Source organism: Bactrocera dorsalis, chromosome 3 (genome assembly GCF_023373825.1).
Source record: "Bactrocera dorsalis isolate Fly_Bdor chromosome 3, ASM2337382v1, whole genome shotgun sequence".
In the NCBI taxonomy this organism is placed as follows: Eukaryota; Metazoa; Arthropoda; class Insecta; order Diptera; family Tephritidae; genus Bactrocera; species Bactrocera dorsalis.
Window position 1 is genome coordinate 13,286,630 of NC_064305.1, and position 283,524 is coordinate 13,570,153.

A 283,524-nucleotide genomic window follows, 5' to 3' on the forward strand; every position below is an offset into this window, starting at 1 on the left:
ATAAAGTCCAATCAGTTTGTTGACGATGGGCACAATATGCTCGATAGAACCTTATATGCGATGATGAGGAGGCTTACCCCAAGGTAGTTGGCGCAGTTTGTGGGTTCTTCGTTTTTGTGGAATTCAATGTGTACAATTTTTTTTAAGCTATAGCTTTGAGAGCCGTGGCATATGTCGCGTCCCATCCGGCTGAAGACTGGGATAATGTTCCACCGAATCATCATCCTCCGTGCATGCTGTGCATTTCGCTGAATCCACTTTTCCTATTTTCTGAAAGTGTCATCTTAAGGGTAAGAGCCCTGTGATGACCGCTACAATTTTACTAAGATCTTTTTTGTTAGAGGTACGAACTTTTTATTCTGTTCTTTGTGGTATCCGCTGTGTTGCTTGTGCTCCAAAACTTCAAGTCTTTTTTTGGGAACCTTTGCTTTAAACAATCCTTGAAGGCGCTGGATGGACTAGGATAGCTTAGGAGATTTGTGTATCTAGCTACTTCTGAACAGGGCAACTCGTCTGCCTTTTCATTTCCCTCTATTCCTATAGAACTGGATACCTATTGAGAGTCTAGTTTGTGCCTGCTTGCATAAGCAGTGAAACTTAGTATTAATGCTACAAATAGCCTTAATTGCCGCTTGGCTATTCCCAAGAAGTTTTATAGACTTGCTGGCTAGAGCAGAAGCTCACTTGGCACATGGTATTATGCCCACAAGTTCGGCCTAAACGACACTTAGTTTGAAGCTATCTTCTGTGTATGGATTACTAAAGAAGAAGCCCACTTCTGTAGCTATTTCGCCCTTTGATTATGTAGATTTTTCCGTTGGGGCTAACGATTCATTGGCCCATCCTTTTCTACTGGCGAACATATACATTGATCAAGAAGCTCTCGTTCGTATTTAACCCTTTGATCCATCCGTGAATATGTAGATTTCTTCGTTAAAACTATCGTTCATAGAACCGTTGTGGAACGAAAAAGTTGTATTTACTTTCTCAAGGGTCTCCTTTTCTCGATCGCCTTTCCAATTTAGTCCGAGTTTATTAACAAGGTCGACTATGCTACCATACCCGTTGCGACGCCGACTCTGACTCCAATGGTCTAGTACTTAAAGATCAGGTTCCTGATTATTGGTCTTTGTTAAACCCTTAAAATTGTTATTGTTCATAAAATTTCTATATCAAAAAGTGGCTTGTCGGGATCTGAAGGATCCGAGGACATCTCATCTCACTCTGTTATAAACAGTAAAGATCGTTTTCCGGCAGACCACCGCATTTTTTCTTTCAAGATCATTAACCTTGCAGTTGTCAGTCCTTAGCAGAAGACAGCTCGATACTTTGGTTGGCCTAAGCAGCTACCTAGAGAAGGTTTGGATACTAAGAATAGAGAAATTTGATGCTAATAAACGGAACATCCATAAAGTTTTGAACATTTTTTCTTCTCCTGACAAAATTCCAAACTGTTAAATTAACATAATTTTTTATTTGGGAAAAATTTTAAAATTAAGATATAAATACATTTCCTACTGGGTACGTTAGCAACGCCGCATGCGCATACTTCACCAGTGCTCAGCTCAGAACACTTTTCGAATATTTCATTTTCAATCGCCACACTAACGTCGCATAGTGTGCGCCAGCGCAGCTGTTATTCACCGAAACTATTCTGCCCACGAAGGGATTGTCCTGTTGGCACGCATAATAAATGAGTCAATAAGAATAAATGAAGTACCGAAGTCAGACAAAACAACCCTCCGGCGCGTCCTCCCCCACCGAAACAAATGCTAAATATAGACAGCGTGCAATGTTGAAAATTATTAGAGCTACGAAATACTGTAACCGAAAAAATAATTGAAAGAAAAATAAAATTTTTAGTAGCCTTTTCAAGCCTGAACTGGCGCTGCATTAGTGATCTCGACGACGCGCGGTCTTCATGGCATGCGTAGGTGAAAGACTGCCAAGCGCAGCAGTAATTAAATCCACGTATAAAGTACGGAGACGGCTCTTCGACTACTTCCATTTCAGCTCACAATTCGCTTCCACATGCCACACATGAAACACTGCCGCAGGATATTGAACTCTTAGGCGCATAATTCCTGGAAGTAACACACAACAAGCCACAATCGTATCCCATTTTTATTTTATATTTTGTTTGTATTTGTTCGGCTTTGGTTGGCATGTCCTGGCGTGTCCTTTTTGTTGATTAGCCTGCTTTTCGCCTACCCACTTGAAGTGCTCACATATCCTTTTAAATTTTTTTGTTTTTATTGTATTTTTTACGTGGGCGTAACTGCGTCGGCGCGTGCCTATTGCCAACTGACACCGGCAACAACAACAAAGCGTCAAAATTTAATGAAACATTTGGGCCAAATGGAAAGAAATTGTGTGAGCTCATTGGCTATTATTATTTGTGAAACAGTTGGACCTTAGAAATGGCAGACAGTGTGGCCGACCGGCGCTCGCTGAGTAACGGTTCAACTAACGAAATGTCTGCTTATTGTAATGTTAGATATGGGTACTCGTATTGGCTAATTAGCAGTACCGTTTTTCACCGTTGACAGTTGTTGACAGCTATTTTTATTTTCGCTTGTAAACATGACCGATCATATAACTGATTAGAGTGACAGCACGAACTTACTGAGGTCGTACTACGCAATTTTACGAACTCTTGGCGATACGTCGGACAGGATTGCCTCCAACTTCTCCAATCATTTAGTAAATAAAAGCACTCCGTCAATGGCAAGCCTTATGAATCACCAGCAAAGATCTTCTGGTTAGCCTGCTGGTTAGAGCAGAAGCCCACTTGGCATATTCTAGTATACCTGTCCGGCTAGAAGACATTTTGTTTGAAGCTACCTGTGTATGGATTACTAAAGAAGAAGCCCGCTCCTGTTCCTATTTTAGCCTTTGATCCATCGGTGAATATCCAGATTTCTCCGTTGGAAGTGTCGTTCACACAACCTTTGGTCCATCTTTCTCTAATGGGAACGAGAACGTTGTCTTTACTTCCTCAAGGGTGTCCCTTTCTTGTTCGCATTGCCAATTTAGCCCGAGTTTATTACAAAGTCAAGTATGCTAACCTGCCCGCTGTCGCGCCGAGTCTGACTCCAAAGATATAGCACTTAAAGATCAGGTTCCCGAATATTGGCCTTTATTAAACCGTTAAAATTGTTATTGTTCACAAAATTTCTATGTCCAAAAGTGTCTTGAGCCTCTAATAGAAAATCTTATTTCTATTCCTTTCCATGAGAGTTCCCAACCTAACCAAGATAGAAAAATCGTCTTAGTTCCAAGAGATCAAGTAGAGCTGTAGACTTTTCCATATATAGGTCATAATTTGAAAAGTTAGACGATGATGACTTATTAACTGTAAACTGATCAACCTTGAAAATACCGAAAATTATTTCGGATGTAAAAATATAAAGAAGTCTTGAAGAATTTCAACTACACTAAGGTCCATTCCAAACATGACATTAATGTTATTCATACTCGTAGCGGTGTCCAAAATGTTGCTATCAGATTCCGAGGAGTTGAGTATCTAAATAGAAATGTCTCTGTACATTCAGGAATCCTCTTGTGATTTCATTTCATATCGCAAACTCGTGCGGCGTTTTTTCTACCTACATAGCCGCGAACAAGAAGTGGATGTGTAGTAGTGACTAGGAGGGAGTGGGCTTCACAGATGTCTCAAGAAGAAAGGTTGATGGACATTAGTCTCAGGTTTACCGCCCACTGTACCATATTTCAAGCAGAGGTTGCTGCCTAAGGTAAAAAAAGATCTACTGCTGCGGAGTGCAATTTATTTTATTTCTACTAACCTTAGGCTCACTAACCGTGCGTCGAAGGCTAGTTAAGAAATGTCTAATCTCGCTATCACCGATTAACTTGCTGATAGGACTAGTACGATTACCAGGTCACAGCTGAAAGGCAGGTAATTACAAAGCTGACAAGAAAATGCACCTTAGCCTCGCTACCAATAGAATGGCAACTAGTCGGAGCTCCGTTCTATTCGAGGACTTCGAGGGAGCCTGGCCAGCACTAAGCAACCATTAGTCAGACCGACCATTATTACCACAGTCGCAAGATTCATTAGGCTAAAATCAAAGCAAGAGGCTACTAAATTTTTGACTCTCAGTGAGGGTACGCTTTCTCTGGTTACAGCTATTATCGCTGAGCTGGTGCGATGAGAAATATAGCGCGTAAGAAGTTTTGTATTGGCTTCAAGGCGATTTGTTGACTTATAAGGTCTGATTACAGGAGGTACTCCAAGCACCATTTTGAGGATCAGGCATTGAACTTGGGGTTATATACTTCATTCCAATTAGGAATTTACGCCGGTTTAAAAAGCCATTACGCTCTCGCCTCCGTTGAAAATATCAAAAGATTGTAACAGGTATAAATTATTTCATTCGTTACCCACTGTTGATAACAGAGGAAGGGGAAGATTCCTACTGCGTTTCAAAGAATACTGACCTACGAAGCTTTTGGAGCCATTTTCTAGGTGTCTAGAGAGCTTTATCAAAGTTGAAGGTGGCGCTTAACTAGTTGATAGTAACATTAAAGAACAGTCAAGAAACAATATGCACATTAAAATTGGTCAATTGGATAAATTAGGAAAAAACTGCAGTAGGAACTAGACAAATAATAATATTATTATATATAGTATAGCAGCAAGAGCTCCACATATGTATGTATAGTGAAAGCTTCTATACACAGAGTGGAGGCGAGGATATCTTCCTTATGTGATTAATGGACGGTATACTGATGAGAAGTTGGGATCTCCTTTTTCGTTGCTAATTTGCACCAGCCGTTGTTTTTTCCAGTATTCAGGGAATATTCCGGCTTAGAGGCTGGCGTTGTATATATTCAAAGCACTGCCGGTCGCTCTACAGCGATTATTCTCAGGATTTCTGCTGGTATTTCGTGTGAGCCGGGTCAATTGTTGGTCTTGAGCTTGCCAGTGGCTAGTTGCAGCTTTTCGAGGGTAAAGTGGGTGATTGACGGAAATCTTACGAGTTTGCTATGGATCACTAGTCCCCTTTTTTCGTGTGTGGTGAAGAGTGTGTTGGCGATGGTGTGTTTAACGATTTCTTGAAACAAGGTGTTTTTCAGCTTTTCTCCCGCGGAATAGATAAATTTTTTATTATTTGGATTTAAATCTGCTAAAAATCAGTCCTCTGATACACCTTATGTTACAACAGTGGCGGCCAAAATGTACTTTTTAGTTACTAAGGTGTTGAGCTTAACTAAGTCTTGACATTAAAATGCCATTCACAATAGTTTAAGAAAATATTTTGAGATCTTAAATAAAAATGTCTTTTATTGCTCTTCTCACGCAAATAAGTGTAATACTACTCCAAACTAATATTTTCTTTTTGATTTTCAAAGACAATATTATTTTTAAGCATACATCATTAAATTTTTTGCAGATAGCACGACAGTTTGTTAGCCTTTCGAACAGTTTGGCGGCCAATCTTGTAGATTAGCTGCTAAAATTCCTCAATAACACCATTGTTGCAAGTGGATTTCAAAGTATCAACTTGCAACCCTGCACCTTCATTGGGGCAGTAGAAAAATGCCAACAAAAGAGAATCCAGAAGAATTCAACTTGTCGTCTGTCATCGTTGTCGTCGGGTGTATGTAAACGCGGTTTGCGTCCGTCGCTTTTTTTCTGCACAAGTAATTCTAAAGTAATATTTAACACTCGCATTTCTCACAATAAATTTATTTAATTTGTTCACGGTGCTTTACATAAAATTAATGTGTGTGTGTTTATGTTAATATTCAAAAATATATAAGGCACAAAGTTGAGGTGATTAATGACGTATATATGTACATATGTATATATAAGTAGCAGTGAAAAGGAGTAAGAAAAGGAGACAAACTTGAGTGCAAAAGCGGAATGAAAGATATTCCTTTGTGCTGCTGGTTGGAATTCGGTGGTGCTTGTATGCGCGTGTGTGTGTGTTTCTAGAAAAGCAGGAATTATGGCCTGAAACGAACCTAACAAAAATCAAGTGAACTGTCTGCATATATGGTCAGCTAACTTAATGAAGCGTAAAAAAACGAAAAATAATAAAAAAGTGTGCTATTCAAAAATTTGTTATGTGCATAAAAGGCAACAGTGTGCCGATAACCAAAATTATTTTTAAATTTTGTTGTTGCTATTGACGCTTTGCTACTTTGCAACGCCCACACGCACTACAATAAATAAAATATATATTTGTAGCAACACATTACTGGGTAGCCGTATGACAAGTCGTGCAGCTAGAAGACGCTCGGTAGGTCTTCGATGCGGCTTGTTATGTCTGCAAGCGTTGTTGTTATTGTTTTACAGGATATTGAACTTGTGCAGCGTTTCGCCTGAAAGGGTCATATTTCGTAGTGATCTGGCAACGCACCAGAAACAGGCCTGTTTGTAAAAACAACAATTTTGATTATCAAAAAAAATAATATTGTGCGCACAGGTTACTTGACTTGCATGTGACTAACTTCGATTTATGTAATCTCCACCAAAGCGGCTAAACCAGTGGAATTCTTTCCAGTTTACATTTAATTCTTCACAATTCCATTTCAATAATTAATTTGCCTATTTTCAATCAATCTTAATCAATTTAATTGCAACGCTCCAAATCAGCAGCAGTGAAGCAGGCAACAATTGCTGTCTCGAAATCTGCTCCACTCTAAGCGATCTCCATGCAAACATACGTGCATACATACATACATGTATATGTAAATCTTCACTAAGTTCGTTCGAATTTCTGTATACACATAGATATGTCCGTGGGGCCAGCGAAGATGTCATAGACATCGCCGATGAATCTATACAAAAACAAAACTCATTGAAAGTAAATAAAGAAGACACAAAAAGCGCATCATACAAAATGTGTAATACAAAAATATATACGTATCCACTTACATATGTACATATATATTTTAATATGTTTGTATGAAATGCTAAACGACACCACGAATGCACGGCGCAGCGCAGATAGCAAGAATGTTCAAAACGAATTGAATTCGAACACAAAAACAACAACAAAAAAGCAAGTAGAAAATCAGTAAGAGCAACAATCAACAACAGAAATAACAATAGCCGCATAGCGCATGGGTCAACGCATAGTTTTCAACGACACGAGGGGTATAAAATTTCGTTCGAGAACAAAACCTGACAGCACAGCGCAGCGCAGCACGTTGGCAACAACGCCACAAACAAAAAGTAAACATGCATACATGCATACCTATTTTCTATATGTGTGTGTTTGCATGTACACATACAGCTAGCACAAATAACAATTCGCCGAAATATGCCGATTCAGGTGACGTTGGCAGCGCAGCGGCGCACACTTTTCTTCTGCTGAGAAATCAAATAAACAACAATAACAACGTTGTGTCGGCCTTACCAGATGGTTGCGATTAATTTTTTGTGTAGTTTGGCATTCGTGGGAGTTACTGTCATTTCAAATATGATTCCTTTTGCACATGTTGTTGCAACTATTTAAATTAACCCAGATAATGAGTACCCACCATGAGTACCATTTCTTTGCAAGTGCAATGATTTCCACTTATCTAACTCCCATCTCCCTATGGTCCAAACTCGTCGAAACAACACCCAATCTGAGCCTGCCTGATGATTTCAAAGACAACTAAATTGGTGCTTGCAAACGATGAGTTCGAATTGCCTACAAGATCGAGAGTGACCCTTGTGCACTTAATTTTATACTGTGACAGGTTTAACTCGTACTTATCTAAAATCGACTCCAACTATATATGTACATATGTATGTTCAACTTTAAATGAGTCCCCGCATGACACTAACCACCTCTTTGCATGCCCAACAAACCGCTCTTCCTATGATTCTAGCCTGGCGAAACAAATATTCCCGCTGGGGAAGCAGGGCAGTAGTTGAAAGTGTTGTCAGAAGTAAGCACTTCACTTCTACTGGGTACTACGCAAAAAGGCGTCGAAATAGTGGACGAGATTGCTAAGAATGGTGTGCGGCTAACATCCGAAAACGTGATAAACATTGGAAAACCCGTGTATTGTCTATACGAGGGTCTCGACAAAAGCATGGTAAAGAAAATCAAAACGCGGTAGAACGAGCTACCTGAGTACAAAGCTGCAAAAGTCATGTGCAAAACGGTAGATCGGAAGAACACAAAATTGCTATTGGCACTCGATAGAAGAGACTGTAGGAAAATGATCAAAATACTAACTGTTCATTGCCTGGTGGCCCGCAGAATGGGGTTGACAGATCGAGAAGATTGCAGAAAATGTTTAGAGCAGGGAACCGCACCAGGGAAACAACAACCGGAAAGCTTAACGTGGGATCCTACCTGCGAAGGCCTAAATCCACGATGCTCAGAAGCACAACGGATCAATACAATGCGTCGATCAGCGCCCTGAAAACTGGGTAAACATTTTCAGTACCAATCGGCAGTGTGGCATGGACACACTAACCACCTTGGCAGGGTTCGAGGCCCATCCAAAACCTCTTCCGCACTATGTGCACGGCGCCAGGTTGCAATGCAACTCCACATTTGAACTGACAAAGTCAGTTCTTCCCGCGATTTGGGTTTTAACCACAGCCACCATGAATCTCCACAAAGGGCCAAACGCAATGAGCAGATTGGAGTTACCTCCAAGGGCTTAGTGCTCCCCGTGGTACCAGGTTAAAGTCTCTGGTAAGACCTTGTAATCGAAGTTACTACCAGTTGAGTTTCCACACAACTCTGGACTGGCGGCCAGGATCTTAGTCGCCTCTTACGACAGGCATGCCTTACTGCGGGTATATTCGGTTTCCCCCCGAACCTTGAGGGGGTCCCCCCTACCCGCAGGGGGAAACAGTGGAGCATCTCTTGTGCACTTGACCCGTCCTTGTGTAATTTAAACACGTCTTTTTCTCTTCAAAAAGCTGCTTAATTGTAACCGCCCATATCAGCTCTCATATAAATTAACCGACCAAAACCAAGTTCTTGTATGGATCTCTTTTATTTTGACAAAATGTCATAAAGAAAGTAGATACTTGGTCTAAGGCCGTATGTTGTGAGCCGCTTGAGCCATATATTGTATAAAAGAATCTTTTCTGGCCACTCCCAAGTCGATAGCGCTCAGAAAACTTTCCTCATCCATCCATCAGACTCGGCTCAGACTACTATAGCACTAATATAAACAAAGTTCTTGGATGGAATTTTTTTTTCAAATGAAAATGGCTATAACTTCTGTGCAAACGAGCAATCAAATCACAGATAAAAAACACTTATAATTTCTCCAAAAAATAAATTTCACTAATCCCCTGATCATCTGGCAGCATTGTCGTTATGGGGATAAATAGTTGATTGAGCTTTACGCCGCTTTGGCATAGCATAGCAAGCGTGCTCCGCACCCATACGTCAAACGCTGGCGGTGGGGAGTAGCATGTAGGTGAGCAATGGAGCTAGCGAAATGTGCGCTGCCGCTGCCGATGTGCTGATTTCGTTGCTCAGCTTGCTGGTTCATTCTTCAAAGCTACGTCGTGCAGGCGCTACGTACAAATGTATTCTATCTATCAACTAACACATGCAAATTCTATTCATACATTATTCCGCTAAAATAGAACAAACGCGAAAATAAACCCAAAAAAACGGTCGTAAAATAAATATAAAAATATCAAACAAAATTGTTGGCGTGTGCAGAACGCGTAAAAGGAACAAGTGTTTGCCAAATTACTAAAATGTAAAATATCATAAAAGCCGAAAAAAGTGGAAATATTTGTATTTTTTAGTTTTATTGTGGGCAACAAGTGCGGAAATCTCAAGCGAATTAAAAGCTTTTAAAAATTTCACCTAAAAAAAAGTTAATTGAAAGTATATTTAGAGCAGCATTTTTTAATGTGTTAAATATAATTTATTTTTTTAGCTTAATAGTTTAGTGCAGCGTGAACAAACACACAAACAGCTGAGGGCTGAATTAACCTACAAATATACGTATATTTTCAAATTTACTAATTTTAACGCAAGTACATAAGCAAAACACCAAATTTTATCAATAAAATTTAAACTAAATCATATATAAAAAAAAGAAAACAACGAAGGCTGACAAAAAACGGAAAACACACAAAATAAATATAAAAAAATTAACAGTTAAGCAAAATCTAAAAGAAAAAAATATTTGCGTACTGCAGATAAACAACATTAATTGAGCGTTTTATTTTAAGCACAAATTAATTAAACAACAACAATCGCTTTTAATTGAAACGATTGTATAAATACACCGCCAAACAGGGATAGCAACAACAACAACTACAAAAAAAACCAACACAACAATATTTCGTAGCGCAAAGTTATAAAGCAACAAAAAAAAGTTAATCAAAATGGAAGCAATTGCCAAACACGACTTCTCAGCAACTGCCGATGACGAATTGAGTTTCCGCAAAAGCCAAATTTTAAAGGTAAGTCGCTACCAAGCTGATAAATATACACGAAAAATAGATAAAATGCATTATAAAGTCCGTAAAAGTATGTGTGTCAGTGGGTGTTGGTGGTCAGCGAGGCCACAGCCGCTTGAGGTCAGCTGGCCGCACTGTAAACATCGATATATACTCGTATAAATGTATTTTCTTACAGCTGATAAGGTCTTTGTTTAATTTTATTTTTCCTTTGTTTTATTGTTTTTGCTCCAGTTTCATGATACTGCATTGCTGCATACATTTTAGCGCTGATTTATGGCTTTGTTGTTTATTTTAAGTGTATCTTCCTGCTAAGCTTATCAAAGATTTAGTAATTAAAAGAAGAGTACTTAAATTTCAATAGTTCTGGCGCCGTTGGCAACGCTGCGTATGTTAATATATTTTTTCTGATAACAGTTGATTTTACTACATTTACTGCAATGTTTGAATATGTACAAAGTGCATTCATAGACATCTCCGATAGACATAGTACCCGAGGCCATTGCCGGCAGCACAGGCACAGGGAAGCTGAATCTATGAAGGGGTCCGAGTAAGGATACGCCGAAATTCTGTCCTCTTTCACCTGCATTCTTAAAAACTTGGATCATTGCGTCACATATAAAAGGGTCCAAAGTAGGACACGCCAAAATTCTCTCCTCCACCTGCGTTCCTTAAAATTGGAATCATTGCGTCGCAAAGGGTACTCGTGGTGGCTTATTCTCTGCTCACCTACTGATGAGAGATATGTGGATGGGGAGGAGTCGCTGGAGCAGATGCGCAGTGAGCACGAATGGATAGCAGCTATGACAGAAGGTTTGAGGGGAAGTTTTCTGTAAAGAATTCTCCGTCAATCTTAGCTTTAGGCTACCGGGCCACTGGTGTGTTTTGCAGACAGAAGTGGCTGTTATTCAGGTGGCGGTAGACGTACTGCTACGGAGTAGATCTTCTTTCAGGGAGGTGGGTATTCATTCCGACAGCAGAGCGGCAATACAAGCGTCGAACTCGCTAAATGTGCACTAACAACTAATGAAAGAGTGTCTGTCCTCACTAGATCGGCCGATGATCAGCTCCAGAGCGACTGCAATACCCTTTTGTCCTAGAGTGGGACAGGATCGATCGTATATAGGAGATCTTTTGAACTACTTTCCCTTTAAAAAATTCTTCTTGCCGCAATCTTTCTTACTAGAGATTGTTCAATAGGCATTCAAGGGGGTGAGGTAGAAGCATCCAGGCACTTTATCCAGCCTTTGGAAGACTTTAGACTTGAGAAATGTTGCCTTCGTCTAACCAGTCTCAACAATTTTTTGATGAGCTCAAAGCGCTTGGTTGATTCGATTTATAAGGATCTTATGATCTATTATATAGGAGTTGTTGGTAACACAACGGACCGTCGTTCTAATCTGTGTAAGTGACATCCTTGTTAGGTTCGGCCTCATAACCTAACCTAACCTAATGTGTAGTTGTTCCCTTCGACATCGACAATCTTTTTGAGCTGATGAATGGACTTAAAAGTCATCTGGACTTACAAAGAAGAAGAGAAGAGCTCAGAAATAGATAGTCATGAGAGAGTATCCACCGATGACGCGTTCTTAGAGACAATATTACCAAGAAAATACACTTTGAAAAAACCTTTCCAACGGAATGGAGGTCTTCCTCTTCCTCTGCTTACCGCGGCGGGTACTGCGTCGAATACTCTCAGAGCTGGAGTGTTTTCATCCATTCCGACGATATGATCGTAGCCGCAGTTTCTTAATTCACTGAACTATGTCAATGTCGTCCTATATCTCGTGCAGCTCATTGTTCCATAGACTGCGACATTCGCCGTTACCAAAGCGCGAAGGACAATAAATCTTCCGCAGAACCTTTCTGGAAGGATGGATGGAGCCATGTGTAGAAGCTCACGCAAGTGAGGAAAGTTCTGTGATTGGCCAGAAACGATTCCTTTACATATGGCTCAAGCATCTCATGATTTAGGTCCTAGACCAAGTATCCTTTGGGTAGCCAATAAATATTCGTTTGAAAGCGAGCTTGTTTAGTTTAGTTGTTGTCTTTAGAGCGCCTACTACCCCGAACAACTTCCTTTACGGTCATCCAAGATTATTTTGTGAACTTTTTTCGATGTTTTCTTCGGTGACAACCTCTTTGTTTTTTGTTTATTTCTGTGACGCATTCTCTCTCATTAATGCATATATTTTTATTTAATGAAAGCTTAAACCCGTCATTCACCTTACACTGAAGTCCAGTAATTAAATCACGCACTTTAATTTGAATAAAATTTAGCTCAACAGCAGTTATCTGTATGAATATTCCACAATCGTTATTCATTCAGCGCATAAGCGCATTATTAAAGCCCGGCCGCCACCTGTGCTGTGCGTTGCGGAGAGGGATGCGCACAAATTTGTGCGCTGTACATACGTTTTTTTTTGCGGAATCCGTTGTCTGGAGCATATGTCATAAACGTGTATAAATAAATTTAGCAGCATTCATTGCATGACTCAGTTGTGACTAACTTTACATGTTTGCATATGTATGTATGTACGTTATCGTTAAGCTTCTAAGAAGTGAATGTTGTCGAAGTCGCCCCATACAACCATACACCACTCACACACACACAAGCACTCATACATTTGCATGTGTGTATTATGCAGCAACTGGCGGCCCATAGAAATGCTCAGACTTCCAACTTTTTCATATGCAAATCTGCATAACAACTACAACAACTATGTGCGGGGAGTTCAACGTCATCGCCAATGTTGCCCGCGCTGACCCCTCGATCTCCTGTTATGCATACGCGACGCTGGGGTAGAGCTGTTAGCGGGGAGATGTTAGTGCAGCGTGTGTTGCGCCAGCTCGTTAAGGTGAAAAGTAAATAGATGTGAGGTTCAAGAGATTTTCTGCACAACACAGCGCTGAGAGGCAAGTAAAAAGAAAGCATTTTCATGCATAAAAGCAATAAATAGGGGAAAATATTGTAGTTTCTGTGGGAAAGACAAGCTTTTCAGTTACTCTTTTTTGTTTGTGGTTGTTTTTTTTTCTTTGCATTGCTTTTATTTTTACAATTTTCTACTTCATCAGCGTAATTCAATTCGAGTTGTCAACGCGCACGCCAAACGGGCGGCATTTCGCCTTTGCGCGCAGTCACCGCTGCTCACCTAGCATTTTGCTCATCAGCTAGACACTTGTTAATCTGTTGCTTTCGTTGAATGGGGGAAAGAAAATTAATACGCCAACTCGGCGCAGGCAGTCAACCACACATTGCAACCAACCACCCACACACATACACAAGTCCACTGTACTCGGCCCACCTGTGTTTGGCGTGACTTACAAACTTAGGTGGGCGGAAAATTCGGTAACATGCCTGTGGCTGAATTTGAAAATTTCCATTTATGCTTGACTAAAAAGACGAAATCTGGCAAATACCTCGCAAAAATGTGTGGAATTTGTATTTTTATTTTAATTCGCATGTAATGTACTGATTTTTTGGGTTGATGTATACTCAAGAATGCTCAATTTTGTTTGATATTGGGCGTTATGAGATACTGACATTTGCTGATCACTGGACACCTTTTCCCTACCATCGAAATAAGACGTTTCCTGAGCCTCCTCGTCTAGATTTTGATGATAAATCAGTCTTGCCACCCCAAATAGGTAACCGTTACAACAGCAATAAATGCCGACATTTGTTTTGGGTTTTTTCATATTTAAGAGGGTCATCCTCTTTGCCATAAAATTTTTATAACCAGAACAAGTCTTAGACACAGAAGGAAACTTCGAAGGAGGGATATAAAAATGGTGATCCATTTCGAGTTTCCCTACATTTTTAAAGAAAAAACACAGAAACTTCTAATACAATGCGGAATGTTTATTATCATTCGAAAGAACATTCTTTGGCATTTATTTTTTGAAGATTATCTCTTTCAAATGTTGGCCACGGCTACCTCACCTATGGTCCATCCGTTGAGTCCAATTTTCGATGACTCGTTCGAACATTTCAACTGGTAACTGGCGAATGACACGCGTAATGTTTTCCTCCAAGGCCTGAATCGAAGCGGGACTGTTCGCATAGACTTACATATCCCCACAGGAGAAAGTCTAACGGTCTGATATCACGCGATCTTGGTGGCCAATCGACCGGCCACAAATGTGAAATTATCTGCTCACCGAAGTGTTCTCTCAATAAATCCATTGATTGATGCGATGTATGGGAAATGACGTCGTCTTGTTGAAACCTAATGTCAGACATCAAAGTCGATTATCATGCCAGGATAACGGTCGCCATTAACGGTTATGTACTCAACGGCATCATTTTTGAAGAAATACGGACCGATAATTCCCCCGGCTCACAAACCACACCAAACCGTTGTATTTTCTGGATGATATGGCAGATCTTGGAATTCCTCACGTTGTTCTTCGTCCCAAATGCGGCAAGTTTACATACTCATTGAGGCAGAAATGGGCCTCATTGCTGAACAAAATTTGGCTCGAAAAAAGTCGGATCTTTTCAAGAGCCCATATATCAAAGCAATGTCGCTTGGGAAGGTCAGGCGGCTTCAGTTTTTGCACAAGAGGTCTTAAGTACTTCTGTAGACACTGCTTACGCTTCACTGTTTCGCGCCAATAGGAGATTCCAAGCTCATCGTTCCATGGACTGTGGTATTGGCCCAGCGGTGATCAAGTAACTGATGCCCAGAGCATACTAAAATTACGGAGGGAACATTTCTCCATCCCGTTGAATGAAATCATAGCACCTGGAGATGGTGAATCCGATGCCCAATCGATAACGATGGATTAAACATTCTATTTTGACTATAAAGAAGTCTGTTTTGAATAGTTCTTAGTTCAGTCTTCGAAAAGAGACGTGATAAGCATTCATGTGACACAACTTTCGTAATACTTTTATCATTAAAAATGACAGGTATTTCATTCTACGATGAAATGACAGTTTTGACATATTTTCTTAAATCTAACCACATCTCAACGCTTAAATCTCTTGAGCGCTTAAATAGCACACATTAATAGCTGATGTTTACTAACCATCAGTACTATAAAAAATAATGTTGCTTTCCTTCCACAAATTGATGAATCGGTACACTAAAAGTCACTAACCTCAAAGTCGAATGCCACTAATCAATTGTGGGATCATCTTTGAGTCAATTAAGAACTTTATTTCTATAGATTTTGTGATAAATGCCAAGTATGCTGGTGGCTTATCTCGAGCTTTTTTCAGTAGCTAAGCTCCGCACAGAGTTTTTATAGTATTTGTGGAACACATGGTTGTCATGGTGAACTTCACCTACCATCTCCCAGCACAACTGTCAGTTAGAATTTTCATCATCGTCAGCATAGTCGCGAACATGACCATGAGTGCAGTGCTGACGAAATGGTGCAACATAAAAATAAGTGAAATAAAACGAAAAATCATACGAAAAAAAAATAACAACAAAACAAAAATTATAAAAATGAAGGAAAGAAAATATAGCAAAGCAGATAAGAGAAGCGAAATATGTGCACACATGTTGGATAAAGTAATAATAACAACAATAATAAACGCTAAATTTGGCCACAATACCCTTCACAGGTACATCTCTTATAGCATTAAATGGTATAAATAGAAGAGATCTACATTTTAAACATTTTGTTTGTATGGCAGCTATATGCTATAGTGGTCCGATCTGAACAATTTTTTGGGAGTTTGTATCGTTGCCTTAGATAATTATTTATGCCAAATTTCGTCAAGATATCTCATCAAATAAAAAAGTTTTCCCTATAAGGACTTGATTTTGAACGGTCAGTTTTTATGGCAGCTATATGCTATAGTGGTCGGATCTGAACAATTTATTCAAAGATTGTAACATTGCCTTGGATAATTATTTATGCCATAATTCGTCAAGATATCTTTCCAAATAAAAAAGTTTTCCATATAAGGACTTGATTTTATTCGCTCAGTTTGTATGGCAGCTATATGCTATAGTGGTCAGATTTGAATGATTTTTTCGGAGATTAGAGCACTGCCTTGCCTAATTATGTTTGCCGAATTTCGTCAAGATATCTTTTCATATAAAAAAGATTTCCATATAAGGACTCCAATTTGGTGGAGATATACTTTATAAAGTCTCCGAAACTTCCTTCTGGGTCTTACAAATTTCGTCGCAAATTCACATACCCTTCTGCTGAGGGTATAACAAGTCTAGGGCAACAGCAAAAGCAATGCAACAGCTTTTAAATCGCGTCGTCGCAGCAACATAACTATCACTCAAACACATACGACATATGTATGTACATACTTGCCTCCACACTTATGAATACAAATGCATTTTACCGCACTACTCAACACTGTCTCGACCGGCTGTTGACTGTCATCAATTGTAGTTGCACTGCTGCCAGCTGTTGTTGTTATGTTTGTTGTCGTGCTTACTTTTTCATATGCATATATTTTCTTCTTTCACATGATTTACCCTGTGCCTTGTGTTGCTTGCTTTTTGACTTTTGCTGTTGACTGCTGCTGCTGCTGCGGCTTGCCGGCCTGATCTCTGTTCGTGATAGTTGCACTGCTTCGTGTTTTTTCTCTGTTTCGTTTATTTCTTTTGCAGCCTTTATTGTTGTCTTGAGAGCAATGTGCCGTGAGCACCAAAAAATAAAAACAATTTGCAAAAAAACAAAAAAAAAAACAGAAAACATAGTACAAAAAATTAGGCCGCATGCCAATATTGCAACAACAATGCATACTTAAAGTCAAGCAACAATAATAACAAAGGCAGCATAATGATAGTGCTGCAGCCTGCAAGCCATAGAACGGCAGCTGTTGGGGCGTCTGTCAGCAAGCGCAGCTGATGTCTGACTTGGTAACTCGTTCATATACATATGTATGTACGTATATACAGAAAAATCTTTTCGGCTTGCAGACATGCATTCTGACATAGTAAATATGAATGGTATGTGTATTAACATTAGCGGACCTGCAAATGTAAACAGTTAACAAAACGAAGATTCTTCGGCTGCGGTTGCGGTAAAATGTCATTTCTGCGATATAGAAGATAACTTGTTGACTATTGACAACACAAAAGTCTATTGAAACAACAATAGCTGTCTTGGTCACCTCGTGAACATTAGTCGAAGAAACTGGTATAGATCAGATTTAACCTCAAACTTCCCGATACCGGGTTGGATACACAGACTTACTGGTCCAACGTATGTAATTAGACCTTAAATATACCTCGAGAACATCGGTCGAATCAAAAAAGCTACTGGCATAGATCAGTTTTATACTCAAACTTGCCGATACCGGGTTCGATACACAGACCAACTGGTCCTTAGTAATTTGACGTTAAGAACTCGTCATACAGTACGTTAAAGCTTACTGGTGATACTTTGATACTTGATCTAGTCCCTTGAACCACGAAGCTAAGATAAGACAAGTTCTAGATAATCATCCTGATCCGTCAGCCCTTTCGGAATTTTTCTTCTATATCCTTTTAGCGACTTTCGTATTTCCAATACAGATTCGGTAGACAAACAGATGGCAAGCAGATCTCATCAGCTATTTCGCTTTTGAAATTCCTTTCCAGCCTGGAACACAGCCTATAGACAGCAGCTTTCCTTCAGCCACTACATCTACTGACTTATTCCTTTTAAGGACGTTGTCTGACCAAATATGTTATAAGGTTATTGCCTTGTCAGCAAAGACATTTGCCTTGAAGATACTGCATTATTCCGGAAGTTTGAAGGGTCGCCTGAGATACAGCTCAAAGCAACAGATTCCGGCGCCCATTCCATTAGCGAAACTAAAGAGTCGCCTGGCGAAAAAAGAAAGAAACTGTTGTCAACTTACAAGAGAAATCTTGAAGTTTCCCATCGGACATCTACATAGTGGGGTCCCGCATGCTTCCGGTAAAGAAACCAATGTACCTCCTTTCTACTAGAATGCTTTGGTAGACGCCATACTTGCAGCCACATGTTTTTGGCGGAGCTGCATCCTGGAAGCTTCAAGAGATCATTCTTTGATTATGTCGACGACATTTCACTGACCAGACTACAGACTGAATGTCTTTTGCAGTGACGCTTTTAACCCCTTATCTGATTCCTTCCTAGTGAATGGCGTGCTTGGAGTCAAACCACCAACCATAGCAGAAGAAGAGTTTAAATCCTCGCGAATCTAGACCAAATAAGATCAATCGGATGATGTACCGTACGTGTAAAGGAGAATTTCCTCCAACAATCTCTCTCAGAATCTACTCAGAATTGTTTCCTGTTTATCTAGTCTATCTGTTTATCGAACCTTATTTGCTTTCCACTTCTTCTAGTATTTGTTAAAATTTTCTGTCTTCAGCTCTTGTCGATGAGTCACGCCTTGTTATGTTCTATATTATCACTGCTCTTGTTATTTTGTCCGTAACTCTACGTAAGCATGTACATACATATGTATGTAATGCACTAGTGTATGCTGGCTGTGTCCCTGACACGAGCAACAATTGTGTCTGGGGTTCTGTGCTGACTAACAAAAGGTTTCTGTCCGTCGTGTTGGTGGGACAGCGCGTCGGCGGCATTGCCAGTCATTACTTTGCCATCTGCAATGCTGCACATCACATGCTGTTGCCGGGTATAGAAGTATTTTTCTATTTGTTTGCTATTATTGTTGTGGGCTGGTCAAGCAACTTTTCCTGCTTCTCTATATGTATTTCCATGCATTTCTGCTTTGTCTGCTCTTTTATCCATACTTTTGCTTTGTGTTCTTTAAGTTACTTAATTTTTTTTTTAATATTTTTATACCCTTGACAGGGTTTATTAAGTTGGACACGAAGTTTGTCATACCAAGAAGGAAAGGTGGCTCTATGTGGTAGAGGACCAAGTTTTTGAGATGTCGATCTGAAACTTTGCACACGTTCTTTTCTCGCCAAGAAGCTGCTTATTTGTCGGAACCACCGAGGTCGGTTCACTATAGCATATAGCTGCCATACAAATTGACCGCTCAAAATCAAGTCCTTGTATGGAAAACTTTTTTATTTGAAAATATATCTTCACGAAATTGTACACAGCTGATTGTCCACCGCAACGCTATAATCCTTGCAAGAGTTGTGTAGATCGGACCACTATAGCATATAGTTGTCATACAAACTAATCGATCCAAATCAAGTTCCTTCGTGGGAAATCTTTTTTCTTACAAGGTGTCTGTACGACATTCGGCACAGATTTTTGTTCGGGCTAACGCTGTATTCTCCGAGTATATTTTTTCGGATCGGCCCACTATAGCATATAGCTGCCATACAAACTGACCGATCCAAATCAAGTTCTTCTAAGGGAAACCTTTCTACTTGAAAAGATACCTTCACCAAATTTTACACGGATGATTGTCCATGGCAGCGCTACAATCTCCGTAAAAATCGTTTAGATCACACCACTATAGCATATAGCTGTCATACAAACTGACCGATCCAAATCAAGTTCTTGTAAGGGAAACCTTTTTATTTGGTAAGATAACTTTATGAAATTCGGCATAAATAATTGTCCAATGCTGCGCTATAACCTCCGTAAAAATCGTTCAGATCGCACCACTATAGCATATAGCTGTCATACAAACGCATTGATCAAAATCAGGATAAAGAGCCTTTTATACCCTCCGATGCTCTAATAAATGCAGCTGTGTAGGGTATTATAGCTTCGAGCAACGTTCTGTCTTCTTCTTTACTTATCAGAGCCAAACTTTGCCGACGAAATAATTTTTGTAAACTGTTTTGTGGCACGAATTAATCATTCTTAGTTTTGTTTTTTTTTTTTCGCTGAAATAAAATTTGCCTAGCAACATTGTTGCTAAGCCGTCGGAGACCCAGCTGGGGGAAAAACGCGCGTTGTTGTATTTTTTTCTTGTTCGTGGGTGCATATGTAGTACGCGCAACTTGCAATTTTTCGGCCGCTCCTTTTTATTTGCTCTCCGACATGCTCTCGTTGCATGCCCGCCCGCCTCACTAGCGACTGTCATTTGCGGTTGATTGCTTTTTGACTGCCGCCGTCTGTACACTTTTTGTAATCCTGCCGTCAGCATTGTTGCTTTGCTGTTGTTTTCCATTTATTTTTCTTTTATTATTATTTTTTTCGTTTGTTTACTCTGTTGCACTTCCTTATTGCGTTCACAGGCGGCACGCATGCAATTTTCGCTTGCAGTATTTTCACGAATGCAGATAAAAATGTATATAAATACATACTTATATGTAAGTTTGTATGGATGATATGTCTGTGCGTACGTTTCTGCTCACCTTAAGCGTCGACTTTCCGTTTCTACTGCGCATTTTTAGCATTATATGTACCACCTCCTTACTTGCCACAGCAACTTTTAGTTTCATTTCAGTCCATTGTATATATTTCCTCCCTCCTTTTGTTTTCACACTTATCGCTATCTATGTACGTGCGTGTATATCTTGCACACACATGCGTTGTAAGTGGCTGGCATTTCTACTTTGGTCAGACCAGTTTTTTCCGACTCATTACAAGTTGTTTTTACCAGCACTTTATTGCATTTTCTTTCACTTCTTCCTGCATTTTACAATTTACACCATCTTTCTGGTCCGTACTCAGGCGCAGACTTGGACTCGCAACTCGAACTCCCAATCGCCGCGGCTATTTTTAGCAGCTTATTCACTCAACAATCTCTGCGCTCGAGCTGCTTTTACGTTTGTGTGAAGAAGCTTCAGAGTGTGCAATGCAATCCAGACTGCATCCAGCGCAACGCCCTGGACTGCATACTCTAAACATATATATGTATATATAATAAGTTGCATATTATGTGTTTTTATGTATTGTTTGTAGGGTTTAAGGTGTCGTTTGTGGCCTGTATCATCGTTACATGCTTCTTGTTAACTTCCTAACTTTTTTCTTACAACCGTGGCGGTACTTAAATTTGTTGCATGCAGTGTTGCAATCTGGTTTTGTTCGACATTCTCTTTTGACTTTGTTTTGTCACGCTTGCAAAGGTCAAGCCAAACAATTTCTGAAGCCGTATATAAATTATTTCTGTTAATACGAGTATATAAGTAGCTGTTGGTTACACATACTTAGATTTTGTAAACTTTAGCAGTAAAGTTGTGGAAAATATCCAGATAATAGTTATTTCATTGTTGTATGTTCCTTCGGGACTAATGCGGTCTCATTCCGGTTTTCTCAAATTTTGTGAGGAATCCCAATATATTTCTGGCACTCGCATTTATTATGCTTTCGAAACAGCCGGTCTAAGTAGTCTTGTGTATTTTAGTCGAGCGTAGATAGATGACGATGGAGCTTTTGTTTTTGCAAACTTTTGATAGTCCCGAGATTTAGCCAATAGAATTGTGTCTCATACGAGCTAAAACTCGAAGTTACCATATATTCTGTCAAAAACTGAATCATCGTTAGAATCCCTTTATCTTTGTTGAACTATGATAGACAGAGACACCTTGGTACCTTGATTGATTGATTGATTGATTGATTGATAAACAAGGAATGCACAGCGATCTTAGATCTAATTGCCTTCTCAAAATCACAAAGACTCACCTATCCCCAGCATATTGATAAAGTCCAATATGCCGCTGGATGCCAGCGAAGCGATGTGATCCCTCTTTGGAAGCATGAATCCAAATGCCCTCAACCTGTGTCTGCAGACTCTTGTGCAGTCAATCAGCAGGTGTTCTGATGTTTCAGGGTCTCTGTCGCAGAACCGGAAATTTTCGCAAGAAACTAGACCCATGTTGTGTAAGTGCTTCTTCAGCTTGCAGCGTAAAATGCAATCAGTAGTCTGTTTATGCCAATGTAGGCTGATTGTATATTTAAACCTGCAGAAGTTATACCCCCCTATTAGCAACTTGGCATGACGCATGCCATGTAGTTGTTGCCAATACCTCTCTCTGCCTACTCTTTCTTCCTTGCGGAACAGTTCCTTTATGGCTTGGCGACCTACACCAGTGAAGGGTTCAGGTCCTATCATGTTAGTCGATGCTGTAGAGCGATCGAGCTTATCCAGTTCGTTCTCGGCTATACCTCTGTGACGGGGCACCGAGATTATGTGCACTTGTTACGTTCTGCTAAGCTACTCAGCCGTTCTCTACACTCCTGCACCAGTAAGGATTTGATCTCATAGGAGGAGATTGCATAAAATGCTACTTGACTATCGCTAAGTATAGTTGGGACCTTACAAATAATTTTGATTCACTTGCAATGTGCCGATAGGATATTTATGGAGGTTATGAATGTCCACCGCCAACAAACTGATCTATCGACCAAATTTTCCCAATGTGCCAAACCTTGGAAATGACTGGTGAACGGAAGATCGACACACACCACCTCTTCGTTGATTTTAAAGCGACCTTCGACAGCCCGAAAAGGAACTGCTCTATGTCGCTGTGTCTGAACTTGGTATTCACGCAAAGCTAATACGGCGGTGTAAGCTAACCAAAAGCTCCGTCAGGATCAGGAAGGACCTCTCCAGTTCGATACCAAGTGAGGTTTCAGACAAGTCGACTCCTTATCGTGCGACTTCTTCAATCTACTGCTGGAGAAAATAATTCGAGCTGCAGAGCTGAATAGAGAAGGTACAATCTTCTATAAGAGTGTACAGCTGCAGATGTACGCCGACAAATAGTTCCTTTTATCAAAGAAAAAGTCGTCGTAGTCGCGACTTGGCTCAGACGTCACTGTTGACAGTCATAAATAATTTATCTTACCAGTATTAACAAATATCGGACTTGAAATCCCAAGCTGAACTGACTACACTAAGTAGGCAATTGAAAAGTAAACTCCTCTCTCGATGAACAAGTCGATGATATTGACATAGTTCAACTAATCAAGAGACATCGGCTGCTTGGGATAGGTCATGTTGTCCGGATGGATGCGTAAACTCCAGTTTCTCGGCGTTGAAAATAGTGAAAGAGGAAGACCTCCACTCCGTTGGAGAGATCAAGTGGAGAAGAGCCTGGCCACACTTGCTATCTCGAATTGTGTCTGTTTTTAACTCGGCTATAATCGCCAGAAAAGAAGAGGATGAATGTTTTTGGAAAGTGTCTCTCAACCAACTCGCATTCCCTCTTTTACTTATGTACATGGTTTCTGTCAAATATTTTAAAACTTCAAGTCGTTTAATCATGTGAAGGCTGTGATCTGTGTATCATATGAAAAGAGATTTCAGATCCCTAAAAAATTCGTGCGATTTCCCGTTATTGTAGAAAAAAAAATTTAATATCTAACAATTCACTTGAAATTCTGTAAATTTTTTCAATGATTTCCATTTAAATATAGAATATTTTTTCACATTTCTTGCTTATATTCAATGGCACTATTCATACCCCAAAATAACTGGAAATTTATTGCGTTTTAAATTTTTAAATTCTATTCCATAAAAAATAATTACACCAAAATACATACATAAATATGTATTACGTGTGCACAAAAAGAACACAAAAAGATCTCTGGTCCAGGCATTTATTTTTCCAACCATTTCGCTCATATTTTCCGCCTTAAATATGCCATTTTACGCCGTTTGTTTATTTTATGAATATTTTTGTGCTGTCTCCCACCCAACTGTGTGTATTTTGCATAATTTCATTGGCGATTTTCGTTTATCCGAATAAATTTTCATTTAAATTTCGCGCCGCCGCCATGCTCATGCAGCGTTTTCATAATTTCATTTCGTGATTTTCCCCCTTTGGTATCATCTTCTACAGTATCAACGCCAACAGAAATTTATTTGAGCATATTTCATTTTTTGTCGAGAAATTTCTTATTTTTATTTTTACATTTACGCTTCTTTTCTTTTGTGGATATTCTTTGTATTTTTATTCCGACACATTTGTTTGTTCTGTATAAGAAAGAATCGTGAAATTATTTACGTCTTTCGTTTTTCTTTTATATATATTTTCTTTTTTCATTTTATTTATTTTTTATTTTTAATTTTGTTTTTATTTTTTTAATGTTTATTATTGTTGTTTCGTAATTTATGACACAAATTGATTTATATTACCCACACTATGACAACAAACCAACAAACCGCCAATCCTTCTCGTTCTCATTGTCAGTTTGTCATCTCACCTCCTCTCTCTCTCTCCCTGAGTAAACATTGAGAATTGAGGTATTTGGAGCAAATATTTATTACTTAATTTTCGATCTTCACTTTTGCTTTTTCAATTACATGAATGCCGGATACTGTTTATTAAATAAAAGCAGCTATTTACCGTTTTTCGTATCTATGTACTATGTATTTATGGTTTCATTATACATTGTATTCGTGCCAGCGCTCATGTTTCTGAAGTCAATTTAGTCTCGCTGATGGATTTTTGCGGTTGGAAGCTTTGCGAAATTGATTGCTGCTATTATTTTGACAAAATAATGTTGTAATTTTGTGGTGTAAAGGGTTGTCCTTGAATATATAGATAAATATACGAGTACATATACGTATATCTTAGATAATAGAACACCTAGTAAGTTGAGAATAAACTGCAAATTCACATGCTAGAAAGGATTAGTCATGATAGCAACCTTTCACAGATAAAAAAAAAAACTTTTATATAATTTATCAATCTATCAAAGGCACTTTTTAGCATATTTTCATCGCTCTGGGCCAACAAGATTAAATAATTCTTGGGCACGTTATCTTTGCAAGAAACGACATTATTAAAAAATTTAAAAAATGGCATCTATCAGAACTATTCATAACTCCAAATATCTTAAAAACCTAACCTCAAATAACACTGAAGGCCTTGCTAGCCAAGACTACTAATTCGTTTTCTTTGGTACTACCATCGTGAGTCGGTTTGGGCCAAACACAAAACTTCGTCAGTTGTCACTATTCTTTGCGAGGTAAGTCAGTTGTACTATAGTACATCTCAAGAGCAGACAGACAGTTGGTTTTTCCGTTGGATGTGTGAACGACCTTGCTTTCCTTGTCTACTTATGAGTCTCGAGTCGAAGGAGTATTTCGCTGGAACATAATCTTCCATACAAACGACATGGCCTAACCCCTAACTATTTCTATCTCGCCATTGAGCACATTCACTTCGTGGTTCTACATGCTATCGCTCATGCGGGCGGCTCCAAAGATTTTTGTTCAGGTCGTCATCGTCCACATTATGGGACAGAAATAATAGGAGACTTATAGAGCGTATAGTTTCTTCTTCGAGAGAGGGATCTGCTTCCCAATTGTTTACCGATCCCAAAGTAGCAACTGTTGGCAATAGTCCAACAGAATTATTGATGGAATTTATGCTGGTTCCGAGATTTACGACGTCGGTAACTTTTTCAAATGTATAGCTGTCAACGTTGTTCCCAAAACGCAAGGCATCCTTGTATGTGCCCTCGAATTCATTCCTCTTGCCCTCGTTCATCACAAAACCAACCTCTTTCGCTCCTTTTTCCTGGCTGGAAAAGTTTGACGCCTCTGTTGTTTATGTCTAAGACGTCAATATCATTTGTGGACCCCGGTAGCATTGTACTTTTAGATTTGACAGTGCCACTGCAATTCAGATTAGCGGCAGAACCTGGGGCTGCAAGCCAGCTATCATAAGGTGGCTGTATACCAAGATCGTGTAACTTATGGAGCTGTTACCTAGGCATATAAGGCAACGAAGTCTTCGGTAGGCCTTCAACTATCGAAGCTGCAAAGGCTCGCCTGTCTATGCGCTTCAGGGACAATGCGCACTTGCCCAACCGCAGCACTTGCAGTCATGCTGGAGCTCACGCCGCTACATCTTGTGATAACACAGGTAGCGAAACATAACGACAAAATAAGGTCGTCTCAACAAGTGAAGGCCACATGGGCAGACATACCACTGGCTCTTCTTCGAAGGTACGGCATTACGAAAAGGGCGAACTTTATAAAGAAGTTCAGAGTTACTCTCGGCTGTAAGGCGGAGTGGGACGATTTCTCGATCTACTACTGAAGGGCAGCACTATACAGTGGTACACTGACGGCTCGAAAACTCTGAAAGGAATTGGAGCAGGCATTGCGGTACCGCATACCAATCTATCCATGTCGAGGTGACGTTTTCCGAGCATATTTCAAGCAGAAGTCTTTGCTATCGCAATCAGCGTATCATTAAACTTAGCGATAGTTAAGCCGCCCTAAAGGCGGTTTCAGCGTTTGAGGTAAAATCGCTTTTAGTGGAGGAGTGTGTATGAAAGCTGAACCGTCTATCTATGTGCAGCCGGGTACACCTAATCTGAGTGCCGAGTCATAAAACGGCAGCCGGCAATGAGCTGGTCGACGAACTAGCCCGCTCTGCGGCAGCATCCAGGATGATCGCACCAAGCATAACAGTGAGGTCCCTCACTATTAAGGAGCTGCTCCGCACGGAGAAGAGAGTGGGGAGAGAACAGCATTGACAGCAGGAATGCGCCTTGCCAAGCTACTATCTTGCAAGGTTTAAGGAAATTATCAACCTCACCCGAGATAAATTCTGCCTTCTTGTCGCGCTCTATACAGGGCACAGGAAGCATTTGTCCAAGCAGAAAACTCCAGAACACCTAATTATGGATTGCCCAGCAATTTGCAGAAGCAGGCTCTAGGCCTTAGGTTCCATCAAAATGGACAGGAAACAGAGTAGGCTGCAGGAATCCAGGAATTATTCAGGTTGCTGGACCTTTCTGACCAAATGTGATAAAGGGAAGGGCACAATAGACCATATGTCGCAGCGCAAAGCTCCAATTTTCCTATGATCATACATACATATATACATATATATTTATGTATATAGATAAGTATATATATAGCTTTAATAATGCGTGTCAATTGCTGGCAGCAATTAAGTAATCGTCGAAATCAATTGTCACAAACGCGCTAAAAACCAATAACAAATGCATGTGGGCTGCTCACATCTGCAATGCATTCCCGTTAGCGACGCAATCGCACATACTTACTCATATTAATGTACATACACATATGCATACATATGTATGATTGAGTGCAATCGTCTCTTTTCATTGAACTCGCATAAATTTTGATTGTATTCCGGTTGAGTAATCGCTTTTGTTCAGCATTGGAATTTGCTGAAAAGTCATCAATGCCAGACGATTGATTGGCGCAATGCGAAAGATAGACAAATTGAAAAAGATATAAAAAATCTTAATGGTATTAAATTTGTTGTAAACTCACACATACATACATACATATGTATATGGAGGCGAAGAGTAAGTGGTAGATGAAAGAGACAAGTGAAATAAAATCGAAAGTACTGCAAAGAGTATGTGATGAGTGAGCTACTGGACGACAATGGTAGTAGATTTTGAAATTATTATAAAGAAATAACGGCGAAAAAAGATGTACAATAGAAATATTTACTTATATCGGAAAAGTATTAAATTCCCACTATATTATGTACTTAAAGTCTTCGAAATTGTGAGTGAGTGTCGCCGTAAAAAATTTGGGGAAACTAATAAGTCACGTAAATATTAATATATTGAATAGCGGATTTTCCCATATATAGTACATAAGCTAAGAGTTGAAGTCACGCCATATCTGTTATCTTTTCTCAATTTGTTGCTATTATTGTCATGCATGAACTGGATAATACTAGATGGTTTTGGAGTTTGTATCTGACTTGAGCGTATTTGAACTGCAATGTTGTGGGAATGATTTTCTGATTTTGTCGTTGACTTCAGGAAATCGCACTATAAGCTGACAAATTATTTGAGATGTTTTAAATTTCAATCAACTTGTAACAGTGGACTTTTAAATAATAAAGTCATGCGAAATCCTTTCAATGTGCCTTTTACCAACAAGGTAGAATGCGTGGATGGGAGACAGACGACCCATAATATCACATTCTTTCATACAGCATCTGCAGATGGCGTCTGACCTTACTGTGTGGACGCCAATAGGGCATTGGCCTGTTAAAAGGCTCACAACTAGGGAGAGGCTAGCCTTACTGAGGCCAAAGAGATCTCTTGCGAAGACATACCCAATGTTTGTCCTGCATGCAACGAGTCTCCGCATGACACTGACCACCTCTTTGGTCGGACCCCGTCGAAACAGCAGGTTTCCTGGGCGTCCCGTTAGATAACGTCGACGACAACACAGATAACCCTTACACGGGGACTTATAACCGTTAAAACAACAACAACAACAGATCTCTTGTGATCGATCTTGGGCTAAAAAGCTTTTGTGAAAGCGCAAGTACCGATAGTGGCAAAATATTCGATGCCCTTCGACCAGCCTTGAACGCACTGTTAATGAGTTCAAGGCTAGTATCGCCGCTCAGCTATCTGAGTGGATGGTTACTTCCCTGAAGGATGCTGCACTCCGGAGCAGTGAATCTACTACTACCTTAATGTCTACAACCTCGGCCTGGAAGACACTGCAATAGTCAAGAAGTCTGAAAATGGAGTTGATAGAGAGCTCCTGACACTAGACACTTCCACAAACCTTCCCTCCAAGCTTTGACTCATCCCTCGTCGGTATATGGGTAGAGAAGGAGCCACCAGAGTTCAGTTTGGCGACACCATGATCCAAGTGTACTGATATGAATTCAAAATAAGTAACGATTTCCGAGTGTTCAGATTTGTGTTCTGTTTGGAACTCAGACTCTCTGAATTTGATGGAAACTTACGCATCCATACACCCTCCGGTGATGTTCACGGCCAGACTCCATAGAACATAATGAGCTTGACTATGGCGTCGTAGAGCCAGAGGATCACTTTCGGTGAGTGAACCCACCTTTTGCTAATGGCTTCTCTAACACAGTACAAGGCAATTGATGCCTTTTTTTACTCTCTTTTCGATATTCGGTTTCCATGAATGCTTCTTATCCAGGCTGAGCCCGAGATATTTCACTGTGTCCGCTGGTTGCAGACGGATGTCTCCCATTTGCTGCAGCGGTGCCGCCGGGATCCTGTATCTTCTAGTGAATAAACCCATCTCGGTATTGCACGGAATTTGATATAATTTTTTCTATGATTTAGAAATTCTCGCATACCGAATAAGAAGAAAGGGGAAAAGCTTTCAAGAAATTTATTTTTGCGATTTAGATAATAACATTCCATAGCAATCTTATTTGAAATTCAATAAGCTGATGCTTCATAATAAGCAATATTTATGTGCGTATTTATTTCCTTAAGATGGGTACAGAGGCAGCAACTTATACATATGTACATATATTGTAGCAACTCGAAGTTGGTGGATATACAATACATACATAGGAGCTAATCAAGAAGCGAAAAGTCAGCGAGCAGCTACCAAACTTAGGTTCTCCATATAAATAGAGGCTTAGAAAACATCCTCTCAGCAACATAAAGAGAGCCAGAGCGCCAAGAGCACTTAGCATGTTTATTTTCTCCATAAAATAGATAACTGAATTTCGGCTGACTAAGCATTTGCAAATATTGACCAAAACTATCAACATCATTATACTCATATACTTAACGTTTATTGCGCTAATCTAGCTAGGGTTTATCGCCCATGAACCGGCCAACGCGCAGAACAGTCAACAGCAGCAGCAGCAACAACAACAATAGAATCAAAAACAGTGAGACCTAAATTTGGACACATGCGCCCATTAAAAATTGGCTGCTAATTTTGCTGAAGTGCGGCGAGGCGGCGGAGCGACCACTCGTACAATATGTAGTACTTGTGGGTATGTGTGTATGGCTGCATCTATGTATGTTTGCTTTTATGGACATGGTCCGTACATTAGATAAATCCACATACAAAGTTTGCTATTTTATGCGCAGAAATCAATGTTTGTGTTTGTTTCCAGGCGGCAAAGCTTTATTGTTGTTTGCTGGTCGCCAGCTATATGAACAAAATAGCGGAAGAAAAGTAATAAAAAAGACGCGAAAAATTACTTTAAAATTAACAAAGTGAATTAGCTTTAGACGAATGGAATTTCAATGAAATTGCGTTGGCACAGCACAAAAGAGCAGACGAAGCGGCGAGTGGCGCATAGTTTGAGGAAAAATCAACGCATAGAGCGTAGGCAATAATGATTGGGTGTGGAAATTGCAAATATTGAAAAATAATTAACTTTTCTCGAGTTAAAAGTATAGGAAAATGTGTTTATTTATGCAAAGAGACCAGTAAAAACTGTAAGCAGGCTAATGAATAGTTCGAGAAAAACTGGTAACAAATTGAAAAAAATGCTACTGAAAGTTTTCAAGTCATATGTCATCTTTATAAAAACACGTCAACAGTAGCTACAGTGTGCAACGGCAGACAAAAATACAATTAAAATATTATTTATTGATAAAAAAACAGTAAAAGAGTAAAGTTTGACAAATCATGAAAGGAAATCGCTTGTTTACATACCCGTTGAGTCAGAAATGGACCTCATCGTTGAGCAAAATTTGGCTCGAAAACGACGAATCTTCTGGAAATTTTTCAAGAGCCCATAGAGCGAAGCGATGTCGCTTGGGAAAGTCGAGCGGCTTCAGTTCTTGCACAGGCTTTATTTGGTACGATTTCAATATAAGATCTCGATGTAAAATTCGCCAAGTTGTCCCATACATCAATCCGAGTTCCTGCGAATGGCGCTGAATCGATTCGCCATGGTCTTCGTGTACACTCCCAGCAGCGGCTGCTATATTTTCTTCACTGCGTGCTGGACCTAGTGTATTCGGTCGAATATCTTCCAATAATGAATGTTGCGAAGGCTGGCAAAAGCTCTCATGTCACTGCCATGGTCTTTATGTCTCTCTCGGACTTTAGGCAGTTTCCCCTCTTTTCTATTGAAAACTCTAGAGAGACTCATGGACCTGTACATTAGAGGTAGAATTCCAAGAAACGAGCTACTAAATGCTCAGCCTGCTTACAGCAAAGGGAGATCGGTCGATACTGTCTTGCACTCGCCAAGTTTCATGGCTGGAGGAAGTCCATATACATAAAGACTTTGCTGTAGGGACTTTTCTTGTCATCGATGGGCTAACAACAACGTCCTGCTGGAAGCGATTATTGAAGCTGTTAATAAGTTTATGAACGAAGCTAATCTAAATTATATAGTCTGTAGTCTCCTTTGCGACAGAACGATTCTGTCGTAGTGGGGAGGTGTACGCTCACATCGAATAGTAAATAGGCGAACACCGCAAGTGTCTTTGTTTGGTGGATTTCTCTTGAAAGGACCACACTAGCTCAGCAGCTGGAGCGTATTTACAGAGGCCCTCACCTCATTTGTGGTAGGACTACCCCATTAAGAGCACTCAATGCCTGGTTGGGGCTTGACGGCGAAGGTTGCTATTAGACTTAGGAAAGTTGCGTAGATCAGGGGCCATGGGCCAGAACGCACTGTAATTCTCGACTGCTTCGATTACATTCCTTCAAACCTAGATCACTGAATCGCAGAACCTTCTCCTGGTGTTTTTTTTTCTCGGTTCACACACTTGTGAAGGACTTTTGGACAGAGCGTCGCCGTTAGAGGAGAGGTGGAGTGATCTTCTTCACAGTTTGATCGACGCTATTCATCAACTCTAGTTTCAGATTACTAGATCACTATAGCGCCTTTCAAGCGGAGGTGGCTGCCATCCAAGCAGCAGTAGATTTACTGCTCCGAAGTGCAATCTCCTTTAGAGAGGTGTCTAAAAATCACTCCAACAGCCGAACAGCTATACTAGTCCTGAGCTAACTGTGCGACCAAAACTAGTCAAGCAGTGCATGACCTCATTATCAATAGCTTCAAGCTTCTTCCATACTAGACTACTGTGGGTGTCCGGCTACAGCAGAATCGTTGGAAACTGTAAAGTCGGCAAGCTAGCTAATGCTCTCTTTCCTCAATTTCATCCGATTAGAGGCGTGTCGTTTCTTTGAACCTTCAATGAGCGCTGGTTAAGAACCAGAAATACGGGATCCTTCTAACCTGGAGTGAACCGTAACAGGTTTTTCGAGCTACCGGCCCTTTGCAAAGCCAATCACGCCAAAATTAAATGGGGTGTGACTCAGTACTCTGTCGGATGCTCTTTGCTCCCTCTATGGAGGAAAGCGAGGTAGAAACATCTTGTCACTACCTCCTCTAGTACCCAGCTTTGCAGTGTGGGTTGCATTCCAAGTTTCTTTGCATATTTTCATAATTTAATAATTTTTATTTAAAATTTTAGCTCAATTTCGCCCACTGTGCGCCTCCAACATTTCCATGTGTTAATATGCGTGCAACTTGTCGGCTTTCAGTTATGTGCTTGTGCCTTTTCTATTTTTATTTTTTTCCATATCTTCTTGCGCTGCCACTTCATGGCCGCTCAGCCGCACACCGTCCCATCTCCATCCGCCAACACTGTCGGGTATATTTGTCGAGTTGATTAACTTCGTCATTGTCAGCGGGTACAGCATAAAGCAGAAATAAAACTAAAAAAAATAAAATAAATAATATTTATTTATGCAAGCAAAGTCACACATGAGTCATGGGAAAAATACGCCATCGGTACATACTCGGCCGTCTATAAACATAAATAAAGATATGAATGAGACGGTGAGGTGAGTTGGCAATGCCGTAGGTATTCCACATGGGCTTCCAGCAGCTAGCCGTGGCCCCTTAATGGGCGCGTGTATAATCAAGTGTGCGCTAAGTAGCATTTACCGGTGTCTAGGTCTAGCTGGGTTGGGCGTTGTGTTCATCGGTATATTTCGCTAGTAATGCCATCAGTTAATATTATTCATTTCTAATTGTGTACAACGCCTTTTACGATATTTACGATATTCTTAGTTGCATCTACAACAACAACAACAGCATTTCAGACTTTATTCGCGCTGACTGCCTACCTCCCATCCTCTCTTCCACTAACCTTTCATCTTTTATTGTTGTTGCTTGTCATTTCCATTTATAAGTAATTGCTTTATTTGTTGTTGTTGTTGTCAGTGGAAAATTTCTAACTATTTCTGTACACATTTTTCACATACTTTGTTGCTGTTTTTGCAAATGCGAATTAGTCAATGAATTAATGAAGAAACTTATACATACTTATGCATGTGTGTGGATATGTGACTGTGTGTGTGTGTGAGTGAAGGCATAAATTACTTTGTGAGCCGACGTTGCTTGATTTAAGTGTAGTTATGGCAGTAATAAATTAATGAAGAAAATTAATTAGATACATACATATGTATGTATGTATATGACTAACAAATGCTATTATCATATGAAATCTGAACTTTGCGGCCGCGGAGAGACCAACTCAACTTCGCTTTAGAAGAGGTGGAGGGAAAAGCTGTCATATATTTTAGTTTAAAGTTTCTTTTCTTCTTTTTGGAAATTTTGTAAATCAAAAATATTTGTATTTTTCATCGATTAATCGATATTTTCGATTTTTTGTACTTTTAAAAAAACTCATATGCATGGTTTCTATCGATTAATCGATATTTTATATTATTTGTTATATATTAAATGACGAAGTATTTTTGAAATAGTGAAAATAGGGTATTTATCGATTAACTGAAAATTTCGACTTTTTTATAGTTTTTACTAGAAAAGCTCATATATACATATGTATATATACATATTTTTTTATCGGTTAATCAATATTTTCTATTATTGTTTGCATTCTTTCTAAACAGCTTATATGTTAATGAAAAAGTGTTTTCAAAATTGTAGTTATAGGATGTTTATCGATTAATCGAAACTTTCGATTATTGCACTTACATATATCGTTTGATCGATTTTTTATTTGAACATTTCTTTTAGAAAGGTTCATATACATGGTTTTTATCGATTAAGCGATATTTTTGTTATTTTTGTGTTGATCGATTTATCGAAATTTTCAATCATTTCTGTGCTTTCCTCTAAAGCGCAATACAATAAAAAACGCAAGGTTATGGCGTCTGTGTTTTGGAATGTGACTATTTCATAGCGTTAGTGAACCGTTTGAAGGACGAAATCGCCGAAAGACGACCGCATTTCAAAAAAAAAACAAAAGGTACTGTTTCACCAAGACAAGCCACCATGTCACAAATCTGTGAAAGCGATGGCAAAAATCCATGAATTTGGCTTCAAATTGCTTCCGTATCCATTGCATTCTCCATGTCTGACCCCTACCTACGATTACTTGTTCTCAGATCTCAAAAGAAAGTTCGCTGGGAAAAAATTTTCGTCGAATGAAAGGGTGATCGACGTATCTGAGGCTGAATTCTGATTTTCTTAACTAAAATAATGGTTAAAAATTCGTGGTTTGGGTTAATGGGTGAGGCTTAAATAGCCGTCCTGGGCGTTATTCACATTTACGTATATTTCTCTCTGCCTTCTTTTCTGTTATCTAAAATAAGATAATATATGACACCGAATAAATTCGAATAATTCTAGCCAAGACCGCATACTCTTTACGAATATTAGGGTTTAAAAAAACTTAAAAAAAATATACATATAAGATACCTACATAAGAACTTGCCGTCATAACTCATATCAAGCTAAAAGTAATGTGACCGACAATCTCAGCGGCAATTAACTATTCCATACACGCCAACAATTCGAAACACACGCGAAATCTCTTTAATCAAATAGCCCTGCTGCTATTTGTGCATAAACATGTATAAAATTATATAAAAAATATTTGCACCATCACATACTCTGCAGTAAACAGCTGAAGTACACGCTTGAATATTTATTACTGACATGACAAGCGAAAAATGGTGGACAGATAAGAGGCAAATTGGGTGAAGGTTTGCGATTTTTGGCAGCGGCATGACGTTTCGCGTAATATAGCACGTATTAATAGATAATAACTTATCTAAAAATAATTATTTTTAACGCATGAGTAATGTTAAGTTAGGTTAGGATTTACAGATTTGTCGTGGATTGTAGACATTTTGATGGTTTGATCACTGACGATATGCAGATATTTATTTTTACTCATTAGATTATAGTGATTGAGTCACAAATTTGGAATTACCCCTAAAGCTGAAGAGTATTATGCATAATATTAGGAACGCTGAAATCTATAGGCGTCATTAGCAATGCTAAGCTCGAAAATATAACCATACAGCTATCGGTTCATGTCGTGATTCGACGACTTAAGTGGAAATGAATCGGTCATAATTTCCGAAAATCACACACTGTTGACTGGAATCCTCAACGAAATCGTAGACACGACGGATCATCGACCACTTGGAGGCGGAAAGTCGAATCAGAAATGCAAATGATAAGTTTTATCTTTTCGCTCGATTGAACCACGGGGCTGAAATCTCAGTTTGCGGAATGAGAAAAATTACACGGAGCCAAATCTGGTGAATACGCGATCGATGGTATTCATTTCGTTTTTGGCTTTAAAGTCGGTCACAATCGGGACTCGATGCGATGGTGCATTCGTGTAAAATCCATGAATTGTTCTTCCACAATTCCGGCTGTTTTTCGACAGATGTTCTCTCGCAAACGCCCAAATAGAACTCCTTACTGACCGTCCCTCCGGAAGAAATTCATGATGCATCAAGCCATATTTTTAAACGGCTTTGGCGTGGAATTTTGGTATCTTATGGTTCTCTGTAAGCTGTAATCCAGAAAAGAACCGATCCCTACATCGGACCAATTTAATTTGGAAACAATTTCTTGTCCTTAAGGACATGAAAGAAGAAGAAAACTCACCACTGACCCTTCTTCAAAGAAGCGGCGTAACGAAGAGGGTAAACTTTACAAAGAAGTTAGGAGTTACTCTCGACCTACCACTGAGGAGCAGCACTATCCAGTGGTACACGGACGCCTCGAAAACACCAAAAGGCATTGAAGTAGGCATTGTGGGACCACATATATATAAAGCTATCCATACCAATGGGAAGTTTTCCGGGTATATCTCAACCTGAAGTCATTGCTAAAAATCTGTGTGCAGTAATCAATATCCAGCGAAACTGTCGCTACCAGCATACCGCTTAGCGACAGTCAAGTGGCACTAAAAGTGATCTCAGCTCATGAAGTGAAATCGCTATTAGTGGAGGAGGGTATAGGAAGGCTGAACCGCTTATTAGTTTGCAACCTGGTACACCTGATCTGTGTGCAAAGGCATAATGGGGTGGCCGGTAATGAGTTGGCCGATGAACTAGCTCGCTCTGGGGTGGCTTCCAGGAATGCGCCGCGCCAAGTAACTACTGAGTTGTTACAACCTGGCAAGGTTTAAAGATGTGATCCACCTCCCTAGCGACAAATCCCGTCTCCTTGTCGCATTCTATACAGGACACTGCAGGCTCAAGAAACACTTGTTCAACATGGGCTTTAGCCTCTTCCACAACATGTTGGTTTTGCAACATAGAACGGGAAAGTCCAGAACACCTGATTCCAGATTGCCCAGCAATTTGTGGAAGCAGGCTCAAGGCTTTAGGATCCATCTACGTTGACAGGAATCACATAACCTTAATCGCAAAGTTCCTGGAATTATTCAGAGTGTTGGACCTTTGTGACCATATGTCATATAGGAGAGGGCACAATGGACCATAGGTCGCAGTGCAAGACCTCAATTAAAATCCATCCTGGTACAGTTGATTTTCACAAGCTCTTCTTGAGATGAATTTTTCTCCACAAAAACATTCGATATCGTGAATAGTACTCATTTGTAGCCAGAACAGTAATCATTTGTAACCAGAACAGTAATCATTTGTATTAGAACCTCTCAATCAAGCGCTCAGAGCTACTGACGAGTCACTATCGATGTGACTGTCCTTCAGACAGTGGTCGGAAATAAGAGTCTGTCCGTAGAATAACAGCTCGTGTAAGAAGATTCCCTGCTAACACCACTAAACACAAGGCAAAACTTTCATGACCACCACATGCGTCAGTTCACCGCAATTCGTTGTCGTAAGCGAACCACTTTTCGTCACCTATAACCATCCGCTTCAGAAATGAGCCCAATTTGCTGCGTTTCAGTAGTGGTTCGAAAATTTTTCTTAATAATATTGAGTCATCTTGCAGTTTTAAACGATTTCTGGCAATAAAACATGAATCAATGCAATGCCGTTTAATTCGCAATTCCTTCTTAGCATTTAATTGAATAATTATTCCGTTTAACGGATAATTATCAGTTGCGCTTAAGTGAATTTTCCACCTAACACAGCAACACTTTGCAATTAAATTTTGAATAACACGTTAACACTCAACTTTGACCTTGGCTGAACTTTTTTTTAACTCTCTACTTACCATGTTCTTTATGTTTACTTTTGTTGTTGCGTTGTCTTGTATGTTTCATCTGACATTTCAGTTCATTTACGCTTACGCCCATTAACTCCCCTTTGTGGGAATTTTTATATTTCATCTGCCACCTCTTTTGGCATATTCATTTCATTTACGATGTGCTGCCGTAACCGCGACAACAACAACAACACGAAGCTGAAAAATGTTATAAACAGTTGCGAGGAAATATATGTAGCGCAATGCCTTTGTGTAATGTGATAAATAATAATGTTGGTAGATTGGCGGTGGGGTTTGGAAAGTCGAGGCGAGTCACTGGGTGCCACTGTGTGGTGACTTACCGCACCTATAGCACTGCTATAAATGCATATAGTGTTACAATAGAAACAAAAAACAGTCGTTCGTTCAAACACATTTTGCTACGCAGCCAACGCAAAAATATCGATTACATCTCTAGTATGTTGAGGTTATCGCACGTGTCGTTAAGAAATTCCATTTTCCAGTTATTCAGTCTTCAAATATGTATGTGTTGTGGGTGATTTCTGTGTTCGCTAGTTTTTCTTGTGATTTATTGTTAATTTTGTAGCTTGTTGCAGATTTTATTTGTCTTTTATAGTTGAAGCTCAAATTACTTGAGATAATAACACGTCATTGAAAGAAAAAACAATGTCTTATTGGAATTTTATCAAAGCTGGCCTTTATGTGAATCAGAAAATTCAAACTATTTTTTTATTAATTTTTAGTCCACGTAAAGTTTAGTCAGTCTCGCCACGATTATAAATAGGTGTTCTGGCTGCCCACTGTCCAATAAGCTTACGCGCGGGGCGGCGAGGAGGAATCACCCTGTCACTTCCTTCTCTATTGTGCAGCTTTTGCCAGACTGAGATTGACATATCTTGGTAGTTATACCTTTGGTAAACCAAGCGAAGTTGCTGGGAATGATATTAACCGCTTTACCAAAATTTATACTAAGTCGATGAATGAGGATTTGGTGATAAATTTTTTAGAAGTTTTTGGAGAAGGACGAATATCTGTCTAAGTGAGATTCAACGAGTTTGGATCAACCTTACAATCTAACTTAACTCTAGTGTTTTGATCTCAGTGAATTTAGGTTTTGATAAGGTTCTAGGGTTCCTTCCCGAAACTTCGACTGTTAAAGACAACCTTTATGTCCCCCTAAAACTACTGCAGTTGGTTCTCAGTGGATCTAGGTTAGGGCTAGGATCTATAGTTGATCTTAGAGGTGAGGACTCTTAAAGCCAATCTCTATATGAAGCCAGAAAACTGCTGCAGTTGGATCTCTTTATAGTGAACACCTGAATGCCTGTTCAGCCTACGTCTCGCAACGAAAGAACCTTCGACAGCGGAAGTGCCTATGTATGGTGTAGCGGAAGTTGTGAGCTCAAGATTGAATCAATTTGTACATCAAACTGCCTTCTGCTGTTGTTCTTGTAGAGGTTATCTAGCTCCCGCTTGGGTTATAAGGTTCGAGTTGGTTGTCATCGAGTCATTCAACTGTAGACCTGGAAAACATACTGTTATAATGAAGTCGGACCATAGGGAGGGGGTTTTTGATGAGTGGGGTTCGCTGGATATGCAAAAACGGGGTTAGATTCATGGGGGAACATCAAACTGCCTTCTGCTGTTGTTGTAGAGGTTGTCTAGTTTCCGCTTGGGTTTTAATATCGATTATCATCGAAGTCATCCAACGTTAAACCTAGGAAACGTACTGTTCTAACGAGCTCGAACCATCGGGATAGGAGTATTAGGTGAATGGGGCTAGCCGGATATGTAAAAAGGTAGTTAGAGTCATGCGCGGACTCATTGCACGCTGGTCATACATATGTTTGGTATGTCGGGGTCGATTGTGGAAAAGTACGAGTTAAACCTGCTACAGTAACCAGAACATTGGGGCATTTCGAGATCTACGTTCGCAATGGGCAGTGGTTTGGCTCACTAAGAGAGTATCAGAAAAAGAGTTGATGGTTTCACTGTGAATGGCGGTCAGTGCGTGGCTAAAGTTTGGTTCTGGTCGGCATTCTACAACGTCGTCGACGTAATCAAGGAAGGACCTTTTGATGTTCCTAGGAGGCGGCTCCGCTTCTAGTAGACAACTGCAGGGATGGTTTTGCGAAAGCAGCCCAGCTGAAACTGCTTGGAGAGGAGAGTATTATGTTTTTCAAACGCACGCTTTTTGGCCTCACTGTATAAATGTTCAACAGGAGACATCAAACTATCTCCTCTTCCTCACTGATGTCAAGTATACCGAACAACCTTGGATTTCTCTCTCTCGGTACTCTATTTCCGAATAGCTGAGAACAGCAGGGGGTGGTTGTCAATACAGTGTCAATACTTGTTGGTACTGTTTATCTTTACATTTAAATTCTGTCTTTTCTTTGGTATTCAAATCAATAGCAATTTAGTTTCGCACAAAATTATTCGATAACATTATATAACATAACCTCACTTTCAATTTCCATTTTACATTAAGGCTTTTTAAACAACTTTTTACAACACTTTTACGTGCCTTGTCCACAAATGACCTTCATTTGAATTATTTAAAAATTCATTCAAGTCGTGCAAAAATTCGCGGCTAATAAAAAAAATGCATACTCGCATTGCTGCACGTTCTGACAACAGTATTTACAACTCTGACGAAGTGCAGTTACTTGCAACGACCAATAATTACACGAACTTTCTTCCAACATAAATTAAATGTAGAGAATATAATTTATCTCGTTAGCGAATATTTCACTTTTCCTTCGTTTTTTGTTTCTGCTTTTGTCGTTGCAACAGGACGCCATTGCAATTGGAATTCACAGTTCATTGATATGACATGCCTGTGCATGTTCGAAGTTCGTGCTAATAAGACAAATAAAGAGCAATGAAATTCAAACGCGAATGTTGACATTGTGCCATAACTAATTGACACATATCTATTTACAAACAAAAATGTATTTATTTATATGTGAATTTACTAAAATTATATGGTATAGACGAAATATGTATGTACATATGTACTTATGTGCGCATATTATAGAAAAAATATCGAAAATATTTCGCAATTCGCTTCCGCACAACAAATTATTAATGACTTTTGTCAACGAATTCTTGCGTTTTTTGTGTCAGCTTCACGTCACTCGGCGCTAGTTCACGCTTCAATGCTATTTGGGTCAACGCGACTACTGCCCGAGGCGGAGGCTGCAGCACGTTACATGTTTCAGAAAGTAAAAAAAAGTAATGTGCGCGCTGTTGTAAAATTCTATAAACAATGCACTTACAGTAAGGGACAAAAGTGTTCACGAATATTTGTATGTAATGTGTCACAGCTTATATTGATATTAAGGAGGACTTATATATACCAAGTAAACTCACATTCGCATTAATGTTCCACATCTCTAGTAGTAAAGGCATATAAGTATGTATGTATGTAATGTATGTACTATTGCACTGAATTCATTAATGAAATTAACATTTTACAATACAATTTATTGTTGAGGCCTATAAAAAAATTTAAAAAAATCTAAAAGTTAAAAAAACAGTTTGCAAGTGCCATAAAATGTTTTGCAGTAATTAATTCTGGTTTGTTATGCAAATTTATTGGCAGAACAATTCATTATACAAAACATCAAACAATTTCAAACAATGAACTAAAAAAATGGTAATAGCAAAAATAAAAATACTTAATTGTTTTTGAACTTTTTCCCAATTTTATTACTAACAAATTATCAACAACAAAGCGCGCAAACGCCACGGAAATCAATGAAAACTTTAATGAAAAAAAAAAAACAACTTAAGAGGTTATATCTACTAGTAAATGAAAAAAAATCGATTTTTTTTGCAAAAATTATATTTTATTAATAAAATTAAAATGATTAAATATTAAAATTATTAAATATCAAAATTAATTAAAAATTCTTACTCTCCTATTTACAGATTTTAAACATGGAAGATGATTCAAATTGGTATCGTGCCGAATTAGACAGTAAAGAGGGTCTCATACCCAGCAACTATATAGAAATGAAAAATCATGAGTGAGTGTGTGATGATCTCAAGTACACAATTTTTTTTTAAATTATTTATTTGTTATTTTTTCTTTTTAAAAAATGCAGCTGGTACTATGGCCGCATCACACGTGCCGACGCTGAGAAATTGCTCTCAAACAAACATGAAGGTGCATTCTTAATTCGCATTAGTGAATCCAGTCCTGGCGATTTCTCATTATCAGTCAAGTAAGTGCACAGTTTTTTTTACCAAAAATGCATGAGATTTTTAATTTTTGCTTTTATTCCGACACCACTCACAGATGCCCCGATGGTGTGCAACATTTCAAAGTTTTACGCGACGCACAGGGTAAATTCTTCCTTTGGGTTGTTAAATTCAACTCACTCAACGAGCTGGTGGAGTATCATCGAACCGCAAGCGTATCGAGATCGCAAGATGTCAAATTAAGAGATATGATACATGAAGAGGTGAGTGTGCTGAACGAAATGGGGTTAGAGTGCTATCTTTATAGACGCGTATAAATTTTACCACAAAGTTTGTAAAGAAGAGTGCGACAGTTTTGGAGATATCGAACGGAAATCTTGTACACTTCCTTATTTTCGCAAGAAGCTGCTCATTTGTCGGAATCGCCGATTTCAGACCACTCTAAGTTGACGCTGCAATACAAACTGACCGATCCAATTGAGGTTTTTGTATGGAAAGCTATTTTATTTGACAAAATATCTTCACGAAATTTGGCTTAGATGATTGCCCAAGACAACGCTACAAACTCAGAGCAAATTGTTCAGATTAGACCACTATAGCACATAGCTATCATACAAACTGATCTATCAAAATCGAGTTAAAGAGTTTTTATACAGTCTGTTGCTCTAAGAAATGGACCTGTTAAGGGTGTCGCGGGACCGGAATTTTTTATCCGGTTAAGGACTGTCAACTCGGCAAAAATTTGCCGCTATAACAAAAGCAACAACGAGTTTTTTAAGAAGCCTTCTGTTAACTTTAACTTATGGCATTTAATGTGCGCCTAAATGTAGACAAAGTTTTATTTTCTTTTTATGCGCTCCCAAATGTAGGCAATATTTCTGCTCGCGCATTTATTTTAGCACCGATTTATATAAATTATTACCCACTTGCTATATTTATTGTAATTCTTTACGATTTGCTATTTATATAAATTTGCTCACACTCCATTTTCTCTCGTTTCTCCTCTTCTCTCCACCGGTTAGATGCTCGTGCAAGCATTGTATGATTTTGTGCCACAAGAATCTGGTGAATTGGACTTCAGACGCGGCGACGTCATCACCGTCACAGATCGATCTGATGAGAATTGGTGGAATGGTGAGATCGGCAATCGGAAAGGCATCTTCCCAGCAACCTATGTAACGCCATACCACTCATAATAGAATAGAAACTCGTAAAATAATGAATATATAAATGAAAATTACAAAATAAATGAAAGAAAATTAAAAACAAAAACAAAAAAACACAATAACAACAACAACAAAACACTGCATACAAGAAACAAAAACAATAAACGAACATACAAAAAAAACAACAATACTTGAAAAACGAACCACCAACAACAATAATAACAACAACAAAACACGCCACCAACAACAATAAAAACACTTTCCACCAACTAAATTTCACAAATCACACTCACACACATACACATCTGCCGCTATAACAGCAACAATAGCAATCAGAACTGTCTTTAGTACTGTAATCATGCACAAGCGCGCAACAACAACAAGTGACACTTCAATAATTCTTCAAATTTAAAGTATTTAGTATACATAGTAATTGGCGCATACTGGCAATAGCTAGCAATAGGTTATACATTTATTTCAATTTATTTTTATTTTTTTTGTTGGTGTGTCGAAATGCAGCTCTCGCCAAATGCACACCACAGCCACGATTAGTTGTGTGACCCCTCATTCCGTGGTTCAATTTGTATACATAGCCATACATACAGACATACTACATATATATAACTGCGATACATCACAGCATCATTTATTATCGTTACCGTTATACACACATATGTATATATGCATGTATAAGTGTTTTTTGTACGCGTATGCTTGAAAAGCGCCCATTACAGAGCGTGTTTAGCCACAAAACGAAATAGTCTTGCATTGTCTGCTGTATGAATTTTCATTTGAGGCTGAAACTGCGGCTGCAGCGCTAGGTATGAAGCAGGTGCGCTTGTTGCGTGATTTAATGCAGTAAAGTAGCACAGGCAGCGAGTTGACCTATTAATTCGTCAATATAATGCTTTGACATAAATAAATTCGGTAAAAAGCGCAGTTTTTTATATTTTTTTTTTTACTGTATTATGACATTTTGTATAGTTTTTGTTGGTTATTGTTTTTAGTGGCATTTAATGTTTTTTATTTGATTTTTTATGACTTTTGTTTGAAAATAAATAAATTTTTAATATCTTTTTTTTGAAAATAAACATTTTCTAATATTTTTATTTGAAAAAAAAATAGTTTTTTTTTATAATAATTTTTTTTTATTTTTTTTTATAATATTTTTTATAATAATTTTTTTTTATTGTTTATAATAATTATTTTTTTTATTGTTTATAATAATTTTTTTTTTTTGTTTATAATAATTTTTTTTTATTGTTTATAATAATTTTTTTTTATTTTTTATAATAATTTTTTTTTATTTTTTATAATATTTTTTTTTTATTTTTTATAATATTTTTTTTTTATTTTTTATAATAATTTTTTTATTTTTTTTATAATACTTTTTTTTTATTTTTTTTTATAATAATTTTTTTTATTTTTTTTATGATTTTGTTATTTTTTTTATAATAATTTTTTTATTTTTTTTTATAATAACTTTTTTTATTTACTTATTGTTTTTCATTTATTATTCTTTTTTTTACTTTTTTATTTATTTTTTACCTTAATTATTTATTTTTTTTTACTTTCTTATTTATTTTTTTTTTACTTTCTTATATACTTTTTTTTTTGTTACTTTTTTATTTTTTTTTTGTTTTTTTTTATTTTTTTTTGTTTTTATTTTTTTTTTGTTTTTATTTTTTTTTGTTTTTTTTTTATTTTATTTTTTTTTTTTTTTGTTTGTTTTTTTTTTTTTTTTTTTGTTTTTTTTTATTTTTTGTTTTCATTATTTATTTATTTTTCATATGAAAAATACGTGTTCTACCTTGGTATTGGGCGAAGAAAAATACGAAAATTGTATTTTTAGCAGACGTTAAAAAAAATCAAATTTTAATGAAAAATATTCGCTGGTTTTTTTTAAGTTGTAATTGAAAAAAATGTCCTTCGTTCAAGACCATGTATATTTTAACCCGAAGACCTTTGTAAAAGTCATTAAGATCAGTTGAGTAGTTCCCAGTTCTTGACAACCGACTTGAAAAAACTGTTTCGAGAAAAATGCTTTTAAATTTAAATCTACTTTTTATTTTATTTAAATTTATTTTTATTTAAATTTAAATCTACTTTTTATTTTATTTAAATTTATTTTATTTAAATTTAAATCTACTTTTTATTTTATTTAAATTTATTTTTATTTAAATCGTTTTTAATCGTTTTTTTATTATTTTAATATATTTTATTTTATTTTCTAGTGTTATTTTATTTCTTTCTTTTTATATTCATTTAATTCTTTTATAACATTTTATATTTTTTTTAATATTTTTATTTAAATAATAATTTTATTTCGTTATTTATCTTCATTATTTATGCTTTTAATTTTTATTATCGGCTGAAGGCCTAGTAGCCAGTGCTGCGATTTCATGTATTTATATAATAAATATTTTATTGTATAAATGATTATAAAATAAAATAAAAATAAAAAAATTTTTATTATTTTTTTGTTATATTATTATTTATTTTTATATTAATTTTTAACTAATTATTATTATTTGTGTTTTTAATGTTTTTATTTTATTTAAATTCATTTTAATTTTGTTTTTTTTTTTTTTATTTATTGTTAAATTATCTTTTACTTATTATTTTTGTATTTAATATTTTTTATTTTCTATATGGAATATAAAAACATCTTATTTTTTTATTATAATATTTTTTTTTGTTTTTGTAAAGTCTAAATTCCATTTAAACCAAATTTACGCTGCAGCACCGCCTTTCGTCGCCCACGCAGCCTCAAATAAAAATTTGTGCAAAAACATAATTCATACAAAAAACAAAAACAAAACCGGTACACACAATTGAAAGCGATTACAACAACAACAACATAAATACAATACATAAATTTAACACATTTGATATGCATTTTTTAAATAATTTATTTTTAATCAATAAAATTAAATGAAGCCCATTTGATTTGAGTAAAAAACAAAGCAGATTTTTTTCTAGAAAACATTTGCTAGTTTGCCAAAAGCCACAAATTATGGCAAATACAAAGCTTGACTTGAAAAGATGAAAATATTTAAAATGATAAAGTTGAGCTAGACCTTCTCTGTTTGCAAATTTATTACTATTTTTCAAACTAACCGTTTGGTTTATAAAAAAAATTTGCTAAATTGTAAAAAGAAAAAAAAAGAAAATTGTTAAAAAAATATTTTGTTGCTGCGTTGCAAAAAACTTTTCTGCAATATATTTCAAATAAATGCCGTCTTCCGGTGCCCTACTTTATTATTTTTATTTTATTTTTTTTTAATTTTTATTTTTTTTTTAATTTGCTTTAAAATATTTTATATAAAATTTAAACTGCTTCATAACTGTATATTTTTATATAACAAAGTATTTATTTATCTTAATATTGTGTCATGTTTTAAATTTATATATATAAATATTTTTTTTTTGTATCTGCCACGTTTTTCGTTGCGCAACAAATTTTCGTAAACAAAAAGTTCTGATAATAATAAAACACATGAAATAATTTACACAAATAAAAAGTGCTAAGTGACGTGCATCATTTAAAATTAAACATAAAATAAAATAATAGTGTTTATAATAATTTTATTAGGTTTTTTCATATATATATATACATACATATTTATAGCAACACTTATATATAGTACGTAAATAATGTTTACGCATTGCAATGCGTAAGAAATGTGAACATAAAAATAAAAAATATTTAAACAAATAAGTTTTACGTTCATAATTTGCGCCTAAAAGTATGGCAAGCGTTATTTAGTGACAAATTGTTTATTTAACAGTAAAATTTGCTGCGTGGCGCACGTTTTTGTACGCAATAGTGCTAAATATGCTGAAAATAGGGAAGCGGCAAAGTGTGCAATCAATTTTTTTTTTTTTTTTGAATAAAATGTCAACGAAAAAAATCTGAATTGTAATAAAAACACATGAAGTAAAAGAAAAAAACATTGCACAACAACAAGATACACTCGTAACGGTTCTAGCAGTAATTTATATTGCCATAAATTAAAGAATTATATAAAAATTAAAGTTTTGCTGCTCAATGCGCGGCAATGTTAATAGAAATGTTTGAACGTATTTATTGCATGTAAAACATTTGGCTGCTTTTTATTTTAAATTAAGTTTGTTTACAATATTGTGGTGCAACAACAGCCCGTTAGTGCAGTTTTCGTTTGCGCATGCTGTGTGATTTGATTTTAATATTTGTGTTAAAAGCGAAATTTTAATTATTGTGCGAAAAATAAATTTAACTGTCAACTGGAAGTTCATTGTATTTGCAGTTGCCAGATGAGAAATTTTTTTCGAAATAATTGCCAAGTAGAAGAAAAAAGTCGATTTTTTTTCAAATTCTGACTAACCCTCGTGTCATCTTTAATAATTCGATACTTTTACAAAATGGTTTCAAATATAATAAAATATTTTTTTTTGCTAAAACAAATGCACACAAAAGTTTGACAAATGTTTTTTTTCGCAAACTTCAATTAATTTCTATTCACTAATATTTTCTTCAATTATTAAACTTTTAAATAAAATTTAGTTTTTTTTCGATAAAATTGTGTTTGTTTACTTTTAACTCAATTTTATTATTAAAAACATCTTTTAAATTTAAATTTCCACCTGAAAAAAATTTATTTTTCAATTACAACATACTTTTTATTAAAATTTTTGAGCATTAGCGTGTTAAATATGTAAAAAAGTGAGAATAAAGATTTCAAAATTATTATAAACATTTATAAAACACAAATTTGTAACTAATGCATAGTATGTATGCGAATTATGTAAACAAAAATTGAAATGGCACAGTTAAGCAGTTAATGAGCACAACTTTATTCATTATACTTAAGCATATATACATATATATTTTTAAATTGATTTGTGAAATGTTTTTGTTTCTTACATTTTAATATTTTTATATATTAAATATAATAAGTAAGCGTGTTATTTTTTTTTTTGTAATAATTAAGCAAATGATTATAATAATTTGCATAAATTATATGACATACATTTATATTATATAACATATTGTACGTTTATATGCCTTGATATAAAATATGAATATGAAATAAAAATTTAAATATAATAATAGTAATAATATGACAGTAAAGAAACAAGTTTCTCTTTTTTTGCAAAATAAAATATTCAATATTTTACAAAGACAGCATAAATATAATATAAATTAACTAAAGGAAAGCATATCTAAAATTGTAGTAATTAATTCTATTTGTTACAATTAAATAATCCTTATTGATTTTATAGAAACTGAATTCAGACATGCCCTGATGTATAAAATGCCACAAATAATCGGAATTTGTCTCCCTGGACGTTAAAAAGCTTTGCTTGATGCATTCCTGTGAGTCGCCGCGAGTTCATTTATAGTATAGGGATTAACTACAATGCAGTATTCCGTTGCTATCAACCTGAAAGCACCTGTAAAGTGAACAAGCTCGTCAGTCAGTTCATTCCAGGCTACCACCGTGCGGTCTGATATAGAAATAAGGTGCAATTGGTTGCGAACTGACGCCGTTCATACATTATGTGCACTCCTGTACCAAAAGCGTTGTAATCTCATAAACTGAGATTATTTTAAATGCCAATTGGCTATCACTGAGTATTCCAATACGATATGTGATAGTTGCGTTGGAAATTTATTACGTCCCAGAAATACTAAAAGTTTGGTATGAGATCTTGAAATGCTTGCACTGATGCCTTCTGCATTGCCACCAATGCGCAGACGAAGGAAGGAATTGCAGTTTCAATGGTTGAAGTCCTACTGAAATTTGTATTACTTTCAATGCCCATGCCCACTGTTTCATATGTCTCTTGACCTCTCCTTCATACATTGGCCAAGCTATTGTCCACTCTCAGTGCTTTTGTGGCTTTAAGTTATTCTATCCTGATAAGTCCTCAAATATTTGACATCCACTCTCAACAGCCATTGTGCGTGTATAAACATGTACAATGTAAGATGATTATAAGCAACAACAGTCCACAAGCTTTTTTTCTTATATGATATGTACATATAGACTTCCGAAATTTAAAACTATGAATGATTACCATAACTAAAAATTTTCGAATTTCAAAACAATTGAATTTTTTTCGAACTTCGCATTTTATTATATTTTCGAAAGTTTGCGCAAACCGTTAAAAGAAACTTGTTTCAATTAAACTTATAACACACATGCAACCCTGCCAACAGGCAATTGTCAATTTGACATTTTCTAGTTGGACAACACGCACACAACAATTTTGACAAACACGCACACGAGCTCCCGCAAATTTCCACACATCTCATTGACATTTCTATTGGCCCATCGTTTGTGTGAAATTTTCGCTCGACATTTGTCGTTCTTTTGCACACATTCGAAAGCAGTGCATTTTCATCGGATCACTACGTGGAAATTGTGAGTGAAAAGTGTGCTGAAGTTAATGGATTGAATTTTCGTGTAGCAACAATTAATTTAACAACGAAGCCAATGCATTTGCAATAGTGAAATTAAAGCAACCGGCTAAATAATAAAAGTAAGAAAAGCCAATTTTACCAAAAAATTAAACGTCAATTTGGTCAAAATCGGTGGAAAAGTTTATTATATTTATAGAAGTGTGTGTACATGTATCAGCGAAAAAAATAAGTGTTTTTGCTTGAAGCGAAACTTGTACAAAAGCGTAAAAGTCAAACACGTGAATATATCGCACAAGTAAAAGTAGTGCACATTAAAAAATAGGTGTAAAAGTTTGAAATCATACTAAAACGACAGGAGAAAGAAGAATTGTTATTTATTTTACATATATATCTAGCTTATAACAATATACGAGGTATTTTAGGACATTTGAAGTAAATTCTAATGAAAAATTTTATACTTATATAAAAAATTACGTGAATTTTATAACAATCGCACGCATAACCAACGCAAATACAGAAACTGACCTCCACAGCAACGAGAAAATTTCGGGCGCATTAACATGTCATCAATCACATACAAGGAGCGTGTACTCAGCGCTCAACAGCTGAAAAAGTTGTCGGAACACAAATACTCCTGCACAAGCAGCAGTTTGCTGGATCCATGGCTACAGCCTTGGTGGAATTGGCTTGTCTCAATGACGCCTTTATGGTTGGCGCCCAATCTCATTACAATCATTGGACTGATTGTCAACATAGTGACAACATTAATATTAGTATCGTAAGTATTCAACAATAAATTAAAATAATTTTATGTATATAAAGATGAATATATTATGCAAACTTTATGTACTTTCGCTACAAATATTTACATTTGAAAATTCTTGCAAAAAGTCTAATTGAAGTGCTACATATATACTATGTAGGTGACTGTTGCGTAGTAACTTTTATCGCGCAATGGTTTTTTCTGATTAGCTCTACTTTAGTATGTAAGAAAATTTTTGCAACCTTCCATTTTCGGTATTGCAATTCGCGCTTTTCGCACATTTCCCGTAATTTGCGGTGCCGATGACAACAGCTGCTGCAATAAAAACAATGCTGATGCTGACAGCGCTGCTGTTGGCTCTGCTGCCAATTTGTTGTTATTGAGAGAATTTTGCCGAGAATTACATACATACATATTTACACACAACTGCTCTCTTTGTGGTTGCTCAAATATAGCGGATGAAAGCAAGTAACTGGTGATAAAGTACATTGAGAATAATCAAAAGGGGAAATGTAATGTCAGGAAAATATAAAATTTTTGCTAAACAGGCGTATTTCATAATTTTTAAAAATATTTTTTCTAAAGTATTTATCAATTTGCTTATCTAACGTTTAATTTTATTTGCAAACCTTGTTGAGTATTGCAATCTTACTTTTAAAATAAAGCCGGCACTTTAATTTTACACGCGCAGCAATTCTTTTTACTCACAGTTGGCTCTCATGTTATTATTTACTTGTTTCACGTCAATGCTGAATGCTTTGCATACGAATTAGCTTAAGTTTTTTGACATTTTATATTCGGTGGATTTGTTTGCCTAATTTTTGTTGAACTTGCACTTTGCGTTAACTGTATAGTTTTTTGAGTGCAGCTGCATTTAAATTGACCTTAATTTTTTTCGTGTTTTTTGCAACTCTTGTTTTCGTTTATATTTATAAACGTTCACGAAGTTTACAAAACTAAAAAATGTCCAACTTTAGAAAATAATGAATTCACCCAAAAAGGTGATGCTTTAATTAGGAAAATCGGACTACTTTATCTGAACATTGTCAGCAGAATAAAAAGTGCAGTGAATAATTTAGTTTGCATAGTATTGAAACTTTATGGCTTTTCAAAATATAAAATTAGAGCAATTTATTCACAAAATAATTGTTATTCTCGTTGTTATAGTTAGTACAATGCAATAATGAAATTATACCATAAACAGATTTTTATGACAAAAAATTAGAAATATATACATACATATGTATGTACATATGTATATTGTAGTTTGTGACTTTGCAGCACACGAACTTGCTGCAAAGTCTTCGCTACTGCCATTAGCTTTCTTTTAATTTTCTTAAAATATTTTCGCTACTTTCGTTTTTGCTCAATCATGTACGAATATGTACATACATACATACATGCGATTTTAATGATCGCTTTCATCTCATTGACTGTTACCTTCACGCTGTGGCTGTTGCTGTCTATTCCGCCATAGTCAAGCATTGGGCCACATCACAGAATTTGAAACGCCTACTGGCTGCTATTAGGTACCATAAACACACTGATTGAGTACCAGTGTACGCTAAAAGAATGACTAAGCACTACAAATTGATTTACACATGTAAATACATATGTATGTATGTACATATGTATAATTTATTAATATATGGAATGGATACATGTATGTGCTTGTATACACTTGCATCGGGTAAACAGATGCAATACAGACTAATTGCCGTCATTGCTATATTTCTCCCTTGTTGAAATGCATTCTTCTGTCATTTTTATTAGTAAGCGTGTATGTTTTTTTAAGTTATTACTTGTTGCATGATTCATAAGCCTGTCAGTGTGTTTAAAAATTACTAAATTTCAGCAAATTTGTGGCATAAAAAATACTTGAAATATTTTTGAAGATTTACTCATTCACAACTTTGATTCAAAGTAACCCTCTGAACCCGCTGATCTCGCAACAATGTTTTATATGACTTCCGATGAACTGGGTTAGTGACATTCTAGTTCGCTTAAGTCTTTTTTTTTATACACCACAGTAAATAAGTTTATTAAGTGCCATAAAATATTTGAAAATGCTGCGCACCTGTCTAACAAGAAACACGTGTTTGTATTGCTTCAAATAAAAATAACTAAAAGATTAAATTTTTCTAAAAATTCAGTAATTGAATTACTTTCAATTGACACTGGTTACATTGGGGAGAATGTGTGTATGTATTTGTGTATTTATGTACAAATATACTATATGTGCAAATGAATTGCCGGTTATGCGATCCCAAGTCTCACGGTGCCATTCTGAGGTCAATTACGTTGATACTAATTTCAATTAAACAGAACACAGAACGAATATGGTAAAGCAAGCACAAGAAAAGCAAAGTACACAAAACGCACCGAAAGGGTTAAACAAATACCGAATCAGTAATAAAATGGAATTTTTTTTTGAATAATTAATAGTAGCTGACTTTGAAAACAAAGTGAAAACAATAAAATCTGCCAGTGAAGGTAATTTCTACGCATCTTCCCAATATCAGTGAACGCTTAATAATAAAAGAGTAATAACGAATATTTCTATACAGATTTGCAAAGAAATGAATATAGTACCATTTTTAATACATTTTTCAAACAAATGTTAGCATGTTGTGCATTCTTTGTTTTGCCATTGATTATTATCTCTGAATTTATGATATAAATATTTTTCCATTATAATAGCTTTCGTTATTTATAACGCAAATTTGATAATCTTATCAAATAATACAGATGATTAAAATATGTACGTATGCATAACATAACTGCCTAACACAATTTTATAAAGTTTTAAGAAAAACCTCTAAAGTTAAACTGTGACTGTAAGGGGACAATTCTAATGTGAAATAAAAAAAAATGTTCTTGATTTTTTTTTTATTTCATATTACTATTATAGTAAATTTGTATGTTTTTAGTTTTGATAGATACATACATACATATTTCAATCTATTGTATACACTGTATTTTTATATTTTTCGCATTTTTGTATTTTGTATTGTATTTTTTGTGTGACTGCGCAGACCAGACCATGACTAGGCAAAATAAATGTCACCTTGATTAGACGGTTCTTCTTTTTTTGCACAATATCTTATCGCGTTTAAGTAAAAAAAATTCGGTAATACAAATGTCAATGCACTAAAAAAAATTGTTGGGCTTTTGTAGATAAATTTGTTTATAAAAGTATATAAAACAACATAAATCCTTCTAATTGATTGATATATACATACATGTGTACCAAGTAGAATTATACCATATGATCAATGAATTTTAAGTTGAGTACAGTGATGATATGTGTTGTTGGTGTAGCTGGTTGTAATTCTGCCGCTACAGTGGTCTTTCCATCTGATCGATGGCGATTCTTAGCTAAACATAACTCGCTGGAAGGCACCATTATCTTTTGGTTCATTAGCTAGTCGTGTAGTTCTTAGTAGTAGTTGTTGTTGTTGTTACGGTTATCTAGTCCCCGTTAGGGTGGTGAGGTTTAGATAAGTTGTCATCGAGGTCAACCAACGGTAGGCACAGGAAACGCGCTGTTTCGACGGGGTTTCAGATGAGTAGGGTTTCCGAAGATAGCCGGCTCTACATTACCGGAATTTACCCGGATTTTATCCATCCAAAGGCTAGCTCGCCGAAAACTTAAATTTATTGATCCAAAAATTTGTACACATATTGTATATTTTAACTGTATTTTAAGACTTAGTATTAGGAAAAATATTTATTTTGAAAGGTACTACAGCTGATCTCAGGGAGCTTCGCTCAAAAAAGACGTTTTCACTCACTATATCTGTGAACTGGATCCTCTGAAATTAAAAAACCAAACAGATTTCGTTAAAGTAAAGTTAAATGTTGTAATTAATGGAAATAATAAGCAAATTTTTTTTTTCAAAATGGCGGTTTCTCAATAAAAAAATCGATTTATACCAAAATTTCGGTCTTAATTTGTTTATAAAAAAAATATTTATCGATAGAAAAATATTTAAGTACCTCGTGTTAAAATTTGAAACTAATCGGTTTAGCCTTTTTCGAGTATTGTTGGTCACAGAATTTGAAAACACCATTTTCAGATAAACGCCTTAAAAGTTTGGAATGAACTTCCGAGCGCTCTGAAACGCCTTTTAAAATTTGAAATTTTTTTAAATTCTAAGTGTTGATTTTTGCAATATGACTTTTTTAACACTACATATTACTTTTTTTTATGAAGCGTGATTAGAATTTTGCCACTGAGAGCTCAATTTTTGCATTTATTGCTTTGAAATCTGTACACCTTATCTTGTCGACTACTTAAATATATTTACGATTATATATTTAGGTATATATTCACGCACACTCTGTGCAGCTTTGGTCAATTTACTCAATTAATAATTCAAACAAAAAAAATGGCACGAAAATGCATGCGAACGGAATTCTGGCTGCAATTGTTGTTTTTTTTTGTATTGTCGATTTGATTGTGTTACGTTATGTCATATTGTTACATACATACATATGTACTATATATGGATTATTATACATATATACATACATACTTACATACATTTTATGTGTTTTTGCTGAAATCGGCAGTCGGGATACAAAGGCCATTTCTTACGTAATATTCATATAACACGGTATTACGACGCATTTCACTTTTTATACTCGTGCAAATTTGCATCTAGTGATTTGATGATGACTTACTAAATGTTGATGAAATCAAATGATGATGTTAACTTTCTACGAGCGATTACTTCTGTTCCAAAAAATTTCCTGCTGGTTCTAGTGATTCCTATAAGTAGTATATGTAATATATATGTATGTATGTATATAAAAGTTTTTTTTTTTTACAACATTAGTAACCTGTTATTAGTTTGATATATTTGTTATTGGTTTTGTTGAAATAAAGTTTTTCTGAAAAAAAAAAATGGCTGAAAATAATGAATTAGTGAAATTTTCTAACATTTATTTGTACAATGAAAAACTAGTATTAAAATGTTTTTGTTTTTAAAGGCACTGTAAATATGTACATTTTAAATTATTTTTTCAAAAATCGTGCGCTTTATCAGTAGTTCCTATAATTTCAAATTATTTGACGTAAGTTTATGTAGTACGAGTATAAACAAACTCATGCGTAAGTTGACGCATAGCAGTATAATATATACATACATACATACCTACATCTCATGTCAGCATTGTTTACCTTTTTTGATGTCTTTATGACAAGCACATATCAGCTGATTATTCCACAATGGCACTAAGCCTCAATCACACATGAAAGCACAAAGCCAGTTAAGAACAGCGTTAAATTCAGCTATTTTATAGAAAAAGTAAAATTAGAACTTGTATAAATGGTAAATCAACATTTAACAACCTTTCACTATAGAATATATTCCAAAGATGCGATTTATAATTTTCACACTTTCCAGCCAATTTTGCATATAAATTTGAGCGTGTTAAAAACTATTAAGACAATTGCTAAATCTCTGACTTGATTTTAATATCCACGTATAGGCAGTGCACGCGCCGAGTCTGTACGTGTCGCTGTTTTATAGTTGCGCATTACATTTCTATTACTATCGTACAAGTGTCTAAATCTGTATTAGCGTGCAAACTATTTTTTTTATTGCTATTCAACTTGATCCGCTGCACTTTGCTCTCCTGCGCACATCACATTCGTAAGTGCATACGAATTAGCGACATTTAGCGCTGTGCGATTTCTCACCCACTCCTCTCCCGACAACACATGCAATTGTTTTGCTTAACAACTTATGACGAATTCCTATTTTATTTTCTACCGGCTTTTTCACAGCGCACACAGCACTCACTGAATATTTGTTAGTAGTTATATAATAGTGTACGTGCATGCATATTCCAATATGCCGGCTTTCTTGTTTGTTATTAATTTTTTTATGCACATATTTTTTGCTTCATATTTTACCTGCTGCACTCATTTCATTCTACTTTCATTCTACTTTGCTTGCGTTTCTATGAGAAACTGCTGACAGTGTTCGTGTTTGTTTTTGGCGCGAATTGACAGTTAATTGTCATTGTTGTTGCTAGCGCAGCCGCTGATTTTGAGGTTAATGTTGAGAATGGCTTTGGTGTTGGCGTTGACTTTTGCAAGCAAAGCTGCAAATCGTTGGAAAAAGCCTACAATTGGTGAACCTATTCAACAGCTTGATTATTTCTATAGCGCAAACGTTTCGCAACAGGTCGTTGAGTTTGAATTGTTATGATTCTAATGGGCCATGAAATATGCATGTATGGTTGTAGATATATTGAATATTTTTTAATTGTGCGCTGGAAGATATTAAGTCACCGATATATGGTTAGAACGTTGAAATACTATAACGTATCCCCAAACGATGACGATGGAACAGACGATCCATTGCCTAACCACGAAGAAGTTCGAGTAGCAAATACCGGTCTGAAGAACAACAAAGCGATGAGGGCCGATGAATTGCCGGCCGAGCTATTCAAATACGGTGGTGAAGAACTGATAAGGAACATGCATCAGCTTCTTTATAGAATATGGTCGTACGAAAGCATGTCCGACGATTGGAATTTAAGTGTGCTCTGCCCAATCCACAAAAAGGAAGAAACCACAATCTGCGCCAACTACCGTGGGGTAAGCCTGCTCAACATCGCTTATAAAATCCTATCGAGCGTATTGTGTGAAAGATTAGAGGAAAAGAAAGACCTCCACTCCGTTGGAAAGACCAGGTGGAGAAGGACCTGTCTTGGAATCCTTATATTTTTCTGTGTTTTGTCTTATGAAGGCCAGTTACAAAATCATGTTCGTAAAGTTCGGGGATCGATCAAACTGTTTTTTTGAATGTTTTGAACTTAATATTCAGAAAATAAAAGGAAAGTGGCAGATGTGGCTTGTTAGCGGCAATTGGAACTTGTGCGCACACATTATACAGTACCTTCAATTTATTAAAAACGTTTACACGCACTATTAGTATTTTCCATTTTTATGCTGCCAGAAAAATGTTTTTTTTTTTAATTATTTAAAGTTCAACATAACTCAACACATTATTTCCATTTCTTTACCTTTGTATTTATGGCATATGTATGTATGAATATGTGTGTAAAACGTATTAATAACGCATACACCTGAGAACCTTGCGTGCACTTTTTTGTTGTATTTCTAATTGTTTTTTAGACCTTTCCTAATAGCATAAGCGTGTTGCTTGAATGCGTGTTGTCTACTCGAAGGGTCATGTAAACAGTGCAGGGTTTTTTCTAATAATAGTTGCTCCTACCAGTCAATGCCAAACCATTAAGTATTAAACTAGGGCAATAAATTATAAATACTTGGAAGCGTATCAAGTTTTTATTATGCATGTTATGATTTTTTTTAGGGGCAACGCATTTATGTGGGAAAATAATACCAGGTCATATGGAGGCAAAGACATTTCACTATAAATAAAATAATCCAATAATTAGTGAAATTGTTAATATTTCGTCTTTAATTTAATTTTAAATGTTGGATATTGATAATGTGATTATAATTACAGCGCATTCTACGGCAAAAAAATTTTCGGAAAAAATTCGGAGTATTTTTTGTTAGAGAATAATATATTAAAACTTTTAAGATAAAGTTTTATTTGCTTTTAAATGGTAGATAATGATAATATGGCTATTATCGTAGTCAATTCTACTGTAAAAAAATTTCGGAGTAAATTCGGAGTATTTTTTCTTACAGAAAATTTTATTCAACAACTTTAGATAATTTGTTTTTGCTTTTTAACGTCATATACATAGCTATAATCGGATCGTTATTATAGTGAATTCTATGCAAAAAATTTCGGAGTATTTTTTCTTACAGAAAATTTTATTAAACATACTTGAGGTAATTTTATTTGCTTTTTTACGTCATATAAAAATTTCGGAGTAAGTTCGAAGTATTTTTTTTTTGGAAAAAATATATTATAGATGTTATATTTACTTTTAAATGTCAGATAATTAGTTTCATAGATATTGTAAACATTTGTAAAATTTTCGGAGTAAATTTTTTTTACAATTGTGTAAAAAACTACAATGGAAAGTTAAAATTCTTTGTTTAACTTCCATTTAATAAATATTTACTTAAGTTATCTTTATAAACCGTGAAGGCAATTTGAGACACTGTAGAGGCTTTAAATTCCATGCACTCCTTACAATAGAAACGTCTCAATCTTTGAAAATTATTTACTTTTATTCTCAAATTGACACCCATCGATCAAACTTAAACAAAAACAAATATGTTATAAAGAAATATAAGTACTTTAATTGAAGTTCTTGTCTTTTTTCTCCTCACATAACAGCTACAGTCCCAATGGCAAGTCGGCGCCACCCGGCTGGGCTAGCCTGCTGTGCGCATTCGGACTTTTTGTTTATCAAAGTTTGGATTCGATCGACGGCAAGCAGGCGCGACGCACAAATACCCAATCACCATTGGGTGAGCTCTTTGATCATGGTTGCGATTCCATATCGACCGTTTTCGTCGCGCTCTCGGCGTGTATATCTTGCCAATTGGGACAATATCCAAATTGGTTGTTCTTTCAGGTGCGTACTACAAATCATTCAGATGTAATAATATATATATTTTTTTATAACCTAACCTCTCTTGCAGTGTTTCTGTGCCATCGGCCTGTTTTATTGCGCCCACTGGCAGACATACGTTTCAGGCACGCTGCGTTTCGGCAAAATCGATGTGACCGAAGCACAATTCACCATCATGGCTATACATATTATATCGGCCGTGTTCGGCTCGGACGTGTGGCAAGCGCGGGTATGATTTTTGTTCATATTAAAAGAATTTTTGAAAATTACTATTTAGTGTTTGCGGTTGAAATGTGTTAGCATTAAAAAAGAAGATTTTTTAAAGTCTATAATTGTAATTAAAGTTAGACTTTAGGTTTATATTTTTTTATGTGGATTTCTGATACTTGATTTTAGGTTTTGAATGACAAAGAACGAAATACCAATTTTCAACAAAGTATTAGAAAATCCTCAAGTGACTAGTCTCATAGTTAGCAGTATTTTTCGGAGTTATTTCCGATGTTTCGGAGTTGTTTTCGGTGTTTAGGAATTATTTTCGGAGTTGCCATTACTATGTAAGAAGCCATTTTTAGGTTGGGAAACGGATTTTAATTTATTTAAATGTGAATTAGCATAAAAAAAAATTCGGAGTAAAAATTTTAATGTCTTCGACGTTTAAAAAAACACTATACTTTGAGTTACCTGTTTTTTAAGTACCTGTTATATATGTACATAAATTTATTATTATTTTTTTTAAATATTTTTTTGTTTTCCTTTTGAAATATAATTATACCCAAAATGCTAATTTTCGACAAAGTATTAAAAAATCCTAAAGTGAATGGTCTAATATTTAGCAGTCCATTCCAGTGTTATTTTTGGCGATTTGGATATGTTTTAGAAAATTCGGAGAAATTTTCGGAGTTGCTATTTCTATGGAAAAAGTCCTATTTTAGTTTGGAAAACTGATTTTAATCTATTTAAATGTAAATTAGCATAAACGAAAAATTTCGGAGTGAAAGTTTTGATGTCTTCAGCGTTTAAAAAATTCACTTTATACTTTATATATACATATATGTATATATCACATACTTGTTATATAAATTTATGTTTATATAATATAATTATATCCAAATAATGAATTGCAATTTTCAAAAAAGTAATAAAAAAAATCTCAAGTGAATAGTCTAATAGTTGGCAGTCCATTTCGGAGATGCCATTACTATGTAAAAACCGATTTTTTAGTTTGTGAAACTAAACACACTTCAACCGCAGCACTTTCATTATATACATATTGATTTAAACCTCTGCATATTTTTAGGAACTGCTATTTTAATACACAAATTGAAGTTTCTTTACAATTATACATATGTATATTTTTTACATTTCACTCGTACACTATTCAATATAATTTTATTTTTCAGTGTATTTTATGTATTTATGTTATTGTGGTTTTTAACCCGTTTGGCCCACAAAATTTTGACTAGCATTATAATAAGTAAACTGAAACAACCGTTACATTTTTAACACAACATATTTTTTTTTATAAATAAAGTGTATATTAGCAGCTAAATTATTGTAAATTAAACACCGAATATACATATCTAAATACATGCATAGGTGATGTGGCTAACATACATAGAGTTGGTTCAAAAAATTTCAACAAAATTAACAATTCTACAAAATTATTTATATTATTTATGTACATTTTTTTTTTGGAAAAAGCCATCATTTTTGCATTAAGAAACCAAACAAAAAAATATCAATCTCTTACCTCAATGCTATCTTTATATACATTTATTATAAATATATACCCTTTAGATGTTTGGTAATTTTCAATTGTGGTCCACCTTATCGCTAATGACCTTAGTATGTGGTATTTGGTCATTATGGTTTATATTCTCAGTTATTTTGGCTGGCGGTGTTGGCAAGAATGGCTCCACAGTTGCAGTAAGTTTGTATTAAAAAAACAAAAAAAAAACATTTTCTTGAACAAAATAAAAATATTAAAAAAGATGTTGCATAAGAAAAGTAGACAGACGGCGTATTAAAGCGTTCCAAGCAAATATGTAAAATTTTACTAAAACTTTTTTTTACACAAAAATGCATATGATTTATATTTTAACTCAAATAATAATGTGTTTTCTTTAAAATAATAAAATCATGTTAAAAAGCGCTCAAAATCAACGCAACGTTGCCAATTTTTTCATATAAAATTTGAAATTACATTTAAAAAGCGCTCAAAATCATCGCAACGTTGCCAATTTTCTCATATAAAATTTGAAATTACATTTAAAAAGCGCGCAAAATCATCACAACGTTGCCAATTTTCGCCTTTAATGAAACATATACAAATTCAAAAAACTCCAGCATGATTGCTTTAAATGCCACTTTGACTTTAAAAAGTTGAACAGTTTAGTTTGAAATCAACTTTAATATTAAATTTTTAAATATGCATACGTCCGAAATGCATTTTTCGAAATTTTTTTCCTTTACATTAAGCAAGTTTTGCAAGTTTATTTGTGGAATGCAAAAGAAGGTTATGCCCTTTTGAAGTTTTATCAAGAAAATTACATTCTCATTTAAATTATTTTTGATTAAATTCATATAAATTTTTTAATTGAAACAAAAATATACTTAAATTGTATTTAAAAAAAAATTTCAGTGGCTTTGTTCACTACTATAGTATACTATATTTTACATTATTCTTGTACAGTTATTGGAATTTTCATACACAAATTACTGTAATTTTGCTTCAAATTCCATTTTTTATCTTCATAAATAGGAATTATGTTTCGAAAATAGGTTAAAACGGCATGTTCGTATAAATCAATGGAAAAAAATTTTGCGCATTCGCTAAAAAGAAAGTTGATATCAGCAGGCTGCAGAATTTCTAGCATACAGATCTAGTATTTTTGATATTCATATACTCAATGCAGGTGACCCTATAAAGTAAAATTTGTCGCACAGTGCCATCTAGCGTGCGCCTCAAATACAAATGAACTTCAGAAATTAATTTCTCAACCCCAAAAAATATGCTTCCGTAACTTGACAGTGTAATGTCCTACGGGGTCACCATTTTTAATCGAAGTTAAGTTTTTCCTGCAGGGAATAAAAAAATTAATCGAAGTTAAATTTTCCTACAGGGTCAACAATTTTAATCGAAATTAAATTTTTCCTACACGGTCATTAATTTTAAAATAAGTACACGCATAGTAAAATATATCTACAGGCTTAAAATTAGTTAGGAATTCAGTTTTAGGCGCTTGCAGCTTTCATTATATTTTCATAATTACTAAATACGGTGTATTGAACCTAACCTATTTGCGCAATACAACTTTCAGATTGTAAGTTCTAAAAAAATAACTAGTACCAATCCCGTAAAACAGAGCTGTTGATAATTATTTTTTTTAACAAAAAACAGAAAAAAATTATTTTCAACAAATAAAATAAAACATATTTTCCAGAAATACCAAAAAAAAAAAAATTTATAACAAAAACACTTAAGCATTTGCTCTTAAAAATTCGGAAATACCCACTAATTCCTTTTATGCAAACGATTTATTCCAATATCTACTTTCCCCTACTATTTGAAATATTTATTTCTTAAATCTAGCTGTTAATGTTTGCTTAAACATTTGTATTTAATTTCCCAAAAAATTATTACAAAAAAGACTTAGCTGAGAGAATGCGATAATTTAGACAAACTTATGATGGCAACTCTAATTACATAAAACACTATTTATATACTATATATATAATAGTAAAGTATATAAACTATGTTCCTATACAATTTAAATAATTACTTTCATTAAACATTAATTGTTATTGTATTACATTGGTTTACATATATATTTATGTACAAGCAAAGCATGCAATATTTAAAATCCTTGAGCAGTAGCAGGCAATTCGCTCAGTGTTTATTAAAAAAAAAAGTTAAGAAAAAAAAAATTATTGTTATCAATAATTGTACGTACTCACTGCTCATTGATCTTATTTACTGCCTGTTTTAAATATCTAATATATATTTGTATGTATCTATACTTAGTGCTCTCCATTAACTTTTAACCTGTTATTTAGTTTTTCCCTCTACTGTTGTATTTTATATATTTTTTTTATTTACTAAAATATTACTTTATGAGCGTATTTTTTTATTTGGTTGTGGCGCGCTTTATAACTGTTTTAATTTGTATTTTGGGTATTTTTAAATTTTGTTTGGTTAGCTTCTTCATCAAGGTCGCAGTTTTCATCAATGAGGTTGGTAGTGTCAGGGTATAGAGTACTTTGTGGTGTGTTTTATAGGTATACAATAAAAAAATAATAATAGAGAATAGAAAATGAGTCTCTTGGCTATATTTTCTAACAATTTTTTTGAATTAGCGTTAAAATAGAGTTTTGTTTATAAAAAAAAAACAACAATATAAAGATAAAACTTCAGTTTTTATTGTTATTTCTAGTCTGAAAAAACTAAACAAATTATAAAAAAAGGAAAATAAAAAAATAACAAAAAATAAATTAAAAAAAAATTACAAACAGTTAATAAAAAAAATAATTAATAAAGTTACAATTAATAAAAAAAAAATAAAAAAAAAAAATACAAACAATTAATAAAAAAAAAAAATAATTAAAAAACAAACAATTTAAAATTTTTTGTTTAACCCAAAAAAGTGCAAAATTTAATCATATTTGTTGTTGTTGTAGCAGCGACAGTTTTTATTCAATTAAAAAACTTCTTTAACTATAATATTAAAAAAAGCATCATTGTTGTTTTTGTCGTTATTGCGAGTCTGAAAAACTAGTTATAATTAATATTGTATTACCATATTTTTTTCTTAAAGAGGTTGTTGTTGAAGCAGATTTTTGAAAAAAAATAAATTTTCGGTTTTATTTCCTTTTTTAATTATTAATTTTTTATTTTTTTTAATTTCCTTTTTAATTTTTTTATATTATACATTTATTTTTAACAATTAAATTTTTTAAATTTTTTTGTTTAGTTTCTAGTATTATTTTTTAGTTTTGTATTTCTTTTTAATTTTTTCGGTTTTATTTACTTTATTTATGTATCAATATTTCTAAACATACATAAATACATACATACATAATTTTATTTTAATACTAATTTTATTTTTTTAATTATTAATTTTCTTTGTTTTAATTTTCTATTTAATTTCTTATTTTTTTAACTTTGTATATTTTTAAATTTTTTTATTAATTTTCTACTTTATATTTAATTTTTTTGTTTAGTTTCTAATATTGTATTTTAATTTTGTATTTTTTTTGTTTTTTCGGTTTTATTTACTTTTTTATGTATCAATATTTATACATATTATACATACATATGTACAGTTGCGAGCATTGAAATAGTAGTGCCTATTGGCCAAGAGAGTTTTGCTTTAAATTTTGTTTATTTTATGATATTGCCTTCGATCATTATTTTAGTTATATTCTCTGAAGTATAACGGTCCTGTTATTCACAAAAATAAGTGTGCAACACTTACCGTTACTTTTTTAGAGCCAATTTTATTGGGATATCTGTTTTTATGAGCGAGCAATAGAATAGTAGTGAACGGTGAGCTGATTACAAGCAGATCATTTTTACTAAAAAAAATTTAATTTTATCACACAAAAAGTAAGTTTCCCAATTTTTTTATATACTATTCAATGCAAAAAGCAAAACAAATATGACTTTGTCCCTTTTATTGGGCCGGGGGAAGCCCTGTAGTGAAGAAAAACGAGAATGGATTCAATCTGTCATAAACAACGGTAAATTCTACAAGGGAGTGGAAAGACTTGTAAGGTGTTAAGCCACAACGATTCGCAATGCAATTATTTATAAATAAAATACGAAAAAAGCGGCGCAAGACGGATTCTTTCTGAGAATTTTACACGAATAGTTGTAAGATGTGCCAAGACTCGACCTAGAATGTCAGCTATGGAGATTCGGAATGAACTTAACCTGGCCTGCGGTGTTCATACAGTGAGAAGACTTCTACATGAACATAATTTATATGTCCGCAGTCCTCGAAAAGTACCGTTATTAAAAAAAAATCATGTAGCAAGACGTCTTAAATTCGCCAAAGGACACCTGAATTGGCCGATTGAGAAATGGCGCAGCATCTTGTGGACAGACGTGTCGAAAGTTGTTCTATACGGCGGTAAAGGGTCCTGTCAGTGTCTAAGACGCTTCCCTAATACAGAGTACGACCCCAGATTCTGCACAAAAACTTTGAAGCATGGCGGTTTGAATACCATGGTTTGGGTTGTTTATATTACAGGCCAAATTTTTTTGTATAGTCCCAATTTATAAGATTACTGGCATAATATCCGATACTTATAGTGGATATAATGCAGCATATTTTTATGATACTATTTGCTGAAGAAGACATTCCGCTGAAAAGGATATTTCAGCAGGATAATGGTCCGAAGCGCACCAGTAGGGTGGCAAAATAGTGGTTTCGGGTCAATGTAATTAAGGTCATGGATAGGCCAGCTCAATCCCCTGGCCTCAATCCTATTGAAAACCGTTGGGCAGATGTCAAAGAAGCCGTGTGGAAGGATAAACACAAAAACAACAACGAATTGTGGACCGTAGTGCAGCAATCATGGCAGAGCATACCACTGAAAAGATGCCACAGTCTCGTGGATTCTCTGAAGAAGCGATGTATTGCTGTTATCAAAAATCATGGCCATGCTATCAAGTACTAAGATCTCCTATAGACGAAACTTGCAAAAATCCTTCAGTATTTAAAAAAAAAAATTTAGTACTTTACTACTATTTTACTGCTCCCCAAAATTTTCATACATAAATACATCTTTGTAAATAAACATGTCTTGTTCATATTCAAATCTAAATATTTTTAGTGGTAAACATAGCCTGGTAAATATGATCCACTTTCGCATTTCAATGGATGTTAAAATTGTTTGGCATGTTACATAACTCACAGATATGTAAAGCTCTAACACCCACTACTATTTCAATGCTCGCAGCTGTATATATATATTTTTTTTAACACTAATTTGTTTTTTTTTAATTATTAATTTCCTTTTTATATTTTATTTTATTTGTTTTGATTCCTTTTTTTGTTCTAACTTTGTATTTTTTTAAATTATTGTTTTTTGGGTTACATTTTTCGTTGTTAATGTAATTTTTTTAATTTTAATTTTTTTTTTAATATTCCTTACTATATTTTACTAAATTTAGTTTTTTATATTTATTTATTTTCTTATTTTATTTTTTATTTTAATTTTTTTTGTATTCAATTTCTTTTATAACTTTATTGTTTACTTTTTATATTATATTTTAGTTTTTTCGGTTTTATTTGCTTATTTTAGTAATTATTTTGTCTGTTATAGTTTTTTTATATTAATCTTATTTTTTAATTTTCCTTACAATTTTTTATTCAATTAATTTTTTTATTTTTTTAACTTTTTTTAAATTAATATCTTTAATTAATTTTTTTTTTAATACATTTTTATTATTTGTTTTAAAGTTCTGTTTTTGTTTTTTTGCGTAAATTTGTTGTTTAGTTTCTAATATATTTTAATTTTTTTTATTTTTAACTTTTTTTTATATATTTTTAATTTTTTTATATATTTTTAAATCTTTTTACACTTAAAATAATTTTTTTTATAATTGTATTTTAATTTTTTCGTTTTTATTTGCTGCTTTAATTATTAATTTTATTTTGTTTTAGCTTCTTTTTTAATTTTTTAAACTGTTTTTTAATTTTTCTTACTATTTTTTATTTATTTTTTTTTCATTATTTTTTTTTTTTAATTAAAAGTTTTTTTAAATTAAATTTTTTTTATATTTTTTTAAATTTATTTTTTTTATATTTTTTTAAATTTATTTTGAAATTCTGTTATAATTAAAAATTTTTCACCAGATTTCCTTTTTGGTACCCGAGAAATAACAAATCAAAAGAGTTTCCCTGGAACTTTTTAAGAAAGCTCTAAAAATTTATTTAAAATCATTTTTAGCCCAGAGGTTTTAGGTTAGCATAGTTCAAAACAGCATTTTTTAGCAACATTCAACGCCCACATACACACTCTAACCTCCATTTTATTGTGTTATATCCGTTGTTATTATTATTGGTACTTCTTTTGGGCATTTTTATGCCTCCATGTCATGCGTTCGTCTCTTTCATTTTATTATATTATCAACACTTTTTTGTTATACAATTTTTTAATATTTACAGCTTTCTCCGAGTACAAAAAAAAAATAATTAATACAATTTAGTAGCCACTGTTGCAGCACACTTTGACCCCAGCGCTGTGACTAAACTAAAGAGCAAACGTTTTGTATGAAACTCAAAATTATCAGACTTTCTTTTTCTCTTTTTTCCAATTTTCTTTTTCGGTGTGTCAAAAATCAAAATCAAAATACAATTGTGAAACAAAACAAATAACAAACTCGAAACACGAAACAATTGTCGTCCACACACACACACGAACGCACGCACGCACACTTTAGATTCCACTCATTGGCGGTCGTTGGAATTATATCATTTTAATCGGCATTACTTTGGGTTATCTCGCGAATATGATCAACTTTTCGAAAATGTTTGTTGAAGGCGGCAGTGGCAAAAATGGTTCCTCCGTTGCTGTAAGCATAAACAAAAAAATCCAAAAATTAAAAAAAAAAACCAAAAAAAAATTACAAACCACCTAAATCACAAAACCAGCTAATCCTTGCCCATTTCTTGTACAAAAAAAAATATTTTTTTTTTACTAGTGGCTAATGCACTAAAAAGCGAATTTTGTTAATACCTAGCACTTAATAGAAAATGCACTAATTTTAACACCTATTAAGACACTGTAAACAAGCGGTCTATTTACGGCGTTTTGTTGTTGTAAGAGCACCATTAATTTAATAATACCTAATAACGCCTTGTTCGTCTCCACTAACAGATTTGTGATATTTACATATAGAATTATATATAAATATAATTACATAAACATCTAGTGAAGAGTTTTGTTTAATTTAGCATTAACGGTATTAACGGTGTTTAGCTGGTGCAATTTTCACCCTTGAGTTGGTCATTAAAACCATATTCACATTCTATTGTAATATTTATTGCATAATACTGTTAGCTGAGCCGGGATAGAGCCGACACGTGTATGCAATTACTTTTATTATAAATATGTAAATAAGTTTATATACAGTTATAAATAACGTGTGTGTCTCTCCCACTCATGTTAACCACCTGCAGACCCTTTATAGCACAATTTCTACAACCTTTTAGCGTTATTTCTGCTATTTACCAGCAAATTATCGCAAAAATCTTAAGGCTTCATTGCACCAAAACGCATCGGGAAGCATTCTTGCATCGCGCATCGGTTTTAAAAGCCATCAAAAAAATATTATTATTATTGTATATCATGGAGCTTTGCATTTAAGGCATCATAAAGACATTTTCATACAAACATAAGTTAGTTAAGTACAGTAGTCACTCGCGAAGAGTGCTTGAGTAGGCTAGTCAAGCTAAAGTAGTTGAGTTTTTTGTAGATACAGTTTTTATGCTAATATCAGCTAGTGTGATGTTATTATTATCTGAAAATTTTATTATTTTTTAGTTTTTGTGGCTTAAAATTGAGCAAAATTTAGCATGTACCGTGAAAAATTCGCTAATATTATTGGTTTGCAATATTTAAGGTTATGTCGTTCAAGTCTTTATATGGAAAACTTTTTTATTTCATGAGATATCTTTACGAAATTTCCTATGGATTATTATTTAAGTAAAAGGTGTAATCACCGAAGGAATTGTTCAGATCGGACCACTATAGCATATAGCTGTCATACAAATCGAACGGTCAAAATCAAGTCTTTGTATGGAAAACTTTTTTATTTGATAAGTTATCTTTATGAAATTTAGCATGGATTATTTTCTAAGGCAATAGTATAATCACCGAAGAAATTTTTCAAATCGGACCGTTATAGCATATAGTTGTCATACAAACTGAACGATCAAAATCTACTTCATGTATGGAAATTTTTTTTATTTTACAAGATACCATCACAAAATTTGGCATGTATTATTGTCCAAGATAACGGTATAATTTCTTCGAAAAAATTTTTCAAATCGGACGACTATAGCCTATAGCTGCCATACAAATTGAACGTTCAAAATCAAGTTAAGAACTTTTTATGCCTGTTATGCCATAAGAAATGCACCTGTGAAGGGTATTAAAACTTCGTTGCAGCCGAAGTTAACGTTTTTTCTTCTTTTTTTTAAGTATTTTATTGCTTCAGTTGCTAATATTTTGCATAAAAATGCTTTGCAAAGTTAAAATTATTATTTTTTGTTGTAAATAAGTACATTGAAATAAGCGAAAATACGTAATATTTAAATATTTATTACTTTATAATTGCATATTTATACAATAATTATTTTAATGTTATTTACCTATTTTTTTGAATACTAATATTTAGAATAATATAATTTTTTACATGCTTGAAGCAATTTTTGCCTTATGGTATTTCCCTTTATCAATATTTTGGTGAAATGTTTTTTTTTTTATTCAATAATATTTCAATAAATATTAAAAGTTATGTAATTTATTTTTTTATACACTTTTACCACAAAGAAACTTCAAATTCTGGTATACAGTTTTACACCTTACGAGCGTTAGCCCTTTTTATAATTTCACTACACTTTACTGTTAGTTTTCCCGTTATTTATTTTGACATGTGAAAATTAAAAATATATATATTCTTTTTTTTTTATGATTAAAAACTGCCTTTTCCTTCAATTACCATCCAACCATCCAATTCAACTCGTTAAAACATCAACACCACCACAACCACCTATACTACTACTACTACTACCACCACCACCAACGCAACCAACAACCAATTTGTATCGTACCAAATCGTCATGCGATACAGTTACCCTTGCTTGGCTGCGAAGCGCGTGTTTTATCACTTTATCTTATATTCGGCATTTACATTTTATTTGTTTGTCGTTATGCGCGTGTGATTATGACGGAAGGATGCGGCAAAAATGGATCATCCGTTGCTGTAAGCGTAGTCACAAAATCAATTTTATACAAAAAATTTTAAATTTACTATAATGACATGGAAAATTGAAACTTTTAATTACGTATTTACATTTACTATCAGTGCTCGTGTCTATTTCTTAAACACTACTCTCAGGTGGTATACATAGTTGCTTTGTTTTTTGGTAAAAGCGAAACATGTCCAACATCAATTTCTGTATATATTCTACATGCCGTGATGTAAATAGGCTTTTCAATTACACTCTCTTCCACTGTTGCTCGTGATTTTGTAGAAAAAAAATATTTAATTGTAGTTTTATTTATTTATTTTTTGTTTTTGTTAATTATTTTTGCGTAGTAGTTCTCATTTACGTATGAAATTTTGAGTTATTATATGCATTTGCCATTCCCTATTTAAGAAGGAAAATAGTGAAAGAATTTATGCAAATTTAAATATTATGAATAAAAAATTTTCGGAGTAATAATTCCGAATTAAAATTTCGGAGTAAAAAAGTATGTACATTTAAATTTTAATATTTTTAAATGAATATTCAGAAAACAAAATACATAAATTGGAATTAAAAATTTTTCGAAGTAAAATTTTCAAATTAAGGTTTAGGAGTAAAAGTATATACATTTAAATTTTTGTTTTTTTTTTTAATGAATATCCAGTAAACTAAATAAACTATTTAAAAAAATTTCGGAGTAAAATTTTCGAAAATAAATTAGGAATAAATGTTAGGAATATTTATTTAAGAGCCCATTACGAAACAAAATAATTTTTAAAGAATATTGCGAAAACTAAATAAATTCAGAATTATATTTTTTCTCAATAAAATAAATTCCGAATAAAAATTTCGGATTAAAAGTACATATCGTCACCTGAAATGCAAAATAACGTATCATCAAAAAATTCGAAATTGAGTGTCTTATTGATTACGCTTCACCACTTCAAATTAAAAAGATAATATTACATATTTTCAACATTTTCAGGTTCTGCACTCAGATATAAACCAGTTTTAACCAATATTAAATTTTGTTTTCACTCCTATTCTGTTTTATTGCGTGTTTCATTCATGCCACTTTAAATTTCTGAAAATGTTGTTACGTTATTTTGCATTTCAGGTGACGATATGTACATTTTAATTTAAACTTTTTTAAATGAGTATTCAGAAAACTAAATAATTTGTACTTAAATTTTTTCGGAGTAAAATTTTCGAAAATAAAATAGGAGTAAGAGATACGAATTATTATTTAAAAGCATATTAAAAAAAATATTTTTAGGTGAATATAAAACTAAATTAATTCTAATTTAAATTTTTAAAATTTTCGGTGTAAAAACTTCGAATTAAAGTTTAGGAATAAAAAAATATTTTTAGGTGAATATAAAACTAAATTAATTCTAATTTAAATTTTTAAAATTTTCGGTGTAAAAACTTCGAATTAAAGTTTAGGAATAAAAGTGTATGCATTAAAATTTTAATATTTTTGAAAGATAGTTGTGAAAACCATACAAATTCTGCATTTTGTTTTTTTTTTCAGAGTAAAATTTTCGAAAATAAATTAAGAGTAAGTGTTAGGAGTTTTTGTTTTTATTTCAATGTGCATAAAAAACTATTTGAATATTAATTTTAAATAAACTATACATTTTAATATTTCTAATTAAATTTTTCGGAGTAAAAGTTTGGAATTGGAAATTTCCACACAAAAGTAATACAATTTGATAAAAAATTGAAGTTTTAATTTTTCGGAGTAAAAATGTTATTTAATCTAATAATTTTTCAAGTTTAAATTGTAATATTTTCCAATGAAAACTAAATAAAATCTGAATGCAATTTTTTTCGGAGTATAAATTAATTTTTCGGAGTAAAAATGTTATTTAATCTAATACTTTTCAAATTTAAATTGTAATATTTTCCAATTAAAACTATATAAAATCTTAATGAAAAATTTTCGGAGTAAAAATTCGGAAATAATTACAAGTAAAAGTTTGAAATTATTTTAGAAGTAATCTTTAAAACCTCACATACACACAAATTGGAAATTTAAACGTATCTGATATATTGATAATTTAAAAATTAAGACCCAACTAAAATAGATATAGAAAATATTCGAATATTATATATTATTATTTTTATCAGTAATTGTTATTTTTTTGGGAGTAAAAATGCCAGAATTAAAATTGTTTTTTTTAACTCGGTATAAAAAGATTGGATTTTTTTCCTTTTTCGGAGTAAAAAATTCGGAGTTCGTTAGAAAGATAACTTTTCATATCTTTTTTTTTTTTGAAATTCGATATACAAAATTTTAATTTTTTTTTATTTGGAATTTGTTCTAAAAAAAATTTTATTTATTTTTTAAACGTGTAAAGTGGCCGTTATTCTCTTTCCAAACATTTTTTTTCCTTCTAAATGGGGAAATGCATTGTGTTTTATATTTATTTATTTTTTTTTTCAACTGCATTTTCTAATTCTTTTTTAATTCATTCAGGTGTTGGCTACTCTTAGTTGTCATTTTATTTCTATTTACAAACATTTATGTTTTTATTTCTGGTTTTGTATTGTTCTCTAAATTATACTCACCACACCTGCATCGTCGTGGTGTACTCGCATCTCATGCTCGTCTATTAACCGTTTAATTATTACATGAATTCGTTTTAGTTTCGCATTGTTTGTTTCATTCGGAGCTGGTCCAGTCTTGTTGTTAGCTTAGAAATTCTCGCAATTCAATTCATAGCTGTATTGACTTAAGTTCGTTATTTCATTATTTGCGTATGTATGTATGTATAAGTTCATTGAAAATCCGTTACCTAATTATTTATCATGAGTTGGTTATCGATTTGCATTAATAATTTTTTTTTTTTTTGAATTTAGTAAACATTTTTATTTGTAAAAATATTTTTGGTAAACATTTTTGGAAAAATTTGTTTGCATGACTTTTAAATATAATATGTAATATTAAATTTTCTATAAAAGCTTATAATACTATTTAGATTTTGTTATTAAAAAATGTGTTTAACATTAAAGAATATGCTTAACAGTTTATTAAATAAAAATTTTCAACAGAATGCTGCCTAGAACTACATTAAATCTCATTGAAATTTTTTATACGTTTACCTTTTTAAAAATCCTCGACAATTTTTGAACTTTTTTGAAAATATTTTAGAAATATATTTTTTGTCATACATATTTCAAAATTTTTTTAAAGCAAACATTTTTAAAGAAAAAAATCTTTAAATCCTAATTTTTAATTTTTTTTTGTAATTAATTTTTTTTGTTAGTTCTTTACACATTTTACAACTTCTCATATGAGTCATGAGTGTTCAGAAACATGTTTTTAGTTAGCACTTGCCATACAAATCATGTTAGTTTTTAGCAACAGTATTTAGCATTTGTATATAATTAGTACATATTTATGTATTTTTAAGTGTATTAAACTCTCTCATCCATCTCTTGGTTGCACACTATCGCATTCCTCTGCAGTTTTTTCTCCAACTCCACAATCTCCTTTTTTTGCATCACTTCCATAAATTTTTGCTCCAAACCACCACACTTTTGTTAAATACAACTTTTATCTCATGTCTGCTCCTCACCACTCCACCACCACTCACCATGCTCCACAAAAACAATGCTTAAAGCAATTTTTTTTCAATGTTAAAAGTATAAAAAGTTGCAAAATTCAAAACTCGCAAATGTCTAATAGTTAAAGTTAAACAAAAAAGTAGTTGCAAAGTAAAAGTTAACAAAAGCAATAATATCTGTCTTCTTAACTCAGCTAAAACAAAAATATAACAATAATAAAATAAATTGTAATGCGCTAAAAAAAAATAAAAAAAACGAAAGTATTGTCGGTTTAAGTAAATTATAAAATAATATTTGTAAAACAAAAATTAAAATTTGTTAAAGCAACATGTCTGTTTGTCAACATATCCGACACTACTTTCGTTTTTTTTCGCCTCTTCATGTCTCTTGTGATTGTGTCTTCTTCAAATGCATAATATTTTCAAATCCAACTTTTTTCCACACAATTGTCTAATATGTAATTTATTTTCTTTCAAACAACTCGCTCACACTCAACTCAACTCACGCATTCCAAGGGTACCAGCGTGCTTTCGCCCAGCATACCGTTAACAATGGTCATACTACCCGCACTGATAATTGCTCAAAAATCGCCACAAAATATTTTCACCGAACATGCATCGTTGTATATCTTGGCTTTTGGCATGGTGGCCGCCAAGGTGACCAACAAGCTGGTGGTGAGTAAAACAGCACACACGCATACTTTTAAATTCACTTTTATTATTTATTTATTTTTACTATACACTCCTTAGATTGCGCACATGACAAAGGCTGAGATGGAGTATTTGGATTGGTCACAATTGGGACCAGCTTTACTCTTCTTCAATCAATACTTCAATTGTGTGGTGCCGGAAATTTGGCTGTTGTGGTTCTCATTGTTCTGGGGCACGCAGGATCTCATACGCTACTGCTCCAAAGTAATTTGAACAAAAAAACAGTTTATATTTATTGTTATACGTTGAACAAGCGGAATAATTTTGCCATATTGTTCAAGACAACGCTATAACTTCCGAATGCATTATTTATATCGTATTTACATATGTAATTTACAGCTGTCATTTGACGTTTTCTCTTGTTTTACATCCAAACTATAAATGTCATTATTTTTTATTTATTTATTTTTTTTTTTCTTTCACTCAGGTATGTTTGGAGATTTGCAATCACCTACATATTAATCTCTTCACCATCCCATATGCTGGCAAAAATGCCCCACAAACCGTCAGCCAAGGCACAAGTGCACCCACCACCAGCATGAGTATGAGCGCCACAGCGGCGGCTGGTGCGAGTGCGGCGGTGGCGCATGACAAGAACGGCGGCACACAGCATCGAAAGACGACGCGGCAGGCTAGCAAAAAGCAGCAACAACAACACTAGAATTTTATTTTAAATTGTATAATTAAATAGAAAATCAACAAGAACAGGAAAATACCCAACAACAATGTAAATCTCTATGAAATTGTTCCGTGTCAATATATACAAAACATACAAAGAAAAAAAACTTGAAACCAGGAGAATACAAATGTGGAGAAGACAAAATTATACTAGCGTAAACAAACCAGGCAATTAAACTGATGACTAGCGTAAATTAAAATACTGTAATAAAAGAAATTGCTAAGCATAAGTAAAGCTATAAGTTTTTATGAAAATATTCAAATGCTGACATTGCTCTTTTTTTATTTTTAAGTGTTTGTTAACTCATGATAGCGCTGTAGATCATGTATGTGTATTTATAGAACGTGCTTAAAGCCAGAAAATCGGGTTCAATAATAATTTAAAAAAAAAAACAACAACAAAATGTGTAATGTTGCGCAGAATTGAAAAAAGGCAACGCAATATATGTATGTAGCTACATGCATCGGATTATAATTTTTAGTTCCCATTCATCATTTGCTACCATTTAGGAAATTGATTTTTATCAGCAAACGCTGAAAATAACTTGAAAACATATTTGGAAAAAAGGAATAAAAACATTTTTGGAAAAATTAATAAAAAAAAATATTCAGCAAAAACTAGTAAAGCGATATTTTCGCTTTACTCCTGTACCTATTTACATAAAATGTAATTATTCCGCAAGTTTTATAACGCTTGTAAAGCTTACAAAATTGAAATGAAATATTTTCTAGTTTTTTCGTTTAAATAAATGATTTATACCTACAGTGCTTTGAAAAAGATAGAAAATTAAAATGAATTATTTCTACGTTACGTTGTTTAAATAAATTATTGATACCTTTTGATGCGTTGTCTACAAATATTCTATACGAAACGAAAGTAATATTTTTTATTTGAGGAATAAAAATAGTTTTGCAAATTTTCTAATAACAAAAAGAGCATAACTTTAATTTTTTGCGCTTGGAAAAAATAATAAAAATAAAACGCTTAAAACGGAGAAAGACTGGGTTTTTGTTTCGAATTTTTTTTTTTACTAAAATATGTAATTAAATTTAGTGGCAGAGCTTTAGTTTTTTTAAGACTACACAGCATCGAAGAGGCATACCACTCGGACTTTAGTTCCTCCTTATTGTTTAGTTGCAGACCATAGTTTTTAGTATCTCCCAACATCGAATTTAGATAATGAAAGAGAATTGAACAAGCTACTACACAGTTTTAACTCCTGGGACCCTTTTTAGGCAAGTATGTGATCATTATCCTGCATGCAATCAGTTCTTGCTTGGTCTATGGTCTACTCCAGTTTATTAACGTAATTTGGGGCACACATTTTTTCTTTTATCCAGTATATCGAAACGACTCCTAAAGCGGAAAAGCATTTCCATAACCTTATATTGCCTCCAGCTGGTTCGGAATTTTTTTTCTTTTGTGCTTATGTGGGATGTGGGTCTTCCTCCACATCCAGTCCAGGATGTATTATAATACTTCGAACCTTTGTTCAATATCGCATAATTCGAAAAGTATTTGCCGAATTTAATTCCAATTTTTAGATATTTCTAAGATATACATATAGAAAATTCAATACAAAAAAATAAATTTGTTTGAAAATTTTGTCTAGCCCTAATCCATAATAAATTTGTGCAAAAAGTCGCAACAATTTTAGTTATATAGTTGGCAACGCTTCAATTACACAGGATTGCTCAGCGATGTAGTAGATTTTGACATTTTGTTTTTCTGCCTCTTTATCGTCGTTTGTTGTAGGCATGTTTATTTGCCGCTTCGACATTTCCAAGGCTTCCGTTGATTTTTAGTAATGACAGCGAGCGAAGTTTGTTCGAGTTTGTTCAAAACGAATTTTGGTCTTTTGTGGTGCGGTTGTGAAGCGCGGACAGAATATAAATAAGGTTTTCCACTAGTTATCGTTGTCGGAAGCTGCGTTTAATTCAATAAACAGTATAATAAAAATTAGCAGATCGTACTACATAAAACAAATCGTTAGCATATCATGCGATGCTAATTAAGTGTTCTTAACAAGTGAAGTGTACAGCTGTTGCTGACAGAATTTATCTTAAATTCGAAAGATATTGGAAATGAAATATACATAACATATTCGACGCTAACTTATACAATTAATGTTGTTTGTTAAAAACCAAGTGCTGTTGGTGTCGAATATAGTGTAGTGCAATTGAAATACAATACATAAATGCAATAATAATACAATAAGTGTAGACATATATTATAAGCAATTAACGCGGTTCAATTTATATCAGTTATCTACCGAAACAAAATCCCTTGTAAATGGTAATAAACGTATGTAAAATATATTTAAACATTAAAATACTAAAGCCAAGAACTGTGTATTCCTATTGTGCTTGCCTATGTACCTAATTTTAAGTATATTTTCACACTGAACTGTGCAAGGTTGTTTACAAATTCCTCCAGAAGGCTATTCTTTCTACGGAAATTTCCAATAGTCTCCATTCATTCGTGATTCGTTCTACCCCGCTGCAATGCCATATTATTTTTTCACGTTCCTTCGCTGCAATCATTTTTACTGGCCTACCCATTTGTTATCACATTATTTTGCTTTGGTTCTTTCTTTCTTTCTTCACACTCTGCCTTTGCCGCTCTGTTATTCTACGTTGCACTCCACACTTGTTTGTTTGTTGTGCATTTTTACCAACCCCATGTGCATGCACACGTAAAAAAAATCATACAATTCTATATTTTCAGTTTGCCTTTGTTATTTCTCTACATCTATAGCCTTATAAAAAATTGTGTTTTGACTTTTTAGAAGTAACTTCATCTGCTCGCCGGCGTCAACGTCTCGGCAATACCGGTGCATTTATTTTGCTTCTGTGGTTTGTTATTGCACTCACGTACATTACAAGAATTTTGTGAATTTCTATGTGTTTGGTTGACGTTTTTAGTTGCTTGTGTAGTTTCTGCACTATAAATATTTTGTTCTTGCATTTTTCGAATGAAATCCTTTCCTGAAACAGGAAGCATTTGATTTGACTTGAAGAGTAATTTTGCAATTAAAAACATGAAAAAACCTGAACGAGGTTGTGTTTTGATCGGCCGATTATTTTGTTTCATTCTGCGCCACATAATCTGCTGAAATTTAATTTTTCTCTATAAAAAAAAAACAATATTTCACTATCAAATTTGTTGAACCTTTACAAATTTGCTTTCAATTTATTATTCGCTTTTATGTGGTTGTTATAAAAAGTTAAAAGAAGAACTTAATTACCTTATGAATCATTACTTAATGTTGCTGCCATCACAAAATGCTTTATGCATTTTTTGTAAACGTTTAATAGACGTTGTCTACTATAAAAAATCAAATTGTTGGGCAATTCTTTGATCTGTCTTTGTGTTTGTACAATAGTGTAAATCTCCTGTATTTCAAAAGAAATTTTAGTTTGGAATAACACATGTTTGAGATATTTGAAAGAGTTTATAAATACGTTTGGGTTACTTAATTGTCGCACAGTCCTTAGAAAATTTGTGCCAGAAAATTAAATCATGGAGTCCCATATTTTATATGGGGTTTAATATTTTCTAAAACATGATATAAATACATAGCGTTACCATTTAGTCAGTTTTAAAAATTCTGAATATACAAATGGGAGTACTATCATCCGATAACTCTCCTCTCCTCAATAGTGAAGAAACTTGAAACCTTGCTACTCCCGACCTTCACACACCACCTGAGCTTAGCAAACCACCTCAGCCTGGCAAACCACCAGCATGGTTTCCGAAAAGTCCACTTACCGTCATAAACGCCCATATAGTTCGTGATCTTAACCAGAAACCACCCTGCGAGAGAACGATCCTCATAGCGTTGGATTTGTCAAAAGACTTTGACACAGTCAATCACATAACGCTACTGGAGGACAACGAAAAACTACGCTTCCTCCATGTCTGAAAAAGTGGACCATGAACTACCTGAGTGGTCGTCAATCATCCGTACTATTTCGAGGTAAAAACTGAGAAGAATTAAATAAAGCTGTTCCGCTGTGTGTCCTTTCCCAGTTATTGTTTAACTTGAACCTCTCGAAATTTCCAAAACCACTAGGAGGAGTTTCTATCAGCTCGTAGATACGCTGATGGTTGCATGATATCAACGTCGTGCAATGAAATCAATGGCATGTGTTCGAAGGTAAACGGCTATCTCTCCGACTTTTCTCGATTCTTCGCCGCACGGAACTCTCCTGCACCAAATCCACAGCGACAATATTCCCAAACTGGACGAAAGAGTATAGACAGTATAGTAATATTGCAGTAGATGGCGACAAAATTCCGATTGTCAATAATCCTTAAATTTTAGGTGTGATTTTTGATAGTCTGTGCTCCTTTACTCCTCATTCGCGCTTATCGCCAAAGTACAGAAACGCATGAAATCCTCAAGTCGATAGCCGGCAGCACATGAAAGGACAAAGTAACGTTGTTGGCAACTTACAAGGTAATCGGCGGGCCGGTTCTTAACTATGACGCACCAATATAGTCGCCTGGATGCAGTGAAATGCAGACGAGGAAGCTTCAGATATGTCAGAACACTACATTCCGAACTACGACAGGATGCTTTTTGATGACTCCTGTCGAACACCTGCATAGTGTGTCCCGTATACTTTCAGTTAAGGAGTATAATGAACTCCTTACCATCCTAACGGGATTAGGTACCCGTTATGACGACAACAACAAATATGTCAACTAAATAATTGCTATAAATAAAAATTTTTACTGTAGGTGTCTTCTCCAATTAACTTTTATGCGAATTACTTTTTATCTGATTACCTACAATTTCGATTTTGTGTATTTAATAGCCATAAAAGAAGCGTAGCGTAATTCAATTAACAATTTTTATAACCTTTATCTACTGCCGTAGCATCATTAATTGCTTAATTAATTTTTATATGCTGTTTAAAATACACTTGTTGCCACAAATCATTTTACGTCTCCGTTGTTTTTGTTTTTTCTACACAAGAAACTTGCCAAATAAGGCAGCATAATTTGCATATCACACAAAGTGGCGAATTTAACGCAATAAATCTTTATGAAATTGGCAAAATTTAGTACAAAAAAAACAGAAAAATATGCAAAAAGAAACTTGATAAAACGCAATTAAGAAAATGTCGCGGCTTGTTCGCTTCATTTTATTTTACGATTGTTTTTGTTTGTGTTTATTTACTTTGGTTTTTTACTTCATTAAACGACAGTTATGTTTGTGTGCACTGTGCAGGGTTGTCAAACTACTACACGTGTAGTAAAGTACATAGTTATATTTTATTATAATTAATGTTGAATACACACTCATTAAACTTTGAATTTTTTTGTTTTTGTTTTTATAATTTTTTTTCCTTAATCAACGATTGCTATATTTTAATATGGATATTAATATTTTTATTCAGTAAAATGTTACTAAAATTAACTTATCTTGCATTTTATATGATAGACAAATCGCTATGAGAAGCGTTCATTTTGTGTTAATAACTTGGTAATATTTTTATTTTAATTTAGCATTTTATTTGTATATTTTTATACACATACATATATATTTTTTATTTTTGTTTTGGCCGTTTTCTTTTTTAATTCGTTATTTAATTATCTTTCTATTATATATTTTATTTTGAAATTTTTTTCTTTTTTAATAACTTCATTTCATTATTTTTCTATTTTTTCTATTATATGTATATTTGTATTTTTTATTTTTATTTATATATTTTTTTAATTTTTCTATTTGCATTAAAAGTTTTTCTTTTTTAATATGTTTTAAATATTTTTTATTTTTTTTTAATATTTTTATTTTTTAAATATATTTTTTTTTAATATTTATTCTTTATTTAATTTTTTTTTAATTATTTATTTTTTTTAATTATTTATTTATTTTTTAATTATTTATTTATTTAATTTTATTTTTATTTAATTATTTTAAATTATTTATTTTTTTTAATTATTTTTTTTTCAACTTCACCCATTACTGCCTTTGCTCCCTAATCAATCTTTCTGTGTTACCAACCCTGTTTCTGTGTGCTCTCTGTTGTTTACATAGACAGTAGCGAAGCTTCAGTTGTCGCCAACAATTTTTATCACTTCCATTTCTTATCTGTTCATTTATAACATTCATTTATTCGGTTTTTTATATCGATTAAACACAAGAAAATGCCGAAGACTACTTTGGTAAAAACTCAAGAGAAAAAATGAGAAAATATTGCTTTTATTACTCTGTGAGATTCTGGTTTTTGGCATAAAAGTATTGGAGTTAGAATAGTGTATTTTCAATTTACTAGGGCATATTTCAGATTAAACGAAAATAAAATAAGAAAGACTGATCAGTGCGTATTCCAATCATGTAACCAGAGTCTAGGGTCGCTTTCGCGTAAATTGTTTAGGCAGCGAAGGCGTTTAACTGAGAATTAGGATTAACATCTTGTGTGAATGGTGAGTGCGTGTAATGTGCGTATGCGGTCCAACCCCTGCTCACCGGTCCTTTCGTACTTTCGGTTACGAAGTCTGACTGGAGACTTTATTGTGGTAATACGGGGATCGAACCTTACCAAGGTGGTTAGTGTGTTCATTTTAGCCTACCAATTGGTACTGAAAATGCCTGGAATTTGATCCGCTGTGCTTTTGACCGCCATGGGGTAAGGCTGCCATCAGCAGGTACCCACGTTAAACACATCGGTTGTTGTCCATTCAGCCTAGCGGAAAGGGGGTAGAATTTGCCCTTGGTAAGGCATGCCTATCGTGAGAGCCGACTAAAATCCAATATGCACTCTGTCTGTTATTTGACTTGCCTCGAAATATCAGCATAGTCTTGTCAAAATTAGCGCTATAATACTCCGTTTGAACTGATATTATAGATTTTGAATGAGATACCTTCTAATGAAAAGACATTCATTCAAGAATTTACTAGTCATTGAGTTTGATGGGTGTTCAATTTGAAGTAGCAAAAGTTACAAGGTCTGACCGGAGACTTAAATCTAGCACCACGGGGAACAGTTAGCCCTTGGAGTTCACTCCAATTTGCGCATTGGAATTGGCCCTTTGGGAAGATCGTGTTGGCTGTGGTTTAAACTTAAAGGCAGGTAGAATTGAAAATTCAGTTCAGTGTAGTGTCGCACTGCGGCTGGGTGCCAAAACTAACCAACCAAGGTGAAAAAGGTGTCACTTTCACCTGACCAATTGGAAGAAAATAATACATGCAAAAGCGTGTGTTGTTTTGGACACATTGCTTTGATTTATGTACTTTTAAGCACCGTGGGGTAAGGCCGTCTTCGGGTACTCACGTAAAACCACAATAAATGTTGTCCATCTGTCTATAAATAGGGTTTTTTAATAAGATACTACAAAAGTAGACCGATAGGGACAGCAAACGTGGCCATATTTTTCTGCTCTTTTTACATTTCTCTTCAGTAAGGTTTGCCATTTCATCATGGAAAGATATACGATCCAACAACTAGTCGAAATTATTAAAATTTACTACCGAAATTCGGAGTCAGTGGCCTCAACTATAAGAGCGTGTTTTTCAAAAAGAGCGCTACAAATTTTTTTTTTTAAATAAAACAAAAACGGTTTTAGATATCAATGACATTCTTTATTCCTGTAAAAGTACATTTGTACGTACTTCATGAGGCACCATTGCATCGACATACGTCCTTTTCTTCGGACACGTCGATATATGTAGATCACTGTAGTATGTGACTGCCAGACAACTGACAGATCAAAGTCAAGTCCTTGTATTGAAAACTTTTTTTTTACTAAATATCCTCTCGAAATTTGGCATAGAATGTTGTCCAACACTACGCTACATTTTCCGGACAAATCATTCAGATCTATTAAATTATTCTTTATTTTATAATAATACCATAGTTTGAGTAGCATTGTCCATACAAAATACGATTTTTATAATAACTTTATTATTTTTAAATATATTTTTTGCAGTTGCTGTGAACACTAATCTACGAGAAGTCCATTTAATAACTAACATCTCTGAAATTAACGAAAAAGTTCGCGAATATAAACGATTTCAAGTAAAACCGTAATTCGCGTATCGCCCATTAAGTGTATGCGTGTGCGTGCGTGTATTTGTGGAAGCCTATGTTGTATGCCTAAAAGCAATGGCTACGGAGCCATTTTTAACTGCCGTCAGGACCACAAAAACAACCACAACAACACAGACAAGAAATTCGAAGGATATAGCGCATACAACGCGAATACAACAAATTAAGACGCATGAAAAAAGCAAAACAAAAACAAAAGTGTCATTATCAAATGTTACAGTGGCCGCGAATAATGTGCAACACTGCGGCTGCAGTCCACACACAAACCTACAGTTATTACAAAGCGGCAAAGTCAAAAATGTGAACGAAAGTGCCAACAGGTGTCCACAGCGAAGATGGCACACGGCTGTGGTAAGCAGTTGTTGTTGTTGCCTTGGCATCTTACAGCACAGGAACAGCGGTTTGAGCGTCAGCCGTTTGCTGTTCTTAACGCTTTTAATTACCTGCTTCGTTGGCGATAGTCTGCAAATTAAAAATGGTAAGTGTTTATTGGAATATGTATTTATTTAGTAGTACAAGTTTTTGAGGTATGACTGTAGGTGTAAATATTGTTTCAAAAAAATCGTTTACAAATTGAAAATTTCAGCAAAAAAAAAAAACAAACTAGCTAAGTACAAAAATATTGTACAACACGGAACTCTAAAAGACTTACAATTAAACAGCAGGGTTGCCACCTGTTTAAAATTTTAACTCAATAAACTTTATTAAATAAAAGTATTATTACAATATGGATGTTAAACTAAAGAGAGATATATTTGTTGCAGGTGTTGCCACCTGTTTGAGATATTTAATTAAAAAAAGCATTAAAATAAAGCCAATATTGGTTACAGATTACAGTTTTGTTCTTAAATTTATAGTTGAAAATAATTTCTGAATAGCGTTGCCATCTGTTTAAAATTTTAACTCAATAAAATTTATGATAAAAAAGAAATATTACAATATTAATGTCAAACTAAAAGTACTTTAGAGAACTTACAGTTGATGATATTTATAGCGGGAGTTGCCATCTGTTTGAGATATTTAATTAAAAAAATTATTATAACAAACTCAATATTGCTTACTGACTACAGTTTTCCTGTTGAGATTTCTTGTTCTATAAGGAATAATTTTTTTTTTTTTAATTCGTTTTTCATCTTGAAAATGCAGTGATGGTTGATAACGCCATTGTAGCCATCGTACCCCTGTACTGTGCTTTTTATATTCTCCAATATTATCGGAAAGTTGAGATTTTGATCTAAAATTTTGCACAATTTCTTTGCTGGTCAAGCTGATGTTGACTTGTCGGAACCGGCGATATCGGACCACTATAAGATATACCTGCCTTACAAATTGGTCAAATAATCTCAAGTCCTTGTATGGAAAACTTTTTTATTTGACAAGATATCATCACGAAATTCGGTATAGAGTTTTGTCTAAGGCTATGCTAAAATCTTCCAAGAAATTGTTCGGATCGGATCACTATAGCATATAGCTGTCATACAAATTAATCAATCAAAATCAAGTCCTTATATGGAAAACTTTTTTGTTTGACGAGAAAAAACACGAAATTCAGCATAGGGTGTTATCTATAGAAACGTTATAATCTCACAAGAAATTGTTCAGTTCGGACCACTATAGCTTATAGCTGCCATACAAATTAAGCAATCAAAATCAAGTCCTTGTATGGGAAACTTTTTTGTTTGAAGAGATATTATCACCAAATTCGTCATGGGTTACTGTCCGAGGCAACGCTATGATCACCCAAGAAATTCTTCAGATCGGACCACTATAGCATATAGCTGCCATACAAATTGAGGTATCAAAGTCAACAAAACTTACATTTTATACCCTTTTATGATACAAAAAATGCCCCAATATCCCGGTGTAAGGTATTACATTTTTGTTTTAGCCGAAGATAACGTTATTTTTTATACTCCAAAAGCTACTTTATTCTCCGAAAGCTGCTTTGTACCCCCAAAGCTCGTTATACTCCTATCATATCTATAATTCTCAAACGAGAGTTGTATCTCTTCTTTATTTTATTTTTACATTTTCTACATTGCCGTTCATCTATACTCTAAATCGCATAATAAAAACAAATCTGCGGATTATCCGAATATACTTTTCCAAATTCCACACTGCGAAGCTGACACACTACAAAGGACGTTGGTTTAACATAACTAAATTCTATATATACTAGTATGTATGTGTGTCCACAAAACACACGTTAACAGCGAAACCGATTACCACCAACGGTGTCATCACTTGAAAGCGCCGACTCGAACACCAGCCGGTGTAAATCAGCGTAAAAGCGACGTAACGTAAAATTGCGACAAAAGAGCGAAAAAAATGCAACAACGCCAGTTGTAGTTTGATAGTAAATGAAATTCCTTTCCAGTGCCCACACTCTTACACACACATACATATAGTATATGTATATGTGTATATATAGTTGTGTTAAGCCAAAGCCGGTATTAAGCGCCTAAAAGTAGACTACCCCACATGACAGCCAGCCGCGTATGCAGTCAGTCAGTGGAGTAGCGCAGCGTCAAAGCAAAAGAACACAAAAAGAAACATAATAAAAACAACTAAAGCTGAAAAAATAGAAAATGCACAAAAAAGTGTTGTAACGTCTGCGAAAGAAAGTGTATTTAGAGAAAAGTGGTAGTCAGTGAAAATTGAGCGGCGCGACGTTGCGCGGCAAAGCGTTCAAAACATGGCAAAGCTTTGATGTTGCTGCCGTGCTGCTTTTGGTGACAAGGACAACGACGACAAGCGACAACGGCAACGCATCGCAAAAAGGGAATAATGGAGTAGTGTGTAGTGCCTGCCGACAGGCGCAAATGCTTGTATGAGACACACGCACATGTACACATTGGTACATACATGCAATATGAGTATATAAGCAGTTGTTTGCGGATTTCTAAATGCGCCGGCTGCGTACAAAGCTGCTTCTTTTTATACCCTGAATGGGGTATGTTATGTTTGACGGGAAGATGGAAACTCGAATAAGTCCTTCTCTTTTGAAACTAGTGAACTGAAATTTTGCACACACCTTTCTTTCGCCAAGAAGTTGGTTTTTTGTCGAAATCAGCAATATCGAACAACTATAACATATAGCTGTCATACAAACTGATCGATTTAAATCAGATCCTTGTATGGAAAACTTTTTTATTTGATGAGAGATCTTCACTAAATTTGGTATGGATTATTATTAAAGACAATGCTACAATCTCTGAACAAATTATTCAAATCGGTCTACTATAGCATATAGCTGCCATACAAACTGACCGATCAAAATCGAGTCCTTGTATGGAAAACTTTTTAACTAGACAAGATATCTCCACGGAATTCGGCACTGATTATTACCAAAGGCATCGCTAAAATCTCCGAAGAAATTATTTAGATCGGACCACTCTAGCATATAGCTGCCATACAAACTGACCGATCAAAATCGAGTTCTTGTAAGGAAAACTTTTTTATTTGACAATATATTTTCACGAAATTTGGTATGGATTATTATTCAAGACAATGCTACAATCTCCTAAGAAATCATTCAAATCGGAGCACTATAGCATATAGCTGTCATACAATATAATCGTTCAAAACCAAATCCTTGTATGGAAAACTTTTTAATTAGACAAGATATCTTCACGAAATTCGGCACAGATTATTTTCCAAAGCAACGGTACCTTATCTGAAGAAATTGCAAAGATCGAAGCACTATAGCATATAGCTGTCATACAAACTGATCGATCCAACTCAAATTTTTGTATGAAAAACTTTTTATTTGTGAAGGGTATCATGGCTTAGGGAACGTTTTTTCTTATTTTTCATTATTTTAGCGTTTTTCGTGTGTGTTGCACATACATACATATGTATATCCTTGCCTGCAGCATTCCTGTCGCGGCGCGTCTGCCGACATACTATGGTACATGTGCTTTCGCTCGTGTCGCAAAGATCTTTTGCACTTTCGAATTGCTTTTACTGTTTGTTTGCATTTTTACTTTTATTTTACTTTTCTGCTGTGTATTTATGTTGTTTTTTTCAATTTCTTTATATTTGTTTTTTTTTTTCTTTTACCTCTGCGACACGTTTTCACAAAGCGATTTTTCTCTTTTTGATTTTTCGTTTGTTTGCTTATTTTCCTCCTATTCACTCGTGTCTGTATGTATGTGTGTATGCCGGGCTAAAATGTCCTTTGCGCAATGTCAATGACAGCGTACTCGCATGTTGTCGGCGCCATTGCAAACACACACACACTGTGCTTGTTGTTGCTTTGAAAGCTGTTTGGAATTTAATTTCTTTGCCAGTATTTCTATGCTTTGACATAGCTTTGCCTTGGCAGCAAATCCGCTTAAAGTTTACAAATTTAAAGTTAGCAAAGAAGCCTTAAATTTACTCACAAATGTTTTCTTTTTCCTTGTCAAACGACAAATGTAGCGAAAAAACTGTATATATGTACATATGTACATGTACTATATATACATATATGTATATATGTTGCTTGTGGAGCTTAAAATGAGTTTATAATAAAAACTTTAAGGGCCGTTTTCTCATTGTCTGGTTAGCAGCCATTTATCAGTTAAATTCTGGTTAACTTCACCAAGATTACTTCCTTTCAAATGCAACCCTGATTAATTTTCTACAAGAATTGAGGTTTTAGTGAGATTTTTCTGTCAGTTAAGTTCTGGTTAACTTCACCAAGATTACTTCCTTCCAAATGCAACCCTGATTAATTTTCTATGAAAATTTGAGGTTTTAGTGCGATTTTTCTGTCAGTTAAGTTCTGGTTAACTTAACCAAAACTACTTCCTTGGGTAAAGCACCTTTTTGTTTAGTCAAAACTTAACTGACAGATGTCTGCTAACCAGACATTTAGAAAGCGGTCCTAAGATTTATGAGAAATCATTAAGAGTGCTTCCAAATGCAACCCTATTTAATTTAGTCGCGCTATTTTTTACTTCTACATTAATTTTCTAGGAAAATTTGAGGGGTTTGTGAGCTTTTAAAGTCCTCAAACATTCAAGTCTAAGTATAGTTTAGGAGAGTATATAATTATAAGTGGAGGCTCAAATTTCAAGCGATTTTGCCAATGATGAAAACCTCAATTTTAATTTAAATTTTGACTGTCTATTTTATATCTTTAACAGGGTATACTAAGCTCCTCAAGTAGGTTGTAACATTCAGGTAGGAATTTCGGAGACCCTATGAAATATTTATACAAATGATCTGCGTTGTGATTGACACAAATCCGTCCGTCTGTGCGTTTATCCGTTCGTCTGTCTGTGTATAGGTGAACCAGTCCCTTGCTTTCTGAGAAATCGATCTGAAATTTTGCAGATTTTCTCAGAGTAAGGTTAGAGCGAACTATGCTGCAAAAGTCCTTACTACTAGAGGAAGGATTGCTAATCTTAGACCAATATATTTCAAAATTAGTTTGCTTCACCGGGTTCAATAACTTTGCAGCTTCTTCAACTGCACTTCTTCAACACCCATAAAAGAAGAATTTGAAGTAAGACTTTCACAAATTATTCGATGGTCTTGGAACGCAATTTCATTTCTATGGCGATTAACTCAAGCAAATTCGTAGTAGCTCCCTTCTCTTAACCCATTGTCCTTATTAGTTTTTCGAGGTTTTCTTTCGTAGGGTTTCTTTCTATACGCGACTTCAGAGCCCAAATGAATAAAATCAGTGTTAGGAAATTATCCGTCATATACGGATTCTACATTCTTTCACACAAATATTCTTTCGACCATTCTGATCAGATTGTCGGCAGAAAAGCGCTGTCTTTCCTAAAAAGTCTATTTGCCTAGCTTATAGATTAGTTTAGATGGCGGAGATTATCATCCTTAAACTGTTATGTACAGTCCTTTGTGAATGCTGTTGAAAAACTCCTGTCATTATATATCAACTATCGGCAAAGCGCAATGAACTTATCACAAATCTGCTTAAGTGCTTTATTTCAATTTCTGCTATTTCACCTGGATGTCTAAAAGCATGAGGTCCCAGGTGTTTTTGCCTCAAACTGGCAAAAGCGGGACATAAGAGGAGGCAGTGTTGAAATTATTCTATCGCATCTTCTTCCAAAAAGCTGATGCAACGGGATCTCGATTCTACAACAAATGAAATGTGGACTTTGCTGAGAGCGAAGAGTTCACTTGACCGCTTACGATTTACTCTGTCTCAGAAAGACATTGCTATTGCACACGTCCTTGTAGTTGACCAACGCGTGGTGAGCTGGTCCAACAGTCCGACGGTGAATCACAGAAACCAACGGAACGTTCCTACCCGTCTGCAGTTATTGAGGCTGAGGTACTTACCCTTGCAAGCTTATAAGCCTTGGAGTTTACTATAATACCGCTAACTCCAGGCATCCAATTCAGTCTAATCGTTTAGTAACTCGATGCTAGAGATAGAGAGTTGAGACAACGCTACACTAGTTTGTAGCGTACAGATAATGAGCTCAAGGCTAAAATCGCTGTCCTATTATCGGAGTCTCGACGTTAGAGATAGGGAACCGAGACAACGCTTCACTAGTGTTGAGCGTACAGGCAGCGTCCTCAAGGCTAACATCGCTGTTCTACTATCGGAGTGATTAGTCACCACTCCGAAGGAGCACTACTGTTACTTTTATGACAGCCACTTGGAAGACGCTACAGTAGTCAGGAAGCCGAAAACTGTTGAATTATTCCCGACAGTGTACTCGTCCAGCATTTCCCTGCAAGCTTTGATCCATCTGTATCACCACCGCCCCTGTCCTACAGTGAGTCTTTGTTCTCTATGCATAACGATACTTTTCACTTTCTTTTACTTTGATCTTTACGAGTGTTATATCGTAAGCTTTTCTGACCATAAGAATATTCCAGTTATGAGCAATCTTTTAATAAAGCTCTCTTGTCGAACCACAAGCAATTTTTTCACACATTATGTTAATACGTCTTTTACTGCCATGAGTATTCCTATCATCTAAATTCACTCAAGTGCATCATTAAATAGTCATCTTTTGCGCCTTTTGACCACCAAAAAATAATTCCCAGTCCTTAAATTCCACTTCGTTTGCCATTTATGTACTTTGTATGTGGCTGACAAACACAAAATACTCACTCTCAAACATACTCAAACAGATTTTTTTGTGGCTAAGTATGGCCTGAAGAAGCGGCAAGAAATCTGTATGTAAATAAAATATGCCATCAAAAGTATTTAAGCGGCAAAGTGAGTATGCACTAAGCAAGTACTTACTGTCTCACTTAAGTGGCAACTTGCTTTGTGCACGGGGCTTTAGGACATCAAAAGCTTTCAATGAGACGTTTAGTGCACTTTAACAGTGCCAGTTGAATAGAGAGCTCTAGCAGAAAAAAAGCGAATCGGACAAGATAATGAAAAAAAGCAGCTTTGAGCCACAAAGCCAAAAGCCGCAGCGTCAAAGGAAGTGAAGAAATTATCAGAAAAAAACGAAGAAATGAAGAATGTCCAAAAACCAGCAAACGATTACCTTAATAAGTGTATGCCATGTTTATTTACATAATTAAGTTGTAAAAGTGGACAAAATGAGAGGAAGGGAATTTTTTCATGATTTCTATCACCGGATTCTTAGTTTCTTTAAAGTACAAGAATTGAGTTAATATTGTAAAACGAAATACTAACTGATCACTGTCTGGTGGCGACACACGCCCGCAGAATGGGGCTGATAGATCGAGAAGACTGCAGGAAATGTTTAGAGCAAGGCATCAGGTAAACAATTGAGCTTTTCCACTTCTACCGCATCGACAAGACTACGGAGTAAGCATCTGGGTCCCCACGGTATGCTACAATGGAGGAGGTATCTATAGTGAGACTAGAGAGTCTGTTCAAATTCATGTCAAGCACAGGCATCCTAAAGAATGACTACTATTTTGGCTACTTTATGGACCTAGTAACTAAACTCCATCTGGTATCGCACAGGACCAAAACTGATCTATATCGTAGTTCATTGACCGACCAGATTAACCTAATCTAACCTAAATTTAGAGTGATGGTAGGTTAGATTTCGGGCCTAGCTCAATCACCGGGGTGTGGGTGAATAAAATAGACCACACACCCTGATGATTTATTGGAAAGAGAAGGTTTAAAGTCACACTAAAAGAGGGTATATGGCGCAGGAAAATGCGACTCGCCAGCGGAACTCATAGCATCTAGACAGACGGTTCGAACATAGTGGGAGCCAGAATATATTACTCGGAGCTGGATCTCAGGCGACCCTTCAGGCTTTCGGAATACTGCGGTATCTTGCAGGTGGCAGGTTTGTGCGGTCGGGAAAGCGGCTGAGATTGTTAACAACGCAGGAAACATCATAAATAAGATCAATAAGCGGCAATTAAGGCAATAATCTCACATCGCATTACGTTAGAGAATGTCCTTAGAATCCAAGCCACATAGGAAATCCGGGAAAATAAATGATTGTTGAGGTTACCAAAAGTGCTAAGCGTCTGGCCACCGAAGCAATACATGAAAGGCTGACAGAAGGTTCAGTGCGAGATGAAATGCCTTGAGGATAGGCAAGATTGTGAAGATCATGACAAGACAGTGGAAGAAAAACACACAAGCTTCTACTCATTTGATCTCGAAAATACTGCAGGAGGGTTTTCGACAGATCACAACCTACATGCGAGCCGAATGAGCATTTGAAACTACGATACATACAGAAAGTGTGGGGAAATAGATATAAGAGAGACGCTGGAACACTTTCTATGCTTCTGTCTAGCGCTATTTAGAATCCGTCTTAGATATCTAGGAGCTTCGCAGTTCAACCGATTAAATGAAGTATCAAAATTAGCTATCAAGTCGCTCTTAAAGTTCGAAAAGCGTTGACGTCCTGTATGATTAATATGCTCAAATTACTTAACCCCCTTATGACATCATTAAGGACCAGTAGGTCTATGTATGGCGTGACAGTCGGCCAGTATAACCCAGCCAACCTTACATTAGCTGCTCCCAAAAAACTCGAAACTCAAATAAAAATTCTCTGAGAGTTGCCTTCAATGAAAGAACCATCTCCAAATAGAGACGACAAGCCTTTAAGAACTGCCCAGAAATCCTCTTATTCGTTCAATTTCTATGAAATATTTATTGCGTTTTGATGACTTCCACCACCAGGAACTGAAATAATAGACATATCAAAAAACCGAGTGGTCCTCGGTTGCTTATAGAGCATGCAATATTTTTTGCACGAAAAACTGACTGCACGATAGATGCTATGTTTGCTATCACCGGACAGTATGCGTATCCGTACCACCACACACCAGAGATCAAGAAATCGTCATAACAGTGAACTGAACCCGGCCGAGGAAGGAGGTTCTACATCTTTTCATTACTGTTGTTGAAACGTGTTCTCACTAGTACATACCGGAGATCAAGAAACTGTTAAAAAAAGTGGACTACACCCGGCCAACGTCCTCTGAGGGAGTTGAAGACTGTTTTAACGGTCGACGTTTTTTCGAACAGACAATGTGGGATCTATATCGAGGGTGCAGAGAATGGTTACTAACCAAATAAATCGGACTGCTCTATTATACCGAGTTACAGTCGTCAATCGGGACCAGAATATTTTGTATGTGGCGCTAAGAGTTCTCTCTGATATTCAATTAGATACGTTTAAGTCTGCCAAAAGGTACAATTAAAAAATAATGCCGAAATAATAGCGCCATTTTATTACATTCCGCCTGAGATCAGAGAAAAAACTTCTAAAATCACCTCAAAACCCTCGACTAAACCCATTGACCTCTAAACCCTCTACCAACCACATTGTTAGCGTTATGGATATGAGCAGTTAAAACTCTCAGAGAATACATTTAATAAAGCTGTATTCCTATGCGTCCCCAGTCAGAAAAATTTTGGCACCAAAAAGGATCTCGCGATAGCCTAGCCATCGTAGAACTTCGTCACGGTCGATTTGAAAAGTCAAAATTAAGTAATTGCTAAGCACCTTTTAAGGCTTGAATTTAGTTTTCGTTGCTTATTTTTGTAATTATCTCGTTTTATTATTTTTCCACCACATTTATATCTTGTATTTTTTTACTTATCCACTCATTTCCTTTTCGCGCACTGAGTACAAGGCAATTGTAATCATTAAACATTCCACACATCATTAAAGTCTCTAAATGTAGTTATGCGCTGATATCTCGTTAATTACGCCCGTACATGTAGCGCGGCAAAATGTGGCTGTCGGGCATACAGCCTTTTGCGCCGCTCATTCGATTCCAACGCGCTCTTTTTGTTTTGCTTTTCTTCGCTCCCCCTCCATTATTTCGCCGCGCCGCACCGCTCACCGCTCACCGCTCGCCATTTTACCATTAACATTAACATTTGTGGTACACACGTAATTACAAGATTACGATATGTGATAAACTTCCATAAGCGGCGGCAGGCAGTTGAAGCAGGAGCCGACGCAGCGGTCCGATCAACAGCGCCCCCAGTCGCTGGTTGCTGCTTTGGTTGCAATGCCTATTTGGCTGTTGGCGCGCTTATTTTTTTACTTACCGCCTTAACTGGTTGCTTGCGCTGCAATCTGCCTGCGGCCAAACCAAAAATAAATTAAAGAAAACTTTACAGCAGATAACCAAAATGGGAATTTAACCACGCAGCCAGCCGTAGAACCGAACACCGCCCGACCAAGCAAGCAACCGGCCAGCCAGCCAGTGCGCAAATCGCCATGTACTTGTATGAGACGTTGGCTGGCACCCAATACGTTAATGCTATACCTACTTCACGGCAGAGCAGCGATATCTGCAACATCGAAAAGGAGGGGTCCCCAACAGCAGCTGGTTGCCGCAGCGACGCTCGTTTGCTCAAGTTACACAAATTGTTTGTTGTGTTGATAAGATTTCGGTCGCTCCAATGGGCAATTGTTGGCACGTTCATTTGCTTGGCTGGCTAACTGGTTCTGTCGCATGGCTTTGTTTTGAGCTTTTTGCCGCCTTTTAGGGTGAATAGCTCACGTGTTGTTTGGAAGTTTTGCAGTTATCCAATTAGAACCAAACTTAAATAGCAAACTTTGGAGCAATACCTCTCTTTATCTGTATTGATAGGTAGAAACTAATTATTTGAACCCAATTATATGATTATATCCCTATCGACTACAATCTACTACAACACGGAGTACGTGTCGGGTGCGATAGATACCGAGAGTTGAAGAGATAAGCGAGAGGCATTTGCAGAAAAAAAATATAGAGACCTGACAAGCTGGTCGATAGGGGTAATGCTCGAAAATTTTACGAAAAGATGCGGACACTAACAAAACACCTAGAGGTGATCTAGTGACTGATGCCCAAAACTTGTTGAAATTATGCAAGAATGACGATGGAGCGAACGTTCCTGATCATGAAGAAGTTTGAATAGTAATTACCCGTCTGAAGAACAACAAAGCGGCGGGGGATAATGAGTTGCCGGCCGAGTAATTCAATTACGTCGGCGAAGTACTGACAAGGTCCATGCATCAGCTTCTTTTTTCGTCCGTCTAGAAAGCAAGTCTGACGATTGGAATTTAAGTGTGCTCTGCCCAATCGATATAAAGGGAGACCCCACAATCTGCGCCAAATACCTTGGGACAAGCCAAAGATTAAAGCCCACAGTCAACAAACTGATTGGACGTTATCAGTGTTGCTTAGGTCTGGAAAATCAAAAGATCCGTAACACGCACCTCCTCTTCGATTTCAAAGCGGCTTTTCACAGAACGAAAAGGAACTACATTTATGTCTGAATTTGGAATGCCTGCAAAACTAATACGGCTGTGTAAACTGACGTTGAGCAATACAAAAAGCTCCGTCAGGATCGGAAAGGATCTCTCCAAGCCGTTCGATACCAAACAAAGTTTCAGACAAGGCGGCTCTCTGTCGTGCGATTTCTTCAATATACTTCTGGAGAAAATAATTCAAGCTGCAAAACTGAATAGAGAAGGTACAATCTTCTGGAAGAGTGTAAAACTGCTGTCGTACGCCGATGACATCTATATCATTGGCCATAACAACCGCGCCGTTAGTTCTACTTTCTCTAGGTTGGAAATGGGTCTGATAGTGAACGAGGGCAGGACTAAATATCTCCTGTCCTTAAACAAACAGTCGTTGCACTCGCGACTTAGCTCCCGCGTCACTGTTGATAGTCATAACTTCGAAGTCGTAGATAATTTCGTCCATCTTGGAACCAGCATTAACAGCAACTACAACGTCGCACTCGAAATCCAACGCAGAATAACTCTTGCCAACAGGTACTACTTCGGACTGAGTAGGCAATTGAGAAATAAAGTTCTCTCTCGATAACCAAAGACCAAATTCCTCATGTCACTCATCATCTCCGTCCTGCTATATGGTGCAGTGGCATGGACGATGACAACATCTGATAAGTTTCTTTACGAATTTTCGAGAGAAAGGTTCTGCGGAAGATTTATGGTCCCTTGCGCAATTGCAACGGCGGATACCGTAGTAAATAGAACGAAGAGCTGTAACAGATATACGATGACATTGACATACTTCAGCGAATTCAGACAGCGACTACGCTGGCTAGCTCATGTCGTCCGAAGAGATGAAAACACTCCAGCTCTCAGAGTGTTCGACGCAGTACCCGCTGGGAGAAGCAGAGGAAGAGTAAGACCTCTACTCTGTTGGAAAGACCAAGTGGAGAAGGTTCTGCCTGCTTTTGACATCTCCAATAGGTGCCAAACACCGAAAAAGAAGAACGACTGGCGCGCTGTTGTCAACTCAGCTATAACCAAAGAAGAAGTAAATGCTACAAGGCTTACTCGTTTCAGTCCTTGTCCCGACGATCGCATTTTTTCGTCGGCTGTGATATTAGCCTTTAATCTTACAAGAACACCCACCAGGGACCGGGCATTCCAGGTGAATGCCCCTTAAATCGTAATCCTTAAAGTAATTGCAGTGATCTTCATCAAAAGGGTGGTCTCTCATCCGAGGCTGATTACTTTCTTTTATTAGCGGTGTTTTTTACATGCACGCACAACCCTGGGGAGGGATTGGGGGTATCCACACTGTGTTCCACGAGATAGGCTTTAGTTCGCTTATTCTCACTATCTTTCACGGGATCACGAGGCAGTCAGTCGTTTAAAACCCGACTTTGGGTCTTTCAAGCTAACTGAATGTAAACAATTTGTTCAAAAGCCGAGTTTACCACATATACGAACGTCAAAATCCGATCCCACTCAAAAAAAGGCTTAAATTCTAGGGAAAACTTGATACGAACACGCTCATTAATTCCAATTCGCTTAAAAAACGCCTACTAGTGTGTCGTGCGTCTCAAGTTTTGCATAGAATTTGCTGTTATTCGATCGCGTTGTCTTCCCACTCCTCCCCGCTTCGCGTTCTGCTCATGTTGGTTTAGCTGCTTGCTCACCTTTTGCTCGGTTCGTTCCTTTGTGTATATTCGTATGTATATTTATGTGTGTGTTGTTTGTTGGTGGTCAGTTGTGGTGCCTTCTGTGTTTGTGCAACGTTGCTAACAAGCCTCGTTGCCGAATCTGTCGTGACTTGGCGCACATGGAGGGCTGCGCATCGCTGTACCTGCCACTGTGTTTACTGCTTCGTTGTTCTTGTTGCTGTTGTTGCAGCACGTACATTAGCATTAGCATGTGTGTTGCAGAATTTGAATGTTTTTGTTGTTGTCTTGCCTTAGCCCACAATAAAAAACCGAAAGGTTTGTTGCTTGTCGACAGCATCCGCCTTCGATACATGTGGTGCATTTTAAATGAAACCCCTTTCCCAAATTACAATAAAAAATGCAAAAAAGAAGCACAATTTCAAAGTGTTTTGTATAAAGCACAACGACAACAACAACCACTGCTTGTGGCAAAAAGTTTGCTACGCTGCGAAATTCAATGCAGAAAAATCGAAAACACCGCAACATTGTTATTCCGCTTTGTTATCCTGTCGATTTTTATTTCTTGTTTGTTGCTGTTATTGTTGTTGGTGTTGCCTGGATGTCAGCTTTGTTGCAGCTGCTATTGCTGCGCGTAAACCTTTAGTGTGTCCGTCCATTATTCGATATCTTATTGTGCATACACGGCCGAACACACACACATGTCCGTATGTGTGCATGTGTATGTGGTTGTATTTTTTCGGCAAAGCTTTGGCTTTGGTTTTGGTTTATTTAGTTTGAGTTTGGGCTCGGTTTCGGCTTTTGGTTTGACTTTGGCAGCTTTGTTATTGCTTTTTTTCTTTTTTCGTTTTTTTCTTTTTTCATTTTTTTTGTGTTTTTTGTTTTGTTTTTGGTTTTTCCGTTCTTTTTTTGTCTTTGTCCTTTTTGTTTTGCTGCCAGCCGTGTCTGTTTTGGCTGTTGTTCATTTTGTTGCCGCTTTTGTGGTTGCTGCTGGCTTTGTTGCTGGTGTCGTTTGTTGTTCATTGTTGTTGTTGCTGTTTCAGCTGTTGTTTCATCTTTTTTGTAAGCTTTATATTCGCACATTCCTGTTGTTTTAATTTTCTTCTCCTTTCTGTACGCATTTGTTCTTGTTGTTTTCCATTTTCCGTATTTTTTTTTTTGCTCCAGCTAACCACCAACTGCTTTTGTCTCTGTCAATGCCTAAAGCGTTTTCGGTTTTAGGCTTCCATTTTAGCATTTTCGTATTTCTGTATCTCATTTCGCTTTATCATCCTTCATTTGCATTCGTCGTTTCGACGAAAAATAAATCAACAACAGGCGAAGACGCTAACTTCTGCTTCGCCGACTACAAGAGCCTTCAATAAAAAAGTTTCCATACAAGAATTTGATTTTGATTTGCCAGTTTTATGGTAGCTATACGATATAATAGTCCGATCTACAATTTTTGAGATATCGTGCCGTTGCCTTGAAAAATATTCCTGCCAAATTTCGTGCTAATGACTTGTCAAATAAAAAGTTTTCCATAAAGGATCTAAATTTTGATGTTTCAGTTTGTATGACAGCAACATATATGTTATAGTTTTTCGATATAGAAGTTTCCATCAAATGAGCAGCTACTTGGAGAGAAAAGAACGTGCGAAACATTCAGATCGTTATCTGGGCTTTAACTTTTTAGTATTGAGTTACTTAGGTGAAGAGCCCGAAATCCATATCGTTGTCTTCCTCGGACTCCGACTCCGCCTTTTTAACTTCTTCCTTTATACAACGAGTGTTTTTTAGAAATATGGTTTTTAATTAGAAAATATTTTTTCACATTTTTTGACAGTTGTTACTTGCTTTATGCTCACTTTGGGTTTGCCATTTCATAATTAACAGACTTACGACGGAATACGTTTCTAAAACGAGCAAATTTATTACCAAAATAATAGTTTGGTTCCAATGTTTACCATATTCGGTTGTTTTTGTTGTAGCGGAGAAAACATTTCTGAAGAAATTTCGAGGAATGGTGCCGAGTTGATAGTCCTTGCCAGGATAAAAATCCTGGTCTGTTCCGGTTATATAGACACGACTGTCATGGGAATGGAACGGACTTCCATTCCTCGCAGTTGGGTTTACGAAGCAGGAACGGATTTTTATCTGGCCAAAATCTCTCAAAACGGTAGCTGTCCTCCAAATTATTTTAGAAGCGTCAGCTGGCCCCTATGCTACAGTCAATGGGGTATGCGATAGAACCATTGTTAAGGGGTTACATGCGTTTCGGTTAAAAACAGCCTTTTTCAACAATTTTTTTCTCACATAAAAAATGAAACATTTTAGCAGAATTTTTTATTGTTACAAACATACATTATTAACAAAGAAATTCTGAAATTTTTGGAAAAAAAATTTTAACCTTATTCATTGAGACACCATTTCCGGTGACACCTCGAGAAAAAGATGCGCCCGCGTTGGCAGTATAACTTCTTACAGAGTCATCTAAAGCAAAAAATACGTGTTTCAGTTAAAACCTTAACTTAGAAATTGGAAGATACAAAAAAAACTGAAAATCGGATTTTTAGCAGACATTTTTATAAAAAAAATTAAAAATTTACTGAAAATTTCGCAATTTTTTTTTTTCAAATTCATATAATCGAAAAAAGTCCTTCGTTCAAGTCTTTAAGAATTGTATCTCAAAAATCTGTGTTGAGTAGTTCTCAAGAAGTCTTGCTAATCGACTTCAAAAACACAGTTTCGAGAAAAAAGGCGTTTGAAGACGGCGCACTTCGCCAGCTAGCCTCGAGCGCACAAGTTCTCAAGGCTGTATCTCCGAAACTATAACTCGGATCAACTTGAAAATTTAGGCTGTTTAGCAGAGTACGTGATTAAATTCTGTGTGAAACTCGGAAAAATGGGACAGAGACGTTTGATATGATCAAGCCTGCTACCCAGATGCTGCTTTAGCAAGAAATGGTGTGTTTCGGTGGCACCAGGCCGCGGAAGTTGCACCACGAGAACGCACACACACCGCTTTCTTGTGAACAAACATCTCAACGCTTCCTCAGCCGCTCTATAGCCCAGATCCACATCTGGACTTGCCTGAAGTGGCCGAGGAAAGACATTTGGAGATAACAGAGGGGATCCAAGCAGTATGCACCTCGGTTCTCAAGGCTATTCCGGAGAATGCCTTCCGTGACGCTTTCAATACTTGGAAATCGCGCTGGAAGCGCTGCATCGACGCAGAAAGAGCATATTCTAAAAGTTTTTAAAGAATTTTTCAATATATTTTTTGAAATAGACTCAGTCCTATTACTTTCCGGACAAACCCTGTAGTTTTTCCCACTCGTTTGACAATTAACTACCGAAATTCGAAGTCAGTAGCCTCAACTTTAAGAGCAGGGTTTTCAATAAGAACGCTACAAAAGTTTTTTTTAAATAAATCAATAACGGTTTGGGATATCAATGAAATTCCTTTGAATGTAACTCACGAAATGGCCCAGTTACAGTTTGCACGGACATACAGAGAGACAGTCACCCGGATTTCAAGTCGGCTCGTCATTCTGATCACTTATATATATATTTATATAACCACTAGAGGACCCGCTTACGTTTTACTGTGGCTGATACATAGATAGTACTACTAATACCATCTATATGATTTCTATTAGTTAGATTATAAGTATTAGTTAAGGAATAATCGGATTTTTGATGAAGCAACAAAAATGAATCACAAAGCATTTCGTGCGTTAAGAAAGAATTGGTTTTTGGGGTAAAAACACTATTGAATTTGGGCTGTGCATCAGTGAAATCAATCGAGTCCAATCGATTGTCAGCCTGGTGGACTGCATATTAAGAAACGGTTCTCAAACGTGGAAAGACAAAAAAATCGGCTGGCAAGGTTATGGCATCAGTCTTTTGGGATGCCCGTAGTATATTATTCATCGAATGATAAATGAGCCAGTTTTAATTCATTGCATTGTGTATTTGATTGCAGTTCTATTCTACCATTCTCAATATTTAGCAATTTTATTATTTTTCATATACATATCTGTGGACATTTGACAAAACAACTTCTCTCGAAATAAGACAATTTTCCAGGATTTTTATCACATATATGAATTTTCAAGGCGCGTTTTTCTGTCTTATCGCCATTGTCCTAGGACCGTTAGTTCAAAAATTATGGAGTCATCAAAACAACTTCTTTCGTAATTTTTCAAATTTTCGGGGTGACAAAAGAGCTTGTCTCGAATAAGTTGGAATTTCAAACGTAAAATCATAACGTACATTTATCAAAAAAGCTTGTCTCTATATATCGTCTGAGTAAAATCAGAAATTGGCGTTTGACAAAATAACTTCTTTCGATTGAAGTTCTTTTGTCAAATGCATATCTAAAAAAAAATGCTTTTCAAGTCAAGATAAGATAAAAAAAAGGATTTTTTTTGCACAAATCAAATTTGACAAAACAGCTTGTATGAGGTAAGTTGATTTTCAGTAAGAAAAAGCATTTGACAATAAGTCTTATTTATTTGATTTATATTTATCTAGAAAAGTAAAATATTTAATTTAAATCAATTGATTGGAAAACGCGTCTTTATTGATCTGCATCCAGTTTAAATTGACTTCGTCCTTTAATAGTAAGAGGTATTTCTACTACAAAGCTTTAAACATGTTTTTTCGCTCTCCTGTAAAATTTGCTTTTTTGAAAGAGGTTGTTTTGTCAAATGTCCACAGATATGTATTCATCGTTTCCGTTTAAATATTGCATTGCTCTGTGCAATGCTTCGAGAAGATTTCTGTATATCTCAAATTTTTTATCAACACTTCAGTTATGCCGCTATTTTTTTATGCCAGACCTTTTGCAATTTTAAATTGCCTGTCAAGATACCCCCTCCAATAGTTAGCAGGTATGTAAAAATTTTATAGCTACCCATAAATGTATTGAATCACCCAATTTATTACTTAAGAACGAACAACTCTGTCCACAATATAAAAACTTGATCCACAGATGTCGCCTTTTACTTTGGCATCGTTTTCTTTAATGCACGTTTACGCCAATTTAAGGTTTGAACATGGTAGCGCCATCTATCGGTCAAACTTCCAAAATTAATAATTGATTAAAAATGAAAAAATAATTTTAAAAACATTTTCCAGTGGACCAAATTGTAAATCTAAACCATTCTCGAATCTCCTTGAACATACACACAAAATTTCATCAAAATCGGTCCATCCGTTTAGGAGCAGTTCAAATGCAAACACACGGTCAGAAGATTTATATATATAAAGATATATGTATCTATCTCACTTAGGTTTAGGTGATACATACAATCGTTGGGTGAACAAAACTATTATACTCTGTAGCAACATTTTGCAAGAGTATAAAAATTACAGAATCAAACTATGTAAAGAAAAAATTTTAGATATTCTAAAATTTCTAGACTAGAAATAACGCTTTAAAATTATAAATTTAACCACTGTAAATAGGTCGGTATTACATAAATGTTTTTCCATAAAAAATATTCTTGTTCCACAGTGCAATACCTTATTCTTTTACGTGTCTGTATACATGCAAACATACATGTACACTTTTTTCGTAGACTCCTTTTCGAATTCACTTCAAACTGGCAACGTCTCATATTTCATTGACTGGTTTGGTTGAATCCCTTCTCCAGTTCGAAAGTAAGCCATGCAAAGCAGTAAGGTAGCACAGTTAGCCTAAAGGTTCATTCTACTTTAATGGCTTCAGCGGCATTGTTTTTTCTGTTTCTTTGCTTCTATTGCAACCGATGGTATTATGGTTAAGCAGACTTTTTTATACTTCTCTACATTTAGTGTGTATATTTTACGGAGTAAACTCTGCTATAAATTTTGTGTCTATCGATTTCATCAACTGTTAATAATTTATTAAAGTAGGTGGATATTATTTTTGCACAACTGATCGGCTCTTATTAATTTAATTAAGGGGGTTTTTTAGAAGCTGAAGCTTAAAAAATCTATCACATTTTTTTTTTGTTTTTAATATCTTCATTTTATTTCCTTTTCTTGCTCCCTCAATATCTTTGTATACTTGTTTATTATTGTTCTTGTATTTTCTTTTGTTTTGTTATTGAATTCGTAAATTTTTGGCTTCCTGCCACCTTCATTGTCCGATTAGTCTGCTCCTCGCCCTACAATAAATCGTCTTGCACAAATATACACAGGTATTGTATATGTATTGTATACATGTATTCGTATGTGTGTTCGTGCCTTCGTGTTCATCAATTTTAGCCCATCAGTTCCAGTTGTTACCTTTTACTCTTGCCTTGTTTATTTTTTCTTTCGTTAACCGCTTGACTTCCATACACTTGCTGACCATTTCGGTTTTCTTCGCTCTTTTTTCATTCTGTTGCGGCCTTTACCTGTCTCGTTAGCATTAATTTTCCACATAACAAGGTTGCTTTCAAAATAAAAGTTAGTTGCGCTCTACCACCGTCACACATATACATACATACATATATGGTACATGTATTTTATAAGACTAAATATAGAAATGGTTGTGGTTTCAGTAGTTACCATTTTTGAAGAAGAGTTTATCAAAAGTTTAGAGTCTCAAGCTTGAGAGTTGATCGTTGATCTTCCTAATTAATTGCTGTTATACTCGTAGATACCGATAATGCTTGGGATCATCTATTATTTGAGTATATTTTTAAAAGTAATAATTTCTGTAACAGAACTACGGTTGTTTGAGCATCTTGCCCCACTGCAGGACTTGAAGTCGTGCTGGAGCTCACACCTCTGCATCTAGTGATCAAACAGGTAGTATACCATGCTGCTAATGGCAGCAGAGGGTTTCGGCAAAGGAAGATAATGTCGTCTCAACAATTGAAGGCCCTTGGCGAAGACACACTAGTGGCACTTCTTCTAAGGGACGGTGTTACGAAGAGGATTAACATTACAAAGAATTTTAGAGTTACTCTCGGCAGAGTGAAATGACTTCACGTTCGACATACTGCTGAGGGGCAGCACCATCCAGTGGTACACTGAAGGATTGAAAACACCGGAAGGCATTTGGGCAGGCATTGCGCGACCGCACATCAAACTATGCATACCAATTGGACGTTTTCCGACCATATTTCAAGCAGAAGTCTTTGCTATACTTGTAAGTCAGTGTGCAAAACTCAATCTCCAAAGCAACTATCTTAACTATATTTAGCCAGTCAAGCGGCACTAAAGGCAATCCATGAGGTTAAATCGATTTTAGTGGAGCAGTGTATAGGAAGGCTGGGCACACACATCGATAATGACGTGCCAGAAGGTTTAGGAGCTTGGGGAGGCTTTTAATCGTGCAGCTTTTAGTCCAGACCTGGCACCACGTCATTACTACCGGTCCCTGTTAATAACGGTGGTATTGTTGGTGAAAAAATCGCCTCAAGAGACGTTGGTTGAAATCGTTTGTCTCAGTTTAGCGGCATTATTATATTACCTTCAAGATGTCAACAAGTTTTCTAAATCGACATATCAGCATAAGTCGTGTCAAGCTATCACGTTGTTTTTGTTTACTATTGTATTGAATAATATTCGACCGAATAGACCACGAAAAATGAAGACGTACTAGCTGAGAGTGTAAACGAAGACCATGGAGAGTCGATTTGGCGCCGTTCGCTACAACTGCGACTGACTTTTTGGAGCATTTTACGTCGAGGTCTTAAAGTGAAAGTGTACAAAATACAGCTTGTGCAAGAACTGAAGCCGTTCGACTGGTCTCTTGAAAAGTTCGAAGAAGATCCGACGTTTTCGAGCCAACTTTTGTTTAGCCATGAGGCCCATTTCTGGCTCAATGGGTATGTAAACAAGCAAAATTGCCATATTTGAACGAAAAGCAACCTGAAGAGCTTCAAGAGCTGTCATTTCATCCAGAAAAAAAAACACGGTTTGATGTGGTTTTTAGGCCGGTGGAATCATCGGCCCAAATTTCTTTAAAAATGATGCCGGTTACAACGTAATCGTTAATGGCGACCGTTATCGCGCCATGATAACCAACTATTTGATGCCTACAATTGAATCTTGTGATCTCGGCGACATTTGGTTTCAACAAGACGTCGCCACTTCCCACACATCGCAACAATCAATGGATTTTTTGAGAGAACACTTCGATGAGCAGATAATTTCACGCTTTGGGCCGGTCGATTGATCACCAAGAACTGGTGATCTCACACCGTTAGACTTTTTTCTATGCGGACATGTAAAGTCTAAAGTCTTTGCGGACAATCCCGCTTCGATTCCGGCCTTGGAGCAAAACATCAAGCGTGTCATTCGCCAGTTACCAGTCGAAATGCGAGAACGAATGCATCTGTGACGTAGCCGCGTTTTCGTTTTACCAGACCTAATACATTGAAATTCTTCACCTCTTTATAGTTAGATTGGGCGATCCTTATAACCTTCAACGTCCAGACGCTTTTGAAGATGTCACAAATTTGTTTGGTGTGCTCCACAGGTGAACAAATCGGTAAATATTGTACTGGCATGACAATTGTTTATCTGTCTGCTTGTGCATATGTTTGTACACATTACATAATGCTTCTATGCGCGCTGCACAAAGGCTGCTGGCGTCGCAGCTTGTATTTGGCGCTGGCAAACAATAACACACAATACACTTTAGGAGTGGTGGAGAGGCGAGACAAAAAGAAAAAAACTAAATATAAGTTTACGAAAACAAAAAAAAAAACAACAACTAATGGCTTTCATAAGAACAAAAACGTCAAGAAAATCAACAGCAAACCACAACCAACTGTCTGCGCGCATATAAATCCGTGTCCAATTTGTATATTTGAACTGGAAATTCAAGTGCGGAAAGTGGAAATTGGTATGTAAACATAAATAAAGACAAAAGCAAAAGCAGCACAGCAGCAAGCAGTAAGTAGGAACAACAAAAAAGTGAAGCGAGAAAAATGTTGCCATCAAAATGATTTGTTTTTGTTGCGTTCACCAATTTTCGTAGCTGCTGGCTGTGCTTTTGCTGCTTGGCGTTGCTGTTATTGTTGTAATTATTGTAAATACTGTTGTTGCTGTTGTTGTATTCTCGTCAGCTGTTTGTGTATTTTGGTGGCGTTGCTGCCGCTGCCAGTCGCCACTGCCTAGTTGTGCAACAAAATAAGGTCGTTTGCTCTTTTTAGTTGTTGTGTTGTTATTATTGTTATTGCTGCCACAGCGTGCCTGAGCATAAGTGCCCGCACATTACTCACAACTTCAACTGCATGCGTTCACGGCGAACACCTTCGAATTGCTTGCTAACCAGCCAAGTGCGGGTGTGTCTGCTATGTCCGTTGGATTTTTTGTTGTTGCCCTCACTTTGATTCTTACCACGCAGTTGAAAACACGCATGTGTGTGCGTGTGCGTTCAATATCTTCTCATTATTTTGTTTGCTTTTGTTGTCATGCTGCGCCGTTGATGGATTTACTATTTGCTGGAGCGTACAACAAGAGTGTGTTGTTGTTTTTTTTTTATATTTTTTTGGTATTTTTAATCATGATTTTATTTTATTTATTTCGCTGTTTTTGTTGTTTTTTCTGTTGTTAATCTTCATACTATGTTCCGGCGTTGGACTCCACTGGCGGTAGCTAAGCAGCTGGTTAGCGGAAGAGATCGGTATACTACATCTGAGCATATTATAAATTTGACCAGCACTGGCAAAAAACAGGAAAAAAACGCTAACTTCGGGTGGATCGTAGTCTTAATCTTCTTCTTACACGGTTATAGCCGAGTTTACAACAGCGCTCCAGTCGTTCTCCCTTCCTGGCGCCTATTGGAGATTCCAACTGTAGCCAGGTCCTTCTCCACTTCCTCTTTCCAGTGGAGGTCTTCCTCTTCCTCTACTTTCTCCGGCGGGTACTGCGACGAATACTCTCAGAGCTGGAAAGTTTTCATCCATTCGGACCCAGGGAGCGTAGCCGCTGTCCCTTAATTCGCTGAACTATGTCAATGTCGTCGTAGAGCTCATCATTTCATCAAATGCGATATTCGCCGTTGCCAATGCGCAAAGGACTATAAATTTTCGGTAGAACCTTTCGCTCAAAAACTCGTAACGCCGTCGCAGCAGATGTTATCATCGTCCATGGCTCTGTACCATACCGCAGGACGGGAATAATGAGTGACTTATAGAGTTTGGTCTTGGTTCCTTGAGAGATGACTTTACTTCTCATGTCTTAATACTCTTACAAATACAAAAGGTTCCATACAAGAACTTGGTGTTGATCCTTCAGTTTGTATGGCAGCTGATATAGTGTTTCGATCTGTAAAATTTTATAACATAACATGCTTCAAAAGATTCACAAACATTGTTCGGCCGATGATGCCATGGATCATATGTATAGGACCGTCACCATGGGACGAAAAGCAAACTCATATCTCATCCTTCTTCTCTTCTGCTCAGACCACCATGCTTGAAAGTATTGGTAGTACATCTGGAATGATATTATGTGTTTGGTAGTGGACGGACATACTTTCGGGACAGGACCTTTTTCGTGTAAAAAAAGCAATTTTGATTTTTTGCGTTCATAGCACATTTCGTCATTTTGTAGACCACCAATTAAAAGGTCCTTTTGTTAAATTTATTCTTACAGTCACATGTTCCTTCGTCAAAAAATGGACTTTCCGACGTCTGTTTATCTTCAAAGAGTTTTCAAATAGTCGCCTACGAGTTGTAAAAGTAGTCACTGATAAACTTAAACTATTTTTGTAACTTTATTGAAGATGACAAGTGACACACAAGCTTGAACTGTTTATTATAATTTTTGAGGATGCTTGGGACTTTTATTTTACATATCATATAATATGTCTGTCCTATAACATTTCGTTTTTTAATATTCTTCCAAGATTCTTTAATTTTTCTTTGATTATCATTGTGTATCGTACCATAGTTTCGATTCACTGTACGTTCTGTCTTGTGCCTTTTTTGCGTTTCGGTTCATTTTTGGTGCGCTATTCGCTGGTTTGTTGGACAGTTGCGGGATTATTATTTTTAAATCCACGTCTCGTCTGTAGAAATCATGCTTTGATGAATGTAAAGGTCATCAGCGACGTTGTCAAGCATCTCTTCTGACCTCTACTCGACATCGTTTTTGCAAAAGATTAAGGTCTTTTGGTATGAGATCAGCATTGATGCGCTTCATAACCAAAACATTAACCGAAATGTGTTGAGTCGGTCGAAATAGTAAGGCTTTACTATCGTGATCGTGAACAAGCACAGCTGGCGAATTTGAGGAACAAAAATGTCATTTAGGATCCATAGCAACATTATATGACCAAAACGCTACTGTATGAACAATTCAGGATCCTTGAAACGCCTTTGCCTAATCGAAACTATACCGATCGGGTGAGTTTTTATCACAAAACACTACGATTTTTTTTACACAAATCGAAGGGGCTGGAAACCACGGCCGTTGGTTATAATCTCATTATATTCAGGAAAAAGATCTCGTCGGATGCTAACAAAAGCATGGCAATCAAACTACTCTAAAATTTCGTGTGTTAAAGAGAGACTGCTCTTCCAGATCCGTCAAGTCTTCCAGACTTGCCACTTACTGACATTTCTTTGGTTTTTTTTTCTCAAAGCAAAGTGTGCACCATCAGCTCTCGAACCATTGACCAGCAATGAATATAATACTATTTCGAATAAATATCTCAAGTAAAAAAGACGACTATTATTATATGGCATACCTTGTATTAGAGCCTAACATTAGAAGCAGAGTTTTCTCGCTTGCAAACAACTCGAATTCGTTGACGTCTCTTGCTATTATTGCAATACGAAATTGAATTTTATGCATTTGCATTAAATTTGCATTTTTCTAACATTTCTAACACTCCATTATTTTATGAATTTATTTAGCAGTCGATTGGTCTCTAGGTGTGGCAAGCTGTTAAATGTTTTTGTTCATAATATTTCTTGCATAAATTATTACTAGGTTTCCTTTTTTATTTCTAAGCATAGCTTATAATATTTAGCAAGAACTAAACGCTATAAACGTTTTCATTATATGCTAATAACCACGTTTACTCCCACGCCTTCAGGCACAACGAAATATACAATATACATATATAAATATGTACATTAATGCGGGACGATTTTTTCTATAAAACGCGAATGCAGGAAATGCTCTACGGATCATTTTGAAACACTTTGCCCAAGAGACTACGGGTCTAAACTGGCTTCGAACCAGCAATTTTAAGGCGAAGAAGTTCCATTAAATTTTGTGTGTGGAATCAATGTTCAGAATGTTGGAAAGGCCTTTGGTAATAATTATTTGACGTGAGCAAGTGTTTTTGATTGGTTCAAATTATTCAAAGAGGGTCGAGAACGCGTTGACGACGAGTCACGTCCAGTACGGCCATCAAAATCAACTGATGATAAACACGTCAATAAAATATAGGAATTGGTGCTTGAGAACCGACGAATAACAGTCAGGGTTCTTACTGGCATCTTTGGAATATTGGAAGGATCAGTGAAAATCTTTTTGAAAGATCATTTGGGCCTAAGAAAAGTGAAAGCACGATTGGTTCTAAAATTACTATTTTTTTCGAAAAACAGCGTCGCATTAACGTCTTTGAAACAATGCTTTCCAACGACCAGGATGCCATGAAACGTGTTATTACTCGCGATGAGTCTTAACTCTATGCTTACGACCCGGAAACAAACGATCAATCGACGAATATCGTGGCAAAGGTGAGCCGAAGCCAAAAAACCACGTCAAAGCAGGTCAAAAATCAAGGTATATTGACACATTTCCTCGATTATCGACTTGTGGTGCACTACGAATTCCTTCCGACCGGCTAAACTGTCAGCAAGGAATAGTATTTGAGTGTTATGGGTCATTTGCTCGAAGCTATTCGAAAAAAGAGGCGAGAATCATTGTCCAACAACTCTTGGTTTTCGCACCACGATATTAAACGTAAATCGCTATATTCCGAGGATTGGAAAAAGGTTGGTACAGCTGTATTAAGGTCAATCCCCATTGAGAGGGATGAAATAGATTTTGAAGAATAAATTAAGAATTTTAAAATTATGAACAAAGTCTTACTTTTTTTTCTCATAGTAGTATATCTCCCATATAAAAAAGCAAAAAATAAGTCTAAGCTTTAATGATAAAATAAGTTTCAACTTTAATGAAAAAATTCTTTATTATTCACCATTCAACAATTGTTTTCAATTGGCCCGTGGGCGTCGTGCACTGACTACCGTTTAAGTCTATACAGCAACTACTTGAGTATAAGTACAATTAAAACGAATCGTTGTTATTTTTCCCCAACGCGCTTTAAATTTGCATATGATTAATGCACGGCTGCTGGGCTCAGCTCAGTGAACACTTGTTCACAGATTTGTTTAATTGACTGATTTATTGAACCATTTACCATAAGCCATAACTAAACTTAATTGATATTGAAATTATAAAGATTTATAACTATTGCCTCACTCGCTGACAAGCTTGTTAGACCTACGATTATTGCAAGTAAGTGGCTGGTTAAAAGTATTGTATAAAATACTTGTAGCATTTCAGAGGAGTAGACTGTGATTTCGACGTCGTTACACATTATTATATATCAACTAAATCAGGGTGATTGTGAAGCTTCTGAAGACTGCCAATACTTCTCACCATACTTTAGTCTTTGAAAACAGACTTCATCTTTAGACTTGTGTAATTTCTCGATTTGGGGGACATTTTGCGCGTGTATTTATTTATCTAAAGAGGAATATCAAGTGACCCACGGCTGGCTCGAATAAGCCGTGAGGACCATTTTTTGTAGCAATTGAAGCCGTATGGAAGCAATAACAAGTCGAATATTCTCTTCCAAGGTTGCAATAGTCTTGAGTTTGCCTGGGTAGACACACATAATCCCACAAAATAAATCGCAAGAGTTAGAGGACCACTTTCCTTCATTAAGTTGATTGTTTCGTGGGTTATATGGCATATACCGCCGTCTTGTTGGAACCAAAGATCGTTCACATCAACATCAGTCAATTCAGACAAGATCTTCCATAATGTGGATGGTCCCATTTCCTATTATTGCACGCGATCTCAAATGGACTCATTCGGGTCTACCTTCATACTCTGCTCCATAGCAGCAATATTGTTTCCGGTGCGCACTGTACATCGTCTCTGAGGATGCCCATTTTCCATGAGAGTTAACATTGTGAGGAACCGATCCATGGTTGCTCAATTTAGCGTCTTTACTAGGTCATTATGTCGAACGGATATTGTACGCAGCGAAATCTTGTTAAATAAAAAAAGTTTTCCATACAAAGACTTGTTTTTAAACGGTTGTTGCTGTTGTCGTAGTCCCAGAAACCATTCCAGAGGTAATTTCGAGATTGCGCCGTGTTGACAGGCTGGAAAAAAATCCGGGTAGGTTTCGGTCACTTAGACCCGACTGTCGTTTGAACCCTGAAGTTGAACGGTAATTTTGTATGACAGCTATAAGTTGCCGTACTCTGACAACGGGATTCCGAGAAATGAACAGTTGGGGACTGCAAGAAAAGGATCGAAATTTCAGATCGATATCGTAAAAAATAAGGTACTAGTTTTGTATATACAGACAGACAGACATGGTCGCCTTCAAAGTAATCCCCACCACAATTAATACATTTATGCCAACGATTCTTCCAGTCCTCGAAACACTTTTCAAAAGCACTTGTCGGGATTGTCTTCAGTTCCTTCAGGAAATTTTGTTTTATTGTTTCAATCGACTGAAAACGTGTTCCATTCCGGTGATTGTTGACCTATAATGCTCTCCATGAATGTGTGATCGGAATTCGCACTGTCAAGCATGTCTAAAGAAACCTGTTTACGGTACACTTTTTGAAAAAAATCAGCTTTATCGGGACGATTCGAGTAAGAATGGGTGTCAAATCCAAAATATCCACTAAAATCAAGAAAGATGTCGAGTTCTCATTCCATGCCTCTAGCACTATATTCTTCACATTTATATTAATATTTTCGTCTGTTGAAGAGGTCGTAAGCCTTTTCCAAAATTCGCAAAGATTCCATCTTCTTCCATACTGCGGTTACACTTTATTGGGTGCGCAACTATTTCGATCAACTCTCAAATACTGAAATAAATGGCAATTTTATTATAGTGATCTTGGAACAGAGTTGCATTTTTCACTTCCCACACTGTATACACAATTTACCTACATCTATATCCCATTGATGGTCTGATCATCAAGCTTTTAAGCAAGCAAGCTGCGCATTCCAAAGACGCCTATTGAAATTTATACTTTCTCAGGTTGTGTACTTGTATGTTGCACGCAGCATTCCGTAGCATTGCCAGCAGCTAACGATGTGATTTTTCTCGAATTGGCATTGCCTGAACATTGAAATTTAGTGCAAATGGCTTTTTATATGCGTAGAATTTGTAATACATACGCTTTAATTGGAATGTGGACAACTTCAAATAATTCGATTTATTTGCGGAAAAATGCTGCAAGCAAATACATGTGGGAAACATAGTTAAGATGCGTTGGAGTGCAACGGAAATTCAAAGCAACGAGAAGACAAGTGCCAACGTCAGTTTGAAATGACATTGAATGGTCTAACTTGGGTTGGGGCGTATATAGCACGAGGAATGACAGTAAAAGCAAAAGCACAATGCACGAGACAGAATTCAGGAGATTGGAATGTCAACGTCGTAAATATTTATACTTGTATATATGCATATAAAGGGTGCTCCATATATGGCTGCCTTGGAAATTATGCGTTGTTTTGACAGTGACAGCTGGGCATATTCTCTTTCGCAAACTGCCGGTTTTGCGACATGGAACAAGAAACTCCAGAGCACCTGATTCTGGATTACCCAGCAATTTGTGGAAGCTGGCTCAAGGCCCTAGGATGCAATTACATGGATAGGGATCACATCACCTCAGTTTCGCCCAGCAAGCTCCTGGAATTATTCAGATTGCTGGACCTTCTGAACCATATGGCATAATAGACCACAGGTTGCAGAGCAAAACCTCAATTATTTTCTATCTATCTTCTTCTATGGTTTTGTACGAGTACAACCCAAGCACGATAGAACAATTTCTTCTTTAAGGTCTTTAAGAGCGCCTTGGACAGAAAAATAAAGTGATTTGTAAGGTCATAAACCTCAGAGGGTACTTCTTGGCTTAAAATCCCTTTAAATCTTTGACATGTAAATAAACGAACATGATCGTCGAGAAGCAAAAGCAACCTCACGGATCGTCAGATTAGTGTATATTTTCGATCAGTAATTAATTTTTCTAATAAACTTCTGCGGAAGACACCGTTCCCACTATCGGGACTTACGATACGGATATAATAAATAATTTTTTTTTTCGAAAAGTGAAGATATGCGCTCAGAAGTTCCTTGAATCCAGCTGGTTTGTCCGATTGCACCGTTCCCATGACAGTCGGGTCTACGCAACCGGAACGGACCCGGATTTTTATGCGGCTAAGGATTATCAAATCGACTGAATTCTGCCGCTACAACAATAACAACTGCACTATCTTGCTAATATCAATTGAACACCTCGTAAGACTTTTTGTTTTGTGAAATCTCAGGAAGGACTGTATAATGTGCGGACAAACAGTTCAAAATTGAAATTCTTAAGACGAATATTAGATAAAACATTAGTGCGATGGAACCAAATTTTATCGCCGAGTTCTGGAGAATTAAGTTTAGTGTATATGCACAATGAATGCTTGACCCTCAAACCTTTGGAGTACTGGCTTTTCAGATAGTCAGTTTAAGATATAGATCTTAAGATGAATAATATATATAAATCCAAAAATTTTCACCACAATCTGCAGAACTGGGGTTAGAGTATAGAGTAAAGAAGATGAAAACTTGATCCTTGAACCGTTGGAGAGTTGATTTTCCGAAAAACAGTTAACGACTCAAGTCCTCAAAATGAATTTGGACCATACATTCACGAGATAGATGCAGCAATTATCTCCAAGGCTGGGGAAGTGGGCTCTGAATGTATATATTATGAAAGTTGGACGCTTGAATTATTATAGAGTTGGATTTTTCGACAATAGTTAAGGCCTCAGATCCTTAAGACGTATATCGTACAAACCATTCGTGAGATAGCGCCAAAAATTATCACCAAGTGCTGGGGAACTGGATTTAGAGTAAAGGCGTGATAAAAGCTTGATCATTGATCCATTGAAGAGTTGATTTTGTGAAAATCAGTTAACGACTCACGTCTTCAAACTGAATTTGGACAAGCTATTCGTGAGAATTATCAATAAGGTCTGGAGGACTGGCTTAAGAGTATATACACAGTGAAAGCGTGACCCTTGAAGCATTGTACAATTAGATTTTTCAACTTTTAGTTTATGATACAGATCCTTAAGCTAAAAATTATCATCAGGGTTAGGAAAATCGGATTTATAATAAAACACGATGAGAGCTTGAACCTTAAACCAGCGGAGAATTGTCGTTTGGGATAGACAGTTTACGATCTCTATCGTATTTACCTTATGGCAAATATTGGACAATCAATTCTTCATATAGATTCATAAATTTTCACAAAGGTCTGGGGAACTAGTGCTAGAGTAAAGGCGTGATGAAAGACTGACCCTTTAACCTAGGGAACTGAGGTCAGAATATATGAGTAATAAAAACTTGATTCTTGAATCATTGGAGAGTTGAATTTTCCGACAACCAGGTTCACCAAGATCTGGGGAACTAGGGTTAGAGTAAAGGCGTGATGAAAGACTGACCTTGAAACCTAGGGAACTGAGTCTAGAATATCTGACTATTACGATAAAAACTTAATCTTTGAACCACTAGAGAGTTGAATTTTCCGACAATGAGCTAACGATGTAGGTTCTTAAGGCAAATATTGGTTGGGCTATACGTGAGACTTGATCTTTAACCCATTGGAGATTTAAAGCTGAGAGCTTTACCGCTAAAAGTAAATAATTTTCCTTTAATTTTTTTGTTAAAAATCTCTATATGAACCACCCTATACAAAAAAGTTGCCGACGAAAAAAGACTGTGCAACATTATCAGCAGCATCAGTGGCATTGGCAGCAATCAGCGATGTCGCCACCAACACGCCGCCAACGGTAATGAAGATACATAATTCAATTGCCATTCGTTGTACATATGTATATATATATATATACTTCAGTGTATGTATGTATGTTTACATTTATACCTATATATATGTAAGTATGTATAATTGGTGCCTTACCACGGAAGTACAATTGAAGGCAATGGAGGAACCACAGCAATTGCGCACATTGCTGAGCTACGCGTACTGCTGCCAGTGGTTGCTATGCCAATAGAGGCGGGGACAGCGGGCGGACAAACGGTCGATCGATCGCACACAAATACAACAAGCCACACACAACAAACTCTTGCTGCTTGCTGTGTGCTGCAATGGAGTTATTTTCATATCTTCCACATGCGTTGCATGCACAAGTGTACATGCCACACAGTCGAGACAGACATGCCATCAACCGATGTACTCTCAAAGGAAAATTGCGAAGCTAGCAAACACACACCGATACATACGGAGCAAGCGAAAAGCCAAAGAGAAAGTTATGTGGTGGCGAGTGTGCGCCAAGGGATATGAAAAATTTTACAATTTACAAGAGTATCAGTTGCAGCAGTGGTGACAACACCAACAAGAAGCAGAAGAGGCACAACAGCAACAATAAGAAGAGTAACAGCAACAGCAACAACAAAAAAGTTTGTGAAATGTTGATTGCCTGTCTTTGCGGCTCAACGACATGGCTGTTGAATGGCCCAGTCTGTCTGGCTGGCTGATGCGTTGGCTTACTAGCCGGCTCAAGCCCGCGTTCCCACCCTTCTCCTCCTCTACTGCTTCAGTTGCAGCGGCTGTCAGGCAACAACATTTTATTATTACTAGCCTTGCTGCGCCGCTAGACACGAACGTTACGACGTTATTAAAATACCGAACCAAAAGGCGTCGTCTATTGCTGGACAGCAACAACAACAACAATAGTAACCACAGCAGGAATAAAGATAAAACTTGTGACAAAAAAACATTACAGCACAATTACAGCGCGTTGCGCGACAATGACAACAACAATAACAGCACGTTGACATAGCGGTGGCAAATGACATTGCAAAATGACAGCAAAACCGACACAAACACTTGCTAATGTCAAAATATATTGAACGACTTGTTCGTTGATGGGTTTCGCCGGGAATTCGTGTACGTGTTTTTATTGTAATTCGCATTTTAATTGGTCTTTCGCTATTAATGGGCGATCGGATGTGTGGTTTGATTGACAAAAGAAGTGTTAAAGGATTTGCTTTTGTTGTTGCCAGTAAATTGTTGTACATTTCCTTGCTATCAGTTAAGATATCCGTCAAAAAAACTGTAAATACGAGAACTTCAAAGGGAACATAATGGAAAATTTTAAATAAAAAAAATTTTTTGGGCGCTAGCTTATTTGGAAAGGCACTCTGAAGTCGACGTCCTTGATGTGAAACACTGCTGTCATCTCCTAAGATTAGAGAGTTTCCATTTCATGGGGGTCTTCAAACGGCTGTTCTTTGGCTACCCAAAGGATACTAGGTCTAAGACCGAAGTCCAGAACTACTTGAGCCATATGCAAAATAATAGTTTCCGGTTACTCCCAAGTTAATGGCGCTCAGAGAACTTGACTCACTTGCATGAACTTCTATACATGACTCCATCCTCCCCCACGAAGAACGACTGGCGCGCTGTTGTAAACTCAGCGTAAGCGGTGTCAATAAAGAATAAGTTTAGAGAGTAGCCTTTTTCTAAAAGTTAGTTCCTTGTAGTTCGGTATGTGCTGGTCTCTGAAAGGTAAATCTAGACTTCGAAAGTTTATAGGATTTTGAGTACTATTAGTGTTTAGGTGTCGGACCAAGGTAATCATTTATTTTTATAAGTAGAGGCTAGTCTAAAAAGACACATCTCTGAGATAAAAGTTGTCGAGTAGTAAAGGTTTGGGGTACCGAATAAATAAGTTTCTTTCGACTCATGTCAAGTGCTTTATATTTTTATCACGAGCAGATAATCTTCCGACGTATTTATGGCATGAAGGAAGTCTCTAACGAATTCAACAATCTTTTAGAGATTGAATTGATTGATTAAAACTCTTAGGTTCTAAAAATCAGAAAAGATTAGTTCGGCTTTGCACTCAATTAGATAGCGTCAAAAATGTGTATGCGCGAACATACAACCCTTTCGAAGTGTCTAAATGACCTTGGGTTTTATGGAGCCTAAAATTTTAGCGGTGTTTGGCCGGCAAGAATGCTATTTTTAATCCGATTATTGCATGATAGAACTGAGCGGCTACACTTTAGAAGGCTGTAACTCAAATAGACTGCCTACCTCACAACGTTGCAATCGATAACAACACGTGCAAGATGGGATAGATACCGAGGGTTAAAGAGGGAAACGAGACCCATTAGAGAGACCCCATAGAGAAAGTTGCAATCGATAACAACACGTGCAAGATGGAATAGATACCGAGGGTTAAAGAGGGAAACGAGACGCATTTGCAGACACAAAGAGAGAGTGGTTGTAATGTGTGAGTACGAAGAGCTCGACAAGCTGGGCGACAGGGTTGTGCTCGAAAATTCTTAAAAATGATGCGTTTTAAGACCGGTGCATACCCTTGTAGAACTCCCTGAGGTAATATCAAAAGCTCAGTCAGGATTGGGATAGACTTCTCCGTGCCGTTTGATACTTAACGAGGTTTCAGATTAGACGACTCTATAGTATGACTTCTTCAATCTGCTCCTAGAAAAAATAATTCGAGCTGCAGAGCTGAATCGAGAAGGTACAATCTTTTATAAAAGTTTACAGCTGCTGGCGTACGCCTAAGGTGTTGATATCATTGGCCTTAACATCCGCATCGTTAGTTCTGCTTTCTCCAGACTGGATAAGGAAGCGAAGCAGATGGGTTTGGTAGTGAATACGGGCAGGATTGATTGAAAATTTTTCGTTTTATTTATGAATTCCCGATATTTTCTTGACAGGGGAATACAAAGCTTCAGTTTTTGACTATCCAGTTTTTTACTTCTGGAGAAAAAAGCGATATTTTTTGGTTGAGTTTGCGGTGTGATAGGGGGTGGTCAGTGGAAAAGCCCATTACTTTCAGAACAGCGCCTAGAAAAACTAAGTTTTTTACGAAAGCAATGTTCTTCTCGTCCTATTCCTTATATTATCATTTTCCGTGTTTGTATAAACCAGTGGCAGTATAAACCAAAGATGAAAAGAGAGCCTATTTAATCCTTTAGGAACATTTCATTGTATAGACCCTAAAACTATTATTTGACTCTTCCATTTATTTATAAATAGTTTATTCTTGTAATACATACATTTTGTAACATTACTATTTTAATTTTACTTTCAGGTAAGCGCCTTTGATTATTTAAAAAATTTCGGAATAATTCTTGGTATGTATTTTATAAAAAAAAAAAATAATTAAAATATCTATTTTTGCTAAACTGGTTCCGTGTCTGGATGTTATACGAATACGTTATACTCTTAAAAGATCGTTCCTTGTGCCTTTTATTTATCCTGTAGTCAGTATATACGAGGGCTGCTATATATATTTCTGGACTAATAATGAAAATAGGAATATTTATCAACGAATATGGTTTTATTGTTTTTCAAAATATTCTTCATCAAGATTAATACACTTTTGCATGCGCTCAAACCAATTTTCGAAGCACTTTTTCCACTCCGACTGAGACACCTCCAAAACATGGTTTTTGAATGCTTCAACAGCATCTTCTGGCGACGAAAATCGTTGACCACGCATTATTTTCTTGATGTGTGGGAATAAAAAGAAGTCATTGGATGCCAAGTCAGGGCTGTACGGCGGATGACCCATCAATTCGACGTTTTGGCCGGTCAAAAAGGCGCTGTTTGAGCCGATGTGTGAGAGCTCGCATAGTCATGGTGCACAATGATTCGTCTTCTCTTGTTAATTTTTCGAATTTCTCCGAAGACTTAGATCCATGATTCGTCACCTGTGACGATCTTATAAACGTCTTTTGTAGCACCGCGATCGTATTTTTGAGCGATTGCCAAATTGTGCGGGATCCAACGAGAACAAACCTTTTTTGCGGCCAGTTCATGTAATATCGAATGTATGCTGGTGGGAGAAATGCACAGGCATGCCTCTATCTGAAGGTATGTTACATGACGGTCTTGCATTATCAGTTCACGTACGGCATCGATGTTTTCTGGCACAACGGCTGTTTTTGGACGACCTTCACGGAATTCTTCTTTGAGCGAGCGTCGGCCACGATTGAATTCGTTGTACCAGTTTTTCACAGTGCTATAGGATGGTGCTTCATAGCCATACAAAGATTTTAGTTCATCGATGCACTCTTGTCGTGATAATCCACGTCGAAAGTTGTGAAAAATGATCGCACGAAAATGTTCACGAGTTAATTCCATTTTTTGGCCGAGATGAATTTTTTAATTCCCTTTAAGTAAAACAATTCAAGATTAAATGACGAAACGTTCTGAGTGATGTTATGCTAAAAAATGTCAAACTTCCCAATGGAAATGTCAGATTGCACCTGGCAACACTTAGTGTTGCCTAGTCCAGAAATATACATATCTAGCAGCCCTCGTAGATCTTATATCTTATGAAAATTTCCGGCAGAGTTGTATTTAAACAACAATTGTATTTGAACACTGTCGAAGGTGAAGTGTTCGATATGGTTTATGGTTTAACTTTCTAAACACTGTGTAGGTTAGGTTGTTTTGGTAGAAAAGTAGCTCTGCTATAGAACATTTACTCTGTAAAGGCGCGGACATCGTTCGAACCCAGCGCTTTAGTATATCTGAAAATATAGATAGAAAGAGACGTGACTTTCCAATTTGCCATGTCTAATCTGCGAAATTATATAATATCTATACATACATACATATATAATTAACTTAAAATATTGTATTTGGAGAATGGTTTACTAAAATACCGCATCTGGCGCCAACTTCAAAGCTACATTCTGCCTCTCCAATTGCTTAACTCAAGACTTTAGCCAACTTACGAAGACAATACAAAGCTTAATTCAATATTGACAACAATGGCCAATTTTTGGAAGTTAAATACAAAACATAAATAAATGTGTCAACTTAAAGTGTATTCATATGTAAACAAAAGACAAAAGAAAATCTACCGAAATTTATGCAAATACATACTTACAGAGTACATATGTAGATTTGTTTTATATCATTTGAAATAAAAAACAATAATAAGTGGTATTAATAGCCGTATCAACAAAAGCGTGAAGCAAAGCGTGACCAGACTGGGTCGGGAGGCGTTGCTCGCTAATCTAAACAGTTTACTTGAGTCTACATACAATACAATATAGCTCAAAAAAATAGTTACACTACTAAGGTTAGGTTAGATAAATATCTGATTTGAAGTGAGGCCATGAATAATCCGTCCAAGTGCCTGTAACAACTTTGTATGGATCAAAAAGACCGTCGCATCGCCTACAGTCAGCCACAAATTTATCGAACCGGCTAATATCTAATTCACAAACTAACTAATAATAATTGGTCACTGTTTGGTGGCGGCACACGCCCTCAGAATGAGGCTGACAGATCGAGAAGACTGCAAGAAACGTTTAGAGCAAAGCACATTGGACACAATGGAGCATATCTTGTGCACTTTTCCCGCATTGGCAAGACTACGCTGTAAGCATCTGGGGTCTCCACGGTATGATGTACTGGAGGAAATATCGATAGTGAGGCCGCAGAGTCTGTTAAAATTCGCGATAGGCGCAGGCATCCTAAAGGATTACTACTTTACCAGTTTAACCTAACCTATCTAATCTAGGGAATTCCCTGGGCTTGGAGAAAGTATGTTAACCGATATGCTTCAACCTTAGAATGGGGAAAGATGGACAATGCGGAGAAAGTGTTCAACTTCCTCTTCTTCCCCGCATCTTTGAAAAGTTGCGTTCTCAAAAATGTTTAGCCTCATCGCGAGAGCACCAATGGGTCAGTTTACGGTTGGAACACTTATCATTGCGACCATGTGAAAACTAGCCAGGAGCTAGTAGGTAGTTCCATCTATCTTTTATGTTCCACTTTGGGCCAGAAGGCTTTCGCAAACTCACAAGTGCTAGTAGCTGACCAACGCTTTCCGAGCTCACACTAGCCCCATAGGTTCAGCGACCAGTTGAATATATCGCTCAGAGGTATGTGCACGAAGAAGATGCTGCTAGAAGTAGGCTCCGCGGGTTAGTGGTAGAAGTTATCAGGGAAGCAATCGAAGTGAAAGAGGAGTTCGGCATGTCCCTCTTTGAACCTCGTAATGTGTTCGGTTTCCAGAGCCTGATAGCAATGCATATTCTTCAAATGGCCAATGTCCCGTTATGGTAGTTGTAAGTCTGTAAATACCTTTTCTGGACCTATTTAATAAATCCTTACATCTTTCATACTTGGGCCATATCTGCTACGTATTCTTGTATTTGGTTATATATTTCTTTTTGTTTTGAGCTGTCTCTTTCAATTGTACAGCTCTCACTCATGACCGTTCCAAGCGAGCTTGGTATTAACGCTGTCGCGGATTCGTCTAAACCGACTCCTGAATTGGACTACTAGTCGACTCTTTTGTTGTCGAAAGTTATCCTCTGCCCGGAAACCGAGTTTATGGATTAATGGATACTGGCTGCCCTACCAGTCCTTGTGGGTTACATTGGAATTAATATTTGGCGAAGAAAAAGCCAGAAAGGTGGACACTGGCTACCCTGCCAGTAAGCTAAAATCCCTGGATTACGCTGGTCTGTCACCTATCTGTTGATTTCTGTATCTCCCCGGAGTTATTCAATAGAACTCCAAAGGCCTTCTCTATGCTTAGTTCATTAGCTTGAAAGGAGCCTGCTGAGTTTGAGATTGGATAGAGAGAGAGAGAGAGAGAGAGGATGCCAAGAAGTTTGGAGTATTGAGATTGAGATAATATTCTCCACAAAGGACTACAACAGCCTTTGAATTGACCCCGAATTTATCCAGCCTCGAAGATTTTACGCCGTTAAAAAAATATTATTACCTTTACCTACTAAATCTCGTCATCATTCACGTCTAGAGGGTTCCCACAGCTAGCGGCAACTAACGAAATCCAGATGTCGTTAGGCTATAATATTTTTTATATTTCTCCATATTTTTAAATTATCCATTATATGACCTCTTTCTTGCCTGAAAAGAGACGTACTTCCAATTAAATAAGTGTAACCATTTCTCTGACAGTGTGTGTATATTTAAATTTATATATTTTCATGAAAGTGCTATTGCTTGTTTGCTTGTGATGCAAACGGTGCCACAAGTCGCTCGCCGTTGTCACGCTTTTTGTCTTATTTTATTGTTTTGTTGTTTTTGCCCATTTTGTGAAATGTAATTTAATAAGCGGCTTAAAGCGCTTAACTTCTTTTATGCAAATAAACTCCAAACACAAACACACAAAAACAACAAACAAACAATATGCAAATGCGAAATGTATGTTATTGTTGTTGCTCTTTTCTTTGTATTGTATTTAATTTTTTCAATCTCCTTTTTATCTGTGTGTTACTTAGTATTTGCTAAGCTATCTGTATGTATAAATTTAAATAAGCGCGTATAATGCGCCTAGCAAAACAACAACAAATACAAAAAAAAGTAACCAAAACAAAAGCTTTTGAAAACAAAAGATCTAAAAAACGACAACAAAGTATGAAAGGAATCACAAATGCGCACGAAAATGTCGTAAAAAAAGCGAAGCAATAAAAGTTGGTTTGCAATAAAACATTTCAAATTTAGCGTGAAATATGGACGGGGTGCGTCTGCGTCTTGTGCGACAAGATGTCTGTGGAATCGCTTTGATTTCATGTGCTTAAGCGTGTGTTTGTATGTGGACATGACCGTTGTTTCGGCATCAGTTACAACCTGTTCTCTAAGCGCTAAGCAAACTGTGGCTTTGACTATTCGCTGCGTTGAAAGAAGCACCCTGAGCGTTTTCTGCTGGTGATGGCTTTCTAAGTCGTATGTAGCCAACATTTTTCATGGCTTGGAAGTATTAAGTGATTTACAAGCTATTTCCACTTACGATCTTCAATGAAAAGAAGGCCATAATTCAGCGAGTTTTCGATAGTAAAGTGTGATCCATTTCGAGGTTCCCTACATTTTTTTTTAAGGAAAAACACAGAAACTTTAAATTTAATGAAAAATATTTATTATCATTCGAAAGAATATTCTTTGGCATTTATTTTTTCAAAAATATCTCTTGCAAATTGTGGCCGCAGTTAGGTCGCAGATAATCCATCCTTTGAGACCAATTGTCGATGACTCGTTTGAGCATTTAGACTAGTAATTGGCTCCAAAGCGTGAATCGAAGCGGCGATTGTCCGCAAAGACTTTAGGCTTTACGTATTTCCACAGGAAAACGGTGAGATATGACATGATCTTGGTGGCCAGCCAAAACATAAAATTATCTCCTGACCGAAGTGTTCTCTCAATAAATCCATTGATTGATGCGTTGTGAGGGAAGTGACGACGTCTTATTGAAACCAAATGTCCCCGAGATCACGAGCTTCAGTTTTAGGCATCAAATTGTCGATAATTCCATGAGTCCACAAACCACTCCAAACCGTTGTTTTTTGTGGATGAAATGGTAGCGCGCATGATGGTAGATGAATCTGTTGCGCGCATGAGATCCATTGGTCAAGTGCTAAAAGGCAAGATGCCAATGAAAATGCAGCAGTTTGATGCTATTTTTACTGAAGACAGACACTCCTTGTCTAGCTTTGAGCCGCTCTGCTGTCGAAGTGAATGCTCACATCCCTAAAAATGACTGCAATCCGTAGCAGTAGACTTACTTCTGCCTGACAGTGATCTTGTCGCTGAAAGATAAGATTGACGGTGAGTTCCTTGCATGCCGATCAATGAAAACACATACTGCAGAAGCTACGAATAGCCTTCGCGACGCAGTGATCCAAATTTTCAGGAATACAGTTGAAGGAGGAAAGAATTTCGGCGTATCCTTGTTCGGACCGCTTCAGTTACCCAATCTCACTAGTCAGCAATGCACCTGCCGGCAATGTCCACGGTGGAAGGACCCGCTAGATGAAGGGGAGGTGAGCTTTTTTACGGATGGATGAAAGCTTGCGGGGAGGGTTAGTGGAAGAGTTGTGAATACACACGGATTATACCGTAAGATCGAGGCTAGTGAAGGGATGTTTAAACTATAGCATCATAATTAGACTGGGTTGAGACTAGCGAAGCGCAAAGCTTATGTGCTTGCTAGGTCAGGGACTTCAGTCGCAGTAGCTGTTTTTTCCTGTTCCCTATAGTGTGATTGGATCTTAGGCAAGAACTGGTCAGTTACTAGCAACTGGGCTGTGGTAAGGTGCTTCTGACCCTGGATAAAGGAACAGCAAAATTTACCTTTCAATAGTAGGAGTTTTAATGGGATACTGTGAGTTCGGGATTAGCAGTTGCTTCAGCAGATGAGATAGATGCCTTTACCAGATCAAAGCTAAAGTGTCTCGTACCTTATACTCTTAAAAATCTTTGTGAAATGGCGGAAATGGAAATAAAGCACCTTAGTAGATTTGCGATAGGTTCAAGTTGCTTTGGGGACTGTTAAGAACCACCTACAGGAGTTTTAATCTGGTTTCACACATTCCTGGTCCGTTTTCTTAGAGGATCAGCCATCTTACTTAACATTATCTAGCCCCGCTTGTTTCTAGAGCCGTGAATGGAACCTCCAAACGCATCCGAATCAGAAGTGTTGGAAACTGCAAATAGCAAAGTTGGACTTAATAATTTAGAGCATACCATTAACTTACCTGAGCTTTTAGACGAAACCCATACCATACTTCTCTTCGAAACCTTTAAACTCTATCTCAACCGTATTATTGTCGGTAAAAAGCTATGTATCTTTTTGCTCGAGTCAAAAATAAAAATCGGCAATGCTTGTAGATACACAGCTTCACCACACCGTTTGTATTATTCTTTTTATTAGCATTCCCTACTTTAAAACACCTGTTTAAAAGCGCCATAAACTCTCCTTTGTACTCACGCATATTTATGGCCATCACTTAGCGAGCTTGCAATTTTTTTTAGTCACATCTTCGCTAATTCCACTTAAATACGGTATTTACTCTCCCAACGTGTCACATGTGCCAAAAGCATCACATTTTTATGACACAACTTCTTTTCTAAGTGGTTTTTTGTGTGACAGCCACATTTAGGTCTCAGCAAATCAATAACGCATTTGAAGAATTTCACTGTTAAAAACGACACACAGCCTTCTATTGTGTTTTGTTCCCGCACAAAACGTTTCGTTGCTACGACAATCTTTTATTACTTTACGTTCTTCTTCCAACGCTAAGCTCGAACGCCTTCACCAACGCACAGCTGTGGTCTGCGCTGTCATAAGAGTTTTTGTGGTCGCCTTGTCTTATTTCGGCTGTATCGCCTGCCTGCTGCTTGGGCTATGTACCGTCATATCCATGGTCACTTAAAGTAAAGTGCGCTCAGCGCCTCCAACGCAGCTGGCTGTCTATTATGCTAACAGTATCTCTTCTTGTCTGCGGCTTTGCTGTTATTGTTGTTTTGGTTGCTTCACCTAGAGTTTTCTGTTCTTATTGGAGTTTCTTTCCACTGCTTGGCTTGCTTAGCGCGCTGGGGTTTTGTGTCTGTTGTTTCTACCCAGTCGTCCAGCGTCCATTAACCTCCACGCCTCACGCTCCACTCTTGGCTTCGTCGTCATATTCAATTTCTAACCACATTGTAATTAACTTGGCATGATTGTTGGCTTGTTGTGATGCTGTCTGGCACCTCGCTTGCTCGTAAACGTTTTTGAAGCACCTTCTTGCTGTTGCTTTGGACCCTAAATCCTGCTTTGGTGCTTTGGTTCTTCGGCTGCCACTCAGCCGTGCTTGTTTGTGCGCCTTTTGTTGTTTTGAATATGTTCTTCTTTTCATAAATTTTATTGTTTTCTTTTATTTACAACCTTCTTCTTTATAAGTTTTTATTTATTTGTTTTTCTTTTTTTTCCAATCTTCTTCTTTGAAAGTTTTTTATTTATTCATTTCTTTAGACCTTCTTTTTTACATATTTGGGGTGTTTTGTTTTCATACCGTATTTCTCGACGTCACTTCTTGACTTGTTGTTATAATGTTGTTATTGCCAGCCAAACTCTTTCGTTTGCATTACGTGTACGTCCGCCTCTCCGTCTGTCCGCTTGTTGGCTGGTCTCTCTAATCGCCAGCTGGACTGCCTAATTACGCAGCACACCTATGCAACCAAACTCGCACACTCCGCTACATGTTTTCGTTCTTCTTTCCCGTACATTTCTTCCAGGCAGTCGGGATCGGCGCTTGTGCTACCCAACTAACTGGTTTCCCGTGCTGTTGTGCCTTTATGCCTGTTGCTGCCTTATTTAATGATAATTAATAAAACAAATTTGCCGATAATGAAGTTACCGTGCATAAGCCATCGTTCCTCTTACATTATATTCCAACTGAATCTCTGCTTTATCATGTATGCTGCGCACGCGCGCCCAATACGCGCTGTCAAGTTGTTGATTATCATCTGCTTGTTGTCGATTTTAATGTGTGCAACAAAAAAATAACAAAAACAAATGCAATAATAGCCCTCAGAAACAACAACAAGAACAACAAAAAAACAAGAATAACAAAAACAACAACAACAACATTTTTTTTATATAAAAAAATGATGTGAAAAATTATGCTGGTCCGCAGTTAGTGCCAGCCGGCGGTGTGAAGTGCGGCTCTGCCATAAACGCCCAGCTCAACGCGCCAACGTAGGCCATAACAATGCGTGAATTTATGTGCGCTAGCTCTTCAGGTGTGTAGTCGAAGCAAAAGCCAACAACAAGCTGCTAAGCAGACTTAACAAGCTCTGGCTCTGGCTGGCTGGCTGGTTGACCGTAGCTTTAATTTGTAAATCTTTTATCTGGTGGCCCGGCCATTTACGTACGTCTGCCTATGCCTTTTGCGCCATGCTCTCAGGCGATTTATGGGTGATCGTTAGGCGTTCGCGTCGTTTACAATAGCGCTGATTTGCTGGTAGAAAAATTATATACACTTTAGAGCCGGTTTGAAATAATGTTATTTGGTTGCTTTATGATCCGGCCACTTTTAATCTTCCGCTATAACAATTTCTCTTCTAACAATGTGTCTCAAGTCAATAAGTCACGCGCCGAACGTCGCCTCGTTACTTACACGCCGCATGCTGTGCAATTGTTTAGTTTTTAGCTCGAGGCACATTTAAATAAATGGAGAAGAAAAAAAAATCAAACAGTGTGTAGAAAAAATATATGTATTTACGTTAGATAAATGGAAAGACTGAAATCCATTAGCAAGCGTTGGCATAGTTTCTTGGAAACTCCATTTTAGACAAATTACCTTTTTTCTATACTTTATTGTGTATTTGCTTTTGCATAAATTTGTACGCTCACTTATTTTGTACTGTTATTTTTTTAAAAGCTAACAATCATCTTCTGCGCTGGTATCTCTGCTGGCCGCTTTTGTTCGTAATTAATATTTGCTTAGGATCAAAGCATACAAATATTCAATGAGCACCTTAACGCGTCACATGCTAAAATCTATACATAGCGGAAAAACAAAAAAAAAAAAAAATAAAATAAAATAAAATACAAAAAAAAAAAAAAAAATACAAAAAAAATACAAAAAAAAAAAATACAAAAAAAATACAAAAAAAAAATACAAAAAAAATACACAAAAAAATCCTAAAATAAAAAAAAACAGGTCAACTCTTAAGCTAATTCTTTAATCAATAGTTTTGCTTGACTTAAACGTCTTTGAAAGCCTTAACTATACACCGCAGAGTAGGCTAATGATCGCGGCACAGCACTTAAAACTGTAATTAAGCTCATTGATTTGCAGATGTTTCATTTTTTAATAGAAAAATATGCCTGCGAGCGCAATTTAATTACAGAGTGATTTTTCCAATTAATATTTCTTTTAAAAAAATACTCAAGTCGTCCAGTGATACATTTATATCCGAAACTTGTAAAATCTTTATAGCTTTTATACTGTGCCCAAAAAATAAGGTGACATTGTATTTATTTTGAAAATTCTTTATTTATTCTTCCAAATCAATTTCATCCCCTTCAAAGTAATCCCCTCCCGATGCAATGCACTTATGCCAACGGATATTCCAATCTTCGAAACACTGGTTGTAGTCACTTTCCGGGATGGCCTTCAGTTCCGTCTTCGCCGCGGCTTGAATCTCCTCTATCGTATAAAAACGGTGTCCCCGGAGCGGTCTTTTGAGCTTGGTGAACAGCCAGAAGTCGCTCGGCGCCAGTTCAGGTGAATGCGGTGGTTGCGGAACGATATGGGTTGAGTTTTTGGCGAAATGATCACGAATTTTTTCCAAAAAATTCAATGTTTTCGGTGCCAGCCGAGATTTGATGCGCTTGAGCCCCAAAACATCCTTCAAAATAGTATTGGCTGAGCCTTTCGATATGCCAACTTCATCAGCAAGGTCTCTAATTGTTAATCGATGGTTTTTCAACACCAAATCTTTGATTTGTTGAACGTGAGCTTCGTCGGTTCAGGTTGATGGACGCCATGGACGCTCTTCGTCTTCGACACGTTCACGGCCGGCTTGGAACTCACTACATATACCACTTGTAAACACATTTTTTAGACATAGCCTCATCACCAAAGGCTTTCTGCACCATTCTCAACGTATCCGCAGCAGAAAATTGCTAAACCCGTTAACAAAATTTAATGCAAATTCTTTGCTCAACAAATTTCGACATCGCAAAAAACGAAAAGCTCACTTTTAGCAGCTCACAAAACGACACGTATCTCAAACACTAATGAATATTTTGACATGAAATTTGACATAAATGTGACTGACAGTACTACCAACCTAAAAAAAAAATAATTCTCCAAATTCTTCGACGCGCGCAGTTTAAATTCAAATGTCAGCTTATTTTTTGGACACAGTATATTGAAATAAAAAAACAATGAACATAACCTTAATTTTTGAGCGGCCTTGGCGTGGTTTGTTTTGATTTCGGCTCGCGTTTTTCCTCCAATCCGAAGCCAACACTTTTTTGCATGTCAAACTAATAACTCCATGGCTCATCGGCGGTTGTAGTGCTCTTCATGAATGTAGGATCGGAATTCGCACAATCACGCATATTTAAAGAGACCTGTTTACAGCACTATTTTTAAAAACAATTCAGCTTTATCGGGACGAATCGAGCAAAAACGCGTTTCATACCCAAAATATCCACCAAAATCATTCAAACGGACTCTCTAACTCCTGCCTGAAGTTTTTCAAACACTTTCTATTTTCAGTTGAAGAAGTCAAAGATCGACGAGAACGAGTTCTTCAACGATCTCTCGATCGTCTTTCAAGGCTTTGTACCACTCGTAGACCTGTGTTTTTGATAAAACTGAAACCAAGCCGTTTCCAACATTCGCAACGATTCGGCACATGAAGTTTGGTTAGAAATACAAATTTTGAGACAAATTCTTTGTTCGATAATTTTATCCATTATAAAAGTCCCAACGCCCTACTGAGGTGTACCGCCTTAAGCAGTTGGTGTAAACAAACTGGTTAACAGATCGTGCTCATATTTGGCGTAAGAATTAAGAACGGTCCTACCTCTTCTTCTCTTCTCTACTGGCGTAGAAATCGCTTACGCGGTTTTAGCTGAGTTGACTGCAGCGCGCCAGTCGTTTCTTCTTTTCGCAAGGTGATGCCAATTGGAGATTCCAAGCGAAGCTAGGTCATTCTCCACCTGGTCTTGCTAGCGGGGTGGACCTCTTCCTCTGCTTTCCCCGGCAGGTACTGCGTCGAAAACTTTCAAAGCTGGAGTGTTTATAGAACTTGGTCTTTGTTCGTTGAGAGAGGACTTAATTCTCAATTGCCTAATCAGTGCGAAATAGCGCCTGTTGGTAAAAGTTATTCTGCGTTGGATTTCAAAGCTGACGTTGTTCGTATTAACCCTGGTTCAAAGAAAGACGAAATTATCTACGACTTCGAAGTCATGACTGTCAACAGTGAAGTGGGAGCCAAGTCGCGAGTGCGACGGCTGTATGTTTAAGTTCAAGAGATATTTTATCCTGACCACGTTCCGAACCAGACCAGTTTGTTTCGCCTCTTTGTCTAATCTGGAGAAAACAAACTAACGGCGCGGTTGTTATGGCCAATTATATCGATGTCGATGTTGTACTCGTACACTCTTGTAGAAGATTGTACGTATACTTTCTCTATTCAGATCTGCAACTCGAATTAAACTCGAATTATTTTTCCCAGAGTACATTGAAGAATTCGCACGTTAGGGAGCCGCCTTATCTAAAACCTCATTTGGTATCGAACGGTTCGGTGAGGTCCTTTTGTATCCTGACGGAACTTTTGGTATTGCTCAAGGTCAGTTAACACAGTCGTATTGGGTTTACGGAGATTCGAAATTCGTACATGCATACACATAGCAGCATAAGTGTCTGTCGATCATCTTCTCACGGGTCTTTTCCAAGATTTGGCGCATGGTGAATATCTGTGCGATGTTGAGTAGGCTTATTCCACGGTAGTTGGCGCAAATTGTGGCATCTCTCTTTTTATGGATTGGACTATTGGACACTTAAATTCCATTTGTCGGGCATGCTTTCGTCCGACCATATTCTACAGCAAAGCTAATGAATGCTTCTTATCAGTTCCTCGCCGCCGTCGTTTTGTTGTTCTTCTGGCGGGTAATAGCTATTCGAACTTCATCATGGTCGGTCAATGGAACGTCCGCTCCATCGTCGTCGATTGGCTTCATCACCTTCTGGTATTATGTCTTCACTGCCATTCAGCATGTTAGTGAAGTATTCCCTCTATAATTTTAGTATGCTTAGTAACTTAATTAATATTTTTTTTATATTTTTAGCGTTGTTGTCGGCTTGTTAGTTTTTTGTATCATTTCATGTTGTTGTATGTATAGTTTTCCTTTTCAGAGGACAGTTGCTAAGAGATTATTTAAAAGATGGACATACCTAAATCGGATCAGCTCTTTACGCTGATAATTTATATAGATACTTTATTGAGTCTCTAAGTTTCCTTCTGGATCTTACAAAATTCTTGACAAACTTAATATGCTCCGTTAACGGTATACAAATTATAAATCCATACTGTAATTAAGTATTTCCTTCTAGTCAATTTTCAGCGCTCAATCTCAACTTCCACTCAAATTGCTTTATCAATTTTCAAGACAAATAAGTGCTTGTAACGCCTGCTGAGATTGCTGGTGGTGCAGCGATTTTCTATCTAAATTAAATATCAATAAAAATAAATAAATGCAGCAAATAAATGTTGGCAACATTTTTGCGCGCACGAACGTCGATAAGACTCGCCTCGTCGTGTACAGAGTATATGCAAACATACCGAAAAATACATGAAAGTACATACAAAGAAGTATAATATATGAGTGTGCCGCCGTGTAGTGCACCAAAAGCTGCATGCGAATGTCCAGCACAGCTGCTTGTTGCTGTTGCTGCCATTAAAACTGTCCGCGGCAATAAATTATAACATAAATTTTGCCACAGCGCTGCAGGATCGTCGATCATTTGTGGTTTTTTTGAAGCACTCGCATTCACTCTTTTTCTCTTGTTGATATTCGTATGTGTTCGCTTGATATTGCGTTGCGCTTGTAGCCTCTTATTTTTTGTCTTTTGCCAAATCGAACGCGACAGCAATCGTGTGCCGCAATGGACAACAGCAAAAGACAGCAAACGAGTTACCAGCAGTCAAGCAGACAGTAAGCTGAACATGTCGCGACGCAGCAATTGAAACAAATCACTTCGGCAATTGGGCAGCTGCTGCCTGCGCGGTCAGGCGAGCTGTTGGCAGTTGCGCCGTGGCAGTTAACCAGCAATTGGTGGCGCGCGTGAAGCTTTGGAAATCAAAAATTTGCAATGAAGTGCAGGGGTCAAGTGTCTGCGAAGTATGTCCGCATATACTTTTTAATTTTTGTTTTGGTTTCAGTAGCAGTTCGGAATGATCTAGGTATATGTAATGAAGATTTAATTTAGTTAAAAGAAAATTTAAACTTTTCGGAATTTAACAAAAGTTATGACTTCTATGCTTGCTCTTCTTGCTAATCTTGAAACTTATATTTGGAAAAGCCGTGAATTTGACATGGATGAACTCTTCGAAGAGATGTTGTCTGGTAAATTAGTTAATTTTATTTTGAAAGGCAAGTATAATAAGAACTTGAAGTCAGTTGACTTAGGAATGGAGACACTATAGTAAGTGCCTTTTCTTCCTGTCGATTATTACATTTTTAACCCAATCAAAACACCAGTTCGACGTTATGAAATACTATCATTTTACGAAGCTTCCAAGAAGACTCAAATCACATATTCTTCTCCGAGGGAATTGATGCGGGAGTGGTAGGACCAGGCACCATAATCTCCATACCCATGAGAAGTTTTTCGAGCATTTTTTAAGCAGAAGTCCTTGCCATAAGCCGGTGCGTAGAGATAAGCCTTCAACGCCACTGTGGCAACGAACGTATAACCATACTTAGCAATAGTCAAGCGGCACTTAAAGCAATCTCTGCATATGAGATCGAATTGGTACTGGTGCAGGAGTGTAGGGAACGGCTAAACAGTCTATCGGAACGTAATCAAGTGCACCTTATCTGGGTAAACGGTCACAAAGGCAGAGCCGGGAATGAACTGGATGATGCGCACGCCCGTTTCGCAGCATCTACTAATGGTAGGATCGCGGTGGGTCCTTATACCATAAAGGAGTTGCTCCGCAAGGAAGAAGGAGTAGACAGAGAGAGACTTAAGGTCGCGGTGCAATCTTCATCTATTTACCTTATAAATTATTATTTATTTTCCCGCATACAGATCTATTCATTGGCAATATATGTATTGGTTTATCTTTTGAAATCATATTTTAGTGTTGTTATTTTTATTATAGTGCTAGAACACATCAGTATTCGAACCCGTGATTTGAACTCATCCGTTGGGATGTTTTGAAAACAAATTTTTGGAACGCTTTAACCCTTTTTAGGTTTTTCTCTGTTTTCCTGACTGCGTTTTGGTATTGCTGAAGATATCTTTGCAAGGTTGTCCAGGTGCTTAAGATCAATGTTCCACCAGGAAAGCGACTTTATATTTTTGAAAACCGTTAACGGGGTAGATTGTGTGAAGAAAGTGCTTCTGATCTTTTTTCACTTTTCCAGCTTTTCATCTAGTTCTTGAACCTTATTGATTTGATCCCTAAACATTGAAGAACAGCCCTGGTGAGTGGTTACCTTCTATTAATTTCATCATCACTCATGTAACAGCTAACCCCGATGATAAGAGAATCGCCATAGTTAACAGGGGGATTGAAAGGCTGAATTCCTGCAGGAGGCCACGATATTTTGTGTCTACCAATGCGTTTTGTTGCTATCTTGATACATTTTTGCCTTTTCTTCTAGCGTTTTAATATTGGTGGTGAGTGTTGGATTTCTCGCTTAAGCTAAAGAGCGTCGAGGAGTGATCCAACACAGACTGGAGTGAAACTTGTACACTCTTAAGTCATTAAGGACCAGGCTATCCGCTGTTGTTGAAAGTGTTAGGTACATAACTTCCTCCAAAAACTGAAAAATTTACAGAGCTTGGGAAAATGAAAGCTGACTTATCACCCCTATTACAAATAGCGACTCGTCTCTGAGGTTTGTGCTGCAGCTTCTATACATGTTGTGTCTCACGTTGCCGTTATAACCTCTTAGAATATTCTCTTTACTGTTCTCCTCTGTTAGTCTTCAGAGACACATTGGTGGCACGTTCCCGTCGTGGGCATTATATGAAGAAACCAGAAAGAAGTTACCTCTTTCAGGCATGGCTCTTGAATAAAACGGATGTGTAGGCCATTTTCTTGCTTTCTTATTGTCACAACCTTTAGTGACTGACTGGCGTCGTCGAGATCTTTGTGTCGTCTTTGTGTAACTTTGTTATCAGTTTGATAGAGCTCTTATCGACTCCTCGCATATGGTGACTATTATTGGTTTGCTGGCTTTGTTGGGTTGCTCTTCTTTGATTAGCTGTCACTCATCTATACCAGGTATGAACTTCTTTTGCAGCTGGATGAACCTCGAGAACTTTTCGCCTGGCTCTTCTAGAGCATAAGGCCTCCTTTGGATATCTTTGTCGGATATTAGCCCCAATTTTAGGGCTCCAAAAGACTCACTCATTTAGTCACATTATCCGTTAGAAAATCCAAGGAGACGTAGTCCGCGCACTTGATGATCATGTAGATTCCCTGGTAGGCCTTGTAGCCCCTAGGGTTTTCGAGGTGTGAAACTTTGAATGTTGGATAGGGTCCACATCCCAATCTCAATAGAAATGATGACAATATAGGTTTTCTGGTAGACCTTGTTGCTGTTAGGGTTTCTGAGGAGTCAAAGTCTGAATGTGGACCCTCCAATTTAAATAATGACTATATAGGCTTTCTAGTAGATCTTGAAGTCATTAGGGTTGTCTATTCTCCCATAAGTTATTGTATTTTTTTCTTGCCTGTGCCAATTGCAGCAACGCTCCAAACTCCAATTCGCACCAGGAACAACCACAAATGCCACAAACATCGATAGTGGCAAGAACCGCAAACGAGCGTTGCCATATAGCAGCAATGCAACAGTGTTTCTATTAACATCTTCGGCACAGTTTGCTTATTCGCCTGCGATTGCTTGCAACCAAAAGCAGCTGTGTTTGTTGTTTTTGTTTTTGTGTTTTTTTTTTATCTTTTGGCCGCCCACAATTTTCCGATTTTCACCAATTTGCTCGTGTTGTTGTAACTTCACTTTGTTTGTTGTTGTTTTCATCGACTGTTTTATTATGCTTTACACTGTTGTTGTTTGTTTGATCTCACCTCCACATTGGCTCTTAGTACCCGCTGTTGGCAGTTGCTGTTGTTGTTGTTGTTGCTCGCCGGCGATCTGTGTATTTTACGATCTGCGCTCATAGATTTATGTGCTCGCGGTTACATAGCGGCACAGCAACTTACACATGCACGTGTGCTTATATGTATATGTGTATGTATATTTGTTTGTATATATGTATGTGCGCCGTCACTAACAACATAGTTGCCAGCCGAAGATATATTGTTGCATGCATCTGCTGCTGCTGTTTGCGCTGCTCCTTGCGATGCATCGCATCTGTTGCTTGATTGGCATAGCTTTTTAGCTGCTTCTGCTTCTTACTGCTATTGCTTGCTATTGCCTCTTACTTGCCGCTGTGTGGCAGCTCGTTTTTCCCAGCTTGTTTATTTCTGTTTATATTTACATAGCATTTCTTGGTAATTTACACGTTTCCAAAGGCATTTTTGAAGAATTCCATGCTTTCAACTTTGTTGTCTTTGTGATTAGTTTGTTATTGCTGCTGTAACCTCAATTTTATCTGAATATTGGAAGTAAAATCTGTTTTCTTCATTAATATTTTCGTAACTAATTGGGAGCATAAGGTTTGGAGAAGAGATGAAAAGTTATTTATTTCTTTTTATTTTGTATTTTTTTTTAATTTTTTTTTATTTGTAAAATATTTCTTATAGTGATCCATGCCAAATTGCTTGAGAATAACTCGTCAAATGAAAAAGTTTTCCATACAAGCACTTGATTCCGATCGTTTAGTTTGTTTGGAAGCCATAAGATATAGTAATCTGACCTTAAAAATTTCTTCGGGGATTGCACCATTGCGTTCCATTCCAAAATTCAGATCAAAAGACGAATATGGCTAAATCGGTTCAGCTCGCCATGCTGCAAGGGTTATCCATTTCGAGATTTCCCACTTTTTTAAAGAAAAAATACAGAACCTTCAAATTCAATAGGGAATATTTTAAATTAATATTTATTCATATATTTATATTATCATCCGAAAGAATAATCTTTGGAACTTATTTTTTGAAGTTTATCTCTTTCAAATATTGGCCGCGACTACGTTTCAGATAGTCCATCCATTGAGTCTAATTTTCGATGACTCGTTCGAGCATTTCGACTGGTAACTGGCGAATGACAAGCATGATGTTTTGCTCCAAGGCTTGAACCAACGCGGGATTGTCCGCATTGGCTTTAGATTTTACATATCCCCACAGGAAAAAGTTTAACTGTGTGATAGCATATGATCTTGGTGGCCAATCGACCGGCCAAAAACATGAATTTATCTGTTCATCTAAGTATTCTCTCAATAAATACGTTGATTGATGCGATGATGGATGTTGGAAGTGGCGACGTCTTATTGAAGCCAAATGTCACCGAGATCACGAGCTTCAATTTCAGGCGTCAAATAGTCGGTTATCATGGGGCGATTACCGTCGCCATTGATGGCTAGGTTTTCACCAACATCATTTTTGAAGAAATATGGACCAATGATTCCAGCGGCCCACAAATCACCCCCAAACCGTTGTTTTTTCTGGGTACAATGGCAGATCTTGAATCTCTTCATGTTGCTATGAGTCCCAAATGCGGCAATTTTGCTTGTTTGTATATACTTGAGCCAGAAATGAGCTTCATCGCTGCACAAAATTTGGCTCGAAAACGTCGGATTTTCTTGGAGCTTTTCAAAAGCCCATGGAGCAAAGCGATGTCGCTTGGGAAAGTCGGGCGGCTTCATTTCTTGCACAAGTTGTATTTTGTACGCTTTCAATTTAAGATCTCAACTTAAAATGAGCCTAATTGCACCATACGTCCGCCCGAGTTGCTGCTAACGGTGTCTTATCGATTCTCCACGGTCTTCGTGTACACTCTCAGCTACGGCTGTTATATTTTCTTCACTATGTGCTGGACGTGGTTTATTTGATCAAATATTCAATAACGAATGCTAGTGTCTCAAGATGGGTGATGGAGTTGCCAATAGTACGCTCAGCAGACCGATTATGTTGACGATCAGTTGAGGTAACCGCGCTAAACACATTATTTACATAACGTGAATTTTCGTAATAATGTTGAACGGTTCGGAACCGGCCATTAAGACTTCCCATACTTCAACTATTTTTAAATTGCTTTGATTGTCGGAAGCTCTTGGTTCGTCTTTGAGCCTAAACATTTATCGCTTGAGTACCCGTGCAATGTTTTTCTGACTTTCGAGTCCCTACACGGAAGTAAGATCCTTTTAGAGATGCTGTTTCTTTGCTATTAAACCAAACGACTTGAAAATTTAACGATTTTCTGAAAATTTTTACACCGCTGGCTGAGTTCTGAATGCATTCTCAAGTTACAACCGACTTCATTTCTTTGATGGCTGAGATCACTTCGTTAATCTACTATTTTTGGTTATAACGTTACGCATTCTGAAGTTCCCCACAAAAGATAACCTTGTCAAAAAGTGATATTTTCTGAGTGATTATTATCTCCTGAAATATTTTATTAAAAGATAGGATAAAGGATACGCAGGATATATATGTACACGTACAAATGATAAGAGTGACAAGTTGAGACGTAAGAATAACTATTTGAGCCGATTTAGCCACGTCATCTGTTGGTTTTTCTATCTATTTATATACAACATCTAATCTGAAAATTTTTGCACTGATTTTTCTCTTCAAAACGTTGCTCATTTACGAAACGGTCGATATCGTATGTATATATAGCAAATAGCTGTCATGCATACCTAACGATCAAATTTAAGTCCTTATAAGGAAATTTTTTTATTTGAAAAGATATCTTCATGAAATTTTAGACAAAGGTAATGCTACAGTCTTCGACCATATTGTTCAGATCGGACCATTATAGTATATAGCTGCCATATAAACTATCCGATCAAAGATCAATGAAATTTGTAATGTTTACGGGGACGGTGCTGTATCAGTTCATCTAGCACAACAATGGTTTGCTCGCCTCCGTTCCAGAAATTTCTATGTGAAAGATGCAACTCGCTTTGGTCGACCTATCGTTGAAAAAGTCGAAGAAATTATCTAAAATATTGATCAGAACCGTCACTTAACCAGCCATGACATGACTAAGGAACTTAACATTCATCATCAAACAGTTTTAAACCATTTAGTAAAGGCTGGCTACAAAACGAAACTCGATGATTCAGTACCACATGAATTGTCTGTGAAAAATTTAATGGGCCGCATTAACATCCGCTATTCTTTGCTGAAACGAAATGAAACCGAATCATTTCTGAAGCGAATGGTAACAGGAGACGAAAAGTGGATCCAATACGACAATAATGTGCGAAAAAGATCATGGTCTAAGCGTGGTGAAACTCAGCAAATGGTCGCAAAGTCAGGATTGACGCCTCGAAAGGTTATGCTGAGTGTTTGGTAGGATTGGAAAGAAATCATCCACAATGAGCTGCTGCAGCCTGTTCGAACGACTGATTCTACATTTTACTGTCAACAACCGATAACATTGATAACATTTAAGAGCAAGCAATCGAAAAAAACAGCAGCACTGATCAAGAGAAAGGGCTTCGTCTTCGATCAGGACAACGCTGGGCCACATACATCTTTGATGACTCGGCTGGGAAGTTTTGATGTATCCACCATATAGCGCTGACCTTGCACTATCGTACTACCATTTGTTTCAGTCAATACAGAACTCACTTAATGGCGTAAAGTTGGCTTCAAGAGAAGCCTGTGAAAATTACTTGTCGCAGCTTGTCGCCGAGAAACCAGAAAAGTTTTACACTAATGGAATAATGTCTCTAGCGGTAAAATAGCAAAAACTTGTCGACTGAAATGGTACATATTTGGTTCATTAAAGTTCATTATAAATATAAAAATAAATATATTGAAGTTTAATTGGAAATACGAAAAGACTTTTTCGACTACCCAATATTTTATGTGCTTTGCAAGACATCTCGCATAAAGTTTCACAAATATTTTATATATTTATATGTATGTACATATACATATGTAGTTTTATTTTACGTAATTTAACATATGTGTATGGTATATATATTTATATGTGTTTTATAAAAATCGTGCATTTCTTTCGTTCACATTCCACGGCAAGTTTGCAATTTCTGTTTTTTTTTTGTTGCTAATTTTTTCTGCTCTCGCTATTATTTTTTCCAGCATACTTGCGTGTTTTTTCATCACTCTCGGCGCATTTTCATGAAAATTCTACACAATTTTGAAGGAGAAAAAAATAAATGAAAAATAATAAAGCAAAATATGCGCTATGTAGGTTAGGTTATGCACATTCTCACATACATCTGTAGTTGTTGTGAATATTATATTGTTACAACAACACTAGCAACAAGGATAATGCTGGCAGCAAGTGCAACAAACAACAACAGCAAAAAACGCAGCAACAGCCCTAAGCGGCAAGCCTACAGCCAACACGCGCCCCAACCGCAGCCACAGTCGCGGTCTGGGCAAATTGCAAGCTTTCGAGCTTTCGTTCAATTTGTGTGTGGTTTTTTTGTGCCATTTTCCATTTTCCACTTTTTAATATTTTGTTATTTTTATTTTATCTGCATTCATATTTTAATAATTGCAGCCTTGCGCGCACTCAATTTCTATTTCTATTTTTTTCCTCTCATTTGTTATTTATTTACTTACTCGCTGCGTTACATTTTCATTCACGCTGGTGTGGGCGTGTTTCACTTCCTGCCTGCCGCCTAACCCTGCTGTCGTCATCATAAAATAACGCATACAATTTGCAGCAACCGCTGCTCCGGCCCTCACTGCGTCGGCAACAATGCGCTGCCCACTTAGAAATATGCCATGCCATAAACTTGTGGGAATTCCTTTTCGTGGGTGAGTCGGGCGCGTTGTGCCCTGAATATGCAAATACATATAGTTATTATATGCAAGGATATGCTATAGCGACGTATGAGTTAGTTTTGTTGAAGGTCGGAAGTGTTGTGATACAGAGTCATGTGGTGCTGCTTTCATACGTGGGTTTGTGTTTATGAAGTTGGTTTTGGGCTCAGTTAGCGCTGAGTGGCGCATTTTGATGGCATCATCGTAGGACCCCATCCGTTGTGCTTTTTTAGAAAAGTCATTCAAGGTTTGGTTGGACAGTTGCGGTTAGATCTCATAGGTTGAGACTGCTTTAACTGCTGCTTGACTATGGCTAAGTACCATATGGTTATACGTTCGTTGCGATAGTTGCGTTGGATGTTTATCTCTATGCCGCGACTTACCATATGGTAAAGATTTCTGCTTGAAAAATGCTCGGAAAACTTCACATAGGTTTAGAGAGCTTGGTGCGTGGACCTGTTACCCCTGCACCGATTTCCTTCGACATTTTCGACCCGTCAGTGTACCACTTGATCGTACTATCCCTAAGCTGTAGCTCGAGAGAGGAATTATTCCCTTCAGCCTTGCTGCCAAGGGTAACTTTGAACTTCTTGGTGAAGTTAACACTTTTAGTAATGCCGTCGCTTGGGAGAAGGGCCAATGGTATAGTACCACTTAACTCTTTCATTCGCTGAATGATGACTAGATAAAGGGGTGTGAGCTCAAGCAAAGGTCGGCTTTACACCCGACTTGCAGATACATGCAAGTCGTTGCTGCTTCGATAGTTGGAGCCCTACCGAAGTCTGCGAAGTTCTTGAGGCCCTGGCCACCGCCTCTTTCGTGATTATCGGTTGCACGATCATGGTGTACAACCACCTAAAGATCCTTGGCCTGCAGCTCCAGGATTTTTCGCCAGCCAATTGCACACTATTAGAACTTTAGTCGCTAGCATGATATTTACTACACCTCGGATTAGGATCTAGGACAAATATGCACCATTTTGTTCTATAAATTGTTGATATTTTGAAAGTAATTTCCTCCTCGAAATCGTTGTTCTTAATGACAATTTGCACAAGTTTATCTAAAAACGAACTTTTCACCAAAATCGTCCGCCTTAGACCCGAACAGGTCGTAGTCGTTGGTACCAGGGCCGGAATATAAAGGCAATGCTGGAGAGCCTCCTAACCTAACCTTGGGAGCTTCTTGGAAATCACTATCGAAGTGTGTGGCCTGACGTTGCCTTGATGGAATACCATTTCTGTCCTACTGACAAAAGCTGGCGATTTTCTTCCTTCTACCGTTCTGATTTTTGAAAATACAGGTCCGAATTAGAAGTTTAGCTGTAGAGGAGCAAGTAATGGTAGACCATTCCCTGCCAATTCTACCAACTATTTAGCAAATCCTCCCAGGCCGTCAATCCGGATATGGCCACCGTTTGCGCCGGCTCACCGTGATTCGATCACGACCGTTTTCACTTGACGTTGTCTTAACGGACCCACCTTTCAGCATCAGCAACCATTCGCTTCAAATGTGGATCGATTTTGTTGCGATTAAGCCCTGATTTTCAGATTGAAAGCTGGTACATGACCTTTTCTTTGAGTTAAGTTGTGTGACTTGGCATCCATACTTTGAGCTTTTGTTTCTATCCAGCATTTTTTCAGTGGTTTTGGCACTCACACTTCGAGCTTCTTTTTGTATCCAACATTTTCAAATGCTTTTTACATTTTAACTTCTAACTTATCGAACCCGTTACCTTATATGACGTTCTGTCTAGTCATTTTCCTTTCATTTATTGTTATTTTCATCAATTGAACTTCTGTGGTGCATGGTGCATCCCTGACATCATAATGTGAGTGGAACATCAGGAACGATGAAACCAAAATTGCGTGGATTGGCTGTTACAATATCATGACCTCAAACACTATTCACATTTTTAGTCTCCTGACTCATGCTTTCTCGTTTATCGCAGAAAAACTTTAAAATATAACGTATTCCAGCCGTATCTCATCTCTTAGTCGGGGCCCATCTTTGACGCGTCCTCGAACAATACTGAGTCAAGCCATCATAAAACTGTTCGATTTTTTTAGTAATAAATCTCATTTTGGAAATCTAATGACCATCGTCTTTCAACAACCTTGTAGCGAGTTTCATCTGTATCTGGCGAGATTACTGTGAGATTCCAATTTCGAACCAGTTTTAAGGTTACTTTAATTAAGGGACCTTATCAAGATTCTAACATTTTTTTGATTGCTTCTTAGCCCTCTAGTGCATATGCCTGCCTACAGACGGGGTGTTTTCAAAATCAGATATAAAATATTTCTTTTAATATTAAAATTCGGATTTTTTTTCAAAAGAACGCTTAAAGTTCAACTTACGTAATGGTTTTTTCAGATTGGCAATACTACTTCTAGTTTTGACGTACTGTCAATTTGAAGTGACAGATTAGCACTTTCCCGCCAATTTAATTATTTTTGCAATCAACACAATTTTCTGAACAACAAGAAATATAAATTCTTGTGTCGTTTCAAGTTGAAAAAAATACTTACGGGTGTGGAATTTTGTGCTCTTTATGATAGTGTTCGATTTATAATAAAAAAACTAATAGCAGGTGAGTAAATTCGAAAATATTGAACTCCGCCTTGAGGCGGACTCATGCATTGCGCTGCCTACCTTTTTCAAGTAAAATGAAATATTTGTGATACAATTGAAAATTTTTCTTATTTTATTATTGAATAATAATCAGATATGTCGCGTTATTCTAAGACCCATATGACGGATGAAGAAATTCGACAATATTTCGAAGAGTCGCAATTGGTAACTGATACTTCCGACAATGAATGCGATTTTGATAGTGACGATTCTGATATGGATCCAACCTACTCACTACCGGAAAATGATACGATCATTGATGCAATGCTAAACTCCTCAGAAATGATGCGAAACGCAATCGAATGCAGTTTGAATGTGACAGACTTTGAAGAAAATGCTGAAATAATTGAGCTGCCACCGATTCCTCCATTGCCTGTTTGTGACGTTACTTCTAGTGTATTCTTACCGTCGACAGTGACACGTTCTGTGCACAAAGCATTAGAATCGCAAGAAAAAATCGGAGTCCTACCAGCTGCAAGTGATTTGAGAAACGATATGAGTGCGATAAGATCGATTCTTTGGAAGAAGAAAAAACTTCAGCTGAGTGTTGCAGATTTGGCTTTTCAAGGCCAGGACATGCCGGATTTTTTAAAATGTTTAAAAACACCTTACGACTGCTTTGCATATTTTGTGACCGAAGACTTTCTGAAGGTAATTTCTAATATATAACAGTTTATTAAATTTTTAATAAAAATTTTGCAGGCAATAGCCTTACAGATGAACTTGTATGCCAAGCAAAAAGATATATCTTCAAAGTTTTGTATCGATCACCAAGAGCTGCGTAAGTTTTTGGGAATATTGTTGTTTACGTCTGTTTATCGCTTTCCTAACAGTCGCTCATATTGGGGACAATACGGATTAGATCCGATACGTTTATCCATGACATGCAATCGATTTGAAGAAATTAGAAACCACTTGCATTTCAATAATGATGCGTCTCGTATAGAGAAAGGTCAACCTGGTTATGACCTCTTGTATAAAATAAGGCCGCTAGTAAAACATTTCAACCAACGTTTTTCTTCAGTTCCAATGCGGCAGAGACTTTGCGTTGATGAGCAAATGTGTGCCACGAAAATGAGTGGAAACCCAGTGAGGCAATATATGCCAGCAAAACCTCACAAATGGGGAGCGAAACTATTCGTGATTTGCGATTCCTTTGGATATTCGTATTCCTTTGAAGTTTATTGTGGCGCCGGCGATAACAAAATTTTGCCAAATTGTCCAGATCTTGGTGCTGCATCCAATGTTGTAGTTAGGTTGTCACAAGTCATACCAAACAATGCCAATCATATTATTTACTTTGACAACTTTTATACCTCATTGGGATTGCTATTATATATGAGAAGTCGCGGAATTCACAGTTTAGGTACAGTGCGAGGAAATCGAGTACCAAATATAAAACTTTCCACAGACGCAGAGCTGCAATCAAAAAAAGTAGCACGTGGGTATAATGAAGAATACGTGGGAAGTGTTTTTGGAGTAGACATAAGCAGCGTTTTGTGGTACGACACAAGAGCAGTTCGTCTGTTATCCACCTACGTAGGAACAGATGCAATTGTACATAATGAAAGTTCATATTCCTTAAAGGCAAATCGTTGGGATCGAAAATTGAAACAAAATGTTGAGGTGGATTGTCCAGCTATTGTGAAAGAATACAACCAGCATATGGGTGGTGTGGATTTGGTTGACGGATTGATTGGTCGATACCACATAAAAATGAAAACCAGAAAATGGACAAATAAATTATTTTACCACATGCTGGACGTGAGTATGGTGAATGCATATTGTCTTTATAACCGACTAAATAAGGACGTCCTAAAGTGTAAACTTCCTGACTTCAGATCAGAAGTGGCAGAAACACTTTGTTTGATTGGTTCGACAAAACCTGTAAAACGTGGTCGTCCATCGTCTTTAACACCTCCACCAAAAGCTAAAAAGACGTATCACCTATCAGAAAATATAAGATACGATCAAATAGGACACTGGTGTAAGTTTTTGGACCGCTCAGGCAAAAAAATGTGCAAATTTCGTGGATGCAAATCAGAAACTCAGGCATTTTGCATTAAATGTAAAATTAATTTATGCAATTCAACGGCAAAAGATTGTTTTTTCAAATATCACAATAAAGAAGAAATGAAAACATAAATTTATATGAACAATAAGGGTTAATGCATAGGTCCGCCTTGAGGCGGGATTTTTATTTTACCTGTAAAAGGTACACAAATTGACAAATCGAAAAACTAACATCAGATTCGTCTTCACAGACCTGAATATAGTCTAATATAAAAATCACAGTCGAAACAAAAATTCATGCATTAGAGGGTTAGTTACGAAGTTTTCTTATACAAAATTATCCTGAAGAAAATTTTACAGTAGAGACTCAGTGTTTTTGAAAACGCCAAACCTACCCTTGTATGGTTCTTGTGGTTTTTGTTGCATTTTTTCAACTACATACAATTTATCCTTATTCACCTCAATGCGCTCACTTCCTGCACACTACAGAGAGCATAAACACGCATACATACATTTTATATGAACCTACCTCAAGTTGTTGCCTAGTTGCCATTGCCACGAGCTGTAATCAGTTTTTCTAACTTTTTTCCTCGCATTTTTGTGCTCGGCTCTACAGCTGGCTCCGACTCTCCATGTATCTTATTTTTTGCCACTTCTACACATTTTTTAATTAATTTTATTTTCAGGCATTTAATTACATTCACTTGAACTATGGAAGGTATGGGAGTAACCCACAATGCTGCACCAACCGCCTGCTAGTTTAAAAGTTTAACAAGTTTAAAAGTTTTCAACAAGTTCAGAAGATTTTTCTTTTTTTGCTTTCGACATTGTCTCCCGGCGGATTCAGCTCTTGTGAAGAATAATCTTGAAATAGCGAACAATTTGTAAAGTTTTCAATGTCTATGGCTGCAGCTTTAAAGTTTTCTTTTTTGCTTAGAATCATTATGCTGCGGTTGTACGTCGTTTTTACCTTCATTCAACATCATCGGAAACTTACTTGCCATTCATTTATCGTCTCGTCAAGCTGGAGTATGAGGCATGACCTTACTTGTAATGTTGCTCTTTCTTTTTGAGTGGACTTTTATGGCTTACAACGCTTAAATGATTTTTAAATTTAAGACGGAATTTAGTATAAAATGTTGACTTAGATTTATTAGTGTTTTGGTACAGTTTTTTTTATCTTGTTCTTTATTTGCGCTGACACCCCATGCGACGTTATAGCCGCGTTCTTAACAGCGCGCCAGTCGTTCTTTCTTTTCGCTGATTCCAAATATAGCCAAGCCCTTCTTCACCTTGTCTTTCCAACAGAATCGAGGTCTTTTTCTGCTTTCCCCAGCAGCTACTGCGTCGAAGACTCTCAGAACCGGAGTGTTTTCATCCATTTGGACGACATGACCTAGACAGCGTAGCCGCTGTTTTTTAATTCGCTGATAATTAATTTGTCGTATAGCTCGTACAACTCATCGTTCCATCGACTGCGGTATTCGCCGTTGCCAATGCGCAAAGGACCATACATCTTCCGTAGAACGCTTCTCTCGAAAACTCGTATCGCGGATTCATAAAATATTGTCATCGTCCATGTCTCTGCACCATATAGCAGGACGCGAATAATGAGTGACTTATAGATAGTTTATAGTTTGATTTTTGTTCGTCGAGAGAGGACTTTACTCCTCAATTGCCCACTCAGACCGATGTAGCACCTGTTGGCAAGAGCTATTCTGTGTGGGATTTCGAGGCTGACGTTGTTGTCGGTGCTAATGCTGGTTCCAAGATAGACGAAATTATCTACGACATCGTATTTATGACTGTCAACAGTGACCTGGGAGCCAGGTTGCAAGTGCGACGACTATTTGTTTGATAGCAGGAAGTATTTCGTCTTGCCCTCGTTAACTGCCAGACCCATTTGTTTTGCTTCCTTGTCCAGTCTGGAGAAAGTAGAACTAACGGCGCGGGTGTTGAGGCCGATCATATCAATATCATCGGCATACGCCAGCAGTTGTACACTCTTAGAGAAGATGGTACCTTCTCTATTTAGTTCTGCAGCTCGAACTATTTTCTCCAGAAGCAGGTTGAAAAAGTCGCACGGCAGGGAGCCGCTTTGTCTGAAACCTCATTCGGTGCCAAACGGCTCGGAGAGGTCCTTCCCGATCCTGACGGAGCTTTTGCTATTGCTCAACGGCAATTTTCACAGCCGTATTAGTTTTGCGGAGATACCGAATTCAGACATACCGGCGGAAAGGAAGCTCCTTTTCATGCTGTTAAAACAAGCTTTGAAATCTACGAAGAGATGATGTGTGTCAGTCTTGTTTTTACGGATCTGTTCCAAGCTTTGACGCACGATAAAAAACTGGTCAACTGTAGATTTTCCAGTTTTAATGCCACACTGATAAGATCCAATCAGTTTGTTGACGGTGGGCTTCCCTTTTTCACACAGTATGCTCGATCGAATCTTTATGCGATGCTGGGGAGGCTTATACCATGGCAGTTGGCGCAAATTGTGGAGTCTCTCTTTTTGTGGATTGGGCAGAGCACACTTAAATTGCAATCTTAGAACATGCTTTCGTTCGTCCGACCATATTCTATAAAGAAGCTGATGCATGCTCCTTATCAGTTCTTCACCGCCGTATTTGAATGGCTCGTCCGGCAATCCATCGGCTCCCGTCGCATTGTTGTTCTTCAGACGAGTAATTGCTGTTCCAGTTTCTTCTTGGTCCGAACGTCCACTACATCGTCATCGATTGGGAAATCGGGTTCTCCATCTCCTGGTGTTGAGCTTCCACTGCCATTATGCAGATTGGAGTACTTGGCCGCATAAATTCCGGATCAATTTCGTTATTGTAGAACCAGCAGAATCCACTTTGGCGCTACTATACGGATTATATATAACAGTTGCCAATAAATTTCGAGTAATAACCGTCGATGCTTTTACCGAAACTTTTACGTATCTCAACACCAGCGAAGCACTGCAATCAACCACAACTCAGCGGCTTTAACACTCCTCCTTATCACCATGTGTGAGTGCCATGCAACTTATTTATGAATTAATGATCATCAACTTGCAACATGATGCACATAAATTTCTTGCCACAACAGCAATGGATGGGCGCTGCCAACGCCATTATCACATAACTCAACGAGTAACAAACTAACAACAGCAACAACCACAACAACCAACGCCTTGATGATGGAGTCACTGAGTGTCTTCTGCATGGATGGCGGGCGTTTGGTGCTACATCATTTTGGTGGTGCCACAACGACGTTATCGAAGACGATGTTTTCACGCGTTGTACGTCATAAACTCACACATACACGCACACAAATGTTCGTATAATTGCACATGTATATATGTTTTTGTACATTTATTGTTTCGCTTGTTGTTGGCTGCTTGCTGGTACATGCACTCAGACACTCCGACAAAATGTTGCACGCTGAGTGCTCGCACGTTCCTATATATGTAAGTACGCCAAGTCGGGTTGCCTTGCCAGTCATAATGTGATAACAAGGTGGGCTGAACAGCCAGAAGCGGAACATTACGTTCTCCTCATGCATCATGCTTCTTGCCGTCTACCACCCTCGCTGCCTCCGCTGGCCCACCGTCAGCCTGCTGCTGCTCGCCACGGTCGTCGTTGCAATTTTAAAGCGCGTCTACAAGTTGCAAGCTGTCTGCTGCTGCCTACTGCAATCGCACGCTGATTACTTGTTGTTGTTGCTGTTGCTGCTGCTGTTATTGGTGTTGCTGTTGCTGGCTGTAGCAAAATTATGATGCATGGAAAAAATATGTAGTGGCAAAATATGAAGTGAAAATAAAATGGAAACAAAAAAACACTCACTGCTACAAAATTATGAGCCTGCCTGAAGACTCGTGTGTTGCCGAGTGCAAGTTGGTGTAAATGTCCGTGTTTGGGGGTGTGTGTGTGCGGCATGCACTTAACATTGCTGGCTGTGCGGCTGATGGGATATGCAGCGCTGCAAAAAAAGAAGAATAATAATGAAAAATAACATAACTCTCAAGTGGTCGTGAAGTGCTACTTATCAAGATTGCAGTTGTAAATTCGTGAATTCACATTTATCGCGCAAAAGTTGTGCGAAAATGAAAAAAAAGCTTTAAAAAAAAGGGCAGCAAGCAAGCAATGGGAAATTGACGGCATAAAATGGAAGGAAACAGACAACATGTGGGAATACAGGAATGCAATGCAGTACGTATGTACTTAGGTCCAGACGTACTAATACATATAAGTACATATATATGTGTATATGTATGTATGAATATTGATAATGTGAAAATTTTATCGGCTCACAGCTTTTTGAAAGCTTTAAAAACGAACACCAAGTCATAAATTAAAAAAAAATTTAAAAAAAAAAATAAATGGATAATCAAAATTAATAATTGAAAAAAAAAAGAAAAAAAAACGTCAACTTCGACTTCACCGAAGCTATAATACCCTTCACAGGCGCAAGTTTTACTTATAAAAACATCTTTAATCTGATTTTGATCGATCAGTTTGTATGGTAGCTATATGCTATAGTTGTCCGATCTGCACAATTTTCTCGGAGTTTGGAGCGATGCCTTGGATATTAATCTGTGTCAAATTTCGTGAAGATACCTTGTCAAATGAAAAAGTTTTCCATACAAGGATTTGATTTTGATCGGTCAGTTTGTATGGCAGCTATACGCTATAGTCGTCCTATCTGAACAATTTCTACGGAGATAATAGTGATGCCTTGGACAATATTATGTGCGAAATTTCCTGAAGATATCTTACCAAATAAAAGATTTTTCCATACAAGGACTTGATTTTGATCGGTCAGTTTGTATGGTAGCTATATGCTATAGTTGTCCTATCTGAACAATTTCTACGGATATTGCAGTGATGACTTGGATATTAATCTGTGTCAAATTTCGTGAAGGTACCTTGTCAAATGAAAAAGTTTTTCATACAAGGACTTGATTTTGATCGGTCAGTTTGTAAGGCAGCTATATGCTATAGTTGTCTGATCTGAACAATTTCTACGGAGATTGTAGCGATGCCTTGAACAATAATCTATGCGAAATTTTTTGAAGATACCTTGTCAAATGAAAAAGTTTTCCATACAAGGACTTGATTTTGATCGGTCAGTTTGTATGGCAGCTATATACCATAATGGTCCGATTTGAATAATTTCTTCGGAGATTACAGCGATGTTTTGAACAAAAATATATGCGAAATTTCCTCAAAATACATTGTCAAAAAACAGAGTTTTCTATACAATGATTCGAGTTTGTACTGCCAGTTTCTATGGGAGCTATGTGTTATAGTGGTCCGATATTGACAGTTCCAACAAATAAGCAGCTTCTTGGTGGGGAAATGACGTATAGGAACTTTCAGTTCGAAATCGAGATGGCTAAGTCTGCTCAGCTCGTCAATTGGCCGTTTGTTTAAACATCTGGTATAGTTAATTCGATTTGATTAGTTTCGAGTCCCTGAATAGTAACGCTTAGCGAACGAAATTTCACTGGAATAGCTATCTAGCGAGCTGTCTTCGATTCACCATTAAATTTGGAGGTTTCTGTCTTCTTCAATCAGCAATCAACAAGAGTCAAGAGAGCTATGCCGCTGGATACGAGAGTTTATCTGCCTAGGTCACTAAAGCTTAATTTTTCACTTTTTGTCAAGGTTTTGAGTTTTTGAGTCCTGAGCTCGTCAATGGTGAAGGCGCTTACTTTATTTTTCCAATAGCCCGCAAAAGATCTCAGTATAGTCAAATCTTGTTATTCGGGTGGCCATAATGTTACCTCCTTTTAAAAAGTTGTGCAGTGAATTTTGGTACCAAAAATGTATAGTTTTGATTCTTAATAAGGCATGGCTTGTCATAGACCCTTGATATTCGAATAGCTACTTAATGTTATCTGCTTTCGAGAAGTTGTCCAGGAAATTCTGATACCAAAAATTTATGGTTTTCATTTGTTCACATATATTTATATAGATTTTCCGCGAATTATTCCAACGAATGTTTTTACGCATACGCCGACTTAACCTCACTTTCTGTTCATACAAAAGCACTGTGTGTATATATAAGGTTGCTGCAATCAACTTATCATATTCGCATGTCTCACATTTTCGCTCCTTCCCACTCAATTGCGGCAATTTCTCACATAAAATTCAATTTCGTTGCCAGCGATTTTCCGCTAAATTTTCACCAAATTCGAATCCATTAAGCCAGGCAATTTTCCATGCACTCCAAACATGTAATCAACTAGAAATTACAATTACTACGCGAGTAAGATCGGAAATTTGGTCACACCATTCAAAATGCATGCAACAACATTTTTCTACGGCAATTTTCGTCGTTCAATGCAATTTATGCTTCGAACGTTTTTGGGCTGGACTGGAAATATTTCGCTTTAATTTTGCGCTGGAGCCAAGTTTTTTTCGTTTTGACTTCGTGGTTTCATTTCTATATACATATGTAATAAATATGTCTGTATATTTGATTACATGCTCTCTTGTCGAGCAGACATTGGCCAAATATGGCGCAAACTGGGCGGGTGCTGTACCGCAATTGCATTCATTTAAATTAATTACATTGCAACTTAACAGGAAAAAATATTCAATCAAGCCATTTGCGGCGTTGCATTTAAACTATTTTTTTTTTTGTATTTTCGCAATTACCTTCACGCGCATACATACTCGTAAGTATGTATGTAAAAATAACCGCTGATTGCTGATCGGTATCGCTAAGTTGCAGGAAATTGCTCGCACGAACGTTTCTTGCTCCAGTGTGGGCGATGATTGTAGGAAATATGTTAAATTGATATCGTAATATCATAAAGCTACATATTTTTCGAAAATCTTGTCTTCATGTAACTTCCATTGCCTTTGGAGATAATTGTGTATAGCTTAAACATAGGCGTATTAAAGCTTGATCCATTTCGATGTTTTCTACTTTTTTAAAGAATTAACACAGAAACTTAAAATTTAATGAGAAATGTTTTTTATCATTCGAAAGAATATTCTTTGGCATTTAATTTTTGAAGATTATCTCTTTCAAATATTGGCCGCGACTACGTCTCAGATGGTCCATCCATTGAGTCCAATTTACAATAATTCATACGAGCATTTCGACTGGTAACTCGCAAATAACACGCGTGATGTTTTGCTCCAAGCCTGAAACGAAGCGAGATTGTCCGCATAGACTTTAGACTTTACATATCTGTTAAAGGTCTCGACGTATAATGCTCCAAGTCGTTCAATACGTCAGCACGAATTGCTGCGAACGGCGCCGAATCAACTCTCCACGGTCGTCGTGTACACTCTCAGCTACGGCTGCTATTTTTTCTTTACTGTAATTTGGACGTGTTCTATTCGGTCGTATATTATCCAATAATGTATGCTGGGTCTCCAGATGGGTGTTGGTGTTGCGAGAAAGCTTCCAAATATTAAATGTATCGCTCTAACGAGGCTTCGAAACATGTTAGCGATTACATGCTATCGGGTGTTACTCTGCACAGTATTAATTTTATTTAAAACTCTATCTACATATATGTTAAGAAAAGTACTCTCAGGAGTGATCCAGTATATATATAATATTCATATTAAAACTAAAAAAGTTATACATCTATGTGCAATTTTTATTACTATACGTACAACTCTGATTTTCAATTATTTTCTTTATTTGCAGGTAAGTTCTCGGAACCTAAACTTTATGCTCCACCAGAAGTTATTATATTAATGTAAGTCAAACTAATGGGTATTTTTTTAAACATTTGGTTTTTAAAAAAAAATAAAACGCTAATTATTTTGTGTCATGTTCAAAGATTTAGCTATGAAAGGGTAATCTATTAAGAGGTTCCCTACTTTTTTAAAGAAAGAACACAGAAACTTCAAATTCAATAGAGAATATTTATTATAATTCGAAAGAATATTCTCAACGTCTCAGATGTTCCATTCGTTGAATCCAATTTTCGAAGACTCGATTGAGCATTTCGACTGATACTGAACGTGGTCTATTCGGTCGAATATTATCCAATAATGAATGCTGTGTCTCAAGTTGGATGATGGTGTTGCGAATAGTTCGTTCAGTAGGCCGATTATGTTGACTTTAAGTTGAGCGAAGTGGCCGAAACACATTCTTCACAGAACGTAAATATTCGTAAGAAAGTTGAACGATTTGTAAACGTTGTAAAGGTGTAAGTCTTTTCATGATGGAATGCCAAACAGTACCGAACAAAAATAACATGACAGCTTGGCATGACTCACGCGTGATCTGTCAAGAAAAGGCTATTGAAAAAAGTTTCTTTACTTAGATCACCTGTCATCTTGTGACATTTGACAATGTTGTGATGAACGAAGGAGAATGTCGAACCTTTTGACTCAGAGAGCTGGGTACAAACTTACCTTACAAAATCAATAATATTTTAAAACAGTTGCAGTTCTCAGCGAACAATTAAGCGGTACACCTGTTAGAGGCCAAGGAGCTTTGGCTAAATTATCAACCGACGAAGTAGGTTATTCGGCTGTTTTGCTTAAACTGAGCTTGGTTTTTTTTTGGTGAGAATTTTTATCACCTTTGAAACCTTTTACCTTTTATCACCTTTCACCGCTTTGAAATATGAGGTCTCCTTACTCTTGCCGTAAGTTCTGTTACAAGTTCAGGTCGTTATGCAAATGAAACTAAAATATTTGTCTTTTGTGAAGTTAGTTTAATGAGCGATGTAAGAAACTTGTATCACCTTTTGTTTCCTTACAAGACCTGAAACGATTCGGCCAAAAGCACAATTTTTCTTGGTAGCTCGAACTACATACATATTTTTTGAGACTCTTAAAATTTCTGTGAGGAATTCGACAGACAAAATCTCCAGCTCTGACTACAAATTAGGGCTCTTGTCATATAATCTGAAAACCGATTATTCGAATAGCTTTAGGACAATCCGGATACTGCAAACCGAATATTATTAACGATTTGAATACTTAATGCCCTATCTGGTTAATTATTTAGTCGACCAGTCGAATACCAAGAGCTCTACTACAAACTGCAGTCCAAAGTACTCAAATCTGTAGTCAAGAATATTGTTTCTAAGTTATATCTGGCTGGTTTTTGCCTTGTACGCTGGTATATAATCTTAATGGAAGCTCCAATATTTGCCAACGAAGAGAGTATTGCTTAATTGCCTTATCACGCCTTCTAAAACATCCTACTGGTCTTTTTGGCCACTTTTGCCTCAGTTTTTAATCATTTTTCAAAGAAGTGAAAAGGTCGAACGCCTTTACAGGAAACTTCCTACCAAACTATTACAGCAGATGGATGGTGACCACATTAAACCCATGGAATAACATTTCTTGGGTCTTTGGAAATTTCTGTTTAGATTTTTCCTTATGAAAAACGGCGGTGAAGGCCCATCCCTGGGCACTGTTTATCGACGGTCAGGTGAATGCAATCGCCAGCTGAAGAGGTGGTTGATACGCTCAGAACAAATGTTTCGGAGAAACCCCAAACAGCTTGGCAAAAGTGCTTCGACAATCGGTTCAAACGCATGCAAAAGTGTATCAATTGTTTGAAAATATTTGGAAAAACCATAAAGTTTTTTCGATGATTAATATTTGTTTTTGTATTCTAATCCCGAAATATACAAGGCAATCCATCTCGCTTGAAACTACTTTCTGTTTTCTAAGCGGATTTCTGCAAATGTGTTCGCGAACAATTTTTATGGCTGAATTGCTTCGAATCCGCGAGAAGGACCACTTCTCTTTGTGTCATCAACTGTAAACGTTTGGGAGAAACGTTCAATAGTGTGTTATTCTGTAACAAAATTTATGGCAAGAGTTAATACATGAATGCAGTAGTATTCACGAGCTTCGTAGCTAATCTGAGGCTCCACAATTAACTTCGTAGACATTTATGGCCACTCTGCCGCGTTTTTGTTTAAGCTTCACCTCAAAATTGTTCTTGAAGCTTGTTACCAATCGCACAGTTATCTTTGATGAAAAACCGCTCCACCAGATATTCGATTTCAGCATAAAATTGCATAATCAGTAATTGCGACCACAGGCCAATTATGGTTAAACATAGTATTAGAGGTGATTATCAACTTGCCACAAAATCAATCAACATATCCTGTTTCGCATGTTGCCAGCAACCAAGCAGCAGGCCTTCAAAACGAATTTGCATTACAAATTAACCGATTATAACTTCCTTTGCAGCCGAATTAACTGAAAGTTGGCAGAAAATTGAGGCAAGGCAAAATTATCGAAAATCAAAAAGCAAAAAAAAAACAAAAATCAACGAAATTATCGAAAAAAGCAAAAAGAAAAAAAAGCAAAAAATAAAAAAAGAAAAAAGAAAAAAAGGAAAAAAAAAAACAAAAAAAAAATCAATAAAAAATTGGCAAAAATCTGTCTGCAGTGTGCAGCCTTGCCTGACAGTCGCTGTAGTGGAGGGCGGAGGCGACAAGTGTGGCATTAATGTATGTATATATGTGTGTTTGTATTTGCGTAAATACGCTTGTATTTGCGAATGTGTAGACGCTTTGTATGCGTTACCGATTACAAAGACTCGCATCTAGAAGCTGCTGCCTGCCGGGCCCGCACAGCAGTATGTTGCACGCACGCATATGTGTGTTTGTGTGAGATATGTACATATGTATATTTGCACTTGAGCGCCAGCGAACACAATTTACTCGCATTTTTTGTTAGCTTAGACGTGGAGTGCGGAGCTGGTGCAACGTTCAGGGTAGAGACTTTCTAGCTGACATTGGCTGAATTGGCATTGAATGATCGGCACATCTGCATTCAGACTGTTTCGGTTATGCACTTGTACTTATATACATACATACAAATATATGTTATATGCATACATTTAAATATACATATGTACATATATACAGGCGTCTGCTTGATTGCCTGACAGCCAGCTTCTAACTTGCGACCTACAAGTATTTACAAATATAATTGGCTTGGATCGGCACTGTTGTGTGCTCGATGTGTACATATCAGCAATCAGTGCAATCAGTAATTTTGTGGCAATGCAGCAAGTTGCCGACATGCGTACGTTTGTGTGTACGCATGTATGTATGTATGTATGTACGCATGTATGTATGTATGTACTTTGGGTTTATTTATATTTGTGCACACACACTTGTTTTTAGTTGCGCAAATACTCCAATTTGGTATTCCACTTGTCATTCTATTTAAATACTTAGATATATGTATGTATATCAGGCTATGATAATACCCTGTAGGAAAATGTGACCAGCTGAGGCAAATCTGTGCTTCAACCATTCACGAAATTCCATAATATCACACCAGTTAGCTTTAATTGAAAGCAAAGACGTGTGTAAAATTTCATGAAGAGCCGACCAACCAACTTCGAAAACCACGGTTTCGAGAGAAAAAAACGCGTTTCAAGACGGCGCACTTAGTCTAGCTGGACTCGAGCGCTGAAGTTCTCAAGGCCGTATCTCTATTACTCGGACCAACTTGAAAAATTAGGACAATATTCTAGAGATGTTGTAGAATTTAATAAGACAATCCAAAAAATTCGATATTTTTTTAAACCCTTAAACACATGTAACCCCTTAACAACAGACCGCCAATCATTTCGTGTCAATTCGGGATACCAAGTGCAACCAGGTCCTTCTCCATCTGATGATGTGCTACAGCTGGTAGGCTGGAGTGTTTTCATCCATTCGGACGACATGACCTATCTTGCGCTGCCGCTTTCTCTTAATTCGCTGAATCATGTCAATGTCGTCGTATATCTCGTACATCTCATCGTTCCATCAACGATGGATCGATATTCGCCGTTGCCAATGCACATAGGACCATAAATCTTCCGCAGAACCTTTTTCTCGAAAGCTCGTAATGCCAACTCATCGGATGTTGTCATCGTCCATGCCTTTGCACCATATAGCAGGACGGAAATAATGAATGACTTGTAGAGTTTGGTCTTTGTCCGCCGAGAGAGGACTTTATTTCTCAATTCTCTACTCAGTCCGAAGTAACATCTGTTGGCAAGAGTTATTCTGCGTTGGATTTCGAGGCTGGCATTGTTGTTGTTGTAGATAGACGAAATTATCTACGACTTCGAAGTTATGACTGTCAAACAGTGACGTGGGAGCCAAGTCGACGACTGTATGTTTATTGACAGGAGATATTTCGTCTTGCCCTGGTTCACTACCAGACCATTTGCTTTGCTTCCTATTCCAGTCTAGAGAATTAACGGCTCTGATGTTGGGCCCAATGATATCAATATCATCGGCGTACGCCAGAAGCTGTACACTCTTATAGAAAATGGTACCTACTCGATTAAGCTCTGAAGCTCGAACTATTTTCTCTAGCAGTAAATTGAAGAAATCGCACGATAGGGAGTCGGCTTGTCTGAAATCTCGTTTGATATCGAACGGCTCGGAGTGGTCCTTTCCGATCCTGACGCAGCTTTTGGTATTGCTCAACGTCAGTTTACACATACCAAATTCAGACAAAGCGGCATAAGGCAGCTGTCTTCGTGCTGTCCGAAGCAGTTTTAAAATTGTCGAAGAGGTGGTACGTGTCGATTCTCTTTTCACGGGCCTGTACCAAAATTTGGTGCTTGGTGTATATCTGGTCAGTTGTTGATCTTCCAGGCTTAAAGCCACACTAATGATTTCCAATCAGTTTGTTGATGGTGGGATTTAATCTTGCACACAATACGCTTGGTAGAACCTTATATGCGATGTTGAGGAGTCTTATCCCACGGTAGTTGGCGCAGATTGTCTCGTCTCCCTTTTTGTGTATTGTGGATGCTTTCGCCCGACCATATTCTACAAAGAAGCTGATGCATGCTCCTTATTAGTTCTTCGCCGACGTATTGAATAGCTCGGCCTGCACACCATCGGCCCCCGCGGCTTTCTTGTGCTTCAGACGATTAATTGCTATTCGAACTTCTTCATGGGCGTACAATGAACGTCTGCATTAACGTCTTCGATTGGGGAATCGGATCCACCATCTCCTGGTGTTATGCTTTTATTGCAAAGGCTGTTCCCTCCATAATTTCAGTATGCGCTGGGCATCAGTCAGTAGATCACCTCTGGCGGTGCTACAAGAATAAGCTCCGGTCTTGAAACCTTCTGTTGATCGCCACATATTTTCGTAGAGTTTTCGAACGTAGCTCCTGTCGGCCAGCCTGTGAAGCTCTTCGTACTCACGCATTTCAGCCTTTCTCTTTGGATTACTTGGGTAACTCAAAAAATTAAATATTGCCAATATTAGTTTCAGTGTGGCATGACCATTACTAATCTTTTTTAGACACTTTAAATATTCAAGTGTCAGCCATGGTCAATTACATTTTATTTCAATATTTTTTTGTGGCCTTTTAACGAGATCTTTAAATATAGTTTGATATTTATTTGTGTTTCTTACATTTTATGTTCCATTTGCTTTTTAATCCCGTTTTATTGATGTTCACTACCCAAATTTATTAATAAAATACAATTCGAAAAGCTTGCTGTACTGACTTTTGAAATTCGAGTGCGTCTGAGTGAACACTCCGACTAAAAAACAAGAAAAACAAAAACAAAACACATGTATTATCCGCACAAAAACAACAAAGAAAACACCTCAAATGTATTGAATGCCGCCACTATCTGTCTGTCTGCCGCCAGCGGCACAAAGACACGTGTTGCATTAAAACGCGCTAATTGAAAAGGATACTCGAAAACAAATTGCACGCAAAAATGTGCAAAAATCATTGCAATTCATGCGAATATGAATGCAAATGGTGTACAAGCACCAGCCGCAGCCCCAGCTCCAGCCGTTGTAAGCTTTTGCATTTTTCGGGTGTTAAACAGGTACGAAAAAAAGAACATTAGTAAAATTCATGCAAGTAAAATCACAATGCTCGCGCTGCTCACAAAGATAATAGCGCCCACAATTCAATACTCAAAGCAAATTCAAAAGTGTTGCAGCAGCGCATGAGCTGTGCCATCATTCAGCACTCGAACAGCGGCCTCATCGACATCAATTCGATGTAGTCTACAGGCGTCAGACGCAATAAGTGTATTTACGAGCGTAAGCTGTCGTACCCAGTAGGAAAATGTAACATGACGTGTGAGTGCTTTATCTAGTGCAGAAATATCAAAAAATCCAAATTTATTTTTCTTAAAATACTTCGATAGTTGTTAGATAGACATTTTTGATGTTATATTTACGAGTATATACTCAGAACGTTTTGATATGCGAGCACTGTTTGTGTTGTATACAGTAACTTAAAATATTCTTCTGGGCCATTATCGACATTATTTTTGACAAATTTCTACGTAGATCAACTCAATGACTGATGGATTTATGCGTATGAGTCCGAAAGTAACCAGCAGTCGACTGTATGGGTGTTTCCAGATGAACTAGATCAGACAAAAGTTGTTCGCGAGCTAAACACTCCATTTCGAGGTTTCCTATTTCTTTTTAAAGAAAACACACAGAAACTTTAAATTTAAAGGTGAGTGTTTATTATCGTTGGAAAGTACATCTCGAAGATTATCTCTTTTCAATGTTCGTCTTTGATGGTCCATACGTTGAGTCCAATTTTTAATGACTCGTTCAATCATTGCGACTGGTAACTGTCGAATGACACGCGTGATGTTTTGCTCCAAGGCTTTAACCAAAGCGAGATTGTCCGCATATGATTTGGACCTTACAAATCCCCATGGGAAAAAGGATTTTCTCTCAAAAATTCCATTGATTGATGTGATGTGTAGGAAGTGGTCCTGCTGAAACCAAATGTCACCAAGATCAAGAGCTTCAATTCCAGGCATAAAAAGGTCGGTTATCATGGCGCGACAATGGTCGCCATTGACGGTTAAGTTCTCACCGGCTTAATTTTTGAAGAAATGACAGCTTTTAAATCTTCTCAGGTTGCTCTTCTTTACATACCCATTGAACCAGAAATGGGCCACATTGATGAACAAAAATTAGCCAAGCAATTTTCTATGCACTCCAAACATGTAATCAACTAGAAATTACAATTACTACGCGAGTAAGATCGGAAATTTGGTCACACCATTCAAAATGCATGCAACAACATTTTTCTACGGCAATTTTCGTCGTTCAATGCAATTTATGCTTCGAACGTTTTTGGGCTGGACTGAAAATATTTCGCTTTAATTTTGCGCTGGAGCCAAGTTTTTTCGTTTTTTTTTTGCCTTCGTGGTTTCATTTCTATACATTAAACCAGAAATGGGCCACATTGATGAACAAAATTTGGCTCGAGAACGGCGGATGTTCTTGGAACTTTTCAAGAGTACATAGAGCGAAGCGATGTCGCTTGGAAAGGTCGAGCGGCTTCAGTTCATGCACAAGCTGTATTTTGAATGCTTTCAATTTTGGATCTCGACATAAAATGAGACATTTCGTTCCATACGTCAGTCCGAGTTGCTGCGAATGGCGCTGAATCGATTCTTCGTCTATACTCTCAGCTCCGGCTGCTATATTTTATTCACTGCGTAGTGGACGTGATCTATTCGGTCGAATATTATCCAATAATGAATGTTAGGTCTCAAGATGTATGAATAGTACGCTCAATAGCCGATTATGTTGATCATAAGTTGAGCGAAACGCGCGAAACACAGATCGTGAATTTTCGTAATAAATATTAAAGATTTATAAACGTTGTTCAGGAGTAAATCTTGCCATGATGAAACGCTAAACAATACTGAACCTAAATACGTATATCAAGACAGCTTGATAGGACTCACGCGTGATCTGTCAAAAAAAGGCCTTTTCTTGGATCACCCATTAAATAATTACGAAAATCCTCTTCTCAAATGAAGCTCACTTTCACATGAGTGGTGATATAAATAAACCAAACTGTGCGAAGAAAATCCACAAATTATTTATGAACCACCATTACATTCACCTAAATTGTCTATGGAGAGTTGTACATATCGGTGATAACCAACTTTTTATGGATGCAATTGGATAAAGTTGATCTTGGCAATATCTGGTTCCAACAAAACGGGGCCACTTACCACACATCACATGCAACAACCGAATTATTGCGAGAAATGTCTGGAGATTCTGTTATTTCAACAAATTGTTACATTGAATGACCTCCATGAAGTTGTGAATTAACACCATTAAACTACTGCTTGTGGGGTTATGTAAAGTCATTGATCTTTAGCAATAATTCTGACTCTCTTCAAGCCTTAGAAGTCAATATTGAACGTGCTGTTCATGACATACGACTCGGTTTAGTGACAAAAGGACTCGAAAATTGGCTACCTCGAATGCGTTCCTGCAAAAGGAGTCGAGTCGCGGAGGCCATTAGAAGGAATTCTCAAAAACTCATAGTATACATACTACTTCACATTAAATAAAATGCATTTCAAATTCCTTAACAATTAGATTTTTTATAAGAAATCATATCATTCTTATTGGTTAAGCCGACCTGCAGTAACGAATATATTTTTTGAGAACACTTTTGAGACTTCGTATTTCTAAGAAATAACTAGAAAAGGCTGTTACTGCTGTTTCATCATGTGAGTGTGGGTTCCTCTTCATTTTATAGGTTTTCTCTTTCCCCAGCAATTTTCGTCTCACACAATCCATTTTGATTGTTATGTATGCCATTGGCAGTTCGTCTGTATATTTAATTGATGGGTGTTGAGTGAAGACAAATGCAATTCAAGCCGATTTCAAAGGTTCTGTATTTTCCCTTTCGTTTCCACGAAGTCGGCGTCCACACCTACCCACCTTTTACACCACTAATATACGCCAAACATGTATTTAATACAAATCAAGCTAATTTTCAGCGTCGCGAAACATATAATTTGTCTACACTGTACTTATGTGTTTTCGTGGAAAATATTTCCCTAACGAACACGACAACCGAATTGATTGAGTAGATTGTGAAGGAGTTGTGTTTCTGGCATTGCTACTGGCGTTGGTTTTGTCTGCCCACCCTCGTAGCGGTGTGGGTTCTGCGCCACAGCTCTAGTTTCCTTTGATGCTCGTGTTTTGCCCGTGTCTTCACTTATCGAATTGTCACCCAGCTTGCTTGGCATTGTGCCCATTATCGAATTCGTGATTATAGCAGCTGCTGTTTTACTTTTATTTTCACTTTTTACCTTTGTAAAGTTTTTGTTTTTTGCTTCGTTTTTTTGTTTTTTTTTTTCAGCTTCGTTTTTTGTTTGTAAGCCATCGCAAAAGCGTTTCAAAGCATGCATTCGCTCCGCACACTTTCCTTCCTGCTGCTCGCTCTCACGCGCCTGACTTGTGCTTGTGCAGTCTTGTTCTTGTCGTACTCGTTAATCGTGACTGCGTTCTTTCGCCGTCGTGCCAATATTGTTTTTCTGCAACGCTGATTGGAGTCGATTGCTAGAAACTGTTGCCCGTCGTCCTCGTCCACCGCGCATGTTGGTACGTGGGCTCTGTCACGTCGTTATACCGCATAGCTGCCAATTTTCTCAAGTTCCGCAATCCTTTTTCCGCTCTCTTTGCAATGTGTTGCAACATGCCCGTTCGTGTGCGCGCGCCTTGTGTGGGTGGTGTGTGGTTAGTTTGCGTTTCACTTTTTTTCGTTTAGTTTTCATAGCATCGTGGTACGTTCCTTTGTCATCGACAGCTACGGTAGTTATCAGCTAGCCCCGTAGCTTGGCATTTTCCATTTGCCGGCAATATTTCATTTTTTGTCTGCCGTAAAGCTCGTTTCAGCTCACATTCCTGCTGCGCTTTGGTCGTTCGTTTGTTTTACTCACTGGTTTTGCTTATTTTTATACCCTCGACGGGGTATATTAAGTTTGCTACGTAGATTGTAGCACCCAGAAGGAAACTTCGGAGACTCTATAAAGTACTATATATGTGACCTAGTCTACGAAAAGGGAGCTAACGTGCGAAAACTAGTTTTCTGGGAAACGTGAAAAAGCATCTCATCTTCCATCCGAATCAACTAAAAAGTGAAAATTGATTTTTTGACACCTAAGCCCCCTTTCCGTAGACCAGGTCACATATACATATATATAAGGTCAGCGTCTTGAGCTGAGTCGATTCAGCCATATTCGTCTATCGGTCTCTTCCTTTTATCACTTTATATGAGAACTAGTCCCTCAGTTGTTGAGATATGGTTATATGGTTCTGAAATTTTGCACACGTCCTTATCTTTCCAAAAAACAGCTCATTTGTAGGACTCGTTGATATCGGACCAATATAGCATACAGCTGCCATATAAACTGAACGATCAGAATCAAGGGCTTGTATGAGCAACATTTCATTCGAAGAGTTATCTTCTCGAAACTAGGCATGGATAATTGTCTAAGGCATTAGTGCAATCTCCGAAAAAATTGTGCTGATCGGATCACTATGGCATATGGCTGCCATACAAACTAACCGATTAAAATCAATCCCATACAAACTGTACGATCAAAATAAATTCCTTATAAAAAATATTTTGTATTTGTGAAGGGTATTATAGCTTCGAAGCAGCCACATTTAACGTTTTCTGTGTTTTATATATTTTTTTTTAATTTCTCACACTCCACCTCGGGGTTTTGTAACCGTTGTGTACAGCAAGGGCTTTGTAAGCCACATGCAGGAGCGCAACCTACGTTGCATTGGTCGGATGAAAAAATAACACCAATTTTCTGGCATCGAATGTAATTCCAATTTTTAACATCATCACGTATTTTCATTTTTCTCTTGTTTGGCGTTTTGTGGGCGGCTTTCACATGGTGGTTGTGCTTGATATGGCGTGTGTGTTGTTGAGGCGAGCTCGAATAGAAAATATTGTTTGGAATTGCACCATTTTGCTGGTATATTTCATAAGCTTTTTTTCATGTTTTCGCCGTGGAAAATTTAATAATTTTTTTTCAACTATCATGGAATATATCCTCTAAGTTCACTGGATTTTAAAAGGAGTTTATTTCTTTTAATCTCGACATATGCGTGAACACCTGCTCTGCCATTAAATGTCGGCAAAAAATAGTAAGACTTTTTAATTTAAATTTCTCGCGAAAATCCATTCATCGATATATTTTTTTTCTAGGTTGGTATAATTGTCAGCGACATCTGTACCAAATGTCACATCAAAATAATCATTAGTGTTCTGTATACGCTTGTGTTTCTTAAGTAGATAAAGTGCATTCGGCGCATTTCTCGCTTCGAAAAGTACAGAATATTGGCCAAGGTCTTCGGTGATAATTGTTTGTTGCAAGCAAGTATTTTTTATTGATAAAAATTATTCAAAGAGGATCGAAAACGTATTGCCGACGTTCAGGACGGCCATCAACATCAACTGATGACCAACACGTCAATAAAATAAAGGAATTGGTGCTTGAGAATGGACGATTAACAGTCACTGAGCCTACTGGCATCGTTGGGATACCGGAAGGATCAGTGAAAACCATTTTTAAAGATCATTTGGGTCTAAGAAAAGTTAAAGGACGATTATTTCTAAAAACATCGTCGCGTTAACGTCTGTGAAAAAATGCTTTCCGACTACCAGGATGTGACGAAACATAACATTACTGGCGATGAGTCCTAGATCTGTGCTTACGACCAGGAAACGAACCATCAATTGACTGAATATCGTGGCAAGGTGAGCCGAAGCCGAAAAATCCACGTCAAAGAAGATCAAAAACCAAGGTTATGTTGACAGTTTTCTTCGATTATCGAGGTGTGGTGCCCACCGAATTCCTTCCGACCGGACAAACTGTCAACAATGAAGTTATGCGTCGTTTACGCGAAGCTGTTCGTTAAGAAAGGCCGGAAATATGGGCCGAAAACTCTTGGTTTTTGCTCCACGATAATGCACCACGCGTACTGCATTGATTCCTTTTGAGTTATCCGCCAAATGTTCATCCAATATTATGCCGCAACTACTGTATTCGCCTGATTTAGCTTCGTATGGCTTCTGGCTCTTCGGCAAACTTAAACGACCACTTCGGGCAAACCATTTTGAGTCAATTGAAGACATTAAACATGAAGCGCTAGGTGCATTGAAGGCTATTCCGGAAATTGACTTTATCAACTGTTTCGAGAATTGGAAAAAACGTTGGCACAAGTGTATTGAGACCAAGGGAAATCACTTTAAGGGGGACGAAATAGATTTTGTAGAATAAATGAATTTTAAAATTATGAACAAAGTCCTTCTATTTTCTGCTCATAGTAATATTCCATAATATATTTTTGCTAAACCGATACGCGGAGCAGATGCCACAGCCGAACTCATAACCTCACATTTGAAGTGGTGTTATCACAATCTTTCAATATTTATTAATTTCCATTTCTAGTGGTGGACCTTATTGCTTCTTAAATTAGCTAGAATAATCGTTTTATTCGGTTCGTCTTCGTTTTCAGCCAATTTATTCGCTTATTGCTTTCCTACAGCATTCATAAAATCAACAAAATTCGAACTGCTTCGATATTGTTATTGCTAAAAATTTGCATTTATTACGCCTTTGAGACACCCTCTCTTTCTTATTGGCATCCTCCGTTTTGGCCATTTGTTTGTGCCAATGCCAATATTCTAATATCACTTCCTATAGCGCAGGGTCTATTATTATAATGTCCCTGTGCTCGTTTGCATGTTTGGCCCACGCCTTTAGCAGCTCGTTACTTTTCACTTTGCATTCATAACGAATGCAAAAAATATACAACCAAATTGGCTTGACTTAAGCGCACACAGAGATAGATTCCTACATATATAGTTGAAGCCAGTCAGAGGTCTAAAATCTAAGCAGCGGATGCCAGCAGCTAGCTGGACGGACGTCGCCTTTCCGCCTTGTCGTGCCAAATTATACGAGGCGTAACCGCCGTTTGCCACCGTAACCGTTTCTGCGTCACAAACAATTGTGCAAATGCTTCATGGTCGCTAACGAACGAACGAATGTGTGGACGTGGTAAGGAGTGCGCCCAAGTCGCCAAAGCACTGCGCCAGCGTGTGGGCTTAGTTCGTAGCGCGCATGAAAATTGCAGTTGCAGCTGGTATAAGTCATCTGTGCGGCCTTTTCGCTTAGCTTGTTTCGGTCCAGTTTCGTCTTCTTATACCCTACAGAGAATATGCTAAGCCTGTCGACATGACCAGCTGAGTCGATTTAGTCATGTCCGTCTGGTCTGGTTTTAGAAATATCGATTTGAAATATTGCACGCGTCCCTCTCTCTCCAAGAAGCTGCTCATTTGTAGGAACTGCCAATATCTGATTACTGTAGCATATACTGCCATACAAACAGAGCTTTCGGAATGTATGTAGTCCTTGTATGAGAAACTTTTTTATTTCACAAGATATCATCACGAAATTTGGCGCAGATTATTGTCTAAAGCAACTTTACAATATCCGAAGAAATGGTTCAGATCGATTGACTATAGCATATAGCTGTCATACAAACTGAACTTTCGGAATCAAGTGTTTGCATGGGAAACTTTTTTATTTAACGAGATATCGTCACGAAATTTGGCGCAGATTATTGTCTAAAGCAACTCTACAATATCCGAAAAAATGGTTCAGATCGATTGACTATAGCATATAGCTGTCATACAAACTGAACTTTCGGAATCAAGTGTTTGTATGGAAAACTTTTTTATTTAACGAGATATCATCAGGAAATTTAGCACAGGTAATTGTCAATAGCAATGTTGCAATCTCCGAAGAAATTGTTAAGATCGAATCACTATAGCATATAGCTGCCATACAAACTGAACTTTCGGAATAATGTCCTTGTATGGGAAACTTTTTTACTTGACGAGATATCATCACGAAATTTAGCACAGGTAATTGTCCAAAGCAATGCTGCAATTACTGAAGAAATTGTTTAGATCGAGTCACTATATCATATAGCTACAATACAAACTGTCCGATGAACTTTTTTTTAACAAGTTCAAGTTATATTTTAACTTATATTTTGCATTGGTTAAGGGTATCATAGCTTTATTGCAACCGTAGTTAATATTTGTTCTTGTTATTTTTGCATTTGTGATATTTATTTTTATACAGCTCCTGCCGCTGTCGTCATCCCGTTTCAGCTTCAGCTCCAACTCCAGTCGCCGGTGTCTTGGTCGTCGTAGTCGTTGTCGTTGCCATCAACCGACATCGTTAGTATTTTGCCTGATTTGTGTTGCAAAATGATGCAAATGCAGATTTAGTTAAACGCTGAGTGATATCGTATCACATTGCGGATGCTGTCGTCCGCAGTTCTACATGCTTCATCGGCATCATCTGCATACTTACATACACATCTGCGTTGCCTGATACTTTCCATCTCATCCATGCTTGCATTTGTTATTGTTATTCATCATCTTAAATAAGCTTGCAGACATCATTTCGCCGTGGAGACCACCACCAACTTCTCACAGTTCTCAACATCCGCTTAGTCCTCAGCAACATCATCAAATCCCTCATCAACTCATGCATTTCATGCCTCCTGCCTTTCTATCAATTTATGCATATGGGCAACTGCATAATTTCGTATTCCAAACTTTTTTTTGTTTCTTCTTTGCTTGTCATATACGCGAAAGTCCATCAGCCCATCTTCACAGACATGGCAAGCTCGTCGTCAGCTGCATCATCCTATCCGCATAAAATTTCGAGCCGTCGTTGCCCATTCATGGCACTTGTCTGCATGTGCAGCTCATTTGTATGTGTGTGTCTCATGGTGGAGTCTGCTGTGTATCCCTGTGTATTATCATCATGAATTTATATACTATATACTGTCCTTATAAATATATGTTATACATATATACATAGATGTGCTTTTGCTCCGACAGCTTCATCAACATTTCACTGTCCGCTTTCCATCATTTTGCGCAATGTTTTTTTTTTGTTTTGTGTCCTTAAATAAAAGATGAGCTGCTTCCTGCGTGCTCCAGTGAAAACTCACCTCACAACATGTCATCGTGCCGAAACTGTCATATTTTATCACCGCCGAAGAACTCGTTTATATTTTTGAGCAGCAAAACTAAGCTAATCATGTTGTGCGCCGTGTGACATCCTTGTTGGTTGCAAAATATTCACTTCAATTTTGGTTTTAAATAAAATTAAATGTGTGCTTTAGCAGCTGTCTCGATTTTATTTATTCAAGGCCAATTGAATTTTCACCATTTTGTGGATTGCAGCAGCTGCTACGCGGACGACCGAGCTCATGATGCATCCTTCAGCTGTTATGTGGTACTCGCCAGTCATTTTCAATTTTTTTGTCTCCTTTCCATAGTAAATATGTACGCCAATTAGTTTGGTCTCCTAATTTATACTTTTTAATTGCGTTTCTTCGTTAGGCTCAAGGTCTCGTTAAGTGCCAGCTGCGTAGAATGTCGCTAAGCGGAAACAATTCAGTTTTGGCGGCAGTTTCACTGGTGTGGAATTAATTGGAAACAATTTTCAAAATGGTTGAAAACGTTGCGTCTGATGCTCAAGCTTATAGTCTATCAGCACTGTTTTAGAAGTCGCGGTCGAGGTTGAATATTTATGGTTAGGTTATACTGGCTGGCTGTCATGTCATAGATAGACCAGAGGTCGTTTGTATTGTCAGATGGAGGTTCATTATGAATACGGGCTGAGGTTTCATATAGGACGACAACGTTTTTTCAGAAGCTTAAGGGAGGAGCCTGCTTTAGAAGCTTAAAATCGTTTATTTTGCTAAAATCTAAAAATAATCTGAGAATATGTCCCCAAAGTTATAGATGGGAATTCGAAATATTTTCGAAGCCTGAAGGGAAATAGTGACCGAGCGTCTAGCAGATAGGTATATGAGCGCTTAGGCAGAAAGCGAAAACTTTGAAGCGCGATTTCTCGACTTTTCATTTTTGTGTTTTTTCTAAATCGGCGGGCAGGATAGAAATAAACCAAACGTCGTATGGAATTGGGGCAATGCTTATTATCTTTGACATTGAATTTTCTTATATTTAAACTAAAAAAACTAAGAAAAGTCAAGTTTGAACATATTTTCGAACATTTTTTTCAGTATTTAAAAAATTTGTAAAATTTTTCATTTTTTTTTTTTTTTTGGGATTTTCTTGGTTTAACTAGAAGATAAATTATTAAAGAATATGAATCTCTGAATTTTTTGTTTCCGATAGAAATTGCCCGCCGTCCGACAAATGCACATGTGAGTTGTATTGGGCAATTGCTTCTCAAAGGCAGAATATTAAAGATTTCGTATCCAAAAAATTTGTGAATGATGTTTAAATATATAACTATAAACTCTAAAAATTTCGCCTTAATCAATTATTTCTTTCCGTCCCAAAAAAATCGCCAGAAAAAATCGAGGTTCCCCCCTTAATAAAAACTTGATATCTTATTCTGATACTTCATCTAGTCCTTTGAACTGCGAAGCTCATACATATCTAAGTCAAGTTCTAGATAAGACCGGATAGTAGCAAAGTAGGTATTCCAACGTGTCTCTTAAGCCTCAATCAATCTTAAGGATCAGTCTTTGACTTTCAAAATCGATTTTTTTTATGAAAGTGCATTCAACTTTTAACACAATTTTTTCTCGAAATTGGATTTTTTGACGACGGCTATATACGAAGAACTTTGCACGTAATCATCGTTCCGGTAGTGGTTCCCTTGACAAAAGTGATTCCGAAGTTCCAGTAGCTGCCATTTTGTGAATATTTGTCAATTAATACATGTTTGTAGACCGAATCACATGTTTAATAGAACCTGAAAGAGTAATTCGTTTATCTTGTTTATTCTCAGTATTTATTGTGTAAAAAACTTTTTGTAGGCTCTTGATTGGCCGGACTGATACAGAATATATATAATGGACAAATTAAAACTAAAAAATGTATACATCTAAATGCTAATTTTATTACTATCCATACAACTCTGATTTTCAATTATTTTCTTTTTTTTTTGCAGGTAAGTTATCGGATCCTTAAGTTTATGCTCCACTGGAAATTATTATATTAATGTAAGTCAAACTAGAGGATATTTTTTTGGGCATGTGGTTTTCAAATTTTTTTGTTATTATGAAGATTAGGATTTACTGTTATATTTTAAAACATTATTTCGGCCAAGTGACCGCCGTGGCTCGAATAAATTCCAGTTAAGTCGACCAATTTTCGACCCCTTTTTGCAGCAGTTGGATCTGTATGTCAGCTATAAGGCCCAAATATTCTCTTCCAAGGTGAGAAAGGTCTCTGGTTTATTTCCCGAAAGCAAGCAACTACACATAACCCCACAAAAAATCGTCTACACACATTTACAATTGTTGTGCGCGTTGATGGATGGTCTCATTAGGGTTCTTCGATACTTTGTTCTACAGTACCAAAAAACGTCTTCGTTATAATTCTAATTTAGAAGGTTTTTAACAGAAATTTTTAATAGGTGACGCTTCTTTGTGGAAAATAATTTCTTCTATTGGGAAAATAATTTTTTTTTGTATAAAATCTAATGAAAGAGCTGAAGAAGGCAGTCTTAGACCAACAATTAGTGCCGCTTTGTTATCACATTCCTTACCACTCTACTACACCTTTCCAATCAACCATCACCAGACTTTCTCTATAATATTTAGGTCTGGGAGGTATGTAGGTCATCCTGAATATCGAAAGCGAGAGCTTTGTTCCAATGTTTCCATAGAGGACGTTATGAATTGACGCATTGTCATGCCAAAAATATCAGTCCAAGTCGCTGAATATATTTTAAAGAAAGGAAAATGTGGTTATTACTACGATTTTTTACTTTTTTGCTTAAATTTTTTCGTTGAAAATTGCAATTTATGGTTTCTCTACCAGGATATGACTTCCAAAATCATTAAGCTCCGACCTCACTGTGTAAGCAATTCAAATTGTGGTCTTATTTTCGTAACTTCTGAAAATTACTTTCAAAATTGATTTTTGTGTAAGTTTTTTCGGAGAAATCTGAATCTGGGAAGTTGGGAGCTTAACAGAGTGCATCTCCGGATTGATTTGGCAATTACGGGATTATTGCTGTACTTGATCTCAATATTTTTCTTTCTTTCGACGACGACTGGATATTGTTTTTTCGTTGTGACCACCCTGAACTGGATATATTAAGTTTTCCAAGAAGTTTCTTATACCCAGAAGGAAAGGTCCGAGAACTTATCAAAAATAAAAGTACATATTAGGGTGTTTTTTTTGAACTATTAATTTTTTTCAATCCCATCTTAGGAAATACCCTAAAAAATATTCCCTGAAAATTTGAGCCCTTAATATTAACATAAAGGACTAGGCCAAGGCATGTAAAAATGTTCCATTGAAAATGCCCGACAATTATTTTATCATATAATTTAACTTTGAATTTCCACAGCTCAGAAGCATTTTATGGCATCGCTTTGACTTTAGACATATATTCCTGAGAATTGAACACTCTACAAAAGTTCCCGTTGCGAAAAAGTCGATACTCACACCGGCCAGGTAGTACGGGGCTCTAAACTTGATTTTTCCATGAAATTTGCATTTCTTTTGTATATATCTCGTAAATCACAAGAGCTATAGAAAAAATGTACATAACAAACTTGTCGGAATATTCATTTGCTATAAACAAGGTCCGAGGTCAAAGTCGCTGTCATAATTCTTCACGAGATATTCGGAATAGATGGTATGTTTACGGTACTCTTGTTGAAAATAATTCAACTGTATCGAGACGAGTTGAGCAAGAACGCGTTTCACACCTAAAATATCCGCGAAAATCATTCGAACGGACTTGCGAGAGATGTCGAGCTCTCTTGCTATCTCTCTAACACTTGCCTGACGATTTTCAAGCAGTTGAAGGGGTCGAAGGTCGTCAAGAACGACACATGAACGATCTCTCAACTGTCTTTGAAGGCTTTGTACCACTTAATAATCATAATTAGCAGCAATTTCGATAATGATACAGGAAAACTGTAATTCTTTTATGCTTGTTAAGTTATTTTAACTTTTACCTCTGCATACACTTGTTCTCCATAATCTTTACTTAATATCTTGCAGCAAAGAAATCATCATCATTATCATTTATAATGGCAAAAAAAATTGCTGACCTTGCCTAACGATCTTCGACGACGATTGCAATTGTAGCTGCAACAACAACAACGACAATCCAAGCAACGATAACAAGCATTGCAATCAGCAAATATGCTCCTTTCCTCATATATATTTCTGGTATTATTTATTTTGATTTTTTGCTGCTGCCGCGAACGATTGCCTGCGCTTCCACACTTACTTGTCGCTTGCTGCACTCAAGAACCTACTGCCTACGGCATAACAAGCAGTGAGCGCTTTTACTCCATAAGTGAACGGGTATATTTGCGGTTGCTTGTCGTTCGTTGTCTGGTGGCTGGCAGCATCTTTTCATGGCGCCCTTGCTGCTCGTTGGTGCGGCAGCTACAGCCGCAGCGTATCTTTAAACATGTAATCAGATTCCATGGATGCTTACATTATAATTTAAATACAATGATTAAATACTTTTGGTTTTGGTTATTTAACGTTTTTACGCTCACTCTGCGCTCGCCGCAAGTACAGTAACTGCGCCCGTCGATATACTTTTACCCACGAGGCAATGTGAGTACAGCTGCTGCTGCTGCTGTTGTTGTCGTTTGTTATCTGCTTACATAAAAACAACGTTGCTGCCTTCCAAAGTGGACCGTGTTGTTGCAAAAAGCTCGTCATACCCTTCTATCTGTGTATATTATTCTTGGCTTGTTTTCAATGCCCACTGTTGCATGCCTTAATCTCTTAATGGCATTGGTCATGGTTAACGTTTACTTATAGGTTGCAACAACGATATCGTTTTATACATACATACATATGTATGCAGGGCCATTAAAAGGACTCAGCTAGGGTTCGCAAAGGCCAGTCAAGTATGTAGGCAGGCAAGGCAGGGCGGCCATAGGCTAGTTGTTGGCTGGCTGGTTGCTTGTTCAGTGATGTGATGATGTGATAAGTCCGTTTTAATGCGTTTAACTGCCAAGGCTGGGTATGTTGCTGATGGGCTCTACAAACACATAAATGTGCGCACGACAATTTTCGTGCTGCCTTGTAGGGAAATCTTATAGCTCTTTATATAAGTATAATCAGAAGTTATTCTCCATGCGAATTTTTCACCAGTAAACTCATTTGCCATACACAGGAACAGATAAGAATCACTTGGTGTCGCGTCCGAACCAAGTTAACGGAGTTTCGGGCGAGTACTGGAACATAACTCCTCTGAAAATGGCTAAAACTAGCCGCTACTGTCCGATTGGTTTCTTCAAGTGGTTATATAGCAGTCTGGACTATAAGGTATGTACGCTTAAGAATATCCTAACCAAGTTCGCGGAGTTTCAGACGAGTCCTGGAATATAAATCCTCTCCTATTTTCTAAAACTGGCCGCTCCTGGGCGGTTACTTTTTTCAGTTGGTCAAATGGTGTACGCTTGTGAATCTCCTAATCAAGTTCACGGGGTTTCGGATGACTCCTGCAACATAATTCCTCTCTTATTGGCTAAAACTGACCGCTACAGGTCATTTGCTTTCTTCAGGTGGTCAAATTGTTGACAGTACCGCTCCAAATTATGTATTTGGTCGTGGCCCTTAGTAGCTTGTTTTCTGCAAATCCCACCAAACATATAGCAAAACCTTCTAGACCGTCAATCCTGGCCTGACCAACGTTTGCACCAGCTCACCGCGACTCGACCACAACCTGTGCAATGTTTACTTCCTCCTTAACTTTTCAGTTGCCATTCTCTACAGGGTACTGCACCCTTAATCGCTATACCGTCATCCTTCATTTAGGCAGTTTGTTCCATGGCTTCGTATCTTGTTTTGCCAATACAAACAGCATCCAGCGCGCATCAAAATATAAAGCTGTAACAGCAATTCTTTGCTCATTGTCCACACCGAATTCGGTTTAAACCGCAACAGCAAACGGCCAACGGTGGTTAGTTGGCTTGTTGGTTGCCGTTCCTGGTTTTGCTGTCTGCTGCCTAAGTGGTAGATAGTAGCTCCAGCATTTGGCTGTGGCATCTGCAGCCACCACTCGAGAATTTTGCATGCACGTTGTTGCAGTTTGCTTTACGAACGCCTCGTTGCTGCTTGTTTTCATTTTAGCGCCCCCAGCAGCAGTTCTAGTACGGCACTTAGCTAACCAAGCAATCAAGTTTACTTGTTGGCCGTCTAAGTAATGACAATTTGCTTTGCTGTCTCAGTCTAAACTCTGGATAAATGGATGAGGCAGTTGTTGTTATTATTTTTGTCTTGGATTTTGTTATATATTTTTATTGTTTATTTTATTTTATTTTGTTTTTTAACTTTACTCTAGAGTATGTATGTAGCTTAGGTTCGGTTAGGTCGTAGGGTTGATCCAAAATCGATAGATCTCACTTGGGTTGATATTCGTCTTCCTAAACAACACCAGATCCGCATAAATCTTTGTACGTCAGATTAATTGAGTCCGTTTACGCCCAGGGCTTTACAAGGTTCGCCATTTCTCTATCAAATTTTTTTTTCGGTATCAGAACAATCGATATTTAGTTATCGTCGATAAATAATTATTGTATCCGATCAGTTCTTTTACCCTTAAAGCTTACTTACCTATGCCCATATATAAACAGTGAAAAAACAAGTTCATGACTCCCACGTAAAAGGTTTAATATGGGCTTGCCGAGTTGCCAAGCCCTTACTAGCCTTTCAAGGCAGCGGTGCACTCTACCAATCCAGTTCCCCCTTACAGTCGAACCATTCCCACGACACACGGGCCGTTTCCACGACACACGGGCCGTTCCCACGACCCACGCGTCTTTCCCACGATACTCGGGTCGTTCCCACCACACACGGGTCGTTCCGACGATACTAGGGTCGTTCCCATGACTGTGGGGTCATTCCCATCACATTCAGGTCGTTCCCAAACAGTCGGATCTAAGTGACCGTAACGGACCCGGATTTTTATTCGGTCAAAGACTGTCGAATTTCCCGCATTGCTTGAAATTACTCCAGCAATATTTTCTGTGGCCGCAACGACAATAACCAACAGAGTCGAATATTTGGGCTAAGATATATATTTTTCCTAATACCAATAAAAAAAACGAAAAATCAAAAAAAAAGTATCGAAAGGTATTGTCAGTACTCAAGGATCTGTAGGGATTCATAACGGACTTTTATTACCAACATTTGTTTTTTTATACTAGTGACGCTTTTACTGTTTCTTCCTTTACCAAATACAGTTTGAACCATGTTTCTCGCCAAGACAACCGCAACATCCAAATTGATCGAAACCTTTCCGCATCTATAGAATATCTTCTTCGGCACTCAATCGTTTCATCTTCGGTAACGCACTTGATATCCATGTAGGACGTATCCTGTTAACAACGATCTGTTCATTGAACTCATTAGTTACCTACGTGTATATGACTGGGTTACGTGTACGCCGCCCACAGGTGGCCCACCTTCCCACTCATCCATCACCGCGGACGACATAATCGTATTTGCGCTTATTTAAACAATTTTGCATTTACTGATTGGTTGGTTTTTCCTATTCAACGCACAGCGGTGCCGACATGAGCCACCACAGCCCGACACGCCAACACTCGTTGACACCCGACAGCACTAACAGCTGTTGTGATGGTGCACGACGACGAGACTGACCGTTTGTCTGGCAGTCTGTGCTCCTACCTGCCGGCGTTCAGCTTGCTTCGCTGCCCTCTTGACTTCGTGCAGGGCGATATTGCAGCACTTAACTCCCCGCAGCAGCTGCTTAGTGCAGCGCTTGTCCGAGCCGACGACATGTTTGTCTCGATCGCTAACATAATTATTATAGTGTTGCGCACACACCTCTTGTTGCACCGTTGTGCCCAGTCGCCGGTCCGTTCGTTGCAACGTGCCAACCGCAGCATCCAAGTTGGCCGAGCGCCCAATGCACATTTGCCGCATGAGGTCGGTTGAAGTGTTTGGGCGTCTGACTGTCCGTGTGCATGTCTGTCTGCCCGCTGGCCTGCCTGCCAGTAAGTCAAGCTGGTTCGTACAGCTGTTGGCCTGCTTCCAGGCTGCCGCACCAAATCTGTCCATCAGCTCTGCTTGGTTTAGTTTAGCGGCTGGTACAAATTTTATTTATTTTCACATTAATGGGCAGTCGTCATGTCAGTTCGGTTGGCAGCTCAGCTTTAACGCGTATGCGTTATTTTCGCGTGTTTTTAGTTGTTGTTGTTATTGTTGCCGTCGTGCTAATGTACATGTCCACACATTCGTTGGCGTGCTGACTGGTCTGCAGCTATCGCTTAATCACACCCAGTCGGTATGATGTATTTATGTAGGCGCGAGACCTTACATGTTTATTGGTTTGTTGTTGCTGTGCTGATGAAGACTCATATTTATTCGCTACACTCGTGTGCATGTTGTTGCCGTTTGGTGTTGGCGCATTTTGTGGTTTGCTGTTGATTTGCCTGGTGTTGCTTGCTGGCCATTACATGTAATTGCGGTTTCGCGGTGGACGTCGTTACCACAGCTGCTAATTGTTTATGCATAGCACTCGTATTATTCCAACGATATGGTCGCGACCAGCGTTGTGGGTGTAGCATGTGTTTTTGCTGCTGTTGTTGTATGCACTATTTACAGATCAATGTCATTAGCATGCTTTTGTGTGCTTTGTTATTGCCACTTGTTTTCACAGTTTGTGGTATTTAATGTTAGGTTAGCTTCGCTTAGTGTTACGTTAACTTCAGTTAGTGTTTGGTTAGGTTGGTAACGCACGATCGTTGTAAAATATTTTTAAGCGATTTCTTTAACAGATTTGCAGCTTTTTCTAGGACCATCATCTTCTTCTCAAAATCACAACCAAATAGTGCCTAACTCTTCAAGTTTAGTGCCAAAAATATGACATAGTACTGTGGGAGCCAAGTCGCTAGTGCGATGACTGTTTGTGTGATGACAGGAGATATTTCGTCTTACCAAAATTGGCTTGCAAAATTTAGTTTCAGAAATTTCAGTCTTTAGGATGCCTCACCTGAAAGGTCTTTTGAAAGCGATGTGGATAAAATAAAGTCGTTAATTGAACGGTAACGTTCACAAGCACATGAAACGTCTAGGATTAATTTCGAAGCTCAACATAGAGGAGTGTTCTTCATGTTCTTCCGCATTAACGACTGAAATTTGTTTATCAAACATTAAATAAGTGATAGATTTTTGTAGCGATTTTACTGGCGTCGAAAAGTTGTTGTTTACAAGAGTGTAAAGCGCAAGGGATCATAGTCTAAAAACGATGAACCAGCTTAAACCACTTTGAAGGTCGATGGTCACCAAAAGAGATTATGTTGTCTGTTTGGTAGGAGCAAACCACTTCGATGGCCGATAGTCACCAAGTAGCGATTATTTTATCTATTTTTTTGGGATTTCAGAGGATTCGTTTACTTGAGCTTGCCCGACTATATCACGATTGTTTTTGAAGTGTTTTGTATAAGCAGGACAAATTAAGGGATGCATTCAATCAGAAGAAACCAGAATTGATTAATGAAAAAGGTGTAGTGTACCGCCAGAATAATGCGAGACCTAATACAACTATCGATGACTTGCCTAGCGCTTGTAGCTTAAACATGGTGTGCTGTCACACCCACAATATTTACCGCAATGACACATCACCTTCGGACTTTTACTTATTCCGGTCTCCGCAATTTTTTTTTGGATTTTGGATGGAACTTCACCTCAGAACGTAAAAAACCACTTGGTCAGTTTTTGCCGTAAGGCTCAACAATTTTATGAACTTGGAATCATTTCTTGTGCAAAATATGAAAAAAAAGGTATAGAATCAAAATGAAAAATATATAAAATCATCATTTGTATTGTCTATCCTTAGTTGCAACTTTTCCCCCACCTTTTTGGTAAAGCTAAAATACAATATCGGTAAAATTGTTCATCTTACTTTGCCATCCAAAAATCAAGCTAAACCATGACCATCGAACGGAACAATTGGACAGTGTAATATCTGGGGAATATAGCGGTGTGGTAGGACTTCCCATTTAATCGTATCCAGATAAGTATTAATGGGTTGAAAAACATGAGATCAAGCGCGGTCATGGAGCAGTATCACTTTTTAGATGCCTCTCCTTATTGAGGTCATAAGGAACCCAACTTGCTTGTTTTTGAAACATTCCCAGCACATGTAGTTCTTCGGAAAGGGCTTGGCGAGCAATACCCAATGTTTAAGCGAGCTCTTCTTACGTTTGACACGGATCGTCATTGAGCAATGTCTTCAATTCACCGCATTCGAAAGGTTTGGCCTTCTTTCACGCGGACGGTCATTAATAACGAAATTGCCGCTACGAAACTATTCTCGGCATGTTGTTTCACTTTGGGCAGCATCTCCGTGAAATTTTTGGAGTTTCCGATGTGCTTCAGACGCCGATTTCTTTGACTGAATAAAGATAATCAACACTTCCCGCAAATGAAAGTTATTTCTCAAAAAATCGGACATCCTCACACAACAAGGTCGAATACCACAAGTCCGTCTATCCATATATAAGCGAACTAGTCGCTCGTTTTTTGAGGTAGCGATCTAAAATTTTGCTCATGCTCTTTTCTCGCCAAGGAGCTGCTCATCTGTTGGTATCGCCGACATCAGACTACCATAGGATAAAGCTTTCATATAAACTGAGTAATCAAAACAAAGTCCTTGTATTGAAAACTGTTTTAGTTGACGAGATGTCTTGACAAAATTTAGTATAGAGTATAGCCAATGGCAACGCTACAATATCTGAAGAAATTTTTCAGATCGGACCACTATATAATATAGCTACCATACAAACTGAACGATCAAAATTAAGTTCTTCCTTATTTGTTCCGGGTATTCGAGCTGCGGTGCCACCAAAGTGAACGTTTTTCTTGTTTTACAACAACATAAGAGAATAATATACATATACATATGTATGTATGCATATATGTTGTTACATCGGTGTGACAGTCTGGGAACTTCTTACTGTCTTGCGGTCTGCAAGGTATACCCGAAACTAAATGTTAACAGCAACAACTAATCAAACACGTCAAGCGAAATAACAAGATGCTAACGAAGTGCTAGTAAAATTGCGTGCAAAGCGCATTAACTTTGTTTTCGTTGTTGCCACAAGTTGTTGCACATTATCACCGCATTCATGTCTTTCTCCCATGTATGTACTACACATACTACATACATTCGTGAAATGCGACGGCTGCGCTTATCGCCAAAACAACATTAATCCATGTACACTTTCGTGTTTTGAAAGCAGTTATTTTCAACGTTTCCTCTTTTTTTTGTTTTTCGCTGCTGTCTTTCTTATCCAGATGCATTCATTTCCTCCGCTGTTGGCATGGCAAAGCTCTGGTTGCCTTTTGACTTCTGCAAGCTGCAATTATTGCAGTTCCTTTCATCGGCTGCGTCTTCGTTTTGTTTTTTGCTCAAGCTTTAATGTACTTAATTCCATCTTCATCTTGCTCATAATGTTGCACGACTAACCGAGCGTGTTGTGAGCAGTTAATTTCCATTTAGTGGGCGTGTTAAATTGATAAGAACGCGAATACTCGCTTTTTAATGCGATAATTCGACTTAATGGCTTTCTGCTTTTTCTACCTTTTCGCTTTATGCGACTGCAGTTACTGGGGGTATTGTGTGAAAATGCAATGCTGCAAGTAGATTAAGTCTCTTGCTAAAAGGAAACGTGTGGGTAATCAGTTTGTAACGTGAATTTTAAGATTTCCTACTTTTTTACAGTCTGTTCAGTGCTTTAACATCCTCGTACAATAAAAGATGGTTCCCGAAGAACTGTACGGTATTTTTATTTATTAACATCATACACAAATTTGACCCGGACTCTTGGAAAATAAATTAATTCTTTGGTTATAGGCGCGTTTCTTGTTCGCTGTTTGGCGCCAATTGGTGATTCCAAGTGTAGCTAGGTCCTTCTCCACCTGGTCTTTCCAACGGAGTGGAGGTCTTTCACTTCCTCTGCTTCCACCGGCGGGTAATACGTGGAATACTCTCATCCATTCGGACAACATGACATAGCCAGCGTAGCCGCTGTTTCTTAATTCGCTGAACTATGTCAATGCCGTCAAATATCTCATACAGCTCATCGTTCCTTCGACTGCGGTATTCGCTGTTGTCAGTGCGTAAAGGACCATAGATCTTCCGCAGAACCTTTTTCTCGAAAATTCGTTACGCCGACTTATCATATGTTGTCATCGTCCATGTACGGGGATGATGAGTGACTTGTAGAGTTTGGTCTTTGTTCGTCGAGAAGGACCTTACGAAGTAGCACCTGTTGACAAGAGTTCAAGGGTTATGCTGCATTAGATTTCGAGGCTAACGTTGATATTGTTGCTAATGCTGGTTCCACTACAAACGAAATTGTCTACGACTTGGAAGTTATGACTGTCAACAATGAGGTGGGAGCCAAGTCCCGTATGCGACGACTCTTTGTTTGATGGCAGGAGATATTTCGTATTGCCTTCGTTCACTACCAGACCCATTTGCTTCGCTTCCTTATTCATTCTGAAGAAAGCTGAGCTACAGGCGCTGTTTTTGAGGCTCGATGTCATCGGCATACGCCAGCAGTTGTACATTCTTGTACCTTCTCTACTTAGATCTGCATTCTCCAGAAGTAGATTGAAGAATTCGCATGATAGGGAGTCGTCTTGCTTGAAACCTCGAACGGCTCGGAGAGATTCTTCCCGATCCTGACGTTGCTTTTGATATTGCTCAATGTCAGTTTAAAGCATATATTAATAGAAAGCGAGCCAATACATATTCCATACAAGCCTCGATTGGGATGGCCATCAGTGCCTTTCCCCACGCATATTTTTTTGGTTTAGAAAAAAATAAAAAGGTCGCAGGGGTCAAAAACAGTCGCTGAGCTGTATTTTACAATTCGTATTCAGCCTAAAAGTAGTCTGTCACAATCATGCATTTTCTGCTAACGATTCCGGTAGATGCCTCAAAATGGCCAATTATTACTCCGTATTGACCATTCGACGTTGTGAAACGGATTCATGGTGAAACAAACCACAGTAACCTAGGAAAAACGATCATCCCTTAATTTCTGACCGACTTTGACCGGGTTTGTTCAGTTTCGGCTAATTTTTCCAGCACCATTCGTTCGATTGTTAGACAGTTTTGACGTCATATCCAAAAACCCACGTCTCGTCACCAGTAATGAAGCGTGTGATGAATGCACGGTCGGCAGCTATGTCAAGCATCACTTTTGCGATCTCCATCTCAAGATCGTTTTTCAAAAGGTCTTGGAGCTTCTGTTACGATCCGCTTCATACCTCAAAGCGCCTTTAGTCGAGCCATATTACTTATGGATTGCTATCGTAAAATATATATTACCTCAGTTTTTTCCGTTTAACAAAAGTTATTTCATCAGAAAACCCGATATCGTCGACTACGTTATCGAAGAGTATTTAATGGCTGAGTTCTATTGATTTGGCTGAAAATATGGATCTCAGCATGCCATTACATTTTGGATAGGTAAAAAGTTGTCCTCGAATTAGGTATCTTGATAATAAGTGTCCAATCACGATGTATTCTACTACAGCCGAGACGAGCTTACAAAGCACTTTCTTGAACGTCTATTCAAAATACTAGACTTCTTCGATAAAACAAGCAACAGAGTAGGCCAATGTCTTACTGTGTCCACAAAGAACTTGAATTCTTATTCTTTGTAGAGTAAAACTTCTTCTTCTTTGTGTGGATGATCCTTGTTGTTATTCAACACATACAGGGTCTCATAAGTTTTTAGTTTTCGTCTTTCCTATTGACATTATGAGAAGCTTCTCTTTGACAGAACAGATGTACTGAGGTACGTCCCTACCTATCGACCGAACCAGAGAGACCGCTATAAGCCCACATATGTACTTGTATTCTTATCTTGAACGGAACAGGGCCAAACTCAGATCATACATAGAATCTATGTGTTGAAAATATACATATATATAATATATAATTCCGTCTAGCCACACTAATTTGTTGCGCCTACTAAGCGAATTTGTTGCATGCAACATGCCCACACATTATCTGCTATTATGCATGCCAGTTTCGGCATGGTTAGTAAGCTGTCTTTTTAGATTGTCCGGTTTTGACAGTTACTTATTGCTAAGCCCAGGCAAGAGCGTTGTAACAATTAAGCAGCGCGCTGACGACTACGTCGAAAGCACTAAGTCAACGCAACAATTTGGATCACGACATGAAAAATTTAAATAATTGTACTCCAAAAAATAAGAGTCCTAAAAAGCTTGCTACCAACAGCAGCCGAGCCCGGAGCGTTTCGCTTGTTTGCCACTGTTGTTGTTGCTGTTCGCGTTGCCGACGCGTCAATCAGGCGATGACATGGCAGACCCGCCTTAATAGCTTTACGAGACATGCAGATAAATGCAAGGCAACGAGCGGTCGACCGGCTGGGACTGTTGCTTTTGGGAAAGGAGACAAGCTGTTGAAGTCAGAAAGTAAATAAAATAAGACGAACGAAATAATTTGAATATGTAGACACACGAGTAACTAGTTAGTGTGTACAAGAGGGGAAAAAATAAAAATAAAAATATAAAAATAAAATAAAAGAAGAAAAAGGAAAACGATTATCTCGGTTATAATACCCTTCACAGGTCCATTTTTAAAGCAGAAAAGGGTTAAAAATATCTATTTATCTGAATTTTGTTCGGCCAGTTTGTATGACAGAGAACTGTTATAGTACCCCGATCCGAACTATGTGCTCGGAGATTGGACCGTTGCCTTGCACAATACTCGTGAAGCAATTTTGTCAAATTCAGAAGTTTTCCGTATCAGAATATGAGGACATAGATCTGTTTGTATGGCAGCTTAATGCTATATTGGTCCGATATTGGTGGTTCTACCAAATGAGTAGCTTCTTGGGGAGAAATGAAGGTATGAAAGTTTTCAGAATGATGTGCATATTAAAACTGAGACACTTTTGAGCCTATACTCCTCGGACTGGCCAAGGGACTCAGCTCGTCACGTTGCTCGTTGATACTTGGATTATTTTTTATATGGCCTCTGACGTTTCTTGTGGGTCTTGGAAAGGTCGCGGTAAACTTAACATGCCCTGGTGGAAAGAAAATCTAAACCCAATGGAACGAGCTATCTGGGTGCAAAACTGCAAAAGTCATGCGCCAAATGGTAGATCTGAAGTACACAAAATTCCTATTGGCCCTCGATAGAAGACACTGTAGGAACATGATGTGAATACTGGCCGGTCGCTGTCTGGTGGCGACACACTGCCGCAGAATGGGCCTGACAGATCGAGAAGACTGCAGGAACTGTCTAGAGCATTGTACCAGGGAAACAATGGAGCATATCTGGTGCACTTGTTCCATTTTGACAAGACAATGTAAAAATCTGGGCTCCCCACGGTATGATACACTGGAGAAGGTCAAGCGCAGACATTCTAAAGGATGACTACTCCTCTTCGACCTGGCAACTGAACTCCACCTTGTTTCACAAAGGACCAAAACTGGTCTATGCGTGCCTTATTGGCCTATCAGATTAACCTGACTTCGCCGAATAAGCCCTGTGCAGGGTATAAATATTACACAAACATACATAATGCACAAAATTTAGCATATGTCGGACTGGCAAATTTTAACAACTTACAAAACTAACTAACAACAACAACGACGACATGCGTAACATTAAAGCTTCCTTCTACAAAAAAAAAAAAACGAAAAATAAATAAATAATAAAAAAACAAATACGCTGCATTTCAACACGCCTTGCAGGCAGGCAGGCACTCTTGTCAACAGCCGCTTGCCTCTTATTGCCGCAGCTGCAATGCGTTGTATGCGCAGAAACAAAAACAAAAGCAATAGTGACAACATTTTGTTGTTCGCAACATGCGGACATGTTGAAATTGCCAAGATGCTAACTGCTCATGTAACGCGTAGCGCAGCATCCAGGCACAGAGCGCCGAAGACAGCCATTGCTGCTGGCAGCAAGCGTGAAGCTGTGACTCCACTTGGCTTACAGCCTACATTTGTTGTATAATGGAGGTTAGGTGGTTGCCTGGTTGATAGCACTCAGCACTCAGCGTTCAACTGAAAATTTTAAACATTTGTGCCTCATGCATTTTCGCGCGTCATCCCGCAATGTTAACCGTTAATGGCTTTTTTTGCTTTCTTCCACGCTTGAATGGAGTAATTTTCTTGTTTCGTAACAATAATCTGGCATCACTTAAACCATCTGTCAATTCACACTCTCTTATTGTGGCAATTTAACTGCTTGTCAAGACGGACCTTGTTTCATACGTTTTAGATGTTGCGTGTAATGACCATTTTGTTCGGTAGAAGGTTCTCTTAACTTTATCTTTACCTTGTGGTATAGTAATTGACTCAAAAATATTCAATCCACAATTTAAATTTGCTGCGCAGGACTCTACGACAATCCTGGAAGGTCTTTTGTATAGCTTTGAAAAGATCAACGAGGAAGCGAGGCTCAGGAAACTATGGTATTATTTAAAAGCCGCGCCTCACCTGGTCTAATTAGCAAGAGTTGTGGGGAGTGGACGGAAAGCTGTGAGAACTCATTAGCAGATCTCGTCAGTGTGCATTTTCCTAGCTGTATGGACGCGATTAGCCTTTGTTATGAGGAGAATAGTGCTATAAGCTTTCCCGAGATAAGGTTATGGAGATTAAAATAGAAAGACCAATCCACTCCTTCAACCTATTTAAATCTCCCGGTATACACAGATGAAATCATTCCAGTCGTGCTGCTGTCTTTGGCCACAAAGCGTACCGTGGCTAAAGATTTTTTAGGAGCATAATGAGCTCGTCGCTAAGGAGTTTCTGGTGAGTTGTTTTCGTAGAAATCATCCCTGCAGTCATTTGCTTATAACGGAACCGCCTCCTAAAAGCATTAAGAGATCCTTTCTCACTTGCACTGATTGCCATTCACAGTGGAGACATAAACACCTTCACCGTCTCCCTCTTAGTGAATGGCGTATTTGGAGTCAAACCATTACCCATTGCACACGAAGAGTTCGAGTTGCCGTAAGAATCAAAAGTGATCCTTGCGCAGCTTCGTTCTGGATACTGTAGCAGATTAAACTCCAACTTATCCAGAATCGACTCCAACATATCAAACATATTTTCAGCATGCAACGAGTCCTCGCATTACTCTAACCATCTCTTTGCATTCCCAGCTATCCCTACACATCTGACACCCTTTTCCCTTTGGTCCGAACCCGTCAAACAAGCACGACTTCGGTTCCTGCCGATGAATGACCTCGATGACAACTTATCTGAACCTTACCATAATAACGGAGATGAGATAACCGTTATAAGGGTAAAGACTGGGGTGATTTTTATACCAAGGGCAGGTAGAAACAACTCAACTCGAAAGCTTTAGACCTATAAGCTTCAACTTCCTTCCTCAGTAGAGAAAATATTGAAGAGGAATATCAGGGCCGCAGCGAATACTGGTAGCTTGTCTAAAGCGCAACTCGCATACACAAAATACAAATCCATAAAGACTGCACTTCATACGCTAGTATTTAACACCGAAAGGGTTCTTGAATATAAGGGTTACGCTCTTGGAGTGTTCTGGGACAGTTCTACAGCTTTCATTAACGTTTCTACGGAATCTTTTTGGAATAGTACCGCGTCAATAGGTGTTAATCCTGCTATACAACATTGGGTTAGAAGCCTCTTGATCTTTAAGGAATAGAGCGAAATGAAGCTGGGAGCTGGGGAGATGAAGTGATCAATGAAATCTGTAGAGGCAGGTGGACATTAGTTGCTAGGAACATTAGTAGTGAATACAAGGGGAAGGGAAGCCCCTAAGTTATCGGCATAAGCAGACGACATTTCCATCTAGTTTCTACACACTATTAGCACTTTTATGTCCACCACTCTAAATACAGTTCAGATTTCGGCATCACAAGCAGGCTTGGATTGAAAATATAAAATTCCTCCATGGAGGCTCCCTTCGAAAAATAGGACACAACTAGAAGACACCAAGTACCTTGAGGTAGTCAAGGTGACTCGCTGTCAGCGTGCTTAAGGCCTGTAAATCAGCTCTGCTTTCAGAGTGGATGCATGCCTCCCTAAAAGAAGGACGCTAGTAACTTTATAAAAGAAATTTCGTTTGTATATTATTCGAGAAAAGGGAGTCTTTGCTAGAAGCACAGTTTTGTATTGGTGTATATTCCTTAAATTAAATAAGCTTCGTTTGAGTCTCGTTTAATCGCTAGCTGTAACTTTTGAAAAAGCGAACGCATCACCATATTTCAAGTGTTCTCGCAGTTCCTGTTATTCTATGCTCCCCAACTTGAACAATTTCAATTAAATGCAAATCCTCCTACCGAGCTGCCATTTATGATTGTGATGAAACAAAAGGACAACAACTTTTTTCACAACAAATCCAAGTGTAATTACAATTTCATAAGTGCACAACAAAAATAGCGCCACCCCTCGATTAAACATAGTTCTAAATCCAATTCAAGAGCTCCACTAACCCGTAAATACAACAGAAAGCTGCGCAAGGGATTAAATCTAGTTTTTATACACTGGCATCATGTTGCTACAGAGTATAATAGTTTTGTGCTCCTAACGATTAAATATTTTTCAATAGGGACGTTACAAAAGTTGACCGAAGGGACAGCAAACGACGCCATATTTTTTCCCGCCTTTTTGACATTTTTCTTCAGTAAGATAAGATAACATTAATAAATGGTATGAGGACCCATTACAGTGAAGGGTTCTGGTCCTATCATGTTGATGGAAGCTGCGGAGCGGGCTAGCTCGTCAGCCAGTTCGTTACCGGCTATACCTCTGTGACTGAGTACCCAGATTAGGTGTACCTGGTTACGTTCCGCTGGGCTATTCAGCTGTTCTCTGCACTCCTGCACCAGTAGCGATTTAATATCGTAGGAAGAGACCACTCTTAGTGCCGCTTGACTATAGCTAGGTATGGTTATCCGCTCATTGCGATAGTTGCGATGAAGGTTTATCTCTATACACCGGCTTATGGCAAAGGCTTCTGGCTGGAAAATGCTCGGAAAGCTTTCCATAGGTATGGAAAGCTTAGTGCGTGGACCTGCGATCCCTGCACCTATTCCCTCCGACGTTTTCGAGCCGTCAGTGTACGACTTGACTTCAGTAAGATTTGCCATTCATCTTGAGAAAGTATGTAATCCAACAACGAGTCGACGTTATTAAAATTTACTACCAAAATTCTGAGTGAGTGACCTCCAATTTAAGAGCGTTGCTGTGCCAGGGAGACAAAGAAGTACCGAGAATATTGCTGCCGCCAATGCATCAATTGAGGAAGACCCAAATCAGTCTCTCACACGTCGTCTCAAGCGTTGGACACCTCTGTGACGGCGTTGTGTCGAATTTTTCATCCCGAAAAAATTACGGTTTGGTGCGGTTTATGGGTCGGCGGCGTCTTTGGGCCGTACTTCTTCAGTTATAATCAAGACCGGCACATTACTGTGAATGGGAATCGCTATCGTTCAACGATAACCGAATATTTTTGACCCGAATTAGATGATATCGACTTGGATAATATATGGTTCCAACTGGACAGCGCCACAAGCCACACAGCGAAAGTCACAATCGATTTATTAAGAACCAAATTTGGTAAAAGTATTATCTCACGAATTGGTTCCGCCAATTGGCCGCCTCAGTCGTGCGATTTGACACCGTCAGACTGTTTCCTGTTGGCCTACGGCAAGTCTATGGTCTATGTCAACAAGCTAGCGACGATTGATGAACTTCGTACGAATATCGAACGTGGAATTTCAGCAGTATCGGCCGATTTATGCTTGAAAACCGTCGAAAATTGACTCTCGCAAGCGTTTCCGTGGTGGCCATGCAGAAGATATCATAATAGCAGCAAATGTACTTTCACAGGAATAAAGAAAACTTTTGTAGTGCTCTTATTGAAAACCCCGTTATGTGTTACTGACAAAGATGGAAAAGATCGAGTCAATACTACGCCCAACTCCCATAATTTTCTGAATAAATTTCCCGGACTTTGATTCTTGCAAATTGCAAGAGTACAAAATATTCGGTTACACCCGAACTTAGCCCTTCCTTACTTGTTTTCCAATAATGTAATGAAAAAAAAAGTTGAAACTCCGATCGAACTGATAGTTGATGCGTGAGAGTTGTCGAGTGCTCACATCACAATGCAAACTTGCAAAAAATCAAAACAATCAAATCATAAATGGAACGAGCACTGCGAAGGCGGAATGAAATGTAGACGACGTCCATGTTGTGAGGGGTGCTGGAGACCATGAGCTTAGCTGCTGTTAGTCCGCTGCTAAGAAAACGGCTAAATAAGCAACGAACGCTGCAAACAATAACAAGCAGCGGATTTGAGCCGATGGAATGGGGTGAGTGGCAGCAATTGCACTGAAAACGTTTAGAGCAGTGCCAACAACAGCGCTAACTACAACAATAACAATATAAGCAACAACAACAACAACAACAACAATGCAAGCGATAACAACAACAAAAACAATATCAGCAACAATAATGGTAGCAACAACAACAACAATATGAACAACAACAACAATGTAAGCAACAACAACAATATGAACAACAACAATGGCAACAACAACAACAATATCAATAAAAACATCTGCAGTAACAACAACAACAACGCGAACAGCAATAGAGGCAACACGAGCAAACACTAGAATGAATTTTCAAGTCAAGTGGCAATAGATGAGTGGTGAGTGGCACGAAACCAACCGACTAGCTGGCTTAGCTGCCTAAACTAACACGCGCGTGCACAATCTAAGCACACTTGCGTATCCGCCCTGCAGTTTTCTGCCCCAGCGCACACACTTTAGAGTGGGCCACAACACACCACAGCTCCAACAACACCAAATTGCTGTCTTGCGTATGAGCGCGTAACCACAACTATGCAGTTGGGCTTGTTGTTGTTGTGTTAGTGGTGGCACCATTAGTTATATTCACACACACACACTTGCATATGCAACCACATTGTAGAATGGTGCTTCTGCTGCCAAACATGCCTGCCACCACCCCGACAATCCGACATTACTCATACGCCATGCCCAACCACGTTGGAATTTATAGTAATCCATGGCATTCCATTCGCAACCCGTCAGTCTCGTTGTTGTTGCTGTTGTTGCAGCTGCCGTTAGCCCTCGTTGGCATCCACTCGACTTGAATGTGCTTAAAACATCGCATGAATTGAGTAGTTTCCTGAGCTGAGCTCTACCTCATGAATGAATGAAATAATGACTGACTGCCTGTATACATGTATGTAAGTAAATATCTGTATGTGTGTATTTAACGCATGGCATGCACTGCTCGTTCGCAACGTCAGCACCACGCGAACGCATTCGAATGTAACTGTTAATGAATGGTAGAAAAAGTAATACAAAAAATATTTAAGTAATGAAATCATTTGGCAGAGGGTTGCTGCGGATTATTGCCACACATCATTGCCCAGCGCTGCTTCCTTGGTTAGCTACGTAGGATTAAGTGTCACTGTAGGGCCATTGCCCACTGAATATTTTCGGTTGCATGCATTTTTCCGCGCTGTTTTCGTATTTACTTTCAATACTTATTGCTCAGATTATTTTGGTGGAAATAAAGTATATTGAATGAATTTAAATTTTTTAATAAAAAAATAAGTAAATAAAATCAGCACCATTTTAGGGTTGCCCTTTATGTCTATAGATTATTTCCTCAGTGCAATTTAATATGCATTTATAGTAAATAGGGACATGGTAATTGTCAGCAGCGCGCTCTCTTTTAATCTACTCTTGGGTTCCAAACTGTGTGAAAACTTATGACATGGTACAAAAGAGCACACACAAGGCTCAGAAATACGAAGTTAGCTTATTCCAGTTTGCTAGAATTTTTTTCAGAGACCTTTTGAAAGGAATACCAGTACTCCAAATAGTTAATTCTACTAAGTCTAAGGTTGCCATTAATACCTTTAAATTTTTGAACCTGCACTCACCTGAGACAGCCTGAATTATATATATAACGCAAAAATTACCTTCCGATTTGTTTTTTGGAAAATGAAAAACTTGTTTAAAAAATGAAAAACTTTGATTCTGCTTGTGGATTATTTGTATTTGTTCTTTTAAATTTTTTTTTAGATCAAGTCGAGAATATGATATCATGTAAATGGCCGCCGCCACAGTTGATTGTGATTTGAGCCGTTTTTATGGCATTTTCCATCACTTTGACCAGAACTTCCGGCGATAGGTCCTCACATTCTCGACGGATATTGTTTTTAAGAGCTGCAAGAGTCTGAGGCTTGTTGACATAAACCCGCGACTTCAAAAAGCCCCACAAAGAGAAGTCTGGAGCGGTCAAATCAGGCGATCTTGTTGGCCAGTACAAATTGCCAAAACGGTTGTGGTACGCAGTGTAGCGTACCATTGTTTATTTACGTGTATTTCGCATGTGTTTACTACACAAATGTCAAAACAGAACTGACATTAGAGGTCAATTGCAAAGTTTATAGCATCTTCGGATCATCTTCTGACTTTTGCGGTTAGGGACACCCTTAATATACATATGTATATATGAATACATTAAATACTAATCCATACAATACTGGAACTGACAATGTGCTCAAGACTAGTCATGGAGTTTTCAACCACTTTATTAGTACTACTATTAAACTACTTTGTTATCCGACTTGTTTTGGTGCGTGCTCACAGCGAATTTGCTGGAAACTGCATAGCCGATGAGCTTGCTAATGAGGGCGCCCTTTACCCAATGTCATCATATTGCGATCAGATTTCTTGCGCTCGAACTCCTCCAAGATCTTTCTGTGGCACGCAAGAGGGCCTTTAAACTACTTGCTCTTAGCAAGGATCAACTTGCGGCAATGATAAGTTATAGGCTCACTTGCGATAAGATAGCAAGGTGAAATCATCGAGGAACTTTATTCTCAACTGTCCAGCTTTTCGTAGACTGAGTTTGAAATATCTCGTAGACACACCTGTGGCGAACATGACCAAATGGCTCGGATTAATGTTAGTCGCCTTAATAAATTTGTGGTAAGCTCAAAACACCAATAACAATGTCAGCCTGGAAATCCAACGCAGGATTACTCTTGCCAACAGGTGCTACTTCGGACTGAGTAGGCAGTTGAAAAGTAAAGTCCTCTCTCGACAAACAAAAGCCAAACTCTATAAGTCGCTCATAATTCCCATCCTGCTATATGGTGCAGAGGCTTGAACGATGTCAACAACCGATGAGTCGACGTTGCGAGTTTTCGAGAGAAAAGTTCTGCGAAAGATTTATGGTTCTTTGCGGGTTGGCCACGGCGAATATCGCATTCGATGGAACGATGAGCTGTACGATATATACAACGACAACATAGTTCAGCGAATTAAAAGACAGCGGCTACGCTGGCTAGGTCATGTTGTCCGGATGGACGAAAACACTCCAGCTCTGAAAGTATTCGACGCAGTACCCGCCGCGGGAAGCAGAGGAAGAGGAAGACCTCCACTCCGTTGGAAGGACCAAGTGGAGAAGGACCTGGCTTCGCTTGGAATATCCAATTGGCGCCTCGTTCTGAACGACATTTGACCTCTTCAACTGATGAAAATATTAAAAAAGTGAAGGATATACGACATCTCTCGCGAGTTTGTTCAAATGATTTTGGTGGATATTTTGGTTATGAGGATTCCAATCCTACATTCATGGAGAGCATTATAACTGCAGATGTGACATGAGTTTATGAGTTTGACATGCAAACAAGTCAAAAATCATCAGAATGGAGGGAAAAAATGAGCCGAAACCAAAAATCCATGCCAAAGCCAACCAAAAATCAATGATGCTCTTTGCTTTTTTCGATATTCGTGATTTGATGCATTATGAATTTGTTCCGGAGCGACAGACGGTCAATAAATAGTTCTAGTTGACCGTATTGAGGAGTTTGCGTGAGAACTTCTGTCAAAAACGGCCGGAATTATGGAAGAACAATTCATGGTTAATCCACGATGATAATTTACCATCGCATCACGACACGATCAACCACCGTATTCAACAGATTTAACTTCATGTGACTTTTTCTTGTTCCTCAAACTGAAATTACCGCTCCGTGGAACCCGTTTTCAGTCAATCGAAGAGATAAAACCAAATTTGCTGATGGAGCTGAAGGCCATCCCAAAAAGTGCTTATGAAAAGTGTTGCGAGGACTGTGTTACATCTGGTGGAAATTACAATGAATTAAGTATTTTGCGTTTTATTTACAATTTCCGGTCACTCTTTTGTCACAATGTATTTATTTTCATATTTATTCGACAACTTAACATTTCACCCTAATTTTTAAACGCGATATTTGCTAACCTTTAAAACAGATTTTTTTGCTTTTTGCCTCATTTCTAATTAAAATTTATTCATGAGCAAAATTAATTATGAGCAACTTAAGTAGAAACAACAACAGCAATAACAATGGTGAAAAACAACAACAACTACAATAACCCTTGCATTCATGGCAGTGTCAGTGGCAAATGCAAGCCACTAACCTCTATCTAAAAAAAAACAATAACAACAAAAAAACGAAAACAGCCAACAAATCCGCAAGCCCACAAGCCAGTAATTATATAGGCAGCAGCAACAACAAAAACAAAAATACTAAAAACAAAAACTGAGGAGCCCACTTCTGCCGTAGCAGCAATGCAACGCAACAACATACATACCGTTCATTATGTTATTTGCACGCTTTCTCCCCTCCTACTTTCACAGGTCAGTTAGTCCACAGCCCAGCAGAGAGCGTACGCTAAACCATTGAGTCTCCAATGCAGCGCGACCCCAACGTGAATGAAAGGCAAAAACAAAAAAGCAAAAGCAAATGCAAAAAAAAACCAACAACAAAAACAAAGTGAAAGAATATCCACCTGATACGAGCAAAACGTCCTTCACTTGAATGCTCATTGCAGCAGCAACAAATACAACAAGTGCCATTAAAAGTTGCAACAACAGAACCAGAGCACAGCACAGCAGTGGCAGTAACCTGAACAGCGCTTGGCAAGTGCATTTTCAACAAAAAACGGCAATTTGCTGCCTGCCAGCCATCAACAGCGGTATGAGCAGCAGTAGCCGCATCAGCGTCAACGTCAACACCAACTACCAGCAGGCAGGGCGAGCGAGCGGATTATTGGTGTGGCAATGGTAACGAGTGCTCGCAATGCGCTTGCTGCCTGCCCAACCACTGTGCACACGCAGGGCAGGACAGGGCTGGCTACCTGTCGTTTAGTTGCTTGCTGTTGGTGTGGTGACTGTTGAATTGGCTGTTTGCCGTGCTGGTCGTGGTCCTTCCCTGGATAGCTGCTAATGTATAGTTGATGGACTATAACAATGGCCTGCCTTGCATACTATACGCTTCCTGCCAGCCTGCATGCCCGCCCGCTTGGAGCTGCTTTGTTGACTGAACTCGACGTTAACCAGCTAAAACTATTATTCACCTCAGCAGCATGTGTGTATATATTCTTGTACATACATATTGTATGTGTGTGGGTATGTTTGCTGCCAGAAGTGCAGTTGCTCATCCTGCAATTGCTCACTTAAATACGCAATCAACACGAACAGCGTTTCAACAACATTAACTACATCCAATAGAACACACTCAAAAATTTAATTGAACTACTTTAAATAGTCGAAAGTTTTCGCTGGCTTTAAGTGAACATATAAATTGCATCATAATCTAACAAGTCGACTTTAAGTTTGAGTTGTTTCGTCGAAGAGACTGAAATCCATATCGTCGTCTGCCTCGGACTCCGACTACTTTTTTTTAGAATACTTTTTAAGCGAATTTCCTTAACTCTGCAATATGAGTGAATAACTGTTTACATACCATAATAGCGCTCCCTTTTGTTGGCTATCGAAGAAAGGTGGTTCTGTGGTTCAACCTTATTTGGTCTTTGCTAAAAATTCCAACTTTAGTGTTGAGCTGCTTAGTTTCAGAAACCGAAACTCCTATCGCAGTCTTCTTCAGACTCCAACTTCTCCTTTTTTGGCTTCTTCCTTCTTTGCGGCAGCAGTCCATACTTTGGAAAGTTGTCATACAGTATTACTTTCGAACCTTAATGCATTTCACGGTGAAGTTTTTGGTGCTAGTTTGAAATGGTATTGTCTTAAAACCCATCTATTAGCGAACCTGATGTTTGATTCGCAATTGATCTCAGCTAATTTTCTACCCATTTGAACTTCGCATACGAAAATTTCGCCAATCTTATCGGCATACACAGTTCATGAGGCTGCTCCCTTCATGCTTAACAGGGAAGTCATACTTAATTTATCGTCTTACGTACGTCATACAAAGTGTTCCAAATATTTGTGGAAATAGATGTCCCCGTCTTTTCTCATTTTCTGTGATGAGCCAGTTTCTGCGGTAACTCTTGATTTCGTCGAAGAGTTCATCTAGCTGTACCGCTCCGTCCTTAACATCCATGCTAACGTTCTTTTGCTTTGCCATCGCCGTCTTCAAAATTTCCACGTTACACTTGCATTTTTCTAAGGATTCCTCTTCTGCCCGTCTTATTTGCTTAATTCACTTCTGTCTCGGCGAGTTGTAGGGTCCTTCTATGATGGCAACTGGGTTACTGGCCTCCATTCTGATGATCGTTTTCCCAAGGTTTTTATCGACGTCTGTGCACTTTTGGTGCTGCTCGCTGTATTGTTCCCTCGTCCGTTGTTGCCTCTCTCTCGTGGGTAGGTGTTCCTTCCGTGCAACCCCCGTGAGGGTTGTGGACGCTTATTTAAAGGCTGAGTTTAGTGGTGTGAGTCAATGCTAGGAACTCGGAGCGTGCTCACGTCTAACACATTGGAGACATGTCTACTCTTCCGTCGGGACGTGAGCACAAGTTAGCGAAATGTTGAAGAACTTCGTTTCGATACTGATTGAGGCTAGACGTTCATCCACCGGGGCGAATGCCAGGCGTCGGCGACAGAGTCTCTCTTCCATCACGAAACCCACGCCGTATTTGCGCACCTTTATATGACCACTGTAATAAATGCCACGAGGAACTACTCGTCTCAGCCTTTAAACCGTCCATCACACTTCTTGAACGGCGGTGGTGTCAGTCTTTCCTCTTACGTGGACATCAAGCAGATGGGCACCTTCCCATTTAAGGGACTGGGCATACCAGGTGCATGCCCCTAAATCATTATCCTTAATGCGTTTGCAGTGGTCGTCATCAAAAGAGAGTTCTCACATCCGCGGCTGTTTTATCTTTTTTGGGATGTTTTTTTTTACGTCGCGAGTCCCAAATCCAACGCACAAATCTGGAGAAGGATGGCTCGTCTTCAAACGGATGTTCTTTGGCTACCCAGAGGATCCTTGGTCTAAGACCGGGTGGAATCATCGATCCATATTTCTTGAAAAATTTTCTCGGTGAGAACGAAACAGGCACCTGTGAAGGGTATTATAGCTTCGGTGTAGTCGAATTTAAAATTTTTTTCTTCTTTTATTACTATTTTATTATCATTTTATTTGCCTCGTCGAACTTTAATTTACAATGCTTGCACGATTTTTTGTTCATCTCAATTTCCTTCACCCATTTTGATTGTTGCTGCACTCATTTTCCCCTCGAAACATTTTTAATATCCATGCACTATTTAGCATAGGTTTTGTTTTTTTCTTCACGCAATTTCTGCAACAACTATTTGCCCTTCGCAGGCACCCTCTTCTTGTCACCTGTACGCTGAATGCCTACTACATACATTTTCGCCCATTTACTGCAAGCAAGCAAGCTTTCTTGCGCATAAAATTATAATACGCCCTAATGGCCTGGCCCCACATTAAAATTTTTTGCTTAGAGGGGGAATAGGCAAACAATTTCGTTTTATTTTTGTTTTATTTGCAAGCCACAAGCCACAACACTTCAATTCGTGGCATTTGCGCAGCATTCTAATCTCGATGGGATGCATGGTGGACGTTATATTCAGGAATGTATAGAAGGCGCTGCCAACTTCATGGACACCGTTCTTATTGCAACTGCTTAGAATTTATATAAACACTTGAATACTAAATTTTGATATAATATGTAACTGATGTGAGGGACGCGCACAGTGTAGCTACTCACAGCCTCAATTTGGATCGGTTGGTCTTATTGCTGTATAATATTATCTCTAATTATATGCGTATCTTATTCTTAATTTTACTTATGCGGTCATCCGAATTATGTCAACTAATCTGCCGCTCCACACATCTTCATCTTAGTCACCTTTAATATGGCTGGCTCTCGGCTGCCTGGCTTCCTTCGCCCTGAGCTTAAGACCTCACTTCCACTCGTCCGCAAAATTTACGTGCTTACGTGTTTCCAGTAGTGCACTTCAGCATTCTCCCCCAATGGTTTTTTCGTCGCAAATCCTTCATTCACACTCGCGTAAGTCTCCAACCCCCCGGTCAGTTGAAAATTTCCCGTCTCCAAAGCTCCTTGCTACTATATATTGTAGCCATTGAGGGTTGCCATTGCTGGTTGCTGCTGTTGTTGTCGCATTAATTATTAAAATATTCATTGCGTTGCATTTTAATTCATGCTGTTGCAGGTAGACGCCTGTTGTGAGTCCCTTTTTTGCCATTTTTCGTTGTTGTTTTATTTTATTTGTTGATGGCTGCTATTTTTTCGTCACACCACTTGTTAATGCTGATGCCCATCATGGTTGTTGTTGTCGTTGTTGGTGTTATTATTGTTGTAGGCATTATTGCTCACGCGAAGGTTGTCCCCAATGCTATGCTTGCAACAGCAACAGCAACGGCGCGCAGTACAGGCGGCACGTAATTTACAGGCAACGTTGTTCGCCAATGTGTTCATGTGACTAAGCCAGCAACAACACACCACCACCATAGTCCTTCCTTCATTCCCTCGACGGTCTCATTTTGTGCACTGCAAACCCTTGCAATGATTGTTGCCTGTTTCCATTTCTTCATGCTTCCACCGCTCGCCGCACTCAACGCCGTCGCCGCACTGTGGATGCCGCCTCGTGCATTAAAGCTGAGACACATCGACCGTGCCTCTTGTGTTGACAGTCTTCAACATTCAGTCTACATATGCAGTGAAAGCATTTCGTTGGTTGATTGATGCGAATAATGCAGGTATTTTATTTAGAAATGTGTGCCTATGTATGTACAAGCGTTATAATATATTTTGCATACCTATAGCCTCATAAGAGCTGCAGAGGTCTCCAATTGTTAGAGAGAAAAGTAGATGGTGAGCACTCTGCAGCGTCGTTATATGTAAGTTTTACCACTTTTTAAGCACTTATTTTTGGGGAGGTTCCAAAATAAACTTCCTTCAGTTGATTTGAGCTTGCAATTGCTAACTTGATTTTTTATAGAACTCAATTTCGCAGCTGTGAATTAAATGTTTTGACAGTACCTAGTAAATTTTGTATATTATTACCGTTTTCAGAAGGGCATATACAAAATTTTACATCTGATTTCGGTTGTTCCCTTAGGTAAAGTGTTTAAAAGATCATTGAATCATAAGCCATAGACAGAAAATGTATGTAGTTATTACAACTTGGTGTCAGTTCTGGACCAATCTCCTCAGTCGAGCCAGTATCGATATGACGAGTCAGTATCGATAAGGCGATAAACGATATATGTAACTTTGTGTTGTCTTGTTAGAACCTAATTCCTCTTTTATTATCAGGTAGAGAACGCTTGTGGGCGGTTGCTCCTTACAGAAGGTCCAAATATTGTTGATAGCTCAGGTCAAAATTAAGAGTCTGGCCGTGGGAGAGTAGCTGACAGTAGTTAATACTCTGCCAGTCACTACAAATATAAAGCAAAATCTTCTTGATAGTCAATCCTGCCGTTTCCGCTTGCCATTGTCGTCTCTTTTCACTTCTTTTCATCAACAGTAATTGTCCGCTTTTGAAATGTATAGCTTTTCTTGCGATATGGAAACGACTTGAAGGTGGAAATTCGGTACTTGAGTTATCTTCTGATAACTCGTTATGAGATCCATGCTATGAGCATCAATTTGTATCCACCCGGTTTTAAATGGTTCCAAATAGTTAGCTCGTGGTAAATCTAAACAGACGGTCGGAGTCGGCGATTCCGATTTTGTGGAACTTTATTTTCGACGATAGGCGTAGTGCATCTTGGGTATCAAAATCATAGAAATGAAAACGACGAGCCCCACATTGCGTGTGATTGACTGTTATAGCCTCAGGGCTCTAAAAACTATAACATTTTTTCAGCCGACTTTCTTGCGTTTCGCCTTTATCGCAGAAAAAGTCAAAAATATGGGACTTTACAAGGTTAAAGGTATCCCATAGACTCTTTTTGCCTTAGAAATTAAACTTTTGAACTAATATAAGTTTAAGATATTTCGTGTTGCTTACAACATTCATATAGAACTTTTTTCATTTGCCGATGACCTCTTTTCTCTAGTATCAATGGAGAGTAGGGCCGGTTTAGCTAGAGAACTACGACCTCAGCGAAGCAATTTGGTTCTAATAAATCCAAAATAAAAATATAATATCGTACTAGATTCGAGTATAAATACAAATTTATGGTGTCGGCATTGTAGCTACACAAAATTAGTTTCCCCGGAGTCTGGAGTCGTATAATGTAATGCCTTAAGTAGAAATCGTTAACACTTCGAAATGTAATGTAAAGTAAGACTTGAAGCGATCTCTTCGTTCGATATCAAATTGCTATTGGTGGAGGTGTGTATAGAACGACAGAAAAATCTATAAGATCGTAACCAAGTGCACCTTATCTGGGTGCCAGGTCGCAAAGCTAAAAGCGGGGAGTGAACTGGCTGATAAGCTCGCTCCGTCCGCAGCAGCCACCGACATCGTAAGAATCGAACCTTTCATTGCGTTTGATCACCATACCATAAAGGAGCTGCTCCGCAAGGGTGTAGGAGTAGGTAGGGAGGGCTATTGGCAACAACTCCAGGACATGCGACATAGTCGAATTGCTAATGGATGGTTATAACCTTAAAAGGTTTCACTCTGTAATCAACCTCCCAAAAGACAAACTCTGGCTACTCGTCGTCTTTTACACTGACCATTATAAGCTCAAGAAGCACTTATATAATATACGCCTAGCTTTTTGTGCGAACTGCCGGTTCTGCGACGTGAAGCGCGAAGCTCCAGAATACCTGCTAATTGACTACACAGCAGTCTGTAGGCGCAGTATAAAGGCCCTTGGATTCATATTTCTAAATAAGGATCACATCTCCTCAATTGTACCTAGCAGTGTATTGGAATTTATCAATATACTGAGAGAAATTTATCAATTTATCAGTATAGGATGTGATTTAGGAGGCGACACTATAAACCTAAGGTCGTGGTGCAATCTTCATTTATTTATCAAATCTAATCTAAGACCATCGAGCATACTTATACCTTGAACAGGGTATATGTAATATATAAATGATCAGTGCGACGTGCTGAGTCCATTTGGCCATGTTCGTCTGTGTGCCCGTCTATACCTGTAAATACACGAACTATTTTCTCGGTGTTTGAGATATCCAACTGAAACTTTACACAGGTTCTTTTCCCAACAAGCGACTACTTATTTGTCAAAACCGCCGATATCAGACAACTCTGGCATTGAGCTGCCATACAAACAGACCAATCAAACCCAAGTACTTGTAAGGAAAACTTTTTTAATGTGACATGATATCTTCATGAAATTTTGGCATCAATTATAATCGATATCAATAATAATTATTATACAAAGCATCGCTACAATCAACGAAGAAATTAAATAAATAGAAAGAAATTGAATGATCAGAATCAAGTGCTTGTAGGAAAGACTTTTTCATTTATTAAGATATCTGCACCAAATTTGACATACTCGTACTTGTAGACTGTTGTCCAAGGCAAAGGTGCATAGAAACGAAGAAAACTTCCGAAGAAAGTATTCAGTTTGGATCGCTATAGCATATACTAACCGAACAATGAAAATCAAGACAATTAAAGAGCAAACGATCAAAATCAAGACAAATATCTTTTTATACACTTTTAAATTATAAAAAAGCACCAATTGTAACTACGGAACCGGAATCGTTCGAAATTAACGATTTTACTTGTTTTGATAGGAAAACGCTCTGCTCAGATCCACTGGCTTTTCAGAGACGGCCTGCAATTTGTAGACTATATGTTGGTAGGGAAAGCTCAGAAAAGTCTTCCATCTCGTGATATTAGATGTATACCTAAAAGAAAGGGTATGTTGGTGACCCAAATCCAACTATTTTCTGATTTTAATACCCTTTCTTACAGCATACTATATCTTATTAAAATCTTAATTAAGATTTCTATCAACATTATATACATATGTTATATTGTTTCAAGGTTTCATTATGAAATATGTTATATTTTTATTTTTGTTTTATGCGCGCAGCATTCAAGCCAACCATTCACTTTCCTCTCTCTCACCGCTAGATGTATAGCAATATATGTATGTATGTATTAACTAACTGCTTGAGTCCTTCGCACATTTCTAAATATTAATGCGTGCAAATATGATGAGTGCATTGCATAATACCCACTCTCGCCTTGTTGACTATCTTTATGCAAATTGAATGCGCACCACCAGCGACGCATTAATGCCAAACAATGCGTATTCAAATACATTTTATGCCGCGCACACTGCATTGACTCCCACTTCCGTGTCCTTCGCAGCAGCAACACACAGCTAAGCAGCGTGCAATTACCAGCAGCCAACATGCATAGCTGTGAATAACGGTAATGTGTAAAGGGTGGTGGGTGGCAGGTGATAATGTGTAGCGTGGAGCTGTGGCGGTTGGTTGCATAAGTGTGCCTGGCGCACAATACCCAACCAGCAGTGTTGTGTTGCTGCTGCATGGAGACCCACTTAGCTGCACGCTTGGTCGCTCCTGCGGGTACTCAACGCATCCACTCATTCAATACACGCATGCAAATATTTTGCTTCATTTTATCACGCGTGCCAACGTGCACCAACCGTGTCGGCTGCGTGGCAGGGTGGCAGTGTGGGCACGCCCAACAAACAGTCGAACATTGTGCTGCGGTTAGTTTATCCTTGTTGATATTTCAACATACTTTTTTTTCGCCATTTGTTTGCTTGGCATGTTATTATGATTGCTGCTCGCTTGCGAGTTGTTGTTTTTCCAATTTTGTTTTTGTTAGTTTTGCAGTTTATTTAGGCGCTGTGCATGAGGTGGCTGCTGCTTGAGCTCCCTAACGTAATCCATGCCACAAAAAATGCATTCATTCATTTGCAATTAGATCAGCTGAGGTAGATTTGGATGTTAGGCTGGTGTGGTGGGTAGGCGGCTTGTATGGTAGGTGTGTGGTGGGTGGGTAGGCAGCTGGTGGCAAGCATCCTTGGTGGAGCTTATGTCCATAGCAAGCAACTGGCATGACTGCTGCATAGTTAATGATGTTGCAGCAATGTGGCAACAGCATGAGCACCATCACCATCTACAGCAGCGGCAGCAAATGTGTGCCACATACCAACTGTTGGCATATTGTTAGACGCAAGAACAATATAATGCGCAGCAAGGCGCTGCAGCAGCCACATATGTACATATGTATGAATGTATGGCATTTAATAAGGGTGCGTGGCTGTCTGCTGGTAAGCACAGCTTGAGGAGCCACAGCCACATATTCACCACTTGAGCACTCCGTTTTATTGTGTGTTGGAATTTCAATTCAATTCAATGCCCGTGTAGTGTATTTGTATGCTGCTTCGTTGCCTGTTTGCTTGCTTGCTGTCGTGACTCCAATGCTTCGCTTGACTTATGGATTGCTTGGTTGGTGGTACTCGAAGTGTTGCTGAAGTCAGTCACTCCGTCCATCGTGCGTGAATTTCGTAGTAAGCGTTGATGCAGCAGCGCTTATTGTTTTTTAATTTCTAATTGGGCCTATTCTTCACGCAGACACTGCATTCGGAGTTTAGTTAGGGTGCGCTTCCCCTATTACGTTCTAAATTTTTCTCATTTTGATAGAGTTTTCTTAAAGCGTAAGCGTCCGTGCTACGGCGGAATGCAGAGCATAATGTTGAGACGAGGTATCTTCCACGGCTCCCAGTGTTTCAACTTTGGAAGCACTGAACATTTTTTTTAAACCGTGAACGTCCGTGTTTCGGCAGAATGCAGAGCATGTGCGGCGGAGGATGAGACACTAGAATATTGTATTGGCGAACTCTCATCCTTAACCGGCTGAGATGAGATAATCTGTCACGGCTCCCAATGTTCCAACTTAGAAGACGTTGAGCAGCTGGGGTAGAAAAAATCAGGGTTTTCTTTGGAAAATCCGCTGAGTTGATGGATAAGACTTGATTTGATTATCTTCCGGGATCATAAAGAGCCTTAGGTTGGTTTAAATGCGGTCGCGCTGCTGCGCCTCTTCAACAAGGCAACCAACCAGCCAAGAGTGTGCTAGCGATTCTGTAAGAATATGTGGCATTAAAGAGAATGAGTGGAGCTTTGAACGAAGTCTGAAGCTCCGAAACAGCACTTGAGACACTATTATCACAGCCAATGTCAAGAGAGCTATAAGTCCCCATTTTGTAGTGTTCGCAGCATCATCTCATACCAATTGCCTTAAAAGTCTCAGATAACTATACCGAAAATCATGTTGAACGTCAGAACTGGTCACTGGACTGGAGAAATTCGATTTTCTTTAACCTTCAAACAAGCTTCTTGGGACTAATTTTAGATAGGAAGCTTTCATGAAAACTAAACCCCCAGGGTAAAGCAAGCAGCGACAGCATCTTTCACCTGTAAAAGAACGGTGGGGCTCAGAAACTGACTAACGCCCCGGGTAACTCACTGGCTCAGCAGTTGGAAGTCCGATTATGAAATAGGTTAATCAGTAATGGAAATAAAATACATTGTAAGACAAATGAAAAGCATACAAAGAGCAGCTGGTTGGTATATGCGGTAGTGGAGCTCTTTGAACAACGCCAAGTCAGGCAATGGACGTTTATTTTACATTTACTGCCCACAAACTTGTTCTCTAAGCAGCTGGCAGCGAAGCCAGCAGTTGGACTGAAAGAATCCTCGATATGAGGCATCTAAGGATTCTAAGGTTCTAAGATTCTAGGATTCTAAGATATTTAGTACGTTCCCGTTTCTGCCCAATACACGGACTATCGAAATCCAATACTTCGATCCCCAATATTGACTTCCCTTCCAGAAAAGAATGCGAAAGTGGTGAGTTGGACAGATACGCAGTGATAAGTATCTATAGAGAAGGGTCCAGACTATGTAATCTACTGGGCGGTGGCGTCTTTTCTTCTTTTTTATCGGCGTAGGCACCTCTTACGCGGTTATAGCCGTGTCTACAACAGTCGTTCTTCCTTTTCGCTGTTGGATATTCTAAGTACAGCCAGGTTTTCTTCACCTAATCTTTCAAAGGGAGTCGAGCTCTTCCTCTTTCTCTGCTTCCCCGGTGTCTTTTCAGGAAAATTAAATACCAGAATCGCATTCCAGTTACCAGACCACTGCAGTGTCTTCCAATCACAACAATGAAGAAAGTAGATGTCTTGTTCTGACATAAAGTGTGCTCACAACACAAAATCTATTTTTATAAACAGTTAGCTAAGCGACTGGGAATCCACTAAAGTCTCTTAGGGTTTCCTCAAATGCAGTGAAAAAATGCCCAGATCCCTTAATGGACTAACAGTCTTCTCATTCTTTATTTATTATGGTATTTTTTAGATTTTTAATATGACGACATCAATACTAAGCAAATATATTCTTTTCTTCATTTCTTTCTAGGTCACATCTCACCCGCATTATCCACAGCGTCTTCAACCGCTATTTCTTCCTTTTCATCGTCTTCCGCATTGCCCAGCAGTGCAAGCGCTTCGTCGTTTATGCCCTCAACACTGCTATTCACCACATATCATGACATACAAGTCGCGAACATTACACGACCGACTGGTAGTCCACAAATCGAAGTCATCGTCAAAGATCTCACCGAAACGATGGCCATCGATTTCTATTATGCACGCAATCTAATTTGTTGGGCTGATTGTGGACGCGAGGTTATCGAATGTATAAATGTTAATACTTCGGTGCCGTTGGTAAAGGCACCCAAACAAACTGTGATATCTGCGGGTCTCGATAAACCCGAAGGACTCGCCATCGACTGGTATACGGATAAGTTGTATTGGACGGATGGCGAAAGAAATCGCATCGAAGTAGCCACGTTGGATGGTAAATATCAGAAGGTGCTCTTTTGGACGGATTTGGATCAGCCGCGCGCTATTACGGTGGTACCTTCAAAGCGTCTACTCATTTGGACCGATTGGGGTGAGTATCCAAGAATAGAACGCGCCAGCATGGATGGTGATCCATTGACACGCATGACAATCGTGAAGGATAATATCTTTTGGCCAAACGGTTTGGCCGTTGATTTGAAGAATGATGTCGTTTACTGGGCGGATGGTCATTTAAAATTTATCGATGTCATGAAATTTGATGGCAGCAATCGTCGTACAGTTGTTGGTAACTTGGATTATCCGTATAGTGTAACATACTTCAACAATCGTCTGTTTTGGACCGATTGGTCTAAGGGCGGTTCACTAAATACTTTCGATATAAAAACACGCGAGTTGCGCGAGCTCATCGATACACCGGAAGCACCGATTACCTTGCGCACTTGGGATCCCTCGCTACAGCCGTTCGAAGATAACCCTTGCGTGCATAACAACGGCAATTGCTCACACATTTGTCTGCTTTCAACAAATGCAAAGGGTTATAGTTGCGCTTGTCCGACGGGTGTGCAATTGGAAACAGAAACAACTTGCGCAAATGGCTCACGTGAAATGTTATTCATCGTGCAACGCGGTCTGCTTAGCAAAATTTCTTTGGATATGCCGGACTTTACCGTATTTCCATTGCCATTGGGTAAAGTGCGGTATGCAATTGCAATCGACTATGATCCGGTGGAAGAGTACATTTATTGGTCGGATGTAGAGGCGTATGCGATACGTCGCGCACATCCAGACGGCACAGCCATACAAGATTTTGTGACGTCCGAAGTGCGCCATCCCGACGGTTTGGCGGTGGATTGGCTCGCGCGCAATCTTTACTGGACCGACACAGTTACAGATCGTGTAGAGGTATGTCGTTTGGACGGTACGGCGCGTAAAGTACTGATCTATGAAGATCTAGAAGAACCACGTGCCATTGCGCTGGCACCCTCGCTTGGTTGGATGTTCTGGAGTGATTGGAACGAAAAGAAACCCAAGGTTGAGCGTGCATCACTGGATGGTTCCGAACGTGTGGTGCTTGTATCCGAAGACCTTGGTTGGCCCAACGGTATAGCTTTGGATATTGAAGCGAAAACCATTTACTGGTGTGATGGCAAAACCGATAAAATCGAAGTCGCCAATATGGATGGCTCTGATCGGCGTGTCGTCATAAGTGACAATCTGAAGCATTTGTTTGGCTTGAGTTTACTGGATGACTATCTTTACTGGACCGATTGGCAACGACGTGCCATCGATCGCGCACATAAAATTACCGGCAACAATCGTATCGTCGTCGTTGATCAATATCCAGACCTCATGGGACTGAAAGTATCGCGTTTACGTGACGTCAAGGGTTCGAACGCATGTGCGGTACGCAATGGCGGCTGCTCACAACTTTGCCTTAACCGGCCCAGTGACTACGTCTGCCGTTGTTCGATCGAATACGAGTTGGCGAACGATAAGAAGACATGCGTCATACCAGAAGCATATTTGCTTTTCTCGCGGCAAGAGCACATTGGACGCATTTCCATTGACAACAATGAAGGTAATCACAATGATGAAAAGATACCGTTTAAGGATGTGCGTGATACGTACGCTTTGGATGTGGATGTGGCGGACAGACGCATCTATTGGACGGATCAGAAGTCAAAATGTATTTTTCGCGCATTTCTGAATGGTTCTTTCGTACAACGTATTATTGATACTGGTCTGATATGTCCGGAGGGCATTGCGGTCGACTGGCTGGCGCATAACATTTACTGGACCGACTCGGAAGCGCGACGCATTGAAGTTGCACGTTTAGACGGCACCAGTCGCCGCGTGCTGCTTTGGAAGGGCGTCGAAGAACCGCGTTCGTTGGTATTGGAACCCAAACGCGGTTATATGTATTGGATCGAATCACCATCGGATTCGATTAGGCGTGCCGGCATGGATGGCTCTGAACTGCAAACAATTATATCGGGTGCGAATCATGCCACTGTACTCACATTGGATCCAGAAACACGGCGGCTCTACTGGGCGACACAATCGGGTCCAACAAAAATCGAATCTGCCGACTGGGATGGCAAAAAGCGTCAGGTACTGATCAACACCGATGTCGACGAACCCTGTGCGATGTCGCTATATCAAGATTATGTCTACTGGAGTGATTGGAATACGGGTGACATTGAACGCGTACACAAAATAACTGGACAAAATCGTAGTCTCGTGCACAGCGGCATGACTTATATACGTTCGCTGTTAATATTCTATCAAAATCGCCAGGTGGGCACCAATCCATGCACGATCAACAATGGCGGCTGCTCGCATTTGTGTTTAGCGCAACCGACACGTCGTGGCATGGTGTGCGCCTGCCCAACGCACTACACTTTGGCTAAGGATAATGTGTCTTGCCTGCCACCCAGAAACTACATCGTCTATAGTCAGCGTAATAGCTTCGGCCGGCTGTTGCCCAACACCAGCGATTGTCCGAATGTACCGCTGCCTGTGGTGGGAAAGAATATACGCGCCGTGGAATATGATCCAATTTCGCATAACATTTTTTGGGTGAGTTGAGTCGATTGGTCGCTTTAGCTAACACGTCTTCAATACTAATACCACTGAACGCTCGTATTCAACAGGTTGAGGGTCGCAGCCATAGCATTAAACGCTCACTCGCCAACAGCAGCTACATTAAGATCTTGGTAGGTTCGGGTGCGCAGCCTTTTGATATTGCCATTGATGTGATTGGTCGTCTGCTCTTCTGGTCCTGCTCGTACGCAAACACCATTAATGTAACGAGGTATGTGAGATCGTGAGATCGGAGAAGTTTAAAGTTCACATCTAATTTCTAATACTTAATAATAATAATTTTCCACAGATTCGACGGCGATTCAATAGGCGTAATCGATACTGGCGACTCGGAGAAACCGCGCAATATTGCCGTACACGCCATGCGGCGTCTACTCTTTTGGACCGATGTGGGCAGTCAGCAAGCCATCATACGTTCGCGCATTGATGGCGCTGAGCGTGTAGTGCTCGCCTTTAAGTTGGAAGGCGTCACAGCACTGGCGGTGGATCAGCAAAGCGATATGGTCTACTATGCGCATGGCAAGCGCATCGACTCCATGGACATAAATGGCAAAAATAAGTAAGTTGACACAACGAAATTAGCACATAACGGTATATTTTATAAGCTTCTTCACCTCTCGCGTTTGTTTTAGAAAAATTCTGGTTTCCACGCAAATCTCGCAAGTCATCTCGCTAGCCGCACTGCAGGGTTTCGTCTATTGGTTGGATGATAAGACCGGCGTGGAGCGTATAACCGTCAATGGTGATGGTCGTCGACCGGAAATACAACGTCTGCCACAAATTACCGATATTGTCGCCGTTTGGACGCCAGAGTCGAAACTGTTTCGCAATCATACCTGTCTACACAGTCGCACCAAATGCTCACACATATGTATCGCTTCATCAGAGGGACGCGCGCGTGATATTTGCTCTTGTCCGAAGAGTCTCATGTTGCTCGAGGATAGACAGAACTGCGGCGCTTTGCCCGCCTGTGGCCCCGATCATTTCACTTGTGCGGCGCCCGTCAAGGGTGATGGCTCCAGCAGTGATACGAATAAGGATTGCATACCAGCCTCGTGGCGCTGTGATGGCCAAAGCGATTGTCCGGATAAATCCGATGAGGTTGGCTGTCCCACATGTCGACCGGATTTATTCAGTTGCCAGTCGGGCGAATGTATCGATAAAGATCTAGTTTGCGATGGCACTACAAATTGTGCGAATGGACATGATGAGGCGGACTGCTGCAAGCGGCCGGGCGAGTTTCAATGCCCCAGCAATAAGGTAAGTTGCTGCTATTTCCATATTTGCACGAAGTGTTTAGTTTTCTATAACCTAAACGCTTGTTTACAGGTCTGCATTTCGGCCACACTAGTTTGTGACGGTTGGGAAAATTGTGCCGATGGCGCCGATGAATCTGCCGAAATGTGCTTGCAACCGAATACACGCGCCATGGCGCCTGCATCGGATAAGAAAGCCTTCATGATACTCATCTTTGCCACCATCGTCATCATTTTTTCCATAGTCTACCTGCTACAGGTTTGCCGCACTCGCATCGGCAAAAGTCGCAACGAACCCAAAGATGATCAGGCATCTGATCCACTCTCACCATCTACACTCTCGAAATCACAACGCGTTTCGAAAATCGCCTCTGTGGCCGACGCAATGCGCATGTCCACGCTGAATTCACGCAACAGCATCAACTCGTATGATCGCAATCACATTACCGGCGCCTCCAGTTCAACCACCAATGGCAGCAGCATGGGCGCTTATCCCATTAATCCGCCACCCTCGCCAGCGACACGCTCACGTCGCCCTTATCGTCATTATCGCATCATAAATCAACCACCACCGCCAACACCCTGCTCCACGGACATTTGCGACGAGTCCGATTCGAATTACACCAGCAAATCGAATAGCAACAATAGCAATGGTGCTACGAAAATTTCCTCATCATCGGCGGTCATATGCATGCAATATCAGTATGATAGTGAGCCATATCCGCCGCCGCCGACGCCACGCTCCCACTATCACAGCGATGTGCGAATAGTGCCGGAGTCGTCGTGTCCGCCGTCGCCGTCGTCGCGTTCGTCAACATATTTCTCACCGTTGCCGCCGCCGCCATCGCCAGTGCAATCGCCCAGCCGTGGTTTCACGTAACATTTCGAGATTTACTTGTAAAAAATAATATTAAGCCCAAATGTGCGTGTGTTGTGCATAAGTATATGTGTGTCTGTTAATTTTTTTTGAGCGTTAAAATCGCATTTAAACATTTATAACGGTTTAATGCTGACTTTAGTGTTTGTTTGTGTGTTTGCGCATATGTTTCCATATAAGTATGCGTTACTGTGTTTGAAAATGTAACTTAGTTTAATGCCAATTGCAATGACGTAACGTTCATATCATGAAAAAATGCTTCCGTTTACTTATACCGTTACTTTTAACGAGTATTCATTAGTCCTAAGTGTAGTTAATATGAAATTTGTGCGTTTGTTGCGAATATACTAGTATGTACATATGTATATGCTGTATATTTGTGTATATTGTTTGATAATATGCACTTGTCACTATCTAGCTGCTATAAACTCTGACCCTTAACGAAATTATAGATTAAAGTATCAATTTTGAAATTTCCTTAACATATTTTTTCTGCTTTTCGTTTTAAAATAAATTGTAGATTCAAGTACTAAGTTTAGAAATTCTACAAAAACGGCCGTTTTGTATACAGATATTGTTATAATTCAGCACTTTTTTGAATTTTGAATTTGAGGTTATCATTCAAAATTTTTTTTCCTGTTTTCATTCAGCATTTTTTTTATTTTGGGAAAGGTTTTTATTCAGTTTCTTTTTTTTAATTCTAGGTTATTAAGTTTTTGCGCTTTCTGTTACTTTAATTTGAGGTTATTTGCTTTTTTATTTTTATTTCTATTTATTATTATTATTTTTTTTTTTCAATTCGAATTTTAAGTTTTTATTCAAAATTTTTTTTTTTATTAATTTGAGGTTATTCACTTTTTTATTTTTATTTGTTATTTGTTATTTTTTTTTATTTCTTTTTTTTATTTAAAAATTTTTTTATTTAAATTTGAGGTTATTATTCGTTATTTTTTATTGCAATTCATTTTGGCATTAGAGGTTATCACAAATAGTTGAAAATCAATCACTTATATTTAGCAGGAATCATTTTAGTTTATATTTCCATTTTTTCAAATTTGAGGTTGTCATTAATAATTGAAAATAGTAAACACTCATATTTATCACCTCCGCATTTTTTGTTTTTGAATTTGAAGTTATTATTCGGTATTTTCTGAATTTTGATTTTTTGAATTTTTTTTTTTTTAAGTTTTTTTATCTTAATTTTAATTTATTGAAATTAATTTTAATTTTTTGAAATTAGTTTTAATTTTTTGAAATTAATTTTTTTTTTTAATTTTTTGAAATTAATTTTTTTTTAATTTTTTTTTTTAACTATTTTTTTAAATTTTTTTATTTTAATTTTTTTTTTCGAAATTAATTTTTTTTTTAATTTTTTTTTTAATATTTCAATTTTTTTTTGAAATTGAAGTTATCTCATATTGAAAGGTAATCATTCATATTAAATAAAAACTATTTTCGTTTATATTTCCATATGCTAACTTAAATATCCGTAAGATCTCAAAATTATTTACTACTCCAAGATTGTATTTTAATGACAAGTACTTAGAAAATAGTATTTTTGAAAAAATATATTTTAATTTCTATTAATTTTTCTTTTTGTTTTTTATTAAAATTAATTTTCTTATTAAATAATTTTTATCAAAATTAATTTTTTATTAAATATTTTTTGATTAAAATATTTTTTTTTGTATTTTTAAATATTTATTATCAAAATGATTTTTTTATGATTTTTTGTTCATTTTTTTATTGTTATTTTTTTTATCAAAAAAAAATTTTAATTGAATTTTATTTAACTTTTAATTAATTTTTTTTTTATTAAAATGAGTTTTTTATTAAAATATTTTTTTACTAAAATACAATCGAAACTAAACTAAAAAAAAACATTATTTTTATCAAAAATTATTTTTTATTATTTTCTTTAATTAAAGAAGTTTAATTTTTTAAAAATTTTTTATCAAAAATATTTTTTATTATTTTCTTTAATTAACGAAGATTTTTTATCAAAAATGTTTTTTATTATTTTCTTTATTATTTTTTATTATTTTTTTATCAAAATGATTTTTTATTATTTTTTTTAATTAAAGAAGTTTAATAATTTCTTCCTTAATTAAAAAAAATTATAAAAATTTTTGTTTGATAAAAATATTTCAAATACGCAAGATAGTATTTCAAGGAAAATTATATTTTTTTGTTTTTGTTAAAATTTCTTATTAAAAATTTTTTCCGTATTTTTTTTTTTATTATGAAAATATTTTTTAATCATTTTATTATTATTTTTTGTTGCGAATGCGAAGAAGATACACAAAACATATTTCAAACACAGATATTTTTTAAAAATATATGTAACTTAATTTCTATTTATTTTTGTTTTTTATTAAAATAAATTTTCTTTTTATTAATTGTTTTTTATCAAAATATTTTTTTTTATTAAAATACAATTGAAACTAGATTTTATTAAAATCCGGTATTTTTATCAAAAAGTATTTTTTATTATTACAAAAAAAAATTATTGTTTAAAGAACGAATTCAAAATAAAAGTACACAAAAATAGGTAGTTAGTTTTCCAAATATTAGAGATTTCAAAAAAATAAAAATAAATAAATAAAAAAGGAAATAATAAATAAAAAAGTAAATAAAAAATCAAAGAGGAAATAATAAATAAAAAAGGAAATAATAAATAAAAAAGTAAATAAAAAATCAAAAATAATCATTAAAATAAAAATAAAAAGTAACTTTGCAATGGTCGATTTGTCTTCAAAAATATTTAATTTTATATACGTAAAAAATGTGCCAAATTTTTTCCGCATAGTATATATTGTATATACTACCTATTGTATTGTGTAGAAGATATATTGTATTTAGATTCTTTACTAACTTAAAATTATCCTTTACAAAGTAATAAATCAGCTCATGGAACCTTCGCCATTTATTATTTAAATTTTTTTTTTATCAAATCTAAACTTTTTACTCTGGCGACAAATGAGTTTAAAATAATTGTATAAATAGACAAATGTCAAAACGACATATATGTAAATAAATAGATAAATATATATGTATGTATGTATGTATATGAAGTGATTCGATAAGTATTAAGCTGGGCAATTTGTAAATACTATCGTAAAGCTCAAACTAAACACAAAATTAAGGCTAAGGCGAAATATATATGTATGTATATCGTCACCCAAAATGCAAAATAACGTAACATCACTTTTCGCAAATTTACAGGCGAAGAAAAAACGGTTCAGTAGAAGCCACTCATATTGAAAAAAAAATGAGTTTTGGTTATAAAAAGGTTATATATTGGTTATAAATTGGTTATCAAACACTCATATTAGCAAAATTTGAGTTTTGGTTATATATTGGTTATCAAACACGCATATTGAAACAAAATTTGAGTTTTGGTTATAAAAAGGTTATGTATTGGTTATAAATTGGTTATCAAACACTCATATTGAAACAAAATTTTAGTTTTGGTTAGTAAATGTTTATATACTGGTTCTTATAGCTCACAGCGATTTTCGATTTGTTTTCGATCATACGCTATTTCGCATTTTAGGTGACGATACACATACATATTTCAATCTAGAACATATTTTAAGTGCGGTTTTTAGTAAATGTATGAAGTCTATTTCCTTTCACAATTCTAAATATAATTTTTGTTTTCAATTGAAGTAATTAAAATTGTCGAAATAATTTTCGGAAATAGCAGAAATATATAAATTGTGTGTTAATTTTTGATTGAAAACAGTGCTACAATTGTAAAAAAAAAAACAATAAAAAATTGTAAAAATTCAACAAAAAATTAAAAAGAATATATAAAAACTACAAAAAACTAAAATTGTATAGCCTCTAAACGTGTAATGATTGCTGCTGTGTTAGCGTGAGTTAGATAAGCCCAATTAAAATAGTTATAAAATAATAAAAAAACAGAAAAAAAGCAAAACAAGTTTGTTAAATGTACACCAATGTAATAATATAAATATAAAGGTATGAGCTTTTTTTAGCATCCGTTAAGTCTAAACACATATAACTCACACCAGAAACGTTTCACGTTTTCTTCTAACCTAAAATGTTTTTACAAATATCACTTGTTTAGCCACAACAACAATGTTATTTATTTTTACATTTTCAAATTTCCAGCTTCACTAAATTCCTTTGCCATTTCCTGTTATTTTTTATATTTTATTTTACCGTTATAGTACATAATATACGTAGTTCATATTTTTAAAATCTCTAATGCCACATTACAAATTGTAAGTAAGTTTTTCGTAGCATTTAATTAATTTGTTATTAATGCCAAAAAGTGCCTCAATAATTTGTTCTACACCCGTTTCAACCAATTGTTACAATTACATGCATTTGTACATAAATACCTAAATGTATACATCTTTCAAATGTTAAATCTTTACTTAGATTTCTTTATTTATAGTTATAATGAAATATTCAATTGAAATCAAAAAGTATACATATAGATATATTTTTCAATATAAGCCTAGTTGTTTAGTGAGTGTAGTTAATTTTCATAAAATTAAGCGTGAAATTACTAATTGTATAAAAATATAACTATGTTTACAAGAAAATATATACAAAAGCAATTTAAAAATATTAAAAAAGCTGATGATTTTAAAAACAATTTTTTATGCTTATTAAGTTAGCTGAAGGTAAGTAGTGTATAATAAAATTATTGAGGGTTGTCTATCATGAAAATTGAGGTAATGGATATAGGAAAATATTTTTTAATATTTTTAAAAATATTTTTTTAATATTTTTAAATATTTTTTTTTTGAATATTTTTAAATATTTTTTTTTAGTTTTTAAATATTTTTTTTAAATAATTTTTTATACATATATCCTGGATCGAAAAAAGTCAAAAAACAATAAAAAAAAGTTAATCTTGGTTGCACCGCTCACAAATACACACGTTTCCACGAAATAACATTATTTGGATCGTTCAGTTTGTATGACAGCGATATGCTATAGTATTTCGATTTTGAAAACTTCTTCAAAATTTTCAACGTTGCCTTGAACAATTAACTATACCAAAATTTCGTGAAGATAACCCGTTAAATAAAAAAGTTTTTCATACAAGAACTTAATTTTGATTTTTCAATATGTAAGGCACCTATATTATATGGTGGTCCGATCTTAACCATTTCTTCACAGATTATAAATTTTCTTTAAGTATTAATATATGCGAAATTTCGATAAAATATATCGCCAAATAAAAAAGTTTTCCATACAAAAACTTAAATTTGATCTTTCAGCTTCTGTGGCAGGGGACGATATATGTTACACAGATCCGATCTGAAAAATTTTATTCGAATATTGCAGCATTGTTTTAGACAATAAGCCCTTGCGAAATTTTTTAATGATATCTCAACACATAAACAAGTTTTTCATACAAGTACTTAATCCGGAACGTTCAGTTTGTATGGCAGCTACATGCTACCGATCCGATCCGATCTAGACATTTGCTTTCCTTGGGCAATATTCCATGCAAGATTCCGTGAAGTTATCTTGTCAATTAAAAAGTTTTTCTATACACTGTCTTCAAAGGCAATTTCTCCAGAAAGAAATCCTAAAATCAAAATCTGTGATACAGCAATGCGTTTTTTGCAGAGAAAATTTCTTCTGGTAATCACCCTTTGCTATTACAGATCATAAAGTATACAATATATGTAATTTACAGTTAGCTACATCCACTTGATTTGAGTAATGTAATTTTCCAAGGTGCAAAGATTGGCAACGACGCAAGTAATCAAATCCAATTTCGTCACAAATGCAGCGGATAGCAGCTTCATCTCTAGCTGCCATGCGGAAGAAAGTCAATGACTGATATCATACCCTGCAAGAAAATTAGTGAAGTTAGAAAAATACTAAGCGGTATATGCAATTAGAGCAAATTGCCGGCCGAGCTTTTCAAATACGACGGCGAAGAACTGATCAGGATCATGCATCAGCTCCTTTGTAAAATACGGTCGGACGAAAGCATGCAAAACGATTGGAATTTCAGTTTGCTCTGTCCAATCCACAAAGAGAGAGCCTACAATCTACGCCAAGTACTGTGAGATAAGCCTCCTCAACATCGCAATTAAGGTTCTATCGATTGTATTATGTGAAAGATTAAAGCCCACCGTCAACAAATTGATTGGACCCTACCAGTGTGGCTTTAAGTCTGACAAATTAACAACAGGCCAGTCAAATATCGGAAAAGACCCGTGAATAGAGGATCGACACACATCCCTTCTTCATCGATTTCAAAGCTAAGACAAGACGAAATATCTCCTGTCATCAAACAAACAATCGTCGCACTGGCGACTTGGCTGGCACATCGCTGTTGACAGCCAAAACTTCGAAGTCGTAGATAATTTCGCCCATCTTGGAATCAGTATTAACACCAACAATGTCAGCCTCGAAATTCAACGCAGAATAACATTTGCCAATATATGCTACTTCGGACTGAGTAGTCAATCGGGAAATAAAGTTTTTTTCCCGAAGAACCAAAACTCACTCATTATTCCCGTTCAGCAGGGGCATGGACGATCTGATGAGTCAGCATTATGGGTTTTCGAGAGAAAGGTTCTGCGGAAGATTTATAGTCCTTAAGACCTTTACGATAAGAGTCACTGGCTACGCTGGCTAGGTCATGTCGATCGAATGGATGAAAGCACACCAGCTCTGAGAGTATAGACAGTTTTTGTGACTTTATTATTTTTCGAAAGCGAAGTTTCGTTAAATTCGACAAACTATTGAAAGTAACGGTGGTTTTTTGAAACATGTGGTTTTTGTTCGGGGACGATCGTTTTTACAACTCTTACTTGATTTATACTGTGTTTGCAAGCTCGTTTGAATGATTTTGATGGATATTTTGGGTACGAAACGCGTTCTTGCTCGACTCCTCCCGATAAAGATAATAAATACCATCGATCATCGAATTTTCTTCGAACAGGGCTGCCTCTTTTTCAACTCACCTTTCCCTAGTGGGTGGCTTTTACCTTGCAACGCGCATTGTCAAGTGTGAATTGAAATGCACAGACACTTGTACCTTCGGGCATGTACTTGTAGGTACGTTTATATTTGCTGATGATAAATCCGCGCGCATAAAATTGTTGATCCACTTAAACGCCTATTTCTCAGTTTAGCCGCCTGCCTGGCTGCCGCAAGCCAACAAAGACAAGAATTGGATAATCACGCTAATATTTACACAAATTGCACAGAAGCTACACGAGATTTCGGAGATAGAATTAGTTTGAAGAGGCACGAGTGCTCGATGTACTCGCTTGTGTGGACAGGAGAAGAACTGTTGGCGGCAGCGCGCAGAGACGGAAGACGCACAATTAATAAAAATACGAATTTAAATAATTAGCAACTAAACTTAGTGAGTGTGGTGGTTGTTGTGTGGAAATGTGATAATAATACGTTGAATATATTTATTTGCGGTTAAGACTACATACGACTTGGCTGCATTTAAAAGTGGAACGCAGCGTTGACAACTGACTCAGTGTGAAGGTAGACTGTGAAGTGTCGTGTAAGATTTGAACTGTTTTTTTTAGTTTATAAATTAATATTATCAAAAAAATATTACAAAAAAAAAAATATTATATATTAAAAAAATATATTAAAAAAAGTATTTAAAAAAAAATATTTAAAAAAATACTATAAAAAAAATATTTAAAAAAAAAATTTTGCAAAAAAAAATTGCAAAAAAAATCAAAAAAAAAAAAATATTCCAAAAAAAATTTTCAAAAAATATTACAAAAAAAATCAAAAAAAATTGATTCAACAATTTCATCGAAAATGTCCGCCGAAGAGGAGCTGCTCAAACTGCAACCGCGTAATTTAGAAAGCGGCGCGTCAGCTGATGCAAAAAAACCAACGCTAGATGAGCTTACAACTGGTGGCAAGCCCAAGGAGCAATGGGGCAAAGAAATTGAATTTCTTTTCTCCTGCATTTCATTGTCTGTGGGTTTGGGCAATATTTGGCGTTTCCCCTATATCGCTTTTCAAAATGGCGGCGGCGCTTTTGTCATACCATATTTGATTGTTTTGCTCATCATTGGCCGACCAGTGTATTACTTGGAGATCATTTTGGGTCAATTTTCGGGAAGCGGCTGTATCAAGGCGTTCAATATAGCGCCAATTATGAAGGGTGAGTTTGAGCGAGAAGCATTCATTTATTAGAAATATGTGAGTATATAGCAGGGTTAGTTAAAATTTCGTCAATATTGAGTAAGGGAACGTTGCGAAATATTTTAAACAAGTAAAAAAGATAATAAAATAAAAATATATAACAGATAAACGTAATCTGCTTGTAAAGGTACGAAAATAGATTATAAATGATTTACTTTATCACTATTAAAGGGTGTTTTTTAAGGCATGTGATTTTAAAGAAGAAATAAAACGCATTAATTAAATGTTGTGGTTGAGACTTTAGCTTTATTATAAAAATAAGAGTTCGTGATCAAATTGAAAGGTGAATTTTGTCTATTTCATCTTTATCAAAGTAATCTCCTCCCGCTACAATACATTTATGCCAACGAATTTTCCAGCCATCTTAGCACTTGGAAAAATCCTCCGTTGTGATAGCCATCAAAAAATTCTTCGATTCAGCTTTTTTACCATCAATTGAGTCAAAACGGTGTCCTCGGAGTGGTCTTGCTGAATAGCCGGAAGTTACACGAAGGTAAATCAGGCCAATGCTTAGGCAGCTCTCGCGCCACGATGTGATGTGAGTTGAAAGTCATGAAGCGACTTCGCGAGCAACTGGCTGTCAGCTGGCACTATATAAGTAAAGCAGGCAGCGTGTCTGCGGCGACTCACGCGCCACGATGTGATCTGAGTTGAAAGTCATGAAGTCATGAAGATGGCCAGTGCTTAAGCAACTCTCGCGCCACGATGTGATGTGAGTTAAAAGTCATGAAGCGACTTTGCGGAAAACTGGCTGTCAGCTGGTACTATATAAGTAAAGCAAGCACTGTGCCTGGCCAGTGCTTAGGCGACTGTCGCGCCATGATGTGTTGAGATTTAAAAGTCATGAAGCGACTTCGCGGGAAACTGGCTGTTAGTATGTAGCGAGGAAAACCCAAGAAAATTCTGCTTTGTTCGCAATTTCTCACCAATTATCAGTACCAATAAAACAACTGTTTTCAAGTAAACTTTTTTTTCTCACCTTAAGGTATCGCTGCTGGCCAAGTTCTCGCAACTGGCGCCTCGATCACTTACTACTCCAGCATAATGGCGTTGACTTTACGCTTTCTAATTGCCTCCTTCTCCACGGTGCTACCTTGGAGTTACTGTCGCGAAGAGTGGGGCGACAGCTGCCTCAATGAAACGGCGTTAACTGCGTTTAACAATACTCAAATCACCGTCTCGAAAATGTCGTCAGCTGAATTGTATTTTCAGTAAGTCAAGAATACTCAGAAACTTTTTTAAATTTTTGAATAAAATTGAAATTTGTTGAACTCTTTCAGGAAGGAAATATTACATGAACAAGATGACATTTTCCATGGACTTGGCATGCCTAATTGGGAGCTGGTGGGCTGCTTGGCGGTGGCATGGTTTATTATTGGTGGTGTGTTGATAAGAGGTAAGTGGTTGAAACAGTGGCTGTTATACGGGGTGAGGGGGAGTTGGTTGGCCTACTCTGATTGTGTTAGTGGAAGGCATGGTTTTAGCATACTGTCCCGCGTGGTGTAAGTACAATTGGGTGACAATAACGTCCAGCAAAAACAGTCGTAGTCGAGCTGGCGAAAAGAGTGGTAAGACCAGAATTGACTGTCGGAAAGGTTTACTATATATTTGGACTGGCGGGGAATCATCTGTTATGCGCTACTTCCCTACAGCCGAACTCTTGATTCGGAATTGGACTGTCAACAATTCGACGATCTGAAGAAAGCAATAGAAGTACCCAGCTTCAGCCAATAACATTGGAAGGAATTGTGTTCTACCAGAGCAACGCCTAACGCTCTGGAAGCTAGAGTGGATGGATCTTATGCATCCACCTTATAGTCACACCTGGCATCAAGTGATTACCAGCTGTTCCTGTCTATGGCGACTGATTACGCTGGTAAACAGTTCATCTCAATAAGAGCTTATTAGAACCAACATTCTCAGTTTTTTACCAATAGGGACGAGCATGCCATTATAAAATTACCTTCAAAAGGGCAACAAGTTATCGACTAAAACGTCGAGTTTATAACCTAAGACCAATCTTACTCAAAGATAATCGATTTTTTAGAATATAAATAAGTATTCTTCTTCCTAATGCCAAATTTCCTCTTTTGAAGGCGTCAAAAGTTCCGGAAAAGCTGCCTACTTTCTGGGTATTTTCCCATACGTGGTGTTGTTGGTACTGCTGTTACGTGCTGTTACACTACCCGGCGCCATGGATGGCATCATTTATTTTTTCAAGCCACAGTGGTCGGAGCTGCTAAATCCGCTGGTAATTATTATCGTTTCTTTACATTTCTTAGGTTAATTTCATTTAGTTGCGTATACGCCATGGAGATACTGAGAATATGATGATTTCAATGGAAAATGGTAGACTAACGGTTAGGTTAGGTTCGATGGTGGACCCAGAGCTCTACTAGCTGCAATCTTTTGTGAAACCATAGAAATATGACTAATGTTTCCACTCGGTAAAGCGCATTGCGGCCTATTGAGATTTGGCGTTGAATTACAGTTCCCAATAGAACTCATGTATCCGATCTTGTAAGTCGGTAAGCGCCTTGCGGCCTATACAGATTTGCTTAGCCGTTGAATTATTATGCCCACCAGTTCAATGGGATATCTGAAAGTATGAGCTATCAAGAGTTTAAGCCTTGATCTCGTAAACACGAGACAGATAAGAAGGTGCACAGTATGGAAGATCAAAAAGGAAGTCTTCAGATGTTTCCACCTCTTCTTATTCCATACAGCTGGCATACAGTATGATTCTTAACCTCACAGCGTCGGAGCCGATATAGCAATGAACTGTTAGAATCCCCCAACAACTACAGAGAGTATAGTTTTTAATTGCAAAGAGCTCTTTGAATCTCTAACAATCGATATTGGACTAAAAGGACCTTGCAACAGCGCGTAAACTGATGGTAACCCAGCGCTGGTTAAGCTCCCGAGGTGCCCAGTTCTTCAGTAGTAGAACTCTTGAAGAGTGTGGAGCGCCGACCCGTTCCCATTCTATTGACAGCGCGGCTAGTGTACCTTTTCTTTCCAACCGCTCAGTTTTACAGTTACTTGTGATTCCGCTGTGTCTTGCAACCCATTCAAGTCTTACCAGAAAGTGATTCCATGCCATTATTAACGATGTTAGATATTCCTTAACCTGTCTTAAACGCACTAATAGTGAGCTAATATCGCCGTCGCGCTCGCGGAGTGGATAATCACTTCTCTTTAGTGGCAGCAGCCTCGGCTTGGAAAACACTACAATAGTCAGGAAGTCTTAAACTGAAGTTGATACAGAGTTCCTGAAGCTATATCCTTTAACTAACCTTGATCCCAAACTTTGACTCATCCGTAAAGTAGCTTACTCCCCGTAAACTAACGGTATTAGTTGATGTTCCCACTTGCATAGTCTCAGACTCTGGATCCATGATACATGGCGACTTGCTAATCCGAAGTAAATTAGTTCTGCCGTCCAAATCTTATTTCATTAACTGCAATCAACTTTTAAAATTTTTTTTACTTCCGTAGGTCTGGTATGCCGCGGTCACACAAGTTTTCTTCTCATTGGCCATCTGCTTCGGCACCTTGATCACTTACGCTTCGTACAACAACTTCTCACGCAACGTCTACAAGTAAGTATGCCGCAGCGCAAAGCCTATAAACTTATGGCACTGACCTGATCTGTTTAGCTAATATTAACACACTTATATATCCACACGCAGAGATATTGTGATCATCACCACGATGGATTCTTGCTCCTCCATCATCGCCGGCTGCATCACATTTGGCATACTCGGCAATTTGGCCTTCAAAACCGGCGCTGCCGATGTGGCTAGCGTGGTTAAGGGTGGCGCCGGCTTGGCCTTCATCTCCTACCCCGATGCCATAGCGAAATTCGAATTCATTCCACAGGTACGTATCGATGTGCTGCAGCGCCCAAATGGCGCCCTAAAACAAAACTACCTAAAAGGCATTCGCGGTTCTTTTCTTCCTCATGCTATTCGTCTTAGGTATCGGCAGCACGGTCGGCATGGGCTCTTGCATTGTACGTGTGATACGTGATCGTTGGGTACGTGCGCCGAACTGGGCGCTGGCGCTGAGCCTGGCTGTGCTGGGTTTCGCCGTGAGCATTGTCTATATGACACCGGGTGGACAGTTTGTGTTGAATTTGGTGGATTTCTATGGTGTATCATTTACGGCGCTAATTTTGGCGATCGGCGAACTATTGGCCGTCGGTTGGGTGTATGGTAAATAAACTGAGCTTTGGAATGCAGTACCAAAATAATTTGCTTTTATTTTGTTGATTTTGCAGGCGTGAAGCGTTTCTGTGCCGACATTGAATTCATGATTGGCTTGAAAACCGGCATTTACTGGCGCATCTGCTGGGGTCTCATAACACCGGGCCTAATGCTGGCTGTGCTCATTTATACGCTAATCGATTTGAAGCCATTGACATACAAAAATGTCGACTATCCACACATTGCGCACGGTGAGTGTAAAATATGAATATTGGTTGTACAAAAAGTAAGCTCTTTGTACCTGGTAGAGGGTATCATAGACAAACTGTACTTATGTGAGTCGATTTACTCTTTATTTGACAAGATATCTTCATAAAATTTGGCATATATTATTGCCAAAGGCAACGCTACAAACTACGAATAAATTGTTCAGATCGGACAACTATAGCATATAGCCCCCACATAAACTAACCTCTCAAAATTAAGATCTTGTATGGAAAACGTTTTTATTTGACAAGATATCTCAACGAAATTTGGCTGAGACTATTATCCAAGGTACCGTTACAATCTCCGTACAAATTGTTCAGATCGGACCACTTTACAATATAGCTGCCATACAAACTGAGCGATCAAATTCAAGTCCTTATATGGAGAACTTTTTTATTTGACAATATATCTACACGAAATTTGGCAATTGTTGAAGATAACCGTACAATCTCCGAATAAATTTTTCAGATCGGAATACTAAAGCATATAGCTGCCATACAAACTGAGCGATCAAATTCAAGTCCCTATATGAAAAACTTTTTTATTTGAAAATATATCTACACAAAATTTGACATAGATCATTGTCAAAGGCAACGCTACAAACTCTCAAACAAATTATTTAAATCAGACCATAATAGCATATAGCTCCCATATAAACTAACCTTCAAAATTTAGTTTTTGTATGGAAAACTTTTTTATTTGCCAAGATATCGGCACGAAATTTGGCATATATTATTATCCAAGGTACCGTTACAATCTCTGTACAAATTGTTCAGATCGGACAACTATAGCATATAGCCCCCACATAAACTAACCTCTCAAAATTAAGATCTTGTATGGAAAACTTTTTTATTTGACAAGATATCTACACGAAAGTTAGCAGAAATTATTGTCAAAGATAACGTTACATTCTCAGAGCAAATTTTTCATATCGGACCACCGCATCACATAGCTGTCATACAAACTGACCAATCAAAATGAAGTTCTTTTATTAAAACTTTTTTGTTGACGAAGCTCTGAAATGTATTATAGCCTCATTGCAGCCGAAGTAAAAATAGATTTTCTTGTTTATGCGCATTTTCATTGCAGTCTTCGGCTGGTGTTTGTGCGCCCTTGGTCTTTTGCAAATACCGGGTTGGGCTCTATACAGCATCTGCAAGCAGTCAAAATCCGCTAGTTTGCTTAACGTGAGTTCTAATGAACACCTGTTTATATACAAAAATTTTATTGTTATTGTATTTATTAAATTATTTCAGAAATTAAAGGCCGCCGCTGCACCTGCAAATGCTTGGGGTCCAGTGGAGCAAACTAAGCACGAAGAATATGTGAATCAACGCCGCAAGTTTGAACTGCAAGCAAAGCAGCGGACCTTACAAAGCGCTTATGATAATTTGTTTGGCTAGATTAACTTTTTTGTGTGAAAATTTTGTGTAAAAATTTTATTTCTTTATCAATTATTGTATGATTTTATTTAAAATAAGTTAAAGTCTTGGATAAATGGCTTAACTGTTAAATTTAACTTAGAATGTATGTATGTGTGTTTGTTATTCACAATTCGCCTTGCAGCAAATAAATACATATGCATGTACGTATAAAGAAAGCAGTTGTCCATGTGTGTATGTATGTTAGTGTGTTTTCTTAAATCAAAAAAACTTAAAATACGTCAAAAATTATATTATATAAAATGTTCATGAGCTCACAGTCAATATATATATTTATAACTTTTTATAATTTGTGCATAAATGCAAATCTGCTTCGTACTGTCGTGCGGCGTTTAATTGCTATGCAGCGCATTCGATTTTGTTTGCTCCGCGATCGCTGTTTCCGACGTGTATATGCGTCTCGTTACCAAATAATCACGCAGTGTTTTGAAAAATGTGAATTGATTTGTAAGCGTTGCAAAGCTCATTGACAGCAGAAAGTGCCACTCGACAGCATAATATATCACTAATATGCCGGCCAAGACTACGACGGCTTGTACACCGGTCAGTATCAAATATATGATGGCTGGATTGCGGAATAGTTTCTAAAAGAGTGCAATAAAAACAATAATAAATTTGAAATATTAAAACAAAGATAACAAGTAATTGCTGTAAATATACTCTATACTCACATAAAATCTAGAATGACTAGAATTTCCCGGTAGCGCAACCGTTACGGGACCATTAGCACTAAATAACTCGCCCTTACATTTCACAACACTATCCTGAGTCCATACGGTGTTTGCTTTCCATACAGTGGTCGTCCCACTGGATGATGTGCTACTGCCACTACTGCTGCCATTGCTGGAACTAGAGTTACCACTATTGCCACCAATTGCACGCAACTCCATACGCGACCAATAACCCAAATGCAGTGATGCGCGATGTAAAATATCGCTATATTTCGCTGGAAAACCGAAAGCACACGCCATTGTGAGGCAACTTAACCAGATGTATAAAGCATTTTGATACGCCCACAATACATTGTAATACATGGAGACAGCAAATAGACATGGCACAACACCGGCGTAGTAGGCATTTAATAAAGATGTAAACACAATTTGTTTGAAGCGTATATTAAAGTCATTTTTTAGCACAACGATTTCTTCGCGTATTGTGTCAGGGCTGGTGGAACAGCAATGCATGGGCATGCCGTTAAAGTAGGTGCCTTCCACTTCATATGAACTGCGCAGAAAGGACTCAATTTGGAAGCCGAAAATTAGTAGGTAGATGACGAGACTGTGTGCACGATATAAAATTCCAAATTTAATAAACAATAACAAATACTAAATTGAATAACTTACGGATAGACTAGCAAGAAGACAGGCATAAATGATTGTTTTACATAGATTTTATACACACAAAATCCGAGTAGTGATAGAAGAAAGCTGCTAAAGCTGTACTTAATGATCTTTTTATAGATGCGACGGTGTTCACTACTCAAGTTCTGTAACAATTCTTGTCCGCGTATTAACAGGCAGTACACAAACCGTCTGGACATTAGTAGCACTATAAACGCTACCAAGTACGGTTCTATGAGGTATACGTTCTGCAATATTAAGATAATTATATTATTACATAGTTCCGATTATTTAAGCGATATTGTGTACTCACAACTGTACGTGTCGTATTAGAGTCCGGCACCCACCACATTGTGCGATAAAGGTTTATAAATTGCATGGCCGCTGCAAACGTAATAAAAAGGAACATTATAAGTTCATTGATGAGCTCCGAACTGCCAGGGAAATCTGGAAACGGTATATGCTTCGGCATGGGTGCTCCATCGGCATTGTTGTATACAACGGCGCTGTTATTCTTATCTCTTGTAAGTTGTCCGGTATTACCATCATTTTGTACTTCTGCACTCACACCCATTCTTTATATGATAATTTTCTTTTTGAAACAAACTTTTGATGATTTCTTGACTTTTTATTTCATTTTCTGTAGATTAAAATAACCGATCAGATGTTGTCAATCCGTAATTGCAATACAATTTTAAGTAAATAAACAAAGGCGAATTCAGAATTCGCTGTTAAAATAAATGATTGTCAAATTATATTGAGAGCGCCATCTGTGAACGTATTTTATATAACACACAGCTGAGAAAGCAATAAAGGAAATATATATATACATATATACGTATTCGTATTTAAAATACAATTATTTTAAATCCGTTTCCTCTGGTTTACTTACACATACTTTCGAGAACCGAATATGCATTATTTTCAAGCTCAACAGCATTTTTCAAAAACACTAAAATACCACTAACAAATGCGTAAAAATATTTTTTCAAGTAAACAACTTTATTTCTTACTGTCACTAAATTGCCATGAAGTGCCCTGACTATGATCTTGTATAGTAATTCCATGTTGACTCAAGCAATTACGCAAATCGTCACAAATTCCAAATAATTCTTTGTTCTTCCCCGCCACCGCACGTTCACGTATTAAATGCCTTGATTGCAACAAATCTTCTACAAAAGCGTCCAAATTGAAATTCGCACTTAATACCTGCGCTTTTGATGTTTCTAAAGAACTGAATCCTAAAATATGTAGGTGTTGTCGTATAAAATTATCAACAGCTGCTATAGCATCCACACAACTGCTTGCAGTTAAATTATGTTCAATTTCGCTAACTCCTCCATTAATTTGCCGACTCACTGCGTTTGATTGTTCCAGCAGTACACCCACACTACTTGCTGTATCGAAATCATCCTTATAGCAAGCATCTATTTCTTGTTGTGCACGTTGTAAGCCACTGAGCACCTCACTTGCGTCCACATGAGCAACACGCTTTTTACCACTTAAATACGCATTACAATCAGCCTTAAACGTTCTTAAACGTTTCAGCGTATTCCTGGACGTTTGCATTATTGCATCACTATAGTCTACAGCGTTACGATAGTTGGACAGCGCACAAGCCATGCGAAACTCGTCAGCTGTATAACGTTCCAACATGGCACCGACGGATATGGTATTTTTCAGTGATTTTGACATTTTTAATGGCTGGCCTTTAATATGCAACTGACCGGTGTGAAGCCAATAATTCACCCATTGATTTGTGTTGTGGTAGGCGCAACTTTGGGCTTCCTCGTTTTCATGATGTGGAAATCGTAAATCCAAACCGCCAGCATGGAAGTCCAAGCGTTGACCAAAAACCATACTGGCTAAGGTGCTGCATTCAATATGCCAACCAGGACGTCCAGCGCCCCAAGGTGACGGCCATGCTGGTTCATTTTCAGTTTTTTGCGCTTTCCACAGTGCAAAATCAGCTGCCGCATTTTTACCAGTTGTGGACTCATCTGGCTCTACCTGCATGTTCACTTTTTGTAATTTGCCATAATTTTCACATTTGTTCACTGAAAAATAAACGCTACCATCACTATCTTTGTAAGCGCTACCCTTTTCTATAATAAGCTTTATGAATTCGATTATTCGTGGTATATGCTCAGTTACACGAAGCTTTATATTTGGCTCTTGTATGTTAAGTTGTGCCAGATCTGACCAGAACTCGTTTTCGTAGAACCGTGATAACTCACGCCAATCTCTACCACTTTCTTTGCTTCTGTGTATTATTTTATCATCAATATCCGTTATGTTCAAAGCTGTTACTAGATTCACATTAAAATGCTGGCGCAGTATACGTTGTATGATGTCTAGCTTAACGTAGCAACTAACATGACCAATGTGTGTAGAATCGTAAACGGTCGGACCACATGTATACCAGGTCGCATATGTGTTGTTGGGCAGTATCAACGGAACTTTTTCGCGTGTTATACAATTATATATTTGTATACCGGTATCCCTGCCGCTTATGGGCTTCTCCCAATGTTGCTTGCTGGTGAAACGTTGAATTTGGAATGGCCAAAATCGGAGAGGCTTCAGGAAACTATAAATACAGAATCGTAACTAGGCTTGTTCAAATACAGTTTTTTACACTAACCTGCTACGTGACATTGTTCGTAATAAATATTATTTTTATTTAATAAATGCCGGTGTTTTGTTATCAGTTCCTTGTTCCTTATAAAACAAACAGCTGTTCGGAGGCGGGATGCTTACAGTTGCCATTAAGTAAAAGAAAATATCTAAATTATAAACAGAAATGCCGGTATTTATTAAAACAAAAAGGATGTTGAAAAATTATCTTGAAAAAACAAAAACAAGATAGATTTTAGTTTTGCATTCAAACATATTTTTTTAGTTGCTTCTGATGAGTTGAAATCCAATATAATATAAATTTATGTACAAGCATATATTCTTTTGCTTCATATCACTTCAAAAATCCACTATCATTATGGCATCTCCCAAAACAGAATCAGCTGTTTTGTTATGAATTCGTTGCATTTGCGAAATTTGTGTAGCTCAAAGAAGTTTAATCACAACTACTCCTTATTTGTGTTAAATAATTGTTCATATTTATTTCACACCTTCAAAGTTTCCACATAAAAACCTGCAGCAAGATGATGCGCTATGAGGGAGATGAAAAATTGGCGGATACCACTGCCTGTGCTGGTGTTAGAGCGGATCTGAAAATGTGTCTGCTAGAAAGTGATTGCTGTCGTATTGTGAGTGCCATTGGTTCAGTTACAAAAAAATAAGAATTATACAATTTTTGTTTCTAGGATAATCACACACCGCGTGAGTGTCTCAAAGCAAACAATGTGCCCGAGGAATGTCAAGTGCTGAGGAACCTCTTCTTCGAGTGCAAACGTTCAATTGTAAGTGCTACACATTGTGGCCTTTAAATATGTATTTTTTTAATGTTTGATTCATTTATAGCTTGATAATAGACAACGATTCCGAGGACGAAAGGGTTATTGATTGATACTAATACTTCAAATATTCAATGTTGTTACGACTTCAATAAGTTTTTACTGTATTATACTTTTATTTCATAATTCAAATAAAAATATACATTAAATATTAACTTATATTGTACATACACGTATTACATTAAATGCTAAACTGATGTGCAACTTAGTTACGTCTCCGCCGTACGCGTGATATACGCCAAGCATTGGGCTCTTCGTATTTATTGTACAATGGCTCGAGACGTTGGTTCTTCTTGAATTTACTCAACTTCGTTGGATCGGAGAAGCGGAAAAATGATGGTGCAAATTCCACCAACCATTTCGGATCGATGGTCGTTACTTCGCGCATATATTCTTTGGTGGTTTGCACGAGCTCGTGGTAAACGACCCACTCGGGCTGGCGATTGAATAGCGCGCTTGAGGGATGTATGTAGACAACCTGTGAATCCACTAGAGTACGATAACCTTCTTGTGGATCCTTTTTGGATGCATTACGGAAGAAACCCGAGCAGATGGCTTTTTGTATGCGCACAGAATTTTTGCCTGCCGAAACAACATCCAGTTTATGACGATCCATTATGCCGAGCAATTGTTTGCGCACATCTTGCGACCGTTTGAGCGTACGTATTTGTACGAAATTTTCGTAACACCAAGCATTTGAGAATTTATTATTTTTCCAACTGTTGTAGACCGCAAGTAGCGTTAGATGATCGCCTTCGGGTTGATTGAATTTCGCCTTCTTTTGATCGGCCAAGGCTTGCTTGTCTTTCGGACGATAGAACACATTCTGTACACTCAACATGGACACGATTGTGAGCACTTCATCGGAGCATTGCAATGCCACCGACATAATGAGCATTTTCGATAGATTTGGTTCCAATGGGAATTCGGCCATACGTCGGCCCAAACGTGTCAGCAAACCTTCATCGTCCAGCGCGGATAATGAATGTAAGTTTTCTAAAGCCATAACTAACGATTCGACTGGTGGTGCGTCCATGAAATCGAAATGTAGCAGATCATTAATACCCATTGTCTTCAGTTGCAACACGGTCATGGCCAAATTCGTGCGCTGTATTTCTGGTACTGGCGTGGGCAACATTTCGTCACGATATGCGCGCTCTGTGTATAAGCGATAACATTTGCCAGGACCTGTGCGTCCAGCACGACCGGCGCGCTGTTTGGCTGCCGCTTGCGAAATCGGTGTGACCACCAGCGAGTCCATGCCCGTTTTCGAGTTGTATACCTTTTGTTTGACAAAACCCGGATCGACCACATAGAAGATGCCATCAATTGTTAGTGAGGTTTCCGCAATATTTGTGGCAATGACGACTTTGCGACTGCCCGCTGGTGCCGGGTCGAAAATACGCGTTTGCATTTCGGATGGCAACGCTGAATACACGGGCAGTATGATCAATTCGGGCACATCGGGTCCCAAACTTTTCATGCGTTCGTAAAGTATTTCGCAAGCGGTGTCAATCTCCTCCTGACCCGTTAGGAAGAGCAATATGTCGCCTGGTGGTTCGCGCAAATGTATTTGCATTACCGTTATCAGTGAAGCGTCCAAATAGTCAGTTTCCGGTTCTTTGGTGTACAACACTTCCACGGGGAATGTACGACCCGGTATAGTGAAAATAGGCGCTTCAAAGAAGTACTGCGAGAATTTTACAGCATCTAGCGTAGCGGAAGTGACGATCAGCTTGAGTTCGGGTCGCTTCTGGACGGCACCTTTTAAGAGACCGAAGAGTACGTCAGTGTGTATTGTACGTTCGTGCGCTTCATCCAACATGATAACGGAATAGGATTTCAAATCAGCCTCCATCAGACATTCGCGCAATAACATACCTGTTGAAGGAGTATTAGAAAAATTTTGACATAATTCAATGCGTAACATACCGTCTGTCATGTATTTGATCACCGTTTCGGGACTAGTGCAATCCTCGAAACGTATAGTGTAGCCCACTTCTTGCCCGAGACGGCAACCGAACTCTTCTGCCACACGTTTTGCCACAGACATGGCCGCCACACGACGCGGCTGGGTGCAACCAATTTTGCCACGAGCTGTGAAGCCACTTTCTGCCAAGTACTGCGTAATTTGTGTCGTCTTGCCGGAGCCTGTCTCGCCGATGACAATCAGTATCTGATTATCGGAGACAGCTTTGATGAGGTCATCGCGCAGCTTGTAAATGGGTAGCGATTGACGTTGTTCCAGCAAGGACATGTCTGTCTTTTTACCAAAGGACGATTTTTTGCCGCCAATAACGTGTTTTTTCCACTCGGGCACTTCGATGGTGGCGCCGGAACCAATGCCGCGTGTATTTGTCATAGCGCGAGACTCATCTTCATCGGGCAGGGGATCAATCCAGTTGCGACTCATGTTGGTTGGAGCGACGGCGTCTTGCTCGCGTTGTAACATTTTCTGTTCTCGACGTTCCTTTGATAATGCGGACTGCATCATGGCAGCTTGTGCCAGTGAACCATCGGGATTCTTAACAATGCGCACGGGTGAGAGATCGTGCAATGCGCGTCCATGGCCGGAAAGGAATGGTGGTTCCTCTTCCACAATTTCTATTTCAATGTCAGCCTCGTCGTCCTCCTCCTTTTGTATGAGACCAGTTTCCTCGTCAAAATCAGGCATTTCACTGCGATCAATGACACCGGAGCTGATCATCTGTTTAATTTCCCAACGTTCAGGACTGGATATGCGCGTGACGCGTTTACGCGAATCACTTTCATCGTTGTCCATGCTACCGCCCTTTGTAAATGAGGTGCTAGAAGTTAGTAAACCGTCATAACCCTTATTATATAAACCACTTACTTGTAAATTTAGCAACGAAGTACCGCTGTACGGCCTGTCAGGATTACGATCCCTCATCTCATCTTCCGGCGCTACATGCGATAACGGATTCAAATCCCTACCAGTCGCTTGATCTACCTCTTTCATAGAAAGCGATACCTTCTGTCCTGCGATAGACATCACCTTCACTTTCACATTTGCATTGCGCTGCACGACTTCCGTTACATCCGTTACACGACCCTCGGAACGAAGTTGTGATATATGCACCAATCCCTCCCAACGTTTACGCAAACCAAAAAGCTGCACAAAACAGCCGAACGGTACAATATTCGCTACTTTGCCGGCATAAATTTTGCCCGCCTCTGGATCATCAGGAAGTGTTGCTGGTGGTGGCATTTTCTCATTTCGTCCATGACGTTCCTCGGAGTTGGAACGTGAACGCTTACGTCTGCTACGTTCATTACGGTCTCTAGAACGGGACCTTCTTCTGTCGCTACGCTCATTGCGCTCACGGGACCTTGAGCGCCGGTGACGATCGTGCGAACGTGATCGACGCCTGCTACTGCTACTAGTGCTATGACCATGCGAACGTGAGCGTGAACGACGTCTACGTTCACTACGGTAGTTTTCACGTTCACGTTCTCTGTCCCGTTCATGCATCCGTCCACGATCACGCGATTTACTGCGGGAACGTCGACGTTTGTCATTTTTACGCCGCTCACTTGGTGAATATGAACGTGATCGCCTATCTCGGCTTCTGTCGCGACGACTACTGCGTTCATGTCGGCTAATGTGTTCTTTTGATCGTGAACGAGAACGGGAATGACGATCAAGCTTTTTCTTCTTTTCTGATTTTACTTTAACATCTTCATATTTCTTATGTGCACTTGGTGCTAGTGCTTCCAATTTGTCTATAGCGTCTTCAATATCCCTCTTACTAGGCTTTTCGTCACTTTTTCTACGTTTACTAGGAGCTAACGCTTCTAACTCTGCCATCATGTCATCGACATCGTCTTTATTTATTTTATCCTCATTTTTGCGTTGACTTGGTGCCAGTGCCTCCAATTCTGCCATTGTGTCGTCGATATCATTTTTTTTATTTTGCTTACGTTTACTTGGTGCAAGTGCTTCTAGCTCATCCATAACGTCGTCTAAGTCATCATCTTTTTGGGACTTGCTCCCTTTGTTCTTATTGTTATCTTTCTCACTTTCTGAGTCGGATCCGCTAGACGCACTATCGTTAGCACTTTCTCCACCACTGCTATACGTTTTACTAAACTTATCATTTGGCAATGCCAAGCCGGGAAACATACGCGTCAATTGATCTGCTTTTGCAGTTTTAAAGCTGCCACCGCCTTCTAATTCTTCAGTGTCTCTTCCCGGCTTCATTAAATTGATAATGCGCTGGAGATTCGTCACAAATGAATCTGGAAATTCGGCACCATTTTCATGCAGTGCTTTGCGAAATGAATCGAATGTAGGATTTTTATGCTCCAAATCGATTATAAACTCCGCCAAATCTTTGTCATTTAGCCCCAAGTGATTTTCCAGCTCGGTGCAAATTTTTGAGACCAACGACAAGTATTCCAATCGCCGTAACTCCTCCATGTTGTATTTATGTAGAATGCAACGTTTTTCGATATTTAAATTTCACATAAAAATTATTTTTGCAACTAACATAAAAATGTGAGAAAATTATTAAAAGTGCTCGTAAACGTAAACTAGACACAGTGTTGACAATCAGCTGTTGTAGAAAACAGTGTTGCAAACGTTCGAAGCGCAGTGTTGTGCAGCAGTCGATTTAATAGTTGTGAAAATGGAGCGGAACGCATGGATTGTGGAACGTGTATTTGCATGTATAATTAAAATATGCAAAAATTCAATTATTTAAAATCAGAAAATAAATATTAATTATAATAATATTGTTATAAAGTGTAAATTCACCAAATTGTAGTTATTTATTTTTCACGATTAACAAAAGTATACTTTATGAAAAAATATATAAATATATACATATTTTATAAAAATATTAAAAAATATAAGTTTGTATTAATTTTAGATATAAACCAGTATTTTTTAAACATAAAATTGTATATTTACATATACATATATGTTTGCTTTGCCCAAACCGGAAAGAATATTTCAAAATGTAATTTTTATTCCAAGATGTATGCAATTAAAAATAAAATTTTGTAATTTTTATGTTAATAGTAAAAATTTCGTGTTTTCGAAACACTTTTTTTTAATATCTAAATTTCAGAATGTTCATAACTTCGAAAATATTCTGAACAAACACCATTAGTGGTATGAGAAATCCCGACTCTTCTTGAATATTGAATTAAATATTTTCTAGATTTATTATTTTGAAAGCCTATTCGGGTTAACGGATTCATTCATCACAATATTTACGAATACTGGACCAGTCGGTTTTTACCAACTTCTCTTGAGACGAATTTTTCATCAGTAAAACCATTTATCATAGACAGGAACAGGTAGCAATCACTTGATACCAGATTCGGACTTTAAGAGGGATGCTTGAGAACTTCGCAATCCAACTTCCGAAGCTTGAGATGCTTTTGGCGCATCACTGAATTTGTGTGTGTACTGGCGTTGTCCTGATGGAACACAATCTTTCTCTTATTAGCCAAAGCTGATCACTTCGGAGCGATTGCTTCCTTCAGACTGTTTAATTGGTGACAGTACCGGCCTTAATTAAGAGTTTGACTGTAGGGAAGTGGCTCATAGTAGATGATTCCCTGCCAATCCCACCAATCGCATAGCAAAACCAACCAACAATTCAGCATTTACCACCATTTGCGCCGGTGCACCTCGATTCAACCACGACCGGTTTCGCTTGACATTATTGTAAGCGACCATCCGTTAGTACCGCCATCGGCTGAAGAAATTATATCCTTAACATCAAAATTACCGGAAGGGAATTGACGAACTTTTGATTAGCTGTTGCTACGCCAGAGCCATAAATCCATTTTCATCTTCAGCGAAGAAAATCTGTAAAATATTCTCTCTGCTAGTGTCCATATTTTACGTGTGTTCAAACAAAAGTAAGCCATATAACCACAAAATTGTCCGATAAGTTGGTTTTAGTATGAAATCTTATCTTTATAACGTCTTATAACGTATACAACGAGAGATACCGATTACTACAGCCATCTCTTGGACAAATAATGGATTTCTTTTTACTAGTCCTACGATTATATATGTATTGTATATTACGTTTGCTGTGATCGTCATCAAAAGTCGGGTCCGATGCTATTATTTCTTTTTCATAGGGTTGTTTCTGCGTGGCGGATCCCAAGGTTAGGTTAGGTTAGGTTGGATGGCTGATCAAAGATCGCAAGTGGACTACTAAATACGGGCTTGGTGAGGCCATAAAAAAGAAGAACTCCTGTGTTCAAACTTACATATGTATGTATTAGCAAAAACGCTTAGTAGACAGTAGAAATTTGCACAGGCGTTAAATTTCCATTCGCTTCCAAACGTGTCAGTCAAGAAGGCAGTGTTGGATTGTTTCCACCTCATCTTTCGGAAAGATTCTTTCTATACATCCATTCAGCTTCTGCAGATGGTCTCTTGTAAGACTACCAGCCTTTCAGTGTGGATGCCAATAGCTCAATGGCCAGTTAAAAGCCCCAAAACTAGGGAGAGGCTAGCTTTACTGAGTTCAAAGAGCTCAATAGATTTCGTGTGATCGATCTTGAGCCAAGAGGCTTTTGCTACAGTGGCCCAGCGCTGGTCAGGTTTCCGCGAATCCCAGTTATCTAATTAAAGAAACACTTGCTTCAAACCCGCTTGCTTCAAGACCGACGCACAATAAAAAACTCTAATAAAATTTTTCACTTTTTATATGAGAAAAAATTGTTGAAAAAGTCTGTTTTTTACCCTAGGAAACCCATTTTATCCCTTAAATGGTTTTTTTTTCTTTTTTTCTCTTTCAAAGGCTTAAAACCCCCACTATATGTATCATATAAGTTTTTTCGTATCATTGGATTCTCTTAGGCTGCAATACGTATAATAATCGAATATTATTATTAATATTGTTCCAAAGCACATATTTTTATTGTTTCATCAAAAATTAATATTATTTACTCAACAATAGATACCTCCTCCATCTATTCACTTTACAGTTTTCACTTTTCGCATTATTCTTCGGCATTTTCACTTCAGCATGCCAATTTTTTTGGCAGCTGAAATCAAAAGAGAATGTTTTTTGTAAAAATAATGTCCAAAGTTATTTTTCAAAGATTTGCTTTATTTCTCTTATGCATCATTAAAAGTTTTCTCCGCAAGTATTCACTTGAACTTTTGCACTGAAAATGGCAAAAAATGCAGAAAACTCGCTTTCTTATGTCAAAGTTTAAAACACAAACACACACAGCAAAACAAAAACCAAAAACGAACTCAAAAAGTAAAAATGCGACGAATGCCGAAGCAAACAAATATGCGACAGAGCGCAAATGCAGCGATTCCAAATCTGTATGTTTGTATGTATGAGTATTTGATATATGATATATATGTGTGTATATAGTATGTATGTATATATGCATATTTGTGTGCATTTGTGCTTTTGTTTACGCCCATTTTCATACAAACCTGCACCTGAATGCCGGAGTTCACGCAAAACTTCAATTGAATTTCCGTTGTGCCATTTTCGCACTTGTCTCTCGCCCCTGTATTGAGGCATTGTGACAAGTTTACGCAGAGAATGGCGATTCAAGCAGTCAGTTCCACAGTTTCAGCCACTTGCTCGACACTACAAATCCTCTTCTTAATTAGTTTCTTAAGCAATGCACACAATTTTAATCATCAATTCAAAATTCTAGAGAATTTTCTACGTTATACATACATACATATGTACATACATATATATGTCTTCACATCCACACACCCACACATATATTAGCATGCACTTTAGCCGCCACACCGCCTACACTCACCGTAGGTGAAGCGGTGGCATTCAGCTAAGTTCTTGCCACACATCGCCTATTTTGCATGCCCGCATTCAAGGCAAGGCAAAGGCAAAGCGGAAGTTTCCAGTCGATTTGTATGGTCTTTCATTTGCTCGCTCAATTGAACTTATCGATGGCACATTAAACTGTCGGCTTTTTAATTAAGTTCATAAAATACTTTTTTTTTTGTAGACTTCGGCAGCTGGTGAGAACTTTCACCTTATCATCTTTAGATATGCCAAGCAGATATGGGAAGTGAAAAGTTGATAAAGTGGAATCAAAATAATAAAGTTGAAATAGTTCAACCGGAAGGAAATTCAGTTGAATGGACAGGAAACGCAGCTGTGCTACGTTTGGCATGCAAAATCAAAGAACGATTTCTAAAAAAAAAAAGTGGAGCAAACTTTAGCAAAGACATCTGTACTGTGCGCTGCTGCAATGTGTAGTGGTTGCTCTGCCTTCTGCTCGATTTGCAGAATCGTAGCGGAGTATTCAACGTCAAATTGGAAAAAAGAAAAAAATATGTAATTGCAGATATAGAGCAGCTGTAGTCTCGTAGTATATGAGGGGTCTCATGTGAGCTCTAATACAGTTCTTGCAAAATCAAAGCCAGGGAAATACCTTAAGGTCTCAAAGTGGCAACCGGAAAATCGGAAGTGAAGCAATTATGTATATATATAGTACGTTTATCTGGTCCTTTCATAAGGACGCTACAAAAGTAGACCAAAGTAGAAGTAGACAGCAAACGACGTCATATTTTTCTCGCTCTTTTGACATTTCTCTTCATAAGGTTAGCAATTTCATCATGGAAATATATACGATCCAACAACGACTCGAAATTATTAAAAGTTACTAACGAAATTCGGAGTCAGTGGCCTCAACTTAAAGAACGCTACGTCCAATTTTTGGTTCTCATAATCGTCTTGGCAGATCAACAATTGAGCGTCTAGTGGAAAAATTTGATACCACAGTCACAGTACAAAATGTTCCCGTGCCAGTGGTACAAAGAAGTGCCCATAGTGTCGAGAATATTGCTGCTGCTAACGCATCAATTGAGGAGGACCCAAATCAGTCTCTCACACTTCGTTTTCAAGCGTTGGTCATCTCTGCGACGTCATTGTGGCGAAAAGATCTTGGTCTACATCCTTATAAAATCAAATTGACGCAAGATCTGAAGCCGCTTAACCACAAGAATCATCATATGCTCGTGAACTGGGCTAAGCAACAACTTGAAAATAAGGATTTTCATCGAAAAATTAACTTCAGCGATAAGGCTCATTTCCGGCTGAATGGCTTCGTCATTAGTCAGGCAGCGTATTCCATGAATCATGGTCAGGCAGCAACCCACACGTACTCCAGTAGTCGCCATTGCATCCCGAAAAAATTATGGCTTAGAGCGGTTTATGAGCAGACTGCGTCATTAGGACGGACTTTTTCCGTGATGATCAAGACTGACACGTTACTGTGAATGGGAATCGTTACCGCTCAATGATAACATAATATTTTTCGCCCAAAATTGGATTACGAAATGGCCTAGCCAATTGCCCTTCTCGGTCGTGTGCGTTGACTATTTTCTGTGGGGCTACGTCAAGTCGATGGTCTATGTCAACAAGCCAGGGACGATTGATGAACTTCGTACGAATATCGAACGTGAAATTGCAACAGTATTGGCCGTTTTATCAGTGGAAAATTGGGTTCCGCGTCTAGGCTTCTGCAAGTGTGCCCATGCAAAAGAAATCGGGTTCCATACATAATGGCATGTTGTAGCGTTTTTATTTATATACACTTTTGTTGAGATGGGTAATGCCAGTCTCTTGGTTTGCAGAAAATAAAAATGCCGAGATGTCTCAACCTCTGTTTTACAAAGGCTGGACAATGGAAGAAAACGTGTTTGGATGTTTAGATCTTACCCTCTTCAGAAGATTTTTGCCCTTACCGCATGAATGCCTACTAGACAATGTGCATAAGGGACCGTACGAACGCGGCAAGACGAACTTTGCTAAGGATTCAGTAAATCTCCTGTGTTCCACTCCAGACCAAAAGTATGTTGTGGTCGCTTAGTAGCGGTTCCTCGACCAGTGCCTGCTGAGCGCACGCGAGGTCCATCGGTTCGGTGCTAGAACGCAAGATGACAATGAAGATCCGACTTGATCCCATTTGGATATAGGAGGGACAAGGATGCTCCACTAGCTAGCTCATCAGCTTTGCAGTTACCAGCGATTCGGTTATGACCAGACACCTTTACAAGTCTGATGATGAAGTAACTTGAAGCTATTTCTAATAAGGACAAAAACTTCCTGAGTAGCATTGAGCCATAGTTAGTGGTTCAGCGCTGGTATTGGCGCAATGCTATCGTATTCAATATTCATCTTCCTGAAAGAGACTGCACTTGTTGCACTACGTTTACTACCACCTTAAAAGCAGCCACGCCTGCCCGAAAAACACTACAGTGATCCAGCCGCCTAAAGCTAAGATTGACGGAGAGCTTCTTACAGAATCTTCCCTTCTAGCTCCGACCCAACCCTGAAAAATGCTCACTCTAGTGACTCCTTCCGACCCACATATTGCTCCCCGTTATGTGAGTAGACGAAAAACTGCCACGAGTTGCCCCTGCGTGATTCCAGTCTTAAGAACTAAAGTTGAAGGAGCAAAAAATTTCAGCATTTATTTGCTCGGACCCCTTCCTATACCAGCTTCCCACAGCTTTAGAGCACACTTCGCGGCAATCTACCTGACAGCAATGTGCGGGGGTGCTATATGTAAAATGATAGTAAGTTTTATTGTTGGTGTAATCTGCAGTGCACCAGAAATGCCGATAAGAGCCGCTCTTTGGGCTCGTTCTTTAGACAAGTGCAGCGTTTTCGAGCGCCCTGCACCAGGTAAATGTAAGTACCATTGAACATTATTGGCTTGACTAGCGTTTCGTAGAGCCAAAGCAACAGCTACAGCTCTTCTGTAGCAATATAAGCAACCGATGCCTTGCTTAGGTAATGTTAGGTTAGATATGATGGCTGGTCTAAAGGTCGCACTTGGACTTAAGCTTGTTTCTTGATTAAGGGCTTATTTTTTTATTAAGGGCGGGGCCTGCTTTAGAAGCTGCAATAAATCAATTTTTTTTTCTTTTACTTAAATCTCTTTAAAAATTATCTAAGAATATGTCCCCAAAGTTATAGATGGGAATTCGAAATATTTTCGAATCTAGAAGGGAAATAGTGACTGAGCATCTAGCAGATATATAAGGAGTTTATTATCTTTGGCATTAAATTGTCTTCTATTTAAACTAAAAAAGAGATTAAGAAAAGTTAACATATTTTTAAACAACATAAAGTAAAATTTTTTGGTTAAAAACCACTTTTTTCAATTTTTAAAATTTTTTTTAAATTTTACATTGTTTTTTTGAAATTTTTTTAGTTTAACTAGAAGATAAATTATTGAAACATATGAATCTCTTTGAATTTTTTGTTTCGGATAGAAATTGCCTGCCGTCCGACAAGTGCACATGCGGGATGCATCGGGCAATTGCTTCTCAAAGGCAGAATATTAAAGATTTCGTATCCAAAAAATTTGTGAATGATGTTTAAATATATAGCTATAAACCCTAGAAATTTCGTTTTAATTAATTGTTTCTTTTCCTCCCAAAAAAATCCTAAAAAAAAATCGATTTTTGAAGCCTCTAAAGCAGACTCCCCTCTTAACTTAATGCGCTGCTTGTCTGTTGACCGCGATACATCATAACAACGGCCACCAACGGTCATTGTCATTGCATCACTATGTTTACAGAGCAACAACGCAATTCTGATATTTTCATACTCATCATTTTCTAATGCCAACAACAACGCCACACAGCCGTCGGAGGCAGCAATGCGGCATTGGGAACAGCTCGAGTGCATCACAGCGATTGTATAGATGCACAGTTCGTATTCTGTTCTTCTGTCTACAGTAACCATGCTACAAGTATTTACTATTTTGTTAGTATTGTTGTTGTTATTATTTTTATTGTTATTATTATTTGTTGAGTCAGTGCCAAGTTGACACTGGCAATTGTGGGCGAAGAAGAGCAACAGTAAACATTGCAGTAAACACAGCAAGGATAGGCTTAGGATCCAACAATAGCAACAACAGCGTAGTGGGAACATGTTGCCAGCAACAGAGTCGCAGCAGCAGTAGTGGAGACAGCAACAGCCAAAGCAACAGCCAAAGCAACAGCAACAGCAACAGCAACAGGAACGGTTGAAACTTGATGACAAATTACAATGACAGCTCACGTCCTTGATGGCATGCGCTCAATTCTTAGCTGTGGCCTACATACACATGTAAGTGCACACATGCACACACGCACACACGCACACACATATACACTATACAAAAGTGCAGAATAAATGCACTGCCATAGAAAATATTGCTGCCAAATGCCGGAGCGGGTGTGTGGCAAATGACAAAATGCTGATGTGGCACGTGAATGCGTTCGGCATATGTGTGCACGTGTATATCTGTGTGTCTGTGTGTGTGCCTAAGGAAGACGATGATTTGGCACGCATATCCGCCAGTGTCAGACACCACTGTCAGAGTTTATTTACACAAACGAACACATTGTAGCGCTTGGGCTGCGCTTTAAACCATGCCCATGTTATGACTGAGACCTTAGCGAAACGTTTCTTTAATAGATTCTTTATGTATTTACTTATATATTATAATATTATTATACATACTTGTATGTATATGACCATAATCGGAGATATTTTGGTTTTTGGAAATTTTTTCTATTCCCATAGATGACGCTCTGCAAAAGCCAACTCAAAATTTAAGTAACACCCGGCAGCCAACGTCGGAGATCCTATAAAGTATATATGTATGTATATATAAATGATCAGATATTACAGAGAAGCGGCTGGGCCAACCCAAGTAAAACTGAACTGGTTTAATTCACCAGAAGGTAGGAGGTATAAGATCTCAAACGTGCCTCTTCAATCTTTCGGAGGTTCACGTCTTCAATCTGTACTTAAAATAAAATACTTTAGGCTTATTCTTTATAGAAAACTTGTATGGTTAGTAAATATTGAGGAGAGAGTAAGGAAGGCTCTTCTCGTGTGTTCTACTACTAGATAGCTGGGATTCGCAGGAATTTGGCCAACTCTGGGCTATACGTACCAACGATTCATGCGCTGTCGCAAGATTCTTTTGTGCCATGACTAATCCTTAGAGATTCTGTGCCTCTTTGCCTTCAGCAAAGCTAGCCTGCCCCTAGTTATGAATTAGTTATTAGTTATGTTCTAACAGGTCATTGCCTTACGGCGTGTTGTACGATTGCGAATCCTACCCGGCGTCAGCTGCAGAAGCCGTATGGCAGAAGACGAAGTGGAATCATCTCTTGATTGCCCAGCGTTTGCGGGATCAAGGCTTAAATACTTGAGAGCTCACAGGACATTGCCTTACGGCACGGATTGTCCAGCGTTTGCGGGATCAAGGCTTAAACACTTGAGAGCTCATAACGTGCCGGTGTGAATAGAAATTAAATGCCTGAGCAGATTTTTATTAGCTAACTTATAAGTTCAAAATACAGGAGTTTTACCTTCATAGCATCGCCGGCTCAAAACTTGAAATTATCTGCCCACCAAAGTGTTCTCTCCGTAAACCCATTAATTGGTGGGATGTGTGGGAAGTGGCGCCGTTTTGTTGAAAGCAAGTATCGCTGAGATCACAAGCTTCAATTTCGGGCATCAAATCGTCGATTATGATGGCGCGATAATAGTCGCCATTGACGGTTACGTTCTCACCGGCATCATTTTTGAAGAAATATGGACTGATGGTTCTAACGTCCCATAAGTCACACCAAACCGTTGTTTTTTCTGGTTGAAATGACAATTATTGTATCTCTTCAGATTTTTCTTCGTCCCAAATCGAGAAATTTTGTTTATTTACATGAGCCAGAAATAGGTCTCATGGCTGAACATAATTTGGCTCGAAAACGTCGGGTTTTCTTGGAAGCCTTCAAGAGACCATAGAGCTAAGCGATGTCACTTGGAAAGGTCGAGCGGCTTCAGTTCTTGCACAAGCTGTATTTTGTACGCTTTCAATTTAAAAACTCGACGTAAAATGCGCCAAGTCGTTCCATACGTCAGTCTGAGTTGCTGTGACCGGTGCCTAATCGACTCTCTACGGTCTTTGTGTACATTCTTAGCTACGCCTGCATATTTTCTTCACTGCGTGCTGGACTCTAATATATGTTCATTTGTAATAATTATAAAATCTCTTCATTTAAGAGTATTACCTCCCATTACTATTTGTTTTTCTTCCAAAATTTTAGATAGGTGGCAACTTTTAAAAAATATTTTTGTTTTAAATAATCGAATCATATACCGATTTTTCGTTTTTTCCTGCATCGATCAATTTCAGAATTTCAATTTCTCTTTAAAACCATCCATTGGCACCTTTTTCGCCGTCAAAAAAACATCAAAACAACCACAAAAGCTCCAACAGCTACAACAAAAGCGCAACGCCATTGTTTAACGTTAAAGTTGAGAACAAACTTTTTGGCGGCTACGTGATATGTCGCGTCAAATATTTGCTTACCATAGAGAGATCATTCATGTGTCTCCGCTGTCGCTTCGCAGCTTTCACAGCAGAAAAAGCGCATCACATCCGCCAACTTGGGACGCGCAGCAAAAATAGAAAAGTGAAAATAGAAGAGAAAAAAGCAAGCGCACAATTAAAAGAATGCTAAAGTAAACAAAAGTATAAAGCACAATAACAACAACAATAGAGAGTAGACAATAGACGTGCAAGCATCGTTCAGCAGGCAGCAGCGTGGAAGTGTGCAAAGCAGTGTAATTGTGCGCATATGTGTTTACATATACATATACAAGCAGACATTAAGACAATATGTGCACTATACGCTAACGGAGAGTTTTATGTGCGAAGTACGGAAACGGAAATGCATGCCATAGAAATTATACAAGTGTATGCGGAGAAGCTGAAACACGAGCTGCGCAGAGTCAAATAACGCAAAGGAATGCAAGCTTATACACAACTATGTCCACATATTGTATGAAATATGTAAAAAATTACAAAAAGAACATCGCAACAACAACAATAAAGTAGTTAACTGCTTTTCCGCACATGCAACTGCTTTATTATTGCTTGTGCTTTTCTCCTTTGTTGCGTTTATGCAAGTAAATGACGAGTATGACTCTATAAAGTCAGGAGAAAGGCACAGAAACCAGTTTTTCAAATACTTAAACACAACTTGGAAGGTTTTTTATTGTTATTTTACTGATACTTGTATATATCATTTAATTCTACTTGTAAAGTCTGAGCGATCTAAGTCTCTTATACAATTTGTGTAATATTGCCTCTAAAACTCATAAGTTTTTATTTTAATATAGCTAAGATCGAAAGCTCGAAAGCTCTAAAAAAGCTCAAAAGCTTTAGTTTCACATACATATACTCAAACTAGTTTGAGGTTAACATTCGAGAAAATGATCTCTATCACTCTTTTATAAACTTAACATTCGAGAAAATTATCTCCATCTCTGTTTTATAAATTTCGTAGGTTTAGAGGTCTATCCTAAGAGGGATCTCACTTGAACAGCGCAGCCTTCCGCATGAATGCTCATGCGACAGTATCCAGTAAGAACTTTTACGATTGCGACAAGATGAACTTTGCTCAGAGCAAGGAGTATAGTGAATCTCCTCCATTGTACTCTAGTCCATAAAGAGTTCGAAGTAGCATAGAAGCTGGTCCACGATTTCCTATCATACACATACTCCTCGGGCAGCACAGTGATCCAAATTTTCAGATAAGCAATTGAAAGAGGAGAGAATTTCGGCGTGTCCTTATTCGTACCCTTTCATAAACCCAACTTCTTTGAGCTTAAGGGTACACTTTGTAGCAAAGAAACGGCCGGCAATGTCCGCAGGGCTATGTTTAAAATGGCATCAAGTGCTATTATTGGTACAGTCCGTAGTGCATCGGAGATGCCGATGAAAGTCGCTCTTTGGGCTCATTCAAACTTTTTAGCAAATGTGGCCTTTTCAAGCGTAGTCTGCGGGACGAATACAACATAGATCATTATTGGCTTGACTACATACATCATTTGAATTTGAAAAATTTTGTTTTGAAAAAATAAAACTTGTAAGATTTTATTTTACTATAGCTAAGATCAAAAGCTCTAAAAAAGCTCAAAAGCTTTACTTTTACATATTACAATTTCCTTCATGGAGGTTCCGTTCGATAAATGGAGCACAACTCTTTCTCAAGTGCCGCAGTAAGTACTTTGGGGCAAGTGGAGGAAAGAGTGAGAAAAGCTAGCAATGCTTAATATGCGTGTAGGCTGATGCTCGGCACAACCTGGGGGCTCTCTCCCTCTCTAATGCACTGGTGCTACACAGCTATTGAAGACCAATTCTGCTCCCTGGTGCAGTAGTATGGTGGACAGGCAGACAGAAACACACCGACCACAAGCCAATGGGAAGGGTTCAGAGGTTCGCTGCCCTGTGCAAAGCAGGTGCTTTAAGAACAAATCCAAAGGCGGCTCTTGAACTGGTACTAAATCTGCCACCTATAGACCTTTTTGCTGAAAACTGTGCAGCAAAATCGGCGGGACGACTACTGGCTGCAGGAGAATTTACTTCTAGATCTTTCGGGCACTGCTCGGTGGGTAATAGCGGTTGGACAAACACCGTCTACATGATCGCACTTTTCAACTGGGAAAGACGATGGCTGGCGTAAAGGTATGTATGTTAGCAACGCGCGACACTCTAAACATCTAAACGGATGGCTCGAATATGGACGATGGAGCTGGTGTCGGACCATACTGTCCAGAGTTAGGCATAAGGTAACCATTTAAGTTGCCGGACCACATTATTATATATATTATTATACTCGTATTTCAGGCTGGGGTCTTTGCTATTGCGAAAGCCTCGGAGTTGACCTCTAAGGCACCTACAATTCCATAGTCAACATTCCTTTGGGAATACTAACTAGTCACTGCCTGGTGGCGGCAAATGCCCGCTGGATGGGGCTGACAGAACTAGAAGACTGCAGAAAATGTCCCTGTCTTTACTTGTTTTCATTATTTTTTTAAGGCGGTATTCTAGTCTAGAAATTTAAAAAAAATCGAATTTTCTTTTATATTTTCAAAGTTTAACTATTCAAGAATATGTGTACAAGAGGATTTTTCAAAATTCAAATTATTTTCGGAGATATAGGCATTTTTCTGACCCGGCATCCAAACTGGTTCAGCCGGAACGCGAAACTTTAAACGCGTTTTTCTCAAAACTGACTTTTTCGGAAGGAAGCCCACGATTTCTCGGGTTCTACTGGACCGATTTAGTTGAAATTTTTATAGAGTCTTCTTTATAGGCTTCTCTATGGTTGGAACTAGTCCCATTCCAAAATTTTTATTTTTTTTATTTTTAAAAAATTCGAAATAGTCAGAAAAAGTGATCAAACAAATTTTTTTTTCAGGCAGTCGCCATTTTGTGAAAAAAATGTTTCCCACTTTTCCGTAGTTCCGATCATTGCGACATTATTCTAGATTAATAATCTTTTTTTTTGGTTTCAGATAACTAGGAGGGTTGAAATCATGGGCATGGTCACATGGAAATTTTTAAAGACTCCCCACTTCGTCAGCTCATAATTTTTGAAATTTTTTACTTTTTTAGTTTTTAATTTTTTTCTGTACTCTTCAAAAATTAATAAATAACTAATAAAAAAATGTATAGTAAAAATATTAATTGCCTTTTTTTTACGACACTTTAAAAATTACCTGAAATTCATGCTTCTAGACTAGAATACCCCCCTAACATTTTCAAAGATTTTTTCAACATCATTTCCTATGTGCATTTTGTGCTGTTTTCCAAGATATCAAAGGTTCGACAACTATTTCCAATATTTGATGGATTCAACGTGAATCTGGCAAGAAATTTACTAAGTGTTTTAACAAAGCTTACCAATGGAAGTCCAGTCTTATAAATAACTTTTCAGAACCCGATTTGTTGGACACTCAAAGCACTCAGCTATAGCTGTCGCTGTTTAAAAACTTAAATTGGTAAAATATTTGCTCACATAACCTCTTGATCATGTAACCGCTCTCCCTTCTACCCTTACATTCCTGATCCCTTTCAGCCTTTCGTGCAAAACATAAGGAATGCAAGCGTAAAACGCAATAGAAGCAAAACAAATGCGGATAAAGACTGCAACCGCAGCGCACTTAAATAGTACGTGAGTGCACCGTAAAGCGGCAAAACGCACACAAACACGCATATTGTGGTCCTCAACTAAAGACTATAAATAAAACAACAATAAACGCAGTAACAACGACTGCGGCAGTGCTATAAAGAAGCAAGGAAATGTGAAATAAAGACTCACGTCAGTGGAGTGCCTTAAAGCAGCTGATGCGTTAAAGGTCAAATCTATATATGCAATCCTAGTTAAAAATGGCAAACAAAGCATGATGCATGCAGCATACGTATACATATACAAGTATGTATATACATATGTACAGCATAAAGGCGTTCACATTTGTTAAGTGCGTATATGTGTGTAGATGGAGAAAGTATTAATTGAATCAAAAGCTTTGAAATATTGCAGAAAAATACGAGTATGCTACAAAATTAAATTTGTTGCGAATCCAGACTTGTATCTTATTGGAGTTTTCAAATTCACCTAACGAACTTGTGGCGTAAGGCGAATTTGAGAACACTCTCTGCCACATAGTTCAAAGGGTCTTAAGTCTAGCAAAAGGATGCTGTAACACGGTAGGGCTAAGTATCAGCCCAACAAAAACACCATGTTCCCTTTTACTACGTTAAGATCTCCACCGGGCTTAAGGCCCCTAACACTTGGGGGCAGGGAGTTGAAGATGTCCGAAGAGATCAAATATCTTGGCCTCACATTAGACTCAACCTTACGGTGGAGTAGGCATGTGGATCTAACGCTATCCAAAGCCATCAAGGCGCTCATGATATGCAGACGACTGACCGATGCAAGACATCTAGTGGCTGTAAACCATAATTTTAAGGCCTATTGTCTCTTATAAAGCGGTTGCTTGGGCTTCCATGGCAACGTAGTCTTCGGTAGGCCTTAAACTATGGAAGCTGCAAAGACACGTCTGGCAATGCGAAATTTCCCCACTGCAGCATTTGAAGTCATGCTGGAGCTCATAACGCTGCATCTAGTGATTAAATAGGTAGCGAAACATGCCATGCAGCTAATGGCAGCAGAGGGTTATCTCAACAGATGAAGGAGTTAGGAGAAAGCATACCATTGGCCCTTCTTCCAAGGGACGTTTTCCGAGGATTTTTCAAGCAGAAGTCTTTCCTATAAGTCAGTGTGTAGAACTCAATCTCCACCGCCACTATCGCAACCAGCGTATCGCCATACTTAGCGGCACTAAAAACGATCTGAGCATATGAAAATAAATCGCTTTTAGTAGAGTAATGTATAGGAAGGTTGAACCTCCTATCCGTGTACAACCGAGTACAACTAATCTGGATGGCGGGGCATAAAGGGGTAGTCGGCAATAAGTTAGCAGACGAACTAGCCCGCTCTGCGGCAACGTCCAAGATGACGGGACCAGAACCATGCATCACGGTGGGGTCCCACACTTTTATGGAGCTGCTCCGCACGGTTTAAGGAAATTACAACCTCTCTCGAGACAAATTCCGCTTCCTGGTCGCGCTCTACACAGGGCATTGGAGGCTTAGGAAGCTCCTGTTCAAGATGGGCATAGTCTCTTGAGCAAACTGCCGGTTCTGCGACTTGAAACAGTAAACCCCAGAATACCGGATTCTGGATTGCACAGCAATTTGCAGAAGCAAACTAAAGGCCCTACGTTCCATCTACGTGGACAGGGATCACATCACCTCAGTAGCGAACATCAGACTCCTGGAATGGTTCAGGATACTGGACTTTGATGACCATATGTGATATAGGGGAGAGCACAATAGATCGTAGGTCGCAGTGCAATACCTCAATATTAACTATTTAACTATCTAACCCGATTCCCCATTCGATGACGATGGAACAAACGCTCCGTTGCCCGACCATGAAGAAGTTCGAATACCAATTACTCGTCTGAAGAACAATAAAGCTGTGGGGTCCGATGGACCAATGGAGACCCCACACTCTGCGCTTACTACCGTCGAATAAGCCTCCTTAACATCGCGTATAAGGTTCTTTCGAGCGTATTGTGTGAAATATTAAAGCCCACCGTCAACAAACTGTTAGGACCTTTTCATAGTGGCTTCAGGCCTGGAAAATCAACAACTGATCAGACATTCACCATACACAAAATCTGTGAAAAGACCCATGAAAAGAAGATCGGCACACACCACCGCTTCGTCGATTTCTGAGAAATCTCCAAAAAAAGAAAAAACTGCAGGGACCGTATCTTGCATGAAATACTTGTATGTGGAATAAAAAAATTCGACGCGTTTTTTACTTTACTTTCATAAAGCAAATAAAATTATAGATATTTTAAATTTCTTCGAAATGATTCCTTAATGGATAAGTAATAAGTTTTATCAGTTATTTTAATCGACGCTTTTTTATGCCATTCAATATTTCATTCAAAGATTTATAAAAGATCTTCAATCCATACATATGTACGAGTGTGTATACATATGCAAAAGGAAAATTACTTTCTAAACGCGATATCAGAAATCGCAAAAAGGTTATTGCATGCACATGTCCTTTTACAACTTGATTTAAAGTTCAAAGGCGGCGAATACACAAAAAGGGCAGACAGTCTTTCTCTTAGTGGTATTTACCCAGTGGTAAGCACCACTAAACAGAATGAACAGAAGCCTTTCAATAAGGAGACTTTAAATGTCCAAATTCAGATTTCAGCTTTGTGGAAGAATACAAGTCTTTTAAAAACACTAGCATGTTAATGAATTGTTATTTAGCTGGCTCTGAACTGGAAAAATGGAGGATGGAGTCATGTGTAGAAGTTCACGCAAGTGAGGAAAGTTCTCTGATCGCCATTCACTTGGGAGTGGCCAGAAACGATTCTTTTACATATGACTCAAGCAGCTTACAACTTCCCGTCTTTGACCAAGTATCCTCTGGGTAGCCTAAGAACATTCATTTGAAGGCGAGCTAAACTGAGAAGGCGAAACATCCCCTGCATTGGGTTGTGCGCTGGGTTTGGGACCCGCCACGTAAAAAAACACTCCCAATGAAAAATGAACAACAGACTCGGATGAGAGACCCCTCTTTTGATGACGACCATGGCAAACGAATTAAGGACTATGATTTGAGGGCATGCACCTGGAATGTCCGGTCCCTTAATTGGGAAGGTACCGCTGCCCAGCTGGTTGATGTTCTCGTGAAAATAAAGGCTGACATCACCGCCGTCCAAGAAATGCGATGGACGGGACAAGGGCAGATACGAGTAGGTCCTTGTGGCATTTACTACAGTGGCTATATAAAGGAGCGCAAGTTTGGTGCTTGATGTATTTTAGTTCATGGCAGTGATAGTGAAGTGAGGTTAGGTTACCGAGACTTTGTTTTGCTTTCCTTATGTTTGGTATCGAAATACAGAAATAATCTGTATATTTTTTTATTAACACATGTGCTCCTATTCGAACTACAATGCCCAAGATCGAGGTTGACATGAACTAGAAGATTTATTTTTTATTCGGCCAACTCTCATCAGTCCTTGTTATATCGTTTCAAAATTTTTAGAATCAACCACTTGTGGGAAGTACACAAAATCTATATATGACCTATATACCTATATATTTGTAAATATCTTGCCACAGTTAGAGTTTTAGAGAATTAGAAGTATCGGTCTCGCAGTTTTTAGAAAATGCCTGGCAACTCAAGTGAGCGATGTTGGCTTCCAATTGTTTCCTCTGAGGATTAGGGACACAAAGAAGCCAAAATTTTTGAATAATAAAGATATATTTTTAGGTAATGTTCATCTATGGTAATGCGACAAGATTCGATCAGTTCTGAACTAGATATTCATTCCCCTACTGGTAGTGTTAAATACAAACGCTAATCCAATTTATGCTGCTGGGTAAAGTTTTAAACTTATTGACATATATACATATTAGGGTGTGTCATTTTAGGCAATTTTCTTCAACTAAAATACTATTACTAACACTGTCCTACACTGATTTTGGTGCCTAAGATTTTATACCTGATTTTGGATGTATTTTGTGAGTTGATACGAGAAAACAAGTCACGTTTTCCATATCAGCTCTTGTTCATAAGAAAGAAGAAAAAAACATCTAGTAGCGGGAATGTGGTTCATCCTTCCTACTATACCGACTACTGATGCGCACAGAGCTGCACGAAACTCAAAATTTATTTTTTGTTGGCCAGTGTAATACTAATTACAAAATGGGAACACACCACGTAATATTAATATTAAAATCTCAATTTTTAAAAGGCTTCTGTTTTACTTTTTTTAAGCTACTCTGTTTTACTTGGAAAAAATTTTACCTAAGAATACACTTCCTACAAACCCTAATACCAACATATGTGCATATATGCAATCACGTCTGCCTGCCGCTTATCAATTAATAAAAATCATTGCCTACTTTTCTGCGCAGAAAAAAACGCATTTGCATTCATAAACACACATACATAAGCATACATGCATGTATATGTTAGATTACGGTCGCTTTTGGTTCTCGTTTCGCTGTGATTATTTTTCTATTTCTCCAACCATATCGTATTCTGCATTCCAATTCTTTTTGCTCTCTCAGTTCTTCTGACATGCTCTGATTTTCTATGCAACGCCTGCTTTAATGTCAATAATTTATTTTCGCTTTGCTTTAGCTGTTTGTTAGCAATGCGACATATGCTGCCACACCTACGCAAATAGAGTGCGCCTGTGTGCACTTGTAGGGACGTGGACACCTGAAAAATAAATAAGAAGTATGTAACTGCGCAGGGAAAGTGTGTTCGCTATTTGTTTGTTTATTTTAGTTGTTGAAATTGACAAAGCTAAAGCAAATAGCATATATTATTAGCATACTTTGTGGCGCTTGTTAGTTGATAGTGTGTGTTGCGGGTGTCTTATACGCGTTGTAATCTTCAGATCGTTGTGCCGCAATCACTGTTTGTTCTTCTGCTTGTTGCTTTTGTTGTTGCTTCGATAAGTGTGTGAGTGAATATTTATGTATATACAAATTTATATTATATATATTGAAAAAATATATAGGTATATGTAAATATATGTTTATGTATATATTTATGATAAATAGCCCGGCATATATCTGTCGCCCAACTGAATTATGGTTTTGATAATATTAAATAGCAAGCATCACCTGTCGTTTGGCGGCATTCCATTTTTTGTTGCATTGAATGTCAGACGAAAGTAATTTATTACAAGCAGATTGTGATCTATTAACTATTGGTGTGTGCGTCTTTATTTGTTTAAGTGTGTAATAACACATACTTATACATATGCATGTGTGCATATAAGAGGCAAATAAAATATGCAGAAATCTTGACGAAATTGTTTCTATCGGAATTATGAGTGATAAAACAAGAAGGCCTTTTTTGTAGAAATTATAAAACAAAACTTTGAACGTACTTTTTGTATGAATTTCAACACAAATATATGAATGTTAAGGGTTTTTCAATAAGAAAGTGTTTGTTTTGGAATATCAATGAAATATTGTATTCCTGCGAAAGTATATTCGATGCCATTATGTATGAAACTCGATTTATTTTGCAAGTCCAACACGGACACGCTTGCAGAAGTTCAGACGCTGAACACAATTTTCGACGGTTTTCAAACATAAATCGGCCGATACTGCTGCAATTTCACCTTCGATATTCGTACGAAGGATTGATGAACTTCGTTGGCTTGTTAGCATAGACCATAGACTTGACATAGCAAACAGTCTAACGGCGTCAAATCCCACTATCGAGGCGGCAAATTGACTAAGCCATTTCGTGAGAGAACACGTTCACTACACTTGGTTTTCAATAAATCGTTTGTGACATTCGCTATTTGGCTTGTAGCGCCGTCCTGTTGGAACCACATATTTTCCAAATCGATATCATTCAATTCGGCGCAAAAATATTCGGTCATCATCGAGCGGTAACGATTCCTATTCACAGTAACCTGCCGGTCTTGATCATCACAAATAACGCCGCCAGCCCGTAAACCCCACCAAACCTCAATTTTTTCGCAATGCAATGGTAACTCATGGAGTACGTGTGATTTGCTGCCTGACCAATAATGCATATGTTGCTTATTGACGAAGTCATTCAGCCGGAAATGAGCCTCATTGCTGAAGATAATTTTTCGATGAAAATCGGGATTATTTTCAAGTTGTTCACGAGCGTACGATGATTCTTGTGGTTAAGCGGCTTTAATTCTTGTAAGGATATAGGTCAAGATCTTTTCGCCACAATGACGTCGCAGAGATGACCAACGCTTGAAAACAAAGTGTGAGAGACTGATTTGGGTCTTCCTCAATTGATGCGCTAACGGCAGCCATATTCTCGACAGTGCGAGCACTCCTTAGTCAGGAACATTTTGTACTGTACCTGTAAATTCAAAGTTTTCCATTAGATGCTCAATTGTTGATCTGACTAGACGATTACGACGACCATATGTTGAACATAGTGATCTTAAAGTTGAGATCACTGACTCCGAATTTCGGTGGTAAATTTTAATAATTTCGAAACGTTGTTGGATTGTGTGTCTTTCCATGATGAAAAGGCAAACCTTACTGAAGAGAAATGTCATAAGACCGGGAAAAAATATGGCGTCGTTTTCTGTCCCTATCGGTCTACTTTTGTACTGTGCCTATTGAAAACTCTGTTATATAATGGCATGAAGAAATAAAGTATTAGGGAATATTGCATGGTCTATGAGAGTTAAAGTGTTCTCTTAGCCTTTCGCCACATTCGATACACAGTATAATAGTTTGTTTATCTAAAGGTTGCTTGTGACATCAAAAAGTTAGCGAGATCGGCATTAAGTTGTATATATACTATAAGAAATTGATCAAGATAATCAATGATAAATCAAACTACAACCACGTCTTTTACCAATATTACATAATTTTTTAAACTCTATCTTATCTAAAAACGGTCGATCCATAAATGTTCAAGACACCAAATGTCGGATAAATGGCTCTCAGTCTGTAAGGTTGTTTTTCTATCGAAGCTATTGGTAAGCTGTGAAATTTCTCAATGGAATTGAGGGAAAATATTTCCTGGATAATAGTAACCCGTTGTAATCCAAAAATGTGTAAAATCAGTATTGAGCTGATTTTACACATTTTTGGCTTAAATACTTAACTTAAGGGATTACATGGGTTTACGGGTTTCAAGAAATCGTTTTTTTTTTTTAATTGTCTTATTAAATTTTACAACATGTCTCGAATATTGTTCTAAATTTTCAAATTGATCCGAGTAATAGTTTCGGAGATACAGTCTTGAGAACTTGTGCGCTCGAGGATAACTAGGCTTGGTGCGCCATCTTTAAACGCGTTGTTCTCGAAACTATGTTTTTGAAGTCGGTTGCCAAGTTTACTCGGGAACTACTCAAACTGATCTTCATGAAATTTTCACAGCTTTTTGAGAAACAATTCTTAAAGACTTGGACAAAGGATTTCTTTTTCGATTACAACTATTTGCAAAAAACGAAATTGCGAAATTTCGGAGAAATTTTCATTTTTTTGTAAAAATATATACCAAAAACCCAATTTTCAGTTTTTTTCCTTCGTTCAAGTTCTACGTTAAGGTTTCATCTAAAACGCGTATTTTTTCTCTTAAGATGATCCTGTAAGGAGTTATACTGCCAACGCTGGTGCATCTTTTTTCCGAGGGGAAGCCGGAAATAGCGTCGCAGTGCCGAGTGATTTTTTTTTCCCAAAAATTTCACAATTTTTTTTGTTAAGAGTGTATGTTTGTATCAATAAAAAATTCTAATAAAATATTTATGTAATTTTTTATATGAGGAAAAAATTGCTGAAAAAAGGCTGTTTTTTACCTGAGGAAATCCATGTAACTCCCTAAGGATTTTCAAACATCAGGTTGACTTTATATCCTAACTATCGAGAAACATGCTTCACATATGATTATGATATATCCATCTCAAATTTTGACACGGCCTTTTCTTCCCAAGCAGCTTATCATATATCGGAACTGCCTATATCGGATAGTCATAGCCGCTATACAAACTACTCTAAAACCATTTATGATAGATTAGGCACCCCTTACTTGGTATTGTTTCAATTTTGCTATGAAAATTTTTTTTAACCTAAAGACATGCCAACTAAGATAGAAAGCTTCTATGTTTTGCTATCATTTCCTATCACAGCCATCAACTTTCATTTTCCAGCGCTCACGCATCAACGCCTGCAGTTATGCGGTGAAACACAGCTTTGCACTGCACAGCTTAATAAGAACCGCGAAAAGGAGCTTACAGGTGTTCCTTTTTCTTTGCATAACTCTCGATGTGTAGCGACTGTAGCCAATATTCCACCTGAGCTCTTGCATTTGCCGTCGATATAAAGTTAATGCAACAAACACCAGCTATCCACACTCCCTCACTCCATGCCATAGCCGCGCTCCCACACATCGCATTAACGGTTATCGCTTTCGGTTGCACTTGTGTTTGCCTCTTGGCTGTTTTGTACTAATTGAAAGTAAAGTGAGCTTAGTCCGGGGAGACCGCAAATTGCGAAACGCAATTCAATTGCTTCCATGGGCGCGATATGGCAAGGAGGCGCTGATATCGTGCACCTGCCACCACTACATATATATGCGTTTATATACGCATTGTATATATATGTATATACTAAATTGGGTCATTTTAGTGTACAGTTAAGGCACGCTCGTTGCATTGCCTTTATTAATGTGGGTGCTGTTGTTGCATAGAAGAATAGAGAAATACAAAAATAAGCAAGAAGACTAAAGCTCGTAGTTTAATGAATTTTCACTTACTGCTTGTTATAAAGCCGTGGTATTAATTTATCTGACAGAGGTAGTTATATCTTTGACTTAACATTATGCTGCCTCAATTGGTCGTAATTTTGTTTACTATAATCAAATTTGACCCGAAATGAAGTAAACTACATTTTCTAGTGTTCTAATACAAATCTTACTTCTTTTTCTTCGGCACTAAATCCGTAATTCGGTTTTGACCGAGAACACAAAACTTCGCCATTTGCCTCTACACTTTGTGAGGTCACTTCCGTTGTACATCCCAAGTGCAGATAAGTCGCTATGCGCCCTTGACTCCGTTGTCCACACATGGGTCTCGAAGACAAGGAGAAGACAGGTCGCTGTGCACTTCATCCTTCCATTTAATGCTTGGGTGCCTTTGCTTCCGTTGTCAGCCCACGGATCTCGACGACAAGAAGCTGGTGGCTGGTCGTCTTCCATGCGAACGACATGCTGCAGCCAGCGCAATCTTTGGATGTTTATGCGCTTAGCTATATTCATGTCGCCGTAAAGCTCAAACAGTTCGTGCTTACATCAACTTCGATATTTATCGCTAACGCGGACAGATGCATAGGACTTGCGGAGAAGAGTTTTCTCGAATGTTTCAAATGCTTTTTTATATCGTCTCGTTATCGTCCATGTTTCTGCGCCGTATAATAGGACGGGAATAATGAGAGACTTATAATTCTTGCTCGTCCAGAGAGATATATGGTTCCCAATTGCCACCGGATCCCATAGTAGCCCATGTTGTTAAGAGTTTTTCTGCGCCTGATCTCCAGGCTTAGATTATTGGTTAAATTTATGCTGGTTCCAGGATCCACAGGACAAAGCCCTCACATTTTTTGAATTTATAGCTGCCTACAGTGACATGAATCCATGAGAAGCCGTGAGGAATTTTTGTGTAGGGCTGTCTGGTTCTTTACCTCGCCCTCGTTCACTACAAGAAAGTGACACTGTGGTTTCAACTAAAGGTACGTATCACTTTTTACAACACAAGAGGGAATTACCCTGTCCAAAAGCTCGGTTGTTATCAACCTGCAAAGAAAAAACTAAACAAGTGAATAAAAGGGCCAAATCAGAAGTTTATTTACACAAATCGAAAGTTTTCTTATTAATTTTTTAAACAAAATCTTTAATTTTGGCAGCAAGAGAACTTGAAGTCCACTTTTAATTCTCCCAGACCAACAGTAATCGAAAGGGAAGAATAGTATGCTTATAAGACAAGATTTCACCGTATAAGAGAAGGATTCCTAAGATTGCAATTTGAGTGTGCTCCGCCCGATCTATAAAAAGGAGACACCACAATTTGCGTCAACTACCATGGAGAAGCTTTTTTAACATCGCATTTAAGGTTACATCGAGCGTTTTGTATGAAAGAGTAAACCCCACCGCCAACAAACTGATTGGATTTAATCAGTGTGACTTTAGGCCTGGAAAATCAACAACTGACCAGATATTCACCATGCGCCAAATCTTCGAAAATGTCCTTCAAAATAGGATGAACACATACCACCTCTTCGTCGATTTCAAAGGTTTCGTCAGCACGAAAAGGAGCTGCCTCTATATCTGTATTTGGTATCCACGCAAAACTAGTATGACTGTGCTGCCAAAAGCTCCGAGTCGTTTGATACCAAACAAGATTTCAGAAACTCCCTATCGTACGACTTCTTCAACCTTCTGCTCAAGAAAATAATTCGAGCTACAGAGCTACATCGAGAAGGTACAATCTTTTATGAGAGCTGCTGGCGTACGCCGATTTGCCTCAACATCCGCGCCGTTAGTTCTACTTTCCCCAGACTGGATAAGGAAGCGAAGTAAATGGGTCAGGTAGTGAACGAGGCCAAGACGAAATATCTCCTTTCATCAAACAAGCAGTTGGTGCACTCGTGACTTGGCTCTCATGTCACTGTTGACAGTCATAACTTTGAAGTCGTAGATAATTTCGCCTATCTTGAAACGAGTATTACCACCAACAACAATGTCAGCCTGGAAATCCAACGCAGGATAACACTTGCCAACAGATGCTAGCTCGAACTGAGTAGGCAATTGAGAAGCAAAGTCCTCTCTAGACGAACAAAAACCAAACCCTATAAATCACTAGTTATTCCCGTCCTGCTATATGGTGCAGAGGCTTGGACAATGACAACAACTGATGAGTCGACGTTGCGAGTTTTCGAGAGAAAAGTTCGGCGAAAGATTTATGGTCCTTTGCACGTTGGCCACGGCGAATATCGCATTCGATGGAACGATGAGCTGTACGAGATATACGACGACATTGACATAGTTCAGCGAATTAAAAGACAGCGGCTACGCTGGCTAGGTCATGTTGTTCGAATGAACGAAAACACTCCAGCTCTAAAGATATTCGATGTAGCACCTGCCAAGCGCAGCAGAGGAAGGGAAGACATTGACTCCGTTGGAAAGACTAGGTGAAAAGGGATCTCCAATTGGTGCCAAACAGCGAAGAGGAAAAACGACTGACGCGGTGTTGTAAAAAGAAGAAGAAGAATTTCAGTCAGAAAAGGAAATACCAAATTAGGTTTTTTTAACAGTTCTCTTTTTTTAAATACAACTGTATAAGCTCCACTTGCCATACAGTCTTAATGAAGTTCATATTGCATAACTACATATATAATATACATATGTCCATTTGTTAGACACAAAAGCTTACTCCATTGCACTATGGTCGGAAATTTCATTTCGTTGGCCAAAAGTCAAAATTTTTGCAGTCCCGAAATATGTTGCGGTTTCTGAAATCTGGTAGTCAACGCTCCAAAACAACCAAAAATGAATTTTGTTGTTGTAATATTCAATTCACCGTTATTCGGTGAGTCATCAAAGTTGAATTTGTTTGCATCATTTGTAAACATAATTGCGTTCGGTGTTTTATAGTGCTTACTTCAATTGCTTGTTAAAGCTGAAAACGAAGCGTGTTAAATAAAAGTTTAAATGGAACACGAAGGTGATGGTAAGTTTATTAATTTTGTAAAATATAATACTCAAAAGTTGGATACTCTAAAAAATAAAATAACTTTTTCCAAAAGTCTTTAACATTTTGGAATTTATTTTATTTTTTAAGTTTGAGTAAGCTTAACACATTTTGTTTAGGAGTGTTAAGCATAAGATTAAAAACCAAAATTACTTTGAAGTGTTTAGTTTTTGAAAATGTTTATCTCGATTTGCGGTTTTTTGCGGTTTTTGAGTAAATTTTTTTTTCAGTCGTCATTTGTTTACAGAATTCAGCAGTTTTTGATATTTGGTTGAAAAGAGTATATCCGGAATGAGTTGTGGAAAGAACTAAGTCTTCATGTTGATGTTCTGAAAGCAGGTGGTTGTGGTTCCACAAATGACGGCAACACGTCGCGAAGAGAATTTACGGAATATGATACATTTTCGAAAATTTTAGGAGTAGACACTGAATTAATATTTCGAATGAGAATAATATTAATATGTTTATCTTGTCAATTTTCCCTAAATTTGGATAAATTTGAAGAGTATTGCTTTCAAACTGGTCAATTATATCAAAGCAAGTACCCCTGGTTGCCAATGACTCCCACAGTACATAAAGTTATAGTTCACTCAAAGCAAATAATGCAGAATACACCACTTCCTGTTGGTTACTTCGGAGAGGATGCAGCTGAGTCACGAAACAAAATATATAAAAGCGACAGACTGCACCATGCACGTAAGACTAGCAGCATTGATAATCTTTTCGATGTATTTCATAGAGCTCTTGACACATCGGATCCATTAATTTCATCTCTTCGCTTAAATACACGTGTGCGCCAAAGGAAGCGTTTAACGCTGCCACTAGAAGTAAAGGAATTATTGTATTGTGAGGATATCGGTGAAACATGTGCGACTGAGAATTTAGAAAATATTGATGGCGACGCGGACGATTATCCAGAAGAACTTGAACAGGAAAATACATTTTTGGATAATGAATTGTTTTTAAATTAAAGAGTTTAATAAAATTTTAATATTTTCGTAAATACGTGTGTAAATTATATTTTCAATTTCCAGAAACAACATATTTACTCGTAAGTATCGTATATTTTTTCATTTAGAACTAAAAAAATAAAAACTCAGAAAGAAAAGAAACTAAAATTTTATGTAAACATTTTTTTTAATTTTAATTCTAAATGTTGATAATTAAAAAAAAAATATTATTTTATACAAAAACACTCAAATTATACTGCAACTTCAAATTCCAGTTAAAAATTCCGTTATTTTAAGTTTTAATAGTTTTAGCCAAGAAAAGTGATGTTTCCGACCATAGTGCATTGTCAGCGTGCAGAAAGTAGAAACACAGCAAAAACTATCGCTTCTACACTAACAACAACAGTATCACAACTCTCTCACATTCTCTTTGTCCTTCGCCGCGTTTGCATTTAGCGTTTGTTTGCGTAATGTCATTAAGGGTCAGTTACCGCGCGCTCGTATGACATTTGCATTTGCGGTCACTCCTCAAAGTTGGCCCCGTTCGTTCGTCACTGACTGCGTCGCTTTTTTGTTGTTGTTGCTGTTGCTGTAACCGCTGTTGCTGACATGAATAGCGTGTGTATGGTCGCCGCGACTTTTCCTCGCCTGCAGCGTCAATTGCAGCCTGTTTAATGTGTCGACAACAAACCATTCACACACAAGCAAACACACACACACTCACAGATACTGGGAATGCTACCATTGTTGCTGTTGCGCCTTGTAAAATTCCAAAGCTGTGGAAATTTTGTTTGTCCTACTAACCACAAATGCAATAATTGCGGCCTGGTGGCTAAGCGTTGCGGCTGAAGGTGTGTTTTAGATGGATCCTTATACAAATTTATTTGTGTGTGTGTGTGTGAATTGGTGTTGGTAATAATGTGATTTTAATGTTGTGATAGATTATAGTGTTGAAAATAGGCTGACGTGTCAAACGAAATTGGAGTGATTTTTTTTTAATTTTGAATAACCAACCTTTTAATTCGTTTTTATGGAAATAAAGAACTTGTAGCTTATTAAGCACATTTTACACCAATTTGTTGCGCTTGTAAAAATTTTAGCATATAATTTGTAATTATACCTCATGCTATATAGAGTTTGTCACCACAATTCACCTAAAGGGAAACGTGGAAAGCTTTATGAAATGTTTATATAAATGTTGAGCGTGATGAGCTGACTAGGTTGAGACATTTCGTTTATCTATCCGTTCTTCTGTATATATGGCTTCTTCAGCGTCCCTGTTCCCCTTTGTCCCTGAATTCCCTCTGTTGTCTCAAAATAATTGCCCTTCATCGGTCTTTTCAGACAAGGAAACAAAAATAGTCCTGGGGGCCACATCTGGACTGTAGGGTGGCTGCGGAAGCGTTGGAATGCCGACCTTGGTTAGGTAGCTGTTCACAAGAAAGGCTGTGTGGGCCAGGGCGTTGTCGTGGTACAACTTCCAATCGGCTGCGATGTCTTGTCGGACCCGATTGACCCTTCGTTTGAGTATCTTGAGGACTTCCACCTAAAACTTGCCATTGACGGTTTGACCAGGAGGTACAAATTCATGGTGGTCGATGCTTCCATATCAAAAAAGACAATGAGCATCGTTTTCACTTTGGGTTTGCTCATCCATCAGCGACCTCTTCCTCTTCTTGACGCTCCAGAATTTCGGAGACAACTGACCAGCCCCTCGTTCGTTATTTTGGAACGCGCTCTACCGAATCCAGTCGGTGCGCATATGCTCCGAACTACAGTCGCGTTGGAAGGTAATCAGTCCTATTGCTTTCCGAACAAACTTTGTAGGTAAGAATCGCTAACTGTTTTGAAAATATCTCTTTTATAATTTTTTGTTGAACTACATTTCCGAGTGTGGCCATGTACCACCTTTTTTTCAAAATATCTCACAAAACGATTTTGTTCAGCACTGAGCTTACTTTTAGTTGAATGGACATCTTAGAAAAGTTCCCTAGGTGGAGTGATGATAATCCATAAACCAATATTGAGACGCCGTCACATGCTCAAAAAGTCATTAATTCTATGGGCATAGGGAATCATTGAGCCATGAGGCTTCAAAAATGAAGCCGATCATAATGTTACAGTCAATAGAACACCCGATAGAGCGATTATAGTGACTTTTTCGTATCTGGATTGAATGATGTTGATGTGGACCACCTTTGGTTTCAATCAATCGATGCCCATACAGTCCACGAAACAATCAACTTATTAAAGAAAGCATTTAGTGAGCGCATTATCCCTCAACTTTAGCCTGCGGTAGGGCCTCCAAGATTGTGGGATTTACCACGTTGGATTATTTCTGAAAAATGTGTTTAAAAATTAGGCCTCTCGGCGGGAATAAAATTCGAAATGATATTTACAACATAATGGCATACTCTTATCTTTGTAATAAAGCTAAAACCAGATCGCTCATTGAGTGGACGTACGGCCAAGCTGGCCAATTGGAAAGCGCTTGAAAACAAGAAAGCCCACAACTCTCTTCAGCGGCTCCGGAAAACAAAAAAAAGTACTATAAAAGTATTCCAGAACTGTATGTAATTAACATATGAGCTTTATAAATTTTCTATAAATTCATTAATTTTTTTTTATTTTTTCTTCCTTATAACAGAAACTCTTTTAAAATCCTTTTTCTTTTCACATATATATTGCATAACAAAGGATTAAGGAAAAAAGGTTATTTTCCATTAAGCAATTAAGCCTACAACTTAAAAAAAGTGATATTCTAATTAAGAATTTCTGCTCTAAAAAATTTTGAAATGATTTTTTCACAAAAATTTGTATTTAAAAGTTATACATCAAATGAGCAGAGTGTTCATACGAGTAATTTACACACTCTATGTTGCTCATACGCCACGGTATATTATATGTATATAGTATATAAGGAAGTAAAATTATTTAAGCACGATCTAAATTGAAAATAAAGAGCTTGTTTAAACTGGATAATTTTTTAGGGCAAAAACTATGACTCTTGACAAAAAAAAAAATTTGCTTGGGAATTAACGGAGGCCCTCATATACAAGTAAATAATTTCTTAACGTTGTATCAATTGTAGGTATGTATGCCTGGCGATAGTTTCGCATTGTGCCAACATTGATTTTTAATATCAATAATTCCAGCTACTCGCTCCACTCCATTGTTTTTTACGAGCAGCCAAAAGCAATGCAATTTTTTCAGCCTCATTGAATGCGATTGAAGCGTTTAATGATGCCAATGCACTAGGCGGGAATATGAATTTGAAACACAGTATTCAAAATACTGCTAGTAGACGAAATGGCAAATGTGAAAGCATTAAGTATAATGGAAAATTTTGCGGAAGGGTTGCAAAAGCCTATGAGTGTATACGAATTTACTGAAGTATCCTGTAATATTTGGATAGTTTTTTGGTTTTAGGTAGTTGCAAATGTTTGTCATCATACAAGTAAGTGGTAATCTCGGAAAGATTGAAGTTTAAACTGTCTATAAATCTTATAAAATTAAACTTCTAATGTATAGCGCTTGAAATAAACGAGTAAGTATGTTTATCGCTTATCATCTATGGTCACCAGGTCGTATGAGTAATATTGTATTTGTATTCAGAATGAGCAATGTGGTGTGAGTAATGAACACGGTGTGCTCTTTCTTGGAATTACTGATTGATTCGTTATTATATAATGGCTAAACTGCGAAATATTCTCAAAAAATTAAGCGAGAACATACTGTGATCAGTGCCAACATTTTGTGTTATCGATCTTGCATTACTTCATACCAAATCCGGTGGGCAAAAAATAGTAAGACTTTTTAATTTAAATGAATCGCAACGTCAAGGTTATTCTGTAAGTTGACTTCGACTGCACCGAAGCGAATATACCCTTCACAGGTGCATTTCTTTTAGTAACTATATGTTCAGTTTGTATGGAAGCTATATGGTTTGTATGCAGCTATATGCTATGGTGAGCCGATCTGAACAATTTCTTCTGATATTATATTATTTCTATGAAAAATAACTCATACCAAATTTCATGAAGATATATCGTCAAATGAAGAAGTTTCCCATGCAAGCATTTGATTCCGATCGTCTGGTTTGTATGACAGCTATATGCTATAGTGAGCCGATCTGAACAAAATCTTCCGATATTACATTATTTCCATGAAAAATAACTCATACCAAATTTCATGAAGATATATCGTCAAATGAGGAAGTTTCCCATGCAACCAATTGATTGCGATCATTCAGTTTGCATGGCAGCTATATGCTAAAGTTAACCGATCTGAACAATTTCTTCCGATATTGCATTATTCCTATGAACAATAACTCATACCAAATTTCATGAAGATATATCGTTAAATGAGGAAGTTTCCCATGCAAGCAATTGATAGCGATCATTCAATTTGTATGGCAGCTATATGCTAAAGTTAACCGATCTGAACAATTTCTTCAGAGATTACAACGGTCCCTTAGAAAATTATGTATACCAAATTTCGTGAATATATCTTGTCAAATACAAAAGTTTTCCATACCAGTACTAGTTTCCGATCGTTCATTTCATATGGCAGCTATATGCTATAGTAAGCCGATCTGATCAATTTCTTCATATATTACATTATTATCTTAGAAAGTAATATGTGCCAACTTTTGTGAAGATACATTGTCAAATATGAAAGTTTTTCATACAAAAACTTGATTCCGATCGTTCAGTTCGTATGGCAGCTATATGTTATAGTGGTCCGATATCGGCAGTTCCGACAAATGAGCAGCTTCTTGATGAGGGAATGACGTCTGCAAAATTTCAAAGCGATATCTTAAAAACTTAGGAACTAGTTCGTATATATACAGACAGACGGACATGGCTAAATCGACTCAGTTCAACATATTGATCATTTATATTGATCAATATCAATATTATACTTTATAAGGTCTCCGACGCTTCCTTCTGGGTGTTACAAACTTCGTGGCAAACGTAATATACCCTCTTCAGGGTATAAAAATTGTAAAAACGTTGGCAGAAGTATATTGGTGCCAATGGGGGACCGATAAAGATTTTGAAAAATAAATTAAAAATTGTAAAATTATGAATAAAGTCTTACTATTTTTTGCCCATATGTAATTTTCGATTGATCATATGATTTTTATATCTGTAATATTTTGTTTATATTTTCTAAATGAAGCAAGACGCTGAATAAGCAAGTAGCCTACGCTTGGCTATATAATAATGTGAGCTCCCGCGCTCGAAAAGCGAAAAAAATATTTAACTCTTTTTGCCATTTCTGTTGACCTCTACAAATTGGTGCGGCGAATTGCATAGCCAATTGCTTTTCATTTTAACCTTTGGAAAATTTGCACAAAATTAATGTGCTTTTGAGTGATTTATTTTGTTTGAAAATGACATGCATTTGAGTGGATCCCTTGACTTACGCACCGCGTCCGCCCATGTCTGTGGGCGCTTGGCTTTCGCCCTTTGCTTGCGTCAGTAATTCACGCCCACTTTTGCCTTTGTCCGGTCGGCGCCGCCTTGAGTTGGATCCACATTTGTATGTTGGATTATGCTTTTTTAGATATGTGTGTGTATGTATGTATGCATATATATATATATTTATGTATGTATGTATATGTTAGTATATGCATTTGTCTGTTAACCTTTGCATGTATTTATTAATGGCAAGCAATTTTGTTCTACGAAATACACACAAAACCGTTAGCCATGACATTGGTTTCGCCTTTAACGGCTTTCCGATTGCGATTTTTTGCCTTTTTCAGACATTTGTTCGCTTTTGTTGAATATACTATGTATATGTAGCGCGTTGTATAGCATAATTAATGGTTAGACATATTTTTGTTTGCCTTTCAATTGTTCAACATTTTTTCCCAGTTATGGAATAAATTTTTTATTTGACTTTTTAATTTTGCTTGAAATATGACTCTGCACTTTGAGTTCAAAAGTTATTTTGTATGGATGGCATTACATGCTGTTTGTATGTTATGTGTAATGTTAGAGTTATTAAATACATACATTTTTTTTTTTCAATTTCTATGAATACGATTTTGTAATGTTGAATTTTTATTTATAATTTCAGTAAAATAATTCAGAAATTTAAGTTAAAAAGTTTGACAAAAATCAAAGAAGAAATAATATTTTTGATATAAAGTCAAAGAGAAGAAAACATTAGTGTGATTATCGGAAAACATTAAAGCTTCATTGCACTATATTGACTAATTTTGAAATAAAGCTACTCTATTGGTTGCCACAATTTCACCAACATTGGTCGAGTTGCCATAAATTGTATTTACATATCATGCATAAAAGAAGAACAATCTCGTGACTTACATATATAAAAGTTTTTGTGTAAAAAAATCCATATTCTGAAGATATTTCATTAACAACAAACAAATTTCAAAAAAAAAAAAACAAGTAAGGAAGGGCTAAGTTCGGGTGTCACCGAACATTTTATACTCTCGCATGATAAAGTGATAACCGAGATTTCATTAGCCGTCATTTACCTATCATCATTGGTTGCTAATGTATATATTATACAGAGAAGGCATCAGATGGAATTCAAAATAGCGTTATATTGGAAGAAGGCGTGGTTGTAAACCGATTTTATCTATATTTCGTACATGTTATCAGGGTGTTAAGAAAATATTATATACCGAATTTCATTGAAATCGGTGGAGTAGTTCCTGAGATATGGTTTTCGGTCCATAAGTGGGCGATGCCACGCCTATTTTGAACTTTTAAAAAAAGCCTGGATGCAGCTTCCTTCTGCCATTTCGTCCGTAAAATTTAGTGTTTCTGACGTTTTTTGTTAGTCGGTTAACGCACTTTTAGTGATTTTCAACATAACCTTTGTATGGGAGGTGGGCGTGGTTATTATCCGATTTCTTCCATTTTTGAACTGTATATGGAAATACCTGAAGGAAACGACTCTGTAGAGTTTGGTTGACATAGCTATAGTAGTTTCCGAGATATGTACAAAAACACGCCACGCCCATTTTTCCAAAAAGGTTACGTCCAAATATGCCCCTCCCTAATGTGATCCTTTGTGCCAAATTTCACTTTAATATCTTTATTTATGGCTTAGTTATGATACTTTATAGGTTTTCGGTTTCCGCCATTTTGTGGGCGTGGCAGTGGGCCGATTTTGCCCATCTTCGAATTTAACTTTCTTATGGAGCCAAGAAATACGTGTACCAAGTTTCATCATGATATCTCAATTTTTACTCAAGTTACAGCTTGCACGGACGGACAAACGGACGGACGGACAGACAGACATCCGGATTTCAACTCTACTCGTCACCCTGATCACTTTGGTACATATATATAACCCTATATCTGACTCTTTTAGTTTTAGGACTTACAAACAACCGTTATGTGAACAAAACTATAATACTCTCCTTAGCAACTTTGTTGCGAGAGTATAATTATCATCGGTCATAAGAAATCTTTCTCGGGTGCATCGTGGCGCATGAGTAATATTACTTGTGGTGTACAACTATCATTAGTCTTCAGGGCGTATGAGCATTATTATAATTATCTAATCGAAATCTTTATTGGGTGCACCATGCCGTATGAGTAACACTATTTGGTATGTACTGCTATCATGGGTCGGCAGGTCGTATGAGTAATGTTATACCTAGCTAGCTGAAATCTTTGTTGGGTCCACCGTGGTGTATGAGTAACACTATTTGTGAGGTACTACTATCATAGGTCGGCAGGTCGTATGAGCAACGTTTGTAATAATCCGCGAAAATAAATTGGAATTATTGCAAGCAATTATTAAAAGCAAAAAAACTCGCCGAACTTTCCGATGGAAATATTACAATTATAACGTCCTTCATGATTTTTTACGATTTAGCCATGTCCATCTGCCTGTCCGTTCATCTGTATATTGGCGAACTAATCTGCAGTTTTTGAGATATCGATCTGAAATTTTGCACACCTAGTTTTCTACACCAAAAACTACACATTTGACGGAATCGTTGAAATTGGACGACTATATCATATAGCTGTCATGCAAACTGAATAATCAAAATCAAGTTTTTGTATGGAAAACTTTTTTATTTGACGAGATATCTTCACGAAATTAGGCATGGATTATTTTTTAAGGAAATATTATAATACTTGGAAAATTTTTTACATCGGACCACTGCAGCTTACAGCTGCCATACAAGCTGAGCGATTAAAATCGAGTCCTTGCATGGAAATTTTTTCCATTTCAATACATACATATGTACATATGTATCTTTTAAAAACTAGGCATGGATTATTGTGTAAGGCAGCACTATAATATTTGGTAAAGTCTTCTAGATCTGACTACTATTGCCATATAAACTAAACGATCGGAACCAAGTGCTTGTATAGACAACTTTTTTATTTTATGATATATGTACATATCTTCACGAAACTTGGCACAGATTTTAGAACACCCAATCTCAAAGGAAATTACGCAGTTCGGACACCTATAGCATATAGCTGCCTTACAAGCTGATCGAAAAAAATCAAGATAATGATTGTTATCTACTCTTTTATAGTTGTAGTTGTATAGGTGCAGTGTAAACGAAGATAACATTTTTTCTGTATATTAAAAAATAATTAAGTTTCTTATATGCAGTTATCAATGAAAATGAAATTAAGCTGATTTTGGCTTTTGTTTATTTATGTAAATAATATCCATGCTTGCAATATCTAATAACAGCAATAATAAGTAACTCATATACAGAGAAAGCTATAGAAAAATTTTCAAAAACTATCCTTTGTCTTTATTATATACTTTCTTTTACCTTTCACTTTCCATAAAGGCCTACGACCAAGCAATGCAATTGCTTTTGAAGTCGGCAACACAAAGCAGCCAAAAGTAATATTAAATACAGTTACAGAAAACTACCTTAAATGCACATATTTGCTGTTATGATTTGTGTAAATTTATATAATATATATATTATCAAATCAAAGCAGCTTTACATATGTACATGTGTATAGTATGGTATGTATGTTTGTACTAACCATCCAACAACGCTTAGAATCGTGACAAATTCCACAGTTTCACTTCAGCGTTTTTGTTTTGTTGTTGCGCCTGCATTTTGTTGCTTATTTCAAATCCCTACCAATTCACAAAAGATATGCCACAAGTAACGGTAAAAACAAACCGGAATGCCAAACAGTTACCTTTTGCGTTTAAATGTAAATTTGCCTAATTCACAAATTGCACAAATTACGCGAATTCATTCAGTCACCGATTTTTTCAAAAAGCGCGCGCACACACACACATAAATATACATACATATACGCCTTATAAAAAAAACTGTAGGCGCGTTAGTGAGCCGACACCCAAAGGGCACTGTACGCCAACAATCCGCAAAGCGAAAGCCAGCAAAGGCGGCGGCATGCCTTTTACTGCACAAACACATACATACATACATATATACGCTTACACACGCATATAGCACAGCACTAACTGCTAGCCGGTGAACCTCATTTGGCCGTTCGGCCCTCTTTTTACTGCTCGTTAAACCGGGTATTTGTGGCATTTTCAATGATTCCCATCGCACGGCGGCCGGTGGTGTTGGCAATGGTGTTGGTGCTGTAGTTGTTGTAAGTGCTGTTATAACTGCTGGTAGTGAGTGAGGTTGGTTTGTTGGCGGCCAAAGTAAGTTAGCGCTGTTTGTGCAGCTTTTTGACGTTTACCGACCACAGCGCAAATGTTCTGTCGTTTACGTGTGGGGCGGACACATTGCCGGCAACAACAACAACAACAAAGCAACGTAAAGCACGAAAAACATGCATACATATATATGTATATATAGTAGTTTTATGGGCGGCGTAAGAATGCTGAGCAAAGGTGAGCCAGTAGTAGTCACTTTAAAAGGCATTCAAAGGCAATGCTGCTGTGTTGTTTTTATTGTTGCTCTATTTTTATTTTATTCAAAATGCTTTTTAACAAGTATCTACATACATATATATATATATATGTGTGTGTGTGTGCGTGTTTGTATGTAGTTTTTCGTTGAAAAATCCACAACGCGACAGCGCCTTTGCCTTTGTGTCTTCCAAGCGCTTTGCGTGCGGCAGAGCGCCGCGCGAACGTGCCACAACGAGCTGAGCTGCTGCTGCCGCGTACAAAAAGCAATAACCGCAGGCTTTCTACGGCAGCTACTGCGTAACTTGCACCGTATTTGTTGTTATTTTTATAGCGTTTCATTCAAAAGATTTTTATATGAATTTAATCTTGATTTAAATTTCGGCCGACAGTGACAGCGGCAGCGGCAGCGGCAGGTACTTTTGCGGCATATAAATATACATATAAATGTATATATATAAATATATGTATTTACATTTTTAACATGTAAAGCACTGCAACTACATAAGTGGCTAAAAAGCGCCGACACACGTAGTCATCACGCAGTTTTCGCCTAAGTATGTGCGTGTATGGTTTGCCACGAACTTGAGCAGGCATTACTTGTTAGCATCACAAATGCATATGCATGTATGACATAGCAAACAAAAAAGTATATATATATACAAAAAGCCTTCAAAGGCCAAATAAGCTCTAAAGCGAAATGAAATTCTGCGCAAAGTGGGTCAGCGTGGAAATTAATTGTGTGTGGCAGCTATTTTTTTTTTTTTTTAAATACACACTTCAAATTACAATGGACTTAACTCAATGTGGCGACGGCGTTGGCGAGTGGACAGACAGTTTGTTCTACTACAAGTAAATAAGCATCAACAAAGCACACTCTCAGCATGTGTTTGAGTGTATGTGTGCGTGCCTTCAAAAAAGCGCGAACGTAATGAAATTTGATGGAATGCCTTAAATTGGAAAATTAAAGTTACAAACTGCCATTTGCTTTTAGCGCACAGTGGTCGTAGACCTACGAAAAACTGTATAAAAATAATTAAAACAAAAAGATATAAATTAAAACGCAAAATATTTAATTTTCCATCAATTTTTATTTGGGCTTCAGGTCCTTCAGCGAATTTTGTCTTATCTCTTCGATCGAGAGAAAACGGATTTCAGTTTGGGGAACAAGAAAAAATCACACTGAGCTAAATCTGGTGAACAATTAGTACTCCTTATTGATCGTCCGTCCCTCCAGAACAAATTTATGATGCACCAAACCATGAATATCGAAAAAAAAAACAATAAGCATCACATTCATTTTGCGGCTTTGGCGTATTTTTTTTTTTTTGGTTTCGGCTCGTTTTTACCTCACCATTCCGATGATTTTTGGCTTGCGATTTATGTCAAACTCATAAATATATATTTCAGCGTTAGTTATAATGTCCAAAGAGTCCTGTTTACCATAATCTTTTTGAAAAAAATTCAGCTTTATCGGCCAAAGGTCTATAAATCTTCCGCAAAACCTTTCTCTCGAACACTCCTAAGACCGACTCATCAGATGATGTCGTTGTCCATGTCTATGGTGCGGAGATAACAGTACGGAATTGATGAGGGACTTGTATAGTTTAGTCTTTGTTCATCGCGAGAGGACTTTAGTTCTCAATTTCCCACTCAGTCCGAAGTAGCACCTGTTGGCAAGCGTTATTCTGCGTTGTACTTCGAAGCTGACATTGTTATGACTCAAAAGTGACGTGGGAGCCAAGTAGCGAATGCAGAAGATATTTCGTCTTGCCTGCGTTCACCATCAGACCTATTTACTCCGCTTCCTTGTCTATTCTAGAGAAAGCAGGCCCGGTTGTTGAAGCCAATGATACAAATATCATCGGCGTACGCCAGCAGCTGTATACTCTTATAGAAGATAGTACCTTCCCTATTTAGATCTGCAGCTCGAATTATTTTCTCCAAGAGCAGATTGAAGAAGTCGCACGAAAGGGAGTCGCCTTGTCTGAAACCTGGTTTGGTATCGAACTGTTCAGAGAAGTCCTTCCCAATCCTGACGGAGCTTTTGGTAATGCTCAACGTCGGTTTACACAGCCGTATTAGTTTTGCGGGGATACCAAATTCAGAAATAGTGGCATAAAGGCAGCTTCTTTGCATGCTGTCAAAAGCAGCTTTGAAATCGACGAAGAGGCGGTGTGTATCGAACAGCTTTTCACGGATATTTTTCAAGATTTGGCACATGGTGAATATCTGTTCAGTTGTAGATTTTCCAGGCCTGAACTCAGACTGATAAAGTCCAGTCAGTTGATGGTGGACTTAATGCTTTCACATAGAAAGCTCGATAGAACCTTATGCGATGTGGTAGTTAGCGTAGATTGTGGGATCTCCCTTTTTGTGGATTGGGCAGAGCATACTATCAATTGCCAGACATGCTTTCGTTCGACCAAAGCAAAGAAGCTGATGCTGATCGGGGCGGGGCAGCTCTAATAAGTGCGCTCTAAGCGCTCATACAAGACATGTTTGGTTACATCGCCCTTCTCCTCTGTTATCCGTCATAGACGTTCATTCCTGGAGTGAATGCCAGGACTCGGCGATTGAGTCTGCGTCCCACCATGAACACCACACAAATTTGCGCTCCTTTATATGGCCACTGTAGTAAATGCCACAAGGACTACTCGTCTCAGTCTTTGTCTCGTCCATAGCACTCTTGGACGGCGGTGATATCAGCCTGTACTCTGACGAGGACATCAGTCAGCTGAGCACGCCTTTAAATCGTAATCCTTAATGCATTCGCCGTGATCGTCATCAAAAAGGGGGTCACTCATCCGAGGCTGTAGTTTCTTTTTCATTGAAGGCATTTTTTAAGTGGCGGGTCCCAAACCCAACGCACAACCCCGGAAGGGTATGGTTCGCCTTCTCACTCTTCACTTTAGCTTGCCTTCAAACGGATTTTGACTACCCAGAAGATACTTGGTCTAAAGTCGAAAGTCGGAGCTGCTTCAGCCATATGTAAAAAAATCGTTTCTGAACACTCTCAAATAAAAGGCGTTCAGAGATCTTTCCTTACTTGCGCGAACTTCTACACATGACTCCATTCTCCACTACTACTACTTGAAAGCTACAAAAAGAGGTCGGCTTTGCATCGGTTTCTTGCTGGTGATGAAAAATTGATCCATTGCGACAACCTAAAATGATTAGCGAAACCTGACCAATCACTCAACACTAAACCGAATATCAATAGCATCAAGGGAATCCTCTGTATTTGATGGGATCAGAAGCTCATGTTGTATTATGAGCTTCTAACACCATGTGAAACCATTACTGGTAACGCTACCGACAAAAACACATCAAAATGAAGAGAGTGATTACCGAAGAGCGGAATTCACGGCTACTTAGACCTGAGGCTTAATTTTCATGACAATGCTCGACCCAATGTTGTGACACCAATTAAAAATTATTTTGAAAACAGCGACTGGAAATTTTCGCCTCACCCGTTTTCTAGCCTAGGTCTAGCTTTTTCTATGCTTAAGGCACAAATTTTTAAATTTTTAAGTATTTTCTGTTACGATTTTCGTGATTCCAAAACACTGTGCTTAGCAGAGACAATTCCACCTCAACATTAACAACACAACATTACACCACAAACTGTGTATAGTTTACAGGCTGTCTACGTTTTACCGACAAACTAACAATAGAGGCCTAGCGGAGAAATGAAAACTGTTCACATTAATTAAAAATTAAATGATAAAAGTTGAATTGTACAGAGAAGCGTGAAAATTGCAATTAAAATGGAATTATTACTTACAGTGCACATTGTTCTGCCCCTGTCCCTTTTCCAACACTTCGCTCGCGATTTTTTGCACATTTTTACTTTTTATTTATTTTTTTATTTTTGTTGCAACAATTAAGCAGCAACGCCACCGCATAAATGCCTTTACAACGCATTTTAAATAGTGTAAATAAAATAATTGAAAAAGTCTGGCAGCTGGCCGTCTAGGCGAGCCGGGTGTGAAAGTGTGCAGCGGAGACTGCCAGCTGCCATTAACACAAGACAACACACATATATAAATATATACTTATATATATGTATATGAGTCCTGCCGCGTTCGTTCGTATACACGTATATTTGTAGTGCCTTATTTATATGAATGTATGTAAGTATGTGTGCACTCATATAAGCATGCTGAGTGGTCATAGTCTCAACATTTGTATGGCAGCAAGATGAATGTCGATGCTTGAGCGGTCGTGCGAAATGAGGAAATAATGTTGGGTTTTTATTACGCCGCTCTCTCATATTCTCTATGAATGAGTACTTTTTATTTTAATTTCATTCATTTCTGTTACACTTTTTTGCTCTTGTTCTCGCTGTTGTGCTTCCTGCTTGTTGGCCCACTTAATTCGCTTACTTTAATGATAAAATAAAAGACTTGTCATTATCAATTCTGAGTTACTCATATTTAATGCTTAAGGCAGCTGTTAATGGTTGGCGGGCGGTAAAGTATTGCTGTATCGCAATATTTTTCTTATTCATTCATACTCAAAAGCTGTTTTTTCGCCAATGTGAATGGTCTGTTGAGTGTGTTCGTGGGTTTATTATGGCGTTTAATTGGTGCCCACAAATTATAGAGCTTGGAAGTAACGGAGTAAATGTTGAAGAATTTAAAGGTTTTCATAAGAATACCTATGTATATTATACAGGTTATGTTAGGTAAAGAGTTAATCAGGAATCTCATTTGAATAGCTTGGAACGTCGGTTCATTGTGTTACCTAAAGCTCCTATATAATAGATCATAAGACCCTTACAAATCCTATCACAAAATTTGTTGAGACGGCTAATGTCAGTTTCTCCTGACAGACAGACACAGGCACTCCTTGACTTGTTTTGTGTACACAGTTAGCGTCCTCAGCGCTAGTATTGTCACCCTGCTGTCGGAGTGAATGCTCACCTCTCTGAAAGCGGCTACACTTAGTAGCAGTCCGCCTAACACCACTTTAATAGTATCCACTTCTGCCTGAACAACACCATAATAGTTCAGTAACCTAAAACTAAGATTGGCGGGAAGCTTTTTGCCATTTAGTCTTCCACCTGGGCTCGCTATTTCTCGCTATGGTTGAAAATTTAATGTTCAAGTGCCTTAAGACAAAAAAAGCTGGAAGTAATAAAAATATTGCTACCGTTCAGGTAAGTATTGCTGAGAACCGCAATTTGTTGATGACAAGACGTTCTCTAGTCTCTCTTGTCTCAAATCACAACCTTGCGGATTTTGAGAAAGGATTTAGCCTTGCATCCATACACTTGTAAAACTCTCAGAAGTGATCTAGAGACTGTTGCGCAGAGCATACTGAATTTATGAAGAGAACACTTCCCTAACCTGCTGAACGCTTAGTGTATATGTTGTAGACGATTCCCAATCGATGGCTGTGAAATGTACTTTAAATTACCCGGCTATGAATAAGTTCGATAGCACTCGAGAAAAAAGTATCGGCACACGCCAATCCTTCGTCGATTTCAAACAAGCTTTTGACACAATGGCTGAATTTGGTCTCCCTGTAAAACCAATACGACTGTGTAGACCAGCGTTTGGTGTGTCCATTTCTGAGCTTAGTAAAAAAGAGAATTTCAGTTTCAACGCATAACAAAGCTGATTTAGTACTCTTTAATCTCTAGTACAAATAAATAAATATTTATAAATATATTTTTAGGTCTAAATATGTTTTTGGGTCTGTTGTATGTTTAATACATTCGTCAGAAGAAATGAATTTGCAGTCCTTCCAAGAAGTAACGTGTGTGCAAAAGTAGAAGGAGACAGCAATTCTTATATTAACACGTGTACTATAACATAATTACACCCGCCACGACCTCGTATTTATTCATTCATCTCACTAGTATTGTTATGCCTTCACTGTCATTGTAGGAACCCAGCATGGTAATCCAAAAATATGTGAGTGCGAAGGAGATAAACTTGTATCGATAGTATTTATAGCACGCTTGAGTCACTTAAGCTGCTTAAAGTGTGTACCAACAATGCTGTTTAAAGTCGTGAAAACATGCCACAGTGGCTTAAAAATTTTAAAGATATCCATGCACGTGTCACCCCTCCTATAACAGCGCTAAATCAATTTAAACGTTATTAAATTTGACTTTAAAGCGAGATAAGTGAGTTTTCGTCCATCACAATCAATAAGAGCGCACATCTAGTAAAAACAAAATTATCAGGAAACTGCCGTTGTCCATGAATGTGAAAACAATGTGAACAAGTGGGCGCCGCTGGCTATTACTTCCTCGAAAATCGTCAATAGGAAAAAGTTGTCAATTTGTGTGTATGTCGCTTGGTTCAACTGGTAAAAGTGACAGTGACGCCATCTTTGACAGCTAACGGAAATTACTTTGAGTGACTGCAATATCCGTTAATAAGGGTACTAATTTTACTAGTTAACAATGATGTGGGCGGGCCCGTGGATTACTGTTAGAATTTAGAATTTTCATTGTGTTTAGGTATCCCTGGCGTATATTTTAAATTTAGGAGTAAATAAAAAAGCTTTCAAATGTATTTTTTTTTTAGAAATTTTTTTTAAATATTTTTGTAGCCCAAAGCTAAATTGTCGCCCATCTTAGCAATTTTTCTGAATTAAAAATTTCAGAAAGGTGGCAACCTTTCACGAAAAACCTTCTCCTAAAAATTATTTTATATTTTTCAATTCGTTTTGCATACTCTAGAACCCATTTCAGCAATTTTTTTAATTAGAAAAAGGTGGCAGCCTTTCACGAGAAACTTTTCACCTACGAGTTTAATCTTTTTTATATTTTTCAATTCCTTTTGCATATGTATCTATCTTGGCAATTTTTTTTTTTAATAAAAAATTTCAATAAGATGGCAACCATTCACGAAAACCTTTTCACCTATAAATTATTTTATATTTTTCAATTCGTTTTCCATATTCTAAAAGACATCTTAGCATTTTTTTATAAATTACAAAAAGGTGGCAACCTTTCACACAAAATCCATCCCATTTATGTAATTACATATTTTATTTTTCAATTCCTTGTCTACATACATATGTATGTACATATGTATATTCTAGAACCTACATATCTTGGCAATTTTTTTTAAATTACCTCTAAATTCTTTGCTATTTTTCAATTCATATCTTAGCAATTTTTTTAAATTAAACATTTCAAAAAGGTGGCAACCTTTCACTAAAAACTTTTCACCTATAAACTATTTTATATTTTTCAATTCGTTCTCTAAATTCTTGAACGTATCTAAGCATTTTTTTAAATTAAAAATTGCAAAAAGGTGGCAACCTTTTACAAAAAATCTACCACACATAAATTCTTTTATATTTTTCAATTCGTTCTCCATATTCTAGAACGTATCTTAGCATTTTTTCTAAATTAAAAATTGCAAAAAGGTGGCAACCTTTTACGAAAAATCTACCACACATAAATTCTTTTATATTTTTAAATTCGTTAGCCAATTTTTGTAACATATCTTAGCATTTTTTTTAACTAAAAATTTCAAAAGGGTGGCAACCTTTCACGAAAAACTTTTCACCTATAAATTACTTTATATTTTTCAATTCGTTCTCCATATTCTAGAACGTATATTAGCATTTTTTTAATTAAAAATTGCAAAAAGGTGGCAACCTTTTACGAAAAATCTACCTCGTATAAATTCTTTTATATTTTTCAATTCGTTAGCCAATTTTTAGAACATACCTTAGCATTTTTTTTTAACTAAAAATTTCAAAAGAGTGGCAACCTTTCACGAAAAACTTTTCACCTAAAAATTCATTTATATTTTTCAATTCGTTATCTTCTAGAACCACTTTTCTCCAAAAATTTTTTAGAACATATAATTTTTAATCAAGTGGCAATATTCTATCCTTTTTTTACAATATATGCATTTATCGTTACAGTTGGACAATTATACTACTCAGAGAAACAACTGCATCAACAACAAGAAAAACGTTAACTTCGGTGCCAACGAAGTATAATACCCTTCACCAATACAAAATAATACTTTGTATGACAGCTATATTCCAGAGTATTCCAGAGTAAACCGATCAATTTCTCTAGAGATTGCCATATTGCCTTAGACAATTATTTTTGCAAAATTTCTTGAAGATATCTCGTCAAATTAAAAAGTTTTTCATACAAGCACTTGATGCCGATTGTTCAGTTTGTATGGCAGCCATATGCTATAGTAGTCCGATATAGGCGGTTGCGACAAATTAGCAGTTTCTTAGAGAGAAAAGGACTTGTGCAAAGTTTCAGTGCGATATCTTAAAAACTGAGGGATAAGTTTGCGTATATACAGCGGATGGACATAATGGATGGCTTAATCTACTAAACTCTTCTTGCTGATCATTTATATATCTATTTTACAGAGGTTGAGCTAAAGAAGAACGATATGCTTAGTCTGAGAAGCTCTCTAAATATCTTAAAGTGTACCTCAGGCTAATAGGAACTTACCACCACAAGGGTACTGACGATTAATTTGCGTTCATTGAAGTTACATATTCACTTCATCTGCTGAAAAGTAGACCACAAGCGCCCTAAGGAACTGCCATCGGCTCCCATCACCAAATGTACAAACAATATTTTGAAATAATTATTAATAGTATGTGTAATTAAAATTCGATGTTGCAACATTACCCCATTAGTGCTGCTTTCTACTAGCGCTACTAAGTACGCTTGTGGCACTAACAGTGTCTCGCACATTGAATAATATTTCCGTTTACATAATTGTGCCTCATCAATTATTGATTATGTTTACCTTTTCCAGGTAAGATACGTTGCTTCTAATTGCGGTACAACGCATCTATTATATTCTGGCAACAGAGTTCAAAAGCATTAACATAAATTTTGCGAGTAACTGTTTAGTTGGTTGCGTGAGCACACGCATACTACATACATATATACTTATATAGGAAACCATAGTATATGGTTGACTCTACGGCAGCCATTAAATTGCATGCTAAATGGGCGTTTAATAGCTAAAATTATACAATTACCACAATTATAACAACAACTGCAACAAACGGTGGCCAGTTACAAAAGTTACCACAACCAGCAATGTAATAAGCAAATTTAATTTACATTATGACCCGGTACTTCTTCTGGATGTATGTACCATAACAGAAACAGGTCAGATTTCGGAGAATTTGCAGGTTCCTTATAAAGTGACTTCAGTTATGAGATCTGAGAGTAACCACAAATATCAAAAGAATATGAATGTCGGTATAATATTTAACACAATGTAAGAATTGTAGCTGGAAGAAAGGGATTTCGAGGTTCCCTACTTTTTAAAAGCAAACACAGACACTTCACATTTAATGGGGAATCTTTATTATTATTCGAAAGAACATTATTTGGCATTTATTGGTTGGAGAGTATCTCTTCCAAATATAGGCAGCAGCTACGTCTCAGCTGGTCCATCCGTTGAGTCCCCGATTTTCGATGACTCGTATGAGCATTTCCACTGGTAACAGGCGAATGATACCCGCAATGTTTTGCTTCAAGGCCTGAATCGAAGCGGAATTATCCGCATAGACTTTAGACTTGACATATCCCCACAGGAATAAATCTAACGGTATGATCCGACACGATCTTGGTGTTCAATCGACCCGCCCAAATCAGGAAATAATCTGCTTACCAATTGATTGATGCGTTGTGTTGAAACCAAATGTCACCCAGATTACTCCAGAAATCTGCCTCAACGCTGAACAAACTTTCTTTCAAAAACGTTGGATCTTCTTGTAACTTTTCAAGATCCCATAGTGCAAAGCGATGTCGCTTGGTAAGATCCAGAAGCTTCAGTTCTTGCACAAGCTGTATTTTATACGCCTTCAATTTAAGATCTCGACGTAAAATGCACCAAGTCGTTAAATACATCGGTCCAAGTTGCTGCGGCTCTCCACGGTCTTCACGTATACCCTAAGGCTGCTATATTTTCTTCACTGCGTGCTGGACGCGGTCTTTTCGGTCGAATATTATGTAATAATGAATGCTGTGTCTCAAGATTGGTGATGGTATTGCGAATAGTATGCTGAGTAGGCCGATTATGTTTACCATAAATTGAACGAATCGCGTGAAATACATCTTTTACATAACCTGAATTTTCGCATAAAGTTAAACGATTTGTAAACGTTGGGCAGGCGTAAGCTGCGATCACAGAAGATCATAGAGTTGTCGAATCAAGCTCTGGCGGTCTTTTCTTTTATCTGCTAAGGAGATGTGGGTAGAAAGAAGCCGCTGGAAGAGAGGGCAATAAGCTTCTTTCGGTTAAACCAAGGCTTGGTGAGCAGGTTGGAGGTGGTATCTACTGTCGGGAGCTATCCAACAATACCAGTTTTAGACCCGACTAATGACTATTCCTTGTTGATGCCATCAGTTAAGCAGTTTATTTACTGCTGCTGAGGAGTTGAAGCTTTTACATTATTCAGAACGAATCTGCGCAAGGGTCACTCTCGATTCTCGCGGCAACTTGAGTTCTTCGTCTGCAATGGGTGGTGGTTTGACTCCAAGTGCGCTATCCACTGAAAGGGAATCGGTGAAGCTGTTAATGGCTTCACTGTGAATGGCGGTCAGTGCATGTCAGAAGTTTGTTGGGTTCGAAGTCTGGTCGGCGTAAGGTTTTATGTCGTTGACATAGTTGAGGAAGGATCTCTTAATGTTCCTTGGTGGTAGTTCCGCTACAAGCAGGTTACTTCAAAGATGATTTCTGCGAAAGCACCCCAGCAGAAACTGCTTGGAGAGGTGGCTCCTTAACTGGGAGCATACGGGCCTCACTGTGCTGGTGTTCGTTTGTAGACATGAAGAGGCATACCGTTGTAGTCCGGAGTGCAGTGTTCTGACATGTCTGTAGCTTTCTCGTCTGCGTTTCACTGCATCTAGGCGACCATGTTGGTGCGGCGTGGTTGAGGACCGGCCGGCCGATTACCTTGTATGTTGCCAACAACATGAAAGGAAGATCATTAGTAGCGCCAGTGTTAACGTTGTATGGAGGTGGAGCCATAGTAACTAACCTTCACTTGGCTAATATTAATCATTTGAATGAGCTGATATGAAAAAGACCGAAGTGAATAGCAAGTTAATTGTTATTATTTTATAAAGATCGGCAAGAGCTAAGCGCAACAACTTCAAAACCACATCTCGCCTTACTTTGAGCATACTTCCTCGAAAATTGTGTAATTTCATTTCTATATTGTTTACTGTTTTTAACTTTTACCACTTTAAATTTCTATTAACCGTTATCGTATTTACTTCTACTATTAAATCTTTGGAACCTTTTGTATTTTTATTGCTCGTCATTCATTTTTAATTATTTTGTTTTGCAACAGAGCGCCTATTATTACTACCCAACAATGGAGACGTAATTGCTGCTTCAATATATTGTTGAACGATTCATAAGAAACCAGAAAAATTCTGTGAATTTGTTTACAATTTCCTTCTTAGCAGTTTCTTTCGACCGATGAGTGCTTGGCAATCGAAAGCTTTCGAAGGTCATTGTTACGATAATAATTCAAAATTAAAAACTCATTTAGCCATGAAAATTCCAAGCGCACACACACATAAAAACGAGCATATATACATACATATATACGAATGCGAATATATAGCTTACGATTTTTTCTACACTTGAGCAAAGATAGCAGTGAGTTCGTTGCAAGCTGTGCTGAATCCTTTGTTGTAGCCGCTGGAATGGACATACTTAGTAGGAAATGTATGGAAAGCTAAGTCATTTCGTATTAAGTCAGTTATGTACATACCCACAAGCTTATATACATGGTTTGTTTGCAATAAATCGATTTCTTTAAAGCACATTTTTAGGCGCACAAGCGTATATAATTGTCTGCGCGCCAGTGTATGCGTCCATTCGTGTGTGACCAGCCGCTGTGGATGAGCGTAAACTTATGTTTACACGCCCATGAGCCACTTAAAGAAGTACGCACACATACACACATACGCACACAGCTATTTTCTTTCACTATCATTTTCTATAACGGCCACTGCGAATGAAATGTTAGACAAAAAAGTTGAAAAATTGAAAAATGAAATCTGGAGCATCTTCGACACTGCAGACCACCAGTGGCTAAGTAAGAAAAAAAACCCTAACATCTACACACACACACACACACAACTGCGGAGCAACAACGTCTTGTGCTGAATTGCCTCTGGACCGACAGCAGCATACTTAGCCTAATAGCTCAGTTCAGCACACACTTTATCTCTAAGTAAATGGTTACAAACTAAATCCTTCTGAGACCGGGCATGCATTGTGCGGCATGCGAAGTGAATTGTAGTAGCAGTTTGGGAATGCATGCCAAGTAGTTATATGTGGCTTTTCTGTAGCTGGACGCTTTCTTTGGATTCAAATGTCGATTACATGCTTGCCCGTCTTAAGCCTGCTTGTATGCGGCACAAGTGCAACCTTGAAAGCGAAAATCAGCCGAGCGTTTAGTGTAGCAGTCGGCCTAGGTTGCTGGTCAAGCGCATTCTTTCAAATGAAATAGTGCTTTTTCACACGGCTTACATAACGGCATATTTATGTTTTGTGCCCAATGCTTCATGCCATTATGTGTGTAAATAGAAAATGTGGATCAGTCAGTCGGATCTCATAAAGAATAAGTGGTGCTTGTTCAAATGAAATTCCAAGCCGTCGATCCAAATGCTGGTAGCTATATACTATGGAAGAAGATCTGGAAAATTGTTTTCGGAATTGTCTTAGACACTAATCCTTTCCAAATTTCTAGAAGACATGTCAGGCTTTGAAAGGCTTTCCATACAATATTCCGTTTGTTTAGTTTGTATAGCAGCTTTAATGGTTCGATAACCGCGGATCGCACTTGGGCTCCTATACGCAGCCTGTTATGTTGCCATAAAAACATAAGTCCTGTATTCGATCTTACAAGTCACCAAAGCACTTCGTTCGTCAAAAAAATTTTAAAAATTTGTTATTTAATTTCGAAACTGATGGCAAAGAGCTCACTAAATCTCTTACGACCATTTTGCCCCATCTTGGACCAAAAGGTTGTTACAACAGCCACAGCCTAGGTGTCGCAGTGCTAACCAAGCGCCCGCAGAAGCTCATCTATCCAGTAGTAGAACTCACGAGGAGATGGAACCATCGACCAGTTGCCATTTTATTGATATTAGGACTAGATCATCTTAACTTGCCAGCTCATCAGCTTTACAGTTACCTGCGAATCGGCCCTACCCAAACTTATCTTATTAAAAAGTGACTCGATGCCATTGATAATGAGGTTAGGCATTCTTTATGCAATCTGGAACACGCGGTTATTGAGCTCAATAATATTATCGCCGCTGTGCTTTCAAAGTATATAGTCACTTCTCCTGAAAGTGGCTGCACTCCGATAATTTAGTTTGGCGACTCCATGATCCAGCGAATGCTCAGGGATTTTGATAGGTCAGGTTGTTTTTTTGTAGAGCGGGGGTAGAGGACTGGGTGTATGTAATTGCAGAATCCCCGATATACTCGGACATTAGCGATCTTGGTGGTATGAGGATTAGCTGGACTGATGAACGTTTAGATGTTAGCGCTGTGATCTCCACCAGTCGGAATTCCGAACAGCTAAGGTCGCGAATTTTTTAGGCAGCAAAGGCGTTTAACTGAGAACTAAGATTAGTTTCTTGTGTGAATGGAGTGTATGTGTATTGTGCGTATGGCGTCCAACCTCTGGTCATCAGTCCGCAGCAGTATGGAAGCTCAACTGATAGTAGTTTCGGCTACGAAGTATGACTGGAGACTTAATTCTGGTACCACGGGGAGCAGTAGCCCTTGGGGTCGCTCCAACCTGCGTTGGGATTTTTACAATGAATAAAAGTATCAAACAAAGAATTTGTCTCAAATTTTGCATTTCTAACCGATTTCGTGTGCGTATCGTTGTGAATGTTTGAAAAGGCTTACGGCGATTCAGTTTTATAAAAAACACAAGCCTACGAGTGGTACAAAGCCTGCAAAGACGGTCTAGAGTTCATTGAAGACATGCTTCGTTCTGGACGACCCTCGAGCTCTTCATCATTGGAATGGAGGGAGAAAAAATGAGCCAAATTCAAAAAGCCACGCCAAAGCTGATCAAAAAACAAAGTGGTGCCAAAATTTTTTTCGATATTCGTGGTTTGATGCTTGTTTTTTTTGAGGGACAGCCGGTAAACGGAGTTCTATTTGGCCATATTGAGGCGTTTGCTAGAGAACATCCGTCAACCGCCAGAATTGTGGAAGAACAATTCATGGATATTAAACGCTGATATTGCACCATCGAATCGAGCCCCGACTCTGACCGATTTAAACCCGTTAAACCCAATGAATACCATCAATCAATCACCGTATTCACCACATTTGGCTTTGTGTGAATTTTTCTTGTTTCCCAAACTGAAATTGCCGCTCTGTGGATCCCAATCGATTAAAGAGATAAAACAAAATTCGATGAAGAAGCTGAAGACCATCCCAAAAATTGTATATGAAAAGTGTTTCGAAGATTGGAAAAACCGTAGACATAAGTGTATTACATCTGGGTCACAATGTATAATCAAAGTCCATTCTTTATGTGTATATTTGCCCTTAGACTTTTTAATAAATACTAGAGGACCCGCTTACGTTTTACTGTGGCTGATACATAGATAGTACTACTAATACCATCTATATGATTTCTATTAGTTAGATTATAAGTATTAGTTAAGGAATAATCGCATTTTTGATGAAACAACAAAAATGAATCAAAAAGCTTTTCGTGCGTTAAGAAAGAATTGGTTTTTGGGGTAAAAATACTATTGAATTTGGGCTGTGCATCAGTGAAATCAATCGAGTCCAATCGATTGTCAGCCTGGTGGACTGCATATTAAGAAACGGTTCTCAAGCGTGGAAAGACAAAAAAATCGGCTGGCAAGGTTATGGCATCAGTCTTTTGGGATGCCCGTGGTATATTATTCATCGAATGATAAATGAGCCAGTTTTAATTCATTGTATTGTGTATTTGATTGCAGTTCTATTCTACCATTCCCAATATTTAGCAATTTTATTATTTTTCAGGAAGGATCAGCTTGAAATTGTACGCATATATGTATTCATCGTTCTCGTTTAAATATTATATTGCTCTGTGCAATGCTTCGAAGGGATTTCTGTATATCTCAAATTTTTTATCAACGCTTCAGTTATGCCGCTATTTTTTTATGCCAGATCTTTTGCAATTTTAAATTACCTGTCAAGATACCCCCTCCAATAGTTAGCAGGTATGAAAAAAATGTTATAGCTACCCATAGATGTATGAATCACCCAATTTATTACTTAAAAACGAACAACTCTGTCCACAATATAAAAACTTGATCCACAGATGTCGTCTTTTACTTTGGCATCGTTTTTTGCACGTTTACGTCAATTTAAGGTTTGAATATTGGATACTGCGATGGTAGCGCCATCTATCGGTCAAACATTCCAAAATTAACAATTGATTAAAAATGAAAAAATAATTTAAAAAAAATTTTCCTGTGGACCAAATTGTAAATCTAAACCATTCTCGAATCTCCTTGAACATACACACGAAATTTCATCAAAATCGGTCCATCCGTTTAGGAGCAGTTCAAATGCAAACACACGGTCAGAAGATTTATATATATAAAGATATAAGTACAAGTAGTACATATCTGGAATTAATGTTATTTAAACTCAGCCTTTTTGACATTTCCAAAATTTTTTGGAATAAATGCCTTACCAATTTTGTTAAAATTATTTTAGAAAAGTATTTATTTAAACCCCTTAAAATCAGTTATGAATATTTTATTTTGACAAATAATAAAATCTCTAAAACATACAAACACTTGGTATAAATAGCTCAACAACAGTTACAAGCGAGCTTAGACGCCTATGCATATTCATTCATCACCAGAAATAACGTTCTATTTCGGCAGAGATTTAGGCGCTATGAATAAAGCCAATACAAACACACAAATACACATACACGCACAGATTCATATCTAGCCATACATACACACATTTATAAATAGCTAAGCTCACACAAAGGCCGCATTTAGTGACCTTACCTTTCACCTTCTTTCTCTTTGGCTTGCACAATTCCCATATTTTGTGTAGTGATGCGCTCGGACAGCTGCTCTAAATCAACGCAATTCGCATGAAATTGAAACTACTCACATATACGCACATACTCATGCACACACACACACACTCACAACTGTTCTGCAACTGTAAATATTTCATAAAAACTCGTACAGTATAGTTCGCCGTGTTCAAAGCGTGCGGGAATGAGTGAGTTTTATTGTTGTATATGTATGTGCGTATGTATGTACATGTGAGTTTGTGTGCGTGTGTTGGTGTTTGTGGTAAAAGTCGTAAGCGCAATAATTTAATTTGTGGTTTAGGTCAAGGTACCCACTTACAAACATTATGCTTCTTTCTTCCGCTGTGTCTTTATTCTTCTTTTAACTAAATAAATAATGTTATTTTGTGTATGTGTGTGCATGTGTGGGTGCTTCTAATCAAGTCCCACACGGTTAGACGCATAAATTTTTAAAAATTTAATAACAACATGAAAAACTGCAAATTAAACGACGGTTGCCGCGTTGTACAGTCTATACAGGGTTTGTCCGGAAAGTAATAGGACTGATTTTCTTCCGCCGCGACAGTACTTCGGAGCTTGAGACGTTCTGATATGATCAAGCAGGCTTACCCAGATGTAGCTTTAGCAAGAAGTGGTGTGTTTCGAGAGGCCATCTTCCGAGTAAGAATGAGCAAATCCAAAGTGAAAGCGATGCTCAATGTCTTTTTGACATCGAAGGTATCGTCCACCATAAATTTGTTCCTCCTGGACAAACTCTCAACGCCAAATTTTACAAGGGACTCAAACGAAGGGTCAATCGGGTCCGACAAGATTTCGAAGCCGATTGAAAGTTGCACCACGACAATGCCCCGGCTAATACCGCCTTTCTTGTGAACAGCTATCTAACCAAAGCCGGCATTCCAATGCTTCCGCAGCCGCCCTACAGCTCAGATGTAGCTCCGCTGGAGCATGCACCTCGGCTCTCAAAGCTATTCCGCATCAATGCTTGACAATCGCGCTAGCATCGTTGCATCGACACAAAAGGAGCCTATTTTGAAAGTTTTTAAAGAATTGTAACTATTGGTTCAATAA

General features: G+C 37.6%; 8 protein-coding genes and 1 long non-coding RNA gene across 28 annotated transcripts; 5 read left to right on the forward strand and 4 right to left on the reverse strand.

The window, feature by feature from the left end:
• The first annotated feature begins 5,560 nt into the window (after positions 1-5,560).
• LOC105225067 (growth factor receptor-bound protein 2) lies at positions 5,561-43,034 on the forward strand. 7 transcript variants are annotated; one of them, XM_011203389.4, is made up of 6 exons: positions 5,561-5,678; positions 9,886-10,417; positions 41,371-41,468; positions 41,547-41,666; positions 41,741-41,906; positions 42,666-43,034. In XM_011203389.4, the coding sequence occupies exons 2-6, from the start codon at positions 10,340-10,342 to the stop codon at positions 42,837-42,839; spliced, it is 636 nt and encodes a 211-aa protein (XP_011201691.1). In that variant the 5' UTR covers positions 5,561-5,678; positions 9,886-10,339; the 3' UTR covers positions 42,840-43,034. The 7 variants fall into 7 exon arrangements, with proteins under 7 accessions (XP_011201691.1, XP_019845386.1, XP_049309887.1 ...); XM_019989827.3 differs by having other exon boundaries at positions 5,589-5,800; XM_049453930.1 differs by having other exon boundaries at positions 5,595-5,800; positions 10,049-10,417.
• Positions 43,035-49,090: 6,056 nt separating this feature from the next.
• Positions 49,091-74,716, forward strand: LOC105225068 (cholinephosphotransferase 1). Of its 10 annotated transcripts, XM_049453926.1 has the most exons (9): positions 49,108-49,337; positions 49,736-49,996; positions 58,279-58,519; positions 58,587-58,745; positions 60,314-60,442; positions 66,966-67,097; positions 73,587-73,745; positions 73,821-73,985; positions 74,209-74,716. In XM_049453926.1, exons 2-9 carry the CDS (start codon positions 49,779-49,781, stop codon positions 74,440-74,442), a joined length of 1,437 nt encoding a protein of 478 aa, XP_049309883.1. In that variant the 5' UTR covers positions 49,108-49,337; positions 49,736-49,778; the 3' UTR covers positions 74,443-74,716. The 10 variants fall into 10 exon arrangements, with proteins under 10 accessions (XP_029405575.1, XP_049309878.1, XP_049309883.1 ...); XM_029549715.2 differs by lacking the exons at positions 60,314-60,442; positions 66,966-67,097 and adding an exon at positions 69,381-69,512 and having other exon boundaries at positions 49,091-49,219; XM_011203396.3 differs by lacking the exons at positions 60,314-60,442; positions 66,966-67,097 and adding an exon at positions 69,381-69,512 and having other exon boundaries at positions 49,110-49,631.
• Positions 52,610-55,582, reverse strand: LOC109579464 (uncharacterized). Of its 3 annotated transcripts, none has more exons than XR_007422433.1 (4): positions 55,338-55,582; positions 55,167-55,277; positions 54,528-54,755; positions 52,610-53,796 (listed from the first exon to the last, which is right to left on the reverse strand). It is a non-coding gene; the product is annotated as an uncharacterized LOC109579464 (long non-coding RNA). The 3 variants fall into 3 exon arrangements; XR_002183866.3 differs by having other exon boundaries at positions 54,524-54,755; XR_007422434.1 differs by having other exon boundaries at positions 54,524-54,755; positions 55,141-55,277.
• A 1,405-nt stretch (positions 74,717-76,121) lies between the features above and the next one.
• Positions 76,122-207,536, forward strand: LOC105225090 (low-density lipoprotein receptor-related protein 6). 2 transcript variants are annotated; one of them, XM_019989829.3, is made up of 7 exons: positions 76,122-76,764; positions 82,402-82,998; positions 201,737-204,762; positions 204,837-204,997; positions 205,076-205,345; positions 205,419-206,046; positions 206,116-207,536. In XM_019989829.3, exons 2-7 carry the CDS (start codon positions 82,578-82,580, stop codon positions 206,920-206,922), a joined length of 5,313 nt encoding a protein of 1,770 aa, XP_019845388.1. In that variant the 5' UTR covers positions 76,122-76,764; positions 82,402-82,577; the 3' UTR covers positions 206,923-207,536. The 2 variants fall into 2 exon arrangements, with proteins under 2 accessions (XP_019845388.1, XP_019845387.1); XM_019989828.3 differs by having other exon boundaries at positions 76,122-76,755.
• A 7,108-nt stretch (positions 207,537-214,644) lies between these two features.
• Positions 214,645-221,176, forward strand: LOC105225091 (sodium-dependent nutrient amino acid transporter 1). Of its 2 annotated transcripts, XM_049453920.1 has the most exons (10): positions 214,646-215,068; positions 216,095-216,320; positions 216,390-216,505; positions 217,206-217,360; positions 218,608-218,711; positions 218,802-218,991; positions 219,050-219,326; positions 219,392-219,568; positions 220,674-220,771; positions 220,841-221,176. In XM_049453920.1, exons 1-10 carry the CDS (start codon positions 214,717-214,719, stop codon positions 220,985-220,987), a joined length of 1,842 nt encoding a protein of 613 aa, XP_049309877.1. In that variant the 5' UTR covers positions 214,646-214,716; the 3' UTR covers positions 220,988-221,176. The 2 variants fall into 2 exon arrangements, 1 of the variants encoding a protein (XP_049309877.1); XR_007422432.1 differs by lacking the exons at positions 220,674-220,771; positions 220,841-221,176 and having other exon boundaries at positions 214,645-215,068; positions 219,090-219,326; positions 219,392-219,561.
• On the reverse strand, positions 221,019-223,071 carry LOC105225071 (transmembrane protein 39A). The gene is made up of 4 exons (XM_011203399.4): positions 222,680-223,071; positions 222,370-222,614; positions 221,698-222,304; positions 221,019-221,610 (listed from the first exon to the last, which is right to left on the reverse strand). The coding sequence occupies exons 1-4, from the start codon at positions 222,938-222,940 to the stop codon at positions 221,359-221,361; spliced, it is 1,365 nt and encodes a 454-aa protein (XP_011201701.2). The 5' UTR covers positions 222,941-223,071; the 3' UTR covers positions 221,019-221,358.
• A 276-nt stretch (positions 223,072-223,347) lies between these two features.
• LOC105225072 (probable cysteine--tRNA ligase, mitochondrial) lies at positions 223,348-225,149 on the reverse strand. Its single transcript, XM_011203400.4, has 2 exons — positions 225,008-225,149; positions 223,348-224,953 (listed from the first exon to the last, which is right to left on the reverse strand). Exons 1-2 carry the CDS (start codon positions 225,019-225,021, stop codon positions 223,369-223,371), a joined length of 1,599 nt encoding a protein of 532 aa, XP_011201702.2. The 5' UTR covers positions 225,022-225,149; the 3' UTR covers positions 223,348-223,368.
• A 240-nt stretch (positions 225,150-225,389) lies between these two features.
• Positions 225,390-226,002, forward strand: LOC105225074 (cytochrome c oxidase assembly factor 5). The gene is made up of 3 exons (XM_011203402.4): positions 225,390-225,629; positions 225,687-225,782; positions 225,844-226,002. Exons 1-3 carry the CDS (start codon positions 225,525-225,527, stop codon positions 225,883-225,885), a joined length of 243 nt encoding a protein of 80 aa, XP_011201704.2. The 5' UTR covers positions 225,390-225,524; the 3' UTR covers positions 225,886-226,002.
• On the reverse strand, positions 225,929-230,398 carry LOC105225073 (ATP-dependent RNA helicase DHX8). The gene is made up of 3 exons (XM_011203401.4): positions 228,691-230,398; positions 227,769-228,627; positions 225,929-227,717 (listed from the first exon to the last, which is right to left on the reverse strand). Exons 1-3 carry the CDS (start codon positions 230,275-230,277, stop codon positions 226,042-226,044), a joined length of 4,122 nt encoding a protein of 1,373 aa, XP_011201703.2. The 5' UTR covers positions 230,278-230,398; the 3' UTR covers positions 225,929-226,041.
• Positions 230,399-283,524: the final 53,126 nt, after the last annotated feature.

Bases quoted from the DNA above. Each gene is read 5' to 3' on its own strand.
- LOC105225091 (XM_049453920.1), top strand. From the start codon at position 214,717: ATGTCCGCCGAAGAGGAGCTGCTCAAACTGCAACCGCGTAATTTAGAA. The intron at 215,069-216,094 runs GTGAGTTTGAGC...TCTCACCTTAAG, and splicing joins TATAGCGCCAATTATGAAGG to GTATCGCTGCTGGCCAAGTT. The intron at 216,506-217,205 runs GTAAGTGGTTGA...CCTCTTTTGAAG, and splicing joins TGGTGGTGTGTTGATAAGAG to GCGTCAAAAGTTCCGGAAAA.
- LOC105225074 (XM_011203402.4), top strand. From the start codon at position 225,525: ATGATGCGCTATGAGGGAGATGAAAAATTGGCGGATACCACTGCCTGT. The intron at 225,630-225,686 runs GTGAGTGCCATT...TTTTGTTTCTAG, and splicing joins AAAGTGATTGCTGTCGTATT to GATAATCACACACCGCGTGA. The intron at 225,783-225,843 runs GTAAGTGCTACA...ATTCATTTATAG, and splicing joins TCGAGTGCAAACGTTCAATT to CTTGATAATAGACAACGATT.
- LOC105225090 (XM_019989829.3), top strand. From the start codon at position 82,578: ATGGCTACGGAGCCATTTTTAACTGCCGTCAGGACCACAAAAACAACC. The intron at 204,763-204,836 runs GTGAGTTGAGTC...CGTATTCAACAG, and splicing joins TTTCGCATAACATTTTTTGG to GTTGAGGGTCGCAGCCATAG. The intron at 205,346-205,418 runs GTAAGTTGACAC...CGTTTGTTTTAG, and splicing joins GACATAAATGGCAAAAATAA to AAAAATTCTGGTTTCCACGC.
- LOC105225071 (XM_011203399.4), bottom strand. From the start codon at position 222,940: ATGGGTGTGAGTGCAGAAGTACAAAATGATGGTAATACCGGACAACTT. The intron at 222,615-222,679 runs GTGAGTACACAA...TTAATATTGCAG, and splicing joins CTAATACGACACGTACAGTT to AACGTATACCTCATAGAACC. The intron at 222,305-222,369 runs GTAAGTTATTCA...TCGTGCACACAG, and splicing joins GTCTTCTTGCTAGTCTATCC to TCTCGTCATCTACCTACTAA.
- LOC105225067 (XM_011203389.4), top strand. From the start codon at position 10,340: ATGGAAGCAATTGCCAAACACGACTTCTCAGCAACTGCCGATGACGAA. The intron at 10,418-41,370 runs GTAAGTCGCTAC...TCCTATTTACAG, and splicing joins GCAAAAGCCAAATTTTAAAG to ATTTTAAACATGGAAGATGA. The intron at 41,469-41,546 runs GTGAGTGTGTGA...TAAAAAATGCAG, and splicing joins ATAGAAATGAAAAATCATGA to CTGGTACTATGGCCGCATCA.
- LOC105225068 (XM_049453926.1), top strand. From the start codon at position 49,779: ATGTCATCAATCACATACAAGGAGCGTGTACTCAGCGCTCAACAGCTG. The intron at 58,746-60,313 runs GTATGATTTTTG...TATACCCTTTAG, and splicing joins CGGACGTGTGGCAAGCGCGG to ATGTTTGGTAATTTTCAATT. The intron at 60,443-66,965 runs GTAAGTTTGTAT...CGCACACTTTAG, and splicing joins AGAATGGCTCCACAGTTGCA to ATTCCACTCATTGGCGGTCG.
- LOC105225073 (XM_011203401.4), bottom strand. From the start codon at position 230,277: ATGGAGGAGTTACGGCGATTGGAATACTTGTCGTTGGTCTCAAAAATT. The intron at 228,628-228,690 runs GTAAGTGGTTTA...TCATTTACAAAG, and splicing joins CTTCGTTGCTAAATTTACAA to GGCGGTAGCATGGACAACGA. The intron at 227,718-227,768 runs GTATGTTACGCA...CTCCTTCAACAG, and splicing joins GATCAAATACATGACAGACG to GTATGTTATTGCGCGAATGT.